Below are 288,358 nucleotides of genomic sequence, written 5' to 3' on the forward strand. Positions count from 1 at the left end.
TGGTTCACCATCTCGGATATGCGGGGTAGCGGGTAGGCGTCTAGTTGGGTATAGATGTTGACTGTTTGACTATAGTCAATCACCATCCGCTTCTTCTCGCTACCCCTCACCACCACCACTTGGGCGCGCCACGGGCTGTTGCTGCGTTCAATAATGCGCTCCTTCAGGAGCCTGTCTACCTCGGTCGCGATAAACCGCCTGTCCTCCCAGCTGTACCTCCTGCTTTTGGTCACTATTGGCCGGCAGTTAGGGGTAAGGTTCGCGAATAGCGAAGGCGGCTTTACCTTCAGGGTAGCCAGACCACACACTGTGAGGGGCGGCTGGGTCCCACCGAAATTGAGCATGATGCTTTGGTGGTGGCACTGAAAATCCAGGCCCAAGATCACGCTCACACATAAATCCTTCATAATTAACAGTTTAAAATTATTATATACAGTGCCTTTAACGGACAATCGTACCGCGCAGTAACCCGCAATAGTCGATATCTGGGTTTTGTCGGCCATAGAGATCTTGCCCTGAGTAGGGACTATAGTTAGAGAGAGTCGTTGTACCAGATCAGGGTGAATGAAGCTCTCCGTGTTCCTGCTGTCAATTAAACATTTAACCTTGCACCCGTTTACCTCGATGTCCACCATCGATTTGGATAGTGGGTGCGGTCTGGACTGGTCCACTGTGATCGACGCCACTGTAGGGCCCTGATCGGGACAAGATGGTGGGCCCCACGAGGCCGGGTAAGATGACGTCCACGATGTCTGCTCGCGAGATGGCGGACCCCACGAGGTCGGACAAGATGGCGTCCAAGATGGCCGCTCCCACGGCGCGCACGCGGCGGTGGCGGTTTTGCCTGCGGGGTTCCCTCTGCACACCTTCCCAAAGTGCCCCTTCTTACTGCACTTACAGCAGGTGGTGCCTTTCGCCGGGCACAGGTTCCTGGTGTGCTTCGGCTGCCCGCAGAAGTAGCATTTGGGGCCCCGATGCGTCGCGGCGGTCGTAGGGCTTCTGGGGGGAGTGCAGGGCCCCGACGGTGTTGGGCTACCGGGCGGGGAAGCAGAGGCGGCGTGGGCCGCGTGGCCTGACGAGTAGGAGTCAGAGTTCTTCTGAGCCACATCCAGCGATCGCGCTGCGTCCACAGCCTGTGTCAGATCTAGGCCCGTTTTCTCTAGCAGTCTCTGCCGGATGTAATTAGAGCTAAGGCCTGCGATAAAGGCATCCCGAATAAGCTCGTCTGTGTATACCGTGGCTTTCACGTCTTTGCATTTGCAGTCTTTGCCAAGCACTTTTAGGGTGACTAGAAAGTCCTCTAGCGACTCTCCGGGTCGCTGTGTGCAGGTAGCAAGCAGGTGCCTGGCGTACACCTCATTGGTAGGCCGCTGATAGTGGGCCTTTAGAATGTTGCAGGCATCCAGGTAGGTGGCGGCGTCTTGGATGAGTGGAAAACCCGTGGCTTACCCGATTCTGCAGGATCCCAAGTTTCACATCTCCGGTGGCTTTAGAGGCTGTGACAGCTTCGGAGTTGGCCATAAAGAATTCCAAGCACTGGAACCAGTGTCCAAACCGTGCCGATGCAGCCGAAGCATGCGGGTCCAAATCTAAGCGTTCCGGTTTCAAAAGTTGATCCATCGTTAAAAGTTTGCTAATAAAATTGATGCGCCTCAATAACTTCAAGACTCAAAGTTAGCTGAATAAAACAAGGCTTTTATTAGCAAAGAAAAGATGCCTGTGTCTGCACCTAGCTTCACCTAGCATGCTGCTGTTCTGCTGCAAGACAAGCCTGGGCTTGTCTTAAGTAAGGCCAGGTATGGGCGGAGCTGACACCCAAAGGGGGCGGTGCACTATACACAATACAAGGTAACACACCGGAGCAGGCAATACAATATGTGTAGTTAACTACAGAGTCTGATGAATGACATATTTCATCACATGCCCACCACACATCTAGAAGCGAGCGGTCCTCCTGATTGTTGTGTCTGTGCGTTGATAAAGACACTGAAGACAGGAGTTGGTTTCATAGGTGTTTACTAAACAAAGTCTGGAGGGGAACTAACGGATATAACACAATATACAGGCTTATATAGCCCGAGTGGCCATTACCGGCATTACAGCACACATGGGGCTCTTAAAGGCACATACACTACACTGATGTATTTAGCGTATGCAGACTTGGCATATAATTCCAGACATTTTAGAGCATTGTCATCATCAGCATGCAAAGCACATAGGGCACCAGATGATTCAACATGATCCTGATGAACCTCCCTGAGTTCTTTGAGTAAGTTACAGATAAAGTAGATTATGCCATTACCTATGGTTTAGTCTACTTAAACTTCCAGAAAGCTTTTGATAAAGTTTCATGTGAAAGATTACTAATAAAACAAAAAGAATACAAGGTTGAACATCGATGGAGTTAGAAGTTAAAAATAGGATGCAGGGGGTAATCATGAAAGATTTAGGCCTAGAAATTCAGTGGGCTGCGCCACCCGTTAGCGCCCAAAGAGGGCACTTAGTGGGTTTTGCGCCACTGGCCACGCCTCCCGCTAAATTTAGCGGGGCGGTAATGGCGGTGCTAGCCGTTAGCGCTGCGCCGCCACCGATGACGTCATCAATGTGCGCAGCACCCCGCTACCGCCCCTATCGCGAAATTTAGTAGCGCCCCCTGCTTTAATGCCGGTCGCAATTTGCGACCAGTTCAGGGGGGCCTACCTGCGGCGGTAGAGGCACTGAGGTGCGCGACGGCCGCCTGCCAGCACCTCTTTGCGCAGCCGTCCCTGGCCTCCTGAGGCCCCCCCCACGTTGTGCCGGCTGTGTCCCAAGAGTCCGGCACTTCTCCTCGGTGCTGGGCTCTTTTGCCAGCACTCGCGATCGCCGATCGTGCTGTAGCAGGCCCCTCCTCTTTAAGAAGGGGAGGAAGGCCTGCAGTACCCAAGAGGGATGCGGGGCGCCTCGAGTAGCGCCGCGCTTCCGTTTGGGGCGCCGAAACTGAATTTCCATGGGCGCTCGCGACTCCTTCCGGGGCGGTACTTCCGGCGCCCTGGCGAGACTGGCCAGTGAATTTCTAGGCCTTAATATCAGGCTGAAGGAAATTGCAACCTGGAGTCTCACAAGGGTTGATGTTTGGACCCCTATTGTTTCTAATCTACATAAACCACCCAAAGTAAAACAACAACTTGCTTTTATTCGGCACTTTTAACATAGTGAAGGCTCTAATGTGCTTGGTGGAGAGAAACAGACAGCAAAGTTTCTTCACTTGCATTGGAGATAAAAAAAAACCCAGATGTTTATAAAAGCCTGAAGAAGTATTGAAGACACAAGGCTTATTTTCTTAAAGGGATCTGGGGAGCTTCCTCAAGAGAATTAGTAAATAGTGGATCTGAACCTGACCTTACTGAACATATTCAGGGTTGTAGGTAGCAAATTTAGAATTGTACACATGTCCCCCATCCCCTGTTGGTGATCCATTTCTAGATAGATCTGGGCATACTCCCCTGGAAAAAAATTATTTTTTCATTAAAAATGGTGTATACTGCTAAATGTTAAATACTCCCTTCCCTCCAACACCTCTAGCTTACAGAGGCACTGCCTCCCTCCAACCCTAACAGTTCATGGTAACACAAAAAGAAAATACTGTAGATGCTGGAAATCTGAAATAAAAACAGAAAATGCTGGAGATACTCAGCAGGTCAGGCAGAATCTGTAAAGAGAGAAACAGAGTTAACGTTTCAGGTCGATGACCTTTCGTCAGAACTGGAAAAAAGCAGGAAATGGAACAGATTTTTAAGCAAATGTAGGGGCTGGGAAAGGAGGGAGGGGATGAAAGAACAAAAGGGAAGGGCTGTGTTAGGATAGAAGGCAGGAGAGGTTAAGAGATATTAAGAGATATTCAAGGCAAAAGGAGATGGTAATGGGACAGGTTAAGAAATAAAGAATGGCTCTAGATGAAGTGTAAATTGCGCTGGCAGAATGAAAGACAGCTGCCATGTGGGAGAAAAGAAAAGACACAAACAAAAGGTGTGGATAAAAAATATATATAATTGATAGGGGCCGAGGTTATGATCTGAAATTGTTGAACTCTATGTTGAGTCCAGAAGGCTGTAAAGTGCCTAATCGAAAGATGAGGTGCTGTTCCTCGAGCTTACGCTGAGCTTCCGTGGAACAATGCAAGAGGCCGAGGACGGTGAGGTCTGAGTGGGAGTGGAGCGGAGTATTAAAGTGACAGGCGACCGGAAGCTCGGGGTCCCCCTTACGGACTGAACGGAGGTGTTCCGCAAAGTGGTCACCAAATCTGCGTTTGGTCTCCCCAATGTAGAGGAGACCACATCGTGAGCAGTGAATACAGTATACTAAATTGCAAAAAAAAAAGAAGTACAAGTAAATCGCTGTTTCACCTGGAAGGGGTGTTTGGGGCCCTGAACAGTGGGAAGGTGGGGGGGGGGGTATAAGGACATGTGTTGCATCTCCTGTGCTTGCACGGGAGTGTGCCGGGTGAAGGGGAAGGGGTGTTGGGGGTGATAGAGGAGTGGACCAGGGTGTCGTGGAGGGAGCGGTCCCTACGGAATGCTGAAAGGGGAGGTGAGGGGATGATGTGTTTGGTGGGATCACACTGGAGGTGGCGGAAATGCCGGAGGATGATCCGTTGAATGTGGAGGCTGGTGGGGTGAAAGGTGAGGACAAGGGGAACTCTGTCGTGGTTCCGGAAGGGAGGGGCAGGGGTGAGGGCAGAAGTGCGGGAGATAGAATGGACACGGTCGAGGGCCGTGTCAACCACAGTAGAGGGGAATCCTCGGTTGAGGAAAAAGGAAGACATGTCGGAAGCACTGGTATGGAAGGTGGCATCGTCAGAGCAGATGCGGTGGAGATGGAGAAACTGGGAGAATGGAATAGAGTCCTTACAGGAAGCGGGGTGGGAGGAAGTGTCATCCAGGTAGCTGTGGGAGTCAGTGGGCTTGTAGTGAATGTTTGTCAATAACCTATCCTCAGAGATGGAGACGGAGAAGTCGAGGAAAGGAAGGAAAGAGTCGGAGATGGACCATGTGAAGATGAGGGAAGGGTGGAAATTGAAAGCAAAGTGAATGAAATGATCTAGTTCAGGGCGAGAGCAGGAAACGGCATCGATACAGTCATCAATGTTGACTCTTACGCAACACTATTAATTTTACCATAAATGCAGAGAAAATGTTGAACTATCCACCACAATTTATATCCTATGAATCTATTTAAGTATATTTTCAAACATTATTATTCAAATAATATTCCATACTTTGCTACATCACTGAACATCCCAGTAGCCATAGCAACAGGGTTACCAGGTAACATCCCCACTAACCAATCAACACATTGAAGCAGCAAAGGCAGCCAGTAGCTTGTAAGCTTACTGCCAGGGGGGCCACCTTTCCGTGACGTCGCCTTCAGTCTCCCAGTTCCTATTGGAGGAGACGGCATATCTACATGACGTGTCTTGCTGACAGCCTGGGTCACCATGGAAACAGCCTCCCTTTGCTTCACAGCAATGGCGCTACCGTGAGATGGTCTGGCCCAATGATGTCAGGAAGCCTTTAGCAAGATGGTGAGTGAGGTGGCGGCTTTTGTTTTAAAGTTGCAAGACCACCGCCTTCGAGTTTTGAACTTAAAAAGATGTTTCATTGTGGGGAAAAAAAACTGTAGAGGGATTTTTTTTTGGGTACCACATGTCCGGGAGGGGGGAGAACCACCAATGGGTGAAGAGGATACTGGCAGCGGCCGGGCCAATCGGAGAGGAGGAAGGAGGAGGGGTGTGTGCGCGCGCCAGAGTTTGTGCGTCGCCGAGAGGAGGCGGGGGGAGCAAGCGATGGCGCGGTATTGTCTGCTCGGGCTGTGAGAGGAAAAAAAAACCCCACACACACCGGGGGCGGGGGGAAGAGGCAGGCCGCGGCTAGAGCCGACAGTAAGTTCGACGGCGCGGCGATAGTAAGGGGGGCGGGAAAGCGAGGAAGAGCTGCCGCCGCCGCCGCCGCCGGAGCCGATGAGAGGAGAAAGCCGCACCTTCCAGGAGCCGCGGGAGAGATGACAGCAGAGCCGCGGAGGTACATTCTAGGTGAAAAAATCATAACGTTTGTCCGGGTGGTGGCGGCGGCGGCGGGCGCGCCGGGGGAAGGGGAGGGGAGGAAGGAAGCGCAAGTGCCGGCCGCTTTCCTCGCCCGCTCTCCGCCCCCCCTCCTTCACCCTTTTGTTTCGCTCTAATTCGCCAGTCCGCAAGTACCTAGGCCGGAGGATTATAAATAACGCCGCCATTATGGAGGCCCTTTAGAAATATCTCCCTCCGCGCTTCTATTTTAAGAGCGGATTTCAGTAAAGGCCCCATTTTCTTTTTTAAAAAATGGCGACCTTGCTGGCTGGTGCGCGTTCACCCCGCCGCCAGCTAGTTCCATTATTTTTCCACCCACATTGAAAGATCACATTGAGGAAACAGACCCCCCCCCCCCACCCAAGGAAATCCCCAATTGCATGTTGGATTTCTTTTTAAAGAACATCTTTAAAAAAAAAAAAAAAAAATTGGCATATAAACACACACAAACACAGTGTATAACGGATCTGGTGTTTGGGAGACACTGTTGCTCACTCGGTACGGGCCAGAGTTGATGCTACATTCGTGTGAGCTGAGAGTGATGCCAAACGTCACTTTCAGTAGACAGTTTTGCGGATTCTCCATTTTGAATCCTCAACCGGCTTCCGCCAGGTGGGTGTTTGCAGGTTAGACTTGTACTCCAACTGTCTGCACGGTCACGAAGACTCATGCAACGTTGGCGTTTGGTTAACCCTTTTTAAAAAAAAAAAAAAAATCATCAGTTAGATAGATTTTCATTGAACTCGTAACTGCTCTAAATTGTAAAAGAAAATTGAGTATCCTTCACGTTAATTTAATTAAGCAGATTGAAAGATTAAAACTTGAAGTTGTAAATCTAAATGTCAACTGTACTTCCAGGCACAGCGCAAATACTGTAGCAGACTAGCGTTTCTTTTAATAAGATTGCATGAAAGCGTCTTGATTTTCATGCCTTGTCTCTTGTGGTTTTGGAGGTTATATATTCTCTGCAAAACTCAAGATATTGAGGAAGAGTTTATAGCTCCCTGCCCCAATGACCAGTTTAAATATTTGCTTTTATCTGTTAATCAAGCATTCAAAAATGTTGAATTTTGAGGCATATCTCTTGTATGTTCTTGCACTTCTGTATGTATAGTTTTTATTTATATAATAAACTAGTCGATCTTCTGTGCTGTTGCATACGGGGAAGTCAAGGCAAAGCATTGCTCCTGAATTTGCGGTTGGTGGTGTAGCTAAGGAGTACATCGCCGGTCTGAAAGAAATCTGCACTTACCTGGTGTGAGGCCTCCTTCGAAAACTTGCGTTGTTTTGCTGCGGAGTTGAGTGCAGCGTAGTAGCTCACGTGTGTGTAAGCATACCTGGGATCACCTGGGGTGGTGCTCCAGAAATCTCCGATGGCCATTCATGATTTTTTAGTCTCATTTGCGCCACACAAGTGCCAGCCAATGACTATCTCCAACAAGCAAGAGTCTAACCACCGCCCCTTGACATTCAACGGCATTACCATTGCCGAATCTCCCACCATCAACACCCTGGGGGGGTCACCATTGACCAGAAACTTAACTGGACCGGCCACATAAATACTGTGGCAACAAGAGCAGGTCAGAGGCTGGGTATTCTGCGGCGAATGTGTCACCTTCTGACTCCCCAAAGCCTTTCCACCACCTACAAGGCACAAGTCAGGAGTGTGATGGGATACTCTCCACTTGCCTGGATGAGTGCCGCTCCAACAACACTCAAGAAGCTCGACACCATCCAGGACAAAGCAGCCCGCTTGATTGGCACCCCATCTCCCTCCACCACTGGCGTACTGTGGCTGCAGTGTACCATCTACAAGATGCACTGCAGCAACTCACCAAGGCTTCTTCAGCAGCACCTCCCAAACCTGCGACCTCTACCACCTAGAAGGACAAGGGCAGCAGGCGCATGGGAACACCACCACCTCAAAGTTCCCCCAAATCACACGGCATCCTGACTTGGAAGTATATCACCGTTCCTTCATTGTAGCTGGGTCAAAATCCTGTAACTCCCTACCTAACCTATGGGAGTACCTTCATCACACGGACTGCAGCGGTTCAAGAAAGTGACTCGCCACCACCTTCTCGAGGACAATTAGGGATGGGCAGTAAATGCTGGCCTTGCCAATGACGCCCAGATCCCATGAATGAATTAAAACAAATTAATTAGTAAATCAGACTCTCATTTACCCTGGTAAATTAATAAATAAACCAGTCTCTCATTCTTGGTAGAGTTGTGTAGGGATCAGGAGATAGCTAGGTGGATTTAGATGGCTTAATCTGTTTCATTTCCTGTGTTTTTTCAGTCCTGACGAAGGTTTTCGACCTGAAACGTTGACTCTATTTCTCTCTCCACGGATGTTGCCTGGCCTACTGAGTTTTTCCAGCATTTTCTGTTATATAGGTGGATATAGATATTTATTTTGAAGAATTTTTTTTATTATGACGGGTGTGTATCTTTCAAGCTCCTCATACGCCGTGCAGACGGGCTCCTACGCCTGTTTGCACCAGCTGTAAAATATTCATGTGTAATTGCTGGGCAGTTGGTGGGCAATTAGCCCAGCTCTGCGTCAGCAATAAGGATTGCACTGTCGGAGTGGATGATCTGTCAAGTCGGTACTTGACAGATCGCAAGTTTGGGAGTTGGCGCATGCAGAAATCCCGAACTTGCTGTCCATTTCAAAGGCGGTATGACGGCGTACTGAGAATACGCTCTCATACCGACTGCAAATTCTGCCCCATTCTCTTTAGGTGAACTGATGTTAGAGGGCATTGGACCAGGGCCTGCAGGTGTAATGAAGGTTATGGTAGTGTAGTCGTTATGTTACTGGACTAGTAATCCTGCACTAATAATGCGAACATGTTCAAATCCCACCATGACAGTTTGAGAATTTGAATTCAGTTTTTAAAATACCTAGAAATAAAAAGTAAAATGAAGTTATTGAATTGTCATAAAACCCCAACTGATTCACGAATGTGAAGGAAACCTGCCATCCTTGCCTGAACTGGCTTATAGTCGAGTCTAGTCCCGCAGCAATGTGGTTGATTGGTTTAAGAAGGCTGCCCATCATCGGTTCTCAGGCAAACTAGGAATGGGCAATAAATGTTGGCCATGCCAGTGATCACATCCTGAGAATGAATAAAAAAAATTCAGTGCCCATTTTAAAGTCCTATTTTCTGTCCTTGTTCTTGTATTTCCATGATAAAATCCTGTGTCCACATTTATAATAGAAACTGCCTCTGTAAACTGCATATTGTAATTATAGCCTCCTGATGCAGCACTTCCGCTGGCTGGTGGGTGTAATTACAAGGTGATGTATTTGCATAGGAAGTTTCCATTATAAATTCCTATGTCTACATTTTTATTCGGAAAGGTTGACAGGAAGTGAGTGCACCTGTAATTTTAATATATTACAAGTCGATCTCGTGGCATTGCACGTGGGAAGTCAAAAACAAGTATAGTTTTCAGATGAAGTGGGATTAGAGATGGGAGAATAATACGACCAGGATGTGCAAACATAATTAAGTCCCCATTTTGAAATCGGGCATTCTGTCCTTTTTGTATTTCCGTAATATAGAATTACATAGAATCTATAATACAAACAGGCCAATCGACCTATGCTGGTGTTTATACTCCATGAGCCTCCTTCCACTCTAATGATCCTGTGTCCCTCTATTCCCTGCTCCCTCATGTATGTATCAGTATCTTATTAAATGCATCAATGCTATCTGCTTCAATCACTCCATGTGGCAGCGAGTTCCACATTCTTACTATATGCTAAAGAAATTCTTTATTTGATCTGTTAGTGGCTGTCTTATGTTTACGCCCCTTTTTTGGACTCAACGACAAATGGAAACAGTTTCTCCACACCCACCCTATCGAATCCCTTAATAATTCTGAAGACCTCTATCAGGTCTCTTATTAGTCTTATAGTAAAATACTACGGATGCTGGAAATCTGAAATAACAGAAAATGTTGGAAAAACTCAGCAGGCCAGGCAACATCCGTGGAGAGAAATTAGAGTCAACGTTTCGGGTCAAAACCCTTTATCAAGACTCAGTCTTGACGAAGGGTTTCGACCTGAAACGTTGACTCTCTTTCTCTCTCCACGGATGTTGCCTGGCCTACTGAGTTTTTCCAGCATTTTCTGCTCTTAGTCTTCTCTTTCCAACTTTAGACTGCTCCATCTTCCCTGATCGTTGCATACTTTCAATTTTGGTAACTTCCTTGTAAATCCTTTCTGTACTTTCTCCAATGCTTTCAGATTCATTTTGTAGTATGGAGACCAGAACTGCTCCAGTATAGTCTAACCAATATAAATTCTATATAAATGTAACATTACTTCCTAGCTTTTGTATCCTAATCCTCTAGAAAGACTACTTTTGTTTGCACTCTATGGCCTACCAAGTTGAATCACCTCACGCTTTGCCACATTCAATTTTATTTGCCATTTATCCACCCACTCTACAAGCCTGTTTGTCTTCATGTATTTTGGTGTATTCTTGCACATTATTAGCTATACCCCTCAATTTGGTATCTGCAAATTTTGGCACTATACTTTCAATTTGAGTCCGACTCATTTGTGTATGCGGTGAACAACAGCGCTCCCAGCACAGATAGCTGTGGGGCACCACTTACCACTTTCTGCCAGTCCAAAAACTTCCATTAACTCCTACCCTCTTTTTGTAGCCACCTTTCAATCCATTCTGCTACATGGCCCCTGACTCTACCTGCCTTGACCGTTGTCATTAGTCTTTTATGTGGCACCTTATCAAATACTTTCTGACCATGTGTACTACATCTGTTGCATTGCCCTTGCCTGCTCTTACTGTTACCACTTCAAATAGTTCAATAAGTTGGTTAAGCATGACCTTTTTGGAATTCATGCTGACTATTTATTATGTATTGTCTTTAGATGTTATCTGATCTTTTAGCAAAGATGCTAGTATCTTTTCTGCCACTGACATTAAGCTAACTGGTCTATAGATGCATGGATTAGTTCTATGAAGATAGAAATTACGATTACTATGTACCAGTCTCATAATGAGCTACGGAAAGTTTTGTTATGACCAGTAGATGCAAGCGACTTAATTTCCCATCCTATATTACATTTGCTGTTGTTTTGCTGCTCTTGATTGCCAGTCCTATGAGGGTTATAGTTAGTTGTCCTTGGTGGTCTTTTCTCCAAGCTAAACTGTAGCAAATAAGTAGGATTATTTGGTTTGGGAAAGTAAAGCATTATTGCATCTATCATTTTGTTGGGTAAGGGTAGGACCTACTTGTGATGGGAATTTATATGTACACTTGTATATAGCTATTTCTGAAGTCTCTAACCTCCCCTCTATTGGGTGATAAGGTGATAAATAATTTGGGTAACCACTGCATATAGCAAAGTCTGAGTTGGACAGTTACTTGATTGAAGTTTGGTTTTCTGGTGGTACAAAAGTTCAAATAAATAATGACCAATGAAAGACTGTTAATGTGACCAGGAAAAAAATCTAGTATTTCTGAATAGCTCTATCAAAGAGCCAGCACAGGCACGGTGGGCCGAATGGCCACCTGTGCTTTATTGTTCTATGTAGTGAAAGCTAAAAGTTCCAATTGTAACTTCACCGGCATTGAACAAGGTCTTCCATTGTTTAACATGAATATCCTCTGCAGAACACATTCCACCCACGGGGTGGTATTTTGTGCAAAAAAAACTGATTCAGCACAGCACCACCCAGTGTGTGAAGTGGAGTACAGCAGCATAATTATATTTGCCATCATTGGATTTCCAAGGGAACACTACTGGTCTTGGATTGTAGGAGGAAAGTATGGAAATATAATTTCTCTCCGCTAATCCTCTTGTGAAGCTCTTGATTTCTTCCATGGATGCCTGTTGCCTTCCAGTATCTTGTTCCAGGTGGCCATTTTCATGAGTCTAGAATGAGTTTTTGGAGGCCCCTTAACTGTGGTGAGCATTACAGCTAAGATTGATCTTGTCCACATGGCTTTTAATGGTGGGATTCTTGGTATTCAAACCCCCCCCCCCGCCCCCGGGGCCTGAAGCAACTGTAATGTCCCTCCTATTGCATTTGCTGAGATCACCTAATTTAGCAGAGTGAGGGATTGAATCTGACTGGGATCTTTCTGGTTATTCATTACCTTAACTAGCTGATCCATCAAAGCATTTTTAACACTTTTTTTTGTTCTTGCTTTTGTTCCTCTATCAGTGTTTTATTTCTGTTGCTGAGCAAGCATGCTACTGCTGAGCCAGATGCTTGGCTTGGTGGTCGTATTCTCTCTTGGATGAGCACATGATCTCGGCACTCCAGTGCAGTGAAGTGCTGCATTGCTGAAGCTGTCTTTTGGATAGGATGTTAAACAGAGGCCCAGTCTGCTTGTTCAAGTGGATGTAGAAGATCCAATGACACTTTTCAAAGAAGAGCAGGGAGTTCTCCTCCTGGTGTGTTGATTGGCATTCGTCTGACTTGTTTGTGGGACCTTGCTATGTACAAATTGACTTGCCTGCAAAAGTAATTACTTGGCTTTGAAGTGCTTTGTGACATCCTGGGGACATGTAAGGTACCAGAAAATGCAAGTTCTTTTCATTCACTTTTTTTTACTGCTTGCCTTTTGCCAGTTCGTGTACTATTCCATACTGTTTTAACATTGCATAATTTAATGGCCCTATTATTTTGCTGTTTTTGCTGAATGATTTGTAAATCCACATCTGGATTTAGCATATTACTCCCCCCCCCCCCCCCCCCCCCCCCCCCCACCCAGAGGAAATGGCTGCTGTAACACTTCAAGACTTAATATTGTAATCTGTTGAATTTTAAAAAGCATTTTCTTTCCTTTCATTTATTAAAGGCTAGTGCCTCACCCGGTGCATTATTTATCCACAGAGAGGGTATGCAGGTGGATGTCCTACTTCCAAGTTTCTGCTGTCCTTTACCCAGTGACTGGAAGGTGTGCATGCGTGCCCTAAGGTGTTTTACCTGTTGTATATGTCTAGGGAGGATTAGAAAGCCTGAGAGCACAACTTCACATGCAGTTCAATCATACCTTGGCATAATGCAAAAAAGTCTGTGGTGCTGTTTGTGAGCAAGTGATTAGTAATAGGCTTTTTTAGCATATTGGTACTAATACTCAAGGAAGAAAATGAGAAACCAATATAGTTTACTGTAATTGTATGTGTAAAAAGACTTGTGCGCAAGCACTTGTTACAATTGCTGTAATGTTGATGCATACAATTGAATTTGGCTATGTAAACAGTTGCTTGTTGTAATTGCAGGCCTACCACCACTGGTACTACTTACCAGGGCAAGTTTCCCAGCTCTGGCTACCTTTTCAAAAAAAAAATTAACTTTCCTCTGCTATCTTTGGCCCCTGATCCTGCTGCACCATCGGATTGTTCACCTACTGCCAAGCTATGGGGCCTGCTGCCAGTTATTTGTCAGCCATGACCCATCTGTTGTTTTCCCTGCTCCTTCCATAACACCAAGCCATCCCAATGCATATGATTGTTTAGACTTATGTGGCCTTTGTTGCCTGCTACTTGCTGGTTTTGGTCTGCTCGCCTTCCTATAATGTGCTGCAATCCATTGTTGCCCCAGGCCTTATGTTATCTTGCTGGCAGTTCAATGCTCAAAACTCTTATTAGGCAAAGGGGAGGGGAAAGGACCGAAGTAGCAGGGGGTAGGTGAATTTGGTGGTAAATGAGGTTAGGGATTTTGGGGTCGGTCACAAGAGAAGCAGTTGAAGTGGGGTAAGAGGTTGGGGATTGACTGAGGAAACGCGACAGGTGAGAGGAGCGTACAGATCTGAGGCAATGGTGTGAAACTGTATGAGGGAAGGGTAAGGTGTGAAATGAAGGAATGCAAGTGTGATTGGGTATTTAGGGAAGGGTGAAGGTAGCGGGAAGGAGATTTGGGGATGAGGGACATAGGAAGAAGTAGAACGAAGGGAAAAGACAGAAGTTGGCAGGGAAGAGTATACACACTTAGAAAATAAGATACAAAAGAACATGTGCGTGCACGTACGCACACACACGTCAGCCGCTTAAGACACAGATTGTATTCTGTAACTTACCCAGAGAAACGCCAAGTAAAACATCAATAGACCTCCACTTCTTCACATCCTTTCCTTCCCTAACAAAACCTCTCATTGTTCCCTTATCTGCCTCACTATCTCTACTTCCTTACCCCCTCCCCTTATCCTCCAACTCGCCATCAGCAATGTCATAGGAGCAAATCAGTAATTGTACTGTTGGCTATCTTTCATAATTCAAGTCAATATAAGCAGCATTGGGCTGGATTTTGCATTGAGAACAACAGTGAGGCTTTCAGCGTTCGCCGTTATTATGGAGTAAATTAGACAGCAACATCCGGATTCTGCACATGCGCTGTTAAACGTGGAAATCCGGTAGTTGCTGTCTGGGTTACCCTGCTCCTCCACAGACTGCACTATTACAGTACCTCACTGATAAACTCGGTATTGAAATCCGTGTAGTTGTGGGTTGTAGTTACTGAGGTCTCTCTGGTGTAGCGGAGACTGTTGGTAAACCATTTAACTGTAGTGTAATTAGTGGGATTGATTGATTTAATTTAAATTCAATCAATTAAAGGGTAAGTCATGTCAGGACAGCCCGGCCACGTGATCTACTCCTCCTGCGATATGTGGGAACTCGGGGACACTTCCTGTGTCCCTGAGGACTACATGTGCAGGAAGTGTATCCAGCTGCAGCTACTGACAGACCGCATTGCGGCACTGGAGCTGCGATTAGATGCATACTGGAGCGTTCGCGATGTGCAGGACATCGTGAATAGCACGTTTACAGAGTTGGACACACCGCAGGTACAGGTTGCACAGGAAGAAAGGGAATGGGTGACCAACAGGCAAAGTACTAGGCGCAGGCAGGTAGTGCAGGGGTCCCCTGTGGACATCCCCCTCTTAAACAGATACACCACTTTGAGTGCTGTTGAGGGGGATGGCTTATCAGAGGAAAGCAGCAGCAGCTAACTTCCTGGCACCAGGGGTGGCTCTGCTGCACAGCACGGGAGGAAAGAGTGGGAGAGCTATAGTAATAGGGGATTCTATTGTAAGGGGAATAGATAGGCGTTTCTGCGGCCGCAAACGAGAATCCAGGATGGTGTGTTGCCTCCCTGGTGCAAGGGTCAAGGATGTCTCAGAGCGGCTGCAGAACGTCTTGGAAGGGGAGCGTGAACAGCCAGCTGTCGTGGTGCATATAGGCACCAACGATGTAGGTAAAAAGCGGGATGAGGTCCTAAAAGCAGAATATAGGGAGTTAGGAGGTAAATTAAAAAATAGGACCTCAAAGGTAGTAATCTCAGGATTGCTACCAGTGCCACATGCTAGTCAGAGTAGAAATAGAAGGATATTTCAGATGAATACGTGGCTAGAGGAATGGTGCAAGGGGGAGGGATTCAAGTTCCTGGGACATTGGAACCGGTTCTGGGGGAGGTGGGACCAGTTCAAATCGGACGGTGTGCACCTGGGCAGGGCTGGAACCGATGTCCAAGGGGGAGTGTTTGCTAGTGCTCTGGGGGAGGGTTTAAACTAAAATGGCAGGGGGTTGGGAACCTGAGCAGGGAGACAGAGGAAAGGGAAACGAGGATAAAAGCAAAAGATAGGAAGGAGAAAAACAAAAGTGGCAGTCAGAGAAATCAGCGGTTTAAATCAAAAGTGGCCACAGTAAATAATTCTAATAGGTCTAAGAGTGTTAAAAAAACAAGCCTGAAGGCTTTGTGTCTTAATGCGAGGAGCATTCATAATAAGGTGGATGAATTGGCTGCGCAAATGGAGGTAAACGAATATGATTTGGTTGGGATTATGGAAACATGGCTCAAGGATGGCCAAGGCTGGGAACTCAATATTCAGGGGTATTCGATATTCAGGAAAGATAGGCAAAAAGGAAAGGGAGGTGGGGTAGCATCACTGGTTAAAGAAGGGATTAACACAATTGTAATGAAGGATATTAGCTCTGATGTGGAATCTGGATAGAATTGAGAAATACTAAGGGGAAGAAAACGTTAGTGGGAGTGGTATATAGACCTCCACAAACAGTAAGGCGGAGGTTGGGGATGGCATTAAAAGGGAAATTAAAGAAGCGTGCAATAAGGGCACAGCAGTCATCATGGGTGACTTTATTAATCTACATATAGATTGGGCTAACCAAATTAGTAACAATACTGTGGAGGAGGAATTCCTGGAGTGTTTACGGGATGGTTTCCTGGACCAATATGTCGAGGAACCAACCAGAGATCAGGCCATCTTAGACTGGGTATTATGTAACGAGAGAGGATTAATTAGCAATCTTGTTGTACGAGGCCCCTTGGGTCAGAGCAATCATAATATGATCGAATTCTTCATTAAGATGGAGAATGAAGTAGTTGACTGAGACTAGGGTCCTCAATTTAAATAAAGGAAACTACAATGGTCTGAGGAGCGAGTTGGGTAGGATTGATTGGGGAATGTCACTCAAAGGGTTGACGGTGGATAGGCAATGGCAAACATTCAAAGACCGAATGGATGAACGACAAGTTGTTCATCCCAGTTTGGCATAAAAATAAAACATAAAAGGTGACTCAACCGTGGCTAACAAGGGAAATTAGGGATAGCATAAGATCCAAGGAGAGGACATATAAATTGGCCAGAAAAAGCAATAATCCTGAGGATTGGGAGCAGTTTAGGATTCAACAAAGGAGGACAAAGGGATTAATTAAGAAAGGGAAAATAGATTGAGAGTAACTTGCAGGGAACATTAAAAACTGACTGTAAAAGCTTTTATAGATATGTGAAGAGAAAAAGATTGGTGAAGTCAAGTCAAGCGTAGGTCCCTTGCAGTCCGAATCAGGGGAATTTATAATGGGGAACAAAGAAATGGCAGACCAACTAAATACATATTTTGGTTCTGTCTTCACAAAGAAGGACACAAATAACCTCCCAGAGATGCTGGGGAACATAGGGTCTGATGAAAGGGTGGAACTGAAAGAAATCCGTATTTATAGGGAAATGGTGTTAGGAAAATTGATGGGACTGAAGGCCGATAAATCCCCAGGGCCTGATAATCTACATCCTAGGGTACTTAAGGAAGTGGCCCTAGAAATAGTAGATGCATTGCTGGTCATCTTCCAGAACTCGATAGACTCTGGAACAGTACCCATGGATTGGAGGGTAGCTAATGTTACCCAACTATTCAAAAAAGGTGGTAGAGAAAAAGCAGGGAATTATATACCGGTAAGCCTGACATCGGTAGTGGGGAAAATGCTGGAGTCCATTATAAAAGATGTAATAGCAGAGCACTTGGAAAGCAGTGACAGGATTGGACAAAGTCAACATGGATTTACAAAAGGTAAATCATGCTTGACTAATCTACTGGAATTTTTTGAGGATGTAACTGGTTAAATAGATAAGGGAGAACCAGTGGATGTGGTGTATTTGGACTTTCAGAAGGCTTTCGATAAGGTTCCGCATAAGAGATTAGCGTGCAAAATTAAGGCACATGGGATTGGGGGCAAGGTATTGACTTGGATAGAGAACTGGTTGGCGGACAGAAAGCAAAGAGTTGGAATAAACGGGTCGTTTTCCGAGTGGCAGGCAGTGACTAGTGGGGTACCGCAAGGATCGGTCCTAGGACCCCAGCTGTTCACAATATATATTAATGATCTGGACGAGGGAATTTGATGTAATATCTCCAAATTTGCAGATGACACAAAGCTGGGTGGGAGGGTATGCTGTGAGGAGGATGTCGTGAAACTCCAGTACGATTTGGACAGGTTGGGTGATTGGGCAGAAACATGGCAAATGCACTATAATGTGGATAAATGTGAGGTTATCCACTTTGGTGGCAAAAACAGGAAGGCAGATTATTATTTGAATGGCAATAGATTGGGAGAAGGGGAAGTGCAAAGAGACCTGGGTGTTCTTGTGCACCGGTCGCTGAAGGTAAGCATGCAGGTGCAGCAGGCGGTTAAGAAGGCAAATGGTATGTTGGCCTTCGTAGCAAGAGGGTTCGAGTACAGGAACAAGGATGTTTTGCTGCAGTTGTACAGGGCCTTGGTGAGACCGCACCTTGAGTATTGTGTGCAGTTTTGGTCGCCTTACCCGAGGAAGGATGTTCTTGCCATGGAGGGAGTTCAGCGAAGATTCACTAGGCTGACACCTGGGATGGCAGGAATGACGTACGAGGAGAGATTGTGTCAATTGGGCTTATACTCGCTGGAGTTTAGAAGATTGAGAGGGGATCTCATTGAAACCTATAAAATTCTGGCAGGTCTGGACAGACTAGATGCAGGAAGGATGTTTCTGATGGCCGGGGAGTCCAGAACCAGGGGTCATAGTCTAAGGATAAGGGGTAAGCCATTTAGGACTGAAATGAGGAGGAATTTCTTCACCCAGAGAGTGGTGAACTTGTGGAATTCTCTACCACAGAAGGCAGTGGAGGCCCGGTCATTAAATATATTCAAGAAGGAGTTGGATATATAATTCTTAAGGCTATGGGGAGAAGGCAGGGACAGGGTACTCAGTTTGGATGATCAGCCATGATCGCATTGAATGGCGGAGCAGGCTCGAGGGGCCGAATGGCCTACTCCTGCTCCTATCTTCTATGTTTCTATGTAAGGGCGTGAAGTTGCTGTACTTGCCCACTAATTACCCACTAAACACACCGGAAAAATGTAGGGCTGGGGCATTCAGGTGTAAGTGAATTTTTTTTAACAGTGTGATGAGTCTTAATTACTGCCAAAAAAAACCCTCTGACACTGAAATTTTATTTTACAAGTGTGGTGTCTCATTCCTTCAGAATTTAATTATTGTTGGAGATTTAAATAAAACCTTTTCTATCTCTCAATCCCATCTTTCTTTCACTTTATTTTGCTTTCTGTACATGATTGTGCTGAAAATGATCTCTAGGATCTGCTGAAATGTCCGCAAACAATTTGTGGGCAGCTGTCGGCGTAATGAACGGTGAGTGCCGTTCCTTCGCCGCTGACCGCAAAATGTGGGCCAATATGTTCTTATTTTTCCATCACTCCTGCTTTATTATTAATGGATATGTTATTACTTTGTTAAATTATTCTGTTCCTGGAGTGTATGTTGTTTTAATCACTTTTTTTGTAATTTGACCTTTGCTCTTATTCTTGGAGATGGTTATTTCCCCACCCCACTTCTACTGGTTTAAAGTCCTTTCTACAGTCCTATTTATCCTCTTTGTTAAGACTTTGGTCACAGCCCAATTCAGGTGTAACCCATCACAGTGGCATAGCTCCTTCCTGTCCTAGTACTGGTGTCAGTGTCCCATCAAATGGAACCCCATCTCCCCATGTCAGACCTTCAGCCTTGCATTTACATTCCTGATCTGTTGATCCCTATATCAATTACAAGAAACTTTCTGGTATCCGGCACGGACGGGACTGACGGGTTGCCGGTTCATCATCAATTCCGGATAACCGAACGCTATAGTAAAAGATACGGAGCTCAGAGCTCTGTATAAAGCAACAAACCCTGTTGACAGCTTCAAAGCAATCGGCACAAGTTGCAAGTGTCTCTGTAGCTTAGCAACAGTTTCAGCTACACCCTTGCACAGCAACAAATCAATTAAAAAAAAAAAAAGTAACTAAAATTTTTTAAAAAAGTTACCTGAACCGACTCCTGAATTTTGCCGGTGGATAGAGCGTTCCAGTTATTTAGGGGCCGGTTAATCGAAAGTTTCCTGTAGCACATGGCTCGAGTAGTAATCCAGAGATTACCACACTCAAGGTCCTGTTTTTCATTTTGGCATAAAACTCCCTAGCAGAGCTTCCTCCACATTCTTCCCTATATTCGTTCTAAAATGGATCACGACGACTGGTTCGTCCCTCTCCCATGCCAAGTTCCTTTCCAGCCACTTTGAGATATCCCTTACCCTGCCACTGGGTAGGCACACTCCTGGCCTTTTGATTGCAACTGTAGAGGATACCCTCTTCCTCTAATGATCAAATCCCCTATAACTACAACCTTTCTATTCTGCTTATTTCCTCCTTGGTTAGCATTCTGGCCATCCTCCCAACAGCTGCCTTCCTTAACCTCACAGGTAGCAAGTACATAGTATCTGTTGGACAGGACCAGTTTCTTGCCTGTCTCCACTAGGTTCTCCTTACCCTGCTAACTGTCAGTCACACACTCTTCCTGTACCTGTAAGATTTGATCAAGGGTCACATTACCCAAAAGGGTTGGAGTCACAAGCGGTTTATTGAGGCGCGACGGTTCAAATACAACACATAATCAAGATACACACAGCGGACATACGACCCGTAACAGGTGAGAACGGTTTACCGGGACCGGATCGGACGGACGAGGCAGGACGACTTGATCTTTGCAGCCTGCGGTAACGATCTCTTCTTCGGTCGTTTCAAGTGTTCAGCCGAAGCTAGCATGGATCCACCTCGGGGAGTTCGCCTCCGTCTTTCCTTTTTTCCCCCCCCTTCTTGACTGCCCGTTTATGTACCTTATTTTGGGGGCCGGTGGATACCTCGTGTCAATCATTCATTTAATTACATTTACCCATTCCATTGTTCAATTACAGGGGAATAGATACCCAAGGCGGACCCCTCCCTAAATTAGGCTCTAGTCCCATGAGATCATTCCTTCGCTTATCTCTTTTATGGACATCTTGTTACCTTCTCCCAGACAGCTTGTTTTAGATATGCGGATCATGAGGCTCTTCCCCAACCTTTTATCAGGCCCAGTCATGCCTACACAAAAACCTGTTTCTACATTATGTCCTTGGCCTCATAACAAGCCCTTGTGAAAACCCTTATCTAACATGATTAACATTGTTCTGTGTCAACTCAGGCAGACTGCTGAAGAATTTCCCTTAACTAGAGAAGCTTATTTCTTATTCTATAGGACCACTATTTCTTACATACCTGTGTAGTGTCCGCGTATCAATAACATACGGACTGCAGGAGAATGGTAATAACAGGTGTTTACTGAACAGAGGGTATGCTGGAACTAACTACAAATTACTACATGGTGTTATATACAGGTGTGGTCACTACTGGTATTGCAGTATACAGGGGCTGTAAAAGAAAGTTCCTCTCTTAAAGGTACATACATTACAATTCCTCCCCTTTTAGATAAACAGTACATAACATTCATTTAACAATTAAATAATAACTAATTACAATTTTCTTTGTACTATATACATCAGCTGAAAGTAATCATTTATAAATTCAGTCTTTGAGGAGGCTTCCTGATCCTGTCTGGATAGCGCCTTTCTCGAGTATCCTGTTCTTGTGGCGGAGTCGATTCTGGCTCATTGTCATTGGTTGGTTCGTCAGCTTCCAATACCACTGATTCTGAGGTAGACGCAATCTGTACTTCGGGTTCATCACCAGGTGCGTATGCTCGTGGTATGGGTTTGACTTCTTCCTGTGACTCTAGAATCTGGTCAGCATGGCGTCTCGCGATGCTCTCTCCAACGTCCACTGTGTACATTAGTGGTCCCTGCCGTGTGCATATCGTTCCTGGCTGCCATTTTTCTGTTCGGTAGTCGCGGGCCAAGACTGGTTGCCCTATCTTGAAGCTCCTGGTTGGCTTCTCATTGATGTGCTGGAATTGCTTATTCTCAACATCTCGTCTTATGTTTGGTTTGAGCAAATCCAGGCGACATCTTAACCTTCGGTTAAAGAACATCATGGCTGGAGCTTGGTTGGTGACTGCATGTGTCGCATTCCGGTAAGCAAACAAGACATTATCCACCTTGTGTTGCAGTGGTATGTTGTCGTTATACATTGCCTTTATTGCTTTTTTAAAGGTTTGAACAAACCTCTCAGCCAATCCATTTGTGGCTGGATGATATGGGGCGGATGTGTAATGCTTTACCCCATTATTCCTCAAAAACCTCCAGAAATCCTCGGACACAAACTGTGGTCCATTGTCGGAGCAAACCTGTTCTGGCAAGCCATTCCTGGCGAAGATGATCCGTAGGACTGCAATAGTTTTCTCCGTGGTGGTGGAGGACATTTTGATGAACTCTGGCCATTTCGTGCATCCACGGCGATTAAAAACATTGATTTTGCTGGTCCATTTATGGACTCAATGTGTACCCGTTGCCATGGAGATCAGGGCCACTCCCATGGGTGTAGCGGGGCCTGTGGTGGAGCGTTTTGGACTTTCTGGCATCCTGTGCATCTCTTGGTCATTGCCTCGATTTCTTTATCGATTCCCGGCCACCACACAAACGCCCTGGCTAGGCTCTTCATTTTTACCCCTCCCAGATGACCCTCATGAAGCTCATTGAGCACTCTATCTCTCAACTTAGGTGGAATTACCACTTGGGATCCACACATCAAGGTCCCCCGGCACACTGACAGCTGTTCTCTCCTTGGCGAGAATGCTGGCAACAGTGAGTCGCCGTATGCTGGCCATCCCTTCACCGTCAAATCATAGACCCGAGAGAGTGTCGGGTCATTTCGGGTTTCCTTCTCTATACTTGGAGTTTGTAACCGGTAGACATTCGACTTGGTCGAATGGAATCTCTCCACAGGGTCCACTGCAGGTGCTTCCTCCACCGTAGGCAGTGGCAGGCGCGACAGCCAATCAGCGTTTCCATGCTGTTTCGTGCCCTTATACTCTGTCGTATTGATGTGCCCCTAGAAAAAGGGACCATCTTTGCAGCCGTTGCGCCGTCATCACCGGAACGCCCTTCTTTGGGTTAAAAATGGAGACAAGAGGCTGGTGATCAGTCAGTAAGGTGAATTTCTGCCCGTGCAGATAGTGATTGAACTTCTTCACCCCCCCCCCCCCCACACCAGGCTGAGGGCCTCCCTGTCAATCTGGGCGTAGTTACGCTCGGCTGAGGTTAACGAGCGTGACGCAAAGGCTATTGGCCTCTCTGAACCGTCAAGGAATTTGTGCAACAGCACCGCTCCAATGCCGTAGGGAGACGCATCACATGCCAACCGAATCGGTAGTGTTGGATTGTAGTGGGCCAATACTTCTTTTGAAGTGATTTGGCATTTACATTTCTGAAAGGCACGCTTACACTCATCACTCCATTTCCATGCTACTCCAGTTTGCAGCAGGGCGTTCAGTGGGTGCAGAATTGTAGACAAATTTGGCAAGAACTTATGGTAGTAGTTCACCAACCCGAGGAATGACCTCAGTTGCGACACATTTTCCGGTGCTGGAGCCTTGATTACTGCCTCAATCTTGTCTGGGGACTTATGTAACCCCTCTTCATCAATCACGTGGCCACAATACGAGATTTGTTTCCTGAAAAACTCGCATTTGGGGTGGTTGGCTCGTAGCCCATATTCTTGTAATCTAGTGAGCACCTGCTCCAGGTTGGCAAGGTGTTCACTGTCATTTTCGCCCGTAACCAGGATGTCGTCCAAATAACACTGGGTACCCGGGATCCCTTGCAGGACTTGTTCCATCGCCCTCTGCCAAATAGCCGGAGCTGATGCTACCCCGAATACCAGTCGGTTGTACTGGTAAAGACCTTTGTGAGTGTTTATCGTGAGGTATTTTCTAGATGCTTCTTCTACCTCCATTTGTAGATACGCTTGGGCCAGATGAATCTTGGTAAAGCGTTTCCCTCCAGATAGTGAGGCGAAAATATCTTCTATCCGCGGAAGTGGATATTGTACTGTGTGAAGGACTGGGTTCACAGTTACCTTAAAGACCCCACAGATGCGAACCTTCTTCGGTTCCTCAGGCGTGCTGCTCAATGATTTCTTCATTACAGGAACGATGGGTGTGGCCCACTCGCTCCAGTCCACCTTGGACAGCACACCCGAACGCTCCAGACTCTCCAGCTCTGCTTCGACGGCTGGGTGGGTCGCATACGGTACCGGTCTGGCCTTAAAAAATTTTGGGTTTGCGTTACCTTCAATTTTTATCGTTGCCGTTACGCCTTTGAGTCCCACGTCCTTGCTGGAACACCTCTTTCGCGTCAGTTAGAATTTTTGACAGTCGTCCAGGTGTGACGTCATCTTTTTTGTCAGCCACAGTTAGCGCCTGAATGGAATGCCAATCCAATTGTATTTTTCGGATCCATTCACGTCCCAATAATGGTGGTCCTCCATCTTGTATATATAGATACAGTTTCTGTGTTTCCTTGCCGTTGTATTTAACGGGCACCCTTATTTTTCCTCTGGGGTAGACTTTTTGCCCCGTATATGTCTTCAAGACAATGGACGTGACCTTCAAGGGTATGTGTGAGAATAGCTGCTCGTAGTCTTGTCGATTCATGACTGTTAGGGCTGATCCTGTGTCCAATTCCATCTTTACTTGGGACCCTGCTATCATGAGGGTGACCCAAATGGTTCGGTGATCCTCCTTTGCGATCATGTTGTGTAACTTTAGATAACTTAGTCTCCTGCTCCCGGAGTCATTATCACTCTTCTGATCTTCTGTCCGTCATCTTTTGTACTTTCTTGTACTTTTCCTTAGTTCTTTTAGTGTTGGTTTTCTTTCCCGACCTGCAGACTCGTGCTATGTGTCCCACTTTTCCACATTGCCTGCATACTTTGTCCTTAAACCAGCAATCTTTCTGGTCATGGGTTGTTCTGGCGCAGCGATGGCACTTTTCTGCTCCATATGCCATTTCATTGGTGCTATATTCTTGCGGTTTCTGTTGTATTTCCGCAGCTCCCCGTGCTGCTGCTTCGTAGGATACTGCAACGCTGAAAGCCTTTTCTAGCGTAAGGTCCTTTTCCGAAAGTAGTCGTTTCTGGGTTCCTTCACTCTGGAGCCCGCAGACAAACTTATCCCTTAAGGTATCTGCCAGTCCTGCTCCGAACTGGCAGTGTTTCGATAACTTGTGTAGTTCCGTAAGATAGTCAGCATTACTCTCGTCTTTGTGCTGGTTTCTTTTATGGAACTTGAATCTTTCTGCTATCAGCAGCGGTGTAGGGTTTAGATGTTCCTGTAAGATATTGACAATCTCTTCAAAGCTTTTCTCCATTGGTTTAGCTGGGGTAATTAAATTCCGCAATAGGCCGTACGTTCTCGCGCCCATCAAATTCAATAATACCGACGCCTTTTCATCGGCCACCTCATTTGCCTTGCAGTACACTTCAATTCTTTCCACATACGTGGTCCATTCTTCTATTTCGTTGTTGAAAGCAGTGATGCTGCCAATCTTCGGCATCTTGGGTGGTTTAAAATGGCGCCTCCCGCGCTTTTCCTTCTTCCCCCATGGATTAAAATGGCGCCTCCCGCGCTTTTCCTTCTTCCTGCTGCCAATGCTGCTCCTAGCGTTTTAACTAGTAATGGCGCCCCGCGGCTTTCTGCGCGTCTCTCTTTTGTTAATTTCTTAGTTTTATTCTTCTTCGACGCTGTCCACTGTGCGTCTCTCTTCCTTCCCCTTTTTTATTTTCTTTAACGCTGCCCGACTCTTGAGCACCGGCCGCGCCCTGTGCGCTCCACCCTCTCTCTTTCTTCCCGACGACGCTGCTCGGCCCCCTTGCAGAGCCGCTCGATTGAGCTCTAGCCCGCCGCAGTCCGGGAAGGGTCAGCGCACTACCTGCTACCAGCCCAATTTGCTGGGACACCTTGACTGGAGAACCAAGCCCAGCTCTCCACAGCTTCCCCTGCGATTCTCTGAACTCCGATGGATCACTGGGCGGTTGCCCACGGTCGACGCCCGTTGCTCTGGCTTCGACCTCCAAGAAGCTTCTTTTCAGGGATGGATCCCCGTGAGGTGATGCAGTACTGCAGGTGAGTTTGAACCTGCTCGTCTCCACTGTAGTGTCCGCGTATCAATAACACACGGACTGCAGGAGAACGGTAATAACAGGCGTTTACTGAACAGAGGGTATGCTGGAACTAACTGTACAAATTACTACACGGTGTTATATACAGGTGTGGTCACTACTAGTACTGCAGTATACAGGGGCTGTAAAAGATAGTTCCTCTCTTGGGTACATACATTACAACCTGTATCAGTATCTCTCCTCTAGTGTGTGTCTGTCCTCGTGTAAACTATCCGGATATTCCTCCCCCTCGCATGTATTAGAATGTCTCTAACTCGCACTCTACCTCAATGACTCCGAGCCAAGTTAACACTTGTTGTATTATGAAAAGTTCACAAAGATGACAATAGAAAAGTACAGGAGAGACACTTGAAGCTAACCAGAAATATTTCCCTTAAAGTCCTTGGTTGAATTAGAGGGAGCAATATTGGCACTTTCTAAAAAAAAACTGCCACTGAATTTGTTATTTGTTTAAATTAATAAGATTGGGTTTAAGCAGAAAGCTCTCGAAACACAAATTTAGAACAGCTGTTTAAAAAAACCCAGCTGGTTACAATATAAATACATACGCACACGCACATGCCACGACAGTTTTAAGATCCACCTGTCGCAAATTTAAAAGCTTAAACTGAAAGAGAATTTTATTTCCCACAGTTCCTTCGGAAACTAATTTGATAGTCTTCTCCAATGGTGGTTTCACGCGATAGCAAATACAACTGCGCGGCAAGCACTCGTGCCAAGAACTGAGCGCTCAGCAAATTATGTACTCTACAGGAACTAGATAGCTATAACAAGAAAACACTACATCAGATATTCAGCAGCAACAACGCTGAATAGGAAATGAAAACTTCCTACCCTGAATGTTAACACCCGAAGAGAAAATAGTCTGAGACCAAAAATGCTGAGTAAAAAAGTTTTTAAATTAATATTCCAAGAATTTGTAACATTGCATACTAAGCAGAAATGAGAAGAGGAGGTTTTGCTTTGCAACTGCTGCAGAGGATCGTACATCTTTTACAAAACTACATATCCAGTGGCATCAAATAATTGGATTTTGCAAACAGTGCTTCTTTGAACTACAAACTCAAAATTGTACATAGAAATTGCTATAAACAGGTTTTCTTCCAACTGAAGCACATTGTGCTTAATGCAAACATAAAATGCAACACTGATGGTTTTACTACTTTACAACAAAATAAACCAAAGTCTGAGTAAATAAAAGGTACTCCTGATTTTATGCCAAAAACTTAGGATTTCTGGCTACTTTATGCAATTATAATAGCAGCTAATTTAGTTGTCAACTGGTGCATGTGTTGGGAAATCTGTTGGAGGCGCAGCCCAGTAATTCCAAGAGCAGCCAGAGTCCATTAAAAAAAAATGTATTCAGGATGATCACTAGTAACGCATAATGGTACTTTGAGAAAATTTAAAAGCATGTACTGTAGACAGTTCTTTCCCCAAGGCAGTTAGTCATACACGTTGGCCGGGATTTTATGGTCAACGGCGCTCGCCATTCACCACGCTGACAGCTGCCCACAGACTTTTCGCCGGCTTTTGAGCGGCAACTTGCTGTATTTAGAGATCCAACATGTCGCACTCTACATGGGGGTCTGTGGCGTGAGAGCAGGACAAGCAACAATGTGGCCCTTCAACCAATCAGATTGAAGAATCTTCACTGAGACACGCATAGCATAAACCAGGATGTGTAAGTTAGATTTACAATAGCAAAATACAGCGGATGCTGGAATCTGAAATAAAAACATAAAATGCTGGAAATACTCAGCAGGACAGGCAGCATCTGTGGATAGAGAAATAGAACCAACGCTTCAAGTCTGTGACCTTTTGGCAGAACTCTGATTTGCAGGGCAAATCACAATGCAACTTCTGGATTTCCACATTTAACTGCACGTGCAGACTCTGGAAGTTGCTGTCTGATTTACTCCATAATAGCAGTAGATTTCAGTAAGGGTGATTAGACAGTGGAGATACTTTGGGTAGAACTAAAGAACAGCAAAGGATGCAAGATTCTGGGAGTTGTCTATAGACCTCTTGACGGTGGTGGGGGAGATGTATAAATATGGAGATCGGGGAAGTATGTAGCAAAAACAAAGTGGTTATAACGGGAGGTTTAATTTTCACAGGCTGGGAGAAGTGGAGCAGCTTGAGTAGTAAAGGCAACACATTTTTAGAATGCATTTTGGACAGTTTTTTGAAACCGCCTTTTTTAACACTGGCAAGGGATCAGGTGTAGTAATGAGTAACGAACCAGAATTCGTTAACAATATGATGGTGAGGGGCCATCTTGCAAATAGTGACCATAATATCAATGAATTTGATATTAGATTTGAGAGGGAGAAGGGAAAGTCGCAAATCAAGGTTTTAAATTTAGGCTAGGCAAATTTCGAAGGGATGAAAAATAAATTGGCCGTGGTAAACTGGGCTGAACTGTTAATGGGTAAACCTACAAGCAAACTGGAAGTATTCAAAAGTATTTGGTACAATACAAGCACGGTACATACCCCTGAAAAGCTAAAGTTCCACTTGTGCAGTTACAGAACCATGCTCAACAAATGAGATGAGAGAGTATAAAGCTAGAAGAGGAGCCTTCCACAAATGAAAGGAAAAGTGGTAATCCAGCAGGCTGGGAGAGCTATAAAAAGCAACATTGGGATACAGAGAAGGTGCAAAAAGGGAATATTTAAAAAAAATAAAATAAAAAAAAATGCAAAGGCTATCAAAGCTAACAGTAAAAGTTTGTGTAAATATATTAAGAGAAAGAGAGTTGTAAGGGAGAATATGGGCCCATTAAAGACACATGAGCGTGAGGCTGTAATGGACAATAAGACAGTGGCAGACTTGTTAAATGAATACTTTGTATCCATTTTCACAGTAGAGGACAAAATATCAACGGTACAAGGGAGCTTATAAATAAGTCAAGGGGAGGAACTTACTGTATTTATTATAAGTAAGAAAACAGCAATGGAGAAAATAATAGGACAAGATGGATAAATCTCCAGGACCTGACTGTTTCCACGCCAGGGTATTAAAAGAAATGGGTAAGGAAATTGAAATTGCAGATGCGTTAGTCATAAAATTCCAATACTCACTAGATTTGGGAATTGCACCCTTGGATTGGAAAATTGCAGATGTCACTTGTTTGGGGGGTGGGGGGGAGAGAAACCAGGTAACGACAGATCTTTCCGTTTAACTTCAGTTGTGGGGAAGTTACTGGAATTTATCAACTGGGACAGAGTGGGGCAAGAATGAGCTGATCAAAGAGAGTCAGCATGGATTTATGAACGGCAGGTCATGTCTGAATAACCTAGTTGAATATTTTGAGGAGGCCACTAACATGGCTGATGTGTGAGTGTCCATAGATGTATTGGATTGGAAGAAATGTGAAGCTGTAGGTTTGACATAGCTTTATAATGGGGAAAATTTTATATAGGATGACCAAATAGGGATTCCAAAATAAGGAGTATTCAGCATATGTTGCAAATATATTATGCATTTAAGTGTCCATTGACAGATATTTTATGAAAGTGTATACTTGCATAAGTTGTATTAAATCGTGCTGAAGACTTGTGCTCCAGAACTAGCCGTGTCTCTAGCCAAGCCGTTCCAGTACAGCTACAACACTGGCATATCCTACAATGTGGAAAACTGCCCAGGTATGTCCCCTCCTCAAAAATCAGGACAAATCCAATCCGGCCAATTACTGCCCCATCAGTCTACTCTCAATCATCAGCAAAGTGATGGAAGGTGTCATCGACCGTGCTATCAAGCGGCACTTACTCACCAAAAACCTGCTCACTGATGCCCAGTTTGGGTTCCGCCAGGACCACTCGGCTCCCGATCCCATTACAGCCTTGGTCCAAACGTGGACAAAGGAGCTGAATTCCAGAGGTGAGGTGAGAGTGACTGCTCTTGACATCAAGGCAGCGTTTGACCGAGTATGACATCAAGGAGCCCTAGTAAAACTGAAGCCAATGGGAATTGGGGGGGGGGGGGGGGGGAAACTACCTAGCACAAAGGAAGATGGTTGTGGTGGTTGAAGGTCAATCATCACAGCCCCAGGACATCGCTGCAGGAGTTCCTCAGGGCAGTGTCCTAGGCCCAACCATCTTCAGCTGCTTCATCAATGACCTTCTCTCCAACACAAGGTCAGAAATGGGGATGTTCGCTGATGACTGCAGTGTTCAGCGCCATTCACAACTCTGATAATGAAGCAGTCCATGTCTCCATGCAACAAGACCTGGATGACGTTCAGGCTTGGGCTGAAAGTAGCAGGTAACATTCGTGCCACAGAAGTGCCAGGCAATGACTATCTCCAACAAGCGAGAGTCTAAACACCTCCCCATGACATTCAACGGCATCCCACCATCAACATCCTGGGGGGGTCACCATTGACCAGAAACTTAACTGGACCAGCCACATAAATACCGTGCCAACAAGAGCAGGTCAGAGGCTAGGTATTCTGCGGTGAGTGTCTCACCTCCTGACTACCCAAAGCCTTGCCACCATCTACAAGGCACAAGTAAGGAGTGTGATGGAATACTCTCCACTTGCCTGGATGAGTGCAGCTCCAACAACACTCGAAGCTCGACACCATCCAGGACAAAGCAGCCCGTTTGATTGGCACCCCAGCCAGCACCTTAAACATTCACTCCCTCCACCACCGACGTACCGTGGCTGCAGTGTGTACCATCTACAAGATGCACTGCAGCAACTCGCCAAGGCTGCTTCGGCAGCACCTCCCAAAGCTGCGACCTCTGCCACCTAGAAGGACAAGGGCAGCAGGCGTATGGGAACACCACCACCTCCAAGTTCCCCTCCAAGTCACACACCATCCTGACTTAGAAGTATATCGCCGTTCCTTCATTGTTGCTGGGTCAAAACCCTGGAACTCCCTCCCTAACAGCACTGTGGGAATACCTTCACCACATGGACTGCAGCGATTCAAGAAGGTGGCTCACCACCTTCTTGAGGGCAACTATGAATGGGCAATAAATGCTGGCCTTGCCAGCGACGCCCAGATCCCATAAGCCAATTTTAAAAAAAACATTGTTGATTTTTGAATGCAAGTTGCTTGTGGGAGAAGTTCATTGATATAATTCATATTTATATTTTAATTGTAAATAAATATACTCTTTGACCTGATAATCGGATCCATTTAATAACCAATTTGAAGACCGTATGATGGCATAGGAATAGTGTTTAATCCAGTAAAGAGCATGCAACAAATGGAATAATTGTAATTTCTCTGGATTATGCAAGCTTGTAAAGGCAAATTATTAAATAGTTGTAGAGAGAAAGAGGAAAATGGTTCTTTTAAAAACCCCAAATTGAAAGTAACCTGCATCATACACCATTATCTGACCAAATGGTCAGGCGGGTAGCCTATTTATAAGCCCCTGATGATGCTTTTCTGTCACCGACTACTAAAATAGTTGTTTTTGTTTCCTCTGCTGCCCACTTGCTACTTAAATTTGGGTGTCTGTAATTGCACTCTTAAGAAATACAAATGGATTGGACAACATAGCACTTTTTAAAAAAAAAAAAAACTAACTCTTACTTTTACAGTGAAAGCAAGCTGAATACGTTAGTGCAGAAGCTTCATGAATATCTGGCTCAATCAACAGAACAAGGTGAAGAAACCCTGTCCTCTCCAAAGCTGTCTCTAAATCAGTTTTCAGGTAAATACTCTTAAGTTGATAAATCAATACGATGCAGGCTGATCCTGTTTGCTAATCCATTGGCCAGGTTGCAGTGCAGTAAAGACTTTATATTTAAAAAAAAAATTAAAAAAAATGTTATTCAGAAATACAAAAGTAAAATACTGCGGTTGCTGGAAATCTGAAACAAAACAGGAAATGCTCAGCAGGTCAGGCAGCATCTGTGGAGAGAAAGAAAGAGTTAACGTTTCAGGTCAATAACCTTTCGTCAGAACTGGAAAAAGTTAGAGATGTAACAGATTTTAAGCAAGTGCAGGGGCAGGGAAATTATTCAGTAACTTCACTTGACCAGTGATATTTTATAATCCAATTTTGCACACTCAGGAAATGAGGCTGGCTTCAGTGTTTTAAAATAAAATAGCATAGTAGCTTAAAGAGTAAATGACTGCTTTTGCTCTGGTCCCTTTATTTGTGTGCAATCAGTGCTATTATCTTGGGGAAGGAATGACATTCACATCTAAGAGTTCTGTGTGTACTGAGTCTGAAAAGAAAAATAGTTTTCCAGAGCTTGTGGTACACATGCTGGAAGTTCTTGAGTTTTGCTCCTATATTTGTAAAGAAAGCCTCCTGAATTGAGCTGCTCTGATTGTTATGAAAATGTTAAATTAGAAGAGCAGTTCAACTTAGTGACTTCCATTCAGGGCCAAATAAAAACTGTTATTCATAGGGACTACAGAATGGTAGTTTTCCTACATGCGAACTATCCATTGGAAGACCAGAATCCGCTGGCTTATTTATTGCTGTCAGGGAATATATTCATTGCAAAGATGCACTGAAAATATAGATGGTTTGAGAAATGGTGTCTGATGGTCTTATACTTGACCAGGAGAGGGCTCTGCAATTTTGTCAGAGAATGTCTTGGGGGTGGGGAGGGAGAGAAAGTGCTTAGCCATTGCTTGTGCAGCTTCTCCATCAAGAGCTTGTGTAGCTAGATTTGAAGAGATTGAGACTGATATCTTTCATTCAGCTGATTTGCCCAAGGATGTTGACTAGGATGGTTATTATATGCATTTTCCTTTCTCTTTTCCCCCCCCCCCCATTCATACTGGTCAGCTGTTGCACAGAGAGCTGGGAGTATCTGCTAAACAGTGGCAATGGGAGTGGGAATTCACTGGTAAGTAGTGGGTAAATAGTACAGATAGTGTGTTGTCAACCTGAAATTTAACTAATTTTCTTGCTAAGTCAATCAGCTGTAAGTGGGTTCCTGACTAGGTGTTAATTATTGTGGCTGGCTGTTGACTGACCAGTTGTAACTAATGTGTTTCTGAAAGGTATATATTAGAGGGATATTTGCTGACACACAGAGCTGGGAATATCTGCTAAACAGAGTGGCAACGGGAATTTGGTGAGAGTGGGAATTCGGTGCAGAGTGGGAAGAAGATGCAAAGTGCTTTAAACCAAGGGGCAACAGTAAATATATAAATAATCAGTAATTCATTAGAACTATAGGGATAAAATTAACTAAGTAGAGGATACCAACATTAAAAGGATCTGAATTGCATTAAATAAAAACCTGGTATACATAAATAATTGATAAACAGGAGTAAGGGGGTACTAAACGAAAACACACACATACAGCTGAAACCCATTGCCTGCAATTCCTGTGCCATGTGATAATGTCATAATGATTAGGCAGAGTCAACATGGTTTTATGAAAGGGAAATCATATTTAACAAATTGGAGTTTTTGAGGATGTAACTAGCAGGGTAGATAAAGGAGAACCAGTAGATGTAGTCTATTTGGATTTCCAAAAGGCTTACCATAAGGGGTGTCTCAAAAGGTTGCTATGCAAGATAAGGACTCATGTGGTTGGGGGTAATATAGTCGCATGGATAGAGGATTGGTTAACGGTCAGGAAACGGAGAAGGGATAAGCGGGTCGTTTTCCGGTTGGCAGGCTGTAACTAGTGGGGTACCGCAACGATCAGTGCTTGGGCCTCCGCTATTTACAATCTATATTAATAACTTAGATGAAGGGACCGAGTGCAATGTATACAAGTTTGCTGACGATACAAAGCTAGGTGGGAAAGTAAGCTATGAGGAGGACACAAAGACCCTGCAAAGGGATATAAACAGGTTAAGTGAGTGAACAATAAGGTGGCAGATGGAGTATAATGTGGGGAAATGTGAGCTTATTCACTTTGGTAGGAAGAATAGACAAACAATATTTTTTAGATGGTGAGAAACTATTAAATGTTGGTGTTCAGTGAGATTTAGGTGTCCTCGTACAGGAAACACAAAGTTGGCATGCAGGTACAGCAAGCAGTTAGGAAGGCAACTGGCATGTTGGCTTTTATTGCAAGAGGGTTGGAGTAAGAGTAAGGAAGTCTTACTACAATTGTACAGGGCTTTGGTGAGACCACACCTGGAGTACTGTGCACAGTTTAGGCCTCCTTATCTGAGGAATGACATACAGGAAACTTTTGTTTATCTGGAGGTTAAATGTCTGGAAAGCTCTATCTACCGGCAAAATTCAGGAGTCGGTTCAGATAATTTTTTTTCTTTTCGTTGCTTTTCTCTAGTCCTGGCTCTGCAAGCGTCTCTGTAGCTAAGCAACAGCTTCAACTAGATGCTTGCAAGCTGCGCCAACTGTTTTGAAGCTGTTGCTAAGCAACAGGGTTTGTTGCTTCACACGGAGCTCTGAGCTCCGTATGTTTTAACATTAGCGCTGGTTTCTACGGCAGTTTTGATCTAACGGCACCAGCTCGGTCCCGTCGGTGCCGGATACCAGAAAGTTTCCTGTACTTGCCTTCGAGGCGGTGCAACAAAGGTTCACTGGATTGATCCCTAGGATGAGAGGGCTCTCCTATGAGGAGAGATTGAGTAGATTGGGCCTATACTCTCTGGAGTTTAGAAGAATGAGACGTGATCTCATTGAAACATACAAGATTGTGAGGGGGATTGACGGGGTAGATGCTGAGGTTGTTTACCCTGGCTGGAGAGTGTGCAATTAAGGGGCACAGTCTCAGGATAAGCGGTTGGCCATTTAAGACTGAGATGAGGAGCAATTTCTTCACTTGGAGGGTTGTGAATCTTTGGAATTTTCTACCCAAAATGGCTGTGGATGCTGAGTCGTTGAGTTTATTCAAGACTGAGATCGATAGATTTTTATACTGTAGGTGGAATCCAGGGATATGGGGATCGGGCGGGAAAGTGGAGTTGAAGTTGAGGATCAGCCATGATGATCTTATGTTCTAATGCAACCATTTACCATAAACTTTTGTTTCAAGTATGTCAACCAACTCTGCATCCATGCTGGTACATTTCCTCTTGCACCAAATGCCTGATTTTTTTGAGACAAGGTCTCGTGAAACACCTTATTGAACACCTTCTGAAAATCAGTAGATGCTACATCTACTGCATTCCCCCTTTATCTACCCAATTGGTCACTTCAGAAAAACACATTCCTTGTGGATTCTGTGTATTTGCCAGTTGAACATGTTTGTTCAAGCTGGTGGCTTCCCCCAGTTTGGCTGAGGAATGGGTTTGGGCATAGGTGGGGTCAGGGGCTATTACCAGGTCCCTGATCTTTTGTAGTGCTAGACACCATCTGGTGGAAAGGGGCATGCACCTTAGTGTGGTGGATCATGATTTTTGGAGAGGTCAGGAGCGAAGCAGTTGGGTTGGTGAAGCTTCATAGATTCATAGAAGATAGGAGCAGGAGTAGGCCATTCAGCCCTTCGAGCCTGCTCCGCCATTCAATGAGATCATGGCTGATCATCCAATTTCAGTACCCTGTCCCTGCCTTCTCCCCATATCCCTTGATCCCTTTAGCCTCAAGAAATATATCCAACTCTTTCTTGAATATATTTAATGAACTGGCCTCCACCGCCCTCTGTGGCAGAGAATTCCACAGGTTCACCACTCTCTGGGTGAAGAAATTCCTCCTCATTTCAGTCCTAAATGGCTTACCCCTTATCCTTAGACTATGACCCCTGGTTCTGGACTCCCCGGCCATCAGAAACATCCTTCCTGCATCTAGTCTGTCCAGACCTGCCAGAATTTTATAGGTTTCGATGCGATCCCCTCTCAATCTTCTAAACTACAGTGAGTATAAGCCCAGTCAACACAATCTCTCCTCATACGTCATTCCTGCCATCCCAGGTATCAGCCTGGTGAATCTTCGCTGCACTCCCTCCATGGCAAGAACGTCCTTCCTCGGGTAAGGTGATCAAAACTGCACACAATACTCAAGGTGCGGTCTCACCAAGGCCCTGTACAACTGTAGCAAGACATCCTTGTTCCTGTACTCGAACCCTCTTGCTACGAAGGCCAACATACCATTTGCTGCCTTAACCGCCTGCTGCACCTGCATGCTTACCTTCAGCGACTGGTGCACAATAACACCCAGGTCTCTTTGCACTGCCCCTTCTCTCAATCTATTGCCATTCAAATAATCTGCCTTCCTGTTTTTGCCACCAAAGTGGATAACCTCACATTTATCCACATTATAGTGCATTTGCCATGTTTCTGCCCAATCACCCAACCTGTCCAAATCGTACTGGAGTTTCACGACATCCTCCTCACAGCTTACCCTCCCACCCAGCTTTGTGTCGTCTGCAAATTTGGAGATATTACATCCAATTCCCTCGTCCAGATCATTAATATATATTGTGAACAGCTGGGGTCCTAGGACCGATCCTTGCGGTACCCCACTAGTCACTGCCTGCCAATCGGAAAACGACCCGTTTATTCCAACTCTTTGCTTTCTGTCCGCCAACCAGTTCTCTATCCATGTTAATACCTTGCCCCCAATCCCATGTACCTTAATTTTGCACGCTAATCTCTTATGTGGGACCTTATCGAAAGCCTTCTGAAAGTCCAAATATAGGAAACTTTGTGCTATCCGGAGGTGAGCTATCCGGCAAACTGGAGCCACCGGCAGAAATCCGGTGCCGTTTTTTATTCTTCTTTGTTTTATTTGCTTTTTTTCCCACAGTCAAGCAGCTTTAGCTACAGACCCTTGCAGCCACACATGAGTGTTTAGAAGCTGTTGCTAAGCAACAGTGATTGTTGTCCGATACGTCCGTATCTTTCAACATTAACTCTGGAGTGTACGGCACTTTTTAGGCAACGGCAGCAGCTCGGTCCCGTCAGTACCGGATAGCGCACAGTTTCCTGTACACCACATCCACTGGTTCTCCCTTATCTATTTTACGAGTTACATCGTCAAAAAATTCCAGTAGATTAGTCAAGCATGATTTACCTTTTGTAAATCCATGTTGACTTTGTCCGATCCTGTCACTGCTTTCCAAGTGCTCTGCTATTACATCTTTTATAATAGACTCTAGCATTTTCCCCACTATCGATGTCAGGCTTACCGGTCTATAATTCCCTGCTTTTTCTCTACCACCTTTTTTGAATAGTGGGGTAACATTAGCTACCCTCCAATCCATGGGTACCGTTCCAGAATCTATCGAGTTCTGGAAGATGACCAGCAATGCATCTACTATCTCTAGGGCCACTTCCTTAAGTACCCTGGGATGTAGACCATCAGGCCCTGGGGATTTATCGGCCTTCAGTCCCATCAATTTTCCTAACACCATTTCCCTACAAATACTGATTTCTTTCAGTTCCACCCTTTCATCAGACCCTATGTTCCCCGGCATCTCTGGGAGGTTATTTGTGTCCTCCTTTGTGAAGGCAGAACCAAAGTATGTATTTAGTTGGTCTGCCATTTCCTTGTTTCCCATTATAAATTCCCCTGATTCTGACTGTAAGGGACCTATGCTTGACTTCACCAATCTTTTTCTCTTCACATATCTATAAAAGCTTTTACAGTCAGTTTTTATGTTCCCTGCTAGCTTACACTCATATTCTATTTTCCCTTTCTTAATTAATCCCTTTGTCCTCCTTTGTTGACTCCTAAACTGCTCCCAACCCTCAGGATTATTGCTTTTTCTAGCCAATTTAAATGTCCTCTCCTTGGATCTTATGCTATCCCTAATTTCCCTTGTTAGCCACGGTTGAGTCACCTTTTATGTTTTATTTTTATGCCAAACTGGGATGAACAAATTCTGTAGCTCATCCATTCGGTCTTTGAATGTTTGCCATTGCCTATCCACCGTCAACCCTTTGAGTAACATTCCCCAATCAATCCTACCCAACTCACTCCTCAGACCACCGTAGTTTCCTTTATTTAAATTGAGGACCCTTGTCTCTGAGTCAACTACTTCATTCTCCATCTTAATGAAGAATTCGATCATATTATGACCGCTCCGACCCAAGGGGCCTCGTACAACAAGATTGCTAATTAATCCTTTCTCGTTACATAATACCCAGTCTAAGCTGAGGTAACAAGTAGTCATTACCATTCAGGTTGCACCAAAACCGGGCTTTATTTCTGGTGGGTTTAAGAGTGTGCTTCCACTACATTGCCAACCTTGTGCTTAAAAAAAAAAAAAAAAAAATCATTAAAATAAATAATTGTTTACATAATATGTTTAACAACTCAACAAGCAATGTTATGGCAGAAAAATACAATTTGTGCATATACCTGAGACCATCGATTCAAATGTATAAAACTGACTTTTTTTCTTTAACTCCATGCAAGTATTCAGATTGATAATTGGACCATAACATTATATGGTCCATCCTAAGTATCTTCTCTCCTATTTAGCATCTATTTTTTGAAGATGAACTTGTGTTTTTAAGTGAGAATTTTATTAATACATCCTTTAGGAACATAGCATGGTGTAAGACAAGTGACTTAAAAAGCGCGTTGGCGGTAACAACGTGAAGCTCACTGAATTACTAATATTAAACCGACACATCAACACTATGGAATCATTTACTGTAGTTGACATTCAGACCTCCCTTTTGTGAATTGTAAAACTGCTATTTACCCAATTATTGCATCTCCTAAAAGATGCTTTGGTTTCAGCAACAGAATGATATGGTTTTATAAACCTTCCAGTTGAATGTGAATTACTTTTGTTTATTTTCAGGTAAAGGGAACAGAACTGTTGTTTCCACTTCATCACATATGGAGCATAAAGAGGTTTGTTCCAGTCTTGCTCTGCCAAAGAAATGCACGTAAAAACTTACTTGAGCAAAACTACTGGCTTCTAGTTTGAGTACTGGATTTAAGTTGCAGTTATAATATTTTCAAACTACTTGCCTAGCAAAGTGTTTGGACATGTATAAATAATCATACAATATTAATTTGTTTTTGTCATTGTTTTGATTATTTTTGAAACTTAACTGTACAATCCTGAATTCAAAGGAATGCCAGTATAAACTATGGTACTTCATTATATTGAACATTATTTTTGCATTCCTGTAGATGTGAATTGAACATTTATATTTGTTTCCTGTTTTCTGTACCCTCGGTCCTTCCTCAGAGTTTTGAAAATTTTGGGTCACCTGTTACATCGTGCTAATACCCCTTATGTGTGGCCTCTCGTGTGCTGCATATAGTGTTCCCTCTTTGATTCTTTATTTTTCCATTATGGATGTTATTTTCTTTCCAGGCTGGCCCTGTGAGTGAATTAGATTTTTTGTTTAGATTTCTGTGGGTGCCATTTATTTTTAATTGTTTTTCCTCATCTCTCTCTCTTTCTCGCACTTTTGCACTCTCACTCTCCCCAGCCCCAAATCTGTGGGAATAAGACCAGAAACTTTAAGGCATACATTGTCATGGCCCTTTTAGTTAACCAGTCTACAATATTGGTGTTTTCCAGCTTAATTTTATTTTTGGTTCTTGGAGATAGCAAGTAATCTTTTACAATGTTTCTATTTTATTAAAAGAAAAGTCTGTTCCCAGAGTGGAGGGAAGAATCCACTTGCTTAAATAGGAAAAGCAAGAAAGTAAACCATAAAGGTAGCTTATCTCGTAGACTGGCTTTGTTTGGGATTTGAAGATAAGGGCACAAGGATTGAAGGTGGCAGTTAACGAATTTCTGCCAAAATATTAAATTGTGATTTGATCAGTGTCTCAAATACATAAATAGTGAAGGACCAGATCCATTTTTCGTTCTTGCACTTCCTGTTTCGGATGGCATGCAGGGTTTCACTGCATTGTAGAATCGTGTTTCTTTGGCAAAGATTGAGGCTCATCTAGGAAAAACTAGTCAAATGCTTGTAGTTGTAGTATTTGGTGAATCTTTTGAAACCGACTTCCACCCCACCTGGTCAAGGGAAAACACCCAACAAAGCAAATGCTCTTTTTAAAGAATCTGAAATGTGAGCAAACCATATTGAACAAACTACCTCCCTATACTTTCACAAAAGCAGCATTGGCTGAATACAATGATAGGAATATAAAATCTGATGAAATGTTCCCAAGCAGGGAATAACATTTCTCCCTTTCTTCCATGCCACTCAAGAAAAGGGGTCCTGCTTTGGAAGAGTCAACCCAGGGCATATGTAAAAGGATAAATTAAATACAGGTCAAATGTAACATTGTTATATATGGTGTGACTTTGGCAGCTGAGTTGATGTAAACCAACTTCAATCACTGATGCAGATTTCTCTAAAATGAACATTTGAAATTTCTTTTCTGTGCTTTGTAATAAATGCATTCAACTTGAAGTCAAAACTTGCTGTCTGTTTATTTTGGAGGGTGGAGACGTCCTCTTTATTTCTAATATCATGAGTAGAAAATAAGAGTCATCCATTCATTACCTGTTCTAAGCAGTAACTGCCACAGACTTGCTGGCTGGTTTGGTGCACACTCTTGGTTTTTGCATTTGGGAAATAAAAATCAGAGGATGCTTTTGCAGTGTAGCCAGATGTAGCAGGTAGCATTGTAACATTTCCACATGTGTCTGTCTATGTTTCCAGTAGTAGAAATTTAAATCAGTATTATTGATTGACCTTGAATAGTCCTTATTCATAAATGATGTTTCTGTACATTATTTCTGCCACTTCCCTGCAGGACTTTATGGTTGAGGAAATGAATTAATGACGACTTCAAGTTTAGATAGCCTCAGTTGAAAGAAAAACTAGAGGAAGTGTATATCATTATAGAGAAAAGGAGGATGTCACAACATGCGATCTCGAGCGTTTGTTAAAGTAACTGAAGAATTTTCCGTGTTGAATATAGAATCTTCCTATTTATTTTGTTTGTCACAAGTTTCTGTCCTCCAATAGAAACCTTGGTAACACTGTAACCTTAATTGAATTATAAAAGGATTATTTTTTCTCTTCCCAGTCTTGAGTCTTGAAGCTGTGTTCCTTGAGAGTCCTAACACAGCATACTGAGCCATCCTCACCAGCTGCCATGAACTTTCACTCTCCACATCAGGATTGGGAACTTCCCCATTCTTTGCGTGACCCACTTGTGTATACGCCTAAGAATCCACGGCTCCTCTCTTGACAGGCAGAATAGTTGATCTCTGTTCTGTTGAAGGCTTTATATAGTTGGTGCATCTAATTATTGGACAGTGATAAAAATTGTCCTCATTCGAAGAGTTTAAGAACACAAATATTTTGATATTTGGGTTGGACTAAATGGAAAGCTTTGTGCAATTCTCATCCTTGATATTTGTCTAGAATTTGAGATTTTATTCTGTCTACATGTAGAATAGTGTTTTAGCAGAACAATGGTTTAGCTATCATTGATCCATACTGACTTCTGAGATGCAGGCTTAACTTTTTTTAAATATGGATGACCCTACAGCTTTAATTTAGTTGTTCCTTTTTTGTTTAAAGGCCTCCGGTCAAAAATCGAAGTCTTCGGGATCATCCCGTTCAAGAAGGTTAGTATTTTAAGAGCATAGTGCATAAGGCAGTATGGTATAATATAGTGGCGGACAACTGGATTAATTTCTTCCATTCCAGTGAGCTCCCACGCTCAGCTGCACTGCTGTGGAGTGATGCTTCCATGTTGGCATAGTTATGGCCAGGCTGCTGCTACATGTCTCCTAGAGTTTGGCTGAAGACCAGTATTGAGGGAGGCCTGGAAGCATGTCTGTTGAAAGGTGTGGTCTTGCATGAACTGTAAGGAAATATGGGAAGAGTTTTTTAACATTACTTTTTGGTATTGCCTATTACATTGCTTGTTTTTTCTTTTGGTAAATGGTAAAGACAAAAAGCAGCGTGTGCAAGTGTTTTTTTTGATTGCTTCACTTCCTTGGTTACTGAATGGTGGTAGATGCTTAAGTAACTATATACATGTAAAGGACACTTGCCTGTATCGAGTGTATGAAAGGCGTTTTCTACTAAAAGTAGTACCTGTGGCGAATATGATGTCGCCGTAGCCACTCTTGTATTGAGCCAATAATTTCTATTGGCACCACCGCTAGAGGAAAGTGAAGCCGCAACCTTTCACCGTGATACGAAAAATTAGCACTACTTGCATTAACCGTGTACTACCTGTATGACGGTAATGCATTGATGCCCTTTGCAGGTAAACAATTTTCTGGCTAGATCACCTAGTGCTTGCTGTGAACCAACCTGGATCCAGCCAAGACTGCCAGCACCAGCCATTACAATTTTCCTGGGTGTTCCACATGCTGAACTGAACATTTATAGATGAATTAGTGAGGAGGTGGGCCAGAGGGCAAGCTCTTCACAGTATCTGTGGTAGTTGAGATCAAAGTGGTGGAATACAGAAATGATCAGTTGCTTGGTTTTATAACACTTGCATGGCCCAACTCTGTTATTGAGGCAGTGTAAGGGGGATTGAGTTGCTGCTTGACCCAGGGGGCTTTCATTGCTCCCAATTTAGAGAAACCTGGCAAGATGGGGCAGGCTGTTTTTCTCGCTCTCTCATTCACCACCTTTCTCCCTAACCTCTCCTTCTGAAGACACTGATTCTTTTTGAGAGTTTTGGTATCCTTTAATACCTTGCCATGGTGGCCATTCTGCATGTGAGCCTAGATACTAAGTTTTAAAAACTCAGTGACTGAGAGTGAGCCATACTGACTTGGAAGATACGATGCTCAACTCTGTCTGCTGAGATCATTGATTCTGACCATGGTGGTGATAGAAATACTAGAATTGTTCCCAATGCCCTGAGTTAAAGAAGGAAAAATCTTCCAGGATTCCTCTTAGAAGTGCATGTTGCATGGATAGTTGTGGAAAAGATCTGGCTCAGCTGTGATGTCCCCCTGACTTGATAGCTTGCCAGCACTCACTGTTCAGGCTAATGCATGAATAATGGCACTTTGAGGACTGGGAGACTGTGGATTTTGTGGAACTATTCTGTGGCAATTAGTTACTGCTGAGGAAAGGAGCAGAGGGAATAAAATTGTGGCCAGTTTTCACAGGTTATTCAACTATCGGGAATGGTAGCACAGTGGTTGTGTTACTCAACTAGTGATCCAGAGGCCTGGGACTAGTGATCCAGAGACGTGAGTTCAAATCCCACCACGGCAGCTGGGGAATTTAAATTCAGTTAATTAAATAAATCTGGAATGAAAAGCTAGTATCAGTAATGGTGCCCATGACACTATCATATTGTTGTAAAAACCCATCTGGTTCACTAATGTCCTTTAGGGAAGGAAATCTGCCATCCTTACCTGGTCTGGCCTATATGTGACTCCAGACCCACAGCAATGTGGTTGACTCTTAACTGCCCTCTGAAATGGCCTAGCAAGCCACTCGGTTGTAACAAACCGCTACAAGAAACAATAATAAGAATCAAACCGGATGGACCACCTGGCATCGGCACTGGCAACGGACATGACAACGGCACACCCAGCCCAGTCGACCCTGCAAAGTCTTCCTCACCAACATCTGGGGATTTGTGCCAAAATTGGGAGAGCTAGAACAACAGCCTGACATAGTCATACTCACATATCTTTCAGCCAATGTCCGAAACTCCTCCATCACCATCCCTGGGTATGTCTTGTCCCACCGGCAGGACAGACCAGAGGTAGTGGCACAGTGGTATACATTCAGGAAGGAATATCCCTGGGAGTCCTCAACATTGACCCCGAACCCCATGAAGTCTCGTGGCTTCAGGTCAAGCATGGGCAAGGAAACCTCCTGCTGATTACCACCTACTGCCCTCCCTCAGCTGATGAATTGGTACTCCTCCATGTTGAACACCACTTGGAAGAAGCACTGAGAGTAGCAAGGGCACAGAATGTACTCTGGGTAGGGGACTTCAGTGTCCATCACCAAGAGTAAGTTGGCTGAGCCCTGAAGGACATAGCTGCCAGACTGGACGTGCGGCAGGTGGTGAGAACACCAACACGAGGGGAAAACCTACTTGATCTCGTCCTCCCCAATCTACCCGTCGCAGATGTATCTGTCCATGACGGCATTGGTAGCAGTGACCACCGCACAGTCATTGTGGAGATGAAGTCCCGTCTTCACAATGAGGACACCCTACATTGTGTTGTGTGGCACTACTACCGTGCTAAATGGGATAAATTGAGAACAGATCTAGCGGCTCAAAACTTGGCATCCATGAGGTGCTGTGGGCCATCAGCAGCAGCAGAATTGTACTCCACCGCAATCTGTAACCTCATGGCCCAGCATAGCCCTCACTCTACCATTATCATCAAGCCAGGGGACCAACCCTGGTTCAATAAGGAGTGTAGAAGAGCATGCCAGGAGCAGCACCAGGCATACCTAAACATGAGGTGCCAACCTGGGGAAGCTACAACACAGGACTACATGCATGCTAAAAAGCGGAAGCAGCATGCTATAGACTGGGTGAAGTGATCCCACAATCAACGGATCAGATCAAAGCTCTGCAGTCCTACCACATCCAGTCATGAATGGTGGTAAACCATTAAACAACTAACGGGAGGAGGAGGCTCCATGAATAGCCCCATCCTGAATAATGGTGGAGCCCAGCACGTGAGTGCAAAAGACAAGGCTGAAGCATTTGAAACCATCTTCAGCCTGATTGGCAATCAGGAGCAATAGTTCTGGGTTATTTTTTACCTTTACCCTTCTGATGTTGAAGCACTTGTAGCACTCCAACTGCTGCCCTTGCTCAGATCAGCTAATGTGCAGCTGACTGGGAATATAATCTAGGACCATTTTATCTGATTTATGAGCAGACCACAAGATGCATTCACCTGCTAAGCTATTGGAGGACCTCGCGGACTATAGTTCAACTAACAACAAAAGTATACACAGCAGCACTGGTTTCCTTGCTACAGCAAGCAACTAGGTAATCAAAAACTTGTATGATGCCGCTTCCCTCTATGTAGAAATGCTTTCTGCCTGTTCCTGCTCCTTTTCCTTTTGAGTTGTTACTTTCCAGGGTAGTTGGCTCTTGGGAAAGGGAGTTCATAGCATGATGGCTCTCGATTAGAATTGGGGAACTTAAATCTTGGAGGAAACTACAAGGTTCTAATTTATTGACTGGTTCACATTTCTTCAAACAAAAGATGTCCCCTTGGAGTTTAAAATACTCATCTGAATCCAGAGGTTCAATTCCAGCTTTAAATTTCATTACATCCTCTGCCCACGCCCCTGCCAAGATGACCAGATTTCTGCCTTTTGCTGCTTTTATGAAGATGGTTACGTAAGCCGGGGTTTACTTCTGCAGGTGCTGGTAGTTCTTTGGCACTTCATACAAGTGGTCATTCTTCACGTCAGCCTAGATCAAGTTGTTAGGCTACGCAACCATAAGGGCTATAGTGGCTGAGCCTGATGCTGTCCTTGCGCAACTTCCGCATACATATTCTTGCAGGCGTCACTGAATAAAGATAGGAAAAAAATCTTGTTTCATTTAATTCCTGTTCCCTTTCTCCTTAACCTGGGGGATACTGAGCCAGTTAGAGCCCCCGCCATCAACACTGGTGCCTTTTGTGATCAGTATGACCGAGTATAATACTCAGGGCCCCTTTCAGATTCTTTTTTGAGTAGTATTGAATAGCAACTATTGGAACGTTGATGTGTTACAATTTTACCTTAATGTGAAGAATAGGGAGTTGACTCTTTAATCTAATTTTGATTACTAGGATATGCTACATGTTGTAAGACTACACTTTATATAAAAAAAAAAATTAAAAAAAATCCAGTTTTAAGAAGTGAATTACTTTTTATCAGAATCTTGCATTTAAATTTCAAGAGTTTCAGCACCGTCCAATATAACACAAAGCCCTACATGCCAGGTCTTGGGCTTGGTTCTAGGTTTGTCTTGAGTTAAATGAGCTTCGTTGGGGCACTGCAGTTAGCCTTGTTGATCCCTGGGCTAGGGAAGGGAAAACCAGCCAGGGTTCCTGCCCCTGAAATTGTGTGTTGTGTGAACGCATGCATGTCAGCTAAGAACAGGATCAGCTTGACTGTGATGTACTCAATGGTGCACTGTCTAAATTTTCACAAGAATGGCTACTTGTGTGAGATACTTGGAAAGCTACTGACATCTGTGAAACCATAATCCAACAAGAGTCCACATCTTCAAGGATGTTGGAAATAAAACATTGGGAGAGGGAGAGGAAGAGTGGAGTTTGTAAAGGAAAAACGAGGTTTTTGGTAGTAGTTTAACTTTGCAACACAAGGCTGGAACTGCCATCACCTATACTAAACAAAGTGGCAGTGCCAAAATGTAAAGTAGTGTCCTCTTTCGAGTGACCCATGGGACTGTGTCATACTTTTACAATTAAACATTTTACAAACCTTGAACAGTTAGTTTAATTTTGTTTTGATTGTAGGAAACCCTCGGTTGTGACAAAACACATTGTGTCAGGTGGTGAGACATCGACTGAGAATACTTCTGATTGTGAAAAACTGGCTTCAAAGATTGAGGACACAAATGATTTAGATGTGAATAGTCTGCCGAAAGGTAGGTCACGCAAAGAATTTCAGTTTTACACATTTCTTTTAAATGTTTAGGAAATATTGCAACTAAATATGGATCTGCATTTCTGTAATTCAGTACAAACACATGACACTTTATTAAAACATACTTTAATAATTTATTTTAGATATACTTTCATAAAATGTTAACTGTTCAATAAATGAAGGCTGCGTGGAATATCTGGCACTAAAAGTTGTAGAACACTGTAAATGCATTATTCTATTTGCATTTTACAGAACACTAAGGAGTATTGCAACTTCTGTGTTGAAATGGTGGAAGACACTTTGAGAACAAGTTCATAGATTTTTACCCAAATATTCTTTTGATGAACGCTTATTTATTTAAAGTGAGTAAAATTAAAAGCACTAATCTGTGCTGTGGAGTAGTGCCATGCAATTTCCCTTTGTGCCAAGGCCCTGGTTTTAAAGGTGACACAATGGCGACTTGAAGGTCAGACTATTCTCGGCAGGGGGCATCAAAAGAATAGTCCAATGTGCATTCCTCTTGTCCCGCTGTATGGAGCTGGTTCAGTGCAGCACTGACCTCTGGCTAGGAGTAAGTCACCAGCTCCTTCAGTCTCCTGAAAACTTGCATTCTTTTCTTTTTATAAAAAAAAAAAACCTCAAGATTAGTTTGTAAACGATTAAGATTTGTTATGCATATTATTACATAATTAAAAAAAACACCCTCACCTTTTTTAGGCACAGTAGTTGTACAGCCTGAACCAGTATGGAATGAAGACAAAGATAACTTTCGAGGACCTGAATTTAGAAGCAGAAATTCTAAGAACAAAATGGAAACGTCTAAGAGACGTGGAGGTAGGCAAATTGCTCTGCATTTGTTAACTGACCAAACTGCTAATGGCATTGCAAGATTTCTCTGAGCAGTTGACTAGTTAAATTTATTGAAATTAACTAATCAGGATTGTGGCGAAGGTGGTTTGGTTTTAATGGAGAAGAAAATTGTTTTCTCTAATTGTGTAAAGTAGAAAAAATGAGCTGTAAAAATATTAGAACCTGTACACTTGGGACCAGGAGTAGGCCATTCAGCCCCTCAAGCCTGTTCCACCATTCAGTGAAATCATGGCTGATCTTTATCTTAACTCCATCCACCTGCCATGGCTCCATCTGCTTTTATACCCATGGCTAGCAATCTATCGACCTTCGATTTAATATTAATTGAGCCAGTATTTGCTGCTTTTTGTGGGAGAAAGTTCCACATTTCTACCATCCTTTGTGTGAAGAAGTGTTTCCTAACTTCTCTCCTGAATGGCCCGGCTCTGATTTTTAAGTTTGTGTCCCCTTGTCCTAGACTACCCACCAGCAGAAAAAAGTTTCTCTCTATCTACCCTATGTACCCTATCCTTTCAAAATCCTAAAAACCTCAATCAAATCAACCATTAACCTTCTATATTCCAGGAAATATAAACCTAGTTTATGTAATCTTTCATAATCTAACCCTTAGAGCCCTGGTAACATACTGGTGAATCTGCACTGCACTCTTTCTAAGGCCACTATATCCTTTTCCTAAGGTGCGGTGCTCAGAACTGTACACCGTACGCCAGACGTGGCCTAACCAGTGCTTTGTATAGCAAAACCAGTTATATTCTAGCCCTCTAGTTATTTTTTGTACCTGACTACTACATTTTAGTGATCTGTGTATGTGGAACCCTAAATCTCGTTGGACCGCCACTGTTCCTAGCTTTGTGCCATTTAAGTAATACTCCGATCTGCCTTATTTTTGGTCCAAAATGGATGACTTCACACGAGCCTGCGTTGAAATCCATCTGCCACAGTTACTGAAGAAATTTAGACCTACCTCATCGATGTGCATCATACAGTAGTTGTGCATTGTTGGGTTATTCTAGCAGCTCAGTATGACACTAATAGTATGAGGACATGGAAGAAGATGGGCCTATTGCTGCCATCTGTTTTTTTTATTATTGTGGTTGATAGACCAGCCATAGTTTGAAGTCACCTGGGAGCCTTGTATGTAGGTTTATAGCATCGGAGATAATTGAATTGGGGTTCAATTGTGGCTTATGGTTTTCATTCTCTAAGGTTTTGTATTTTTACATGTTCAGTATTTCAGTGTTGGTTTTCTTTTTGTTTGCACCTTGGTTTGAACATTGGTTCAAGCCCCACTCAAAGATTTGAGCACATAATCTAAGCTGGCACTCGGTATAGTGCTGTTGGAGGTGTGGTCTTTTGCACATACTTTAACTAATGTCTGCTCTCCCAAGTGGCTGTAAAATATCCCATGGCATTATTTGAAGAACAGCAGGGGAGTTCTCCAAGTATCCTGGCCAACGTTTATCCCTCACCCAGCACTACCTTAAAAAAAAAACGCTCCAGATTATCTGGTCATTTATCTCAATGCTATTCGTGGGACCTTGCTGTAGCAAATTAGCTGCCGTGTTTGCCCCCATTACACTGCACTATAAAAGTATTTAATTGGCTGGTGAAGCGCTTTGGGATGTCCTGAGGTTGTGAAAGGCGCTATACAAATGCAGGTTCTCTAATGTTGACTATTTTAGGAAATTTTGAATGGAGAAATGACAGCAGCAATAATGTGATGCATGGTCATCTGGTCCATCTTGTGACCGTCGTGAAAAATGGTTTTACTCTCAAGTCATGCCCTTGTATTAGAACATAAGAACATAAGAAATAGGAGCAGGAGTAGGCCAATCGGCCCCTCGAGCCTGCTCCGCCATTCAATAAGATCATGGCTGACCTGATCCTAACCGCCAATCCACTATCACAGAACCAGCTCCTGAATCTAACAGAATTAGACACATGAAATAGGAGCAGGATCAGGCTACACGGCCCCTGGGCCCGCTCCGCTACCCACAGGGCCATGACCATTCCGAACCTAGACTCATGTCCAAATTCCTGCCCGCTCCCCGTAACCTTTAATTCCCTTTACTTCTAGGAAACTGTCTATTTCTGTTTTAAATTTATGTAATGATGTAGCTTCTACAGCTTTTTGGGGCAGCATATTCCATGGACCTACCACCCTCTGAGTGAAGTAGTTCCTCCTCATCTCAGTTTTGAAAGAGCAGCCCCTATTCTAAGACTATGCCCCCTAGTTCTAGTTTCACCCATCATCAGGAACATCTTCCCCGCATCCACCCGATCCAACCCCTTCACAATCTTATATGTTTCAATAAGATCGCCTCTCATTCTTCTGAACTCCAATGAGTAGAGTCCCAATCTACTCAACCTCTCCTCATATGTCCATCCCCTCATCCCTGGGATTAACCGAGTGAACCTTCTTTGTACTGACCCATGTAGAACCTAATGTTTGATTTGGTGTCACTTGCATGTATTTCTATATACATGGGTTTTTAACCGGAACCTTCCAGTGACATCATGCATCACTATCTAATCTGAAGGGATTCCAATGATAAACAGCACAACTTGAGCTGTTTATTGGCATTGTGTGACTCCGAAGGAGCTTATGATGGATATTTTTATTTTAGGTCAGTGATCCAGGCAAAGGGGTTTAATGTTTTTGCTGATTTAGGATAGCAAGTGAATTGGCTTCTAGCACACTTAATCTAGTTTGCTCTGTATGCAGCTAGATTACATTAGAATGCCAGTAGTGTACTTGAAATCTTATTTTAGCAACCATATGCAACAATGAGCAAGCATACAGTTTAAAAATACATTTTTCTTTTGCCAGATGAGAATCTACATGGAATAGTCAGCTGCACTGCTTGTGGGCAGCAGGTCAACCATTTTCACAAGGATTCAGTGCAGCGGCATCCAGCATTGAAAGTTCTTATTTGTAAGGTATGAGCTGTTCATATTCTGTTGAAATTAGACTCTGCTCCACTGAAATATGTGCCACTTTATGCTGCTGTTTGTGACATGATCAAGCATTTAAGGTGATGAGATAACTGCCAAACTAAGCGTGAGGGGGTTTGGGGTGGGGCAGAAAGGAGGATGCTGCTGATTTGAAGGTCCCCAGAGTACAAGAGCAGGGCTGGAGCTAAGTAGCAGCAGCCACTGTGCTGGAAACAGTGACACCACTACAGTATGGGGGAAGGGTGAATGAAGGGGTGGCAGGGGTTACATTATTGTGGTAAACCACTTTTATCGTTCACTATCGTTACACTATGGTTATCACTATATCGTTACACTATGGTTATCACTGTTGTATCACTACACAAGGTTACCTCTTGCCACGCTGTTATACCTGGGCTGACTCCGCCCATGGCTCCGCCTGCTTGCCCAGGTATAAAGGTGGTCGACTGGCTGGTATTCCTCCTTGTTGGATCAGATCACCCACGAGGGTGGGCTCTGTTATTTAGCCAATAAAAACCTATAGTTACTAACTTAACTTGTCGCTTTTCATGAACTGAATTGATAGGTATATCAATTTTATTGGCTAAATTTTGAAATGTCTGTACCGGAGCAGCCAAACGACCAGCCAAACGAACAGCCCCAGCCAAATGGCCAGCTACAACACCCCCAGCAGCCGGCCTGGCTGCGAGCCCTCCGACCGCCGTACCTGGATCTAAACCCACAGGCTGCAAATTCAGCCCTCGACTTCGAACACTGGCTGAGCTGCTTCGAAGCCTACCTGGGAGAATCCGGCGTGCCTCCGGTATCCAAACTAAGAGTTCTGACCGCCCAGGTGAGCCCTAAAGTATTTGCACTCATCCGGGACATTGCTACATACGAGGATGCCCTCAACCTGCTAGAAGAGCAGTACCGGAGCCCTGTAAACTCAATGTACGCCAGGCATCTCCTAAGATCCCGCTCGCAACAGCCAGGAGAGTCGGTTGATGATTTCTTACGGGCGCTACAAATACTCGGCAGGGACTGTGACTTTAAAGCCGTAACAGCTGCAGAACATACCGATGGAAATATCCGCGATGCCTTTGTGAAAGGCCTTCGGTCAGACTACTCACGGCAAAGACTGCTGGAATCAAAGGAACTCGACCTGAAAACAGCTGCTATCCTCGCTCGCTCCTTGGAAGTGGCCCATCGGGACCTCGAGGCGTACTCCAGGTACTGTGCTGCGCGACTCGGGCCCGACTCCGGCCGCAATACCCCTCGCACCGCCGCCCCTGGGGCCTACCACAGCGTCTGTGTCCCGGAACCGATCGGGACCGCCACCCCCGGTACTGGCTGAGACATCGGAGCCCCGCGATCGGGCCGCCGGCTGCTGCTTCTGTGGCCAGGCGAAACACCCGAGGGCGCGCTGCCCTGCAAGAAACGCGACCTGCTCCGACTGCCACAAGAAAGGCCACTTCGCGAAGGCCTGCAGGGGGAAAGCCACAGACGCCAGCAGTGCCTCATGCGAGTTGTGGGGGCGGCCATCTTTCATCAAGGCCACAGATGCCAGCATCACCTCGTGAGTGTCGTGGGGGCGGCCATCTTTGATCAAGGCCACCGACGCCAGCAGTGCCTCGTGAGTTGTGGGGGCGGCCATCTTCTCCGCCATTTTGTTCAACGTCGTGGGCGCCGCCATTTTGTTCACCACACTCGACCGCCACCTTGTCTCCAGACCCGACCACCGCCTCACCCGCAGACTACAGCAGCTTGCTCAGCCACACACTAGCCTCCGTCACACTTGACCAAGCTCGCCCGCATCACCTGTCCAAGTCCATGATGGACATCAAAGTAAACGGCCACGCCACGACCTGCCTGTTCGACAGCGGAAGCACGGAGAGTTTCATCCATCCAGACACGGTGAGCCGCTACTCCCTCACTGTCCGGCCAACGCGCAATCGGATCTCGATGGCGTCGAGGTCCCATTCAACAGACATCAGCGGCTACTGTGTTGTGACCCTGTCGGTTAGGGGCACGGAGTATAAAAATTTTAAACTTCTCGTCCTGCCCCAGCTCTGCGCTGCCGTCCTACTAGGGCTGGATTTCCAATGCCACCTCCAAAGTGTCACCTTGGCATACGGTGGATCCTCCCATGGTCTACAACCAGCAATTCCTAAACCGCCCACCGCGTACCACCTGCGGCCTCTCCACCCTCAAAGTCCCGCCCCCCTCCCTGTTCGCTAACCTCACCCGCGACTGTAAACCAGTCGCTACCAAGAGCAGGCGGTACAGCGCCGGGGACAGAGCTTTTATTAACTCCGAGGTGCAGCGACTCCTGAAGGAGGGCATCATCGAGGGACGCAACAGCCCCTGGCGTGCCCAGGTCGTAATCATTAAGACCGGCGATAAACACCGCCTGGTCATCGACTACAGCCAAACCATAAACCGGTACACCCAGCTGGACGCATACCCCCTTCCCCGCATATCTGATATGGTCAATCAGATTGCACAGTACCGGGTATTCTCTACCATCGACCTTAAGTCGGCCTATCACCAACTCCCTATCCGCCCTGAGGACCGCCAGTATACCGCCTTCGAGGCGAATGGCCGCCTCTACCACTTCCTTAGGGTTCCCTTCGGCGTCACCAACGGGGTTTCGGTCTTCCAAAGGGAGATGGACCGGATGGTTGACCAGAACGGGCTGCATGCCACGTTCCCTTATCTAGATAACGTCACCATCTGCGGCCGCGACCGGCAGGACCATGATGTTAATCTGGAGAAATTCCTCCGTACGGCCCAACGGCTGAACCTCACCTACAATAAGGAGAAATGTGTGTTTAACACCTCGCGCCTTGCCATCCTCGGCTGCGTAGTAGAGAACGGAGTCATCGGCCCCGACCCCGAAAGAATGCGCCCCCTCATGGAGCTTCCCCTCCCCCACTGTCCAAAGGCGCTGAAGAGAACCCTGGGGCTCTTCGCTTACTATGCCCAATGGGTGCCCAATTATGCGGACAAAGCCAGACCCCCCATGAAGTCCACCTCCTTCCCCCTGACAGCAGAAGCATGCGCAGCCTTCTCCCTCATAAAGGGAGACATTGCTAAGGCCACAATGCACGCGGTGGATGAGACTATCCCTTTCCAAGTGGAGAGCGATGCATCCGACTTCGCCCTAGCTGCAACCCTTAACCAGGCGGGGAGACCGGTGGCCTTCTTCTCAAGGACCCTCCAGGGCCCTGAGATCCGACACTCTTCTGTCGAGAAGGAGGCCCAGGCGATCGTGGAGGCAGTACGACGCTGGAGGCATTACCTGGCAGGCAAACGATTTACCCTCCTCACCGACCAGCGTTCGGTCGCTTTTATGTTTAATAACAAGCTGAGGGGCAAAATCAAGAACGACAAGATCTTGAGGTGGAGAATTGAGCTCTCCACCTACGATTACGATATCTTGTACCGGCCTGGTAAACTGAACGAACCCCCAGATGCTCTATCACGAAGTACATGTGCCAACGCGCAAATTGATAGACTGCAGACCCTCCACAACGACCTCTGCCACCCCGGGGTCACCAGACTTTACCACTTCATTAAGGCCCGCAACCTGCCCTACTCCATCGAGGAGGTCAGGACCATGACCAGGAACTGCCAAACCTGTGCCGAATGCAAACTGCATTTCTATAGGCCGGACAGAGCAAGCCTGATCAAGGCCACCCGCCCCTTCGAGCGCTTGAGCATCGATTTTAAGGGGCCCCTCCCGTCCTCTGACCGTAATGTGTACTTCCTCAACATTATTGATGAGTACTCCCGTTTCCCCTTTGCCTTCCCCTGCCCAGACATGACCAGTACCACGGTCATCAAATGCCTGAACGACCTCTTCGCCTTGTTCGGGTTCCCGAACTATATACATAGCGACCGGGGCTCATCCTTCATGAGCGAGGAACTTCGCCAGTTCCTACTAGCGAGAGGTATTGCTGCAAGCAGGACCACCAGCTACAACCCCCGAGGGAACGGCCAGGTGGAAAGAGAGAACGCGACAGTCTGGAAGGCCGTTCTCTTAGCCTTAAAGTCTAAGGGCCTCCCAACCTCTCGCTGGCAGGAAGTCCTCCCGGCAGCGCTGCATTCCATCCGGTCACTACTTTGCACTGCCATTAACGCCACCCCCCCCATGAACGAATGTTTGTTTTTCCCAGGAAGTCGACTACGGGAACCTCGCTACCAACATGGCTGACTTCTCCGGGGCCCGTCTTGCTGCGGAAGCACGTGAGGGCCCATAAAACGGACCCCCTGGTCGAGAGGGTGGACCTCCTGCACGCCAACCCCCAGTACGCCTATGTGGCATACCCAGACGGGCGGGAGGACACGGTGTCCTTACGAGACCTCGCACCCTCGGGCATCCCTGAGACACCACCGTTGCCCCCCACCACTCCCCCAAATCCAGCCCCGGTAGACAGCATGCCGGAACCCCATGAGCCTTCGCCAACCACGCAGACACCAGCCTTAACTTCGAATACTACACCTCTGCCGCCGCTGCTGCGCTGATCAGAAAGGCTTACGAGGCCTCCGGATAGACTGACATACCCGAACTGGTAGTACACTTCACCCCGCCGGACTCAAATTTAAACAAGGGGTGAATGTGGTAAACCACTTTTATCGTTACACTATGGTTATCACTGTTTATATCGTTACACTATGGTTATCACTGTTTACACTGTTGTATCACTACACAAGGTTACCTCTTGCCACGCTGTTATACCTGGGCTGACCACAGCTGACTCCGCCCATGGCTCCGCCTGCTTGCCCAGGTATAAAGGTGGTCGACTGGCTGGTATTCCTCCTTGTTGGATCAGATCACCCACGAGGGTGGGCTCTGTTATTTAGCCAATAAAAACCTATAGTTACTAACTTAACTCGTCGCTTTTCATGAACTGAATTGATAGGTATATCAATTATCAACGTTGCTTTTCAGTATTTTTTTAATTAAAAGATGCAGGAAAAAAATTATTCAGCAGCAAGGGATCCAAAGGCCCAGTCAGGGTAATTGTATCTGGCTGGGACAGGAGGCTGAATCATTATTATTCAAGACTTAAAAGACAGGTTAAAACCTGTAGCTGCAGGTCAACTATTTAATTGCAAGGAGAGGCTAGTGGGTAGGAACTAGCTGTATCTCGGAGGGAGGTTGCAGTGTTGGCTGCATCTAGGGCTAAGGAGGCTCTGAAGCTGTATTGTGATTGTGCTATGGGGATCTAGAGCTTCTGAAACTCTTATCTGGGGGTGGAGGTAGACCTGCTGGCATGACCTGGAATGTGACTGCTAATGGCTGCACAATTAGTAATGGAAAATCCTATTGAGAGGGCACCTGGAAGTATGACGGGAAATGATGACCAAATGCTGACATTTCAACATAGGAGATGGTTGCCGGTCTCTAAAATGGAGCATTCAATGAATGTACTGTTTTTTAATATATTGTATATAGATATATTTTAATGAATCTCCCCATGCCTTGTTCACTGTTAAATCTGTGAAAATGGTATGCCTTTTAGAGGTGCTTGTTGTAACATGCCACTTTGGAGCAAATAAGAACAACTGGTGTTACGGTTACCATGTTACACGTTGATTTTAATATACTTGGGATATTACAGCATTACCAACTTAAGGATTTTAATATATTACAGATATATGGTTTATATTTGTGTGCATTACAGAAACCAGTTTAATGCACCCTTATTAATTCCTAATGTATTTCTCCTATTTTACAGAATTGTCATAAGTACTATATGAGTGATGACATTAGCCGAGATGCAGATGATATGGATGAGCAATGCAGGTGGGTAGTCTACTTTCTTGTCCCTTGAATTTGCATTTCGCTCCTATATACATGCCTAATATTTCAGCTGACAGGGTTGGGTTGATTGGGTGGCTTCTTGGTCTTCTATTTAAAAATTGGAAATAAAAAGCTGGTATCAGTAAAAGTGTTGTAAAACTCAAATGGTTCACTAACAGTGCCAGAAATGACACTTTTTTTGCTCCTCTAGACCTGACAAAATTTAAACCGCACAAATAAATATAAGCTCAAGTAGGACTGAGTTGCCTGAACCTTTTAAGGGTCAGATAGCTAGGGCTCAGGCTGCACATGGTTCACGTGTAATAGGTTGAACACTTGGGTGATGCAATTCTTGGACTTTAAAGGGAGGAAAGAGTGAGGCCGTTGTAGATCCTGGTAAAAGAGCTAAAGCAGGAAATGGAGTGATGCATCTTAATTTCAGCATTGTGAGGGTGCGAGGAGGAGAATGTAGTGTAGAATTACATGTATGCAAGAAGGGAGGAAAGGACAAACACTCCCCCTGGTGCAGTCGTATTTGTAAAATATGGGGAGGCAGAATGATTGCAAAAGATAAAGCTTGGAGTCTGCAATTAGCCGATGGATTGCTTATCAGACAGCAAACATTTTTTGTATCCTCTCTAGATATGGGAGCAGTTTTCAAATTTTGGGTGGGTTTTAACTGTTAGGTTAACGAGGGCTTGTCATTGAAAAAGAAAGTTGAACTTGGAAGAAGCTTTAGAAATGGCAAGCTCATGGGAGTTCATTTTGGGGTCAGAGGCGATTGACCAGGATTATGGAAAATGCCGGGCTACGGTTCGAATCATCAAAAGCAAGATATTAGCTGTAAAGTGAAGAAATGTCTGTTTAAAAATGGAAAGAAACGAGGTTTTTATTGTCCATTCAAAGATCATTAGCGGTTGAGATGTTGGTTGTGCAGTAAGAGGAATTGATGTGTGCACTGAGGCTATGTGGGCTTAAATGTTGAATATGGTGTGAAAACAAGAGGAGGAGACTGGTTAGGATTCAATGATTAGTGGAGCAGGTCATTAATATGAACAAAAATGGGGTGAGGGAAAAGCCCTGAGGACCCCTTAATTGGCAGGGGGGGGTCAAATGATGAGTTATTAACTACAGCACAGATGTAGAATCTGAAATGAAACATGGTTTGGCAGCAGATATGTGTTCAGAGGTGCACAGTTCCAGATCCATGGCACAGGAAACTTTGTGCTATCCGGAGGTGAGCTATCCGGCAATCTGGAGCCACCGGCAAAAATCAGCAGCCGTTTTTTATTCTTTTTGTTTGATTTTTTTTCTTTGTTTGAACAGTCAAGCTGTGCAAGGTCTGTAGCTATAGCAACAGCTTCAGCTACAGAGCTTTAGGGCCACACCTGAGTGTTTAGAAGCTGTTGCTAAGCAACAGTGTTTGTTGTCAAATACGGAGATAAGAATCTCCGTATCTCTCAACATTAACTCTGGAGAGTACGGCAGTTTTAAGGCAACGGCAGCAGCTTGGTCCCGTGGGTGCCGGATAGCACAAAGTTTCCTGTATTGTTAGCTGAATTTGTGTTTTAAAAATTGACCTTCCATAATGCTGTACCAGTCAATTGTACTAAAACTTGAGACCTAAACAAATTTCAACAGGGCTGTATGTCTGAAGCTAACAAGTTCCAGAGTGGAATTTTAATTTATGTTCCTTTTTTATTAAGGAGCTCAACCTGATGCCTTGTGGGTTTAGTGCAGTTCTAAGCCATACAGACCAGAAAATCTCCAGTTTGATCCCCCATTTTTTGGGGATGTAGCCAAGATGGGGAAAAAAATTAATCTTGGTTTTCCACCACTAATTGCTATCCATTGCCCCTCTGCTGGAAACTGTACTTGTGATGACTGGATTGGGGTTTGGCTGTGATGCCCTCGTGGTCAAATCTGCTGTTGCTGAACTCTCCAAGTTCAAACATGAGGAATGGCCACTTGTGTGTGCAGGGTTGCTGGAACCTCAGAAACCATGTCCCAACAAAAATCAGTATTTTCGGAAGAGGAGAGAATAAAATTGGTGGGGGGGGGGGGGGGTTGTGAAAGAGAGAGCATGAATCCTGCACGTCATTCCAGCTAGATTAAAATCAACCATAAGTTCTGAACCAGTAAAATGTGGAAAGATAATTTATGAAACCAGTTTTAATCCCTATTTTGAGCTTGTCAGGTAATATATATATTGCGTTGGTTTTTTTCGGGGCATTTTGGCTGAAATCACAGTAACCGGGGGCAAAAGATTGTGGGATTTTAAGCACAATTTCCGTTCAGTGCAACTCGCGTTTCTGTGATCTTTTGCGCTAGTTTTAAAGAAAAAAAATTGAGCTGGAAGCAAGTCCCACCCACAAAATAGGCCATGCTCCCAGGGTGAATTAATCACCATAGGGAATTTCCACTAATTGCGCTCGTTTGCAGGCCTTCAGGGAGGCTTTAAAAATGAAGCTGGATCTTTTGGGCGCAAGGACACTAGAAGGTACGTTTTAAAAGCTTTTAAATGTGATTTTTATTTTAATTTACTAAGAAACTGACTAATGTACCCCAATATAACTAGGAAATAGTTTTACATTTCGGTAATTTAAAACCGGGTTACTCAGATGGTGGATTGACACTGACTAAAAATGCATATTTTTTGTGATAAACCTGTTTTCAGCTGTTTTAATCAAATGTCACCAAGTTACCACTTAAAGATATGAAGGAAAATTTTTTGAAGTAGATTTTTTTTTTTTAATTAAGTGCATGCCCGATTACGCTGGTTCATGGCAGATTTTAGTGTTCAATATGCTAATGATTTGAGCGGAATCGCCGGGGCGGGGGGCATTTTTCAAAATGGACGTAATTTGCGCCGGATTCAGCAATTGCTCCCAAAGCGGAATATGTTTAAGGCTGTGCATGGCTGAGTTATATCAATGATATGATAACACTGATCTACGGCGAGCTGGACGCTGACGCATCTGTATCTTGGCACCCCACCCTTGTCACCAACAGTTTAAGGCAGGAGAGAGATTGAGAAGTTTTTAATGGGGCTTCAGTATCTAAATGCTTATTGTTAAATAGCTTCAAGAAGAAAAAGTTAACGGGTGCTATGTACTGAAGCTGCATGTTGATGACATGGGTATGGTCCCCAGACACACTGCTGTCCCTGTTGCAATTGTTAGCTTTGGTCCTCTACTGAAGAACTCTTTATTTCAAGTGTCAAGATTATTACTTTCCTGATGTGCAGCCTGTTTTTTTTATTCTACTCTTCACATTTGTTCTTCTATATTGCAGATGGTGTGCTGAAGGTGGAAATTTGATTTGTTGTGATTTTTGTCACAATGCATTTTGCAAAAGCTGCATCTTGCGAAACCTGGGTAGGAAGGAGCTATCCAATATTATGGATGAAAACAAAAAGTGGTACTGCTATGTGTGTAATCCAGAGCCTTTACTGGATTTGGTCACTGCTTGTGACAGTGTGTTTGAGTGCCTAGATCAGCTGTGGCAACAAAACAGAAAGAAGAAAGACTTCGATAAATTTAAACTGGACAGTGATAAATGCAAATCTCCGGGTCCTCATGACAGTGACAAGTCTGTAGATCATGAGTATAAAAGTACTCCAAAAAAAATTTCCAATAAAGATTGTAACGGACAGGAAAAAGATGCAGGTTCATTAAAAGCTCTTTCTCCAGGCTCTGGAAATTTTACATATTCTTATAAGGCATTAAAAGTACCAAAAGAACTTCTGAAGAAGGCTCGCAAACTTATTGATACAACAGCCAACTTTAATATTAGTTTTATTAATTTTTTAAAACAAAAAGACTTAAATGAGTCTGAGCCGAATGTAAACATGAGACAGTTGAAAGCTTTTAAGTCTGTGCTCGGAGATCTAAAGAAAGTCCATCTTGCAGTGGAAGAAATTTTAGATAAAGAGACTCGAGACTTGGAAATGGAACAAAATAAGAAACCTACTGAATCATTACAAGAGTGTGTTAACAAAGTTGAGGTACAGGATTCCACTAACAATGAGAATGATTTATTACCTGATGAGACAATTGCAGAAAACTCTGTTTCAGCTGAAGATCAATCTGATCAGGTGGAAGTGTCAGGCGTTTCAAGTGAACCAGACAAGGCTGCTGAAGAACAACAAATCATGTCAGTAGAACAAACTGATAAATTAATTCTGGATTCAAAAATGGTCAGCGCTGAAACTGACTCTGCCTCCAATGATGATCTGTTGGTCAAAAATGAAGAAGCTGATCCTGCTTGTGAAAGTACAGGCATCGAACTAGAATCCGAGATGGCAGAAGCAACATTGCTTAACAGTTTAGATGAAGCTCTGGATATGGGATCTGTTTCTTCACTGACTGAAGGTCTGTTTGAGGCAACTGACTCGTTGCTACCAGATCTGGATGCAGTGGATAATTCTGCAAGTAACAGCACAGTGCTTGATAATGCGTCAGCTAAGGCACCTGCTGAAAGTCAGAATTCTGGAAAATCCTCAGAGCTGGACTCTGATTCCAGTGTAAAATCTTCAATGAAGTGTGAACTTTCAATAAAATTGACCCCAGTTTCACTCAAGAGGTGTAAGAAAACTGCACATGGTGCATGTAAGAAAAAATTGTTCAAGAAGGGTAAAAGAGGTGATGCTGAAGCAATGGCTGGAGATGCTGCTGAAGCAGTGGCTGGAGAAGATGCTGAAGCAATGGCTGGAGATGATGCTGCTGAAGCGGTGGCTGGAGACGATGACGTGGTGGCTGGTGAAGATGAAGCGGTGGCTGGAGAAGATGCTGCTGAAGCAGTGGCTGACGAAGATGATGCTGAAGCAGTGGCTGGCGAAGGTGATGACGCGGTGGCTGGAGAAGATGATGCTGAAGCATCAGTGGATAATGGGAGTGATGGCGATGCCGCAGTAGATAATGGGAGTGATGGTGATGCCGCAGTAGATAATGGGAGTGATGGTGATGCCGCAGTAGATAATGGGAGTGATGAAAACAAAGGTGATGCCGCAGCGCGTGATGCAGAGAGTGCTGACGACAACAATGATGCGGGGGTTGGAGGTGATGGCAATGATGCGGGATCTGGAGATGGTAGCCATGATGATGCAGGGGATGGAGAAGGCATCAGTGCTGCAGAGGATTCAATTAAAGGCAAAAAAAGTGTGGAAAGACCTCAAAAGGGCAATGTAAAAATTTCAAAAAAGAGGAAGAAAAAATCTGATCAAGTAATTGAAGATGACCTTGAAAATGATCCTGCAAATGATGCATCAGTTCTGTCAGAGGACATTGATACCAGACGTTCACCTCGCATAAAAACTACACCTCTGAGGCGCCCTGGTGGGGCAGGAATTGTGAACTCCAGATCTGAAGAAGACACTGATAGTGGTGGTAAAAGACGTAGGAGACCGAAAAAGGGAACTAAAGACAAAGAGAAAGTAGACTCTTCAGGAAAAGTCAAGACTGGCCGATCAAAAACATCCAACAAAAATCTCAAGTCTGAGGTGCAAGAATCTGATCCTGATAAGTCAGATACACCACACAAAGCTGGTGTGCAAACTACCTCTGACTCCGATGAGATCCCTGAGGTATTGAAAAAGGCAGCAGTGAAGCATGAAAGTTCATCAGATGCAGATAACAAAGATAGTGATTCATCCCAAAAAATTATTAAAAGGACAAGTCTGTTTGGTCTGCGTAAGCGAATGCCACAGGCAAGTAAAACTGATAGTCTTAAACGGAAAAGAAAGTGCTCATCCTCGAGTTCAGATTTTGGTGGAAAGGAGAGAAAAAGAACCAGTAAAAGGATTAGTGTTGCTAACAAAAAAAGACAACATCGTTCAGACTCTTCCAACTATGACTCTGACCTAGAAAAGGAAATCAAGAACTTGAGTAAAATCGATACAGCTAAAAAATCATCTTCAAAGAAAGCAAAAAAACACGGAACCGAGGAGGATGGGGATGGTTCATCCAAAGATGACGAGAAAGTTACCACAAAATCTGCTAAGGAAAAAGCAGCAAAATTAAAACGGAAAAAACGAGCTGTGGAAAAAAAGCAAAGTTCTTCATCTTCGTCGGATGGAAATGAAGCTGAAGAAGAGGACAAGCAGGATTTGCCCGGAGAAGGAAGCAGTGATGAACAAAAGATAAAGCCTATCACGGAAAATATTGAGCTTGCTGCACGATCAGGTTTTTGCCAGTCATCAGGTTGGTGTACTTTTATTGTGATTATTGTTCTTGCATTTGTGTAGTTTTCTGTTTTCAAAGCATGGTATAAGTAGATCATACCTCTTACAAACTGAAATTGGTGTCTTTTAGCATAGCCCAGGCCTAACTATTGACCTCAATTGTGCTAAATTGTTGACTGAAGGACATGTAGGATACTATTACATTTCCTGTAAGTTGGAAAGTGAAAAATATTCACAATGCTGGACCAAAATTTATTTACAAATCTAATGGTTCACCCTAGCAGAAACCTGTCTCATTTGATAATTTGCAGTACGTACAGCTGAGATGAATGCATCTTTCTTCCAACTCCTCTTTGCAAACTTTTTTCAGAAATAGTCTTTGGTAAATATGTAATCTCTGCTTGTGGAACACTATCTCTCCTGAAACCAATGTTGCGGTGTGGATTAACAAAACTGCTAAATGCTGGCATAATCTGGAATTTTAAGGATCTTTCCCCTTGGAAGTTTTAAGTAGTTTCTTTGAAGATGGTATCATCTCCAAATTTTGATTACATTGAATATCATTGCTGCATTGGCTTGACAGTAGCACCAATCCTAAAACACAGTTTACAGTGGAGCTTCATTTGCTTTGCTAAATGTCTATATATTCCAGCAGTTCAGGGGTAGTTTTTTTTTTCCATTTCAAGGCATTTAAATAGTGTGGTGGGCGTTGTTGTAGTACCAGGAAAGTGTTATCCTATCCTATCCTACATCTAAAGGAAAACAATTGCATGCTACTGCTGGTTCGGTCATCTTTTTACAAACAAGAAATTTGACGAACAGGAAAAGACCCTGTGGTCCAGTCAGCTTGTCCCACACGATTATATCACAATATATACACACACCACCTCACCCCACCCAAAACTCATGAGAGAGAGACAGACAGAAAACCAGCTAAAAATCCAGGCTCATTTTGGGGGTGGTGGAAATATGGGAAATTCCTCTCCAGCCACCCCCCCCCCCCCCACCCCCAAACAATGATTGGCAATCAAAGCTAGTCCGGGAGATCAATCTGGCCCTGATAATTCTATGCAGTACCTATCTTTTGCAAGAGGTAATCTTTGCCCTAGCCAGAAACAGGTCTAGCTCTCGCTTGAAGGAATTCAACACATTGACATCCACCTCACGAGGCAGCAGCCTGTTCCAGAGGTCCACTTTTGTCTGGGGGGGAAAAGAACTACCTCCTGACAGCTAACGGAGGCCTGTTACAACTTAACATTGTGACCCCTGATCTATTTAATTGGAACAAACCGTCAACTTGAATCTTATAACCTCAATCAGTTAACCCCTAAGCCTACGCTTCTGTAAAGTGTAAAGTTCCAGCTCTTTAGTGGCCCTTCTCTGCACCCTTTCCAAAGCGCCTCTCACTCACCATGTGTGGAGACAAAAATTGAGCACAGTATTCTAACTGATGCCTGACTAAGGTCTTAAGGACAAAATAGTATGCTTTGTTCTTCAGTCAATTGTCCTATAAATGGGCCTCAGCTATTCACAATCTACATCAATGATTTGGATGAGGGCACCAAATGTAATATATCCAAGTTTGCTGATGGTATAAAACTGGGTGGGAATGTAAGTTCTGAGGATGATTCAAGGGGATATAGACAGGCTAAGTGAGTGGGCAAGAGCATGGCAAATGGAATATAATGTGGAGAAATGTGAAGTTAGCCACTTTGGTTGGGAAAAATAGAAAAGCAGAGCATTTTTTAAATGGAGATAGATTGGGAAATGTTGGTATTCAGAGGGACCTGGGTGTCCTTGTACACAAATCACTGAAAGTTAACATGCAGGTACAGCAAGCAATTAGGAAAGCAAATGGTATGTTGGCCTTTATTACAAGAGGATTTGAGTATAAGAGTAAAGACGTCTTACTGCCATTATAAACGGCCCTGGTGAGACCACACCTGGAATATTGTGTACAGTTTTGGTCTCCTTAACTAAGGAAGGATATACTTGTCATAGAGGGAGTGCAACGAAGGTTCACCAGACTGATTCCTGGGATGGGGGAATTGTCCTATGAAGAGAGATTGAGTAGACTAGGCCTGTATTCTCTAGAGTTTAGAAGAATGAGAGGTGATCTCATTGAAACATACAAGATTCTTACAGGGCTTGACAGGGTAGATGTAGGGAGGATGTTTCCCTTGGCTGGGGAGTCTAGAACCAGGAGTCACAGTCTCCGAATAAGGGGTCGGCCATTTAGGACTGAAATGAGGAGAAATTTCTTCACGAAGGGTGGTGAATCTTTGAAATTCTCTACCCCAGAGGGCTGTGAGCATATTCGCAACAGAGATCGATCGATTTTAGAATATTAAGGGAATTGAGGGATCTGGGGATAGTGCAGGGAAAGTGAAATGAGGTAGATCAGCCATGATCTTATTAAAGGGCAGAGCAGGCTCAAAGGGCCAAACGGCCTATTCCTGCTCCTATTTCTTATGTTATATTCTTAAATGTGCCCAGCACCCTATTTGTTCTAGCTATCACTTCACTGCATTGCTCATGAACCTTTAGAGATCTATGCATGAGAATGGCAGATTTTTTTTTTTTAACTTCACCTGCTTTAATGCTGTTCCCTGAAGGCTGTATGTGTGTTCTGCATTCACCCTACCCACATGCATAACACAGCACTTTTACAAATTAAACATAATTTGCTAGTCACAAGCCCAGCCCCCCAACACATCAAGATCTGCCTGAAGCCTTTGAGCATTGTCTATAGTTCTAACACTCACAGAAATCTTAGTATCATTTATAAAAATTGTAAATATCACCAATCCCTGCGAAACACCACTGGTCTCCAAACCGATCCAAATCCATCTATAACTACTTCCTGTCTACAGCTTTCCAGCCAGTTCTCAATCCAGCTCAATATATTACCACGAATACCAGAGGCTTCGATCTTGTAAAGAAGCCTCTTGTGCGGTACCTTGTCAAAAGCTTTTTGAAAGTCTTGTGTAGACAATGTCTACTGGGCTTCCCTCCTCCACCATCTTGGTGACTGCTTCAAATAATATAATCAAATTTCTAAGACATTACTTTTTTTGAAGCCATGTTGGGTGTCCTAAAAAAAACAATTCATTTTATTCTGCGTCGGTCTCATTACCACCCAGTAGAGTTAACCAATTAATCTGTTGATGTCATTTTTGTTAGTTGTTGGATTTGATCCTGTCTGGGGACTACCGCTTTGTCTAGAACTCCACCCTCGTATGACGAAGTGTTGGTCCAGTGACATTTTGTATAGTTAATGTGTACAACTGACTCATCACTATTAATGTTTTGTTAATTAACTATTCCGCAAGTAAGTTTCCTGTTCAACTGTTACTTTATATTACATATAAAAATGTGGCAGCTTCAGGGTGGTTCTTAGAACTTGCATAGCTTCAGCATTTGCCAATCTAACTCTGCTTTCAAATTAAAGGTTGCCAGATATAATTTTATTTTCCTTTTTTTTTGCAATAAAATCCTGATTACAATCCTTCCACTAATCTCTCACATGAATGTAAACTGAAAGAATATGATTTGAAGCAGAATGGCTTTACTGGCACCCAAGTAGTTTTGATATTTTGATTGTGTATGGGCTAAGCACACTCCAGTTATATTGTCCATTGTATATGCTGCTGGATCCCATTGCTCAAGTGCTATATCACACTCCAGTTGACTTCACAAGGTGAAGGGGGACAATATTGCTTGTATTAGGGAATAGATTCCCTAATTCTGACAGCTCGATTCGAGCATATAAAATGTGAAAAGAAGTTGAGGCATTTAGCTCTGTTTTAAGATTCTTGAATGGTAGTTTTCAGCCATGTTTTATGATTTTGTTTACTTAGCTATACAATTATGACTGCTTAGAAGTATTGTAAAAGTTAATGAAAGCACTAATAAATGAACTATAATTTTGTAGGGACTCGTAACTAAAATTTAGTTTTGTGTCTTTACAGGTGATGAAGCAGAGGGCAAATCAAAAAATGTCCCCCAGTGTGCCAGTGATGACTATGACGATGATCCTGAGAATAGGTAATAATTTCTACAGTGTGAACTTTACAAAGACTTGCATACGAGAAATGCATTTTGTGTAGTCACAAACATTTCTTTAAACAGTTAAACCCATTGTTGCTAACATTTGCTGCTTTACAGTATTTAGATTTTTTTGTAATATAAGCCTTGGATTCTGTTTGTAAAACATTTTAAATGGTTTCAAGCATTTTAATTTTCGCAATTTATGCAATAAACACAATTTTGCGAAAATACTTGGTCCCAAATTTTTGTTTGAAATTATACTTGGTTCAAAATATTAAGTGGAATTTTAATATTCCAAACTAAAGACGTCAGAGGTTGTCAAATGTCTAGTGTTAGTTGGTCATGTTAAATGGAATTTTATCTATAATGTCACCTCACTCTGGAAGTACCTGGGGAAGTTTTGTGGTTCAAAATTTAAGCACACCACAATAGAATATTTCTGCATTCAGTTTGTTCCAGCTTGTGATTAGATCTGCTTGCAAATCCAAAGGTAACTATGCCTGTAGAATTGGCCAACTTCAGCTAATTATTTAGAAGAGGGACTCTGGATCAGTGTTTCAATTGTGGGTTGGGACTTCTGTGGAGTAATTTTGATATGGAAGGGATGGGACTCAGGTGATGTGTTTAAGCTTAAACAATCTTGTATACATTTTAAAATGTTGGAATGTTAAATGAGCTTTCTATAAGGAAGGGTAGATTGAAAATCAAGGTGTTAGTTGCTAATTGGAATGAAGTTTTTAGTGAGATGCGTGGGTCTTAACGCAATCTATTAAAACTACATTTCTAATAACTGAAGTATATTTTATCCTAGGAACATAATTTTAGGAAAAAGTAATTACATACGAGCATACGAATTAGGAGCAGGAGTAGGCCACTTGGCCCCTCATGCCTGCTCCGCCATTCAATAAGATCATGGCTGATCTGATTACTCCACATTCCCGCCTACCCCTGATAACCTTTCACCCCCTTGCTTACCAAGAATCTATCTACCTCTGCCTTAAAAATATTCAAAGCCTCTGCTTCCACTGCCCTCTGAGGAAGAGAGTTCCAAAGACTCTCCCTCTGAGAAAAAATTTCTCCTCATCTGTCTTAAATGGGTGACCCCTTATTTTTAAACAGTGACCCCCCCAGTTCTAGATTCTCCCACAAGAGGAAACATCCTCTCCACATCCACCCTGTCAAGACCCTTCAGGATCTTGTATGTTTCAATCAAGTCATCTTCTAAACTCCAGTGTCCAACCTTTCCTCATAAGACAACCCGCCCATTCCAGGTATTAGTCTAGTAAACCTTCTCTGAACTGCTTCCAATGCATTTACATCCTTCCTTAAATAAGGAGACCAATACCGTACACAATACTCCAGATGTGGTCTCGCCAATGCTCTGCATAACCTCCCTACTTTTGTATTCAATTCCCCTCGCAATAAATGATAACATTCTATTAGCTTTCCTAATTACTTGCTGTACCTGCATACTAACCTTCTTTTGCGATTCATGCACTAGGACACCCAGATCCCTCTGCATCTCCGAGCTCTGCAATCTCTCACCATTTAGATAATATGCTTTTTTATTCTTCCTGCCAAAATGGACAATTTCACATTTTCCCACATTCTACTCCTTTGGGCCAACAAACTCCCCCCTTTTTTGGTTGCTGTCAACTCCAGGAATAATGCATATGCACTCTTAAGGAAAATATATATATATTTTAAGAGTATGTATATTTATGAAATCAGTAAACAGTTTGTTGCATGGTAGTTGCAGAGAAATGCATTTGTGGACTGGTGGTTTGCAGGGTGGGGGGGGGGGGGGGGCTGTTAATTTATGACTTCACTCTGGGGAGGGGGTCTACATCCTATGACTTCCAAAAATGGGTTCAGGACAGCCTGGTATTTCCTAAAATCCATTTGAAGTCCCTGCATCCTATCGTTATATGCCCCACATACTATGTTTCGCCCCCATTTTATGGATAGGATTGTGCTTCACTACGATGGGGTGGGGGGAGGTATATCGTCTTGCAGTTGGTGTAATTTGCGCTAGCTTGTATGTTGGCCAGGGGAGGGGGGAAATTGCTCCATATAGGATAGGCATGGGCTTGGATTTTGAGGATTGTCCTGCTCTTCCTGGCTTTCTGGATTGCTACACAGCATTGCTAAATGAAGGGGCAAGATCGGAACATGAGCAGCAGAATGCTCCTCAACAACCATCCCGCCATCATTCGTTGTCGTTCGCCTCGCCCCCACACCCCCCTCGGATGGGAGTAAATTTGTGAGGTGGCTGGGTTCTACGCTCCTAATTGCTCTCTGTTTTATATTTCAATAAACCACTGATCAATTTAAATCTTGAATAATTGACTTTACATTTGAGTTGCACTTTATCTCCAAACTAAACATATTAATGGATAATAGAGGAGTTGGGCTTCTAGTCTACAGGTAAAATGCTGTATTAATAACAATTATTTTTAGTTTATGGAAGTTTAAGCTTAATGGCATTTGTATATTCTACTGCAGGTAGTAGCTGTGAGGGTCTACTTCTGTAGTGCTCACCCTTCTGTTATACTGTCGGCCTGCCTAGGTCTTGTTTGCAGGCTCTATAACTTCCTGTGTTGTCCTTGATGTGGAAACTAGCATGGTACAGAGTGGGAATTTGTTGGGAGTGTAGGTGGGAGGGTGCAGGGTGTGTTGGCTCACATTGGAGTTTTGTGAGCATTACAGAGCCCTGGAGGTGGTGGAATTGATTGTGCTGGGTGAGGTACAGTAGCCTAGTGGTTATGGTAATAGACTAACAACTTGGAGGTCTTTCAGATCCCACCAAGGCAAGTTGTGCAACTGAGTTCAGTAAATCTGGTAACTTCTATAACTAACAGGAATTGGTTAGAAGCAAAAGTAACCCGTATAGTAGAAAGCACTGAATGAATACTTGTATCAATTGCATGCATACCCAGCATTATTGCAACTTCTTGTAAACTCAGCTGCATGTAGCCAGAAGACTTTTAAGTACAGGTAGACTATCCTTTATCCGAAAACCTCGGGACCAGCCGTGTTTCGGTTTTCGGAAAATTTCGGATTTCAGAAGGTATTTTATAAGACTGGGAAATTTGTCGGGGGTGGGGGTGGGGGTCGGCGTCGTGCGCACGACTTACGCTGAACGAAAAAACTTTCGGTTTTTAGAGGTTTTCGGTTTTCGGAAGTTCGGATAAAGGATAGTCTACCTGTACTAATATTTTTAACCAGAATTTAGAAAATTCAATGAAATCAATTGGAAAATTAAAATCCGAGCAATTCTGAGATTTCTGGAAAACGTTAAATGATGTTGGAAAAGGTTGAAGGAATCCAGTCTTCCCACCCTATTAACCTCATTTGTGGTTTATCCAGACACCACCTTAACGTTGCTGTTAGCAAATGTGGGCCTGCAAATTCATATGTAAATTTGAGACAGGCAATTATATTGCAGATGATGCAGACATTCACATTAGAATAAAATGTGTAACGCTTTACAATCTTTATTATTTTTAATCCTGAAATAATACACAGATTTGAATTCAGTGGTTATTGGTGTTTCATTGTATGCTACCGTATATGTGTGTAATGTATTAAGCACTACATTTTTGTGATTTGGAAATCACAGTAGCAAAATGGTGCCTAGGGTCATCAGGTTAAAATTATGCAGTCGTCTTTCAGTGGATGTGAAAATTAAAGCTATTTTCAGGCAGAGGGATGAGATTGGCCGCATTTGGAGCACCGAAAAGGAATTCAAGGGAGGATTTTGTAGAGCTGAGTTAAACCACATGAGTATAGTTCTACAGTCAAATGGGACAGACTAATTTTTATAATTAAAAATTAATGTTCAATCAACAACTGTTAATTACTAAATATTTCATGCAGACACGAGCAGCTGTGCCAAACCTATTTTTAATAAAATAATTGTTGACCAGATAACGCACGTTTTTTAAACATCTATTTTGTGACTTTAGACACTGAAGATGTCAGTGTTTTAATCTTTTTGCAGTTGGAACACTCCTGTGAAGCGCTTTGGGATATTTTACTACATTAAAGGTGCTATATAAATACAAGTGGTGTTGGAACTATTTCAGTACATGTTAACATGACGTTGTTGCTAGATCATATTTCCCACAATGTAATATGTAGTGTTGATGTCATTTTTCTGTTAACTATGTATTGCCAGACATTTTGGTACCTTGGATTTATTTTTAACTGCGCATAAAACATTTGCAGTGGAAAAACGTTGAGATGGTTGCCTTTAAAAAGGCAGATGTATTTTGTATTGCCCAGTGCTGCAGACTTTATTAAAGCTCTATCATTGTGTGTAGGGTGCAAAGACGCTGTTGGAATTTTTTTTCTTGTTCACAGAAGTGAATTGTCCACTCCAGTAAAGCAGTAACTAATGTAGAACTGGCTGTACACAGTACCTGCAAGTTCAACGATTGAAGCATCAGCCCTGCTCTAAGGTTGAATGAACAAACCTATTTTTTGGTTATCTTATGTAGAGATTTTCCAGTATTCAGCTGAATCACACCTGTGTCACTCACATGAAGCACTATGGAATATCAATTTTTTTAATTCACGATTCTGCTAATTCTCAACCTTTTACAGCATATCTAATGAATTAAAAATCTTCCAGAACATAAATAACTGAACTATCATTAATGTTTCTACTTGGACTTGACCAATAGTTGTAGCTTTCTAACGTCAAGCTGGAAAATGCGGTTCAAGTCACTTCTTCCTCCACTCTAATTGCTTTATTTTGCTGCGCCACAGACTAGGCTCAAAGATCAAAGGTATCTGTGTTCCATTTTTGAGTTATTTTTCTTGGGATAATGTTCAAAAGTTTTTAACAAAATAGATCAATTGGAAATTCAAAATAACTTTTGAAGTGTACCAACAGGGCACAATTTAGGGAATTAGACAAGCTCATGATTTTTTCAAAACATGTATTAAAGTGTCTCTACATCTGTGTTATGAGCATCCTACATTTTTAGTCGACAGCTCACACTAATTGTTCAGATTTTGGGACTGCTTGAATGTATGACAAATTTACTTTGTCCATTGTTCTAACTTGTATATAGGAAGTGAAAGGTCTTTTTTTCCCCCCAAGTTGAAAAGAAGCAAGACCAAGATGATTAGGTTTTTTTTTAATTAGTAAAAAGTTACTGTCCTTTTGCCATTTAAAGTGAAAATTGGATTGACACCAATGCAGCCCCTGAGCTGTTCAGGGTACACTTATTTGGCCAGCTGTGCCTTATTGTAGATGCCAATTCTTCCTCATTCATTCAACCTCTATGTACAGTACAGTGTTGCAATTCATTTTTAGCGGGGGAGGGGAGAGAATCGACTGGCTTTCTTTTAAGAGATGTTCTGCTTATAATAGGGTATGTGTATAGATACAAAGATAATTAAAATGTCTCCTTTTAGGTTCGTTTGTCCTGACAGCAGAAATCCTTAGTTTTTTTTTCTCCCCTAGCATGTGATGAGAATCTCTGTCATTGGCACTGAAAAGTCTTTTGGCTTCCATGAATGCAGTCTTAGACTTAGGCCAAAGCAGTTGTCTTCAATCATTAGAAACACTCAGCAGGTCAGGCAGCATCTGTGGAGAGAGAAACAAGAGTTAAAGTTTCAGGTCGATGTCTCAACCTGAAATGTTAACTCTGTTTCTCTCCACAGGTGCTGCCTGACCTGAGTATTTCCAGCATTTTCTGTTTTTTCAGATTTCCAACATTTGCAATATTTTGCTTTTGTTTTACCTTCAATCATTGCTGGTTCTAGACTTTAACAAAAATAGGCTCAGCATTGCATATGTATTTGGACTTAATGGCAGTGGACATTTTTCTAGCTGCTTGTGAAAGATTGTTTATAGGGCTCCTGCAACTGAAATTTCTTATCCACAGTGCTCAAGGCCATTTGCATTGTGATGGTCGAAAAGCACACATACATTGAATGGCCTTCGGCCGAAGCCACCATCTTCGCCCCTTCTGTTTGTGAATAATACCTCCCTTACAGGATTGGGAGGATGATCCACTTGCTGGGAATCCTAGTGCAAGAAGTGTATGAAACCTAAACCTTAAACAGGCTAGAATTATGATCAGTATAGTTGACTTTAAACAGATTAAATATTAAGTTCAGAGCCAAATGAGGACTAATTGCATGACTTTGGTCTGCTATCTCAGCAGGTAGGGCAGCGTTCATTTTCTTACCCTTTGCTTCGACAGAGTGCTGGTATGGTATTGGTACAGTTCAAATACTGTAGAATTCTCAACACTGGACCTTATGGATGAGCAGGATGAAGTAACTGACACCTTAAGTATAAGCAAAGTCCATCTGCATTAGTTGACTATCCATGTGGATGTGTTTCAGGTAATTATTGAAACCAGCCAAAGAAAACCTTCAAGGCAACTTCTCAGACCAACAGTTTTGTTCAGTAATTCCAAAGTAGAGTAGTGTCTCTGGACAGATTGTCTAGTCCTTCGAAAGCAAAGCTTCTCTCTGCATTTACCACTTCCCCTCACACCATTTAATGGGATGAGATGGCAGTCCATTGGCTGTTATTGGTGAGTATACAGTGGATCTTGGGCGTTACAACCAAGTACAATCCTATCCTTGGGCGTCAACACACTCACTTTCCAGCAAGGGTCATGTATTAGCAAATGGAAGCTGGAATGCTGGTTGATTTTTGGCATCTCCCAACCCTGTCCAAAACCCAAGGGTACGGAGGTCAATTGTAGTGACCAAACTGTAATAAAGGGATAGTGAAAAGTAAAGGCAGGGCTGCGAAGAGATGAAAGTAAGTTTGGAGTGAGGGAATGGTGGAAATAAATACTTTGCCTCCATTTCTACAGAGGAGATGGATATTGGAATCACCAGAGGCATACAGCAGTTAATGGATGGCACTACTTTTGTTTGATAATGCTCCTGTGAAGCACTGTGGGATGATTTACTTTGGTAAATGTGCAACATAAATACAAGTTGTTGAAATGATGTTCAAAGTTAGTCAGACTTAAGATCATTGGGACCTGATTGGTTTTTTTTAAATCCCAGGATTCTGAGGATAGCTAGGAAAGAAATCGAGGCTCTGACTAATTTTCCAAAATTCTATAAGGGTAAATTTGCCAGAGGACTAAAGGATGCCAAATGTGATTATCCTCCTTTTTAAAAATGGAGATGGGATAAGCCAGGAAGTCCTAGACTAATTATTCTTCAGTTTGAGAGACTAATGGAGTCTATAGTATAGGATTAAATCATTCAAGCACTTGGAGAGCGTTGAGTTAATCAGGACCATTCAATGGATTTAAAATGTTGGTTGTGCCATGGATGAGGGATTACAGTTATAAAGAAAGACTTATGAAATTGAGGCTTTTATTTGCTGAAGAATTGAGATGGTTGAGGGCTGATCGGTTTACCAGGCTTCAAGATTATGATGAGGAAAATACTGAAATTGTTTTCATTGGTCCGTAAGAGAGCACGCAAATTCAAGATAATCACAAAAACAATTAAAGAACATTAGAACAAATATTTTGCAGTGGTTGGATGCAGACTTCCCTGCTACAGACCAGTGATGAAATAGAATCTCTAAATTATTTTAAAAGGGAATTAGTTGCTGGAATATTAAAAGGGTTTAGGAATGAACAAAAGATTAGACATGGGGCCTATGTGGAGAAAAATTCCAGCATGGACTTGAGCTGACTGGCTTGTTTCTGCGCTGTGACATTCTATGGTTCATTGGCACCATAGCTGAGATCAGCAAAGACTGGTGATTGAAAATGCGACCGTATTAGCTTATATGGCTCAGTATTACATCAGTTGATGTATTTATCCACCGAGCTGTCACAAGAACTTGGGGAACTTCTAAAAGGGAAATGCTTCCACATGATGATTCCCTTGTTGCACTAGGGACTATATCCTATTTTATGTGGCTGTTGAAAGGTAGGCAAACTACATTTTGGTTTGCTATTCCTGTGTGCTTCATTTGTTCTGTGTGTTTTTAAAATTGAAGAAAATACAACAAAGGCAAGCATTTCAGACTAATGTTTTGTCAAAAGTCTTTAGAATAGAATCATTCATCCTTGGATGAATCTAGAATATGATTGCATGTTCACATTGGATTTTGTCCTTTCAACAGAATTTACCTTTTACTGTTATTTTCATTGTTTTAGAGGTGTATTTTTGTGATATGCCTAAAACTTAATCCAAGAATTTTGTTTTAGTGCAATTCAATGTAAGTTTCTAAATAGAGCTGTAGAATTTAAAAGGTTAACTAATCAAAATGTTGCACACTTGGATTTGCAATAAAGCAGCACCAATTTACCAAAAATTACATTTGCAAGTAAGCTATTGAAATAGGGCAGAGCTGTTTTACTATAATTGTTCTGACAATTTGATTTAAAAGAAATCACCAATATTCATACATAGAATATCATTAAGTATTGACAATATTTTAGAAAATCCAATCAATGTCAAAGTTTGAAGCTCTATTTTGAGGTTGGATACATTGCTGAAAACATGCCATTTTTTGTGGTTTTTAATTAGATGAATATTTTAAGTTATTTGAAACAAACTAGTTTAAAAATGAAACTACTTGTGATTTCAGTTTGTCATAATACCTTTAGTGTTGCGAGTACTCAAAAATCTGGTGCCTTGACTTATTACACAGTAGAGGAATTATTTTCTGTTACAGCTGTTGCCAGAGTTTATCGTGAGCTTATGATTTGGTTCCCCATTTTCATTTATGGGGAAATACGGTTTTCTTAACCTTTTGCCTTGCCTTGTGCAGACTGTTTTATTGTGCTCGAGTGTTCCTGACCTGTTGTCTTACATGGTGTTACTTGCAGATTAGATGTGTTAACTTGTGAATTGAATTGAATGCTTGTATTTGTTAGACCAAATATATCTCATCTTTTGTGTATTTGTATAAGTTTAAGATGAAAAAGCAATTGTCTTGTGAAATGGTGGTTCCATGGTAACCACAGGGAGCTACAGCACACTTTAAAATACAGAAAAGTGGTTGATTACCTTGAAGTTTTTTAATTTCTCGCCAACTCTGCATGAAATTAAAAGTTAGTCCTAAATTTTCATTGCAAATATTTTATGGAATGCAAGTTTTCCACAAGAGGCAGTTGAAAATTTGAAGTGTGTTTATAAAATGATTATCAAGTAATGCCAGTGAATTTCTTTTGCTTGCGTGATACTTAAATATTTCTGTATGTTGCACTATATATCTAAGGCTTAAATTGCATCCATTTTTTGTTTCCAAATTATTGTATTGAGGAAGGGTGGGTGGTTGAACATGATTGAGCCTGACTTGAACCAATTTCTTCTACAAACCTGAGGTTGTACCTACAGAAAATGGTTTCAGTTCAGCCTGTGTGTAAATGAGAATGCAGGACTTTGGCACCAGACTTGGCTGCTCCGATGTCCCCATAGAATTTGTAGAAAGAAATGTTCTCTGCTTCATCTATGGGTTACAGTTGTGTGTATTTTTGAAGTAATGTAGTTGAAAGGGGGAGGGAGCAACAATTCCATCATCTTGCACATTCAGCCTTTGTGCAATGAACTTGACAAAAGGAAACCCTTTATGGCAAGCTACGAAAAAGAATTTGTACAGAAACCACCAGGTCTTGAACACAGTACGCTACCTGAAGTACCAAATGAACCTGCAACCAAATGGTGGAAGACGATTGAATCAACTGACTGAACAGTGACGGCTAGCGTTTGTTGCCCAGTGTGTGCCTTGGATTGGGTTCTAAGCAGCTGATTAGTTGACTTGCTGAAGTGAAAGTTCCAGCTTCAGTCTGGTGGCCAGCTCAAGATTCGGTATGCTCCAGAAGACCCTGCACATCACCACACTTTAATACAGTGTAAGTATAGAAAGTGTAAGACAAAGGAAACGCAACTATTTATCTTCAGGTGAAAACGTGTGTTAAACAATCAGACCTATCTTTTGATATAAGATGTTGCATGCAATTATGTTTCTTGGTTTAACTATTGTTGGTGCAGTGATCAGAATTAAGTTCTGTATTTTTATGCAGTGAATCTTCTTCACACATCTCTAACTGTTTAGATATGAAATCCTTAATTCATATATCTAATTCTGCTAAAGTGTATAATGTGTCACATTTAGTAACAAAAATAGAGAATACTGGAAACACTCAGCAGATCACTCGAGAGGACAGGCAAGTTAACTTTTTGAGTGTCTACCTTTGGTTAGAAGTTCTGATTAAAGGCCACACCTGAAATGTTAACTGTCTATTCTCTCCACAGCTACTGCCTGGGTGTTTTCACCAGTTTTTATTGTTGTTCGCCAGCATTGCAGTTTTTTGCATTACTGAAGTTGGTTTCTTCACTTTAAAAACATCTAAGTGGCATTAAGATTTTGAACTGATTTACTTTCTTATTCTTGAAGAAAAACTTAGTTTACTTTAATAGCAAACTGCAAAAGTGCTTGAGATACTGGAATTATAATACAGAACTAAAAATGGAACTGATTATGCATAATTCATCACTAGTATTTCAGTAAAGCAAAATAGTGATCGTGAAATTCTCAGTGTCTACTTGAGCTTTCAAAAATACCCAGTGGCTGGAGAGAAAATTTGACTATATGGTTGCTGGTCTGTCTCTAATCATGGTGGGATCAATTTGAAGGATTAATTCACAGTATTGTACAAATAGCATATTGGTTTAAGTGTTTCCCCCCCCTGTAATGTATTACTGCTAATATGATTGACTGAATACAAACTCGCTGAGATTGAGGTAGTTCTGAATAATGGAGGCTGCAATGCAGGTGTTGAGCAAATTAAATAATTTGAGAGGAAATTCTCATCAGAATAAATGACCACAGCAAAAACTTAAACTTCATATAATTGGACGTTCCATCTCGCCATTGTTTGCGGTGACAATGGAAATGTCACTTAAGGGGTGACCAGAGGATATATTGGCTGAACGTACATAATTACTAGTACTGCGAGAATTCATGGGCATTATCAATTCAGTGCAGCAGAAGTAATGGATAGTTTGAAAAGTTAGAAGAGTTGACAAAGGGGGGAAAAGATGACAGTCAAGCAGAAGAAAAGTAGGTGCTCATCCCTGGATAGGGTTGAGTGAGAAATGTTGAGCTTGTGGTGGGAGGGTCAAAGTAGAATTGCCTCTGGATGAGAAGATGGAACAAAAGACAGTTGTCTGTTTAAGACGATGATTTAGCAGACCTCCATTGTATGTGAAGAGTGTGACTCTGCAGCTTACCTTCACATCATTGAATACATTTAATTGTAAGAATGTGTTAATGTAGCACCTGAAGCTGCAGTGATGTGTGGCCACATCTGATTATCTGCATGGTGAAAAACAGTAATTTTGTCTTTAATTTGGTGATGGAGGAGAGAAGGGAAATATTTGGCACAAAGACAAAAACCCATCATCTTGGAGGAAACTTGAACATTGGTGGTCCCTTTGAAGTCAAAGGAGATAGTATATCTAGTGCCATTTTTAGCCTAAGGCTGTAGCTATCAAAGGCAGGATGGTAGCTGCTGATTAGTCTTGCATGAAGGAACAATCTGAAGAATTGAAAAAGAAAACCGGTTTTCACTGCCCATTTCAGTGCTTGGGGAGATTGAGATATGATTCGTGCAGTGGGGAGGTGGGAGGCTGGAATGTGATCTGAAGGAAGTTGCTGAATGGAGTGGAATCATTGAGAGTGGCTAGGAAGAATTAGAGAGAGGATAACCTTGGAGACCTCTTGAATTAATGGCAGGGGGGACAAAGTTGAAAGAAAAGCCATCGGCAGCAGAGCAATTTGAAAGGGCGCTAGCTAGGTAGCCAAGTGCACAATTTTGTGGGAGGTCACGCATTAACTAGTTTGGAAATGAATGGTCTTCGATCCTGTCCAAGGCAATAATGGATGATTCACAAATGCTGAACTGAGTTAGAGATGTGTAACAGACCAGGTCACCATTGTAACAACCAGTGACTAAGGTCAGATTCTTCAATGTGATTTGAAAGTTAACACCAGTTTCTGTAACTTTAGAAATAACTGATACGTGGGCAATAGAATAGTAGTTAGAAGGGTAGGAGAGGTCACCATATTTAGGTTGAAAATGAGAAGATTTGCACAGAAGGATGAGTAGACCGGGGAAGAGATTCAATCGATCATCTGGTTTAATAGCACAAATATTGAGGGGCTTAGGAGTGTTGCCATCTTTACTAGAAGTTTGACTGCCTTCTGAGGCTCTTTAAGGATCCGACATAAGATGAGTTTATCTGAACACAATTTTTCTTTTTAACCAATTTTGATCTACATTATATTTCCTAACTGCTGTAGCTAATCAGTCCAGTTACTTAGTCGTTTCTTTTTACATTTAACTTTTTTGAACACTCCTGTCTTTTATTTGATATTTTGTTCATTGGCATGCAAATCTAAATGCAAGTAGCATTTTTTAAAATTATATACAATGAAAAATTGCTGATGCTTCAGAATTTCTCTTTTTTTTTTCTGTCCTATTCTTAGTTAACTATGTAAGCTCAGTTGAGATCACTCTTGCCTTGAAGCCAAGGTTGTGGGTTCAATGTTTTATTGACACCCTGCCTATTCAGGTGGATGTAAAAGATCCCACAGTACTAGTTAAAGAGCAGGGCGTTTTCTTGGCCAACATTTCTCCCTCAACCGGTGCCACCAAAAATAATTAACTGGCCAGTCATCTGATTTGCTGTTTGTGGGATCTTGCTATGTACAAATTGGGTGTCTTATTTTCCTACATGTGACGACATGTAAATAATTGGTTATGTAGTGTTTCGGGATGTCCTAAGGATCTGATAAATTGCTATATAAATGTAAGTTAACTCATCCTTGCTTGCCTCCCTTCTCTTTCTCGCTCCAGGCATTTCCTCCCCTGTAGCATCCCACCTTTCCTTTTTGTCGTTGGTGTTCTAAATTAGATGTGTTGCAACTTAAACGATTCACTTTAAATATTTTTTTGTAGAAGAACAAGTAAAGGAATAAAAAGGTTACTGATACTGTACTTCTCATGGGTATAATGTGCACTTGTAGCCACTCGTAAAGTAATACATACAACAAGGCAGTGTCCTAGGCCCAACCATCTTCAGCTGCTTCATCAATGACCTTCCCTCCAACATAAGGTCAGAAATGGGGATGATCGCTGATGACTGCACAGTGTTCACTGCCATTCACAACTCCTCAGATAATGAAGCAGTCCATGTCCGCATGCAACAAGACCTGGACAACATTCAGGCTTGGGCAGGTAACATTCGCGCCACACAAGTGACGGGCAATGACTATCTCCAACAAGCAAGAGTCTAACCACCTTCCCTTGACATTCAATGGCATTACCATCGCCAAATCCCTCGCCATCAACATCCTGGGGTCACCATTGACCAGAAACTTAACTGGATCAGCCACATAAATAGTGTGGCTACAAGAGCAGTTCAGAGGCTGGGTATTCTGTGGCGAGTGTCTCGCCTCCTGACTCCCCAAAGCCTTTCCACCATCTACAAGGCACAAGTAAGGAGTGTGATGGAATACACGCCACTTGCCTGGATGAGTGCAGCTCCAACAACACTCAAGCTCGACACCATCCAGGACAAAGCAGCCTGCTTGATTGGCACCCCATCCACCACCTTAAACATTCACTCCCTCCACCACTGGCGCACCGTGGCTGCAATGTGTACCATCTACAAGATGCACTGCAGCAACTTGCCAAGGCTTCTTCGGCAGCACCTCCCAAATCAGCAACTTTTTCCACCTAGAAGGACAAGGGCAGCAGGCGCATGGGAACACCACCACCTCCAAGTTCCCCTCCAAGTCACACACCATCCTGACTTGGAAGTATATCACTGTTTCTTCATCGTCGCTGGGTCAAAATCCTGGAACTCCCTCCCGAATAGCACTCTGGGAGTACCTTCACCACAGGGACTGCAGCGGTTCAAGAAGGTGGCTCACCACCACCTTCTCAAGGGCAATTGGCGATGGGCAATAAATGCTGGCCTTGCCAGTGACGCCCACATCCCGTGAACGAATGTTTAAAAAAAAAAAAAAAAACAATAAACCGTAGCATAGGGCCTTGAATGCAACAGTTTATTAATAAAACTGGATAAACACACAAACAGGCACTGTAACGGGGTTGCAGTGTTTCGCGAAGAATAGTTTTCCATTTACAGGAAACTTTGGTCTGTCCGGAATGCTTGATCCACCGGCAAAATTCAGGAGTCGGTTCAGTAAGTTTTTTTTCTTTTGTTGCTTTTTTTTCACCAGTCAGGCTCTGCAAGGTCTAGCTAAAGCTGTTGCTTAGCTACAGAGACGCTTGCAAGCTACGGCCGACTGTTTAGCAGGGTTTCTTGCTAGATACGGAGCTTAAAGCTCCGTATGTTTTAACATTAGCGCTGGTTTGTCCGGCAGTTTTGATGGGACGGCAACAGCTTGGTCCCGTCGGTGCCGGATATCACAAAGTTTCCTGTATAGTACTTTACCTGTATTGGCAGCCAAAGTAATTGGAACAAACTTGTAATAAAGCTTTAGTCTTCACACTCAAATTAAAGTTTATCTAAAATAACTTGTTAAAGGTTCTTGTGAATGTAGATTTTGCTTTTATCTGTATATTTCTCAAGCAATCTGTTCCATAGTAACAAATAAAATGATGGGTAAGTGTAGTTTTGGACAAATTTTGGAAACTCCTCTAGGCCAGGAAACCTAAACAGGACCTTGCAGAATGTTTCATCCTTTTGATTTGGGGTCTTGTTCCTGCCGAGGACTGTTCATATGGGTAATTCAAGAAAGATTAATACCCATGAATTATTACTGATGAGTACAAAACTTAACATTAAGATATTTATTTTGATGGGATTTCTGTATAATATAAATGTTAAGCGGATCCATATTCTCTTGCACAAATTATTACTGATTCTTTTTCCCAAATGATTTTTTTGATGAGACTAATTTTCTGCAAAATTTGTAAAAATGAACTTGATTTGTGTAAGTTATCTTTGATGCATAGAAAACAATGACTGGTTACAAGGAATTGTTTGAGTGGTACTGTTCACTTAAATTTCAATATATTCAGTTATTAAATTTGATAATTTTTCTCAACTTTTTTTTGGCAGAATTGCCAAGAAGATGCTGTTGGCAGAAATAAATGCAAATTTATCATCTAACGATGATAAATCTTCAGACGAGGAATCTGAAGAAGAAAAGAAGAAATCTGACCAAAAAAATCAAGAAGAAGAAGAAAATGGTAAGGAAAACCTAGATATGTGTTTCGTAGCTGGTAGCAAACAAATTTGTCCCATTTTCCAGGACAAAATTCTTGCCTCCAATATTGCTAATAAATATACCAAAAACTTTTAACTCCTTAACTGGAAAGAGTTGCAGATGTTAGCAAAATTTTTATAGAAGTAATGATTTCTGTTAAGTCCTTATTTCTAATTAAATAGGATTTTGCAATTTAGATTTTTGTCCACCCTCAGTCTTTGAAAATTCCTTCTCATTGCCCTTCCTGTAGTTGGGAACTCAAAGCACATTCAGCAGGTAAATTTGCTTAATTGTGCAACTGTGTGTTATGATGCAGTTGGACTGCTTTGGGGCCACAATTATCTTCTTATAAATATATATGCATGCATGCATCGGAAAACCATGTGCAACTATTTCTATGGTAATGTATGTAGAGTAAACTTGTGTGGAACAGGGTAGTTGTGGTAGCTGACTTAAGTGATTTTCCAGTGGGCTGTCTTTGAATTAAGAAATAGGAGTAGGCCATTTGGCCCCTCGAGCCTGCCCCGTCATTCAATAAGATCATGGCTGATCTGACCTTGGCCTAAATGCCACTTTCCCACCTGCTCCCCATAACCCTAGACTCTCCTGTAGCTCAAATATATGTCTATCTCCGCCTTGAATATATTCAATGAATCCGCCTCCACTGCTCTCTAGGGTAGAGAATTCCAAAAATTCATGACCCTCAGAAGAAATTCCTTCTCAACTCTGTTTTAAATGGGCGACCCCTTATCTTGAAACTGTGCCCCCTAGTTCTAGATTCCTCCACGAGGGGAAACATCCTCCCTGCATCTACCCTGTCAAGCCCCCTCAGAATCCTATGTTTCAATAAGATCACCTCTCATTCTTCTAAACTCCAATGAGTATAGGCTCAACCTTTTTTCTTAAGACAACTCCTTCATCTCTGGAATTAACCTAGTGAACCTTCTCTGAACTGCCTCCAATGCAAGTATATCCCTCCTTAAATAAGGAGACCAAAACTGCACGCAGTACTCCAGGTGTGGTCTCATCAGCGCCCTGTACAGTTGTAGCAAGACTTCCCTACACCATCCCCCTTGCAATAAAAGCCAACATTCCATTTGCCTTACTAATTACTTGCTGTACCTGCATGCTAACTTTTTTTGTTTCATGTACGAGGACCCCCAGATCCCTCTGTACCGCAGCATTGTGTAGTCTCTCTCCATTTAAATAATTTGCTTTTTTATTTTTCCTACCAAAGTGGATAACCTCACATTTTCCCACATTATACTCCATCTACCAAATTTTTGGCCACTCACTTAACCTATCTATATCCCTTTGCAGACTCTTTGTGTCCTCTTCACAACTTGCTTTCCCACCTATCTTTGTATCAGCAGCAAATTTGGCTACAGTACACTCTGTCCCTTCATCCAAGTCATTTAATATAGTTTGTAAATAGTTGTGGTCCCAGTACTGATCCCTGTGGCACCCCACTAGTTTACCAACCGGAAAATGACCCATTCATTCCGACTGTTTTCTGATAGTTAGCCAATCCTCTATCCATGCTATGATATATTACCCCCAACCCCCGTAAGCTCTTAACTTGTGCAGTAACCTTTTATGTGGCACCTTATCGAATGCCTTCTGGAAATCCAAATACAGTATATCTACTGGTTCCCCTTTATCCACCCTGCTCGTTACATCCTCCAAGAACTCCAGTAAATTTGTCAAACACGATTTCCCTTTCATGAAATGATGTTGACTTTGCTTGATTGTATTATGATTTTCTAAATGTCCTGCTATTACTTCCATAATAATGGATTCCAGCATTTTCCCAATGACAGATGTTAGGCTAACTAGCCTATAGTTTCCTGCTTTTTGCCCCCCCCCCCCCTTTCTTGAATAGAGGTGTTACATTTGTGGCTTTCCAATCCGCTGGGACCTCTCCAGAATCCAGGGAATTTTGGTAGATTACAACTAACGCATCCACTATCTGCAGCCACTTCTTTTAAGACCCTAGGATGTAGGCCATCAGGTCCAGGGGACTTGTCAGCCTTTAATCCCATTAGTTTGGTCTCTGAGGCAAATGTATTCCAGAGGTGGGTTTGCTTTTTGCTGCAACTGTTTTGCAGAGCAGAATTTGCAACGTTTGCTTTATTGACCAACATCTGATTTAAACAAACCAATGATTTGCCAGTGTAAACATAGTATTGGTTTATTTCATCTACAGAAGGAGTCTGTTGAAATTTTCAGGGATTTGGGGTTTGTAAAATAAGGATATTGGCTGCATATTTGAGGTGAAATACTAAAATACTTCAGTGGAATGATGCGTCCTAAAGGCAATTTGACAGCGAAGTACCAGTACTAAGGTTAGCTGTTGATGGCAGGTTAAAGACAAACTTGCATTCATGTAGCACTTTTCAGGAAGTCCCAAGTGTTTCACAGCTTTTTGAATTGCAGACATTGTTATGTTAGTGAAGCAGGGTATCCAATTTGCGCATAGCAAGGTCCCGTAAAAAGCAATGAGATAAATGGCGAGATAATGGCCCTGAATTTGCAGTCAGGGGCTTCCCATGGGGAAATGCCTCTGATCCGCAAATAAAATCCATGCTTATTTGGTGTTCCGGGATATGTATGGAACCCCATCAGTATGAATGGGAATACCCCAAAAAAACACGCCTGGACATCAAATTTAAAAAAACATTTAAAATTAACTAATGCATTTAATTAAATATTTAAAACAAAAAATGTAATTTTTTTTTACATGTTTTAAAGGGGCTATAAATAAACTTACCTTATTTAACACGTTTTAAAATGTATTAATTCATTTTATTTTTTAAACTCTTACGCTGGTAAAAGCAGGCCTTACGCCGGTTATCTAAAGTACATTAAAAAATAATTGAATATTTCGTCTGGAAAGAATTGTTCACATTCCAAGGGTATTTTATTAGTCGATTTAAAATGAGAAGGAAAATGACATTTGACTAAATTTGTGTTCTCATCAACTAATTTAAAATTGGAAATAAAGATGACAAGTAAGAGAGATCAGATTAAAACTAGGACTAGGATTTCTAGGACTAAAATACCACTGGGCATTGGTCGATGACTTTTAGAACGAAAACTGGAAATTGAAACGGATGAATAAAATCTTAGTTAAAACTCAGTTAAATTGTGTCACAAACCCAACTGGTTCACTTAGTATTTACAGCACAGAAACCGGCAATTCAGCCCAACAGGTCCATGCTGGTGTTCATGCTCCACTCGAGCCACTTGGTGTCCTTTTAAGGAAGGAAACCTGACATCGTTACCCAGTCTGACCTATATGTGACTCCAGTTCCAGACCAACGTGGTTGACTTAATTTAACTCTTTCCTTCGAAATGTTTATTATCTCAACATTTCTTGTCTTTAGTTGAGAAATGAAACAAGAATTGACTTTTTGAAACATAAATTGCTGAATAGACTAAAATGAAAACCTGAAAGCAAAATCGGTTTTTTATCTTTGGTTCCCTGGGCTACAACCAAAGTATGACTGAAAATAGAATTAAACCGAACTGAAGACTACATAAAATAAGAATGAACATGAAACTTTTAGGTGTATAAATGGGACTAAAACTGAAATTAATATCTTTAGACCTAAAATTCTGCTTTCTAGTAAAGACTAAGGCCTAGAAATTCACTTTGGGCCCGCCAGCTGGCGTGCGCCCAAAAGTTAGCGCGGAGCCAGTTGCGCGCGCGTCAGATATTCAGTTTTTGCGCCCCAAGTCGGAACCGGGTGCTATTCCAGTGTGTGCCCGCCCCCGCTTGGGGCGCTGAAACTGAATTTCAGCGCTCTAGGCGCCGCTGCGCCACCCGCTGCGGAGCGGCAGGCTGCGGTACTGCAGGCCTCCTCCTCTTAAGGGGGAGGTGCCTGCAATGGGGAGATCGCCGCTGGATAGTGCCGGCAAATGAGCCCGGCACCACGGAGAAGTGCCGGGTTCGCGGAAAGCAGCCGGCAATGCTGTGGTGGGGGGGTGGAGGAGGCCGGGGAAGGAGGTGCGGGCAGGCGGCCGCCGAAAAAGCGGCCGGCCGCACCTCCACCTTAAAGCGCCCCACTAAGGCTACAGTACGGCCCCGTTTTCTGATCGCTGTTTGCGGCCGCTGCGGAAGAGGTGGCCTCAACTAAATATGGGGGTCGGGCCGGAACCGGGGCACTGCGCACACCGATGACGTCATCGGTGCCGGCGCAGCGCTAACGGCTACCGCCGCCATTACCGCTGCGCTGAATATCAGCGCAAACTCCTCTATTGGCGCAGAAGCCCTCTTTGGGCGGTAACTGGCCGCAAAGCTGGCAGCGCCTTACTGAATTTCTAGGCCTAAATGTTTAATAAAGTGGTCTTTAATTATTTAACTAGATGAAGAGGAGGAAGCTGAGGCTGATTCAGATTCGGACTCTGACTTCGAAATGACTAAGAAACCACGCTATAGACATCGACTCTTGAGGCGTAAACTCACAATGAGCGACGCTGAATCTGGAGATGAAAAGAAGGGATCCAAAGTCAAAGATGGAGCAAAAGAAGGCACACGAAAGAGCAGAAGAAAAGGTACACTGGATGTCTCGTTACATTTTGTTCAGACACAAAATGTAGGCCAAGTTGTGGTGCTGCTTTACCTGGGGCCCTGGAAAACAATTGGACTTTAATGTGTATGATTTACTGCCTCAAAATTGATTTTGGCATCAAGTCTATCCTTGTTTGCAGTATTGCCTCCATATTTCCTGGGTAAATATTAACTGCCTACTAAAATCATATTCTAATTTTATTTTCAGCAAGTAGTAATGAAGAGACTACTGAGCAGGAGAGTGACTCTGATTTTCAGGAATCCGAGTCAAGTGAGGAAGAGGAAAGTGATTCCGATGATAAACGGAAGCGCCCAAGAACAAGGTAAACGATCTTTTCTTTAAAACTGTCAAAATGCACCTTTTTAAAATTTTGTGTAGCATCTGCAAATATTTCTTGTCGATGTTCTCCGTGAACTGAACAGAACCAGAGAACAGTGTTGGTCTGCTGTTTCAAAACAAAGCAAATGTTATTCCTGTGGATGCCTTTGTGGGTGATTGCATCATGTGGTGTGGTACTGACAATACAAGCCTGAAGATCCCAGGTTTGATTCTTAGGCTGTGATTTTGCTGGCACTCAGAGGCGGGTCAGAGGTTAAAGTCCTATTGATTGACAGCGGGTCCCGAACCCGCCTCCAAACAGCCTTCCCAAGTGTTGGGTCCCCGATTTGCGAATGGACCCGACACCTAGCAGCGGGAAATGGATTAAAGACAATTATCTGCCTGTTTTTCGATTTTCCCGCTTCTGGGTCGGGTTTCACGACGCCCGGACACTGCGCCAGGAAAGTGTGGCGTGTTGTGAGTCTGGTGTAATGTTTGTGGAATGATGACAGCTGCAGAAGTGGTGTGAAGGATCCAATGTTTCACATGGTGAGTTTCAGAGCAACGAAAATGTTGGGCACTGCATTTTTAAAACATACAGGAAACTTTGAGTTATCCGGAGGCGAACCGTCCCGCAAGCTGGAGCCACCGGCAAAAATCAGGAGCCGTTTTTTATTCTTTTCGTTTCTTTTCTTTGCTTTTTTTGAACAGTCAAGCTGTGCAAGGTCTGTAGCTAAGCAACAGCTTCAGCTAGAGACGCTACAGAGACGCTTGCCGACTGTTTAGAGGCTGTTGCTAAGCAACAAGGTTTGTTGATTCATACGGAGATGAAAATCTCCATATGTTTCAACATTAGCTCTGGAGTGTACGGCAGTTTGGAGGGAACGGCAGCAGCTCGGTCCCGTCGGTGCCAGATAGCGCACAGTTTCCTGTAATACAGATTTCTTTAGCTTACAAGTTTTTAAATCCAACTATATGTCCAGTGCCACCTCATTGGGAGAACCTCTCCAGTGACCGATCGCTTCTGTCATCTCCCCTGCAACTGCCTATTCTAGCATATGGTGGGAGCCATTGGAGAACCTGGGTGCAAGAGTTCACCTTTGTGCAGTGATTCAGTGTTTTCAGCACCTCAATGCTGTCAAACACAGAAATTAACTGTCAAAATAAAATTGTGCATGGTCCCTTTAAGGAAACCGGCAGATGACGCATCATTAAATGACGCCATCAGACCCGCTTCCTGTTAATTGGCTGTTAAACCCGCAGGGCGGGCTCAAGGTCAAATCAAGGGAAAATCACGTCTGGAGCGGAGGCAGCTGGGGGCGATCCAGAACCTGGAAACCAGCTGACCCGGACCCAGCCTGACAGCGAACGCAAAATCGTGGCGTTAGTCTTTGAGTTTGTTGATTTCAGTCAGACCAGCTGTAAGGTGCCATTGTTCCTGAGCTAGGAGAGGGAAAATTGCCACGTGTCTCTATCCTGTATTCCTTGCTGGAAAGTGGGCAGCTTGGCTGTGATGCCCTCCACAGATAGTCTGCCAACATTTGCGGTCTAGGTTCACCAATGAAGAAAGGTACTGGAGGGCTAATGGTGCCCAATGGTTCGGAAGATGTGTTTTTTAGTGTTCTTGTTCCAGTGCTCAGATGCCAGGGTAAGGCAGCAGCATGATAAAAGCTCTTCATAATCCACAGGAAAGTGAGCAGTTGGCTTACTTTACACTGGTTTTACTGTAAAGTAGTTTATTTTGTCTCGCAGGTGGTTTCATCTTTTGGTACTGACATTTTTTGTACTATCGCAGTTGCTCTTTAAGCACAAAGTTCATTCCTAGGCACGTACGAACAGGAGTAAGCCATTCAGCTCTTCTAGCCTGCTCCACCATTTGATTAGATCATGGCTGATCTGTACCTCGACTCCATATCCCTTGATACCCTTACCTAACAAAAATATATCGATCTCTTATTAAAACTCCAATTGTCCCAGAATCCACAGCCTTCTGTGGGTGGGGCGGGGAGAAGGAGGGAGGGAGAAGCGAGAGAAAAGAGTTCCAGATTTCTACGACACTGTGGAGAAAGTGCTTTCTGGTTTCCTTCCTAAATGGCCCAGCTCTAACTTTAAGATTATGTTCCCATATTCTTGATTTCCCCTACCAGAGGAAACTGTTTCTCTGAATCCACCCTATCAAATCTCTTTAGCATTTTAAACACCTTGATCAGATCACCCATCAATCTTCTATACAAAAGGCAATACAAGCTAAGTTTATTTAACATGTCCTTATAATTTAGCCCGTCAAGCCCTCGTATCTTTCTGGTGAATTTGCACTGCACCCCGTCCAAGGCCAATATATTCTTCCTGAGGTGCGGTGCCCAAAATGAACGCGGTACTCCTAGATGATACTTGCATAGTACTGGGAGGAGCCTGTTCCATGTCCCCCAACTCTCTCCTCTTCACTTTCTCCTGTGGATCTGACGAATCCTGACGCTGGTTCCCCACTAGAGAAAGCTATAGTATGACTCACTTAGCAGCAAAATTTACCGTTGTAACTCCAGGGCAGCTAAGGTTAGGAGGTTCGAACAGAGATAAGTGTGTAAATTTACATTTGTGTGCAGAGCATCTAAGAAAGAGGCAGAGGAAAATCAACGTAGCTACCTACAGAAAAAGAAAAGAAGGCGAATTAAAGTTCAAGAAAACTCATCAAGTGAAAAGGTAATTTCAAAGATGCCAATTGTGACACAAAACCGTCCCATATTGTTTTGGGCTGGTGACTGTCGGTTTATTTTAGGCACTTTCAGATTTTCCCACAGTAATGCAATGCATGTATTGCAAGGTTTATCATTGTTTCCTTGCCTTTGGAGGGGAACCAGCGCACATTTTGGCAAAATCAGTGATTGCTTCACTTGTAGATATGACAACCACCTATATTTGGATGTTACAAAAATCTTACCAGTTTTGGCACCCATTCAAGGGGTATAAAAGTGTGAACAGAGTAGATATTTGAGCAGGCCTGAATTGAACAGACCAAAATCTTTTCAAGGACAATGCAGCACTGTTCTCTCCGGTGCAACCCTAACATTGTCAGTAAACCTGCTGACAAGGGTGGCGCTATTGTTGTTTGGCGAACTGACCTCTATTTGCAGAGGTTGAATGCCAACTCTCTGACGCCTCCTACCTCCCCTGAACCATGACCCCCCACCAACTAACATCAAGCCATCATTTCCCAGACTGTCACTGACCTCTCCTGGAGATCTTCCCTCCACAGCCTCTAAGCTCAGTGTCCCCCAACCTCGCATAGCCCACTTCTATCTCCTTCCCAAGATCCACAAACAGGACTGTCCTGATAGACCCATCTTGCCCCACAGAACTGATTTCTTTCCATCTTTACTCTTCTTCTCTCCTCGTTCAGTCTCTTCCCAACTACATCCGTGACTCTTCCAATGCCTTCTGCCTCTTTTAACAGTTTCCTGGCCCTAACCATCTCCTTTTCATTATGGACGTCCACCTCCGTGTACACCTTCATTCCCGCACCAGGATGACCTGGATAATTCCGGTAGCGAAAGTACTCCTCAGAATGGTTCATTAACGAGATGTCGGGTGGCGATTGGCTGTTGAACATGTCAATCATTAGCAGCATATTGGCGAGGATTAGAAACTAGTGCGGTGACGGTTAAAAGTGCGGACTTCAGTACGGCTGTGTGCACACGGTTCCGTTTGCCAGCACAGAGCTGTGGGAACGTGCTACTAATTAATGACTGCGCTTTTTTTGCGGACCCCAGTTTGAGAACGACTGATCTAGATAATGAGACTTGTGAGCTGTGACTCGCCTACGAGAGTGATACAAGATTAGAGCCAAAAAATGTACAGTTTTTTTTAAAAAAGCAAGAGAACACCAAAAATGTAAGTTCCGATACCCAATGACGTTTTGTATAGTGTAATTAATACTTGTTTGAAATGTATGTAAAAATGTCAATGTATCAAACTAGATCACATTCAATTTGTTTAAGCAGAGCAATTCTGAAGATGAGGGTAATGGTGATAGTGATGACGATGATGACGACTCCAAATCCCCTGGAAAAGGTCGGAAGAAGATTAGGAGGATTTTGAAAGATGGCAATTTACGAACAGAAACTCAAAATGCCTTAAAAGAAGAGGAAGATAGAAGAAAACGCATTGCAGATAGAGAAAAAGAGCGAGAAAAGTTGAGAGAGGTATTGGATTATTGTTTATTAATGTATATGTATGCAATCATTTGTTTGGATGTAGCTTAGATCCTTGTTAAATTGAAGGAAGTCCAAAACATAGCCTGCCAATTAAGATGTTTGTGATTCTTATGTTTTTATACTACCTTGGTTATGAATTTCAAAACGCTCAATTTTTTTCATGTAATGGGGATAAATAATCTTGATTTGAGCATAAAAAGGTCCTCTTGCACTGTACCGATGCATCCTCCCGCTAAGGAACACAAGTGAGCCAAGACTGGGTGGAAGAGCTGATCTTTTCTTTTACCTCTTAGACGAGATATGTTGTCACAAATACTCAAATCCTTTATTGATCTTGCATAACGATTGATGGGTTTTCAAATTTTTCTGTGGAAGACCCATTAACTATTGATGCACACAAAAGATAGTGTCCACTATCTAAAGGAAAACAGCACCATCCTTGCAGAAATCATTTATGTCCGAGTACAGCAATAAATATAACATGCTAGTAGGTCAACCAATCTGACCGTGGGGGTCAAGGAACGATAGTTTGAAAACTTATGACCAAGTAAGGTTACTTTGTCATATGTTTATTCATTTCGCACCAAGGATAATTAGCATCAGTCTTGGTGTAGTGCCTAATTGTGGAAAGGTACCAGATGTAGTTGTTCACTGAATGTAGGATATGCAGAGTAACTTCACAACCAGTTGGAAACGTGGCCCTAACTTGGATAATGCTGCATTGTATTTTCAGACTTAACTGAAATTTGTTTTTTTTTAACATGAGCAGTTTTTTCTTGGTGGAAGACGGGGAGAGAATGAAGGAAGGAAATGAAGTGAGCTTTAACCAGCTCTTGACTGACATAATAAATGAGTTGTAATTTGTTAGTCCAGTGGCAAGGTTTAATTTTCTTTTTTTTTAAATAACACTAATCCTATATACTGTAGCAAAGTAACAAACTGGCTCTTCCCACCTACATCCGCAACTCTTTGGACGCCCTCCGCCACTTAACAGTTTCCTGGCCCCAACCGCCTCCTTTTCACCATGTACGTACAATCCCTCTACACCTCCATCCCCCACCAGGATGGCCTGAGGGCGCTCTGCTTCTTCCTTGAACAGAGGCCCGACCAGTCCCCATCCACCATTGCCCTCCTCCGCCTGGCTGAACTTGTTCTCACTTTGAACAACTTCTCTTTTGACTCCACTCATTTCCTCCAAATCAAAGGTGTTGCTATGGGTACTCGCATGGGTCCGAGCTATGCCTGCCTTTTCGTGGGATATGTGGAACACTCTTTGTTCCAGTCCTACTCAGGTCCCTCACCTCTTTTTCCAGTACATTAATGACTATCGGTGCAGTTTGCTGCTCTCGCCCTGAACTAGACAATTTCATTCACTTTGCCTCCAATTTCCACCCTTCCCTCGCCTTCACATGGTCCATCTCCGACTCTTCCCTTCCCTTCCTTGACTTCTCCGTCTCCATCTCTGGGGATAGGTTATTGACCAACATTCACTACAAGCCCACTGACTCCCACAGCTACCTGGACTACACTTAGCAACATAGACATAGAAGATAGGAGCAGGAGTAGGCCATTCGGCCCCTCGAGCCTGCTCTGCCATTCAGTGAGGTCATGGCTGATCGTGCAAATTCAGTACCCTGTTCCTGCCTTCTCTCCATATCCCTTGATCCCTTAGTCTTAAAAAATATATCCAACTCCTTCTTGAATATATTTAATGAATTGGCCTCCACTGCCTTCTGTGGTAGAGAATTCCACAGGTTCACCACTCTCTGGGTGAAGAAATTCCTCCTTTTGTAAATCCATGTTGACTTTGTCCGATCCGGTCACTTTTTTCCAAGTGCTCTGCTATTACATCCTTTTTATAATGGACTCTAGCATTTTCCCCACTACCGATGTCAGGCTTACCGGTCTGTAATTCCCCGTTTTCTCTCTACCACCCTTTTTGAACAGTGGGGTAACATTAGCTACCCTCCAATCCATGGGTACTGTTCCAGAGTCTATCGAATTTTGGAAGATGACCCGCAGTGCATCTACTATTTCTAGGGCCACTTCCTTAAGTACCCTAGGATGTAGATTATCAGGCCCTGGGGATTTGTTGGCCCTCAATCCCATCAATTTCCCTAACACCATTTCCCTACAAATACTGATTTCTATCAGTTCCTCCCTGTCATTAGACCCTATGTTCCCTGACATCTTTGGGAGGTTATTTGTGTCCTCCTTTGTGAAGACAGAACCAAAGTATGTATTTAACTGGTCTGCCATTTCTTTGTTCCCCATTATAAATTCCCCTGATTCTGACTGCAAGGGACTTACGCTTGACCTCACCAATCTTTTTCTCTTCACATATCTAAAAGCTTTTACAGTCAGTTTTTATGTTCCCTGCAAGCTTACACTCACTCTATTTTCCCCCTCTTAATGAATCCCTTTGTCCTCCTTTGTTGAATCCTAAACTGCTCCCAATCCTCAGGTTTACTGCTTTTTCTGGCCAATTTATATGTCCTCTCCTTGGATCTTATGCTATCCCTAATTTCCCTTGTTAGCCACGGTTGAGTCACCTTTTTTGTTTTATTTTTATGCCAAATTGGGATGAACAAATTCTGTAGTTCATCCATGCGATCTTTGAATGTTTGCCATTGCCCATCTACCGTCAACCCTAATTTGGTTAGCCCAATCTATATGTAGATTAAAGTCACCCATGATAACTGCTGTGCCCTTATTGCACACTTCTCTAATTTCCCATTTAATGCCATCCCTGACCTCCACATTACTGTTTGGAGGCCTATATACCACTCCCACTAACGTTTTCTGCCCCTTGGTATTTTTCAGTTCTACTCATACAGATTCTACATCATCAGAGCTAATATCCTTCCTTTCAATTGTGTTAATCCCCTGTTTAACCAGCAATGCTACCCCACCTCCTTTTCCTTTTTGCCTATCTTTCCTGAATATTGAATACCCTGGGATATTGAGTTCCCAGCCTTGGCCACCCTGGAGCCATGTTTCCGTAATCCCAATCATATCCTATTCGTTTACCTCTATTTGTGCAGCTAATTCATCCACCTTATTACGAATGCTCCTTGCATTAAGACACACAGCCTCCCACCCTGCCTCCTGTAAGGACTCTATTCCATTCTCCCAGTTTCTCCATCTCCGCCGCATCTGCTCCGACGATGCCACCTTCCACACCAGTGCTTCCGACATGTCTTCCTTTTTCCTCAACCGAGGATTCCCCTCTACCGTGGTTGACACGGCCCTCGACCGTGTCCGTTCTATCTCCCGCACTTCTGCCCTCGCCCCTGCCCCTCCCTCCCGGAACCATGATAGGGTTCCCCTTGTCCTCACCTTTCACCCCACCAGCCTCCACATTCAACGGATCATCCTCCGCCATTTCCGCCACCTCCAAAGTGATCCCACCACCAAACGCATCTTCCCCTCCCCTCTCCTTTCAGCATTCCATAGGGAACTCCCTCCAAGACACCCTAGTCCACTCCTCTATCACCCCCAGCACCCCTTCCCCTTCGCCCGGCACCTTCCCGTGCAAGCGCAGGAGATGCAACACCTGCCCTTATACCTCCCCCCCTTCCCACTGCCAGGGCCCCAAACACCCCTTCCAGGTGAAACAGCGATTTACTTGTAGTACTTGCAATCTAGTATACTGTATTCGCTGCTCACGATGTGGGCTCGGCCCCCCATTACATTTTTACTTTTTTCATCCACACCTTTGTTTTGGCCATTTTCCCCCCCCCCCCCCCCCCCCTTTTTTCTCTCCCACATGGCAGCTGTCTCTCATTCTGCCAGCGCATTTCACACCTAATCTAGAGCTGTCTTTTGTCTCCACTAGTCCTATCACCATCTTGTCTTGTTTTGAATACCTCTTAATGTCTCTTCACTTCTCTTGTTCTCTCCCAGCCTGGCGCCTCAATCTATTTCATTTCCTGTGCTTTTCCAGTCTTGACGAAGGGTTTTGACCCGAAACGTTGACTCTATTTTCTCTCCACGGATGTTGCCTGGCCTGGCCTGAGTTTTTCCAGCATTTTCTGTTGTTAAACTGGCTCTAGGTATTGTGTTCTGGATTTTTCGATTAAATTAAGGAGAGCAACGATGTGGAAATAAGAGTATCATCTGTTTTCAAACATGTTAGAGTAGATTATAATGAAATGAGTTTCAATCAGATTATCCAATTGCTAGTGCAAAGTGGCTTTTGATTAATGAGAATGACACTGTTGGACTTGCCTGGCTTGAAATAATCTCTAATTGTAGACCAGCTTTCATAGTTGCAGAGAGGTCTACAATTAAGATTAGATTGCTGTTGGTGATATAGGAAAGTGTCGTTTTACATTTCTGTGTGAAGGAGTTCCTGCAAATGTTGATGCACTCAGAAGTTCACAAGGAACTTCTCCCCATCTTGAGCGTCATACAGTTAATTATAAAAGTTTGAGATGCTGTTTTATAAATGCAATCTTTGATATGAGGAGTTTTTGCTCTGATAACAGGTACATACAGCTTCCATATCTGAGGAGGATAGAAATTTTGGATTGTCTGGTCAGAGCTATTGATCAGAGAACATCAAGCTTTCCGCTCGAGTGATAAGTGACTATTGATCTAGGAATAATACAGAAAATATTGCAATCTAGTTTTTAAAAAAAAAACCTTTTTCCTCTCCCCTTAATTTTCAGTGCTTGCTGAGTGAACAAAATTTTATAAATGTTTTTAGATTCTTGCCCAATATGTCAGATTTTGCAGTAACAGTGTAAAACTATTAAATATATTTTTTTATCCAAGGTCAAATCTTTTGTCATGACATTTGGGCAAGAATCTAAACATTTATCGAACCATAATTAATTCCAGGTAATAGACACTGGGTGAAAAGAGTGGGGGTGAGAGTTTTAACCAAATGGTAACATTTCCTGTTTATCAATGGAGAGTTGCATGTTAACTCTCACTTCCACTGAGAGTTTGCAGCGGATGCTTTAATTTGCAATTTATGTACGTTTTCTGTGTCGAGATAAGCACGGACTTCTTGGAGAATGCCAGATGATTTACCCTTTGGAGCACCACGGGGAAGGTATCTACCCTAGGTGAGACTTGAGTGCAATAAAGTAGATCATTTATGCAACTGCTGTGTTTGTGCTTAACATTGAAAAATGTTTGGCAGTGAAGCAGGTTGTTTGGGAGAGTAGAGAGCGCCTCATCTACATCACTAACCATATTATATCTTATCTGGGAGTGCTTGATCCTGGAACTGGGTACCTGCAATAGGACAGTATTCCCTTTCTCAGTACAGGAAACTTTGTTATATCCAGCACCGACGGGACCGAGCTGTTGCCAATCTATCAAAACTGCCGGACATACAAAGTTAATGTTGAAGCATACGGAGGTTTTCATCTCCGTATCTGACAACAAACACTGTTGCTTAGCAACAGCTTCTAAACAGTTGGCCCGTACCTTGGAAGCGTCTCTGTAGCTTAGCAACAGCTTCAGAGAGACTTTCCAGAGCCCGACTGTTGAAAACAAAGCCACGAGAAGAAAAAAAACCTAACAAAACGGCTCCTGATTTCTGCCGGTAGATCGAGGTTTCCGGACATACAACCTCCGGATAAACCAAAGTTTCCTGTACTATCATTCAATTTGAGGACAATAATTTTTTTTTAAATGTTTTAGAAGCTGCTGCTCAATTTTCCAATTTTAGAAGGAACATTCAACAATTCTTCACTGCTTCTACAGCTTGAACAGTTTTTTATTTTCATTTGTTCTTGAAGTCTCTGCTGAAGGTGAACAATATTAGTACTGGAAAATGATCACTTTCCCATTTAACACATCCAGTGTGTGTCAGGTATAGCATAGTAAATATAGAATCAAGTACCCCTCACCAGGATTGCTTTTTTGTCCATTTTTCATGCCAGCTGTCCTCTGGTTTCTGTCCAAAATTAGCATTTTACTTCAAATTAGGAACAATTTTTGTGATGCAAGCCCATGTCCACTAAGAACTGAGTCAAAACTCACTTCATATAGTATTATTGCAGCCAGAAGATAGGGAAGCTTTTCAGCTCATCAGTCTGGCCTGAATTTGAACCTAGATTGATGAGATGAAAGGCCTGTTGCACCATTGTGTCCCTCCACTAGTTATTATTTAGTATTATATTTCCAGAATTATTTTTGATTTGGTTTTGTACTTGGGTGGAAAAAATTAAATTTTCTAACTGAAAATAAGGGAAGGTGGAATTCAGTGCTGTGGCAACTTGTAATCTTATTCAGTTAGTCTCTGACAGTTGTGTAGTTTCTGTTTAGATCATACATGTGTTTTTTGACCATGTACTACAAAAGACAGGGACCAACAAGTCTGGCTCTTTGTGCAGTTAAAATAACACAACCAGAACCAAAATCATAAGATGTTAGATAATTGTGTGGTTGCTCTAAAAATGAAAAATAAATGCTGATTGCAAATCAAGCCAAAATTTGTTTTGTTTTTTTAAAGTGAAGATGAAGAGCCTTCAGGTTGAATTGATCTTCCAAACATACTGCTAGGAAATCTGTTCATGATTTGGTATAGCAATAAAGTATGAATTAGCAATGATAAAAGAACAGGACTTCTTAGCTCACTGGCTTTCTCCTCACCAAGTGCCAAAGGATTTGGTTCAATTTGAGGGGTTTTAAATTTAAAGACATTGTTCACTTTGAATGCCCAGGTATGAAGTACAGAAACTTCTGGCGGGTTGTAACAGCCGTAAAATCCTTATAGTGCAAGATGATCATTTTTTAGAATTTCTTTAGATATTTACAGTTATGCTATATAAATACCTATATAATAGTTATTTTAGAGAAATTGAGGTAATATAGGTTAGATTATAATTCATATGGTGTGTTTAATCCAGGAAATCCCCAGTCAAATTGTGTCTTCAACTGGGACTGTTGCTGAAGAGGTGATATGATTTTCATTTGTTTCTGGTTATTCTGTAGTTCATGTCAAAATGTATTAAAGGAGCAGATATGCTAGAAATTAAATTGATAAATTTTCACGAGCAAGGTTAATAATGGTGACTGAATAATTCAAATTTTATTTTTATTGCCAGGGGTTGCATAATTTTTTTAACCATTTTTGCAATTGGATTCCATCTTTGTTTTTCATAAAAGCCATAAAGCAGTTGTATTAATTATGAATATTTAGGGCTTTTATTTTTCGGTTACTGCACCCACAAATCTTAAGTTCCCCCATTTCACTACTGATCACACAATACTGTAGTAGGTTCAGTGGCGTGGTCTTGACAACCAATAAGTTTCATTACTGAGCTAATTGTATTTGAGGTAAGATTTCTTGACTTGTGGGACCCAACTGCCTTCATCCCTTAAACAAGAAATAGGAAAGTGAATACTAGCTGAATGTCTGCTATTAAACTTTTCTGTGAATGGGGAGATGCAGAATTGCCAAGGAAGCAAATTCTGCTGCTACTATAAATTGCTCCGTTTAATAGATTTTACCGTGAGATTGTTTGAAACTTTCACATGAAGTATAAAATTAACAAAGTTCAGCAGTATATATTCTCTCAATTTCAAAAATTGCCCAAATTTCGTTTAAAATTCACAGCAGGTCGAAGTATTGGAAGATGCATCCCCAATCCAATGTCCAATAACAACCAAACTGGTCCTGGATGAAAATAAGGAGACTAATGAATGCCTGGTCCAGGTCCATAGAAAATTGGTGCGAAAACTGAAACCCCATCAAGTAGACGGTGAGTAAAGTTTTTATTCAAAAGTTGTCCAGCATACTTAGCAAGGCCTCAGTTGATAGTTTGTGCATTATATGTAGATCCAAGAACTAAATTTTGTCAAGCTGAAGTTTCAAATGACCTTCAAGATTGGACCAGCTCTTCAAAGAGAGAAATCAACTTTCATAATTTATGTGCATAAAGAAAAGTCAAGCGATCTAATTCCTACACCTGTACTTCCTCCTGGTGACTGTGTACGTATGCCAATCTTCTTCTTGACATGAAGCTGTGTCAAAGTATCTCCTGAGTGGGAGGGAGAACTGTGGTGGAAGGGAAAGATTGGGTGCTATAAGCTTTCTGTGTAAATTGTGACCATGAACCTCTGGTGCAGGGGGCCCCGGACCTGAATGTTGCTGCAACAGCTAGAGTGCAATGTGTGATGACACTACAGCTGTTGATGCCTGCTTGGTCTCGAGGCACTTGCTCAGTCTTTTGAGGATTGTGGGCGGATGTGTGGCCATCTTTAGAGGAAGCCACCTAATTGGACTGTTCTGCAGCCACACCTTTGGTGCTGGGCGCCACAGCTGGAGGCTTGGTGGACTGCATTGGAGCATTCCAAGATGTGTTGAATGTGGTGAAGCCTACTGTCACTGTTCTTTCCAAGCAATCTCCCAGCCTTTCCAATCTGACAGTGATTGACGCTTGCAACTGAGTGCGCTGGGCCATGTTGGTGTTTGTCTTGATGCTTGAGAGACGATGCTGTTCTGAGAGTGGTTCCTCACTGTTTTAGGGCTGCAGTGCAGATGGCTGAGACGATGCCACTTACTTCATGGTACTCAACAATAATGTCTGACTTGATCAGCTGCACATTCTTGGGCAACTGTTTCATGCTGCCTCTGATGAGCACTGCAGATGAAGTAAAAGCCATGTGCTTCTGCATCAACTCATGGCTAAAGGAAGGCACAGTAGGATACCAATCCCATGCCATGCACTAGGGACATGGCATAGAGTCATAGTTATACAGCACAGAAAGAGGCCCACCATGTCCGCGCCGGCCATCAAGCCCTATCTATTTGAATCCCATTTTCCAACACTTGGTCCGTAGCCTTGTATACGATGGCATTTCAAGTGTTCATCTAAATGCTTCTTGAATGTTGAGGGTTCCTGCCTCTACCACCCTTTCAGGCAGTGATTTCCAGATTCCAACCACCCTCTGGGTGAAAAAGTTTTTCCTCAAACCCCCTCTAAACCTCCTGCCCCTTACCTTGAATCTATGCCCCCTTGTTATTGACCCCTCGACTAAGGGGAAAAGTTCATTTCTATCAACCCTATCCACGCCCCTCATAATTTTGTACACCTCAATCCAGTCCCCGCTCAGCCTTCTCTGCTCTAAGGAAAACAACCCCAGCCTGTCCAGTCTCTCTTCATAGCTCAAGCGCTCCAGCCCAGGTAACATCCTGGTGAATCTCCTCTGCACCCTCTCCAAAGCAATCACATCCTTCCTATAGTGTGGCAACCAGAACTGCACACAATATTCCAGCTGTGGCCTAACTAGCATTTTGTACAGCTCCATCATAACCTCCCTGCTCTTGCCTTCATTAGCCGAGGCATAGAATATAAGTATTCCATATGCCTTAACCACCTTATCTACCTGTCCTGCTGCCTTCAGGGATCTATGTACATGCACACCAAGGTCCCTCTGATCCTCTGTCCTTCCTAGAGTCCTACCATTCATTATGTATTCCCTTGCCTTGTTAGTCCTCCCAAAATGCATCACCTCACACTTTTTTCAGGGTTAAATTCCATTTGCCACTGTTCTGCCCATCTGACCAACCCATCTATATTGTTCTGTAGCCTGAGGCTTCCCTCCTCGCAATTTACCACTCCACCAATTTTCGTGTCATCTGCGAACTTACTGATCATACCTCCTACATTCATATCTAAATCATTAATGTACACTATAAACAGCAAAGGACCCAGCGCCGATCCCTGCGGTACACCACTGGACACAGGCTTCCAGTCACAAAAACAACCTTCGAACATCACCCTCTGCATCCTGCCACTAAGCCAATTTTGGATCCAATGTGCCAAATTGCCCTGGATCCCATGGGCTTTTACCTTCTTGACCAGTCTCCCATGTGGGACTTTGTCAAAAGCCTTACTGAAGTCCATGTAGACTACGTCAACTGCACTACCCTCATCCACACACCTAGTCACCCCCTCGCAAAATTCAATCAAATTGGTTAGACATGATCTTCCCCTGACAAAGCCATGCTGACTATCCTTGATTAATCCTTGCCTCTCCAAGTGGAGACTAATTCTGTCCCTCAGAATTTTTTCCAATAATTTCCCTACCACTGATCACTGGCCTGTAATTCCCTGGTTTAATACCTACTACCCTTCTTGAATAATGGTACTACGTTAGCTGTCCTCTGGTACCTCCCCTGTGGCCAGAGAGGTTCTGAAAATTTGTGTCAGAGCCCCTGCAATCTCCTTTCTTGCCTCTCTCAGCAGCCTGGGATACATCTAGTCGGGGCCTGGGGATTTATCCACTTTTAAGCCTGCTAAAACCGCTAGTACCTCCTCCCTCTCTATGCTAATTTGGTCAAGTATATCACAATCCCCCTGCCTGATTTCTATGCCTACATCGTCCTTCTCCATAGTGAACACAGATGCAAAATATTCATTTAAAACCTCACCTACATCTTCCGGCTCTACACAGATTGCCACTTTGGTCCCTAATGGGCCCTACTCTTTCCCTGGTTATCCTCTTGCCCTTAATATACTTATAAAACACCTTGGGATTTTCCTTTATCTTGCCCGGTAGTGTTTTTTCATGCCCCCTCTTCTCTCTCCTAATTTCTTTCTTTGGTACCCCCCTGCACTTTCTATACTCCTCTAGGGCTTCCATTGTTTTTAGCCCTTTGTATCTGCCAAAAGCCTCCCTTTTTTTCCCTAATCCATGAGCTTGCCCATTGGACTTGCTTTTTTCTCCTTCTCCTGACCCCCTCCACTTTTGGTCCTCACTTGACAATAGGTCCTCATTTGACAAATAGTGCTTCATTAGCTAAATTGATGTTGGAGGTTGGCATGTATGCTGTGCTGCGCATGCGAGTGGTGCCACTATTTCCTGGGACCTCATCGTGGGCCAACCAAAGGAAAATGGCAGCCTGTTACAATGCATTGCCAAGACAATGCTCTGAGGGACAAGAACATTTCACACATTCTGTGTTATGTAAATAGGGAGTGTGGGGCAGATGTCAAAGTACGGTGGATGCTTGCTGGGTGAGGGCACCACACTTCCAAACTTGACCTCTCCCGTGAATGCAATTGTTTTGTGAGGTGACAAAACCAGGAAGAGTCCTTGAGCTGAGTTTTGAGGGTTTCTGAGATCCTGTCTGTCGAAGTACACTCTGATCATGCACAACAGAACACATTGGAAAAACAGAGGAACTCTTGGAAAGTGCCCTTTATGAGCACAACACTTCCTCTTGGACTGACTTTACAAAGGATCTTAATGGTGGGAGTACTTAAGTGAAAGGTGTTGCAATGCCTCACTGCAATGTTGCCTAACACCTTGTGTTGTGTACAAGAGAGCTGTGAAAAGGGAAACCTGTTCTCATTCTATATCCAAGAGGGCAGGAGATCAACAAATGCTGCATGCAGCACCTTCCAGCAAGAAAGAGGCAGCATATGTGCAAAAGAGTCCGCTCACCTTTCTGCCTTTGGCTGCATTTTTATAACAATTTTATAACTTTTAGGTGACTCTTTTAAAAGGTGAGTTTTTTAAATAACATCTAAACTACAGTAATTTAGTGTATGAGCTCGTGTGACCCATCAAAAATAAGAATTACAGATCTAACTGCCTTAGTAACCTATTAAAGTGCACTTTTTTCAAAGTCAAAACATAACTTTGCTGTTTTCATTTGATTATATAGTTTTTCTGAATTAAAAATAAATGTTCATTTGTGCAGGTGTGCAATTCATGTGGGACTGTTGCTGTGAGTCAGTGAGCAAGGCCTTAAAAGAGACAGGCTCTGGGTGCATTTTGGCACACTGCATGGGACTTGGAAAGACACTACAGGTGAGTGTCTAGCCTGCAAAAAGCTTAAACTTAGAAGGAGGCCGGTATATTTGTATGATGATAGCTTTCAACTTTTTAAAAATCCTTTCTTTCCAATTCCTGGTGAAAGTACAAAATTCATAAGAATGACATTCCTAATACAATCTAGGTTTCTAATTAGGCTGTGTGCGTCCAAGGTATCTTAAAGGTTTTACAATCTGGCTTTTGCATGAAGCTTTTCTGTTGTACCATTTCTACAGGTGAACATCACCTTGCAGCTAAGCAAAATACGTCTCAAGTTAACCCTACTTATTACACAGCATTTTTGCATGCTGGCAATGTGGACTAAACCAGGTTGTGCATTCAGCCAATCTGGTATTGAGATCAGTATGCATTGCTTAAGTGGGTAGATGTTTATAATCATGACGGGTATGAAACAAAGTGCTTAATTTTTGCATACAGGGTATGTAAATGCAGAACAGTGCACATAAGTTTCAGATGAAGAAATCTGAGTCAAAATTCCTTATTTCTTTTTAATTGGCAAACAAGACACCAGAGAGCTGTTTTTTGGCAAGTACACTAGGAGCAGAATCAGCCAGAGAGGAGTCAGTGAAGGGGCAGGAAGAAAGACTCCTTAATAGAGCAGCAGAGACGAGGCAGAAAGACCCCATTAACCCCCCCCCCCCCCCCCCCCCCAAAAAAAAAAAATATACAGGCAAGCCATTGTTGGATTGTGGCAAATCAGCCAAGTTTATTTAGAACCACCCTCGATTCACTATTGAAAAGGTGGTTTCTCTCTGCCACCTGACAGAAGTGCTGTACTGAGAAAGAGGAGAGAACAGCATCAGTTATGTAGAACCGACCATCTGTTGTGTATAAAGTTAGGTTTATGACATGAAAAGTAGGGGTGGGCGTAGTTGATGTAAAATGCACATAAAGTTAACTTCTGATGATAGAAAGTTAAAGTTGATCAGCTTGCAGGAAAGAACCTTTTTGCTGATTTGTACAATCTGAAATGTAACCTGGTCTACGTTTAAATTAGGATGTCAGTGTCAGCACCCACTTCTCAAGCAATTGTCCAGAAACTTTGCAATTCATCTTGCCATGTGCTGTCACCCAGGCTTTACAACACCACGGGTAGGCAATTAACTGTGATCACTTTGCATTGAAAGTGTGCAATACAGTGTTTGTCTGAACAGGGTCTGGGCTGATGAAGCTCGGATCTGTCCATTCCAACCAAAACTGAGAATTTGTGAACTTAATTGGAATGTACATTTAACTTGAATATATAACATGGAGTTAATTTGCAATGGACTTTGGATTCTGCAGAAGAATGCATTTAATTGAATTGTTCATTGAACTAATGTGTACTTAAGTGGGCTTCCAGAAATGCTACCTGTCAAATTGAATTTGAACTTTTAATTTTATTTTGGCATTTGTGAATCCTCAATTTCACCGCGGTACCACAACAATAAGGGAATATAATGTGCCCCATTTTTAGATTACAGGAAACTTTGTGCTATCCGGCACCGACGGGACCGAGCTGTTGCCGTTCCCTCAAAACTGCCGGACACTCCAGCGCTAATGTTGAAAGATATGGAAGCTTTTGAGCTCCGTATCTGTCAACAAGCCCTGTTGCTTAACAGTCCAAGCGTCTCTAGCTTAGCAACAGCTTCAGCAGACCTTGCAGAGCTTGACTGTTGAAGGAAAAAAGCAACGAGAAGAAAAAAAACCTAATTAAAACGGCTCCTGATTTTTGCCGGTGGCTCGAGCATTCCGGACAGTTAGCCTCCGGATAACACACAGTTTCCTGTATTTGTGACTTTTTTATAGTTCTATTTAATATTTTTGATTTTTTAATCCTTTTTACTGTTTTTTTTACTGTCTTATTTTACTTAAGTTATTACCAATTGCTTCAAAACTGTAACTGTTCTCTAGTTATGTAAAAATAATTTTAAAGCATTATCAGCTTGGGTAGTGAACATGAGTCTAATTTTATTTTATGTTCTGCTTTGCCTTTTGGGGCATTTAGACCAAGTGCTTGTAAAGGAAAATGGACAATAACTATAATGAATAAGTGAACTTCTAAGATGCTGTTTTTTTATGTTTTGATTGTAGGTGGTGACCTTCTTGCACACCATGCTGTTGTCTGAGAAGCTAGACTACAGTACTGCTTTAATCGTTTGCCCACTTAACACCGTTCTTAATTGGATCAACGAATTTTCAAAATGGCAGGTTGGACTGGCTAATGATGAAAGTTTAGAGGTATTGTCTACCTGTTCGGATAAATCGTTTTTTTTTTTAAATGCTTTTGAGTTTCCTTGTGTAGCAATTTATAGACTGGATATCAATATTGGCTTGAAATGTGTAAGTCCTGCTAGAATCTGGTTTAACTTGATTCTCCTTTGGTCCCTGTGTTCTATTAACTGACGGCCATGCCACACTGTACATTCCAGATCTTTTCCTGATTTTTGTCACCAAACATAGGCAGTAGGCCATTCAGCCCCTTGAGACTGTTCAAACATGATGGGTGAGGGGGTAGATAAAGGGGAAGTGGAGAGACTAGAATTGAGAATCGAAGGCACAGCTAGAGAGAGCTATGAGGAGGTTTTTTGAAAGCAAAAAAAGTGGCAAATTTGAGAGAACTGGGTAGAGACCTAATGGCTAGCAGCTGCTGATGAAGTTGGGTGGGGGGGGGGGGGGTGGGGTAAGAAGTCCAGTGTTCAAAAAACTGAGGATACGGGGACTTGAGGCAGCAGGAGATTACTAAATTGGGATGGGGTGAGGTTACAGTAATTTGAAAACCAGGATGAAACGTTTGAAATTGACTGCTTCAAAATGAGGGAGAATTCTAAGCCAAAGTGAAGTAAGTAAACGCTGATTGCTTCTAATAAGTACAAGTCTCAATATATATTTTAAAACTTTCCAATTGTAAGGAGCCTCGAAGGTTACTTGCTGGTGTGGATTAGTCAGATTGTTAGGGAAAACAAATTCTCAACCATTTTTTGGCTGTGTTGTTAGTTCCCTGTTCTTTCTCTTTGCAACTCCTCTTTTCTCTCTCTCCTCTCATTCCCTCCCCCCCATTAATTGTCCACCACTTTACTTGCTCTATCCAGCCCCTCCTTCCTACTAGGTTTAGCCTCAGCTCCACAACCAGCCAGGTACTCCAGTTCCACACCAATCCCCTCCCTCCCAATCTGCATGCAACTTGACTTAGTGCAACCAATCTCGTCAGCCCTGCTCAACTCTGAAGATGGAGAGAAAACATTGAGTGACTATTTCAATCCTATCAAAATGGTATTTTTGTTCTGTTACAAATCAATTTTGTATTTTTGATGAGTTTATTTAGGGTACTTGTGATGGAAATTTTAATTTGTCCATTTAGATTGATTATTAGGTGCTTATTACATTGAATTACATAGAATATACAGCACAGAAAAAGGCCATTCAGCCCAACTAGTCTGTACTGGTGTTTACACTCCACACTAGTCTTTGTCCATTCTATTTGTGTCATTTCAGCCTTTCAGCATATCTTTCTATTTCCTTTTCTTGTGTACATGTCTAGTTTCCTTTTTGAAAGCACCTGAATTATTTACCTCAACCATTTCCTGTGGTAGAGTTCCACATTCTACCCATTCTGAGTAAAGAAATATCCTTATTTCCCTATTGAATTTATGAGTAACTATCTTGTATTTGTAGCTCCTAGTTTTGGATTCTCCCACAAGTGAAAACATTCTCTCCATCTCCCTTGCCCAACCCATACATAATGTTAACTAGTAATGATGTAAAATTTTAAACTGAGTTGCATATAAAAATGTAGACTTTTGGAAATTGTATGTTTTTTGTTGAACAGGATAGGGTTAGTGATTTTTAAGATACCTTTTGGATGATTTTTTGGGGCAGTGTAAAGTGCTATTTTGCTTCAAATTGTTAACTTTAGATTTTTGTACCTTTCACATTTTCTTTTATCTCAGCATTTCAAAAGGCTTTAGTAGCTGAATATTGCAATAGACAGGAAAAGCAGTTAACTATACTGCAGGGAAATTCTGTTAGTAACCAGGCTGCTTATTAAATTGCTTTCAGTTTCATTGAACAAATAACAGCTGTGTAAATATGTATCGGATTGTCCTAGGTAATAGATATAGAAATCCTATAAATCAAATCACCATTGCAGATATTACAGATCAAAGAGATGCTCATTTTTGAAGGGTACTAAAGAGACAATTTCATAGAATGGTTACAGCACCGAAGGAGGCCATTTAGCCAGTTGAGCCTGTGCCGGCTCTCCAAGAGCACTTCAGCTAGTCCCATTCCCCTGCCCTTTCCCTGTTGCCCTGCATATTTTTTTCATTCAGGTATTTATCCAATTCCCTTTTGAAAGCCACGATTGAGTCTGCTTCCACCACCCTTTCAGGCTGTACATTCCAGATCCTAACCACTCGCTGCGTAAAAAATTTTTTCCTCATGTCGCCTTTGGTTCTTTTGCCAATCACCTTAAATCTGTGTCCTCTGGTTCTTGACCCTTCTGCCAGTGGGAACCGTTTCTCTCTACTCTGTCTAGACCCCACATGATTTTGAACACCTCTATCAAATCTCCCCTCAACCTTCTCCGCTCCAAGAAGAACAACCCCAGCTTCTCCAGTCTATCCACATAACTGAAGTCCCTCATCCCTGGAACCATTCTTGTAAATCTTTTCTGCGACCTCTAAGGCCTTCATATACTTCCTAAAGTGCGGTGCTCAGAATTGGACACAATACTCCAGTTGAGGCTGAACCAGTGTTTTATAAAGGTTCATAAGGACATAAGTGGATAACTTCACATTTCTCCACATTATATTCCATTTGCCATGTTCTTGCCCACTCATTTAGCTTGTCTATATCCCCTTGAAGCCTCTTTGCATCCTCCTCACAACTTGCATTCCAATTTCAATTTCAATTTTTTTTATCACGTAACTAAATACAAGAAGTGAAATCTAGTCAGTGAAATGCTTTTTTCTTGACGAGCCGAGAGCACCAAGCAGCAAGAACACTTAACTGCCTGGTACGCACGGAGCCCGCAAGGACGGCAGCCATCTTCATCGGCGCCATCACAAAAAAACACATACCGACATATACACGCATACATACTTTAAATATAAATAAAGCAGACATAAAATAAATAAAAGACATTAAAAAAAAGACAGCACATAAAATGAACAAGCAATAATGTAAAAAAAAAAAAAAAAAAATTCTGCAGTAATTACATTGATATTTCTACCCAGGCTTCTAATTCCAACCCAGCTTTGTATGATCAGCAAACTTGGATATATTACATTTGGTCCCCTCATCCAAATCATTGATCTAGATTGTGAATAGCTGAGGCCCAAGCACTAATCCTTGCGGTACCCCACTAGTTACAGCCTGCCAACCTGAAAATGACCCGTTTATTCCTATTCTCTGTTTTCCGTCTGGTAACCAATCCTCAATCCATGCTAGTATATTACCCCCAATCCCATGAGCCCTAATTTTGTTTAATAACCTGTTTGGCACCTTATCGAATGCCTTCTGTAAATCCAAATACACCACATCCACTGGTTCCCCCTTATCCTGCTAGTTACAACCTCAAAATTCGTCACACGATTTCCCTTTCATAAATCCGTGTTGATTCTGCCGAATCCTATTATTTTCTAAGTGCCCTGTTACCATGTCCTTAATAATAGATTCTAGCATTTTCCCTACTTTCTTAAATAGTGGGATTACATTTGCTTCCTTCCAATCCGTGGGAACGGTTCTAGAATCTATGGAATTTTGGAAAATGACAACCAATGCATCCACTACCTCTATAGCCACCTCTTTCAAAACCCTAGGATGTAGGCCATCCGGTCCAGGGGAATTATCAGCTTTCAGCCCCATTAATTTCTCCAGTACTTTTTTAACTAATTATAATTTCTTTCAATTCCTCATTCCCGCTAGACCCTTGGTTCTCCACTATTTCTGGGAAGTTTTTTGCATCTTCTGTGAAGACAGACACAAAGTATTTGTTACATTTTTCTGCCATTTCCTTATTCCCCATTATAATTTCTCCTGTCTCAGCCTATAAGGGACCCACATCTTTTCCTTTTTACGTGCCTAATTTCTTGGTCCTCCTTTGCTGAATTCTAAAATCCTCCCAATCCTCAGGCTTACTATTTTTGGCAACATTATAAGCCTCTTCCTTTGATCTAACACTATCTTTAACTTCTCTTGTTAGCCACAGTTGGACCACTTTTCCTGTGGGGGTTTTTGTGCCTTTAAAGGAATGTATATTTGTTGTAAATTATGTATTAGTTCTTTAAATGCTAGCCGTTGCTTCTCTACCGTGATGCCTTTTAATGTAATTTCCCGATCTACTTTAGCCAAACCACCCCTCATACCTACGTAGTTTGCTTTGTTTCGATTTAAGGCCCTAGTTTCGGATTTAACTAAATCACTTTCAAACTCAATATGAAATTCTATCATATTATGGTCACTCTTCCCTAAAAGCCCCTTTACTACAAAGTTATTAATTAATCCTTTCTCATTGCACAATACTAGATCTAAAATAGCTTGTTCCCTAGTTGGTTCCTCAACATACTGATCTAAAAAAACTATCTTGCATACATTCCATTAATTCGTCCTCCAAACTATTACTGCAAATTTGGTTTGCTCAGTCTGTAGATTAAAGTCCCCCATGATTACTGTATTACCCAGGTTACATGCGCCTCTAATTCCCAGATTTTATACTCTAGCCTATAAACAACTCCCACCAATGTTTTCTGCCCCTTGCTGTTTTTGTTCCATCCAAACTGATTTTACTTGATTTTCGGAGCTAAGATCCTTTCTCTCTACTGTCTTTCTCCCATCCTTTATTATCAGGGCTACCCCTCCTCCTTTTTCCATTTTGCCTATCTCTTAAAGTTAAGTATCCTAGAATATTTAGTTCCCAACCTTGGCCACATTACAACCATGTCTCCGTAATGGCTATTAGATCACACCTATTAATTTCTATCTGCGCTATTCCTCATAACTTCCTTGCTTTTGTACTCTATGCCTCTATTTGAGGCCAAGGATCCCGTATGCTTTTTTAACTGCTTTCTCAACCTGCCCTGCCACCTTCAGTGATTTGTGCGCATATATCCCCAGGCCTCTGTTCATGCACCCCCTTTAGAATTGTACCCTTTAGTTTATATTGCCTCTCCTCGTTCTTCTTACCAAAATTTATCACTTTGCACTTTTTGCATTAAATTTCACCTGCCACGTGTCTGCCCATTTCACTAGCCTGTCTGTTTTCTTGAAGTCTATCATTATCCTCCTCGCTGTTCACTATACTTCCAAGTTTTGTGTCATCTGCAAATTTTGAAATTGTGCCCTGTACACCCAAACCCAAGTCCAAGTCATTAATATATATGAAGAAAAGCAGTGGTATTAGTACTGACCCTTGGGGAACACCATTGTATATACCGTTCACCACTACTGTTTCCTGTCACTTAGCCAATTTTGTATCTGTGCTGACACTGTCCCTTTTATTCCATGGGCTTCAACTTTTGCTGGCAAGCCTATTATGTGACACTTTATCAAACGTCTTTTGGAAGTCCAGGTACACCACATCAACCGCATTGCCCTCATTAACCCTCTCTGTTACCGCATCAAAAAACTCAATCAAGTTAGTTGAACACGATTTACCTTTAACAAATCCGTGCTGGCTTTCCTTAATTAATCCACACTTGTCCAAGTGACCTGTTAATTTTGTCCCTGATTATCATTTCTAAAAACTTCCCCGCTACCGAGGTTAAACTGATTGGCCTGTAGTTGTTGGGTTTATCCTTGCACCCTTTTTTGAATAAGGGCGTAACATTTGCAATTCTCCAGTCCTCTGGCACCATTCCTGTATCTAAGGAGGATTGGAAGATTATGGCCAGTACTTCTACGATTTGCACCTTAACTTCCCTCAGCATCCCAGGATGCATCCCATCTGGTCCTGGTGACATCTACTTTAAGTACAGCCAGCCTTTCTAGTACCTCCTAATCAATTTTAGCCCGTCCAGTATCTCCACTACCACTTCTTTCGCTATGACTTTGACAGCATCTTCCTTGGTGAAGACAGTTGCAAAGTACTTATTTAGTACCTCAGCCATGCTCTCTGCCTCCATGCGTAGCTCTCCTTTTTGGTCCCTAATTGGCCTCACCCCTCTTACTACCCGTTTACTATTTATATGCCTGTAGAAGACTTTTGAATTCCCTTTTTATGTTGGCTGCCAATCTATTCTCATACTTTCCCTGTGCCCCTCTTATTTTCTTTTTCACTCCCCCTCTGAACTTTCTATATTCAATCTGATTCTCAACCTGACATCTGTCATACGCACGCTTTTTCTGCTGCATCTTACTCGCTATCTCTTTTGACATCCAGGGAGCTCTGACTTTGGTTGCCCTACCTTTCCTCCTTGTGGGAATGTACCTCGACTGTACCCAAACCATCTCCTCTTGAAAGGCAGCCTATTGTTCAATTACAGTTTTGCCTGCCAATCTTTGATTCCAATTTACCCGGGCCAGATCCGTTCTTAACTCACTGAAATTGGCATTCCTCCAATTAATTAAGTATTTTTAATCTAGATTGCTCCCTGTCCTTTTCCATAGCTAATCTAAACCTTAAGATACTATGCTAACTGTTCCCTTAATGTTCCCCTGCTGACACTTCTCCCACCTCATTCCCCAGAACCAGATCCAATGCCTCCTTCCTCGTTGGACCTGAAACGCACTGATCAAGAAAGTTCTCCTGAACACACTTTAGAAATTCTTCCCCCCCCCCCCCACTGCCCTTTACACTATTACTACCCCAGTCTATATTAGGATAGTTGAAGTCCCCCATTATCACTGCTCTATAGTTCTTGCACCTCTGTAATTTCCCTGCAAATTTGCTCCTCTATGTCCTTCCCACTGGTTGACAGCCTATAGAATACACCTAGTAGTGTAATGGCACCTCTATTATTTCTTAACTCTAACCAAATAGATTCTGCCCTTGACCCCTCCAGGAAATCTTGTCTCTCCAGCACTGTAACATTCTCCTTAATCAATACTGCCACCTCTCCTCCTTTCTTTCATTCCCTTTCTTTCCCGAACACCTGATCCAGGAATATTTAATACCCAATCCTGCCCTTTTTGAGCTAGGTCTCAGTTATCGCCGCAACATCGTATTCATGAACGTAGAGACATGGGGCAATATAATTGCAAATATGAGGAGCAGAATAAGCTCCCAGAATCATCTCCTAACTGACCAATTAGGAATTGAACTAGTGTCAATTGGAGATGATCTCCTGATATTAGTGAGCAAGTTACACTACCTCAGACCACTTTAACTTCTTTGTTTAATCTGTTCTCTTTGAGAGGCAAGTTGTTTAAGATTGTCATTGGTCACTTTCCATGTCCATAGACATTACATTGTTCCAGTCCTCTATGTAGTGAGTACTGTTTAACTTCCACATAGAACTACAGCACAGACTCGGTCCATTTAGTTTCACCGTAGCACTTGTTTCCGTTTACAAAAATTGTGTAGCCTTGGATTTTGCTATTTTTGATTTTGTGTTCAATGCAAAATATAATTGAAGTTTGAACTTCAAAAGACTATTGGTGAAGTTTTTAGAGTAACACGTTCAGTTTCTAGCATCTTCCAGTCAATAAACAGTCCAATGTTTACGACGTTTAATGGGTAAAAAGCCTCTGCCATGATCACTTATTTCTGATTTGGCTAAAAGTGTGTAAAATTAATATTGCCATAATGTTAGGTAATATCCTGAACAATTTGTTCATTGTGGTATATCAGTAATTCCTGAATCAGAAGGTCTGCCTCTCAATACAAAACATAACAGATGTGCTTTTAGTACTTATCATGAGATGCCACAAAAGCTGAGATTCTGGAAACCGTGGAAGTTCAAGGCTCATTGAACAGACCGTTACCACGGTGACTTGTCATAGTATAATGCTGCTGCACAATCATAGATGTGTTTGGTGATATATCCCTGGTAGACACCCTTTAGGAGTTTCTACTTTGTTAGAAAATGTTATTTGACAATTTGTTTTGCACCCTTCATTGTTTTAAACCCTCAAATCTTTTGTGTTGTGACTGGTATTCAAAGTATAGTTCAGTGAGTTTTTTTCTGTTCTAAAGGTAAATGAATTAGCTACAGTTAAACGTCCTCAGGAACGGTCCTACATGCTTGAAAGATGGATGGAAGATGGGGGTGTCATGATTCTCGGTTATGAAATGTACCGTAATCTTGCACAAGGCAGGAATGTGAAAAGCAGGAAGATGAAAGAAATATTCCAGAGGACTTTAGTAAACCCTGGTGAGATGGTTCATCTTTTATGGATTCAGTGCTCTTCGAAAATGTTGATAAATTTACAATTTGCCACTCGCCTTACGGATATCATAAGTCAGTGTACAAAACCATTTTTACAAATGTTAATGAAAATTAGCGCATAGAGATTAAAAGCAGTTTAAAATGCTATATTTTAAGATTATCAAAGTTATGCTACAATATATTTTATTGAGTTGCTGATATTATGGCAGTGCAATGGAAATTGAACAAAAATATGGTATTTGAGACCAAGGGTAAGTGTGGCAGTTTTAAGATCTTTGCACTGTTTCATGCTTGTATAAATTAAGAGGGGAGAACCCATCAATCTGACCAAGAACAAAATTTGTGTTGATTTGAGTGGTGGTACAAGTAACCAAGTAGACTTAGCTTTGAGTGCATATATAATACAGGAAACTTTGTGCTATCCGGCACCCACGGGACCGAGCTGCTGCCGTTGCCTCAAAACTGCTGTACTCTCCAGAGTTAATGTTGAGCGATACGGAGATTCTTATCTCCGTATTTGACAACAAACACTGTTGCTTAGCAACAGCTTCTAAACACTCGGGTGTGGCCCTAAAGCTCTGAAGCTGTTGCAATAGCTACAGACCTTGCACAGCTTGACTGTTCAAACAAAGCAAAAAAAACAAACAAAAAGAATAAAAAACGGCTGCTGATTTTTGCCGGTGGCTCCAGATTGCCGGATAGCTCACCTCCGGATAGCGCAAAGTTTCCTGTATTGAGATTAGTCTTGGCAAGCATCCTGCCAACACATTTTTGCAATTTAGAGGTAATCCTTTTTAGACAGCCACAAATTGTGGAAACATGGAATGTTGCACCCAATCATGTCATTGATTTTCTTGTAACTGTAGCTGACTTGGCACATGTTAACTTGTTTACTTGGTCTGGGCTACTAACGAAGCAAAATCAGATGTACCATGAATGATGTACACTTTCACTGCATCTGCAAATGTAATTTTGTTTTCATTTCCAAAATTTAAAAAAAATCCAGCTAAAGCAGATCTACTTCATGTCTACCTGAGTTTTGATGCCAGAATACAAGTTCAGATACAATCCAAGGCAAGCTGCCCATGACCGTCTACTTCCCAATGCAACTCTAGTGCCTTCTGAGCAGTTTAATGGTTTGCTACTCATCTGACTTTCCAACATTGTCCCCAGCAGTGAAGTTCTCTCCACTTCATATGTAGATTTGTCATGCTGTTGAAAAATTTGGCAATATTTGCAGGTTAATTCCTTTTCAATGTCTCCTTGCAATTGGTTAAATCTTGTATAATTGCAAAATACTGCGGATGCTGGAAATCTGAAATAACAGAAAATGCTGGAAATACTCAGCAGGCCAGGCAGCATCCGTGGAGAGAGAAACAGAGTTAACGTTTCAGGTCTGGGACCCTTCATCAGAACTGGAAAAAGCTGGAGATGTAACAGATATTAAGCAGGTGCAGAGACAGGGGGCGGGGGGGGCGGCGTGGGGTTAGGAGGGGAGGAAGAAATAGAAAGAATATCCTGTACTTTTGTAAGAGGCAGGAAAGATAAAATGTTGCAAATGGGAATGGCAAAAATCATACTGCATGAAAAATGGGGGCAGGGATAATTACCTGAAATTGTTGAACTCAATGTTGAGTCCGGCTTTATCAGAACTGGAAAAAGCTGGAGGTGTAACATATTAAGCAGGTGCAGGTTAAATCTTGTTCTGTGTATGGGCTTTTTGCTCCAACGCACTGCCATGTAAAATTGGGGGCCATTAACCAATTTTCCCCCTAATTTTTTTGGGGGGGAGGTGCGTGGTCAATTTAATGGGCTGCGTGGCTCACTCAAAGTTTCGCATGTGTGCGAAACTTCACATTTAAAAAGCTGGTCCTGGCAGACAGCTGCGCAGCTTAGAGGGAACGTTGCCATTAACTGCCTATCTCTTCCCCCTGATTTAGATAGTGGCAAGATTTGAAGAGTAAGTCACTTGATTTTGCAATTATTTTGCAGAACCACTTGACAACATGTCTGGTTTCCATTATACAGAAACCTCCCCCTTTTTTATATTGCAATTTTGGCAACACTGGAACAACTGCATGGTCAAGAGTCAACTTTACCACTCTAGGCTCAGGTATTCCTTGGTGTTGGGGAGTCCCATATAGGACAGTAATGTTAAAATTGGACTTTGCTTTGAACCTGCTCATTTAGATGGCAATCCTGAATTCAATGGTAAACATTGGTGAATGTTGTGTCCATATAGGATGCACAGAAGTGTTGGTTGACTGGCCTTCCCTTTTGGAGTTTCCACCCTCACTCTTCTGTCTGATGCAGCTCTACCTGGTGCATCCCCAGAGTTGTCCCTATTGAGGTCAGGAGTTCATTAAAGGCTGTGCTTTTGGGACCATAAATGCCACTTAAATATTGATGCACACTTGCTCTTAGTCCAACTAAGGGTTGTCATCTTTTAAAATGAACTTATTTGTGAAATTGGCACCTTTTTAAGTTGATTGAATGTTGCCCTTCATTATACAGCAGTGAGGAGTAGTTGTAACTCCTTGACCGAACATTTGCCACTACATTCCTGACCAGTAGAGTTCAAGAACGCTGTTCCTGCCATTTTGATTGTTGTGGTAACCAAATTTTCGATATGTTTGCATGAAAGTTGCAACCAAAACAAGCAAGAAGCATCATTTCTGCAATGACTTGGTTTCCTCTCAATAGCATAATTATAGATCTCAACCATACAATCGCCCAAAATCAAGTGTTCGCTTCAGGTTCTACAGACCCTGCTCTTGTGTATGTTTTGTGACCTAATGGTTTTCAGAGATGGTTGTTAACATCTAGTTCTACATAGAATTGAAAAGAAAATGTAAATTCTATACAATGTTGCCTTGTACCTCACATCAAATATCCATTTCTAATGAGCTCTAATTCTGCAGTTGCAATGCGCTGTCTTGTTTCTGAATGTTTACTTTGAACATTAAAATCTGAATTACTTAGATAATGTGCATGATTTTGTTTTCCCTTCAGAACACTGGAGCAGGTTGAGATTACAGTATATATCTCTTACCAAGTGGCGGTAACTACCTTTCTGAGCCACACATCAGGGACGCAATCTATCTGACCTTATTACAGTTCATAGGAAATGAAAAGAAAAAAGTTGGCACAACAAATTGAGAGTCTGGAAAACATGATGCTGTAAAGCTTAAAATATTGAACAAGTAACCTAACTTAGTTTGCCAGTGGCTGTAGTGGGGAAGGCGGTTAACATCAATTAATTTGTAATTGCAAATGGTTGCCAGCCTGCAGCAGCTTTTTTTTTAATGACCTCTTCATCTCCAAAAAAGTTGAAAAGTCCGCAGGTTCTTATCTTGAAGTTTTGACTGTGCAAAAAAAAAAAAGGCCGTTTATTCCAAATCTTTGAACTCTTAAAAGAAATTGGTCTGTTTAAACTTGATTGCTGTGATTGCTTCCTCTGTATACTAAACCTGTTGGCTGTTAGATAAAGGACGGCTAATTTTTTTGACTGAACAATGGATTTTGATTTTGATTTTTTTTCCTTTCTCCCCGGCCTCCTGCTCTTGCCATCCAACAAAATGTATTTATATATGTCTTTTCCCCTCTCCCTTCCACTATCTTCCAGCAGAGCAAGCAACTAGTTGTGTTTGGGACATTTGAATTGCTCTGTGGATCGTTATGCCTGAAATTTATCATAAAAATGCAAAAAGGAGCATCCCCCCCCCATGTTAAATGTTGTCTTAACCACCCCTTGTAAGGAAAAATAGCCATGTGATTATATTTCATCTGATGGGCTGGAGTCACTGCACTTCAAAAATTGACCATTTTTCTTTAGCAAATGTTTAGTTTAGTTTTTTGAAGTCGTCTAAATAAACTAGTAACTACCCTGATTACTCAGCAGGTTTATTCAGCAAGTAGCTGAGCTTTATAGAGGAGAAAGGTCGCTGATTCAATGCATAGTTGGGGCTAAGTTAGTTATTCTCAGCCAGGATGTTAATCAGACTAAAATGGCATCAGTGGTACTGTTGGAGAGAAGAAAATCAACAACTCCACCATTACCTTTGGAGACTCTTACGATTTTAATCTTGGCCCCCACCTTTTCCTCATCTATATGCTTCCCTTTGACAACATTGCCTGCAGAGATGGGATCAGCTTCCACATGTATGCTGGTAACACCTAGCTCTAACCCTCCACTGACTGGCAGACAGTTGTCTGACATTCAGTTTTTGATGAGCCATGATTTCCTTCAGCTAAATGATACCAAAGCTGTCCTCTTCAGCCCTGCCACAAACTCCATATCCTGCCACCGATTGAATCCCCCTCTCCAGCCATTGTTTCAGGCTGAGCCAGACTGTTTGCAACCTCGATGCCCTATTTGACCCCGAGCTGACTTTCTGACTCCATATTCCTCTCCATCACAAAGACGACCTACTTCCACCTCCATAACATTGCCTACCCCTCTGTCCCTGACCCACCCCATTTGCTACTTAAGCCCTCATCCATGCTTTTGTCATCTTCAGACTTGTCTTCTCCCATGCTCACCTGGCTGGCTGGCCTCCCACCTCCTCTCAGCTTTAGTTCATTCAAAACCTTGCTGCCTGTAACCTAGCCTGCACCCAGTCCCACTTGCCCATCACCCCTGTGCCTGCTGACTTGCGTTGGTTCCCAGTTCATCAATGCCTCATATTTAAAATGTTCTTCCTTGTGTTTAAATCGTTTCATGGCCTCGCTCCTCTAACTTTGCAGCCTCTGCCGGCACTACAACTTTGCTGGCCCCTGCCCCTGAATTCTCGGTTCATCTGAATCTGGCCTTTTGTGCATGCTCCACTCCCCTTGCCTCACCATTGGTGCCTGTGCCTTATGTCGGCTAGGCCCCATGCTCTTGAATTAGTTCCCTAAACCAGTGCCACCCCCCTCTCCCTCCCCTCCTTTAAACCCCACCTCTTTGACCAAGCATCATCCTGGTGAATCTACGGCAAAACAGTGACTACACTTAAAATAAATAAATAATAATAATAATTAGTTGGCTGTGAAATGCTTTGTGATGTTCTGAGTGTGAAAAGTGCTATATAAATATAAAATCATTTGTTCTTGTGCAGTACCAGCAATGGTAAGAATCCAGTAGTGGTCTGTAACTTGTTCAGTTTGTCATGTAGATTAGTTTCATGTCATAACATTGAAATATATATTTATTTTTCTTGGGTATGAAGCATAAAAGTAAGGAGTATCTTCCTGGTATTGTAACATGCTGCTTAGTTTTAGAGGGTAGGACCGTTGACTTGTAAGAAATGTTCCTCCTTGTTCAACACCTTCCTGCTGAAGGATGGGATTTATTTTTTTCAAAATTGCCCTCCATCATAATGCCATCTCTTCATATTGACAAAATAAACCATTTTGTGCGTGTGCTGATGTTTGTTCCATAGAGGAGATGTGGTGAGGAGTAAAATAAATGGCTGGCACCAGTTGTGACTTTAATGGTGTGTGGTTTATTTTGAATAAACCACTTGTATTCTATACTATAGATTTTTACAATTTTTAAACATTTTATTTGGTAGCAACACAAAGCTAAGTTAGAAATTGAAAAGCACTTCAGAGTCTCTATAGCATTAGAAGCTATCATCCAAGTATTGAAGGTCCACCACTGTGATGCAACAGTATTAGTTTTATATACTTTTCCTGCTTGTACAGAGGGTCAGAGGGACCTTGGTGTACATGTACATAGATCCCTGAAGGCAGCGGAACAGGTAGATAAGGTGGCTAAAAAGGCATATGGGATACTTGCCTTCATTAGCCGAGGCATAGAATATAAGAGCAGGGAGGTTATGATGGAGCTGTACAAAACGCTGGTGAGGCCACAGCTGGAGTACTGTGTGCAGTTCTGGTCACCTCGCTATAGGAAGGATGTGATTGCTTTGGAGAGGGTGCAGAGAAGATTCACCAGGATGTTACCTGGGATGGAGTGCCTCAGCTATGAAGAAAGACTAAACAGGCTGGGGTTGTTTTCCTTGGAGCAAAGAAGGCTGAGGGGGGAACCTGATTGAGGTGTACAAAATGATGAGGGGCATAGATAGGGTAGACAAAGAGGAAGTTTTCCCCTTAGTAGGGGGGTCAATAACAAGGGGGCATAGATTCAGGGTAAGGGGCAGGAGATTTAGAGGGGATTTGAGGAGGAACTTTTTCACCCAGAGGGTGGTTGGAATGTGGAACTCAATGCCTAAAAGGGTGGTAGAGGCAGGAACCCTCACAACATTCAAGAAGCATTTGGATGAGCACTTGAAATGCCATTGCATACAAGGCTATGGACCAAATGCTGGAAAATGGGATTAGACTGGACAGGGATGGATGGGCGGCGCAGACACGATGGGCCGAAGGGCCTCTTTCTGTGCTGTAAAACTCTATGACTCTAAGATGGGTTTAAATGTTCTTTAAAATAGTGCTAAGAAATTATTGTACCTGCTGAAAAAATGTGCTGCACCAGTAGATGGCAGCAAACAACTCACATTTATATCGTGCCAATAATATAAAAAAAATCTACGGTGCTTCACCAATGGAATTAGACCGGGAACTGCGTGCTGAACCATGGATGGTGAAATCAGCAGGGACGACAGCCTCGTGCTTTAAGGAAGGGTTTCAAGGAAGAGCAAGAATTGGAGAGGTGAATGGGTTTAGGAAGGAGTTTTCTATGTGAGGTAAAGGTGGCTGAGGGCTGTCCCATCAGTTGTGGCGTAAAGAACGGGAAGGGGGATTCAAAAAGGCCAGAGTCCAAAGATCGATTTATGGCAGGATAATGGAAAAGGAAAACAACTTCACTTATCTGCTTGAGAATTCTGAAGTATGGAAAGAAAGTTGCTGTGGGATTAAGGAGAAAAAGACTTTGAGTGTAAACAGATATGGTAGAAACTGGTGTTAGTCTGCTTAATTTGAAACTTTAAAGCTGCTAGCTGGTCTGTTTTCAACAGTAGAAGATTTTTTTTTTCACTAACCTTCAAAAAGTATATTATAGTATATGTTTTAGGACAATAAAACGTTAGTCATTTTAATTGAGAAACCCAGTGCAAGACACCAAAAATGGAAGAGAAAGCATGGAAAATCAAAAAGTAGTCATTAGGTGAGGTTCTGGAAAAGAAACAGTTCGATGATGCAATGAGTTTCTCTCCATGTGAGGGTGCAGAGAGAAGTAAGTGCATCGTGGACATCATACTTGGAGCTTGAGGGGAAACAATGCTGTTCAAATTAGAGAACTTCAGAAATTTTGAGTGGCGATGCTATATTGTAAAGCTGTGAAAGGATTGAAGATATTAGATCTGAAGGGGAGATAAACTCTCGCTGAATTAACCAATACTTTCTAGATGTTGAGATCTGTTACTGCAACCGAGAGACCGTCTACTCTTAATAATTCAAATACAGGAAACTTTGGTTTATCCGGAGGTTGTATGGCCAGAAACCTCGATCTAACGGCAGAAATCAGCAGCCGTTTTGGTTAGGTTTTTTTTCTTCTAGCATTTTTTTTTTTTAAACAGTCAGTCTCTGGAAAGCCTCTCTGAAGCTGTTGCTAAGCTACAGAGACGCTTCCAAGGTACGGGCTGACTGTTTACAAGCTGTTGCTAAGCAACAGTGTTGTCAGATACGGAGATGAAAACCTCCGTATCCTTCAACATTAACGCTGGTCTGTCTGGAAGTTTTCATAGATCGGCATCACGTCGGTGCCGGATATCGCGAAGTTTCCTGTAATATGATTTGACACTAAATTCCTATTAGCCTGTTGCTTGATTCGAATTATTGAATAATTCAACTTTTAGTGCAAAATACAACTGAACTGTCAGGAGTAAACTAGTGTTCTGTGCATTGGGATTGCTGTTTAAAGACTGCTTGGGAACAGGCATTATATGGTAGTCTACTTATAACGTAATTGAAATGGAACTCCGAATTCCATTTTCTGGTGATGGGTTGGGGGGCGGGGTGATTTGCAATACACCTGTTGGTCATAAGTTGCTGAGAATTAGTTGTGAAGCATCAAACAGCAAAAATTACAATTGAGAGAAACAAGAGAACAATATGTGCTATAAATTGCCTTGAGGAATTATAGGGCAATTCACTAGGAGCACAGCAAATGGTGGGGTGGAGGATAGTGGCAGACAGTTCGAGGATCTGTTGGGGCCAAAGAAAAGTTATGAAAAGTTTTAATTAAAAAACTTGAACTTCCCCAGTTCACCAAACTGCATCAATATGGCTGCTGGCTGAGACAAAATAGGGTACTCCACAATGACACTCAGTGGCCAAAGCCTGCAACTACATGCAGACAATGTTTGGCCTTTGTTCTATGTACTGTTAAGTTGCTGCTGTTTTAGAAGCTAATGCTACATGTATTTAAAATCGAAAAAACTTACCACAGCATGACCTAGAAGTTTAATATGTAGTGCAGTTAATTATTGACACTTGCTATCAGTTTTGCCATTGATGGGACTTTTCAATGCATATTGCAATGGAATGTTGTGACCCATTCAGTGATTTTAATAACTGTTCATAAAACTATTTCTTTAAAAAGTGTATAACAATACTTTGAATTATAGTGTTATGGTTATAGAGTTGTGGAAAATCTATATGTATTGCTGAAATATTCTTGCTGCTTCACATTATCTGTTGCACAATATTTACTTAAAGGGTTCAATGTATTTACCAGGTGGCCTACTATTCAGGTTGGCACAGCTAGCTACAATTCTGTAAATTGAATAAAGGTGCTAAATTTATGTAGTTATAGTAAACGTAGCTGTGATACAGATGCCTTGGAATGTTTTGATCTTTGTGTTGCAGCTTTGGGATTCCCTGTCTACCAGTGTGTATAAAACATTGCATATGTTTGATACATAAAATTAATCCAACAGGGTTGTTTGTTAGCTGTTCTTGATTAATTTCCCTTGCATATTGAGTTCTGTGTTCTAAGCATTGCTTTGCCAAAACAGAAATGCTGTGGTTATAATATTTTATGGTGGTGGTTTGTTATATATTTAGAAGAGATTTCTACCAGGGCTTTTGGGTTTAAAAAAAAATCATACAAATTATTTTAAATGGCTTGGTTTCTTCTGTAGGTCCCGACTTTGTTGTGTGTGATGAAGGCCACATACTTAAAAATGAAGCTTCAGCAATATCAAAGGCAATGAATTCTATTAGAACAAAACGGAGGATTATTCTTACTGGAACACCATTACAGAATAATCTAGTAGAATGTAAGTAATTTTGTTTTATCATTTTCCCATGTAAAATTTTTTTGTTGAATTCATTATCTTCATGAATTACAGAAGCATGTTAAAAGTAGGAATGGAAATTCATTTTTGTTTTTTATATAGAATATACAGCACAGAAACAGGCCATTCGGCCCAACTGGCCCCTGCCAGTGTTTGTGCTCCACACAAACCACCTCCCACCCCTCTTACTCTATCAGCATTGCCTTCTATTCCTTTCTCCCTTCTATTTATCTAGCTTCCCCTTAAATGCATCTATTCCAAGTTTATAAAGATTCTATTGCATCACTTGCAGTTGCACTGTAACCAGGCTGAAGATGAAGCACTGCAAAAGTGGTTTCGCATCAAACAATAAATGCCACGCTGATGCTGGTTTGGCTGTAGTTGCACTTCAATTATTGTTTAAATTAATACCTTTTTTAAATGTTAAAAATTACCACAAAGCAGAAACCACATCTGACTGATGCAAAATATGCAATATAATTAGAATATAAAATAAAAATGCTGCAATCAGTAATAATTTAGTCCCTATAAAGATTTCTCAGTGCCAATTTGAATGCTCATTACTTACAAAAATAATCAACTGAAGCACTCCAAACAAATGTAAATTTGTGTGTACTGGTAAGTATAAACTACTGCTTTTCTAATAAATCATTAAAAAGGGACAATAAAAAAAGTCTTGGATTCCTTTAACTTTTGTGGGCAGGAAGAAAGGAGCAAGAGCCTAAAACTCACCTCTATAGGACTGTGCATGGAACTTTAGCTCAAAATGATCACCAATCATACCTGCAAACCTTTTGCGTGAAATACGCACATTTTCCAACATCTACTTTAAGAATGCATGGAGAACCAGGTCGTTTGGATTATATTGTCAGTACAGGAAACTTTGGTTTATCCGGAGGTTATATGTCCGGAATACTCGATCTAACGGCAAAAATCAGGAGCCGTTTTTTTTAGTTCTCGTTGCTTTTTTTTCCCCCCAGTCAGGCACTGCAAGGTCTGTAGCTATAGCAACAGCTTCAGCTAGAGATGCTTGCAGCTGCAGCCGACTGTTTAGAAGCTGTTGCTAAGCAACAGTGTTGTCAGATACGGAGATGAAAACCTCCGTATGCTTCAACATTAACTTTGTATGTCCGGCAGTTTTGATAGATCTGCAACAGCTCGGTCCCGTCGGTGCCGGATATCTCAAAGTTTCCTGTACTTGGAACTAGTCGATCTCTGAAGCAAGAGACAGAGTAATGGTTCTATAGTTGCCATAACAACTTCACACACAAGCACTTGCAACTGTTCCACACACACACACAGCCCATCCATCGCTTCATACTTAATACTAGCATAAATAAAGACAAACATCATGAATACCTCGCATTATGAAAAGTTCCATGTTCCTGCACCTAGATTGTGGGTAACACTATATTTGTAACACTATAGTATTCATCATTTGAAAGAACTTTAGAAAAATTCTTGAGTTGAAAAGTAAAAAACGAAGTGACTTTTGTGATTGCTGTAAATGCATGCATCCCTTTTACAACTAAGTAGTCTAAAAGGTAAATTCACATTCCTTTTAAAACACAAATCGGGAATATTTAATTTATTGGCCTCAACAGTTTCTCACTCAAGGGACACTTAATATCCTTGTGATTATTAACACACTTCTGATTGGCTGATTATTTAATTTGCTCCTTGCTCCAAAACTCTATTAATAAAGCATGGAGAAGTAGGCACCTGTCTGTGATTCTAATCTTTCAGGTAATAAGATTAAAGCTTTTCTTTTCCACAAGGAGCAACTTGAAATCTGAGAACTCCAACTGACTAATAGAAATCTGTAACTTGTTTTTGAATTATGTTTAGTCAAGCCCAGTTGCTGACATTTAAAGCATTATTCACTTAACCTTGAAATGAGCATATTTGTCAGTCATGTTGACTGAAGCTAATGACTTGGGAAATGGCTTTATTAGCCCTTACTTTTTTTGTGTTTTCCTACCTCCATGTTCTCTCCGAGCTCATCTTGTCCATGAGACCCAACTCCTGCTCTCTCAACTTATTCCCATTAAACTGCTGACCACCTAATTTCCCTTCCTGGCTCCAATGCTAGATGACATTGTAAACGGTTCCCTCTCCCGAGTTCGAAGGTTGTGGGTTCATGTACCACTCCAGAGACTTGAGCATATAATCTAGGCCAACACTTCAGTACAGTTGCACTGTCGGAGGTGCTGCCATTCGGATGAATCGTTACACCGAGGCCCTAACTGGTTTCTTGGGTGGATGTTAAAGATCCCATGGCACTATTGAAAAGTGAGCAGGGGAGTTATTCCTGGTTTCCTGGCCAATGTTTATCCTTCAACCATCATCACTACAACAGATTATCTGGTCGTCATCTCATTGTTGTTTGTGGGACCTTGCTGTGTGCAAATTGTCTGCTGCATTTCCCACATTACAACAGTGCCCACACTTAAAAAGTACCTCGGTGACTCAAGTGTTTTGGGACCTCCTGAAGTTGTGAAAGGAGCTACCTGTATATAGATGCAAGTTTGTTTGTTCTTTCTCTCCACAGGCATGCTTTCCTCCTTCAAATCTGCCATCATCACCCCTCCCTCAAAAAAAAATTCCGTCCTTGACAGCTCTTGTCCTTGTAAACTACCATCCCATATACAAATCTGTGCTCATCTTTCCTGCAGCTCCATGTTTGAATCTCTAATCAGTTTCCATCCCTGCTGTCAGCACTGAAATGGCCCTAATCAAAGTCACAAATGACATCCTCTGTGACTGTGACCACAGTGCACTGTCCCTCCTCAACCTTTTCAACCTGTCTGCAGCTTTTGGTACGGTAGACCACACCATCCTCCACCAACGCCTCTCCTCCATTGTCCACCTTTAGTGGGGCTGCCCTTGTGTGGTTCCGCTCTTACCTAGCCAGTCATAGCCAGACAATCTCCTGCAATGGCTTCTGTTCTCTTCCTACCTCACACCATTACCCCTGGAGTGCTGCAAGAATTGATGTTTGGCCCCCCTCCTACTTCTCAATTACATGCTGCCTCTTGGAGACATCATCCAAAGACATGACTTCACGTTCCACCTCTAGGCTGATGACATCCACCTTCACCTCAACCTCGCCACCACCCCTCTCGACGCGCCCCCCCCCCTGCCCCCCAACTGCTTCTGTTGTCAGCCTGCTTGTCCAACATCCAGTCCTAGATGAACCGCAGTTTCCTCCAACTAAACATTGGGAAGATCTAAGCCATTGTCTTCAGCCCTCCCCACGGATTCCATCCTTCTCCCTAGCCACCGTCTCGGGCTGGGCCAGACAGTTCGCAACCTCTTGTTCTATTTGACCCTGAGCTGAACTTTGGGGCCCATATCCTCTCCATCACAAAGACTGCCCGTTTTCGCTCCGCCTCAGCCCATCATCGTGCTGTTGAAATGCTCATCCTATTGTGCATCCACCACACCCTTCTTCCCATCGTTGATGGCCTTCAGCCATACATGCCCTAAATCCTGGAATCCCCTCCTGAAACCTCACCACCTTTCTACCCTTCTCATTAAGACCCTTCTTAAAACATACCACTTTGACCAAGTTCTTCGTCACCTCTCCTAACACCTCCTCCTTAGCCGGGTGTGAATCTTTTTCCGTTTTCTCCTGTAAAAGTCACTATATAAATGCAAGTTGTTGGGGAAATTCTTGCTATGCAATGATGTTTAAATTCTCTACTGAAGCATGCAAAAGGTCAGGCTTATTTGTATGAATGTGTTTGCATATATGCCTTCTATTTAGTAGCATTAACCCAGCTTTGAAGAGATTAAATGCTTGAAATATTTCTTCTCCAGATCACTGTATGGTGAATTTCATTAAAGAGAACCTTCTTGGTTCAATAAAGGAATTCAGAAACAGATTCATGAATCCCATTCAAAATGGGCAGTGTGCAGACTCCACTTTGGTGGATGTGAGAGTAATGAAGAAACGTGCCCATATCTTGTATGAAATGTTGGCAGGCTGTGTGCAGGTATGTATAACAGTTATTAAATTGTTTTTATTTCATAGCTCACCAGCCTTTTTTCCAGCTCTATGTATGTAAATTAGCTGCAATCTGTTCTACTGTTTTTATTTTGTGCAATTAAGCTAACATTGCTTGTCTCGAGTTCTTTGCTACACTTCCATCAACCTGAGGATTTTTCAAATGTTTTTGTCTCTTCCCTTTGAGCCTCAACTAATTTAGAACTCCTTAAATCGAGCCCTGCTCCACACACCCATCACTTTCATCATCATTCTGCTCTGTTGCCACTGTGTCCCAGTGCATTAGCTTAAAGATCCTTGCTCTTGTTTCCAGATCCCCCTCCCCATCCTTTTTTGGTAATCTTCTCTAGCCATACGCATCTCTCTGCACCCTCCATTTCTTTGATTCTTTGTTTGTTTGGTAAAGGTGCATTCTCCTCGGAGATGGAAGAAGTGTGTCTCCCTTAGTGATTGGCCGCTCATCATATCACTCTGTCCCTCCTTCACAAATTGGCCTATTCAAGGACCAATGGTAATTTAAAAAACAAGGTCTAAATTGCTTGTGATTTTTGTAAAAATTAAACGAATTTTTTTCTTACTTTTTCTTCTCAAATAGAGAAAAGATTACACTGCACTTACAAAATTCTTGCCTCCGAAATACGAGTATGTTCTTGCTGTGAGAATGATGCCAATTCAATGCAAACTTTATCAGTACTACCTTGACCATTTTACAGGTATGTGACAAAGTTTTTTTTTAAACTAGTATTTCAATTCATGACTTTAATAGTGGCCACACCGGTTGTACTTTCATCCAGTGATTGTCTTAGAACTATAGAGAATAGTTGGCTGTGCAATGTCTGGTCAGTTCCACATGTTACACAAAATATGTTTCACAATGGGAATCGTATCTATTTCTAACATAAGTGAGCTGTATTAAAGGAAAATACTCTCCAGGAAGAACAATAGGGTGCCCTACCTTGTGTGTTTTCAGAGTCAGAGGAATTACATAGTGATGTGTGGTAATTTGGAGTTGGGTCTTCCTGCTGTCTAGACATTGCAGAGAGTATAGTGGAATGTGGGTGTAGATCCAAGAGCTATTCTATTTCTATTGCTGGCTATCAGTTCCAGCTTCATGACGACTTGATTTGCTGTGAAATATGTCCTTGAACTATGTCTTCAGTTTATCACCAAGTTTTATAGAAAATCTCTTAAATATTGAATAGTCTTTTATTGAAATGTCAGCTCTTTAAAATTTAAAAAATTTACAGGAGCCGATTTTCATGGGTATACATGGTGGCTGCCCAGAGGAGTTGGCGTGCGACCCAGTTGATTTTTGGTTGGCCCTCATTATAATTGTGATTGGTGAATTGCCAGTGTGAAACATGCTCCTCATAAGCAACTCGCCGATTTGGAGGCGGGATGGTGCAGCTGCTTGTTAAGGGCCTGCAGCAGAGCTTAAAAGTGAGGTGTATTTAGAGTTGGAAACAGAAAGGAGGGACCTGGAGCAACAGTTAACATGAGTTCAGAACCTACAGCAGCAACTACATAAATATCAGATCCATTAAGGTGGTGAACCGACAAGTGACTGCCAGAAAAATTACTCTAAAGGTTCCATCTAGATTTACCTTGCAGCAAAAGAGGATCCTTTTAACTATCACTCCAAATGGCTGACTCCTGACTTGAACTGTCCATGGTTGGTAGGTAGAAGTAGGAACTAGCAATAGTCAGGAGGACAGAGAATGACATCGGGGTCCATTTGTTATTATGCATGAGGCTCCTGTCTGTTTTTAGCAGGGGTTCTGGTCGCCAGGACGCAGGTCTGTCCAAGATCTGGATGAAAGGGCAAATAGGAGTGAGGAAACATTGGGTAAAAATATGCAGAGACAATGAAACAAGTCTGCAACAGGTGGGCAGGAAGAGTGCACAGTCAGCTTCAAGAGGGAGTCACAAAACAATTATACTGCAACAACACAATAGCAAAATACTGCGGGTGCTGGAAATCTGAAATAACAGAAAATGCTGGAGACACTCAGCAGGCCAGGCAGCATCTGTGGAGAGAGAAACAGAGTTAACGTTTCAGGTCTGTGATCCTTCGTCAGAACTGGAAAAAGTTAGAGAAATAACAACAGGTTTTAAGCAGGTAGAGAGGCAGGGCAGAAACACAATAACAGGAATACAGTGGCACAAGTGAATCTTTAAATTCAGAACAGTGCTCCAATAATCGAGGAGTGAAGAGATAGAAATGATGGTGTTTAGTCTTACACTGAAGGCACGTTCTACAAAGATACTGTTGTATGTTCTGCCTGAGACCGTGATAGTTTTCAGTGTTGATATGAAAGGGTGTTACTGCACCATTAACTATTTTTGAACTTAAATATGAGGTTCCTACAAAATGGTGCTGACTCTCGGTTATTAAAATACTGCCAAGTTGGTAGATACCCATCAGTAATAATTTTGTTATCGTCTGTTTGTGATAAATGGATTTTAAAACTTCATTGATTAGCCAAGAGCTTACACTTGTGCAATCAGTGAACACTTTGAATCTGTGGCCACAATTACCTAATCAGCACAACTTGTGCTACATTTCAGAAAACTCTTTGAGGACAGTAACTACTGAGCAGGATCTGCTTAGTAATCTTTTAAGAACTACAATGGAGCATTCATCTTGTGGCTTTTACTTAAATGATGTTTCATAATTATAAAGTTGAACTTCATTTTCAGTCAAGTATGCTATGATATCATTGTGCCTGAATTTGAACCAGATGTTTGGTTTTCTGTATGAAACAAGGTAATGTTGCCTAACTGGCCTGCTTAGGGCTATGGTGTGATTTATTCAGGAGAGGAGATGCTAGCTAGGATTTTGAATTTTTTTCCATAGCACAGTCCTTCCAACTATATTTTTGTTCTATGTTGTTAGATGGTTATCTTAACATAAGAATATTGTTTATACTAAACTAACCATTTAATCTTTGGCATCATTAGGTACACTGGGGCTAAAAATCTGTGGGCTGTGATCCTAGCAGCCATGCTGGGATTGCATCTGCCAGTGCCCTCCAGCACTTTCCCTGCTGAAGTTTGTGCGGTTGTTGCGAGCACCTCATTAACATGGGGTTGCAGGACACCTGTTCCACAATGAATGCCCACCTCCCTGATTCTACCATAAAGTTTAGTGCCTGCCAGCTATCTGAGACAGGTGCCCTGGTGATCCCTCTTTGGTCCCCTGCGTTTAAAAGAAAAATATTGCCCTGATTTATTCTCCTGGCCGGGACCTCTCCTGATGGGGGCTTCCAGCCTTCTGGAGGTAAGAACTCTCACCTGATGGCATACTGGCCTCCGGTCTTTAGCTAGGCCCCTTTATTGGGTGGGGAAGTGGGAACTCCTGGTGCAGGGTGTCTTTGACCCCCACCACCTATGACATAGCTGGCTTTGTAAGGGGCAGGGGAAGGCTTTGGCCCTTATAAGGCCGAGTGGGATTTTCCAGCAGTCACTGGGACCTGGCATATTTGGGGGGGGGGGGGGGGGGTGCGCACATACATAGTTGTCTTAAAAGGAGGAAGATAACAAACATTTGAAAAGTTCAGTGTTGCCCTTTTTAAATGAGTTTGTCAAGTTTATGTATTGAGTGGAAGCAAATGTCCTGTTAAGCAAAAAAAGTGACCTTTGTCTGCTGCTACATTTACTTAAACTATTAACAAGCGAAAAAGTGACAGATCTGTCAGCCCAAGAGTTGACCGTTCAACCCATCATGTGTGTGCCAGTGCTAGCTGTTGGATTTGAATTAATTGATTTTAATCCTATTTCTCTGCTCTTTCCCCCTTTTGTTTTATATTCATTTTTAAATACAGTACTCCTCAAATTCACTCATTATTTTATAGTTTTTACCTCAAAAGCATGCCATCTTCTAATAATCCTGTGGGGAAAAAATGTCTTCATATTTCCCCCTTCTTCAGTGCTAATCTTTAATTAGTGCCCATTTGTTACCAATTCACCAACCACTGGAAGCAGTCTTTCACTATTTACCCTCTGAATACCTTTGATAATTTTGAAATCCACCAATACATTCTTTTCTCTTTTTCTCCCCCGCCCCCCAACCATAGCTTTTATCTGTTCCATTCTTTTGAGTGTTTCATAACTAAAACTCTCATTCCGGTTGTCATTTCTGGTCAATCTTCACTACCCTTTTGACGGTTCTAATATCTCTGCTATATTTGAGTACTCATAAATGTACACAATACAGTTTCTACCATTTATAGCGGGTGTGTCCATGCGAGCGCTATTTGCCTGCTATACATGGTCAGTGTATCGAAAGATCAATTTCAAACAGGCGTTTGACTTGTTTAAGTACTGTACTGTCAGCTCAGATTTAAGTTGAGATCTCCACCTCTTTCTCGCTAAGATGAATCTCTGAAGTAGCGGTTAGGAAGTGGCGCCTTGCAGGCAGGCTTTCCACTTCTCGCCCACTCCCTGTCGGAATTTGGTGATCTTAAGGGGCTATCTGGGCTTCTGTATTATTTATTACAATTATATTTGTAGAAAATATTCCTGGCTACAGGCAAGCTATGCGAGGTGGAAGCTTTTGCCTTATGGAGAGCTGAACGGGGCTGAAGTATGCAGTGGTCTGGTCAATTTCACCAGTACAGCAAGCACTTTAAATGCACCTTCAGTTTCAGCTGGCTTTGCCACTGGTTTGTCACTTGGGGCTGCCTGAAAGGACTTAATGACAGGTAATTGAACTCAAATAACTGCTTGAACCGCCAAAAAATAGTCGGCACATTTAATACAGTTTAAGCAGCGCCTTTGCAATTGATGCCTATGGTAGTGACAAATGGTTAGTGCCATTTGCTCAATATAGGTGGCTGTCCAGGGTAAACGGGGATGGTGTAAGTGGTGGTGACTACTTCCAGCTGTGGCCTAACCAATATTTTGAAATTTTAATGTTACTTCCTTGGTTCTACATTTAAAGCTCCTATACTCAGAATCCTATTTGTCTTTTTAAGGGATTTTCTACTAGCATTTCCACTTTTAAAGATCTTTATTTCTGCACCCCTAGATTTCAGTTCCTCCACACTGTTAATCTTGCCGTTTAGGGTATATTTCATTTCGCACTGCTTTTTCTCCCAAAATGTACCACCTTCCCTATTTGTTTTCTCAGCTACACTGTCCATTTCCTTCTGAAATCTGCCGCCTTCCTCACAATTAGACATCTCCCCCCCCCCCCAAAACTTTGGTAGCATCAGAAATCTTCAATAGCATACCTCTTGTGCCCATGTCCAAATCACTTGTATAAATGGAAAAACAAGAGGTCCTAGTACAGATCCCTGGGTTACACTACTACCCACACACTGCCAGCTTGAAAAGCATTCAGCCCTACACTCTACTTTCTTGCCTCGGTCTTTGTGACACATCCCATACATGGCTCTCTAATGCTTTCTACAAATCTATTCACAACATAGGGCATAGAATCTTACAGCACAGAAGGGCTCGTTGTGCCTGTGCCGGCTCTTTGAAAGAGCTGTCCAATTTAGTCCCACACCCCAGCTTTATCCCCCATAACCCTGCAAATTAGTTCTGTTCTACAGGAAACTTTGTTATATCCGGCACCGACGGGACCGAGCTGTTGCCGATCTATCAAAACTGCCGGACATACAAAGTTAATGTTGAAGCATACGGAGGTTTTCATCTCCGTATCTGACGACAAACACTGTTGCTTAGCAACAGCTTGTAAACAGTCGGCCCGTACCTTGGAAGCGTCTCTAGCATTAGCAACAGCTTCAGAGACTTTCCAGAGCCTGACTGTTGAAAACAAAGCCACGAGAATAAAAAAAAAACGAACAAAACGGCTCCTGATTTCTGCCGGTAGATCGAGGTTTCCGGACATACAAACTCTGGATAAACCAAAGTTTCCTGTACACTTCACATTAGCTTACTTTCCACACCACCTTTATGAGCATCTGTACATGCATCTGGTCTATCTTTAGTCAGTTTTCCCAAACAAGTTAAGCCAAGAATTACTACTTGCATTTATAAAGTGCCTTTTTAACGTTTTTTTAAAAAGTTTCAAAGCACTTCTGAGGCATAATCGGATTTTAAAAAATAGATGTCAAGCCAAAGGAGGAGATATTGAGAGGTCACAAAGCTTGGGCAAAGTTTCAGAAGGACCTTACTGAGGAGAGGAGGTGGAAGGGTAGAGAGGGGGAATTCCAGTATGGGGCCTAGATGGCTGAAGACAGGGCTGCTAATGGTGAAAGGCAAAGAAAGAAAGAACTTGGATTTATGTAGCACCTTTCATAACCTCAGGACATCCCAAAGCGCTTCAAAATTACTTTTGAAGTGTAGTCACTGTTGTAATGCAGGAAATGTAGCAACTAATTTGCGCATAGCAATGTGATGACCAACATCAATAAAACAGATTATCTGGTCGAGGGCTAAATATTGGAGGAAGAAGTGGAGGGAGGGGTGGATTGGGGATGGACTCTGTGGCAAGGGTACAGAGTTTGTGGTGGGAGGCGAAATCGATGGATTCCGTTTTCTCATTGTTTAACTGGATGAAATTGTGACTCATTCATGACTGAATATTAGACAAGTAGCCTGGCAACACAAACAGTGGAGAGGTTGAGAAAGGTGTTGGAAAGGTAGAGCTGTTTGTCATCTGCATACATGTGGAAGCTGACTCCATGTGTTTGGATGCTGTTGCCAAGGGGCAGCATGTAAATGATGGGGAAGGGGCTGAGGGTAGTTGCTTAGAGGACTCCGGAGGCAACGATTGGGACGCAGGAAGGAAGCGCTGACTGCGATCAGCTAGGTAAGAAACCAGTATTTATGCAATTTTCAGATGCTAATTTGGGGACAGATGGTACATGGGTTTCAGGTAAGTACTAAACTTGTCTCTGAAATAAAGCAATTGCTTTGTTTAGCATTAATCCAATCGAAACACATCATCTGCATTTAACTTTGCAGATAGAGTAAACAAAATATAATTTTCTTCTCGTACAGGAAAGTGCAAGCAGTAATCAAAACCTTGCATTTAACCTTTCACAACCCTCGGGGTATCTCAAAGTGCTTTACAGCCAATGAAGTCATCGTCATCATCTTGGGCAGTCCCCCGGAGTCGAGGATGACTTGCTTCCACTCCAATATTGTGGGTTCTAGGGTGACTAATAGTCCTAATGTGGGATCTACAGACTCTGCCACAGGTGGGGCAGGTAGTGGTTGAAGGGATGATTGGGTGGAGTGCTTGGTTTGTCATACGCTCCTTCCGCTGTTCGTACTTGGCCTCCGCATACTCCTGACGAAGAAACTCCGTGTTCGGTGCCTTCTCGAATGCTTCTCCAATTTGAGCGGTCTTGCGCAAGGGATTCCCAAGAGCTGATGAGGATCTTATCTGAGGAAGGATGTTTTTGCTATGGAGGGAGTGCAGTGACGATTCACCAGACTGATACCTGGGATGGCAGGAATGACATGAAGAGAGATTGGGTTGATTCTAGAGTTTAGAAGAATGAGAGGGGATCTCATTGAAACTTATAAAATTCTAACAGGACTAGACAGACTAGATGCAGGAAGGCTGTTCCTGATGGCGGGGGAGTCCAGAACCAGGGGTCACAGTCTAAGGATAAGGGGTAAGCCATTTAGGACTGAGATGAGGAGGAATTTCTTCACCCAGTGAGTGGTGAACCTGTGGAATTCTCTACCACAGAAGACAGTTGAGGCCAATTCATTAAATATATTCAAGAAGGAGTTAGATATATTTCTTAAAGCTAAGGGGATCAAAGGATATGGGGAGAAAGCAGGGACAGGGTACTGAATTTGGATGATCAGCCATGATCGCATTGAATGGCGGAGCAGGCTCGAGGGGCCGAATGGCCTACTCCTGCTTCTATGTTTCTATGTTACATTTTTTTCGAGGGGGCTTTGAGGATGTCCTTGAAGCGTTTTCTCTGCCCTCCTGGAAATCGCTTGCCGTGACTGAGCTCGGAGGAGAGTGCTTGTTTCAGGCGTCTTGATCAGGCATGCGGACAATCTGGTCCGTCCATCGGAGCTGATTGAGCCTGATCAATGCCTCAATGCTGGGGATATTGGTATGCCTATCCTGCCACTGGGTTTGCAGGATTTTGCGGAGGCAGCGTTGGTGACACTTCTCCAATGCTTTGAGGTGCCTACTGTACGTTGTCCATGTCTTTGAAGCATACAGGAGGGTGGGTATCACTGTTGCTCTGTAGACCATGAGCTTGGTGCCGGGTTTGAGGTCTTGGTCTTCAAACACACTCTTCCTCAGGCGGCCGAAGGCTGCACTGGCACACTGAAGGTGTTGTTGGATTTTGTCATCGATGTCCGCCCTCGCTGACAGAAGGCTCCGAAGGTATGGAAAATGGTCCACACTGTCCAAGGTCTAGTCATGGAAGCCAATGAAGTACTTTTGACATGTCATCACTAATGTAGGAAATATGGCACCCAGTTTGCACACAGCAAGGTTCCACAGATAATTTGTTTTTTTTAGTGATGTTGGTTGAGGGATAAATATTGGCCAAGGCAACTAGGAGAACGCCCCTGTTCTTCGAAATAGTGCCATGGGATCTTTTACGTCCACCTGAGAAGGCAGACAGTGCCTCAATTCAACGTCCCATCCGAAAGATAGCACTTCCAACAGTGCAGCACTCCCTCAGTACTGCACTGGAGTTTCGGCTATATTTTGTGCTCCAGTCTCTGGAGTAGTACAGGAAACTTTGTACTATCCGGCACCGACGGGACCGAGCTGTTGCCGTTCCCTCAAAACTGCCGGACACTCCAGCGCTAATGTTGAAAGATACGGAAGCTTCTGAGCTCCGTATCTGTCAACAAACCGCTTCTAAACAGTCCAAGCGTCTCTGTAGCTTAGCAACAGCTTCAGCAGAGCTTGACTGTTGAGGAAAAAAGCAACGAGAAGAAAAAAACCTAACGAAAACGGCACCTGATTTTTGCCAGTGGCTCGAGCATTCCGGACAGCTAGCCTCCGGATAAGAGTTTCCTGTAACTAGCTTCTCTGCTGCCTTCTCATTCAGAATGCTGCGCTGCAGAAATGCTACAATCAATACAGTGTACTATATTTTTCATGAAATTGTAAGCTGAGTCGGTGTTTTTTTTTTTAAGTCTCAATTGTATAAACCGAATATTGCGCACTATTCTGTAAGGTGAGATTTTTATCCAAGCTGTCAGTTCACGGATTAATTTGTGAACGTTAGGTGAGAATTTGTCTCACTGATGGATGTCAGTTGTGTTGCAGCTCCAATAAATCCCAAGTAGAGCAGCTTTTTTGCCTTTTCAAAAATGTACAAAATATGTAAATCTCTTAAAGGTCACAACCTTTACTTTCAGGTGTAGGGGCTAGTAATGAAGGTGGAAGGGGAAAAACAGGAACAAGACTCTTTCAGGATTTTCAGATGCTGAGTAGGATATGGACCCACCCTTGGTGCCTGCAGTTGGACTATATCAGTAAAGAAAACAAGGTAATATAGTGAATCTTATTTATGTTCAAGATCTTCAAAAAAAAATCGAACATCATTTTGACTGAAATTTGTATGTTAGAAGTTTAAATTTTTTTTGCAAATACAGTATACTACAAGCAGTTGGGGTTTATGTATTTTAATTAACCCAGTCTTGAACTCTTCAGGCACACAAGTGATTGGGATGAATCTTATGTTGCAGCAGTCATGTTAACAGAACTGTTGAAATATATTGTATAACGTCCAATATGTTCTTTGAGAAAATTCTATCTAGAATTTATGCAATAACTATCAGAGTTGGGGTTTGGGAACGGCAATCCATGTGGCAAGATGATTTGGACATCCTGGCTTGGAGTTTCCACTATGTTGCGCAATTTGCCTGAAATCGGCCAAACCAGTGTAAAAGATCGAGGAATTTCAAGCACAAATCGAGTTTCTACGTTCTTTTGCGCTAGTGTTTTAAAAAATCACGCTGGAATCTCGTGGGGGACTCCAGAACTCGGGGGCGTAGTTTCAGAATAAGGGGACCACCCGTTTAAGACGATGAAGGAATTTCTTCTCAGAGGGTCGTGAATCTTTGGAATTCTCTACGCCAGAGAGCTGTGGCGGCTGAGTCATTGAATATATTCACGGCTGAGATAGACAGATTTTTGGAGGAGTCAAGGGTTATGGGGAACAGGCAGAAAGGTGGAATTGCGGCCAAGATCAGATCAGCCATGGTCTTGTTGAATGGCTGACCAGGCTCAAGGGGCCGAATGGCCTACTCCTGCTCCTATTTCTTATGTAAGCTGGCCCCGCCCACAAAACTGGTCACTCCCCCAATTGAACTCATCACATTGGGAGTTTCCGCTTTCTGCGCATGTTTGCGCGCCTTCGAAGAGACTCTTAAAATTAGGCTGTTTATTTTTAGACGCAAGGACACGAATAGGCACCTTTTGAAAGCTTTTAAATATTTTTAAAAATCCTGAAGCTGACTACTGTATACCAATGAAACTAGGAAATGGTTCTGTATAGATTTTTAAAGCTATTTTCAGTTTATTTAAAATCAGGTTACTCACCGGTGGTAGAGTAGACATTGATTAAAAATGCTTATTTTTGTGATAAATCCATTTTCAGCTGTATTAATAAAACTGCATCAGGTTACCGCTCTTAAATATATCCTCGAATATTTTTTAATGCCAAAAAAGTAAAATTACGTTCTAAAAGGCTGCCTGATAGTGCTGGTTTATGGAAGGTTTTGTGTTCATAGAAACATAGAAGATAGGAGCAGGAGTAGGCCATTCAGCCCCTCGAGCCTGCTCCGCCATTCAATGAGATCATGGCTGATCATCCAAATTCAGTACCCCGTTCCTGCCTTCTCCCCGTATCCCTTGATCCCATTAGCCTTAAATATATCCAACTCCTTCTTGAATATATTTAATGAATTGGCCGCCACTGCCTTCTGTGGTAGAGAATTCCACAGGTTCACCACTCTCTGGGTGAAGAAATTCCTCCTCACCTCAGTCCTAAATGGCTTACCCCTTATCCTTAGACTATGACCCCTAGTTCTGGACTCCCCGGCCATCGGGAACATCCTTCCTGCATCTAGTCTGTCCAGGCCTGACAGAATTTTATAGGTTTCGATGAGATCCCCCTCTCAATCTTCTAAACTCCAGTGAGTACAAGCCCAATCGACCCAATCTCTCCTCGTATGTCATTCCTGCCATCCCAGGTATTAGCCTGGTGAATCTTCGCTGCACTCCTTCCATGGCAAGAACGTCCTTCCTCAGCTAAGGCGACCAAAACTGCACACAATACTCAAGGTGCGGTCTCACCAAGGCCCTGTACAACTGCAGCAAGACATCCTTGTTCCTGTACTTAAACCCTCTTGCTACGAAGGCCAACATACCATTTGCTGCCTTAACCGCCTGCTGCACCTGCATGCTTACCTTCAGCGACTGGTGCACAAGAACACCCAGGTCTCTCTCCACTTCCCCTTCTCCCAATCTATTGCCATTCAAATAATCTACCTTCCTGTTTTTGCCACCAAAGTAGATAACCTCACATTTATCCACATTATAGTGCATTTGCCATGTTTCTGCCCAATCACCCAACCTGTCCAAATCGTACTGGAGTTTCACGACATCCTCCTCACAGCATACCCTCCCACCCAGCTTTGTCTCGTCTGCAAATTTGGAGATACTACATCCAATTCCCTTGTCCAGATCATTAATATATATTGTGAACAGCTGGGGTCCTAGGACCGATCCTTGCGGTACCTCACTAGTCACTGCCTGCCACTCGGAAAACAACCTGTTTATTCCAACTCTTTGCTTTCTATCTGCCAACCAGTTCTCTATCCAAGTCAATACCTTGCCCCCAATCCCATGTGCCTTAATTTTACAAGCTAATCTCTCATGCGGGACCTTATCGAAAGCCTTCTGAAAGTCCAAATACACCACATCCACTGGTTCTCCCTTTTCTATTTTACCAGTTACATCCTCAAAAAATTCCAGTAGATTAGTCAAGCACGATTTACCTTTTGTAAATCCATGTTGACTTTGTCCGATCCTGTCACTGCTTTCCAAGTGCTCTGCTATTACATCTTTTATAATAGACTCTAGCATTTTCCCCACTACCGATGTCAGGCTTACCGGTCTATAATTCCCTGCTTTTTCTCTACCACCTTTTTTGAATAGTGGGGTAACATTAGCTACCCTCCAATCCCTGGGTACTGTTCCAGAGTCTGTCGCGTTCTGGAAGATGACCAGCAATGCATCTACTATCTCCAGGGCCACTTCCTTAAGTACCCTAGGATGTAGATTATCAGGCCCTGGGGATTTATCGGCCTTCAATCCCGTCAACTCCCCAATACTATTTCCCTACAAATACTGATTTCTTTCCGTTCCTCCCCCTCATTAGTCCCTATGTTCCCCGACATCTCTTGATGACATCATCGACATCGGTGATGAGCAAATACATTTGCAGAAACTTGAGCAAAGAAATACTTCTGAAAATGAGTGCAATTTTGAGTCGGATTTGCACCCGGATTGCCGATTGCGCCTAAAGTGGAAACACTAGCCCCTTTTTGGATGTGATTCAGTAATTTTGAAAAGTTTAAAATGTTCAAAAGTAAAACGGATTAATGATCATGAAAGGGGAAAACAAAGTATGGAGAGGAAAAAAACACAAGGCAGTAAAGAATGCTGATAGTCTAGGTAAGCCATATACAGGAAACTTTCTGATATCCGGCACTGACGAGACCGAGTTGGTGCCGTAACATCAAAAGTGCCGGACATACCAGAGTTAATGTTTAAACATACGGAACTGAGAAGCGCCGTGTGAATCAACAAACCCTGTTGCTTAGCAACAGCTTCAAAAAGTCGGCTGCAGCTGCAAGCGTCTGTAGCTGAAGCTGTTGCTATAGCTACAGACCTTGCAGTGCTTGACTGGGGGGAAAAAAAGCAACGAGAACTAAAAATAAAAAAAACATTAGAAAACGGCTCCTGATTTTTGCCGTTAGATTGAGTATTCCGGACATATAACCTCCGGATAAACCAAAGTTTCCTGTAATCTAATGGGTAAAGTTGCTGTTCTCCCCATGTCACATGCCTGATGTGGCCATTCAAGATTGGGGTTATGCTGTGATGCCACCTCCAGCTATTTGATGGTAGGAAAATCACAGCAAAACACAATCCTGTCCTGTCTGATGGCTACTCTCAGTGCCCTTCAAGCAGAGGCCACTGGATAGTGATCAGTAGCTAGAACCTTAACTGATTTTAAAAAAACAAATGTATCTTCAGTACACAAATGATTGCTACTTTAAAAAAAAGAATGAAATCCATCTTCTGGATTTTTTCAAATAACCTTTGGCTACTTAGCAACTTCTGGTTGAAAACTGATCTATTTAGAGCTGTGAACGCAAGTCATGTGATGGAGTGTAGACCATTGTTCATTTGTCTTTGTTTTTAGTGATGACTTTTTTAAGCTAACACAAAGTGAATAATCAATCTCTTTTTTTCCATTTTGTTTAGGGATACTTTGATGAGGACAGTATGGATGAATTCATTGCATCAGATTCAGATGAGACTTCAATGAGTCTTTCCTCTGAAGATGAGAAAAGGTTTTTGCTGTTTGCATATCTGTTAGCTTAAAGCAATAATTGCAATGAATTGTATGTGTGCAAATGATGTCTATTGTACATAATGTATGGAAAATCATATAGCACCTTCATTACATTCCAGTGCAACATAACTGTACCCACTTCTTCCCCAGCTACTGCCACAAATCTAACATTCAGGCCCCATTAGAGAACTATTAATGAAGCAGGGAATGAATGTAGAAGCACCAAGAAAGGCATTTGTTTTCATACAGTGGCTGACTACAGATTTGGCATCCCATTCTTTTTTCTTGACTTTTTATATAGAATCCTGGAACAATATTTTTTATCAGCTGGGTGATTCATTCATGACTTATGAGGCAACCAATAACATTACAGCCCTGTTAAGATTTTGAAAAAACAATCAACTTGATTTCAAGGCAGATGGGAGGAAACTTGCATGGGACAGTGGAAAATATTTAAATGTTCTTTGTGGTTGTAATTAAGTTAAAACTAAATTTCATTAGAACGTCATTTTACTTCCAACCAAGTTATTCCTAGTGTTGTTCTATTCACAAAATACAGAATGAGGAATAGTTGAATACTTCATTTATGTATTGTGAAATTGCCTTTATTGGTCAGACAGTCTGCAGTGTGTGAATTTTTAGTTAAATATTGAAACCACTGATTTTAAAACTCTTCCTTCTGGATTGGGGCGAGCAAGCCGGGAGGGGGGAGAGAAGGAGCAAAGCCAGGTGGCTTGTGGAGAACAAAAGTCCTCCAGCAACAAGTACAGTATCAATTATATAGAATTGACAGCACAGAAACAGACCCAATTGGTTTGCGGTGCTTATGCTCCACACAAGCCTCCTCCCACCCGACTTCATCTAATTTTATCTACATATCTTTCTATTCCTTTCTCAGTCATGTACTTATCTAGCTTCCCCTTAAAAGCATCTATGCTATTCGCCTCAATTACTCCTTGTACTAGTAACATAAGAAATAGGAGCAGGAGTAGGCCAATCGGCCCCTCGAGCCTGCTCCGCCATTCAATAAGATCATGGCTGATCTGATCCTAACCGCCAATCCACTATGACAGGACTATCTCCTGAATCTAACAGAATTAGACACACGAAACAGGAGCAGGATCAGGTTACACGGCCCCTGGGCCCGCTCCGCTACCCACAGGGCCATGACCGATCCGAACCTAGACTCATGTCCAAATTCCTGCCCGCTCCGCGTAACCCTTAATTCCCTTTTCTTCTAGGAAACTGTCTATTTCTGTTTTAAATTTATGTAATGATGTAGCTTCTACAGCTTTTTGGGGCAGCATATTCCATGGACCTACCACCCTCTGAGTTCCACATTCTGACCACACTCTGGGTAAAGAAGTTTCTCCTGAATTCTTCATTGGATTTATTAGTGACTACCTTCTATTTTATGGCCCCTAGTTTTGGACTCTCCACAAGTGGACACATCTTCTCTACATCTGCCCTTTATAATTTTAAATACCTCTATCAGATCACCCCTTGGCCTTCTCTTTTCCAGAGAAAAGAACCCTAGCCTGTTCAGTCTTTCCTGATCGTTCTAACCTCAGTCACGGTATCATCCTTGTAAATCTTTTTTGCACCTTCTCCAGTGTGTGTCTCGTTTTGGAATATGGTGACCAGAACTGTGCACAGTACTCTAAGTGTGGTCTAACCAAGGTTCTATACAAGTTTAACATAACTTTCCTATTTTTCAATTCTATTCCTCTAAAAATGAAATCCAGTGCTTTGTTTTTATTTTTTATGGCCTTGTTAACTTGCATGGCTACTTTTAATGGTTTGTGAACGTGTACCCCAAGATCCTTTTGCTGCTTTACCCCACTTAGACTCTTAATTTCCAAGGAGTATCTGGCCTCCTTATTCCTCCTACCAAAATGCACCACCTTGTTCAATTATGGCAGTGTACCTACTGCAATTGACTATTGGCCCTTGGGATGCAAATCATTAAATACTTGTCAAGGGAACCTGGATTTTTAGAGAAATAATTTGTACTGCTACAAAGGCGCGAGAATCCGGGGAAAATAGCTTTGTGGGAGGAGAAAGAAGCATTCATTGTAGCAGTTGATTTTTGGCACACCTCTCCTTCCACCCCACCCCCAAAATGGTGAATGATTTTACTTTCCTACTGTAAAGATGCTTAATTCCTTACAGTGGAATCTGCATATTAGGAACTGACGTACTAACTAATTTAATTATGGAATATGATAGCACTTAGAATTCCTTGACTATCTGGCACCCTAGATTTCCACTAAGTACAATGTGATTCAGTCCAAGCAAGCAATGTGTCTTTATAGATGAACTGAAACCATGTTTTCAGTTATGAACAGTTTAACCCCTATAGGTTAGTGGATGTCTTAGTTGTGCATCTAGAAGCATTCGTTTCAGGGGATGCCACTGTGTCCTTTTGAACAACCTTTCTCCAGAACTTTTTCTTTTCTTGGGTGTTTGTGCATCACATTACTCAAGTTTTTACAGCTATTTCACAACTTATAAGTGACCAACTATTCATTTTAACCTTACTTTTCTTCCTCATCTACCTTGAGTAACAGGTTTGCTTTGTTCTGTAAATAATTGATCTACTTCTGCCTCAGATATTTCATTCTAAAAGTAATCTATTGTATTCTTTGTTTAATTGATAGAAATGATCGTGATGGTGACAGAGTGCCAGCGATTGTTGGTCATTTTAGATCAGGAGTTCCCAAATTGGTGGGCTGGGCAATGAGGCTAACAGGGACACGAGAATGGGCTGGATTACTGTTTGCTTAGTGAGATTTTTAGCTCCAAAATTGCTTTGTTCATTTCATTTTCTTTGAAGCCTGTTGTGTGTTTTTTGCCCACTTTATACAAGCAAAGGTGAGAAACTGGAGTAACTGATGACGTTATGGCAGCACTCCTCTTCCTCAAAATCTGACACAGCCGAGAGCCCCGGCAGCCAATAAGGAGTGACTGTGAGCGGGAGGCACCGGGTTTTTGGGGGGGGGGTGCAGGGTCCGTGGCTTGACTCGAGCACGTTGCAGAAAGAAGCTGGGAAATTTGAGTCCGTTGATTTAACTGTAAACTTGGACAAGCAAGCCAACAAATTTCAGAAAAGAAACAACCCCTAGCAAGGCAGTCCGCTCGCTGTCCAGGCTGAAATGTGAAAAATGCAAGATGCAGGAGGTGCCGACAGAATTCTATCCCAGTACGAATTGCTATTTTCAGGGGCATGGGGAGAAAATTGAAGGGGGTGGACGCAGTGTATTGAGAATCTACTGTCGCTGCCTTAAGTTTTGTATGGCTGTAGTTTTATAAGAATAACATTTACACAATTGTGGATCTATAAACACTCTTATAATAATGTATAACAACAGAACCTGATGGAATTTTTTATTTGGACCGTTTTATTAACCGTTTCCTGTGGGGAATTGAGTGCTAGAGAATGTATCCATTTGTGAGGAAGCTATGGTGTATGAGTTTTGGGGTCATTTTCACTTTGTGTAGCAATAACTGAGTTTGTTTTCAGACCTGTGGGAAGAAATGTTTCTATTCAATTATGCAGTCATCATCTCTGTAGAATGCAATTAATATTCTGGCATTTAAAATTAACTAAATCAGCAGGATGATTCTCTTTATTATTGAATGAAACATAATTTTTGCACTATAACACCCCTAGAAGTACAGTGCTATAAGAGCCTCTAAGTTTTTTTTTGGGGGGGGGGGGGGAGCCTTTTTTTGTCAAAGGTTAGGGGCTGATGCGAGGTCTTAAACAATATGCTATGTCAACCGAGAAAATAAAATCCTTTTCTTCTAGGCAAAAATACTGGGTCTTGGAAAACAGGGGAGGGAATCTCCAAAAGGGGGGCTCGGGGGAAAAAAAAAATTGGAAAGCTCTGTTTTAGATGAAAGCTTTAGTTTGTAAACAATGTTTAAGCCTAAAATCCAGATTTGAGGTTAAAACGTACATGTGCTTCATTACACTGTTTTTCAGCTTTTTTGTTTCTTCAGACTGTTGGGCAGTATCTAATAAACCAATGTCAATTTAGAAACTAATTTCAGTTCTTGTAGTATTGCTCATGGTGAGTTAGAGGATATGGGGGGAGAAATTGAGTGAGTAGCGCCACTTGTTAGCGCCTAAAGAGGCAGGCAGTGGCTGTAGTGCCACTGGCTGCGCCTCCTGCAATATTGAGTTGGGGCGATAATGGTGGCATTAGCCTTTTGCGCTGCGCCGCCACCGATGACGTCATCGGTGTGCGCAGCGCCCCGTTCGCGATATTTGGTAGCGAACGTCGCAGTTGCGCCGTTCGCTACCCGCGCCCGGTTCACGGGGCCTTACTGTGCCAGCAGCGGCGCAAGATAAGGTGGAGGTGCGGGGCGGCCGCCTTTTTCGGCGGCCGCCTGCCAGCACCTCCGGCCCCGGCCTCCTAACCCCCCCCCCCCCCGCGGCATTGCCGGCTGTTTCCCGAGAGCCCGGCACTTCTCCTTGGTGCCGGTCTCGTTTGCCGGCACTCGCGAGTGGGGATCGCGCTGTTGCAGGCACCTCCCCCTTAACAGTGGGAGGAAGGCCTGCAGTACCGCAGCATGCCGTGCCGCAGCGTGTGGCACTGCGGCACGTTGCGCTGCGATATTCAGTTTCAGCGCCCTAAGAGGGACGCGGAGCGCCTCGGGTGACTGTCTGTGTGGAGTTTGCACATTCTCCCTGTGTTTGCGTGGGTTTCCTCCCACAGTCCAAAGATGTGCGGGTTAGGTTGATTGGCTATGATAAATTGACCCTTAGTGTTAGGGGGATTAAATACATGGGGTTACGGGGATAGGGTGGGATATGTGTTGGTGTAGGGGTTACGGGGATCGGGTGGGATGTGTGTCGGTGCAGGCTCGATGGGCCGAAATGGCCTCTATCTGCACTGTGGGGTTTCTGTGATTCTGTGAGCCTCGCCCCGTGTCCCTCGAGGGGCAATGAAACTGAATATCTGACGATCGCTGAAGCCGCGAACGCTGCGCTAAATCCTGCGCTCAGGCGACTTTTGCGCCACTTTGGCGCCCCAACCCAATTTCTAGGCCATGCTGTTTTATACAGTGTGGGACAGGGAAAGTGTTGCAGAAAGTAATTGTAACACTTACAAAAAGTGCATGCTATACTCATTACTTTTATTATATTAATAAATTTAGTAAAAAGAAAAAAAAGCGTGGAAAGAAAAATGAAAGCAGCTCAAAGGAGAGTGGCAGCGATAATGATGTAGAAGTGATCAAGGTCTGGAATTCAAGATCGCGTGGTGGGGGAGAAGCAAGTACAGAAGACAAACCTGCTGCAGAACAGAGTGCTGCAAAACCAGAGGATGGTAGGAATTTAATTCATAGGCTAGTAGTACAGTACTTTTATATTTTTTGAATTGCATTTTTGCACAATTCACATTAATACTGTGCTATGCACTTTTACTACAGTGAAAAGTAGTTTTAATACATAAAGCGCTAATTTACTGCATTTACATAGAATTGGTTTGTTACGATTTGCCTTTATGACTGCCACAGAACTAACAAAAATGTAGTCATTCTCTATGCAACCTCTACTGAAAAATCTTGGAACTAACAGGAGTTTGAATGTTCCTCACAGTTGTAAAGTAATGACCTGCTTCATAACCAATAGCATATTAAGTGTTAGTTATTGGATAGAATGCATATAATTTAAGTAATGCGCTGCATTTCATGTCCTATATGTACTATTATTATTATAAATCTGTTCCACGTGATGTCAATTATTTTTCTTTTAGTGCCTGCAGCGAAGCCCTCCGCTGGTTCCAATCCAGGTAGCCCTGCCCCAGATTGGTACAAGGAGTTCATCACAGATGCTGATGCAGAAATATTGCAGCATTCTGCGAAAATGGCCCTTTTGTTTGAAATTCTATATATGTCTGAAGCAATTGCAGAAAAAGTGTGAGTTGACAGTACTCCATTAAAAACACCTAGTGTTTTTTTCTCTGTTTTGGGAGAGTTTTTTTCTTTAAAGTTGTTTTTGAGGAAGGCATAAATTAATTGTGATGTTTTAATTCCACTGCACTTTTCCTTAAATGTAAAATTCTATAACAGCCCGTGTCGACTTTGCACAGCTCCCAAAAGTCGGGGGCAAAATAGTCTTGTGTGACATGGTGCATTTAGCAGTGAAAGAGCTAAATTGATCATTAAGTTCAAACTACAGTGATGCACTCTGATCAGTGATGGGGAGTACTGTAGAAGTTTGAAATTTAGCTATTGAACTTTATACGTATTATCTTGTATGTGTCAAAAAATTAATTTAGGTCTTTACAACAATCTGGTGTTTCTACTTCTATTTGTGACTTTACTGTATTAATCTAAAAGTTCTATGCTAGAGGTTTGCCTAGGAATTTTCATGATGGGTGAAAAAGAATCTATTTTCTCCAGGTTGTTTTGGCAATCTAAGAATTTAAATGGCAGAAAGTTTGAGAAGAGCATCAAAATCGCGAGATTACAACAAAATGTTTTACATAATGACTAACGGAAATATGAGTGATACAATATGTGCATCTATTGAAATTCACACTTGTGACAGTGCTTTCTTTATCCAATTGAATTACTGGGGGACAAAAATATTATGCATTGGAGTGTAAATGTCAACATGCGACCATATTTAAAGCAGGTTAGAGTAAATAAAAATAAGTGAATCTAAAATTTATAATCAAAGCATCATCACTACATTGCGGTCGGTCTCTGCTTCATTGGGTCAGTCATTTTTTTTTGAGAATCTGAAGAGTGGACACGTGCATTTATCTACCATTTCTATTCAGTGTCTTGCAGGTAACCATTTTATTTAGTTAAGTCAGGGAGATATATTTGTATAATTATTACGTATTAGTCTAGTGTGGGCCCAACATTTTAACCTTTTCAATGTATTAAGTTTCAAGATGTACAACGGTTTGCTATCTCATAAGTACACAATTGATTTTCTATAAATTTTGTAAATGCTAAATACAGTTAAATGTACAGAATCATAGAATATTTTCATAAGGGATACTTGCCCCCTTACAGTCTCTGAGCTGAGGATGGGATTGTCTTAACTACCTTAAAGTAGTTAAAAAGTCATCAGTGTAGATCGGCTAATAAGGGTTGAGTTGCCTGCCAATTTTACCCCAAGATAGATTATTTTGGGGTGATGTGGCACTCCATTTAGTGAGCTGGCCAAGAACTTGTCAGAGCATGCTCCGAGGCAATGGCAGAAGAGCTCAAGTGACGGGCTGTCCTGAGGCTCAAATTTCTAACCATCAGATTGAGAGGCATGCAGTTTCCAGTCTTGTGAATAGTCAAGAATTATTTGGTCTGGTATTTGGGGTTGAAAATTGTACTGCATTTCCCTGTGGATTTATTGAGTACATATTTATAGATTGAGTTCTTAGTAAAACTGCAGCTGTTCTACATATTGCCTTGTCTTATATTTGAGAAGTGTTTAAATTAAAGGTCAAGTAACCTCCATTTGAATTGATGTTTAAAAACAGGCATGGCAAATACATTATTGGCAGTAAAAATTAGACTTATTATGTTGCTTGATTAGACATTCTCTTCTCCCAAGATGCCATTCTAAATATTAAGTTATTTAGTTAGCTAGTTTCTTTATAGTAAAATAAGTGCAGAAAAATATTTATAGCAACATATTTCTACCATTAGCATTACTCAAATAATAACAATTATTCTGCAGCTATCCTTTCCTCTCCACCCCCTGCCACCCTGCCCAAATCCAATATTCTAGTAATTGAATAAGTTAGTAGCTCCTAAAGAGATTTTTTTTTTAATGGATGTAATTGACTAAAGTCAGCATCTTCCTTTTTGTTGGACTAAATAATATTTATATGTATCCTATTTCAGACTTGTTTTCAGCCAGTCCCTGATATCGTTGGATTTAATAGAAGATTTTCTGGAGATGGCAAACGGAGAAAAGTCAGAACAAAAAACTGATATTTATAAAGGTAATCTTAAATTCAACTCTGTTGAATTACAGCTCAGATGCCATACATGTAATCCTGTGGGCTGACCTGCATTTTGATTTCAGAATTATGTAAGATATAGGCCAGTTATGACTATTAGCAAGAAAGGTTTTGTTTTAAATTGCTAGCAAATAGATAAAATTAGTAGTGAATGCAGGAAACTAATTTTGAGGATGTACTTTCTGGGAATCTTTAGGTTATTTGTGTTGAAGTTAAACCTCCACATCGGTGCTCCAATATTTTATTTGACTTACATTTTGATTTTTTTATACCTGGTGATCCTTTTCCAGAACTCCCTGGACTCAGGAAAGGGTCCCGGCAGATTGGAAAACTGCTAATGTAACACCCTTATTTAAGAAGGGAAGTAGACAAAAAGCTGGAAACTATAGACCAGTTAGCCTAACATCTGTGGTTGGCAAAATGTTGGAGTCCATTATTAAGGATACAGTAACAGAGCATTTGGATAAACATAATTTAATAGGACAGAGTCAGCATGGTTTTACGAAGGGGAAGTCATGTTTGACAAATTTGCTCGAATTCTTTGAGGATGTAACATACAGGGTGGATAAAGGGGAACCAGTGGATGTAGTGTATTTGGACTTCCAAAAGGCATTTGACAAGGTTCCACACAAGATTACTGATCAAGATTTAAAAAAAATCACGGGATTGGGGGTAATATACTGGCATGGGTGGAAGATTGGCTATCTAACAGAAAACAAAGAGTTGGGATAAATGGTTTGTTCTCGGGCTGGCAATCGGTAACTAGTGGTGTTCCGCAGGGGCCAGTGCTGGGACCCCAACTCTTTACAATCTATATTAACGATTTGGAGGAAGGGACCGAGTGCAACATAGCCAAGTTTGCCGACGATACAAAGATGGGAGGGAAAGCAGTGAGTGAGGAGGACATAAAAAAGCTGCAAAAGGACATAGACAGGCTAAGTGAGTGGGCAGAGATTTGGCAGATGCAACATAATGTTGGAAAGTGTGAGGTTATGCACTTTGGCAGAAAAAATCAAAGAGCAAGTTATTATCTAAATGGAGAGAAACTGCGAAGTGCTACAGTACAAAGGGATCTGGGGGTCCTGGTGCATGAAACACAAAAAGTTAGTATGCAGGTGCAGCAGCTGATCAGGAAGGCCAATGGAATCTTGGCTTTTATTGCAAGGGGGATGGAGTATAAAAACGGGGAAGTCTTGCTGCAGTTATACAGGGTATTGGTGAGGCCACACCTGGAATACTGCGTGCAGTTTTGGTTTCCATATTTAAGAAAAGATATACTTGCTCTCGAGGCGGTTCAGAGAAGGTTCACTCGGTTGATTCCAGAGATGAGGGGGTTGACGTATGAGGAAAGGTTGAGTAGGCCGGGACTCTACTCATTGGAGTTCAGAAGAATGAGAGGCGATCTTATCGAAACATATAAGATTGTGAGGGGGCTTGATCGGGTGGATGCGGTGAGGATGTTTCCACTGATGGGTGAGATTAGAACTAGGGGGCATAATCTAAGAATAAGGGGCTGCCCTTTCAAAACTGAGATGAGGAGAAACTTGTAGTAAATCTATGGAATTTGCTACCCCAGAGAGCTGCGGAAGCTGCAACATTAAATAAATTTAAAATGGAGATAGACATTTTCCTAGCAGATAAGGGAATTAGGGGTTACGGGGAGAGGGCAGGGAAGTAGACGTGAGTCTAGGTTCAGATCAGCCATGATCCTATTGAATGGCTGAGCAGGCCTGAGGGGCCGTATGGCCTACTCCTGCTCCTATTTCTTATGTTCTTATGTCCCTGCTCACTGCGCATGTTTTTAACATTTTTTAGCTCAGTAACTCAACGCTTTATTAGTTTAACTTTAGAGTTTTCATTAACTGAGATGGAGGGGGGCAAAATATCAAGTGTATCTACCTATGTATATTTAAGTGAGCTGGACTTCAACACTACAGTGTCACCGTGGTAACTTATAAAACAGTTTGTAGGATTTTGGTGAAATTTGATTGGTTCTGCCTTTTGGCCATCCATTGTTGGTATAGGCTATGGCCCTCCCTCTCTGAAACAATTTGTCCTTTTTGCCAGTGACATTCATTACTTGTTCTTGGGTCTTGCACACACAGCAGAGAAAATCTGCACTTGGATGCCTAGCAGTTCTGAAGCAATGAGCTAAAACTGTGAACATATCTTAGACACCACACACCTAGCCTACAGTCGGATCTTGAAGTAGTTGAAAGACTAACGTGCCTCTTGTAAACATGGCCCCAAAGGATCGTGTCCAGACTGAAGTTGCCATCCACCAAGATCCCAAGGATCTGATGTGATTCAACAATTGGGATAAATGTCCCTTTTATCTTCCATTCATTATCTTTGCGATCTTCTCTTGAACCATGTAAATCCATAATATTGTACTCCACACTCTATCCCTCGGGTTAGTCCATTGTTCAAGATGAGTAAAGCATACTAGAGTCTTGGGTGAGTTCACCAACAACACACTATCTGTGAAAGGCAGCCCTGCAATTTTCTCAAATGTCCAGAATAGAGACACTGAGGCTGCCTCTTATGTTATCTAACACATCATTGATTAGGATATCAAAAAGCATGGTGACTGGACAAATCTTTCCTCAGACCGCTTCTGAAAGATACAGTAGATTTATTGAATCTTTTATCTACCATTACATGGATCTTGGAGCGAAAGTGTGTATATTACGGATAAAGTGCATGATTTCGCTACAGTCTCCCATAACTAGCGGCTGCTTGGTTGCAAATCTTACAGGTCATTGAAAGCAATGCAAGTAGATTTTGCAAAAAATGCAGAGCTGCCTTTCACAGGCAGTGTGTTGTTGGTGAACTCACCTGAGCCTTATAATCCATAACCTCAACCAGCCCTACACGTTGGTCACGAGTAAAATACAGCATGTTTCTTTCTGATTACACTCCAGTATTCAAAATGTGTGCTGCAACAATATGAAGTACCACCTGAAAATATTAATCATCTTCAGTAGTTTTTACCTTATTAGGGACTTGCTCTTTGTGGATAAAAACACACATTTGCTCTAGATCACTGAGGGCGTGCATACTTTAAACAGAATCCTATTTCCCAGTCTCCAAAGGGCAGTTCCAAGGTGAGCTGGGAGGAATTTCCTCAATTTCACTTGACCATAGAATTTTTTTGCATTACTAGTGTTTTGGGCAGGTTGCGCACTGATGAGCGTGTTCATCCTTTTGGTATGTTTGGTACTTTCTAAAAGTTAAGGAACATACAATGTAAAGGCAGAAGTTACTTTGGGCGCAAAAATATTTCTGATAGTGTAGAATATAAGTAAATTCAGAGACATACATCTTGAGAATGGGAGTGATGTAGGAGGACCAGATGTCTCATTGGAGTTCTAAAAGAGGATCCAACTATCGGGTGGGGATAAAATTTTGTGTTGATCATAATGATCAAACAAAGTGGAGCAAGATCATTCACCAAGATCCAAGTTAGAGTTGGAGAAGAAAGCCGAGCCAAAAATGTCCATGTTTTCTATAGGAGACTAATTTTAGGGCTAGATATTCGGTGCATTTGGGCCTCCCATTAGCGCCTCGGGTGGGGGAGGGGGGTGGACACAAACTATTTTGCGCCCGGGCGCAACGCTGCTAACGACTCCCACTAAATTCAGCGGGAGTTTAACGGCGGCGGTAACCAGTAGCACCCCGCTTCACAGCACAGGCGATGATAACGTCATCACTGTGCGCAGCACCCTGTTTTCACCCCGCCTCAAATTGGCCCACGCCCCCTGAATCTGCACCAGGCGATGACGGCGCGGCAGGAGGCTCGCGGGGCGGTAAGTAAAGGGGGGGGGGGGGGGGGGGAAGAGGCCGAGTTACTTGTCGCGGCCCATTCCGTCTTTGAACGCGGGGCCCATGCCGCGATCTGGCCGCCTGGCATGGCACCCTGCTCCCCAGTGGTCCAGGTAAGGCCCTGCAGAGTTGTGGGCTTGGGCCCTCCCCTTTAATGAGGGGAGGAGCCCTTCCGTGCGGCAGCGCTGCGTGGCCCAGTGCAGAGCACTGCAGAACGCACCGCTTCAATATTCAGGGTTAGCGCTGTAAGAAGGAAGTGGAGTGCTTGAATTAGTGTTCCACCTTCCTCTTGGAGCGCTAAAACTGGATTTGATGATCGCCGGCGCTATTTCGCCGGGTGCTAAATTTAGTGCCCAGGCAATGTTGGTGCCCCAAAATGGTCGCTAATGAATTTTTCCCCCTTGGTGACTAGCAGTAAAATAGAAGGAGGGTGGAAAAGAGGATTCCCAAACGCTGCAAGAGTTTTGTCAAAGAAGCAGACGTGGCTGGGCAAGAATGCAGCCGTTAACGCTTTTCAATAGTGGATTTACAGAAACTGCAAACCGAACGTTGGCTCAGATGTTTCAAATTAATCCAGATGCGCTATAGGCAGATTTTTTTTTTTTGACACAAGGATTGCAGAATGATGATTCTACCAAAATGTAGATTTGCCGAGGGGAAGAGTGAGCTCACGACATTGATCATGCCAGTTAGAGTATCAGTTACTTCACTGGCACAGATAGAAGGTTTGAAAAATAAAAGCAGCAGTTGGGCTAGGAAAGGGTAGCAAAGTATTTTACCAAGACCACTGTCTCAGTTGGCTGAATTAAGTGCCAGATGAGACCAGATTAGTTCGGAGTGCTTTGTTGCAGGATATTCTACAAGCGATAGAGAAGAGGTTATGGTCAGAAGAGCTTAGAAGTAAGGAGACTGAAGTGTAAGAGTTATGGTTACAGTTGAGGAAAAGTTCTAGGAGGTTAAAGATTGTTTAATAGATTCCATTTGTAATTGTTTTTAACTTGTTTTTAACTTGTATTTAAATTACATATTTTGGTGCTGAGGAAAAGAACATTTTCTATTTTGGGCACCCACTGTCTATCAAGTGCAGGCTAGTTAGATGCAGAGTAAAGCTCCTTCTACTCAGGCCTGATCTCCGAAAGAGTATCCTCCACCGCAATATATTTTTAATTATTCCTATCATCTGTGTTTACTTTGCTTGGGATTGCCAGTTAGTGCCACATTAAGGGCAGTTTGGTGCTTTTGGCTTCTGCACACTGACAATCAATTCATTTCATGTAGGACTCAGTTATATGAGAACCTCTTTAACATCACAGAAAGACTAGTGCAAGAAAGGAGACCGTTCAGTAAGCAGTACTCCCACCCTAAGTGCTATTGACCTTGCTACTTTTATACCTTTACAGATATTGAGTTAACAACCTCAATTTTATATCTCCTCCCTCCCCCCGCCCCCGCCCGGCCCAGATGGACAGGAAAGGGTTAGGCAAGGGGGTTAAAAATTGAAACCCTGCCTCCAAGTTGCCGCATTCCCAGCCACACTAATATTAATGCTGGCGACTCAAGCCCTGGACAAGGCTCCTGCTAAAAGCAGGCGCGAGCTTACTTAAGATTCAACGGTCGCAGCCCATGGAAAGTTTTAAAACTTACCCTTTGAACTCCTTGTGGGTCCAGGAGCAGAAGTGCTCAACCTCCCACCCCCCCCCCCCCCCCCCCCAAAAAGCTTCGCAAGGATTTCTTGGATCCCCCCGTGCCTGCCCCCCTCCCCAGCCGCCGATCTTCGGGGAATCCTTTGACCTGGCCTCCTCCTTCCCCCCCCCCCCCCCCGACCGATCTTCAGGAAATAACGGTATCCTCAACCTTTGGGGAATAACAGCATCCCCTTGATCTTCACGGAATCCTGAAACCTGGAAACCCCAGCATTCCTATTCCACTGCGATACGAGGCAATCCCCACCATCCACTGACTACCGGGGACTGTTCCCTCGGGACCCTGGCTGCATCCAAATTCCTGCTCCCACCCATCGGCCAGGTACTGAATCTGTCCAACTGTCGGGCTGGAGAACGGGTAACTTTATTTAAATGAGACCCTGCTGTTAAGATCCACGTCCCTAACCTGGTCAGGTGTGCCTCCTGCTATCTGGCTCGTGCGCACCCTTCCTGTGAGGCCAAGATGTTTAGTACTTGGGTCTTCTGTGTTTGCATGCACAAATGCCTGTCCTTTGAAGTGGAAATCAACTGGTTTGTAATCTTTGATCAACTATCTGAAAGGCAGTCTTACCATACAAAGTTAATTGTCCCAGCAAATTTAAATAATTTGAGTGCGAGGTGTAAATTTAGATGGTAAATCCAGTTTCTCTCATGCTATGAAAGTATTTCCATTTCAGAGTAACGCTGTGTTCAGCATAATCAACTTTGTGGTTTCCCATAATCCATCAACTAGCATTACTACTTCCGGATGTCACCCCTAAGGAACTTAATGCATTCTGCATTCATATTGAATAAATAAACTTTAACCCCAATGAATTAAAGGTTAGTTAACCAATGCCTGCAGCAATCAGCTGTGTTTTTTGTACATCTGGCATTAGGTATTGTTGCTTCACAACATAATTAAACTGCAGCTGTTCTGCATTTCAGTTCCATAGTGATTAGACTTTAGAAGTTTGATTCCTGAAAGTATTACTTTGGGGATGCAATTTGTCTGGGATAGATTGTTCCCTAGTAATTGAAACCATGCACATGGGAGAATAAAAAAAAATAGGGTTAATGTTGTAATATAGGAGGTTAAATGTGTTTTGTCTATTAAAATTTACTTTTATGTAAAGATAAATAAAGGATGATTTTTTAACTTGGAAAAATTAGGTTGTATTTTCCTCTTTTAAATCCCTATCAATTGAAAAGTTGGGCATGAAACTTTAAGACTACACTGATTAAAGGCCATGCCATTTAGGGAATCTGCCTAGAACTGTAGTCTTATGGTTTTAATGGAAGTCTGATTGTGAGGTGTAAAAGAATTGCAAGACCTATTTTCCTCAAGTTATAACTTACTAGATACAGAACTTATTTAATGCCGTAAAAAGCCGTGTTGACATTTTAAGTGTTCACCTATTATTGCTTTAGATGCTTTATTTTTTTAAATCTCTCTTTTGTCCCCCCAATGTGATTGTTAACCTCCATCCACCTTCCTTCAGCCCTTAAAAAAGGAGGTGGGAAAGTTCAATGACTGCAACCAGTATCATTCAAGAACCCTTGTAGTGAGATAATGAGCAATGTTTTATCACTCACTTCTGAGGTGTGACCGATTGGAATTACAATTGAAGCTGCTTATTCTGTACAGTACTTCGACCTCATTTTTCTACTCAACAATAACAGCTGAGAAGTAAGACCAACATAAAGAATCAGCTTCACCGCTTTAGTGATGCTTTGCTCTATTGATTTGGTGAAAATATCAATAATGAAAATGAGTGCAAATGGAAAATGACTTGATGCCTGAACACCATTTTCAGAATTTAAAAACTCTGGCCTGGCAGCTGAATTAAAGCAGGAAGCCATGACTTCAGAATGACCTGGAAGTGACTTGGAGCTGCCAGTGTGGTCTCAAGTCCCAGCCCCCAATTTTGATCAGTGTAACTTCTCTGGGACACATGGGACTCCTCCCCGTCATTGGTGTTGCAGGAGCAGCATGGTGGCTGGTCTCTGCTGCAGTAAAAAAAAAATGTTTTAAATACAAAGGTGTTACCAAATGTTTTTTGATGGACTTTGTACTTTGAATAAAAAGTTCTCCATAAACATTTTTTTGCCCCTTTAATTGCTTATAAGAATGTAAGCCTTTAGCATTGCCTGTTATGCTAACCTTTGAAGAAATTGTTAACCTGTTGGAATTTTTTTCAGTAACTTGTTAAATATCATAATCTTTCCACCCAACAGTGATTTTTATTTGTTGAAATTGTTGCTTACTGAAATAGTGGCAGTAGCAATCTGATTCTGAAGGCGAGACTTGCTGGACAAAACTTTATTTACAGCAAAAACGGCTGCTGTAGCTAAATGGTTTCCACAGGTTTCTTGTAATATTTTAAAGTGGTGGATTCCATTGTTCTTCAGTTTAACAGAAAACAAATTGTGGGTCATACAGCTTTCATTAACAAAAAGAACATACATTTTAGTTTAAGACTGAAACCAAATATGATATTGACTCTGTAGACTAAATGACCACTCATCGTCTCTTCGGTATCCATAGACTTGTTCAAGTTCTTATAACATCTGTTTCTGTCTTGAAAGCAATAGGTTATCAAGCATGTTCAGTAACAGTGTAACAAGTGATCTACTTTAGAAATGGTGCAGCGTATTGGAATAGTTAAACTTGACTAGACTTTAGGTTTCAAAAATAGAGATAAGCTGGGAAATCATAGGTCAGTTAGCCTTGCCTTTTTGGTTGTGGGAATACTTCTAGAATTCATAATGCAGGAGGAATTTAGTGATGAAAGGTATAAATTAATAATTGACAGTCAGCATAGATTTGTAAAGAGCTTGAAGAATTCAATTGCTTTGTTTGAGGAAATCAGTGTACAAATGAAGGAAGTGCAACAAATATTATCTTTATGGATTTTCAGAAGGTGTTTGGTGAAAGAGTTACAAAAATTAAGGCACACAGTATTAAAACAGTGTTGGAAAACAGTGACAGGATCGGACAAAGTCAACATAAATTTACAAAAGGTAAATCGTGCTTGACTAATCTGGAATTTTTTGAGGATGTAACTGGTAGAATAGATAAGGGAGAACCAGTGGATGTGATGTATTTGGACTTTCAGAAGGCTTTCGATAAGGTCCCGCATAAGAGATTAGCGTGTAAAGTTAAGGCACATGGGATTGGGGGCAAGATACTGACTTGGATAAAGAACTGGCTGGCAGACAGGAAGCAGAGTTGGAATAAACGGGTCTTTTTCTAAGTGGCAGGCAGTGACTAGTGGGGTACCGCAGGGATCGGTGCTAGGACCCCAGCTATTCACAATATATATTAATGATCTAGACGAGGGAACTAGATGTAATATCTCCAGTTTGCAGACGACACAAAGCTGGGTGGGCGTGTGTGCTGTGAGGAGGATGTCGAGGAACTCCAGTATGATTTGGACAGGTTGGGTGATTGGGCAGATGTATGGCAGATGCAGTATAATGTGGATAAATGCGAGGTTATCCACTTTGGTGGCAAAAACAGGAAGGCAGATTATTATCTGAATGGCAATAGATTGGGAGAAGGGGAAGTGCAACGAGACCTGGGTGTCCTTGTGCACCAGTCGCTGAAGGTAAGCATGCAGGTGCAGCAGGCGGTTAAGAAGGCAAATGGTATGTTGGCCTTCGTAGCGAGGGGATTCGAGTACAGGAGCAAGGATGTCTTGCTGCAGTTGTACAGGGCCTTGGTGAGACCACACCTTGAGTATTGTGTGCAGTTTTGGTCGCCTTATCTGAGGAAGGATGTTCTTGCCATGGAGGGAGTGCAGCGAAGATTCACCAGACTGATACCTGGGATGGCAGGAATGACGTATGAGGAGAGATTGGGTCGATTGGGCTTGTACTCGCTGGAGTTTAGAAGAATGAGAGGGGATCTCATTGAAACTTTTAAAACTCTAACAGGACTAGACAGACTAGATGCCGGAAGGATGTTCCTGATGGCGGGGGAGTCCAGAACCAAGGGTCACAGTCTAAAAATAAGGGGTAAGCCATTTAGGACCGAGATGAGGAGGAATTTCTTCACCCAGAGAGTGGTGAACCTGACAGAGTAAAAGAACTAGGAAAGTAGTGCAGGAGTCCCCTGGGTCCATCGCCCTCCAACAGATTTTCCGTTTTGGATACTGCTGGAGGAGATGGTTTCTCAGGGGAATGCAGCAAGAGCCAAGTCCATGGCACTACAAGTGGCTCCGCTGCACAGGAGGGGAGGAAAAAGAGTGGGAGAGCAATAGTGATAGGGGATTCTATCGTAAGGGGAACAGATGGAAGTTTCTGTGGCTGCAGACGTGACTCCGGGATGGTATGTTGCCTCTCTGGTGCCAGGGTCAAGGATGTCACTGAACGGCTGCAGGGCATTCTGAAGGGGGAGGGTGAACAGTCAGAGGTCGTGGTTCACGTTGGTACCAACGACATGGGTAGAAAGAGGGCTGAGGTCCTGCAACAAGAATTTCGGCAGCTAGGTAGCAGATTAAAAAGCAGGACCTCAAAGGTTGTAATCTCTGGATTATTCCCAGTGCCATGTGCTAGTGAGTATAGGAATAGGAGGATAGAGCAGATGAATGTGTGGATAAAGAGTTGGTGCAGGAGGGAGGGCTTTAGTTTCCTGGATCACTGGGTCTGCTTCTGGGGAAGGTGGGACCTGTACAAGTAGGACCTGAACTGGAACGGGACCAACATCCTTGCGGGGAGGTTTGCTAGTATTGGGGGGGGGGTTAAACTAACTTGGCAGGGGGATGGGATACGGAGTGGAGCTGTAGTAGGGGGTGATGCACAGCCAAATATAGAGGAAAAAATAAGTCAGTCTGGAAGGCAGAACAAATATTTAACTGCACAAGGGAGTATGGCAAGGCTGGATGGCATTTATATTTTAATACAAGGAGTCTTGCGAGTAAGGCAGATGAATTGAAGGTGTTGATGAACACATGGGACAATGATATTGTTACTATCGCAGAGACATGGTTGAGGGAGGGGCAGGACTGGCAGCTCAATATTCCGGGGTATAAAATCTTCAGGCGAGACATAGAGGGGTGTAAAAGAGGAGGGGGTGTTGCAGTATTAATCAAGGAGTCAATTATTGCTGTAAGGAGGGATGATATCTTGGCAGGTTCCTCTAATGAGGCCATATGGGTAGAACTTAAAAACAAAAAGGGGGCAAGTACTTAGCTGGGTGTGTACTATAGGCCCCCAAACAGTCAGGGGGAGATGGAGGAACAGATATGTAAGCAAATCTCAGAAGTGTAGAAATAATAGGGTAATAATAGTAGGGGATTTCAACTTCCCCAATATTAACTGGGATATTCAGAGTGTGAAAGGCTTAGAGGGTGCAGAATTCTTAAAGTGCATCCAGGAGAGCTTTTTGAGCCAGCATGTAGAAAGTCCTACAAGAGAGGGGGCGGTACTAGACCGAATTCTAGGGAATGTAGCTGGGCAAGTGGTAGAAGTGTCAGTAGGAGAATATTTTGGTGACGGTGACCATAATTCGGTAAGATTTAAGGTAGTCATGGAAAAGGACAAAGATGGACCGGAAATAAAGATTCTAAATTGGGGGAAGGTCGATTTTAATATGATAAGGCAGGATCTGGCCAAAGTGGACTGGGATCAGCTATTGGTAGGAAAATCCACATCAGAGCAGTGGGAGTCAGTCAGAAAGGAAATGGAGAGAGTACAGCACCAACATGTTCCTGTAACGGTCAAGGGTGGGACCAACAAGTCCAGGGAACCCTGGATGCCAAGGGATATACAAGAATGTATTAGGGAAAAAAAGGAGGCTTTTGGCAGATATAAAGGACTAAAAACAGTGGAAGCCCTAGAGGAGTATAGAAAGTGCATGGGGTACTTAAAAAAGAAATTAGGAGAGCGAAGAGGGGGCATGAAAAAACACTGGCGGGCAAAATAAAGGAAAATCCCAAGGTGTTTTATAAGTATATTAAGGGCAAGAGGATAACCAGGGAAAGAGTAGGGCCCATTAGGGACCAAAGTGGCAATCTGTGTAGCACCAGAAGATGTAGGTGAGGTTTTAAATGAATATTTTGCATCTGTGTTCACTGGAGAAGGAAGATGTAGACATAGAAATCAGGCAGGGGGATTGTGATTTACTTGAACAAATTAGTATTGAGAGGGAGGAGGTACTAGCGGTTTTAGCGGGCTTAAAAGTGGGATAAATCCCCAGGCCCTGACTGGATGTATCCCAGGCTGCTGTGTGAGGCAAGGGAGGAGATTGCAGGGGCCCTGACACAAATCTTCAGAATCTCTCTGCCCACAGGGGAGGTGCCAGAGGACTGGAGAACAGCTAACGTAGTACCATTGTTCAAGAAGGGTAGTAGGGATAAACCAGGGAATTACAGGCCAGTGAACCTAACATCAGTGGTAGAGAAATTCTGAGGGACAGAATTAGTCTCCACTTGGAGAGGCAGGGATAGTCAGCATGGCTTTGTCAGGGGGAGATCATGCCTGACCAATTTGATTGAATTTTTCGAGGGGGTGACTAGATGTGTGAATGAGGGTACTGCAGTTGATGTAGTCTACATGGACTTCAATAAGGCTTTTGACAGTCCCACATGGGAGACTGGTCAAGAAGTTAAGAGCCCATGGGATCCAGAGCAATTTGGCATATTGGATCCAAAATTGGCTTAGTGGCAGGAGGCAGAGGGTGATGGTTGAAGGTTGTTTTTGTGACTGGAAGCCTGTGTCCAGTGGTGTACCGCAGGGATCGGTGCTGGGTCCTTTGCTGTTTGTAGTGTACATTACAGGAAACTTTCGATTTACCGGCACCTAAATAACCGGAAATCTCGGTTAACCGGCAAAATTCAGGAGTAGGTTCAGGTAAGTTTTATTACTTGCCTTCGATCTGTTGCTGTGCAAGGGTGTGGCTGCAGCTGTTGCTAAGCTACAGAGATGCTTGTGGCCATTGTTCTGAACCTGTTGCTAAGCAACATGGTTTGTTGCTTTATACGGAGCTCTCCGCTCCGTATCTTTTACTATAGCTTTCGGTTTTCTGGAATTGTTAATGAACCGGCACCACGTCGGTGCCGGATTAAAAAAAAGTTTCCTGTACTGATTTAGATATGAGTGTAGGAGGTATGATCAGTAAGTTTGCAGATGACACGAAAATTGGTGGAGTGGTAAATAGCGAGGAGGGAAGCCTCAGACTACAGGACAATATAGACGGGATGGTTAGATGGGCAGAACGGTAGCAAGTGGAATTTAACCTTGAAAAGTGTGAGGTGATGCATTTTGGGAGGACTAACAAGGCAGAGGAATACATAATGAATGGTAGGATCCTAGGAAGGGCAGAGGATCAGAAGGATCTTGGTGTGCATGTACATAGATCCCTGAAGGCAGCAGGACAGGTAGATAAGGTGGTTAAAAAGGCATATGGGATACTTGCCTTCATTAGCCGAGGCATAGAATATAAGAGCAGGGAGGTTATGATGGAGCTGTACAAAACACTGGTTAGGCCACAGCTGGAATACTGTGTGCAGTTCTGATCGCCACACTATAGGAGGGATGTGATTGCATTGGAGAGGGTGCAGAGGAGATTCACCAGGATGTTACCTGGGCTGGAGCACTTCAGCTATGAAGAGAGACTGGACAGGCTGGGGTTGTTTTCCTTAGAGCAGAGAAGGTGGAGAGGGGACCTGATTGAGGTGTACAAAATTATGAGGGGCGTAGATAGAAAGGAACTTTTCCGATTTAGTAGAGGGGTCAATAACCAGGGGGCATAGTTTCAAGGTAAGGGGCAGGAGGTTTGATGGGGATTTGAGGAAGAACTTTTTCACCCAGAGGGTGGTTGGAATCTGGAACTCACTGCCTGAAAGGGTGGTAGAGGCAGGAACCCTCAACATTACAGAAGCATTTAGATGAGCACTTGAAACGCCATAGCATACAAGGCTACGGACCAAGTGCTGGAAAACGGGATTAGAATAGATGGCGCTTGATGGCCGCTGTGGACACTGGGCCGAAGGGCCTCTTTCTGTGCTGTATGACTCTAGGCCTTATCCTATATACTTATAAAGAACATACAAAGAAATTGGAAAAGCATATCGAAATGGGATTCAAATAGGTAGTTCCAGTGTAGTAGCACAGGCACAGTGGATCAAATGGTCAGCTCTAATGCTGTAGTTTCTATATTCTGTTCTGTGACTAACTAGTGACCTGCATATATATCACTTTACAGGACGTTGGTTGGATTCATTTTTTCTCTTTTTTGATAAATATGGATTTGTTTGAGTGGGAGTGCAAACCTAGTCAAGATTTTTTTTTCCTCCAGTCGCCCATGACCTTTATCCTGATCTTCCAAATGCAACAACTGTGGCAGAAAGAGGCTTTGGCCTAGAAATTGGGTTGGTAGCGCCAGCTGTTGGCACCTAAAGAGGCAGTCAGTGGCTGTCGCGCCACTGGCTGCATCGGCGGCGATATTCAGTAGGGGCGCTAATGGTGGCGTTAGGCATTTGCGCTGCGCCGCCACCGATGACGTCATCGGTGTGCGCAGTGCCCCGTTCGCGATATTTGGTAGCGAACGCCGCAGTTGCGCCGCTCGCTACCCGCGCCCGGTTCACGGGGCCTTACTGTGCCGGCAGCGGCGCAAGTTAAGGTGGAGGTGCGGGGCGGCTGCTTTTTCAGCGGCCGCCTGCCAGCACCTCCGTCCCCGGCCTCCTAACCTCCCCCCCCCCCGCAGCATTGCCGACTGTTTCCCGAGAGCCCGGCACTTCTCCTTGGTGCCGGGCTCATTTGCTGGCACTCGCAATCGGGGATCGCGCTGTTGCAGGCACTTCCCCCTTAACAGTGGGAGGAAGGACTGCAGTACCGCAGCGTGCCGTGCCGCAGCATGTGGCGCTGCGGCACGTTGCGCTTCGATAATCAGTTTCAGCGCCCTAAGAGGGACGCGGAGCGCCTCGAGCCTCGCCCCGTCTCCCTCGGGGGGCAATGAAACTGAATATCTGCCGATCGGTATCACTCCGATCGCCGCGCTAAATCCTGCGCTCCGCCGACTTTTGCGCCAACCCAATTTCTAGGCCTTTGACTGCTCAGCTAGCTTTTCCTTTTGACTCCCTCCCCCAGCACACCAGTGAACTCTGATGTTTAAGATCCCACAAAGATGAATAGTTGTTCTTTCGCTAGATTAAAAACGCAATTGGAATTCCTGAATAAGTTTGATTCCCGAAGAACCGGCGCATTTTATTTTATGAATGTAAGTCTTCATCAAAAGGGTGTTCTATTTACAAATAAATATTTCAAATTGCAGGTACTGGGAAATGGTACAGAAATATAGATTACTATCGAATGGATGGTTCTACAAGTGCACAGACGAGAAAAAAATGGGCAGAAGAGTTCAATGATCAGAGTAATGTCAGGTAATGTTATCCACTAAAATGAATGTGAAACTTGGCGTTAAAAATCTGCGAAACTCTAGTACACTTTCACAAATGTCCAAAGTTTAATGTGAAATGGGAAAAAAGTGAAAATTAACTTAGTTCTTGTTTTTTCAAAGATAATTTCAAATTTGTATCATGATGTGTAGAGGTAATATTGACATACTGGGTAGTGTTACACTTGAGCACTATTTGTTGAACAGTTTGGGAAATGCACACTTTAAATTTAATTCCGATAACTGGTTTATTAATTCAAATATGTTGCGGAAAACAATAGTTAGACAACATACTTGCTGGGATGTTGAGTTTGTCCAGATATTGTTTGGATAAACAGTTTGATTATCCTAGATTTTATTTGCACTGCATTAGTTTATAATGGCCTGTAATTTGCGGTCAGCGGGGATGCAAAGGTGTTCGCCGCTGGCCCTTGTGTAAGCTTCCCACAAAGATCTCGCCATCTCTGAGAAGTTTGGCTTTTCCGACGTTCAGTTGAGATCCAGTGTAAGTTAATGGGGAATCCCTAACACGAGCTGCTATGATGTCAACAAGCTGTCTAAGCAGCCAATCACAATGCAGAATTTTCACAGACCGGGAACCAGGAAGTGAATAAGCTCCTTTTTTATTATTTTTTTAAAAATGTTAAGAGAGCAAAACAAAGATTGGGGCTCTCGCATGGGGAAAAGGTAGACCTGAAATAATATGTACAAACTTTAAAAGAAAGTTTCAAGTTTCTTAAAAATTGTACTTTTTATTAAAATAAATAAATTTGACACTCCACAAATATAAAAATTGTTTTTTCAGGGCCATAACGTTTGCTTAGCAGTCAATACGCTGATAAAATCCCAGTTACACCTAATCCAACAAGGCCTAACTTTTAATGGAGTATTTAACAACGATATTACCACAGAAAAGCCCAGGAAAATCTCGGTGTAAAGAATTCTGAATTACATTTGTTCAAATTGATATCCCAAGAACATGTCTAAACATAATGCAGGTCAATGATTATAAAATGTGTGCATCAAATAGGGAGTATTTGATTTTATTAATGTTGCATGGGGAGGAGTGGATTCCTCCTAGAATTAAAGAAAAATGTAGTATGCAAACCATCAGTACAAGTTAGAACTGTGAAGATGGATGTATATTGCAAAAGCAAAATGCAGCGGATGCTGGCAATCTGAAATAAAAACAAAATGCTGGAAGTACTCCGCAGTTCAGGCAGCATCTGTGGAGAGAGAACCAGAGTTAACGTTTCCGGTTTTGACGAAAGATCATCGACCTGAAATGTTAACTTTATTTCTCTCTCCACGGATGCTGCCTGACCTGAGTATTTCCAGCATTTTCTGTCATTATTGTACAGGAAACTCTCTTTACTGGCACCTAAATAACCAGAAATCTCTCTTAACTGGCAAAATTCAGGTGTAGGTTCAGGTAAGTTTTACTTCATATTAGTGGCCGTGTAACCGGGGTTCCTGGATCTGTGACCGGGGTTCCTGCACCTGTTGCCATGCAACAGGGATGCCTGGATCTGTGGCCGTGTACGGGGCTCTTGTACTTTAGTAAGTATACCTCTGTAATCCCGACTTTTTGATCAACCGGCACCACGCTGGTGCCGGGTAAGAGTTTACTGTATATTGCATTTATGTTTGCATGTTAAGTGTGCTTTTTAAATGATAAATTGCATGGAATTTAACTCCAATAATTCCCATGTACTTAGCTGCAGGGTAACCAAATTGAATTAGGGCTGTAATTATTTCCTTCTCTCCTCCTCTCTGGTCTTTTCACTTTTTAAAAACTGTACCATAATATGTATGGGGAGCAACGTGGAGCCAGTGTGACCATAGTGCCCTGATGAAAGCAGCACTAAAAGTTTGCTGTATTTTTGGTTTTGTTACTGTCCTAAATTTGATGTGATTCTTAAATTTGACTCTCTCTGCAATGATTTCTTACAGGGGGCGTCTATTCATCATTTCCACCAGAGCTGGATCTCTGGGGATTAATCTAGTAGCTGCCAACCGTGTCATCATTTTTGATGCTTCCTGGAATCCTTCCTATGATGTCCAGAGCATCTTTCGTGTTTACCGTTTTGGGCAGATAAAGCCAGTCTTTGTCTACAGGTTCTTGGCTCAGGTAAAAATGAGGCACCTCTTTTTATATCCAGAGATATAGGTACATGTGTATGTGTGGTTTTTTTTCCTTAAAAAAAACCAACTTGAGTTGGCTCATTATTGCATGCAAATTCTAGGGGAAAATAATAGTGTTGAGTGGCTTCTTATATTTGTTTAAAAAATCGTGGGACTAAGGGGTTCTCTCTCCTGCCTTTTAATTTAATATTTTAGGTTACTGTGAAGCTTTCTATTGTCCAAAACAAAAACTATTCTTGATGCTTTTTGTGTGGACAGGCCCTCCCAATTGTATTGGTATGAAAATATTTGATTACCATTCCTTTCTTGATGTACTTACAACTTTTTAAAATTCATTTTGTTTTAATGGGAATTAAATTTTTGGTCTTGCCATCTGGTTTTCCTTTTCACAAAACCTGTGGATACAGTTGTGTTTTCAGTTAGAACACAATGTCCTTGCCTATGTGGCCTTATCTAGCAGAATATTCCAAGCTTTTAGCACTCCGAGTTAAAAAGAACACCACTTAATGTTCTAAATTCACTTTTCACTCACTTAAATTTTTCCTCTAGTTCTACTACCCTGACTTTCTCTGAATATTCTGGGTTTATATATACATACCATTACATTTTGTATATGCCTTGAGGTTTCCCCCTTAACTTTCCAGAAGCCAATTTAGAAAGGTAGCTTCAACCATGTAATAGAAAACATGGGTAAAGCAGGGACAACAAGCCTCATAATTTCACACTTGGATTTGGCTAGTAACAGTTTAACTTTGGTAGAATTGTATTAGCCTCCGCTTTAGATTATTTTTCCTTATGAAGATAGTAGAGGTGAGTTTTTGTGCTACATTTGAAGTAATTTAAATTGAAGAATGAAGAATACTACCTGGGAGTCTTTATGTTTGTAATTGTTCTTGGCTATTGAAAAGCTATGAATTTAGATTGTATTTAAATGCAAGAATTTGTCAAGTCTGCTACTTCCTCCTTCGTCATGCAGTTTTAACTGGCGCAGTCAGTAGATTGCTTGATAAATTTCTTTTGTCTTTTCCCTCCTCCCAGCAACAAAAGGTCAGACTATACGTAGTTAAGAGATGACTTATGATCACAAGATAATTGCAGATAAGGAAGGTCATTAGGCCCATTTCAATTCAGCTATTCAGAGAAAGCCAAAAGTACCACATTCTCCCCATTAAAAAAAAATAATTGATTTTCCACTTCCCCTGCTCTTCCTGCTATCTAATCCACGCATTGATTGCACTGGGAAGAATTGTTTCCTAACATTAGTCTTAAATTTATGGTTACTAGTTTGAACCTGTGTCCCCCTGCCCTAGTCTCCCATTTAAATTAATGTAATATTCTGAATTTACATTTTCATGCCATGAATTATTTTATGTACCTCCATAAGATCACCTCTTGGGTGCCTTCTTTCAACTCTGAAAAGCCCAAATTTCTCCCGTCTTTTCCTGCAACTCAGACCTTTGATGCTAGGAGTCATTGACAAGGCTGCTCTTAGTATTACCTCTAGTGCTTGAATATTTCCTTTGATGGATGTATTTTTGTGTTTGCCTATAAATGCTACCCATACTCGTCAATGTTATTCTCTCGTGACCTATTAGATGGTACCATATAACTAGTTAGGATCTACTTTCACGAAAGTCTGTGTGTGAAAACCGCATCCAAGATTGCATTATACATGCAAGCATTTAACTCCTTGAAAACTCTGTTTAAAATATTGTTTGATATTTGCAAAAAGATTTAATGAATTTTAAATGTAGAGAATATTCAGAATATTTCAGTTCAGTTTGCTAAAGATGCACCACTTCAAGTTCAGATAGTTGCAAGGAATTTACTTTTTCTGTTGACTTCTGGGTGTTTTTCTTTAAATTATTTGCAAATGATACCGAGCAGAGTACTGAAACATACAGTATGTAGGAGCTGAATTGATGCAAATGCAGGCCGCTTTTAACTAAGCTCCTTTAACATCAAGTAAATTTAAACACAATTTCCTTATGCTATCAGGTTCTCCCTCCATAATGCCTTCAGTATTAGTTATTTAAAGTACTCAAATCGACCAACATGGACAGAAAGCTCTTGGTTGATAATTCTTTGATTTGTAAAAGATATTGTGATGGTGAGATTCTTCATTTTCACTGCAGTTCTTGTATAGTTGCTGTACATTGAGGAAATAATGCAAAGAATATTTTGTGTATCCTGAGGTTGTCGGCACGTTTGTGGAAAATTAATTTCCTGAAATATTTGTGGTAATGCAGTAATTTTTTTTTAAATTGATTTACTCCTTGACAAACATCTTGCTCTGTTGTATTTAATTAATTCAACTTTTGGGCATCATGGGGCAAGTTTATGTATTATGAAACGTGCTATTGATCCCTTGACTAAAGTACCTCTGTCTCTCAGATTTACTGCACAAGGTGAGACTGTATTTCAAAGGGTTTTAAGGGTATAAGGTTTGGACACTTCTGATCTGCCAGCTAGCTACAATTTGGAACTAGCTGCAACAGACAGAGGCAAGACATGACTCCATAGGTAGGAATACCAATGTAATTCAGAGAGGCTGTAACCAGTAGAGATCGGGCAACAGCTACTGTTCCAAGAAACGTTTGTCTATCCTTGAAAGATCTGCAGAGAAACCCATTCAAAGGAGCTCAGCTGACCAACTTTTCTGTTTAGCTGTTGGGTTGGTCATTGGGGGGCGGGGGAAAGAGGAGAGAGTATCTGGAGAAGCATAAATTCTAACATTCATTGTCTTTAAATACAGGGAACCATGGAGGAAAAGATTTATGATCGACAAGTAACGAAACAGTCACTGTCGTACCGTGTAGTTGACCAGCAACAGATTGAACGTCACTTCACGATGAATGAATTAACTGAACTCTACACTTTTGAGCCAGATCAGCTGGATGATCCAAACTCTGAAAAGAAGAAAAAGAGAGATACTCCTATGCTGCCAAAGGTTTACCTCTTGCATAACCTCAGTGTTTGTCAGTAAATATTTCTCATAGATAAATTGCACTTTCAAATGGGAGCACTTTGATCAGGAATTTCACTGCCACTTTCATAATCTGGCTATGACAATGTAACTAGTGTTGATAATCTATTCTTTTCCCCACTCAAATTCATTAATTTGTAGGACAAGTTACTGTACAATTCCAGGAAATGAGCATTTTCCATTTCGGTGAAAAGTTGGAGGAAGAGGGGAGGGGGCTGGAGGAAGAGGGGAGGGGGCTGGCAAAATAGACATAGGAGACGTACTGGAGGGGGAGAAGGGACAGTAGAGGAGTGAGTAGTGGAAGGGCAGAAGGGGAAGACTGAAATGTTGGAGAGATGAAAGTGAAGAAAGCAAGAGCGAGATGGGCATGGAATAGAGATATGGAGACAGAATTGCAGAGGGAGGGAGGGGTAAATGGAGAGTGGAAACCAAAGTGGTGGAGAAACATGAAGAGACGCACTGAAGTGGGGAAGAAGGGAGAGACCCCCTGACGTGAGGAAGATGGGCACAGAAGTAAATGGGAATGAAAAAGAGAAAAACGTTAAAGCTGAAGAGAAATGCTCGTGGAATAAGAATGAGAGGGTGAATTTAGAAGAGGGTGGGGAGATAGAAACAGAAGTGGATGTGTTAAAGTGAGAAACTGGAAAGAGATAGAGGTGGTGGTTAGATGTGCAAAAGAAAAATGAGGCTGGGTGAGAAGTGGAGGAGAATGAGAGTGATTTAAGATTTGCAGAAACTTTCTTTTGGGAGATGTGCCAATAGCAGTATTTCATAGCTGACGGTTCGAGATAGTTTGGTGGTGGTACTAGGGCTGAAAAGGTGATCCACTGTTTTGTGGGGTAACTGGCATCTTGTTCACACTATTTTGGTTGTGTTACCATTAACTGCCATTAGAGGGCTGTACACTATGCAAAATGTTGTACACAGTATATGGTACAATATTTTGTGAGTGAGTGGCAGAATGTAGTTTCCATACTAATGCTTTCCTATTTTCATTTTAGCAGAATGATTTGGCAGCCTAATAACTGCAGATTCAATTTAAATGTAAAAAATTTAAATTGATCCTGAGGGCTGCCGTTGTGCTTCTCCTAACTCCAGCCGTCTTGTACGGCGATTTAGATCTAGAATTAAAAATCTAACTTTATAATTTGGTACTTGGTTCTTTGATGTCATTGGTATTGAAAATGTTTCTATAATGTCTGTGTAGGTTTCCAGCTATGTTTGAGTTCTGAGCCAAGCTCCTGATCTGTTAATTTGGACAAGAAGCGTGACAAATTGTATTCATAATCTTCTGCATATTGTTTTATATTGACTCTTAGCATGCCAAGAGTCGCTGTAAAACAATTCGGGGGTTTTAGACAGCTGCAATTAGTTGCCACGATTTCTGTGTGAAGTTGCGTGTTTATTAAAAGACCAGATTTCTCCAAATAAATAAAAACCAAAATTAAAAAAAAAAAAGTGATAGAATGGAATAGTCAATAAATTAAACCGGCATGTTTTGAATCACCCAGTCCTGTGACCTTAAACAGGCAGGTGTGAAAAAATGAGCACATTCTCAGCAAAGCAATTGAACAATAGTCTGCATGTGCTTTCCGATAAAGCTGATCTTTTGTTTACCTGAAATTACTGTTTCAGACAGATTAAACAAAGACTTTTGGAAAATGTAGTACTCTAACTTTATTTAGGAATTTAATTTAACAGAGTGCTTCAATATACCAAAGGTGTAAGAAAGCTGCAAAGTTAGAGATAGGACAGGGCAATGGTGCAGGGTAGCGATATGGGCAATGAAAACCAGAGTGTGACAGGAAGGGACAGGGTGTACAAACATAAGTGCACCAGCAAATGTCAGGGTAGGGGAAAATGATGAGACAAAATTAAAAGCACTTTATCTGAATGCACGCAGCATTCGTAACAAAAGAGATGAATTGACAGCACAAATAGAAATAAACTAGCTGGAGCGCCCGGCGGTGCCGAGGGTTTTTTGAGGGCATGTTACGAAAAAAGAACAAATATTTTTATATATATAAATGAGTTTGTCTGTGTGGGAAGGAGAGAGGGGGAAGGAGAGAGCGAGCGAGGGAGGGGGAAGGAGAGAGCGAGCGAGGGAGGGGGAAGGAGAGAGCGAGCGAGGGAGGGGGAAGGAGAGAGCGAGCGAGGGAGGGGGAAGGAGAGAGCGAGGGAGGGAGGGGGAAGGAGAGAGCGAGGGAGGGGCGTAAGGAGAGAGCGAGGGAGGGGGGTAAGGAGAGAGCGAGGGAGGGGGGGTAAGGAGAGAGCGAGGGAGGGGGGTAAGGGGAGAGGGGGGAGGGGGGTAAGGGGGGAGGGGGGTAAGGGGAGAGCGGGGGAGGGGGGTAAGGGGAGAGCGGGGGAGGGGAGAGCGGGGGAGGGGGGGAAGGGGAGAGCGGGGAAGGGGAGAGCGGGGGGGAGAGGGCAAGGGGGGAGGGGAGAGGGGGGAAGGAGAGAGCGAGCGGGGGGAGAGAGCGGGAGCGGAGGGGAAGGAGAAAGAGAGAGGTCTTCCTAAGCACCCAGGAGGTGGTTCTTTAACTTCGTTTTTTGTTAATGGGGATCGCCAGTAGCCACATACTCCAAACAAGGTGGGGTTGCTTTGTTAATAAAGGGTGAGATCTGTACAATAGTGAGAAATGATCTTGGCTCGGAAGTTCCAGATGTAGAATCAATTTGGGTGGAGGTAGGAAATGGTAAAGGAAAGAAGGGGCTGGTAGGCACCCTAACAGTAGCTACACTATAGGACAGAGTATAAATCAAGAAATAATGGGGGTTTGTAAGAAAGGTATTGCAATAATCGTGGGCAATTTTAATCTTCATATAGATTGGACAAATCAAATTGGCAAAAGCAGCCTTGAGGATGAGTTCAGAGTGTATTTGGGACGTTGTGGAACCGACCAGGAAACAGGCTATTTTAGATCTGGCAGTATGTAATGAAACAGGATTAATTAATGATCTTATAGTAAAGGATCCTCTAAGGAAGAGTAATCATAACATGATAGAATTCCACATTCAGTTTGAAGGCGAGAAACTTGGGTTTGAAACTAGAGTATTAAACTTAAATAAAAGCAATTACAAAAGTATGAGGAGAGAGTTGGCTAAAGTGGACTGGGAAAATAGATTAGAAGGTAAGACGGTAGAAAAGCAGTGGCAGATGTTTAGAGAGATATTTCATGACTCTCAACAAATATATTTCAGTGAGAAAAAGTGACTCGAAGAGAAGGATGAACCAACCTTGGCTAGCCAAGGAAGTTAAAGATGGTATCAAATTGAAAGAAAGGGCATACAATGTTGCAAAGATTAGTGGTAGGCCAGAAGATTGGGAAAATTTTAGAAACCAGCAAAGGATGACTAAAAAAATAAGAGGGAGAAAATAGCGCTTGAGAGTAAACTAGCAGGAAATATAAAAACTGACAGTAAGAACTTCAACAAATATATAAAAAGGAAGAGAGTAGCTAAAATAAACGTTGGTCCCTTAGAGGACGAGACTGGGGAAATAATAATGGGAAACAAGGAAATGGCAGAGGATTTGAACAAATATTTTGTATATGTCTTCACAGTAGAGGACACTAAATACATCCCAGTAATAGTAGAAAATCAAGGGGCAAAGGGGAGGGAGGAACTTTCACTAGAGAAAAAGTGCTAGGCAAACTTATGGATCTAAAAGCTAACGGGTCCCCTGGACCTGATGGCCTGCATCCTAGGGTCTTAAAAGAAGTGGCTACAGAGATAGTGGATGCATTGGTTGTAATCTTCCAAAATTCCCTTGACTCTGGAAGAGCCCCTGCGGATTGGAAAACCGCAAATGCCTTTATTCAAAAAAGGAGGGAGACAGAAAGCAGGAAACTATAGGCCAGTTTAGCCTAACATCTGTCATTGGCAAAATGCTCGAATCCATTATTAAGGAAGTAGTAGCAGGGCATTTAGAAAATCATAATACAATCAAACAGTCAACATGGTTTTACGAAAGGGAAATCGTGTTTGACAAACCTATTAGAGTTCTTTTGAGGAGGTAACGAGCAGGGTGGATAAAGGGGAACCAGTAGATGATGTGTATTTGGATTTCCAGAAAGCATTCGACAAGGTGCCACATAAAAGGTTACTGCATAAGATAAGAGCTCATGACTTTGGGGGTAATATATTAGATTGGATAGAGGATTGGCTAACTAACAGAAAACAGAGTCGGGATAAATGGGTCATTTTCAGGATGGCAATCTGTAACTAGTAGGGTGCCACAGGGATCAGTGCTGGGGCCTCAACCATTTTCAATCTATATCAATGACTTGGATGAAAGAAGCGAGTGTATTGTAGCCAAATTTGCAGACGATACAAAGGTAGGTGGGAAAGCAAGTTGTGAGGAGGACATAGTCTGCAAAGGGATATAGATAGGTTAAGTGAGTAGGCATGAATTTGGCAGATGGAGTATAATGTGGGAAAATGTGAAGTTATCCACTTTGGTAGGAAGAATAGAAAAAAATTATTTAAATGGAGAAAGACTATAGAATGCGGCGGTACAGAGGGATTTGGGTGTTCTCGTACATGAAACACAAAAAGGTAACATGCAGGTGCAGCAAGTAATTAGGAAGGCAAATGGAATGTTGGCCTTTATTTCGAGGGGGATAGAGTATAAAAGTGGGGAAGTCTTGCTACAACTGTACAGGGCGCTGATGAGACCACACCTGGAGTACTGCGTACAGTTTTGGTCCCCTTATTTAAGGAGGGATATACTTGCATTGGAGGCAGTTCAGAGAAGGTTCACTAGGTTGATTCCTGGGATGGAAGGGTTGTCTTATGAGGAAAGGTTGAGCAGGTTGGGCCTATACTCATTGGAGTTTAGAAGAATGAGAGGTGATCTTATTGAAACATAAGATTGTGAGGGGGTTGGCCAGGGTAGATGCTGAGAGGATATTTCCCCTCGTGGGGGAATCTAGAACGAGGGGGCATCGCCTCAGAATAAAGGGTCGCCCATTTAAAATGGAGATGAGGAGGAATTTTTTCTGAGGGTTGTGAATCTTTGGAATTCTTTACCCCAGAGAGCTGTGGAAGCTGAGTCATTGAATATATTCAAGGCTGAGATAGACAGATTTTTGAGCAACAGGGGAGTCGAGGGTTATGGGGAGTGGGCAGGAAAGTATAGTTGAGGCCAAAATCGGATCAGCCATGATCTCATTAAATGGCGGAGCAGGCTCAAGGGGCCGAATGGCCTGCTCCTATTTATATGTTCTTAAATGGAAAGCAGTAAATTAGTAAGTGAGTTTGGAAGGCTAGAAAATAAACAACAAAGGGGTTTGGCAGTGATTAATGGAAAATATACTGAAATGCATAGAGTCTCTAAATAAGGCAGGTGAGTTGAGGGCACAGATAGACATGTGGAAGTATGATATCGTAGCTATTACCGAAACATGGCTGAAAGAAGGGCAGGAATGGCAGCTCAACATTCCTGGTTACAGGGTTTTCAGATGAGATAGAGAGGGGGATTTTTAAAAAAACGGAGGGAGGGGGGGAAATCTCAATATTAAAGAAACAGCTGTGAGGAGGGATGGTATATGTTAGAAGGATCATTAAATGAGGCCATATGGGTTGAACTGAACAAAAAAGGGGCATTCATACTGCTGGGAGTGTACTATAGACCCTCAAATAGTCAGAGGGAGATAGAAGAGCAAATGTGTAGGCACACTTTTGTGAAGTGCTAAGACAATAGGGCAGTTAATAGTGGGGGATTTCAACTGCCCTAATAAGTGGGATAGAAACAGTGTAAAAGATAGAGGGCACAGAATTCTTAAAATGCATTCAGGAGAACCTTTTAGCCAGTACGTAGCAAGTCAAACAAGAGAGGGGGCGGATCTGGACTTAGTTTTCGGGAATGAAGCTTGGCAGGTGGAAGGGGTATTGGTGGGAGACCATTTTGGTGGTCATAATTCAGTTAGATTTAGCATAGTTATGGAAAAGGACAAAGATAGACCAGAAGTAAAAATTCTCAATTGGGGAAAAGGCCAATTTTACTAAGCTGAGATGTGATTTAGCAAAAGTGGACTGGAAACAGCTACCTGAAGGTAAATCAGTGTCGGAGCAGTGGGAGGCATTCAAAGAGAATAGTGAGGGTTCAGAACAAATATGTTCCCACAAAGAAAAAGGGTAGGTCTCCCAAATCTACAGCCCCCTGGGGCATACAGAGCAAGCTGAGGCATAAAAGGGAAGCTAATGTCAGATACCGAGAGCTAAATACTGCAGCAAGCCTAGAGGAGTATAGAAAATGCAGGGGTGAAATTAAAAAAGAAATTAGGAATGCAAAAAAGAGGGCATGAAAAAATATTGGGAAGTCCCATCAATGAAAACCCAAAGATATTTTATAAATACATAGAGCAAGGGGATAACTAAGAGTAGGGCCTATTCGAGACCAAAAAGGTAACCTGTGTATGGAGGCGGAAGACTTGGGTATGGTTCTTAATGAATACTTTGCATGTGTCTTCACAGACGCGAGGGACGATGCAGACATTAAAGTTGAGGAGGGGTGTGAAATATTAGATGAGATAAACATAGTGAGAAAGGAAGTATTATGGGAATTAGCATCTTTGAAAGTAGATAAATCGCCAGGCCCGGATGAAATGTATCCCAGGCTGTTAAGAGAAGCAAGGGAGAAAATAGCGGAGGCTCTGACCATCATTTTCCAATCCTTTCTGGCTACAGGTGTGTTGCTGGAGAACTGCTAACATTGTACCGTTTTTAAAAAAAAAAAAGGATAGACCAAATAATTACAGGCCTGTCAACCTAACCTCAGTGGTGGGCAAATTATTGGAAAAAATTCTCATTTAGAAAGTTATGGATTAATCAAGAACGGTCAGCATGGATTTGTTATGGGAAGGTCATGCCTGACTAACTTGATTGAATTTTTTCAGGAGGTAACAAGGAGGGTTGATGAGGGTAGTGTGTTTGATGTAGACTACATGGATTTTAGCAAGGCTTCTGCAGGACAGGTAGATAAGGTGGTTAAGAAGGCATATGGGATATTTTCCTTTATTAGCTGAGGCATAGAATATAAGAACAGGGTGGTTATGCTTGAACTGTATAAAACAATACAATACAAATCGCTTTATTGGCATGATAAGGTACATCTTATGTTGCCAAAGCATCAAAATACATTTATGGTTGAACACATAAACGCGGTTCCATTCATACAGTGTATATAAACAGGTATATCCCTGAGTTTATAAATATATTTTCGCCTTGTTTATATATACTCTTGTCTTAGTTTACTGGTTGTCCCTCTGTTCATGGCAAGCTGTAACATAGTGTGCCGCCAGTGTTACACAGCTTCTCTCCTCCCCCAGTAGGAATGGGAGTTTTTGGTTGTCAGTCAGATTTCTGAATTCAGGGCATATTTGTGAGAATTTTTGATAGAAATTCTCTCTGATGCCCTGATATTTTCCACAGGCTGTGAGGAAGTGCATCTCTGTCTCAACTACTCCCTGACTGCAGTGAGAGCATATCCTGTCTTCTCTTGGCAGCCTGGTCTGCCTGTGTCTGCCTTTTTCGATCGCTAGGCTATGTTCGCTAAGTCTGTACCTTGTCAAGGTTCTTCTCAGTTTGTTATCCTTTACCATGGTCAGGTAATCAGCTATGTTGTATTGTCTGTTTAGGGCCAAGTAGCAATTGAGTTTGCTTTGGGTTTTTGTTGTTTCTGCCCAATATGACAGATATTTTTCCTTTTGCTTAGCGACGATTGTGTTGGGTCGAATTCTTTGTGTTACCCTGTCACTGTCCTGGGGCTGGTTATTGTTAGTATTGTTATTAGTTACTTTATTGAGTCCCAGGACTAGTTGACTGAGGGTATTCTTCTTTATGGTCAGCTCTTGGCATTTCAGGGCGTCGTAGTGATAGCATTGGGGGTTGCTCATTTGTAGGTGATTCCAAAATTTGGTGGCTCTTTTTTGGATAGTGATTATTAATGGGTATTGGCCTAGTTCCGCCCTGCATGCGTTGTTTACTGTTTTCCTTTGAGTCTGGAGGATACTTTTACAGAATTCCGCATGTAGGATCTCAATTGGGTGTTTGTCCCATTTTGCAAAATCTTGTTGTGTTAGTGGTCCCCAGACCTCACTGCCATAGAGTGCAATTGGTTCAATTACTGATTTGAAAATTTTGAGCCAAATGCTAATTGGGATTTCTATTTGGATTGATTTTTTGATGGCATAGAAAGCCCTTCTTGCTTTCTCTTTCAGTTCATTCACAGCCAGTTTGAAGTTTCCCGTAGAACTGATTTTTAAGCCCAAGTATGTGTAGTGAGTGGTTTGTTCAATTTTGGTTGTTCCTACTGTGAAATTTATTGTGGGTCCATGTTGTTTGGATCTTTGCTGGAACACAAGGACTTTGGTTTTTTGGGGATTTATTGTCAGGGCCCAAGTCTGGCAGTACGACTCCAGCAGGTCCAGGTTCTGCTGTAGACCCTCCTTAGTTGGTGACAGCAGAACCAGGTCGTCGGCATAGAGGAGGAATTTAACCTTGGATTCATATAGGGTGAGGCCGGGTGCTGTAGATTGTTCAAGTAGTTTTGCCAATCCATTAATGTAAATATTAAAGAGTGTCGGTGAGATTGGCGAGCCCTGCGTCACCCCCCGCCCCTGTGGGAAGTATTTTGTTTGTTTGTCTCCAATTTTAACTGCACATTTATTGTTTGTATACATTGATTTAATTGCATCATATGTTTTACCTCCTACCCCGCTTTCGATAAGTTTCAGGAATAAACCGTCATGCCAGATGGAGTCGAAAGCCTTCTGGAAATCTACAAAGCATGCGTAGATTTTGCTTTTGTTATGGTGAACGTGTTTGTCAATTAGGGTCTGTAGGGTGAAGATATGATCGGATGTTCTATAGTTTGGCAGGAATCCAATTTGGCTTTTACTCAAGACATTGTGCTCTTCAAGGAAGTTTATAAGTTAGTTAGGCCACAGCTAGAGTACTGCGTACAGTTCTGGTCACCACATTACAGAAAAGATGTTATTACACTAGAGAGGGTACAAAGGAGATTTACGAGGATGTTGCCAGGACTGGAGAATTTTAGCTATGAGGAAAGATTGGATAGGCTGGGGTTGTTTTCTTTGGAACAGAGGAGGCTGAGGGGAGATTTAATTGAGTATAAAATTATGAGGGGCCTAGATAGAGTGGACAGGAAGGACCTATTTCCCTTGGCATAGAAACATAGAAGATAGGAGCAGGAGTAGGCCATTCGGCCCCTCGAGCCTGCTCCGCCATTCAATGCGATCATGGCTGATCATCCAAATTCAGTATCCTGTCCCTGCTTTCTCCCCATATCTCTTGATCCCCTTAGCTTTAAGAAATATATCTAACTCCTTCTTGAATATATTTAATGAATTGGCCTCAACTGTCTTCTGTGGTAGAGAATTCCACAGGTTCACCACTCTCTGGGTGAAGAAATACCTCCTCATCTCAGTCCTAAATGGCTTACTCCTTATCGTTAGACTGTGACCCCTGGTTCTGGACTCCCCGCCATCGGGAACAGCCTTCCTGCATCTAGTCTGTCTAGTCCTGTTAATTTTATAAGTTTCAATGAGATCCCCCCTCATTCTCCTAAACTCTAGCAAGTATAAGCCTAATCGACCCAATCTCTCTTACGTCATTCCTGCCATCCCAGGTACAGGAAACTTTCGATTTACCGGCACCTAAATAACCGGAAATCTCAGTTAACCGGCAAAATTCAGGAGTAGGTTCAGGTAAGTTTTATTACTTGCCTTCCTCGATCTGTTGCTGTGCAAGGGTGTGGCTGCAGCTGTTGCTAAGCTACAGAGACGCTTGGAACTTGTGGCCATTGTTCTGAACCTGTTGCTAAGCAACAGGGTTTGTTGCTTTAGAGAGCTCCGTATCTTTTACTATAGCTTTCGGTTATCCGGAATTTTTGATGAACCGGCACCACGTCGGTCCAGTCGGTGCCGGATTAAAAAAAAAAAGTTTCCTGTATCAGTCTGGTGAATCTTCGCTGCACTCCCTCCATGGCAAGAACATCCTCGGATAAGGCGACCAAAACTGCACACAATACTCAAGGTGTGGTCTCACCAAGGCCCTGTACAACTGCAGCAAGACCTCCTTGCTCCTGTACTCGAATCCCCTTGCTATGAAGGCCAGCATACCATTTGCCGCCTTAACCGTCTGCTGCACCTGCATGCTTACCTTCACTGACTGGTGCACAAGGACACCCAGGTCTCGTTGCACTTCCCCTTTTCCCAATCTATTGCTGTTCAGATAATCTGCCTTCCTGTTTTTGCCACCAAAGTGGATAACCTCGCATTTATCCACATTATACTGCATCTGCCCAATCGCCCAACCTGTCCAAATCGTACTGGAGTTTCTCTGCATCCTCCTCACAGTGCACACGCTCACCCAGCTTTGTGTCGTCTGCAAACTTGGAGATATTGCATCTAGTTCCCTCGTCTAATAATAAAGTTGAATTATTATTATTATTGTCATTGTACAATGCACAAGTACATGAACAACGAAATGTGATCTTGCAAGCTCCCATGAGTCCAGTACAAATAACATTAACATTAAACGTAAATAGCACCGTCCTGGGAGAAGCAAAGCCGCTGCGTCTGTGCGCGCCGCCATTCCATTTCCACCATTCCTCCTGTCCGACAATCTTCAGCCCAACGCCCGGGCCTGCTCACCAGCCGCCCCTCCCGGGGCTCCTTCCGTGACCTTCTCACCAACCGCCCCTCCTCGGGGCTCCTTCCGTGACCTTCTGCACCTGGTCTTCCCTGATGGTCACCCCTCCAGGTACTAACCAGGCCTGGCTCTGCTTAGCTTCCAAGCCTTGCCAGTGACCCTGTCCCTAGTCCCAGGAACAGATCATTAATATATATTGTGAATAACGGGTCCTAGCACCGATCCCTGCGGTACCCCCACTAGTCACTGCCTTCCACTCTGGAAAAAGACCCGTTTATTCCAACTCTTTGCTTCCTGTCTGCCAACCAGTTTTCTATCCAAGTCAGTACCTTACCCCCAATCCCATGTGCTTTAACTTTGCACGCTAGTCTCTTATGCGGGACCTTATCGAAAGCCTTCTGAAAGCCCAAATACACCACATCCACTGGTTCTCCCGTATCTATTCTACCAGTTACATCCTCAAAAAATTCCAGTAGATTAGTCAAAAATGATTTACCTTTTGTAAATCCATGTTGACTTTGTCTGATCCTGTCACTATTTTCCAAGTACATCTTTTATAATGGACTTTAGCATTTTCCCCACTACCGATGTCAGGCTTACCGGTCTATAATTCCCTGTTTTTTCTCTACCACCGTTTTTAAATAGTGGGGTTACATTAGCTACCCTCCAATCCATGGGAACTGTTCTAGAGTCTATAGAATTTTGGAAGATGACCAGCAATGCATCTACTATTTCTAGGACCACTTCCTTAAGTACCCTAGGATGTAGATTATCAGGCCCTGGGGATTTATCGGCCTTCAATCCCGTCAATTTCCCTAACGCCATTTCCCTACAAATACTGATTTCTTTCAGTTCATCCCTCTCATTAGACCCTATGTTCCCTGACATCTCTGGGAGTTTATTTGTGTCCTCTTTTGTGAAGACAGAACCAAAGTATGTATTTAATTGGTCTGCCATGCCTTTGTTCCCCATTATAAATTCCCCTGATTCTGACTGCAAGGGACCTACGCTTGATTTTACCAATCTTTTTCTCTTCACATAACTATAGAAGCTTTTACAGTCAGTTTTTATGTTCCCTGCAAGCTTACTCTTCTACTCTATTTTCCCCCTCTTAATTAATCCCTTTGTCCTCCTTTGCTGAATCCTAAACTGCTCCCAATCCTCAGGTTTGCTGCTTTTTCTGGCCAATTTATATGTCCTCTCCTTGGATCTTATGCTATCCCTAATTTCACTTGTTAGCCCGTGTTGAGTCACCTTTTTTGTTTTATTTTTATGCCAAACACGGATGAACAAATTCTGTAGTTCATCCATGCGATCTTTAAATGTTCGCCATAGCCTGTTCACCGTCAACCCTTTAAGTAACATTCCCCAATCCATCCTAGCCAACTCGAGCCTCATACCATCGTAGTTTCCCTTATTTAAATTCAGGACCCAAGTCTCTGAATCAACTACTTCACTCTCAGTCTTAATGAAGAATTCTATTATATTATGATCGCTCCTCCCCAAGGGGCCTCACACAACAAGATTGCTAATTAATCCTTTCTCATTACATAATACCCAGTCTAAGATGGCCTGATCTCTAGTTAGTTCCTCGACATATTGGTCCAGGAAACCATCCCGTATACACTCTAGGAATTCCTCTTCCACAGTATTGTTACTAATTTGGTTAGAGCAATCTATATGTAGATTAAAGCCACCCATGATAACTGCTGTGCTCTTATTGCACGCATCTCTAATTTCCCATTTAATGCCATTCCAAACCTCAGCATTACTGTTTGGGGGTCTGTATACAACTCCCAATAATGTTTTCTGCCCCTTGATATTTCTCAGCTTTACCCATACAGATTCCACATCATCAGAGCTAATATCCTTCCTTACTATTGTGTTAATCTCTTTAACCAGCAATGACACCCCACCTCCTTTTCCTTTTTGCCTGTCCTTCCTGAATATTGAATACCCCTGGATGTTGAATTCCCAGCCTTGGTCACCCTGGAGCCATGTCTCCGTAATCCCAATTATATCATATCCGTTTACATCTATTTGCGCAGCTAATTCATCCACCTTATTACGAATGCTCCTCGCATTAAGACACACAGCCTTCAGGCTTGTTTTTTTTAACACTCTTGGACCTTTTAGAATTATTGTTTACTGCCGCCATGTTTGATTTACACCCTTGATTTCTCTGACTTCCACTTTTGATTTTCTCCTTCCTGTCTTTTGCTTCTACCCTTGCTTCCCTTTCCTCTGTCTCCCTGCACAGGTTCCCGTCTCCCTGCACAGGTTCCCAACCCCCTGCCATTTTAGTTTAAACCCTCCCCAACAGCACTAGCAAACACTCCCCCAAGGACATCGGTCCCGCCCAGGTGCAAACCGTCCAGTTTGTACTGGTCCCACCTCCCCCAGAACCAGTTTCAATCTCCCAGGAATTTGAATCCCTCCCCCTTGCACCATTCATCTGAAATATCCTTCTATTTCTACTCTAACTAGCACGTGGCACTGGTAGCAATCCTGAGATTACTACCTTTTGAGGTCCTATTTTTTAATTTACCTCCTAACTCCCTATATTCAGCTTTTAGAACCTCATCCCGTTTGGTACCTATATGCACCGCGACAACTGGCTGTTCACCCTCCCCCTCCAGAATGCCCTGCAGCCGCTCGGAGACTTCCTTGACCCTTGCACCAGGGAGGCAACATACCATCCTGGAGTCTCGGCTGCTGAAACGCCTATCCCCTTGCAATAAAATCCCCTTTATCACTATAGCTCTCCTGCTCTTTTTCCTCCCGTCCTGTGCAACAGAACCACCCATGGTGCCAGGAAGTTGGTTGCTGCTGCCTTCCCCCAATAAGCCATCCTCCCCAACAATATCCAAAGCGGTATATCTGTTTGAGAGGGGGATGGCCACAGGGGACACCTGCACTACCTGCCTGCGCCTACTACTCTGCCTGGCGGTCACCCATTCCCTTCCTGTCTGTGCAGCCTTTACCTGCGGTGTGACCAAATGATTAAACGTGATATCAACGATGTCCTCAGCATCGCGCATGCTCCAGTATGTATCCATTTGCAGCTCCAGCACCGCAATGCGGTCTGCCAGTAGCTGCAGTTGGATACACTTCCTACAAACATGGTCGTCAGGGACCTGTGTCCCTGATTTCCCACATAGTGCAGGAGGAGCATGCCACGGAGCCGAGCTGTCCTGCCATGACTTGCCCTTTAATTAATTTAAATTAAATCAATACCACCAATTACACTACAATTAAATGATATACTCAAGGGCCCTTGTTTCCCAGCACTCCCTGCTACACAACAGAGACCTTAGAAACTATGACCACAAAATTAAGACCACCTAAACTTTATAAACTATGAACCTTAACTGTCAAACTATAGAGTAGTATAAGTACTCACCCAATCAGCTGCTCCCTCCTGCCTGCCTCCCGTTTTGAATCGTGACGTGGCTCTGGAACGCCGCCACCGGTCTGCGAGATTGGTAAGCCTCTGTAAAAAGCCCATGAAAATGAGTTTAAATGCCGAGTCTCTGCTCTCACCGCTCCCGACACCAGCCTGTGAAAGAGAGCCCGCGAAAGTGAGTAAATACTCAGTTGGCAGAGAGGTCGATAACCAGGGGGCAAAATTTAAAGTAATTGGTAAAAGGATTAGAAGGGAGTTGAGAACTTTTTTCACCCAGAGGGTGGTGGGTCTGGAACTCACTGCCTGAAAGGGTGGTAGCGGCAGAAACCCTTGTCGCATTTTAAAGGAATAGGTTATGCACTTGAAGTGGTATAACCTACAAGGCTACAGACCAAGAGCTGGAAAGTGGGATTAGGCTGGATAGCTCTTTTTTGGATGGCACAGACACGATGGGCCAAATGGCCTCCTTCTGTGCCATAAATTTCTATGATTTAATAGTTATTTTCACTTACCAATCTTAAAAATGGTTCAGTGGACCATTTTTAACTTTCAGTGTTTTTCTGCATGAAAACTTGGACCATTATAATTACTATAATAGTCACACTTTTTTGCAGTGAATACATTGTGATTTTGTGGAGGCTTTGATTCTATTGTCAACTTTGACAGCTAATATCTGTTCAGACACAGAAAACCTTTCCCATCCAGGAACTGCTGTTCTTGGCTCAGAAATTATTGTAAAGGTTATAGAACCTGTGGTGTAGATTTAAATTGTTAGATGTGGATGGAGTTCTACTATTTATATATTTTGTCTTAAGACACCATTTAAAAATCTAGCACTTCAACCTTGCAATCTTGAGCGGACTTGTAAATTATCTTGCTGTATTACACTGTCAAATTTTAAGTCAGTGAGTGACAGTGATTGAAGGTACTTTTCTGGAGAAGGAGATTTAGAGTAGCAGGGTTTGAAGACTTTATCAACCTTAGAATAGTTTATGGGCCTGGAAGGCCTTGATGTAAAAAAAAAATTAAAAGGGGGAAGGGGCCTCAAAATTGGTGGCCATTGAAGGGTTCCATAGAATATTCTGAACAAAAATGGAATTCTGCTGTAAACTGTGGTAAGAGAATTTAAAAATGAAAGACTTCTTTGTACATGTATATTTTACAACTTCAGGTTTTGTTTTAAACTAAGGATTATTGTTAAACTATATTGTGTACTACATGTTTAAGTTAACGAAGCTACTTTCAGTAGACTGACATGAATTAGAGTGCAACCTCCTTTTATCTGTGCTCCAGTTACCTGCCACTTTTTTTGCAAGCATAAGCCTTGCACCTGATATCGGAGCATTTGCAGCACCTGCTAACACCAATATCCTCCTGTCTGACACAAATCAACATGAAAAGCCCAAAAGATGTTCAATTTGTTTATATTGTATTTGTCTTAATTTCTATGCCTACGGTATTGCTGCACCATATGCACAAGACCAGACGTTGGGAATTCTAAATTATCTGCCACTTTCTACTATCCACTGGGGTGCCCACATCAGTTATTCAATTGATTGAAAAATTATACAAAGATACTTTCATTCACCTATTAAATAGAAGTTACACTTTGTCTTAATTGCTGCACTGCAGTAATTAAAGCACCTGAGCTATGATGAGATTTGGTTCTGACTTGTTTGTACATTTTGTATTTTAACAGAATTTAGAAAATTAAAAAATCCAGCCAAGTTGAAAATTAAAGATAATGAATTTTGATTAGAAGTGAAGTTTTACTCTCCCAGCAGTGAAGGGCTGATCTGGTTTAACTGGCTTTTACTATGTTGAATTGCAGACATAACAGAGTTGACCTCACAGAGATTATTGTCTGAAAATAGTGTGCAGCATTTGCTCCAGCACTTAAAACCAATTTATATTTTGGGACATAGTTTAGAATTTCCCAACTCCAAAAGATGTGTTTTGTTCGCAATATAACACTTAAACAGATGTTCCTTATTCTTTTAGCTAGCACTTGATATCAAGATCCTGTGGCTCATTTTAACCTCATTTAACAGTTGTGTTCAGAGTGTTGTAAGTTGTCCTAGAATTGCTGAGAGGATCAATTCAGTGATCTTTCCCCTAGTGGTTTGAGGATTGTGCAGTGGATTTGTTTTTTGAGGTTTGATGCCGAGGAGATTTTCTGGGGAATGACTAGCAGATTCTCATTTGAAAACACTGCCAACTTAAGTGAAAGGTTTTTGCCTTCAGGCACCATTCCCAACCTTAAGTCAATGGCATTGTCTTGGATAGATAGATAAATTGCTGACTCCCCAGTATGCACATTAAAACCTTTGCTAATGTAACACTTTTTTGGCCTCTTAGGAGAATATAAGTACCGGTTAGTATACCACTGAACAGAGAATAAGGGTACAGTTATGCTGCAACCTTTGATGCAAAGCAGTTTCAGGCGTGGATCAACATGAAAGTGGTAGTATAACTCAAGTTAGGTTCCAATCTGACTCCCAAGCTCAATAATACCTGGAGGTATGAAGTACACATCAAGTCTCCTCACAGTTTGAATTTGCACCATTGAACTAGCTGGTGACTTCATAAATTTATTTTTTTAATGTTGTGAAAAAATCAGCACCTCCATTTGAGTTCTCATAGTGTGAAAAATTAACCACCCAGAAAGCAAAGTTCTAAGTATGCATCCAAACTCTCATGTCGATCTCCTTTGTCACTATCCTTAGTGCAACTGCAGTGATACAGAAGTATAACTCCAGTTGATCAACAACACCAAAAGATAGAAAAATCACATTTGTATCTGCCTTGTTTAATTTTGTGTTGGAAGCAGAAGAGCATGACCGTTGAGAAGTGAAAAAAAATTGTTGCTGAAAGGATAAATATATTTTCAATGTAATCTGTTCAAGATGCATTCCTTTGTTACTGATCTGTTCCAATCACTGAGATATTGGCAGATAGTATTTTAAGTTCACGATTAGGGATCATGCATTAGTTAAAAATTGAATGTTCTTTCCTGAGCATTAAAGTGTCTTGTGGTTGGAAGAGTAGTGATATGATTGGTTGATGGCATTATGCTAGTGGATCAATGAAAAACACTTGAAAGGTTAAGAGAAGGCCATTTGAACCATTACGGTTATCCAGTTTCCATTAGAACAGTAGAAAAAAAAAAGACATCTGTCACGTGAAAATGTGGATGGCAAGGAAGTTCCTTGGCCCTAAAACTTCTCTCTCTAGATGCTGCAAAAAATTGAGAGCAGTTCATCTCAACATTTTTTTTTGTTTCCTGATATTTGCTCTGCATCACACAAGCAATATTACCCTCGACAGTGCTGGAAAGGTCCTCTGGGGACATCACTTCCCTGTTTACAAAGAGTTCCTGTCACTACACCAGTGATGTCTTAATTTGGGGTTATCAAAAGCAGCACACCTTTTAAGGCTTGGGGTCCAGATAATTTGCTTAGACGTAATAGAACAGAGAATGAGAACCGTTTCATTCTTCTCCATGGGATATGTGCTTCACCTCTGATTATTAAGCTATACTAGCCCGGATTTTGCGTTCCCCGTGACGGCATACGCTGAATGTACACCGTTGTAAGCCTTGTAAAAGACCCCGCAAGTTCCCGGTTTCCCCATACGCTCCGAAAATCACTTTTGCTGGCAGAGTTGGGCTATTTGCCCAGCAAATGCCCATGAAACCCTTAAGCGTGGTAAAAGCAGGCATCGGGCCTGCTTTCACCAGCGTCCGGGTTAATAAAAAGCTTGAATTAAAAATTTTAAAATTAAAAATCATGCACAAACATTTTAAATTAGTTTATGTAAATGTTGGCCTGGATTAAAATGTTTAAAATATTTTTCAAAAAATTACATTTTTATTGCAAATGCTTTGTTATTTTTAATTAAATGTGAAAATGGGAACATTTATTTTTATTCCAGTTGTAGAAGTTGTTTAATTATTTGGGGATTCCCAATATGCTTACGGTGATTCGTTTGTACTGTAAATGGAATCTCCGTAAGATTATGCGGAATCCTCCTCTCTGATTGGAGGACTTGGCCCACGTGATTCCGAACCACCTGCATCCCTGGGATCCATGGGCCTTTACGCAGGCATACGCCTGCAGGCCTGAAGGTAGGTGCGGATATTTTTGGCGAGTCTGAGGTATACTCCGGAGGTACGCCTCAGACAGCAAATTCTGGCCCAATGTTTAACTTGTCTGGGATACGTGGAGGTAATTGTCTCGTAGACAATTGTTCTAACACTGTGTTGAGGAAATTTCAATTTCTATGTACCTTAAACTAAAATGTTTTTCTGTCCAAGTATTGTTGAAGCCATTTGTGAATTCTGATCAAAATCTACTACATATAATTGCCAATTGAGAATAGCGGGGATAAGGTGCAATTTTTTTACGACAGCGTTTGAATCACTATATCTGGTTTTAAAATTGAGGTGGTTTGCAGAATGTACTCAAATTATCAGTTATAGTTTCATTAATATGATGTGGACCAAAGCACTGAGGAAAATGTACTTTGCAGGAAGACCTCATTTAAAACCTCACTCTTCCTAAGATTTACAGGATTTTGTAGTGAATTAGGGGAACTCATCAATGAATTGTAATCTAATCATGGTCAAAAGATCTGCAAATATGGTAAATCAATTAAAGATATATTTTGAAATACATATTTTCATATTTGACGGGTAAATACAAAACTAAAAGGTGCCAGAAGGAAGAAAATAACAATGAATGATCTTGGTACTATCTACTGAGCAATCTAAATAATAACATTTAGTGGTTGGGTGTGAGACAGTTGACGACACATTAACTTTTTACTTTTACAGGAAGTGTCTCCATTCTCTTCCCCCTCCAAAAAAAGAAAAGAAATCTGATGCAGCCATTGAGCATCCAGTGCAGTCAATTTTTATTATTTGATTAGTTTATTTGAGCCACTGTTTTGTATTTATGGTCCTTTACACCTTTCAGAGATCCCTGCCAATGCTCAAATAGCAGATAAAGTTGAACATCCAAAGCTTTGTTTTAACTGCAGTGATCAAACATTAAGCACCTGAATTAATCTGGTACTAATGCCAGATTCACAGATTTTTGTCGCATAACACAGATGTAATGTGAGCTCCAAGTTGAACAGGGTGCCACGATTACAAACAGTCTGTTTCAGTCTGAGTGTTGCTGAGAGGGGTAGGAGTTTGTGGTGGGACATAAGTGGATGACTTTAGTTTGACAGCATGGAGGCAGATGAAGTGGTTGAGAGGTAGAGCTGGGTGTTATCGGCTTGTATGTGAAAGCTGACCCCGTGCCTGTGTTTGATGTCATAGAAGGTCAGCATGTTGATGAGGAAGGAGGGGATCAAGGAGAGACCCTAGAGATAACCGTGCAGAGGAAGGAAGAGAGGCTACTATCAAATGCTGGGGAATAGTTAAGGAAGGATAATGCACCAAGGTCACAGGATGTCATTTGTCACTTAAGCTAAGGTGCTTCGGTACTATGAGAAGGGTTGAAGCTGAACTGGAAGGGTTCATACAGGGAGTTTCTGGAGCAATAGGCACAGAGTGAGGGGTGACAACACATTTGTGGACCTTTTGGAAGGGAAAATGCCATTGGAGTTGCAGTAATAGCTGGAAATGCAGTTTTACAATCACAGCACCAGTTCCTTAAATGATTTCAAGACTTTTTCCTCCACTACTCTACCCTGGGGTCCATTCCATGTGCCTATCACTTTGTCTGAAGTACTTTCTAACTTGGTTCCTAAGTTTCTCTTTTGAACTGGTGTCCCCTTGTCCTACTCATTTTAGGTGAAAGTCATTTTCTAAATTTACCTTTTCTACATAGCTTATTACCTTGTATACCTCTATGGTCACCTCAAGGCTGAAAAGTCAGTTTCTTTCGGCTTTTCCTCATACCTCAGTCCTTGGATGCTAGACATCAAACTCATGACTTTCTGTGACTGCTCTAGGGTTTGAATATCTGTGTCTCAGTGGCCAGAACTGGACGACGACAACAACAACTTGCATTTAGAAAAAAGTACAAACCTGCATTTATATAATGCCTTTCATGACCTCTGGACGTCTCAAAGTTCTTTACAACCAATGAAGTACTTTTGAAGTATAGTCACTGTTGTAATGTAGGAAAAATGTCCCAAAATGCTTCAGAGGCATAAGGGAAAAAATGGATGCAGAGCAAAAGGAGGAAAGGTTAGGGCTCGAAGCTTGTTCAAAGAGGTGGGTTTTAAGGTTGGCCTTAAGAGGAGAGGGAAGTTGAGAGAATTCCAGAGTATGGTGCGTAGGCAGCTTCTGGACACTGCTGCGAAAAACCCAGGAGAAAGATCATAACGGCATTTTTAAAAATGGTTTTTTTCCCCATTTGCGTCTGAATTTCAACAGTAGATGAGCTACGGTAAGAGTGGAGGTAGGCAAAACATTACAGAGATGGTTATTGTGACGGAGAATATAGGGGGTCGAAAGCTCAGCTTGGGGTTGAATGGGTTTGAGGTTGCAAACAGTCTGGTTCGGCCTGAGAAAGTTGCTGGGGTGGGGATTGGAGTCGATGGTGAGGGACCAAGGTTTGTAATCTGACCAGTGCTGCAAAGTTTGGGGATGGTTTCCTCTGACTGTTGGCTATATAGTACAGCATTCTGTTTGCTTTTTTGACATGTTGCGCATTCAATCTATTAGGACTTCTTTTTTTTTCCAGATTCACCTTAGCTATTTTCACAATATTCATAGAATCCTTATGTCATCTATTTTTTCTTCCCTTTATACTTGTCCATTAAATTTCATCTGCCATTACTCGACCACTTGCATATTTTGTCCAACTCATTTTGTAGTTTCCAACATGTTTCCTCAAACAACTGCCTGTCCTAGTTTGGTATCATCTGTAAATTTGACCAATTTGTATTGAGTTTCTGATTGCAAGTGATGGAAGTAAATTAGAAATTGTTGGGGTCTCAAATTTGATTCCTGTTGCACATCACTAACTACTACTTTTCCCCTTCTCCTGACATCCCTCCTGTAGCAAGTAACTTACTTTCTACCCTTCAGTTTCTGATCCATTCCTGAATTTTATCCTGTCCCCTCTGCTTTGAGCTTAACCAGTAGGCTTTCTTGCAGTCCTGTCAAATACCTTTTGGAAGGCTAAGTATACCATGTCATAAGAGTTTTCTATAGTCTGCTTGGGATGTTGGTGTCACAAAAGTCAAGGAGATTCGTCAAAAAGGATCTTCCTTGTTTACTAGGATATAAAATGAGGTAAATGCTGGTTAAATTGCTTGTTCTGTCAGGTAGCCAATTGAACAGAGAAGTCACTAGACTTATTGCCAAGTTATACCAAATAAAATTGCTTGGGACTCTATTGCATTGACGATATAGTAACACTTTTGAGGTATTTCTTACCATGGACTAACCAAAGATTTTTTTATAGCCTTACCCAGTTAGTACTGCAATTGAAAAGAAATTACAGGAAGAGATCAGTGAGGCTCGTCTCACCAGTAGTTCAGCGTTTTAACTATTTAATGTAATAAAATAGTAAGTCTTTGTATAAAATCCTTGAACATCATGTGTACTGTACATATTGTGGTATTGATAACTCAGTGGATTGCCTGATTTTGTATCCGGCACAAGGACTAAAAGTTCATGCCTCACTGGACACTCCACAGATTACTGGATATAGTTGCGTGGAGAAAAAGAGTGCTCAGATCTGCTTGCAAGGATCATTGTTGTGCCACATAAGAACTGTATCCATATAATTGTGACTGACCATGTGTTGCTTGATAACAGCACAAATCAAATTGATATGACCTAGCTGTATTCTGGTAATCGCAACAGTGATGTCATTATGTTTTAGTATTGCTGGAAATTTATATACTGTAATAGGTAATATAACGGCATAGCTGGGGTAAGTCTTTGTTGTTTAGATCATAACAGTTGATAAATTTAATTTGCAACAGTGTAATAGTGATTATAGCTGGAGAGCTTTGTGAATAATATCAGTATGATGTATCTTAATGGGCAATGTATCTTGCGTTCCCAACTCAGTAACTTAAAAGTGTACTGTTAAAGATTGTCATTTAAACAGATGGAAGCTCATTGACCTGTTACCTTTTATTATTTGTTTACTAGAGCTGAGATTTAAAAGCTTTTTTTAAACTATCATGGAGTTCTGCATGATGGGAGGTCTGTACAATAGACTGTTGAAACTGAATTTCCCAGGTTATTGCTGGTCTTGGGTCAGAGGCTCCCAAAATGTGGTGGTGTCCGAAGGATATCGCGAGGAGAGCCTTCGATGCAACTTCGCATAGCCAGAGGAGGTGCATCAAAAGTCTGAATTTCTTTATATTTTAAAGAAACTGATCAAATTTAAATTCAAAGAAAAAGTATGCACTGATGCAGCCTCGCATAGTGCAATCAGCACAGTAATCCACTGCGCACCAGAAGTAGTTCTGATTGATCCAAATTTCACTTTTAGAAATCAGCAAGAATTCAAACATCCCATACGGCTGAGATTGCCTTCAGACTTTTGATTGCCAGTCTACCATAGTACGCTGGGGTGAAGCTGCGTCGGCTACGGGCACCCACCAGGTAGGCAGTGCCAATTCACAATATTGTAGTTTGTTACCAGTCCAGATGATCCTTGCCTGAATTGACATCTGCACTGATCAGCCATTTCAAATGAAAGTGTCCCGAACACCCCAGCTCCCCCTAACTCCTGTGTGCTGTACAACTGATGATTGGTGTTGAAGAATTGTGAAGGAATGGAGCATTTTCTTGAAGCATAAAGTTGAGGATGTAAGGAACAAGTAGAACCATACAAAGGAGAAATAGGAGTACGATCCTCTATACTTGGATTTCACATTTACTAGTTCTGATGTAAATTATCAACTACTGTACAATGTGTTTGTGCTGAAGTTCTTGCTCAGGATAGCATGAAACCAAACGAGCTAAAATGCCTCCTGCAGACCAAACATCCTGCCCTTAAAGATAAACCACCAGATTTTTACAAAGGACAGATGAAGGTAATTGAAGTACAATGGCTGTCTTGTGGTAAAGTTTGGCAAGAATCTGCAAACTCGGAGGAGTGCCGCATGTTTTTGATCGACTATGAATCAGCACTTCATCATTTCCTCAACCAGCACTTCCAGGTTTTACTGGGCTATTTGGTCAACATACTTTATGGCTTAATGAACTCAACCTTTCTTTGCGAGGTAAGATCTGTAACATTTCCATCACACGAAAAAGTACAAAGCTTTGCCAACAATTGTTGCCGTGGAGTAGCTGTGTGCTGCGAGATAATGTAACTACGCTCCCGACCTTGTCTGCTGTTACATCCAGACGGTCAGTTGGAGAAGTTAAAGATGTGATCCTGGAGCATTTGTCTCCGCTTTGCACAAAATTCAACACATTTTCCTGAAAGAGAGCAAATTAATTCCAGGATTCCATCTGGGATTGAAATCCATTTTCGGCGGACTTTGTAGCAAAGGCCAAGATTGCCATGAGTCCAGAAGAGAATTTGATCAGTGCTGGTGACTGTTTTGAAAGACAATTTTAAAGTCATGCCTCTTGATCAGTTCTGGTTCCCAGTTCAAAAAGTTTCCTTAGTTGTTCCAAAGAGCCTTTGAAATATTTGTCCACTTTGCCTCAGCGTATCTGTGTGAAGTTGTTTTTTCTTCACTTATTTACATCAAAAATAAGTATAGAAGCAGCTTGAATGTAGAGACAGATTTGTGTTTGAAACTTCCAGAAATCAAACACAGGTTCCATTAATTGTGTGCTAGAAAGCAGGCTCGTCCTACTCACTGAGAAGGACGAATCATCAAATGTTCTTTTACATTCATGTTTATTCAGTTGTATAGGACTATTTTGTAATAACAACAGAAAATGCTGGAAAAACTCAGCAGGTCAGGCAACATCCGTGGAGAGAAATTTGAGTTGACGTTTCGGGTTTGACCCTTCTTCAAAACTATTTTGTGTTGTTTTCTGTCTTAAGCAATGTTATGTTAGCAGAGAAAATAAAATTCTCTTGTTCTACGCAGAAATATGGGGGGGGGTGGGGGGGGTTGGTGCCGGAGGGAGCGAAATTGGTCTTCGGCAGTAGCACAAAAAGGGCTAGCGCTCAATTTGTGCTACTGCCAAAAAATCAATTTCACCCGCTGTTTCTCAAAAAGCTGGGCATATGGAGCGTGAATCTCTGGGGGGCTCAGCAAAAACAAAATTTCGGAACCTCTGTCCTAGGCTATTGTAGAGAATTCAAGCAAAATGGTCATTAAGGCATTGTATCTTAGCTTGCATATTGTACTATAATTGCTTGTGGGCTTGTATTTAAAGAAGGGAGATGCTTTTTTTTATAGTAATAACAACAGAAAATGCTGGAAAAACTCAGCAGGCCAGGCAACATCCGTGGGGAGAAATTATAGTCGACGTTTCGGGTGAACCCTTTTTCAAAACTGGAAAGGAAATGAAATAGATCGAAGGCAGGGCTGCGATAGAACAAAAGAAGTAAAGAGACATTAAGAGGTATTCAAAACCAGACGAGATGGTAATAGGACAGTGGAGACAAAAGACGGCTCAGGTTAGGTGTGAAGTGTACTGGCAAGATGAGGGACAGCTGCCATGTGGGAGAGAGAGAAAAAAGGAAGGGGGGGGGGAGGGTAAAACCCAAAACAAAGGGGTGGAAAAGAAATATAAGTAAAAATGTAATAGGGGCCGAGGTTATTATCTGAAATTGTTGAACTCGATATTGAGTCCGGAAGGCTGCAAAGTGCCTAATCGGAAGATGAGGTGCTGTTCCTCGAGTTTACATTGAGCTTCCGTGGAACAATGCAAGAGGCCAAGGACGGTGAGGTCCGAGTGGGAATGGAGCGGTGAATTAAAATGACAGGCGACCGGAAGCTCGAGGTCACCCTTACAGACTGAACGGAGGTGTTCCGCAAAGCGGTCAACCAATCAGCGTTTGGTCTCCCCAATGTAGAGGAGACCGCATCGTGAGCAGCGAATACGGTATACTAGATTGCAAGAAGTACAAGTAAATCGCTGTTTCACCTGGCCTTTTTATAGTTCTGTTTGTAGTCAATCTTGATGAATTGACCAATACTTAATATAATTTGGATTCTGATAAGCTCTTAACTAATTTTGTACAAAATGTTATGCTTGAATTTCACTTTATAAAGTGGGATATTGGAAGTTTAGACGAGATGGGATTTTCTCTGGATTTGATTGCCCTGTAAATAGTTATGTTCAGAATTAGATATGTGAATGAGTGGTTTGATTATGAACACTGATTAGCTTATATTGATTGAAATTTTAAACTAATCTCCTTAGACTGAATGCTGCTGTACAGTTACCATGTACAACCCAAGCTGTTTTGGTCCTGTGATTATTGTGTAGTGGAAAATGATTTCTAATCCACTGAGCCCATTTCCTGCTGTGTAAACAATTTACATTTCTTGAAAAAAGTGTCTTGTGGCTCAAAGTGATGTAAGAATTGTATTTATGTTTGAAGGAGCTTTCACTTTTCATCACCTTCCGTCCATTAAATGAGAAATAAAGCTTGGACAAAGAAAAGCAAACAAGCACAGTTGGATGTAATCTGAACCATATTTCAATGACAATATTGGCTGAGTAGGCATGTATTGTATTCCAAGACATTGTTTTCAGTAATGTTGCCTTGGATACAAAGGAATCTTTGTAAAGTTTTTTTTTAAGCACAGCATACTTATTTACCTACATGTGCACTTAACCTACAAACACCTGATAATGGTTTTATTTTGTAGCAAAATTTTAGTTGGGCTGTCACAGGTGAAAAGTTAACACTTTCCTGCTTTGCAACATTTAATTTAGTTCACTTCATAGAACTAGATGTATTAAATGTTTTCACAGTATGATTTGTGTAACCTTGTCACTAATGTACAACAACATTATTTAAAAAGTTTGGTAAATATAAACTGAAACCTGCTTGACAAACAGCCACCTTTGGGACAGGATTTATTGACGAGTGCAATCTTATTTTGGTCAGTCTGAATTGTTAATTTGGGACCAGGTGGCTGCTCTATACAGAGGACCTTTAGGACTACTGAATATAGCTATTTGGGTTCACAGAAAATAAGCGTCCTAGGGATTGGACAGAGATGGTCTCTGTAAGCTAATGGTTTCTAAATAAATCTTTCCGGTTGAAAGGTAGGAAAGTAGTCATCATTGGAGACAGGTGACCTGAGAAACAAGTTTGGCTTTGGGCCGGAAGTTGCGGTGGGTAATAACGGCGAACTAACTGAATTTGCTGTTATTTCCCCTTTTAAAATGACTGCAACTTCAGGATTTAGCACATGCGCATCTAAATGCGGAAATCCTGGAGTTGCGGTCAGTCATTCACTACTCGGACACTGGCCGCGCTGTGCCACCTCTCTTCTCTCTTTTCCCCCCCCCCCCCCCCCCAAAAAAAGCTGGCAATCAGTGAAACTGACAAACTTGTGCTTTTCTGCACTAATATCGCTGTTAAATACCCCATTAAAAGCTGGGCCTTGTAGGATTAGGTGTAACTGGGGTTTTAACAGCGTATTGACTGTTAAACAAATGTTCTGGCCCTGAAAAACGAATTTTAATTTTGTGGAGTGTCAAATTCTCCATTATGATAAAAATTGCAATTTAAAAAAAAGTGTTCATATTATTTATTTCAGGTTTATCTTTTCCCCATGTGACAGCCCCAATCTTTGTTTTGCTCTCTGTAGCATTTTTTAAAAGTCCGAATAAACGCAGCTTCCTGACTTGCTGGTTCCCTGTCTGAGAAATCCGCTGTGATTGGCTGCTTAGACAGCTTGTTGACGTCACAGCAGAGCGCGCTAGGGATTCCCCATTAGATTACACTGGAATCACTTGTGTGTCGAAAAAGGCAAACTTCTCGCCACAGAGACCACGAGATCTTTGTGGGCAGCTTTCTTTGGGGCCAGCAGCGAACGCCTTTGCTTCACCACTGACTGCAAATTCTGGGCCTTTATTTTTTGATGCACAGCACCACCTGGTGCATGAGCAACAATGATTAAAGGTGTCACACCGAGTTTGTTCTGAGACTGGTCTTTCATGATTTTGAAAATAATATGGTGAAACACGTCTTGCATTTCTTGCACCTTTAATCAGGTGTTTAGACGCATCACTAATTAACCAACTCAAATCAGTTTGTGGCTGTACAGGCACACTGCAACCAGATTAGATTCATTTGTTTTTGTACTTCGAGGGAGTTGACTTAAGTCTTAATAATATTGAATGATACTTGATTGGAGTATAAAACTGGTGTTCATTCCAAATATGCTAATACGGCTAATATTGATTCCTTTAAAGTTCTTGGTGCACCTTTTTATGAATTGTTGACAGGCTCATACAATTTTTCTTTAGGGAAGCAAATTACTGTCTAATCTACGATGACTTGACTGTCTAGTTGCAAATCAATATGTTAACCATTTTACATTTATTTTCATCAAATGCAATGTGTTAGTTAATCTGGATAATTGAAGAAATTCTTTTAAACTTGGAAAATACTAAATCTAACTCCAGAAAATACCATGCCAAAGTTCTCCAGAGACCAAGCGGCTAAACTGGAAATGGGTTCAAAAATGTGATGTACCTGACCACCTACAGGAAACTTTGGTTTATCCGGAGGTTAACTGTCCGGAATGCTCGAGCCACCGGCAAAAATCAGGAGCCGTGTTTCGTTAGGTTTTTTTTTCTTTTCGTTGCTTTTTTTTCACCAGTCAGGCTCTGCAAGGTCTCGCTGTTGCTAAGCTACAGAGACGCTTGCAAGGTACAGCCGACTGTTTAGAAGCTGTTGCTAAGCAACAGGGCTTGTTGCCAGATACGGAGCTCAAAATCTCCGTATGTTTCAACATTAGCGCTGGTTTGTCCGGCAGTTTTGATGGGACGGCAACAGGTCGGTGCCGGATAGCGCACAGTTTCCTGTACCTACTGTACCTAGAGGTTGCAGCTAGGATTACAGGGTTGTTGAATTGAACCTTGTCTACCTCCAGTATTTCACTTTTTTTTAAGGAAGATAGAGAAAACTGAAGCATGAATGAGCAGTTGGCAGTTTTATTGTTATGGTAACAATTTTGATGTCCTACTAAAGTTTTTTTTTAGTAAAATGTCCTAACTGTAGCCCAGAAGGGATAATCAACAATGATGTTTGTATTTTTAAATAGGATCACATTTTGGCAGAGATACTTCAAAACCAGAAAGATTACCTTGTGGGCTACCATGAGCATGACTCTCTCTTGGATCACAAGGAGGAGGAAGAGCTGAGCGAGGAGGACAGAAAAGCAGCATGGGCTGAGTATGAAGCAGAGAAGAAGGTAAAGAACTTGTAGATTAACTGAGCAGTAACATCAAACAGATCTAAATTCCTAGAGAGAATTATGCATCTGGCCTAAAATAACAATTCTGTGCAAAGCTTAAAAGCCGACATAAATCACCCTAAAATGGATAGAAAAATTGCATGAAATATTATATACAGAGACATTTAGCTTCTCTCATGTCATAATTCATCAAAATAGGTTTTAAGCATACAGCCAAATGGAGCTATGCTATTGTAGACATAATCAAATGGATTATGAATTATAACATTTGATTCTCAATGCAAGTCTTGCATCTATTTTGAAATGATCAGGAACTTGGATTTTGTACGGTTAGTGGGAACATTATTGAAAAATCTGAAAAACTGTTTTGTTACCCAGTATAAATCTGTTCTACTTATGGTGTTTAACAACTACTTGCATTTATATAGTGCATGTAATGTGAAATCATGCCAAGAAAATCTCAGATAGGACTACTTAAAATAGACAACAACTCAGAAAAGGAGAAACTGGGGCAAGACGCAGCTTAGTCAAATAGATAGGGTTTGAGGATGTTTTTACGTTAGAGAAAAATGGAGCGGTTTAGGGAGGGAATTCCAAAGAGTAGGACACAGGTGTTTGAAGGCTCTACTACCAGTGATTGCGAGATGTGAGGGTTAAGCAAAAAGCCTGTCAGAAGAATGTTATGTTCAGAGTGGATATAGAGGCCTCACTGGCTGTGTTTAAAATATGCCGGGTTTTTACGCTGATTCTTGCTTTGCGGTGTAGTCTTAGTAAGTGCATAGGAAATTTGGGTGTAAATTGGCATTAGCGAAATGGGCAACTTCACGCATAAGTTCCAGCATTTGCTGATTACAACCACACGGGAAACTCCAGGCCTATACACTGTACACCTACAAAGTTCTGTGAATGTAGATAACACTCAAGATGCTATTCAATCTGGCCAGGATCAGATGTTTCCTGGTAATACACTTAACAGAAATTAGCCTCCATAAAGATGGTCTGGTATTTAGAGGGAGATCACTTTGTTGCGCTAACCATTTTAAGTTCCTACTCTTGGGATGAGTAAATGTATGATACAGCGATTAGCATTCTATGGGGGAGAAATTGGGTGAGTAGCGCCACCTGTTAGCGCCTAAAGAGGCAGTCAGTGGCTGCGTCTCCGGCGATATTCAGTAGGGACGCTAATGGTGGCGTTAGGCATTTGCACTGCGCCGCCACCGATGACTCCATCGGTGTGCGCAGCGCCCCGTTCGCGATATTTGGTAGCGAACGCCGCAGTTGCGCCGCTCGCTGCCCGGTTCACGGGGCCTTACTGTGTCGGCAGCGGCGCAAGTTAAGGTGGAGGTGTGGGGCGGCCGCTTTTTCGGCAGCCGCCTGCCAGCACCTCCGTCCCCGGCCTCCTAACACCACCCCCCCCACCCGCGGCATTGCTGGCTGTTTCCCGAGAGCCCGGCTCTTCTCCTTGGTGCCGGGCTCATTTGCCGGCACTCGCGAGCGGGGATCGCGCTGTTGCAGGCACCTCTCCCTTAACAGTGGGAGGAAGGCCTGCAGCGTGCCGTGCCGCAGCATGTGGCGCTGCGGCACGTTGCGCTGTGATAATCAGTTTCAGCGCCCTAAGAGGGACGCCTCGAGCCTCGCCCCGTCTCCCTCGAGGGGCACTGAAACTGAATTTCTGGCGGTCGGTATTACTCCGATCGCTGCGCTAAATCCTGCGCTCAGGCGACTTTTGCGCCACTTTGGCGCCCCAACCCAATTTCTAGGCCTATGATCTAAAAGCTGCAGTGGAAATTCGGTGTTTGTTAATAATTTGTTTGAAATTCCACTTCATTACAATCTGAATAAGGAAACAACATTAGGCTTTTTTACCAAATGGCTTAAGATAAAATTGCTGCTTTTAGTGTTTCATGTTGCTGATGGGTTTCAGAATGATAAACGTGGCTTTTTTATTCTCCTTCCTTCCAGGGTCTCTCCTTGCGAACTAATGTCCCAACTGGGATTAATTTCCCTCCTGCCAATTTCAGCTTGCAGGCTGCACCTATTCCTTTCAACATAGCAACACTGTCCACAATGAGTAATCAACAGCTGGAGGTGGGTAATCTGATCCACATGTAACTGGTGATCCCAGTACCTTAATGGTAATTTGGGTGGTTATTTGAAGTTCAAAGCACTATGTATGAGATTAATTTAATCCAGTGTAATCTAATAATTGTACTGCAGTGATATAATGCTCTGTATTTTAGTCAATTCTAAGTGGAAAGGGACTTGTTTCCAATTGTTTTTAAAGGTAAAATACATGAAGTTAACTGCATTGGTATTACCTAACTCTCAAAGATCTTGCTGATTGTTTTTTAAATTGCTGTTTTTGTAACATTCATAGTATATGCCGTATATAAATGTGCCGTATATATAGTGTGTGATAGCAAGTGCTTGTTTGTGGGAGAGTGACCCTAGATAATGATTCTGTGGCTGAATGAATGTTTTTTACGAGTCAATGCACTACTCGAAGATTATTAAAAATGTATCACTTCCCCCCCCCACCCATACAATCCATTGTGGGTGGTAGTGTGTGGGGTCATCACAGCTGTGCTTGGCTCTACCCATAGGTGTCATGATCAGAAGCAAAATTCCTGGGTGATTTCTTTTTCTTCCCTTTCCTGCCCCAAAAACTCATGGATGTTGAGAACAATCGTCGTGCTGTCCTTTTTGCACTGGTTGAGATCTGCTATATCAGCAGAAAGTAGCAATTCTAGGATCAGTATAAGTTGCTTTAATGATGGCAGTGACGATGCAATAATTTTAAAGTCAAGCTGATGTAAAAAGAATATTTAACTTACCACATTAGTGGATGGATATATATTATAATTTTTTTTGTGTCCGGAATTATAAAAAGTAAATAACCAGATTAATCTGACAGCTCAGTAAACAGGCATGACATAATCACAGGATTGGTTCCATTTTATATCCGTTCACTTGCAAGCAAGGCCCTTGCCATCTGTGAGCTTATCGTGGATGATTGCATCGACATCATGGCCCTGGCGGAAACTTGGCTGAGGGATGCTGACACCTTACCCTTAAATGAAGCCTCCCTGTCTGGCTATACCTTCCACCACTTGCCCCGCTCAGACTACCGTGGTGGCGGTATGGCTCTCATCGCCAAATCATACCTTGGTCTGTCCCCCTACTCCTCTGGCACTTTCTCCTTCGAGCATTTCACCTTATTCCACCCCTCTCACCTCTCCTCATTTAAAATTCTCGTTCTCTACCGCCCACCCAAGTACCATAAAAATGTTACTCCCGAGATATCTTCACTGCTTTCCTCCCTCAGCCTCTGCACCGAACGACTTCTCATCCTGGGTGATTCAACTTCCATCTCAATTCATCATGTGCTCTCCTCTGAGTTCACCAACCTCCTATCCTCCCTTAATCTCTGACTCCATGTAAACTTCCCAACCCATATTCACGGCCACCGCCTCGACCTTGCCATCTCTCGTGGCCTCGCTACTCCCATCGTGTCAATCGCAGATAAGGCCATCTCTGACCACTTCCTCTTATTGCTCTCCACCCACATCCCCCATCCAGCAACACCCCCTGCCCCCCCCCCCCCAAAAAAAAAACCCTACTTCTGTGTCTGCCCTGGGGGGGAAAACTCTCTCCTAACTCCCTTACAACTGCACTTATGAAACCCCAACTGTCCAGCCTTTGGCCCTCCATTCACCACGCCATTTCTGCAGCTACCGATCTACTCAACCACACCCTCTCCACCACCTTTTGAAGCCCTAGTCCCTATTAAAACAATTACACTCACCCTGGCCATTTCCCCCGGTACAGCCCTCATCTTTGCTCCCTTAAGTCCAAGGGACACAGACTTGAATGGATCTGGCAGACAACTGGTTTAGCCATTCACAGCCAGCTCTGGCTGGACCACATAAAGCATTATCGGGTTCTGCTCTCATCTGCCAAAATTGCTCACTATTCCAGAATCATTCTGGAATGCAAAGATAAACCCCGGCTTCAATTCTCCACTACTAACCGTCATCTTGAACCCCTCTCCCCTGTCTCCTCCACCCTCACCTCCGACAACAAGTGTGAGGAGTGCATGGACTTTTGTCTCTTAAGATTGAGACCATCCGTTCAGTTGCCTCTGCCACTTCCCTTCCTTCCCCTAGCCCAACGGGCCAAACTTCCTCTAAGGTTCCCCCCTGCCCCAGCCCTGAACTCCCATCTTTCTCCAGTTTCTCTCCGATCTCCCCTCATGACCTCTCCGCACTCATCTTGTCCATGAGACCCACTTCCTGCTCCCTCGACCCTATCCCCACCAAACTGCTGACCACCCAACTTCCTTTTCTGGCTCCCATGTTAGCTGACATTGTTAACGGTTCTCTCTCCTCGGGTCCTCCTCTCCCTCAAATCTGCCATCATCTCCACTCTCAAAAAAAAAAAAAACCCTTGACCCCTCCGTCCTTGCAAACTACAGCCCCTCCTCCAACCTCCCGTTCCCTTAAGTCCTTGAACGTGTTGTCGCCTCTCAAATCCGTGCCCATCTTTCCCGCAACTCCATGTTTGAATCCCTCCAATCAGGTTTCAGCCCTTGCCACAGTACCGAAATGGCTCTCATCAAAGTCACAAATGACATCCTTTGTGACTGTGACAAAGGTAAACTATCCCTCCTCGTCCTTCTTGACTTGTCTGCAGCCTTTGACTCAGTTGACCACTCCGTCCTTCTCCAATGCCTCTCCACTGAAGTCCAGCTGGGTGGGACTGCACTCACCCGGTTCCATTTTTATCTATCTAAACGTAGCCAGAGAATCTCCTGCAATGGCTCTCCTCCCACTCATGCATTGTTACCTCTGATGTCCCCCAAGGATCTATCCTGGCCCGCTCCTATTTCTCATCTACATACTGCCCTTTGGCGACATCATCCGAAAACACACCGTCAGTTTCCACACGTACGCTGACGATACCCAGCTCTACCTCACCACCACTTCTCTCGACCCCTCCACAGTCTCTAAATTGTCAGATTGCTTGTCAGACATCCAGTTTTGGATGAGCAGAAATATTCTCCAATTAAGTATTGGGAAGACTGAAGCCATTGTTTTCAGTCCCTGCCACAAACTCCAATCCCTAGCCAGTGACTCCATCCCTCTCCCTAACATCTGTCTGAGGCTGAACCACACTGTTCGCAACCTTGGTATCATATTTGACCCTGAAAGAAGCTTCCGACCGCACGTAACGCGGTGTAACAAAGACCGCCTATTTCCACCTCCGTAACATCGCCTGTCTCCGCCTTTGCCTCAGCTCATCCGCTGCTGAAACTCTTATCCATACTTTTGTTACCTCTAGACTTGACTATTCCAACGCACTCCTGGCTGGCCTCCCACATTCTACCCTACGTAAACTTGATGTCATCCAAAACTCGGCTGCCCATGTCCTAACTCGAACCAGGTCCTGTTCACCCATCACCCCTCTGCTCACTGACCTACATTGGCTCCCGGTTAAGCAATGCCTCAATTTCAAAATTCTCATCCTTGCTTTCAAATCCCTCCATGGCCTCGTCCCTCCCTATCTCTCTAATCTCCTTCAGCCCCACAACCCCCCCCCCCCCCCCCGAGACATCTGCGCTTCTCTAATTCTGCCCTCCTTGAGCATCCCTGATTATAATTGCTCAACCGTTGGTGACCGTGCCTTCTGTTGCCTAGGGCCTAACCTGGAATTCCCTGCCTAAACCTCTCCACCTCTACTTTTTCCTCCTTTAACACTCCTTAAAACCTACCTCTTTCACCAAACATTTGATCACCTGCCCTAATTTCTCCTTATGTGGCTCGGTGTCGTGTTTTTTTTGTCTTCTAATACTCCTGTGACGCGCCTTGGGTCCTTTTACTACATTAAAGGTGCTATATAAATACAAGTTGTTATATTTATCTTTTACATATAGTGGTTGAGTTACATTTATTTCAAGTAAAAGACTGAAATACGAAATATTGCCATTTAAAAGTATATTGTATGTAATTGTGAACTTTAATGTGTTCCTTTCCACTTTAAGGATCTTATCAATCAAGGCAGAGAGAAGGTGGTAGAAGCCAGTACTAGTATAGCAGGTGTGAGAACCGAGGCTCTTGAAGACCTAATTGCACAAGTGGTAAGAAATTTGAGTGTTTATTCCTTTAAAGGGGGGAGTAACTTATTTTAAGTATCTATAGTCTGTTCAAACAAAATCTTATTCTGCTGCTGCGTTGTGGAGATGACACTTTATCAACATGGGATATTTTCTCACCATCAAAGCCTTTGGTTCATGCAGTGCATTACAGGAAACTCTTTTATCTGGCACCGGCATGGTGCCGGTTTATCAAAAAGTCCGGATTGCAGAGAGGTATAGTAAAAGGTACGAGAGCCCCGTACACGGCCACAGATCCAGGCATCCCTGTTGCACAGCAACAGGTGCAGGAACCCCGGTTACACGGCCACAGATCCAGGAACGGCCACTAATATGAAGTAAAACCTACTCCTGCATTTTGCCGGTTGAGATTTCCGGTTATTTAGGTGCCGGTAAATCGAGAGTTTCCTGTTCATCATTTCATGGTCTATAGCTGTGCATTGGTCTGAGACTCAAAAGTGGTACATGTTGGATTTTCTCAAAACAAAATAACAAGTGCTTCAGAACATTTAACACAGAAAAGAGGATTATAAAAATGTTTAATGAAAACAAGATAATGCCCTATTTTAAATACCATTAATCTTAGCTTTTATACTGCCCATTATAGACCATGCTGATTATGCACATATGGTTTAGGTGGAAACCAAAGATGCTTCGCTAACTTTCTAATAACAACAAGGAATATTACTGCTCACTGAATAATGGAAGTACTATGACAAATGCACTCCCAAGCTCAGAGCAGATTTTTTAAATTGTCTTTTTTATTTGTGTTTAGGTTCATTATGGAATGCAATGGGGAAAGTCGCAGGGTGACTGTTGAGAACTATTTCAATTGATATCCAAATTACCTCCTCTCAAAGCCCCTAAATAGCTTCATTGGATTTTATCTTGCTACTTTTGCATTGAAAGTTCCTCCTGCTTGCAAGACAAGCTAAGCTTTTCTCTAGAAGTCATTCTTTGGAAGAATTTTATTGCCTTTGCCAGCTCCTGGCTTCAAATTGTGTCTGCTGCAGGAAATGTCTGTCATGACCGATACCTCTTGCCTCCCATCATGCCATGATTTCACAGTCTTGAATTTTCAAAGTCTTCAGTGGAATTTGAAGAGACTGCAGGAGCTTGGCCAAGAAAGCTGACCTAGTATTTTACATGCTAAGATTATTAAGTTGGTTCTCTTATTCTGTTGCCTAATCCAGTGTCTTTTCATTGCTAGACAAAACAAGCCTAGTAGGTTTGATATTTAAGTAATCTTGCTCCAGACCCAAGTCTATTTTTAAAGTGGAAATTATTGGATAATAAACATAGCTCACAATCTCAGCACCTTGAGGAAAGCACTAAACGCAAAGTTGAAGGACCCTCTAGCCAATGTGTTCTGCTCTTGTCAAGTAGAAACACGTTAGACTGTTGTACACAAGGTGGGGAATAGACAGTGTTCAGGCTGTTAGTGGGTGCCCACGTCAGCTCAAACTTCCTTTGTCTTTTGAGATCCAATAGCTTGGATAACACATGTTCCAGTGCATTTAAGATCAAAGTTCCCTTTTATATGCTGCTCTTTCAGATGATTAAAAGACTTGCAAACTAAATTGTAAATGCTGTCTCTTAAATATGGCACTAACTTCCTATCCAATGTACACTGACTCTATTAGTGTGAGCATTTTGTCACTTCTCTTGGAAAAGTAACCCAGCGATGAGGACATGGGGGTTGAAATCTGATACGGACTTTCAGGGCATTGCCTCATCTCCGACAACTATCAAAATTCAATATGTATTTTCATTCCATGCCAAATAAACCCTATTTGATCCCCATTAATGGATATGGGAACAATAGTAGACCATTCAGCCCTTCAAGTCTGATGATTTCCACTACCCTTTGTGTGAAAAGGTGCTTCCTGGTTTCACTCCTAAATGGCCTTGCTCTCATTTTAAGATCATGACCTCTTGTTCTGGATTCCCCTACCAGAGGAAATGGTTTCTCTGTTTAGACCCATCAAATCCCTTTAACATTTTAAACACCTCAATTAGATCAACCTGCAACCTTCTAAATTTAAGGGAATGCAAGCCATGTTTATGCAACCTTCCCTCATAATCTAACCCTTTAAATCCTGGTATAATTCTGGTGAATCTGTACTGTACCCCTTCCAAGGCCAATCGATCTTTCCCGAGACCTGAAAGGGTCCCAGACCTGAAACGTTAACTCTGATTCTCTCTCTGCAGATGCTGCCTGGCCTGCTGAGTATTTCCAGCATTTTCTGTTGCTACTATCTTTCCTGAGGTTTGGTGCCCAAAACTGAACACAGTACTCTAGATGGGGTCTAAAAAAGTGCTGCACTGTCGAAGGTGCCGACTTTTGGATGAGACATTAAACTGAGGCCCCGTCTGCGCTCTCAGGTGGACGTAAAAGATCCCATGGCACTATTTCGAAGAGGAGCAGGGGAGTTATCTCCAGTGTCCTGGCCAATATTTATCCCTCAATCAAATAACAAAAACAGATTATCTGGTCATTATCACATTGTTGTTTGTGGGAGTTTGCTGTGCGCAAATTGGCTGCCACCTTTCCCACATTGCAACAGTGACTACATTCCAAAAGTACTTAATTGGCTTTAAAGCGCTTTGAGACGTCCGGTGGTCGTGAAAGGCACTATATAAATTTAAGTCTTTTCTTTAACGAAGGCTCTGTACAACTGAAGCATAACTTAAACAAAATATTTGCAGTTATATGGAGAAAAGAACTTGCACTATATAAGTTTTAGATGGTAAAACTAATTCTAGACATTTACTAATTTTCACAGACAAAAAATGTAACTGAATTCAGAAGTTTGTACCCTCTTTCTGTGCTTTGCACTCATGCAATATGAAAGTTATTTAGAAATTCATTTTTAGTCTGAACTTTCATTGGCCACTTTGGAAGGGAACTGGGCTGAGATTAACTTTTATTCACAAACTGCATGCTATTAAGTTTTTTTTGTTGTTGTCAGCTCTCCTATTCCAGGTCTGTAGTCGTTTTTAACAGCTGTTCCTTTTCTTTAGTGGAAAGAGAATCCCAACCTGACTGAAGAACAGGTTCAAGCAGTGTCACTCAGCAAACAAGCAAGCCAAGAGCTGGAAATAAAACGCAGAGAAGCTATGTACAATGATATCCTTTCAAAGCAGCAGCTGGTAAGATCTTTTGGTCATCTTTGCCCTGTTTTTGATGAATAAACACTGGTGCCTTAAGTCCATATAACAAAACCTTTTGCAGACTTTATTCTACCGACCACTTAACAAAACAGGAGTTGATTTGTGCTACATATCTGACCGTGCCAATTTTTTTTTTTTAAGTCAAGATCTTCGTTGTACTTTTCAGGAAAATAGATGTTTAAACAAGGTTAGGTTTGAACATTTTCAAAATGTCTCCGTATTAACAAATATGGAAAACATGATCACACTAGTTTAAAAAGGAAGACAAATATTCATAGCTTTGTTTTATCCTATTGAATGTATTTGCATTGTTTATCACAGGTATTACATTTTCATATTAAATTTCAGTTGAATCGGTGCACATAATTTACTTGTGTGTTTTTAAGTTTCTATTCTAGTCGGGTATAGTTTGTGAAAGATGAGTTACCAAATTTGATCATGACTAATTCTGGCTAACTTGCATTGCAGTTGGTTACTGTACAAGCAAAGCTTCAAGTTGCAAAAATATAACACAAGTTTGAGACATAATTGCAATATTCAGGAGCCCCACTAAACCACTTTAGTAATCACATTTTTTCTGTAGACCACGCCCCCACAAAATACAAACTGATGTCCGTGAAATATGTGCAACTTTATATCAACGATTCCATTCTTACTAAAATGTATATAAAATTGGAGTTCAAATTCTAGAGCTACAGTTTAAGATTATAAATATTAATCTGAAAACAGTCAAAGTAAAAAAATAAAATAAAAAAAAGTTTTTATTTTTTCCAATGCAGTGGTGGAAAATAATGCAATCTGGAAGAAACCTTTTTTAATGCCTGTAGTTTATTTTCTCAAGTAACTAATAAATAACATTCTTATCACAATTTATTTATTTACTTCTCATGTACTACATAAACTGATGTTTCACCTTCACAAGTGGACTCTATACAGTACTTGGAAATATCCACCATTCTACTTCAGAAATAAGGTTATCCAGAAATGGACTTCTGCATCACATGCAAAATCAACCTCTTCAATCCTTCTGCCACAGGCATATAGATCACAGCACTTGAACAGCTACTTGTTCCCATAGAAGGACAGATTCCCATTCAAATCACTAAAGTTACTAAGCACCCAAGGAAAGCTGGGATTCTTTAGGAATCCCATTTGCATTGAATGTGGGAGTTGCACTCCATTAATGATCAGGAGACGGGCCTAAATAGTGATTTAAAAAAAAATTATTGCCTCATGATTGTGTGTTTTTAATTTACCTCGGCAGGAGGCAGGATCTAAACAATTTTACTTTCAAAGCCCAGGGCTGCCATTAGAATCATAGCATCATAGAATAATACAGCACAGAAAGAGGCCATTTGATCGAGTCTGTGCTATCTTTGTGAGTGCAAAACATTTCAAGGCCACTGCAGAAAAAAACCTTTCATACAGTAGTTCCCCCAAAACACTCCTGAGAAGTACTGAACCCCAGATCATAACCTAAAGTGGTTCTGTGTAGATGAAGTGGCAAGCAAATTACTGTACTTTGTACTTTGATTTCTGAAACTGCCTTTTACTGTGGTGACCAATACTTGCATTCGCCACAACCACATGCTATAACTGCTGCTATTCTTTGGGGATCATATCCATCACTCATTTGAATCTAATTGGACAGCACCTACTGTGGTGCAGTACATGAACAGGTCACAGTGAAAATTTACCATTCATGCTCCCAGAGCTCATCTATTCTTTCTAGTCAACTGAAATATACGGAGAGGATGAGGAGGTAGGCAACCTAGTATTCAGATTTTCATGCAAAGATACAGTTTTTTTAAATCTGTGTGCATGCTAACTTAATTTTTGAAAACATGCTTTTAGGTACCCTTGTCACAAGGTTAAGAGGTAATCTGCTTCCAATGCCTGATGAATTCTGCAGCTAGTACTGACCTCTGAATTTTTCCCATCCTTCCCTTGAGAGAGTCAGAGTTTTACAGCACAGAAAGAGGCCCTTCGGCCCATCGTGTCTGCGCCGCCCATCCATCCCTGTCCAGTCTAATCCCATTTTCCAGCATTTGGTCCATAGCCTTGTATGCAATGGCATTTCAAGTGCTCATCCAAATGCTTCTTGAATGTTGTGAGGGTTCCTGCCTCCACCACCCTTTCAGGCATTGAGTTCCACATTCCAACCACCCTCTGGGTGGAAAAAGTTCCTCCTCAAATCCCCTCTAAATCTCCTGCCCCTTACCCTGAATCTATGCCCCCTTGTTATTGACCCCCCCACTAAGGGGAAAAGTTCCTCTTTATCTACCCTATCTATGCCCCTCATTATTTTGTACACCTCAATCAGGTCCCCCCTCAGCCTTCTCTGCTCCAAGGAAAACAACTCCAACCTGTCCAGCCTCTCTTCATAGCTGAGGCGCTCCATCCCAGGTAACATCCTGGTGAATCTTCTCTGCACCCTCTCCAAAGCAATCACATTCTTCCTATAGTGAGGCGACCAGAACTGCACACAGTACTCCAGCTGTGGCCTCACCAGCGTTTTGTACAGCTCCATCATGCCTAGCCTCTACTCGAACACCTTCCTCTGACAGTGGCAAGATCAGAAACTTGTAGGGATTTGTGGGCTACCCTTTAGGAAAGAATGTAGGGTCACATGCTGCAGCTTGAACCCTATGTACAAATTGCGTTCTCATTTCTGCTTTCCTTTCACAGCTGATCCGATCCGTACAACAGATATTAATGAGCCGAAGACAGCAACAATTCAACCAGATGGCGGTACAGCAGCAGCAGTATCCAATGTCCCCACTTTTAAACCAGTTCATGTCTTCAAGAAATCCTGGCCCGATGATTAGTTATCCACACATTGGTTTAAGAGGACTGCCAATGTATCCACAAACCGCGCCTGGTATGCGGCCTCCTCCTTTGCAACGAGCACCACCTGCAGCCATGCAGATAAAGGGGCAGTCTCCTGGCCCACCACAGCTCAAACAAGGAATAAAAAATTCAAAGAAATAGTCCGTGTTTAAGAGATTTTAACCAGAAAATAGAAATGTAGTAATGTGCCTTTGCTATGGTAGCAAGCACATTTCTGAACTGGAAAAAAAAAACTACAAGTGACCAATTTATAACTGTAGATTGCAGTTGGGACACTACTTGAGTGCATAGAATCGTGCTGAGATATTCAGAGGTAATATTGTCATAGGAGATTCCAAGGAATCTTTAAACATTGTATATAGCCTTAATAAATATGTGACTGGCGAGGAAGAGAACCAGGTTTCTTCCAAGTTTTTTTGTTTTCTTTCTGCCAATTATTTTGTTTAATTCTGATGTATCTGAAAATGTTGAAAACTTTTGGGGAAGTGAGAAGTTGAGTGTCCAGGGCTCACTGACCAACAAAAATTAATTAAAAAATTGTCTTTGCCACATACTTCATATGCTACAGGAATAAGCCCAGGTCGATAAAGGGACAAATCACTGATGTTGCCCCTTCCGGGTGTATTTTTTGGTGATGGCATCTGTATGTCTCGACGAACTAACAAGCCAATTCTTTTCCCCATCTTTGGCAGTTGTGTTCCTCCATCTCTTGTTCCAAAAACAGAGATTTTCAGAACTGCTGAAACTTGAGATAATACCAGGCACTGCTGTCTGGAGGACTAATTTGGTGCCAGCTAGCTATGAATGCAGGTCTCGTATGGCTGAATAAATCTCTTCAGTCTTAACAGGAATTGATGAAGTTCATCCCTTTGCAGCCCCTCTGTGCAATGTTTTTTTTTTCTCAGCCTCCATAGTCTAGTTCAAGAAGTGTTTTTTTTAAGCTCTAGCCCAATTTGTTGCCAATCAGCCCAATTCAAAATGAGCTGCATCTCACCTTTCAATATGTGCTAGACACTGTTGGATGCCAAGACGCTCCTTGCATATCTTTAACTGAAGGTGAAGTGAATAGTGCCCAATGGTGATCCACTATGAGGTACTATTTGCCTTGTCTTCTCCAGATGCTCATTCAATTAATGCATCTTCTGTGCATTCCCCTACCTTGCTGGAATTGGTTTCTATCCTAAAAATGGCCATTCCCATTCCGTGGGTAGGAAGCGAGGAGTTTCTATAATCCATCAAGTCTCCAGTGCAATTATCAAAGGATTTCTGTTTCTGCTGGATCTGTTCCCAATGGAGAGGACCTGTAATTATGTACAGTGTACGATCACACCAAATGCATCATTGATCCTTTCTGGTGCTAATTATGCCCTTGTCAGGAAACCTTCTCTGGTGTCTCTTGACCTCTTTGTGGTCAGTGGATGACCTCAGCATGAGCACAGATTGCTAACCCTCTCATCCCTGTTGTAGAGATACTATAGCTGTCTATAGAACAATAATTATTTTGCAATCGCAGCAGCATTTTTGTACTACCAGATGAAAATGATCACTTAATTTAAACATTCTCACCCTAGAAATAGTCACTGATTTCAGTTGTTCAGTTGGACTAAGGATCTGCTCTATCACTGAGGTGTTGGTCCGTGTAACCAAATATTCATCCGGATTGAGGTTACAGCTTGATTGATCACTGATAATGGTCCCTGACAGGTTGGGAAGCCAGGTCTTGTGGCTTGCATTTATTATATGGAAACTAAACTTCTTGCAGCAGGTTTTTTATACAAACTAGCGTAGTCTGTTAGCTCCAAGAACTGATATTCCATCAGCTATACGTGATATGACCTAGTGCCTGGACTGTTGTTTCCTGAAATTATTGTCTTTTTGAAGGTGATTTGTGCAATCCATTTATAAGAGAAAGTTGATCATTACCTCATTTCAACTGTCTCCAAGCAAGTCAGAAGTAGAATGTAGGTTTCAGTACACAAATGCATAAAGTGCTTTATCTTGAGCGCATAGATGAAACCTAGCCTATATCTATAAAACTAGACAACGTACATCTGCTTCAGACGCTTCAAAACAAACAGTTGTTTAATGTATTCTACATTATTGTCACCATGTGGATAGAAAATTGGTTAGGTGAAGTCCACCAGATCTACTTCAATATCATGGACTAGCCTTAAGGTCACTGTACAATATCTGCAGGGCTGCCCTGTGGGGAAACTGGCATAATCATACATTGATTTTCAGTCAAGGAGATCCTGAAATTTATGCTGTCTTAATAGGTGCTGTCCACACTGCAAAGACTTCTGTCTTCTTGGGTACTGCTGGGTCAAGCTCCTGCTGTATGTCATGGATTTTGTTACAAAGAATGTTGTTCGATTACCTATCTGGCAGAGTGCTCTTTCTTTTGAATAGAAGCATCTCCATGTATCAGAATCCCGTTCAACCAATTCCGCTGTCCTTGGGCGTTACTACATTTAGTCACATTATTTTCAATTTTCGGCCCCAAAAAAGAACTAATTTGTCAGCTCGAGCAGAATCTTGTATGGTTTTGGTAGGGAAACATGAGTGAAGTCCTGATGTCATTACATAATGGACTTTTTTTTTAAGTCTTAAAAGGATTGTATTCCTACTGGGAACCTTGGCTCACTCCTGTGGTATGTGGTGGATGCTTCTGTTCAAAGACTGAAGAACCTTTACAGGGCAGGTAATGTAAATGTCAGAAGCCTGTCAGGATGTCTGTCTTCATATTATGTAGTCACACGACATTTTGTTTCATTTCATATGATTAACCCAGTATAAACTTATTTTAACATGGTGATGCACATTTATTTTGCACCTATACTGTCAGCCAAATGTAAACCAAAAATAAAACTACTCTGCACTGCAGGCTGTAACATTTATTTTAAAATCTTTACAGTTTAAAGCTATTTAGATAGTGAAATGATTTATGAAAGATAAATGTTTTCTAATCTACACAGCTTGATTAGTAGGACTACGTTCAACTGATTTTATTAGGAACTTGCAGCAGCAAAATTTAACTGTTTAAAACTGTTATTTGCTGTTGCATAATACTAATGTCAGATATTTCCTTTGATTGAAGTCCATAGTATTTCACTACGCAATTGATGCAAAATAGTTTAAAAAAATAATCAGCCTCTTGGTCTTGTTGAAAGATGAGACTTTTACTTGGCTGCTCATTTTAAAAAAAAAAAAAAAAAAAAAAAAAATCCATTTGCACAGCAGCTATTTGCTTTCAATGGCTAAATCTCTGCTTTTTAATAGACTGGCCATCTTTTTTCCTTTCATGAAGTATCACCAGTCAGTTTGCCCTTCTGCATTTCTGAATTCACCCAAAGTACTGCAATAGTTTGCTACGTTATCCTTTTGGGAATTGATGTATTTATAATGTTAAGCACACACCCATACAAATCTTTTAATGAATTGCTGTCAAGATCTAAAAAAATACAGGCGTACATTAATGCTGTTGTGCTCAAAATTGCACATGTTCATTCAGTGGGATGACATCTTCAGCTGCTTTGTGTGATGACCGGTTTCTCTTCATTCCCCTCACCCAAATCGGAATCAAAGTAGCCAGTGACGTGAAGCTTATCAACATCCTTGCAACCATTCCGTTTTCATCCTACAGTTACACGTTAGAAAATTAAGAGATAATGTAAAATTGGCATGGTGCATTTGTAGATGCTTTTTTTTAAAACTCGAATCTATTGAAAGTAAGTGTCCGTGCAATTAAGTCGCCCAGGAAAAAAATGTCCTGGATGCACTGTGTGGGGGGTGGAGGGTGGGGGGAGGGGTGGAAGAGACATTTCAGCCCCTGTGCTTTGGTACTCAACGGGCTTTATTTTCGTATTGCCCTCCTTCTTTTACTCTGGTTGATTTTATCTTTTGGAATTTTCATTTTGTAACAAGTGATGTGCAGTGCTGTTCAAGATCTCTTGTAGAGCAAAAATTGCCAGCAAACTTTTCACCAGATATTCCGACAATACAAATCAAAGGTGTTTGCTTTTCTTTTAAAGAAAAAAATGAAGCCATGGATAGCATAGTGATGGAATTAAACTAATACACAGATGTGAATTTTTGAGATGAGATACAGAACATAAAATTTGGACTGCTTGGTATGTTTCACTTTAAACTTGGGTTTTTGTTTAAGTCTATCTGCTGTGTTTAGCACTAAATTTGACTGGGAAATAGTTCGGAAACTATTATGGTTGTGGTTGAAAGAAAATCTAAATCACTCATTGTTCATTTTTATAAGATTAGATGTGATTTACATAGTTGCTGTTGCTTAACTGATAAAAATGTTGCAGCTTGTATTAAGACTAAAAATGGTGAAAACCATATTTTCTAACGAGTACTGTCCTTAATTTTGGATGTAAAGCATTCTTTGCTTAGTAATATGTTTTTGTATCAGATGTGCCCTAGTTGAATAGCAAAGGGCAAGCCCTAAAATCATCATTTGCTGTTGAATTCTAACAGCTGTGAAGATGTAACAGTCTTGCTTGCTTTCTATATATTTTAGAAATGGTTTCAACTGTATTTATTCACTACCGTAAATACTGTAGAACTGATGCAACTTCATCCCATAGGGATCATTGTGTGTAAAATAAGCTGTGGCAGTGTGTTTTAATAGAAATTGTAGTGGATGAATAAGTACGCACACTGTTGTATTGTCACCTTTGCAAGTGGTATCAGAACATTGAAATTTAATATTTAATATTCAATAAAAATGACAATGGATAATATGCCTAGGTTATTTATTAAAATAATTTAGATTTCTAGCAATCAAATCAATCCAGTCCTGATTCTAGTACGGTTCTTCCTCATTTATCAGCCTCCATATATAACTAGCATTTGCATCCTTGCAGTAGCAACATCATGCTTGTGATCTTCCCCAGCCCTTGCTGTACATAAGGCTCATTTTAGAGTTGCACTTTCTTTTCTGCCATCACTGGGGTTAATGCTACTTTTGATCCATGCCAGGGGCAAACAAAATCTCAACCTGTCTTGGTCAGTCTTTACAATCCATTGAAAGTTCTTGTATCTCTGCCTTGCCATTTTGATATTGATACTGTATCTTATGAAAAGCCTACATTTTTCACCCTAGTATTTAGGTGGAAACATTCACTGAGGTACTGTGGTCTCTGGTCAACTTAATGTGAGTGGTCAGGTTTAAAAATTGAACATACTGCTATTGTGCCTTTTCAAGGATACTGTTAAATATTTGTGGTGTAAGCCTATGTCACTACGGTCTGCAGTGCTCAGCCTTTTCCAGACCGAGAGCGCTCACCAGGAACATTTGGCATACTGATTGTGATCTTGCCTGATCTCCATATCCATTGATTCCCCTAGAGTCCAAAAATCGATCTATCTCAGCCTTGAATATACTCAATGATTCAGCATCCACAGCCCTCTAGATATAAAGGCTAACCTTCCATTAGCCTGTTTGATGTATCGTTCCTTCATTGGCACTGGGTCAGAATCCTGGAACTCCTACCTAACAGCATTGTGGAAGCACCTTCACCACAAGGACTGCAATGGTTCAAGAAGGCGGCCCACCACCATCAGCTCAAGGGCAATTAGGGATGGGTACGCCCTTGCCTAGAATAAAATTTAAAAAACTTCCTAGATTTTAAAGCTTCAGCTTTCCTCGTAGCTCATCCCTTAAATAAATGAGTGTTGTGGTTTTGTTGCAGTTGAGTAGCTGCTCTTGATAGCCTGTCAGCTTTTTGGAAGGGAACATTTAGTGTGCAATTTTCGCTATTTCCTTTGACTCTAAGAATCGTCCACAAGGTCTATTTGGATGACATGTCTTTAATCTTAACTACCTATTGGCCGAGGACAACTTGGTTTTCTGATCTGCTGAGGTTGAATTCAAAGCAGTCCGTTATCTTCTCTTGCAGGTAGAATGTAGAAATAGCATGGGTTTTGAGAAGGCCAGTTGATGCAAATGTTTCTTTTGTGGAGGATGCTGTTGGCATTTGGATATAGGGTTAGAGAGAGTAGTGTTCAAATTTGCAGATGATACTAAACTAGAAGGCATAGTAAATATTGAGGATCAAAGGAAGCGGCAAGGGAATATTGAAAAGATGGTGAAATGATCAAAAATGTGACATGGAATTCAATTCTGAGGTGGAACTTTTAAAGAAAAATGTAATAATGATGCTTTAACAAGGGAAACTGGGTGATGTGGATGAGTAGAGGGGTTTGGGGGGTGCAGGTACACAACCTTAAGCACCACCTCATGGATAAGGTCATAAAGAAGCTAATTTAATGTGTTTTATTGCAAGATGTATAGAATATAAAAGTTGAGATGTAACAAGTATGTATAAAAGTTTGCAAGCATATTTTGGCTGCAATCTAGGAAGGATGCTGAGGCAATAGAAAAGGGTACAGTGCAGGTTCACTAGGATGCTACCTGGTATGAGGAAATACAAATACAAATAAATACCTGAAAATTGGGGCTGTTTCCATTTGAACATCAGTGATTGCAGGTGATTTGATGAGATGTTTTGAAATTATGAAGGGACAGAGTAGATAGAAACAGTGTGTTCCCAGTGATTGAGGGGACTAGAACAAGGCAACACAGATATAAGATTAAATGCAAGAGATTTAGGTCACAGCAGGAGAAATTTTTATATACAGAGAGATGAGAGCTCGTGGAATGCACTACCAGAGTTAGTGATTGAGAGACCATATCAGCATTTAAGAATAGGTCAGGTGGTTGAAAGAAAGGGGAATAAAAAGGAATATGGCAACACAATAGCCAAGTGTTTTATAAAACACTGGTTAGGCCCCAGCTGGAGTATTGTGGCCAATTCTATGCACCACACTTTAAGAAGGATGTCAAGACCTCAGAGGGTGCAGAGGAGATTTACTCGAATGGTACCAGGAATGAAAGACTTCAGTTACGTGGAGAGACTGGAGAAGCGGGGGTTGTTCTCCTTAGAGCAGAGAAGGTTAAGGGGAGATTTGATACAGGTGTTCAAAATCGTGAAGGATGTTGCTAGAGTAAATAAGGAGAAACTGTTTCCAGTGGCAGAAGAGTCAGTAACCAGAGGACACATTTAATGTAATTGGCAAAAGAGGCAACATGAGGGGGAAAATATTACGCAGTGAGTTATGATCTGGATTGCAATAATAACTCAAAAGGGAGTTGGATTATTACTTGAAGGGGGAAAATTTGCAGGGCTATGGGGAAAGAGCAGGGGAGTGGGACTATTTGGATAGCTCTTTCAAAGAGCCGGCACAGGCATGATGGGCCTCCTTCTGTGCTGTATCATTCTGATTCTATGGGCATTAGGACTACTGCTCATGTGGATAAATGCCAACACACGCTAGTTGGGCTGAACGGACTGGTTCTGTTATAATTTCTATGTGATTCTATATGTGTCTCCACTGTAAGCATATGGTGTTTTTGGGTGCAATTTGACAAATCATCTTTATTTGCAATCCTTGCAGTCTAGGTTCATCATGGAACTCATTAAGAGTCTACATAACAGTCACTATGGTTTACCATCCTCCCTTAGTGAGGAGAACATTCAATGGTTTTACAGATTTGACATTTTATGGGAAACCGATTCTATTGTGCCTGCCTGGGACCTGAACTTCTTTCCACGGGGTCATGTTTGACGTTCTGAACCTGTGGTTTTGCGTGATCTTAAATTGTTCACTTCAAAATCTTACATTTCTTCCTCTTCAACTCCACACAAGAGTAAGTGAGCTTGATTCCTTTGTCAGCATCCGGAGACAGAAAAGACAAGTTCATGTTTCAGGTAGCACCCTTCTTCACAATTGACCCAAACATTTCCAGAAGTTTCTGTTTCAGATTTACAGTTTATTTTTTTTATTCATTCCTTTGTGGTTGGCCCACCTTATTTTTGTTGGCTCCCAGATGGTGGCAGTCCTGAATTGCATCTTACAGGAGATTGCAGTGCCTTAAGTATTGCCCACCACATGTTTTTCTTCTCTCGTTCGCTCTCTCTGTCTCTGTTTCTCAATCTCGCTCTCTTAATCTCTCAATCTATTTCAATTTCTCTTGCTCTTAATCTCTTATCTCTATCTCTCAAGTCATTCGATTGGAGAGGGAGAGTAGGATTAATAAAGCTATTCAAATAAAAGCAGAAGACTTAGCAAATGAAAGATGTTGATGAGGAATATAGAAAGTATAATGGGGGACAAAAGAGACCCCAATAAAGATCCTGCGTGCTTTCTGCTATCCACATTCCCACCATCTGAAAAACATCCATTTACCCCTACTATTTGCTCGCTGTCCCCTATCCATCTCTCTCGTGCAGCTACATTCCCTTTAATACTATGTGCCTTAAATTTTGTAACCTATTTTTTATGCGGCACCTTATCAAGCCCCTTCTGAAAATCCATTTGTACATCAAATACTTTCCCTTTATATACTTGGTGATTACCTCCAAAGATTGAATTAAGCTAGTTAAGCATGACTGCCCATGATTAGTCTACGTGTTCATCCTGTATTATGGACTTCAAGGCCCAGATATTCCTCTCCCTACACATGGGTGCTAGTCAGGTGGAGCGTACTTAAAATGCGCTGTGCTTGACCTAACTGAACCCACCCGTATTTCTAGGTTCAGGTCGTTACCATGGCCTCCACATGTCTGTTTGTTCTACCACCCAATATTAATTTCACCCCCCCACCATATGGTGCCCATCTTAATTGGGACAATGGGCGTTTCATCTGGAATTCAACTTATTAACTACACATCACCTCATGCTTCACTTGAAGCTTATGTTCTGAGCATCAATATCTTGGCATGAATATGGATAAACAGCAGTTGTGAGTAATACTGCAGGAAAGCTGACACACTCGGCTCGAAAATAATTCAACCACGATGGTATCATGCGTTAGGATCCAAAAGCTCTCCAGAAACAAAACATCTTATAACAAAATGGATTTAAACCTAACATATATAATAGACTGTGTCATTATAGAGAGGGCAAATGAAACTTACAAAAGGGTATTGGACTCATTGTATTTTAATATGTTTCATGCTTTCTTCTGCCAATCATTTGCTTTTTTAAAGAGTTTTATTTAATAATCTTTGTGAAATACTTCCCCTTTCTTTCTCCCTGCCATTTACCAGAACCTTAACTGGTCTAGCCACATAAATACTGTGGCTACAAGAGCAGGTCAGAGGCTAGGTACTCTGCGGCGAGTGTCTCACCTCCCTGACTCCCCAAAGCCTTTCCACCATTTACAAGGCACAAGTCAGGAGTGTGATGGAATACTCTCCACTTGCCTGGATGAGTGCAGCTCCAACAACACTCAAGAAGCTCGACACCATTCAGGCTAACGTAGCCTGCATGATCGGCACCCCATCCACCACCGTAAACATTCACTCCCTCCACCACCGGTGCATCGTGACTGCAGTGTGTACCATCCACAAGATGCACTGCAGCAACTTGCCAAGGCTGCTTCGGCAGCACCTCCCAAACCTACGACCTCTACCACCTAGAAGGACAAGGGCAGCAGGCTCATGGGAACACCACCACCTCCAAGTCTCGCACCATCCTGACTTGGATATATATCGCTGATGCTTCATCGTCGCTGGGTCAAAATCCTGGAACTCCCTACCTAACAGCACTGTAGGAGTACCTTCACCGCACAGACTACAGCCGTTCAAGAAGGGAAATTAGGGATGGGCAATAAATGCTGGCCATGCCAGCGATGCCCACATCCTGAGAATGAATTTTCTAAAAATTCTGTACTTGGTGAATTAAATTAAGTCAAATTATCATTTTTAAACCATGTTTTTTTTTATCCTGTGGAACTTTAAAAATGTTCAACCTGTACTACAGTCGCAGCCGAGGGTTCCACAAGCTTGATGTTAGTCAGACTGTGTGCTGCTTTGCATTCAGTTTAAACTGGAGATGTTTCTCTACATTTTATCCTTATTTTACTTTGAAATGCCAAAGGTAAATTTGATGTATCTTTAACATGCAAAATGAATGTCTAGTTTGAGTTCTGAATGTACCACATTGTTCTTCACGAAAAGGTCTAGGCAAGCATTTCAATTCTGTTTTTACACACAAAATAGAGCATTATACGACTTTCTGAATACACTTCGCTGTTTAGAAAATGCTTAGTAAGCTAGAACAGTGAAGAATGGTTGCATTGGCAGCTTTGATCTTTCCAGGCAAAGTATTCCTACATCTAAGCTTGCACTTTATTTACATTTCATTCTTTCTCTATTCCCTACATGTTTGCTGCCAGGGCAGCTCCTTTCCAGCTGGGAGTGTGGACAAATAAACTACAAATAATGATAACCAAGATTTTTGTAAGTGGTGAGATATTGGTGTTTGTTGCATGTTGTGTAAGTTTGTCATCGAATTACAGTATGCAGACGATGCTTGCGTCTGTGCTCACTCGGAGGTCGAATTCCAAACCATCGTTAACACCTTCACTGAAGCGTACGAGACCATAGGCCTTGCACTAAACATCCGTAAGACAAAGGTCCTCTACCAACCTGCCCCTGCCACACAGTGCTCCCCCCCTCCCCCCCCCACCGAGATTATCAAAATCCACGACAAGGCCTTGGACAACGTAGACCACTTTCCATAACTCGGGAGCCTACTGTCAACCAGGGCAGACGTCGACGACAAAGTCCAACACCGCCTTCAGTGTGCCAGTGCAGCCTTTGGTCGCCTGAGGAAGAGAGTGTTTGAAGACCAGGACCTCAAACCCGGCACTAAGCTAATGGTCTACAGAGCAGCAGTGATACCCGCCCTGCTGTATGCCTCAGAGACATGGACAATGTACAGCAGGCACCTCAAAGCACTGGAGAGGTACCACCAACACTGCCTCCGCAAGATCCTGCAAATCCATTGGCAGGATAGACGCACCACCGTCGGTGTTCTTGCTCAGGCCAGCATCGAAGCTCTGACCGCGCTCAATCAGTTCCGATGGACGGGTCACATTGTCCGCATGCCCCATACGAGACTCCCAAAACAAGCGCTCTACTCGGAGCTCCGGCACGCCAAGAGAGTCCCAGGTGGGCAGAGGAAACGCTTCAAGGACACCCTCAAAGCCACCTTGAAAAAATGTAACATCCCCACCGACACCTGGGAATCCCTGGCCCAAGACCGCACAAAGTAGAGGAGAAGCATCCGGGAAGGCGCTGAATACCTCGAGTCTCTTCACCGGGAGCAAGCGGAAGCCAAGCGCAAGGAGCGCACATCAACCCAAGCGCCCCACCCACCTGCCCCTCCAACCACCGTCTGCCCCACCTGTGACAGAGACTGTAGGTCCCGCATTGGACTCATCAGTCACCTGCAAACTCATTTTTAATGTGGAAACAGGTCATCCTCGGTTCTGAGGGACTGCCTAAGAAGTAAGAGTAAGTTTACAATGTTGGCTGGATGGTTGGGTGATTTTCAGTCAATTCACTTATTAATAAAGTGAATTTGGGGTCCTGGGATCAATAATGGAAATAAGGTTTTATCCAATGTTTTGTTCAAGTATAGAATAAATAGAGCTTATCGTGTGATATTTGATGACATTCTGGCATGACATCATCCATTATCACTGTTTTGAGGAGTAGGGTTACAATCGCCATTGCCAAGTCTAAAGCTGGCCAAGTGTACAGGGAAAGGGTGGTGAATGATGGCCTGAGTTCTGAGGTTTGATTTGCTGCCTGCAAGTCTCCACGGAGGTGAGCAAATAGATGTTTTTTTACTATTCAAAATTTTTGGTGGTGGTATGTTTTTTTCAATATATAATGGGGAAATACTTTCAACTAAAAGTATTCCCTGGAAAATGTCATTTCCCTGTAAGTAGCACGCTGGAGGGAGGTGTGCAGCAGTGACCCCCCAGGGATTGGTGTTGGGACCACTTCTTTTTGATATATATTGAGTTGGGCTTGGATATACAGGGCATAATTTCAAAATTTGCAGATGGCACAAAACTCAGAAATGCAGTAAACAGTGATAGTAACAGACTCCAGGAGGACAAAGACAGACTGGTGAAGTAGGAAGACACATGGCAGATGAAATTTAATGCAGAGAAGTGTGAAGTGATTCATTTTGGTCGGAAGAGTGAGGAGAAGCAATATAAACTAAACGGTACATTTTTAAAAGGGGTGCAGGAACAGAGAGGCCTGGGGGTGTGTGTATATAAGTCTTTGAAGGTGGCAGGACAAGTTGAGAAGACTGTTCTTTTTATAAAAAAAAAAAAAAAAAAATATGGGATCCTGGGCTTTATAAATAGAGGCATAGAGTGCAAAAGCAAGGAAGTTATGCTAAACCTTTAAAAATACTGGTTAGGCCCCAGCTGGTGTATTGTGACCAATTCTGGGCACCAGACTTCAGGAAGGATGTCAAAGCCTTAGAGAGGGTGCAGAGGAGATTTACTAGAATGGCACCAGGGATGAGGGGCTTCTGACGTGGAGAGACTAGAGAATCTGGATTTGTTCTCCTTGGAGCAGGGATTGTTAAGGGGAGATTTGATAGAGATGTTCAAAATCTTGAAGGGTTTTGATGGAGTAAATAAGGAGAAACTGTTTCCAGTGGTAGAAGGGTTGGTGACCAGAGGACACAGATTTAAGGTAATTGGCAAAAAATCCAGAAGCGACATGCGGGAAAAAAAAAATTACGCAGCGGGTTGTGATGATCTGGAATGCACTGCATAAAAGGGTGTTGGAAACATTCAATAATAACTTTCAAAAGGGAATTGGATAACTACTTGAAGGGGCTATGGATAAAGAGTAGGGGAGTGGGACTAATTGGAGAGCTCTTTCAAAGAGCCAGCACAGGCATGATGGGCCAAATGGCCTCCTTCTGTGCTGTATCATTCTATGATTCTGTAACAGGAGAAATGATCTATAACAAAGCAATCTATTTTTCATTTACTGTTCCAGAGGCAGATGCCTCTAACTCCCAAGTCATTTTACACATCCTCTCTCAGGAATACGACTCTGGTTTCGATTTAACTATTTTGGGACAATTTTCAGTTCTATCGCTTGGCATTAATGGGGTGATTATGGCCTCAAAATGGGGTTGGTAGCCTTACCACCCCGTCAACACCGACAAAAGGGCCCCACAAATATAATCTGCGCCGCTGCCACTCCGGGACCCCAACCCTCCGCCGTCATGACCTAGGAGTGCAGTTACCTTGCTGCCGGCCGGAGCAGCCTGATATTGGGAGGCCTCAATATGGCGAATTGCATTGGGTTGCTCGCCCGTTTAGTACCCCGCAGCTTGCCGGCTCAATGTTAATGAAGCTGGTGCCCCAAAATTACAGCCGACTTTTCCCCGCAGAGAGGGGAATTTACCGGCATGCTTCATTGGTCAGTCATTCAAAAGCAGCCTGAATTTAAGTGTTTGGAACTCTTGGGGGGGAAAAATTCAGTTGGTAGCGCCAGCCGTTATCGCCTTGAGGGCGATAAGTGGGGCGCGAAGCGGCTAGCACCCGGGCGCAGCGAGACCTGCGCCTCTCGCGAAATTGAGCGGACATTTAGCGGCGGCGCAAAACCGCAACGCCTGCTCAGCTGCGCGCGCAGATCCTTACGTCATTTCATGGTGCAACGCCCTTGGTGCGCCCCGAACTGGAACTTCAGTGGCACCCCTTCTTTCCGCCTGGTGCTCCCAGCGACTGGTTGACTGGAATGGTTCCCAGTCGCTGTGGGGTTGGGGGGGCGCTATTTAAAGGGGGCTCTTCCTGGCTTCTTAGTGGTAGCCATTTTGGACCACTCCTTCTGTGTGAGAGAGAGATTTGCAGAGAGACAAAGAGAGAGAGCTTCCTGCTTTGACTCGGCGCTCGCACAGGTACTTCTGCCTTCAGCCCAGAACTTTGCAGTTGGATTGATTTTTCAGTGCCATAGCCTTGAGTGGCCACATATTATGGGTGGAAACGTTGGGTTTCTCCATTGCATTGAGAGGGCTCAGAGATGCTGAGAGAGAGTGCCAATTATGGCCAGATGGAGGAGGGTCAACAGGTGTCGGCACAGGAGACCTTGCCCTCCCAGGGTATACCGCCAGCAGTTCTCCTACCTCAACATGTCTGAAGAGCAGTGTATTCGGAGGCTTCGATTCAGCAGGGAGGTAGTCACTGAGCTCTGCCACCTGCTTCAGACAGATCTGCAGCCTCAGCTGAGGAGCAGGACGTCTCTGTCGGTGGTAGTGAAGGTGACAGTGGCCCTCAACTTCTATGCCACTGGCTCCTTCCAATCCGCTACTGGGGACATTGCCAATGTCTCCCAGTTTGCGGTGCATTGCTGCATCTGCCAAGTCACGAATGCCCTCTTCAAAAGGAGACATCAGTTCATTTCCTTCCCCATGACCCTGGACAAGCAGCAAGAGCGCGCAATGGGATTTGCAAGAATAGCAGCCTTCCCCATGGTCCAGGGCGCCATTGACTGCACGCATGTGGCTTTGCGGGTGCCTCGAGAAAGCCGAGGATTACCGTAACCGGAAGGGCTTCCATTCGTTGAACGTGCAGTTGGTGTGTGACCACAGGCAGCTGATACTAGCTGTCAATGCCCGCTTTCCAGGCAGCAGCCACGACGCCTTCATCCTGCGCCAGACTTCTGTGGCAGACCTTTTCGAAGCCCTGGCTCACCCAGGAGGCTGGCTTCTCGGGGACAAGGGCTATCCTTTGTGTACCTGGCTGATGACCCCGCTCCGTGCGCCCAGCACCCCTGCTGAAGAACGATACAATGACGGCCATCAAGCGACCAGGAACATCATTGAGCACACAATCGGCATGCTAAAGCAACGGTTCCGCTGTCTGGACCATTCCGGGGGAGCCCTTCAGTACTCGCCTGAGCGAGTCTCCCATTTCATTGTAGTGTGCTGCATACTGCATAACCTGGCAATCCTCAGGACTCAGCCACTGCCAGCAGACATTGGAGCACCAGCAGAGGAGGAGGAGCACCAAGCCGGGAGGGAGGCACAAAGTGCAAGGGCCGTCCGTCAGCGGCTTATTGCAAGTCGGTTCTAGGCCTCCTCTCGGAATGGCTTGTGCCATTGAAAGAACATGAATGGAACGGTTCTGCAAACCGAGCCGGTCAAGGCAACAAATAGTTCAAAGAACAAACATGCACAATCTGAATAAAGACAATTATTTATTTAACAAACTGTGTGCCCTTCCCGCATGACAAAGAAATACAGAGAAACCCCCCAAAAAAGTCAGACACATCATTGTCTCCAGGTTGTGAGAGCCAGTTAACAAAAGAGTTAACCAAAAATGACCATGATCCTCAGCCTTCACTAAAAAACTTAACAGCATTTTGCCAAACCTCCTACTTTTTGGCCTGCGAGGGTGATCTGCTTCGCTTGCGAGATTGGCCCCTTCCCACCCTGCAGCTCCTCTGCAATGGGACCCCAGTGGCTGCAGCAAGGCTGGGGGAAGGCTGCTGTGTGTCAGAAACTGAGTCAGCAGATGCCCTTGAGGGATGGCCTGGACCAGCTCTGGGCCTGGAGGGCCCGGCTGCTGACTGCTCCAACTCTGCATGGGCGGCAGCAGTCTGTCCTACGGGTGGTGGCAGCTGCAGTGGAGGAGTGACAGTGTTGGCAGCAGAATGCTGCCATCCTGACAGAGCACAGGCACTCCCTGGTCGGACGACACACTGGCACTCCCACGGGGCAGCACTGCAGCATACGGAGCAATCTGCTGAAGCACAGACTGCTGGCCTTCTGCGGTGCGGCGAGTGCCCCGCTGATTTGTGCCCGATGCAGCGAAGGTGGCAGCAGTGAGTGCTCGTGTGGCCTCAATCTGTGTCTGCATCAGACCAGCCACTGACTGCATGGCACCACTAAGCACTTGCGTGGAAGCTGCCTGTGCTGCACCGAAGTCCTGCAGACTCCTTGCCTGTGCTGTACCGAAGTCCTGCAGACTCCTTGCCAGTGCTGCCCCGAAGTCCTAGACACTCCTTGCCAGTGACTCAATGGATTCGGGCATCCTTGCCACTGCAGCCATGAGCTCAGTGTGCCTCTGCTCTGCCTGGGTGCCCATTTCAGCGAGGAGCTGCACCTCTTCTGCGCTCACTGTAGCAGGACTGGAGGCCAGACTCTCCCTCTGGGGAGAAGGCCGCCGAGCTTCCCTAACCTCCCCGCGTTGCTGCAGCCCGCTGGGCCCCGGAGCTTCACCCTCTTCAGACCCTTCCCCCCCCCCCCTGCTCCCCTCCAGGGAAGACATGTCCCCATTATGGCCATGGGGTGCCTCAGCTGAGGGTGGCACTGATGGTCCAGCTTCCTCTTCCTCCTCCTCGCCTTCAGAATCACTCTCAGTGGCAGCTTGAGGGCTTGCCTCCTCACCTGGCGATTCACCATCTGAAAGTAGGGAGGTACAAGAGTTGCTTTAGCGTGAGGACAGGGTGGCAGCGAGGGAGGCATGAGTGCTGCAATGCACTGTATTGGTTCGATAGTGGCAAACGATGCTGGTGTGAGGCACAAGTGGAAGGAGAGAGATCAAAAAGGTGATGACCTTACCATTGCTGTCCAGAACGGGGTCAGCATCTCCAGTGGCGACGGGGCCAATCAGCCAGCCTGCCATAATGCACTGGACTCGCTGCTCCAGATCGCTGAGGTCTTTAAGGCGAGGCCGGCCTCCCCCGGTCCGTTGCTGCTGCATCCTATTTTGTGCCAACCTGCCCTGCAAGAGAGAGGACGGGCTCTGAGTACAGTGTGAAGCCCTGATCTTGGCTGCACTGCCTCCCGTGGTCGAATAGCCCTTAGTGTGTAAAGTGGTGAATGTGCATGTGAGTTTCATGAAAGGCCCATAGGTGTGGATGAGGGCTGGCCATTGGGGCTTTCAGGACCCTTTGGCCATTAAGTGAGGTCCACGTGCAGGGATGAAGAGGATACTGAAAAGGGTACTCACCCTGACAACCCGAGTGAGGTCGTTGAACTTCTTCCTGCATTGCACAGGGGTCCTAGGTACCATGCTGCTGGAGGTCACTCTGTGAGCCACCTCCCTCCAAGCTTTGCGGTAGTCGGTGGGCAGCGGCCTCCTGCCACTGTCTGGAAACAGGATAGATCGCCTGCGCTGTACTGCGCCAACCAGAACCTGCAGGCCCCCCTCACTGAACCGCTGTGCTCGCTCCCTGGCCTTCTCCATGGTCCTAGGCGTTAGAATGTGGCAGTAGGTCTGTCCAGGCCGAGAATCAGGGCTCCAATGTGCAGGGCGTGGCTGCAGTCCAAATCGACCCTCCCCCTTTAAGAGCTGACCGGCGCCAGCGTGTCTGCCTGCAATCGCTAACCGGCCGCACCTGCGCTGCGCCCGCCCTCGGTGGTAGCGCCTCGCTTCTCCAGCTTAGCGCCTTAGGACAGTCGTGCAGCGCCTGCCTTAGCGCTCCAAGCACCTCTTGGGGCAAAGCAGGTTAATTTTACTGAAGGTGGCGATAATTTGCGCCGGGCGCTAAATTTAGCACCCGCTCGACTATAACACCCCAAACGTGGCGATACTGAATTTCTAGGCCTTGAACTTCTCTGCATTCTCTCTAAGCTGGATCAGCAATTGAAAACATTGCCCGTAATTTGCAGTCAGAGGCAATGCGACGGCGATCACCGCTGACCTCGAAAGAAGCTGCCCAGAGTTCTCGCGATCTCTCTGGTGAAAACTTAAGGTTTCTCGATGTGTAATTGATTGTAGTGCTGTAAATAGGGAATTCCTAGCATAGTGCAGCAGCGACGTCATTAAGCTGTCTAAGATGCAATCATGTTGAAGAATTCTCACAGGCAGTAAACCAGGAAATAAAAGGCAGCTTTTATCCCCACTTTTTAAAAGTGTTAGAGAGCAAAATAAAGATTGGGACTTTAACATGGATAAGGTAGAAGCTGAAATATCATAAACAAACTTTAAAAAATGTGTTTTATGGTAATTTTTATCATAGTGGAGAAATTTGACATTCCACAAATATAAAAATTAGTTTTCCAGGGCCAGAATGGTTGTCTAGCAGTCAATACGCTATTAAAACCCCAGTTACACCTATTCCAGCAAGGGCTTTACACTTAATGGGGTATTTAACAGTAATACTAGTGTGGAAAAGCTCAAGATTTCATCAGTTCCACTGATTTCACTGCTTGCCGGTTATGGGGGGAGGGGGGTCCACAGCACAGCCTGTGTCGGAGCAGTGAATGATTGACCGCAACTACAGGATTTCCAGGTTTAGATACGCATGCGCTAAATCCTGAAGTTGCAGACGGTTTTAGAGGGGTAATGATGCCGAACGCTGACAGTTCGCCATCATTACCCACCATAAAATCCGGGCCATCGTGGAACAAAAGGATTATGCAGCCACATGGTCCTGAGTTGCCTTTGTACCCTGAGCTGCTCTTCTCCCCCATGTTGCATGCAGAAATTTATTTATTAATGTAACTTGTGTATAAGTGGGGAACTCAAGTATTTTTTTTAACCTACCTTCAGAGGGTAAGGAAAACACTTTTTATTTTTCAGAAACCAATAAAAAAAACACTTACTTCACTGTCTCATAAACTTATTTCCAAATACTTCCAGCAGAAATATGCACTCCCACCCATCCCAGCTCTCCTCCTCCTTGCAACAGCATAGCTTCTGGCTCCTGATAACATGCCACAGGAGATCTGCTAGTTTATTAAGTCTCATTTTGCCCAACATAGTTTATGAAATATTTCTAATAAATATAAAATATATATATTTAATTTGCTAAAGCTATTTAAATGGTAGAGTTGTTCCAGTGCTACATAACCAGTCACACTCTTCATCCATGTAAAATGTAATCACTAGCTGCGCCCCATTTTACAACAGCAACTAAACCATACAAGCAAACCTCCCTTAATGCCAATACTCTACATAACGCCTCCTGCTCTCCCAGACCTACACAGGATTCTAATTCATTTTTGAAGTATTGACTCCTAGCTGAAATTACTCTGTATTTTAGTGATCAAACAGAAAATGCTGGGAAGACACAGCAGGTCCATCAGCCTCTGTAATGAGGAAAGACCGGTTAAAGTTTTGGGTGTAGCCCCTTCATTATACCCACTGGCAGCAGCTTTTATCACAACACTGCTTTAAGGGGTGTAAGCTTGTAGTCTGCAATAGCTGCCAAATGACTGATTCGCCTTCAGAAACAATATCATTATGACGGAATTTATAACCTATGTCACATCTTCCCAAGAGTATTGATTGGATAGGTAAGCTGTTACTAATTTTATATGCTGTGACTAACTGTTATAAGCTGCTGATATATTTTATTGGTTTCCTCCGACTCCTCATTGTTTATGTTTTATGGGCTCTTACAAACTCCCGAGGAAGTTTGGATTCATTTTACAGCCTGCACAAGACAGCTCTCGAGTACTTTTTTGCAAAACTTCCCTGGTTCCGTGGATCTTTTATGGTCTATTCTCTGCAGTATACATAGATTATATAAAGTAATAAATACCTGAAGTGTACAGATAGTTTACTGTTCCATCTCAACTCACTCAATTGCATTACAATCGTATTACTCCCTCCTGGCTATTACTGCTACTGTGTTTGCTCATTATTGAAGACGGGTGTGTACAAAACTTCAACCCTGGTTTCAGAATCACTGGCCCTGGGGTTGTAATGGCGAAAAAAAGTACTGACGATCTTGTACAATCTGGCTACTTTATTGAGTACTTTTTGATGTCCCTGTGTTTTTCATTCTACTTCCAGCTTGAATTTTGCAAATTGTATTTTATTTTTCTTCTTTCCAATTTCTTCTTTTGTTACTTAACAATTGAAACAAATAAAAGTTTTTTTTTTTATTTCTTCATTTGTCCCATGAATTACATAAATAAAAGGTGGAGCATATTCCATTCTCTCCTCCTCTTCACAAGTATTAAACTATTGTTGTACCCACTGGTTTGTTGGATTCATTTATGTTTGTCTGGGCCTTAAAACAATAGACTACTGGCATTATGGGTGTCGGAATTTGGCCAGAATATTAAGAGGCATGCTGAACTTTCACCTCTGGGACTTGAAATGGTGGTCTCCCTCTCTGCTGCCTGTAAAGGTAAAATGGCCCTGAAATTGCGGTCGGCGGCGTAGCCACAGACTATGCCGCCAACCTCCGAAAAGAATATGAACTTAACCTTGCCCGAGGCCCCACACGTAGACTTGCTGTTCGGCGCTGCAGAGGTGCGCGCAGCCGATGACGTTGCGAAGGCCAGGAGCGGAGCGCAGCGCAAGGCCTGTGCGTAAGAGGAGATATGGCCACAAAATCTGTCAAAGCTCAGCCACGCCCACAGAAACTTCTTTCAGTCGCTTACAATTAAATTTTTTTTAACATTATTTAAAAGTTTTAATAAGTTTTTTTTAATTAAAAAAAACTTTTAATTAAACTGGTACTCGGACTTATTTCATATATCAGCATTTTGTTAAAATTATGTAACAAAATACCAACATGTTGATTTTTGAAATGCAGTATCTGTATAAGGTCATAGCCAAAAAACTCCCGCTAGGTTTTCGGAAACAAAACCTGCTTCGGTGAGAGTGGGCGCAGAAAAGGGGACGATGTACTGTAATTAAACATTTCGTGTGTACATTAAAGCGCCTGGTCTGCCACGGCTCCACATCATTTACAAACAGTACATGAGACGCTGGAATATGATGAGGTGTGTTGGTGCAGAATACTAATAAAAGCGGTGTGTGTTCAGTAGTTTGTTTCTGTGGCTGGTTTGGTGGTAACGGTATCATTTCAGTTTTATTTAAACTTACTGAACGATTTGCAGATTTTGCACGTTTTGGGGTAAAAGTTGTATTGCTTGCAACTATATCCGCTGCTTGCTCTCAATGTTCAATACAAATGGGTTCCTTTCACAGTGAAACAGGCTCCTGCGCCTGCTTTCATTAACCGTAACATTTTCGTCAGTAATTGCTGGGCAGTTGGTGGGCAATTAGCCCAACCCTATGCCAGCAATGATTATTTCCCCATCGGTGCGGATCATCTTGGGATCATGGCGTACCTTGACAGATCACAAGTTCGGGATTTAGCGCATGCGGAAATCCCGTACTTGCAGTCAATTTCAAAGGCGGCATGACGGCGTACTCTGAGTATGCTGTCATACCCATCGCAAAATCTGCTCCAATGAGTTTGAGGTACTGTAGTTTCAATCCCCTGCCACACAGTAATTTGGCTCAGATTGGTAATCCCATTTCGTGGGGCCCTAAGGATATTGGCGTGGGAGGTAGGAAAAATTTGCACTGTGGTAGGATTAAAGATACATTGCTGGGATAGAAGATGAGGAGCTTTACTCCGCATCTAGATTGTACTCGGGACTGCTTGATGCTGCCACCAGGTGTAAAAGTGGAAAGTGTTTCATTCCCCAGTATTGACATTCCTCATCCCAATGAGTAAACTAAGAAAAGAGCATATATAAATAATGCGAATGTATATTTATACACTCAGGGATATACCTGTTTATACACTGTATGAATAGAACTGCGTTTATGTGTTCAACCATAAATGTATTTTGATGCTTTGGCAACATAAGATGTACCTTATCATGCCAATAAAGCGATTTGAATTGAATTGAGTACATTCACCAATTTAGGTATGGAGTCCCAATTTCCTGGCAATGCACCACCTCTCTTATCCTAAAAGAGCACTCACTATGTTGCTGGTTTGTTTTGAAAGTTTGGATAAACTCTGCTAATTAATGCAAAAGTCTGGAGTACTTCTGTGATATGGACTTACATTTTGACCTGAGCGTGCTGTATTTTTTTTGTTTGTAAGAAAGAAAATCAAGTCGGTAAACTGGCATTATTAATAAGTATTGTGCCTAGGGATCTGCTCTTATGCGGCAGGTGATGCAGTTGGTTACTGTAAACAACCTAGGCTGTCTCAGCCATTGTGTAACCACATCAAGTGGATTGCAATAGCATAGGATTCATACATGTCAACACAGAAAATTAGTAAAAGATGACCAAACCATTTCCAAATATCTGACCACTCCAAAAAGGCTCTGAATAAAAAGCCTATAAAAACAAATAAATACACTGAAAATATTCCTTTACCAGTAAAGGAGGGGGAAAAGACATAAGGACATGAAAGCCTGAATGGGGACATGAGTGCTAAAGGCACAATAATTATTTCCTAGGGAGGTTTGGGTGAATGGCTCCCCAGAAAATTTGAAATGTTGCCACTTTATTTGGTGCACTTCCAATATTTTGGAATTTACCACAAACATGGACATTGCATTTTCTTTTTATCTCTAAAAAGGAAGAGACATTTGCTCAAATTTTTTGAAAGCTATTCCTAATTATTTTTCTTATAATTTTAAAATTATTTTCTTCCAATGCAGATAACCTACTCGAGAATCAGTTTAACAGAAATAGATGCTTATCCCAGTCAGGGCGGTGCCAGCTTAAGTTGCAAGCCTGTGTCCCACTGAACTTGCGTTATATGGTTTAAGACTTTTACTCTGCCTTTGTGGGCGAGAAGTATTTTGGTGTTTCAAAAGTAGTTGAATACCGTAAATTAATAATGATACACTGCGATGTACCAAAAAAATTGAAATAACAGAAATTGCTGAAAATGTATAGCAAGTCCATCGCCATCTGAAAAGAGAAAAGGTAAGTTAATATTTTACTTAGCAACCTTTCACCTGAGCTCATATACATAGAAAAGAGAGTTCCTATATCGAACTGACCCAAAGAGAAGAGAAATGAGCAATCGGTAAAAGATAAATGGTCAAATATGCTAAATACTAGCATAAGGAGCTGCAAATGGGTTTTAAAAAATATTAACATAACACCATCTCCTTTTGCCTTGTACAATCATACCTTTTGTCATTTAATCTCTCCTCCCTTCCACCCTATCACAGACCTTCCCGTTTGTTTATTCCTCCCCTCCCCTTTCCCTGCCTCTGCACTTACTTAAATCCTATGATATCTCTAACTTTTTCCAGTCCTGACGAAAGGTCACCGACCTGAAATGTTAACTCTGTTTCTCTCTCCACAGATGCTGCCTGACCAGCCGAACATTTCCAGCATTTTCTGTTTTTATTATTAATGTAACGCTTGCCCGGCATGTTGGAGAATATTTGCAATGCAACTGACATTAAGAAATATTATGGAATATTTGTAACAAATTTATTTCTACTTAGAAATTTCAGTCATAATGATTTATTTTTATTAAGAGTGAACAAGCAACATGTTAATTGTACAATATACTTTTTGCTTTAAACAAAGTTTTTTTTTTATTGTCCATAACCTTTTTAACTCAACATTCATAGATCTTCATAACTTAAAAGTGGTCACTTACATTTCAGTAGGATCTAATCCTTCCAGATAGCAATCTGGTCTATACATTGTCATTAAAAATATAGTCTATGTAATAAATAAATATATAAAATAAATATAATATTGACATTTCTATAAATAGTTTTTGTCCATTTGTACAGTGTCCATGGTAATAATTTTAGCCCATTCCAATGACTGGGAACCTTTATATCCTGTTGGCTCTTCTCTTCTGTGTCGCATCGTAAATAACTGCTTTCAGCAGGGTCTCATCCACAGATCCGAAATATATCAACTTTTGATAAATATATACTTTTTAGCTCAAAGCTTCTTTATTTGCAGCAGCGTTTATCACCACTTAGTGGCCTTTCGTTTCTCTCCAGCAATAAAAGTGTCCATTGTCTACGAGGCTTTGTGTTCCTCTCCTCCTCAACCATTATCTAGAAGCAAAATTCAGTGGAGAATATAGATGTGTGAGTATATTAAAAAAAATCCTGGGACTGTGCACTTGATAAAGGCTTGATAGTATTAGTAGTGGTAATGAATTCAACCAAAGTGGTCGTCTCAGAAATGGCCACGAGGTTCTCGTTGGCACCGTTCCCCAGAATAGCTAAAGCTCCCGCGTATGTACACCACATGCAAGGCAGCGGAGTTTATCAACTATAGTTCAAGAGGTCTCTGTATAAAGTCGGCACTTTTTCAGGGTCCACGGGCCTAGGTAAGAAGTGAGTAAATTTTTGATGCCGTTTAGTCCTATATCCTTCCCGTGGGGATCCATCTTTATTCAAAGCCACATAATAATGTCTCCCAGTATCTAAGTGTTTATACAAAGTTGATGCGTAGGTATTATACCAGTTCTCTTCAAACTGTTCCCGGAAAACACACTCGGGTGTTAATTTTTTCTGTAAGAAAGAAAAAAATGTTAATTAGAAGGTATATTCGATGTACTTGCAATACTATTTCATACATTATATTCTAAAGTTGGTATTTAATAAATTGAGGGGTAACATTGCAGAACTTCACATCGGATAACGATAAGAACGCTGTCACGCAAGTCAGGAGCCAATTACCAGCAACTTTTTAAAAATTCATTCACAGCGTCACTGGCAAGGCCAGCATTTATTGCCCATCCCTAATTGCCCTTGAGAAGGCGGTGGTGAGGCGCCTTCTTGAACCACTGCAGTTTTTCGTAGCACACAACTGAGTGCCTTGCTGGGCCATTTCAGAGGGCAGTTAAGAGTCAACCACATTGCTGTGGGTCTGGAGTCACATATAAGTCAGACTGGGTAAGGACGGCAGATTTCCTTCCCTTAAGGACATTAGTGAACCAGATGGGTTTTTACAACAATCCGATAGTTTCATGGTCACCATTACTGATACTAACATTTTTAAAATTCCAGATTTATTTAATTAACTAAATTTAAATTCCCCAGCTGCCATGGTGGGCTCTGAATTCATGTCTCTGGATCATTAGTCCAGGTCTCTGGATTACTAGTCCAGTAACGTAACCACTATGCTACCGTACCCTGAGAAATAATCTGACTTAACCATAGAAAATCAAAGATGCCTGTCATTTTTATTTTATATTATTCATTTTAAGTATTTACCATGTGGGAGTGGGAAGGGAAATAACTGGATGTGTTCAATATAGAACAATCCACCAACACGATTCAATTGACCAGCATAATTGCTAAACTACACACTGCATTATATATTCCAAACGGCATTGGTCTTTTCTGGTTAAAGTGTAAAATCTAGCAGCAAAATTGTGTTCCCACTATACCAGAAGTCATTTCTATTCTCTAAATATGAATTCTCTCTCTCAGACCGTAAACTGTAGTTATGTTCCATTGTGAAATTAAGTCTGCCAGAATTGTCGTCTTTATCATCTCAAATGATCTTGAATTGAAAGGAATCGAGAGGCTCTCGCGGGAAAGTGGAGATGAGGTAGAAGATCAGCCATGATCTTATTGAATGCTCGAAGGGCCAAATGGCCTACTCCTGCTCCTATTTCTTATGTTCATATGAAACTATTATCTCTTTGCCATTGACAGGATTTGACCAAGGTCTTTATAAGGAACAGCCTTTCAAGGCACTGTTTCAGAAAAATGCAGCAGCCAGTTCACTGGTAACTTGGCCCAGTGGCAGCACCCTCGCCTCTGAGTCAGAGTCCCACTCCAGAAACTTGAATGTATAATCTAGGCTGGCACTCCAGTGCAGGACTGAGGGAGTGTGGCACTGTCAGAGGTTCCATCTTTTGGATGTTAAACTGAGGCCCCATCTGCCCTCTCAGGTGGAAGTAAAAGATCCCATGGCATTATTCGAAGAAGAGCAGGGAAGTTCTCCCTGGCGTCCTGGCCAATATTTATCCTGCAACCAACACTTAAAAACAGATGACCTGGTCATTTATTTTATTGCTGTTTGTGGGAGCTTGCTGTGCATAAATTGGCTGTTGCTTTTCCTACATTACAACAGTGACTACATTTCAGAAGTAAAGCACTTTGCGACAACCTGAGGCCATGAAAGGCGCTATATAAATGCAGGTTTTTTTCTTTCTTTAACTGGTGGACTCACTGAAGACACTCAACACATATTCTACCAATTCCATTTAAGCAATTTGATATTTATCACTTCATTTTTTTCCCCGTTTAACAAAATAATGAATTGGAATTTGAATATGCATTTGAAACGATGCTAGCCAGAAGCAATTGAGAGGAAGTGCTGAGCTGAGCTCAGACGATTTTCCACAGGGAAGGAGGAAAGCTAGAAGGTCGGTCACCATTGGTCATTCCTCCCACCACCTTATGGTTCACCCGTCCACATTTTGCTAGAGAATGGCATATTGCCAGAGAGACCTAAACAGGGAGGGAGAAGAATATATAGTACCCGATGCTCAAGTTTGGTAAATATGGATCTGAGCCACACAAGTTCAATTCCATATATGTTCTCAGCCTGGGTGGTGGTAGGGACACCACATTTGACCTCAGCACCTTGGGCCAGGGAAGGGGCGAATCAGTAGCACTATCCAGTTACCCCTGATGAAGAGTGTACATGTGTGGATGGCAGGTGACAGAAGGATCAGGTGCAGGTGTGATACCTCCTGCAATCAGATAGACTGCCAACACTTGCTGTCGAGGTTCATACCTGAAGAGTGACCACTTTAACAAGGTAACTGAGTGTGGCTAGCATTAGTCAGTATATTAAGCAAAAGAGTGGAGAAAATAGTAGGGGAGTGGGTTAATTGGGGGGTGGGGGGAGTTCAAATCTAATACCTGCTACTTTAATTACCATTACCTAAATTTCTGATATTAAATCTTTTGGATAACTATATTTTAGCAGGTGGTGTTGTAAAGGTACTGTTTGAAATCCACGTGTAAACTTTAATTGAGTACCCAATAATGCCATTAATATATTCCTACTACAGGTACTTATGGGCATCTTAGCACCTATAGAAATAGAACAATACATTTCCAGCCAGAGGTCTTTGCATTCCACTCCCAATACAGACTGATATTTGAACCAAAAGATTTAATTTGGGTGAGTTTAGTCAGTTCTCAAACAGCTCACTAGAGGGAGCACTGGAGCATGTACCATCTTGGGAGGGAGGGAGGGAGGGGGGAGTAAAGAGCAGAGGAATAGAAGAACTGGTAGGACCAGTCCTACTCCATGGAAACATGTCTCCCTTTGAACAATCAGACTTGTATTAACGGTAGACCCATCCTGTTCTGATGGTGGCAGGAAGCAGCAGTGCAGGGCCTAGAGGGAGGAAAAAACTGGGCAGTGGGGGAGGGGGAGGCATAAGTAAGGCACTCTCAAGTCTCAGATTGACACAAAGCTTTGAATTATATGTTTCAAACAGTCAGAAACAGCTTTTTAAAAAAACAAGTCCCTGTTGTAAGCCTATATTTATATCCATTTTTAAATGACTATCTTCTGTTTTAATCGCCAATTTTAATCGCTCCACCACTGGCGGCTGTGCCTTCAGTTGCCAAGGTCCGAAGCTCTGTATTCCCTCCCTAAACCTCTCCGCCTCGCTACCTCTCTTCCCTCCTTTAAGATGCTCCTTAAAACCTACCTCATCCGGCCTAATATCTTCTTATGTGGCTTGGTGTTAAATTTTGTTTGTTAACGCTCCTGTGAAGCGCCTTGGGGCGTTTTACTACATTTAAAAGGTGCTATATAAATACAAGTTGTTGTTTTATATGAAGCACAGTAGATGACAGATGTCATGATGTGCTAAACCATTACTTTGCTAGGGTGTGGTAAGTCACCTGAGCAGCTCTTCACTCAGTGAATTGCACAAGAGCAGGCAAACACGTACTGGACTGAACTAAAGAGGCGAATAAGATCGTTGGGACAAAGTTAAGTTTCTTTTCATTGGGATTGAGTGAAGCATAATCTGTAGTTTAAAAACAATAGACATTAATTAAAGGAAATATTGAAAACAAGTAAATTCATATTTTTGTATAATGTATTTAAAATTATACAGGAATGTCATTATTAAAACCCTGTTGTTATAAACCTAGCTTTAGGGAACCACTTGTTCCAACATAAAATCCACTGTAGTAAACTGAGGAGCTCACATGCTGGTTAAAGTAGCCTTATACCGGTCTACTAAATTTATAATGATAATGTGTATTAGACAGTACATAAGCTGGAATCCCATTAATAAAAATACCAGTTGTGCCCATCAATGATCCTCTACACCTTCAGATCGGATGTCACAATCAGCTGTAATATCATCAGCACCCTTGGGTGGGGTGACTGGTGAATGGTGCCTGATCCTCAGCCTGGCAATAGTAACACTGCATGGATGGGAGTTAAAGGCAGTTATCCAATTCACGGGCTGTGATCGTCTTCATAAACCAAGCTTTGACATCATTCTTTATCAGATAATGTGAACCCCACCCCCGACCCCAGCCCAAGATCTGACTGCTTTTATTCGAAGGGGCCAATGTCTGATGAAACTTCCATAGTCTGCTCGTCTTCCTTTCACACAAGATTTCAGTTCTGTTGCAGAAGTGAAAAGTATGCACCCACTTTAGAGACAGTTCTTGTCTTATAGAAGCAATCATTTCATCATATTGATTAGTAGCCCATTTTTCTCTTTAAAAATGCATATTTTAAAACTGTGACTGAAAAAAGCTCCTCCAGCTATATTTGGAAATGTGCGTGAGACCTTTTACAAGAGGGTTCCTGAAACCAAGAAAATTTACTTCAATGAAAAACAAAATGATGAACAAATCCCAATTCCCCATGCCTTACTTTTATTTTTTAAATATGTTTCCCTAGCCTTAAGGGTATACAACTGTTCTGTAATACACTGAATGATTACAGGTAATATACACCATGCTGACAGTGCTGGTGTCATAGAAACATAGAAGATAGGAGCAGGAGTAGGCCATTCGGCCCTTCAGCCATTCAATGAGATCATGGCTGATCATCCAAATTTAGTACCCTGTCCCTGCCTTCTCCCCATATCCCTTGATCCCTTTAGCCTTAAGAAATATATCCAACTCCTTCTTGAATATATTTAATGACCTGGCCTCCACCGCCCTCTGTGGCAGAGAATTCCACAGGTTCACCACTCTCTGGTGAAGAAATTCCTCCTCATTTCAGTCCTAAATGGCTTACCCCTTATCCTTAGACTATGACCCCTGGTTCTGGACTCCCCAGCCATCAGAAACATCCTTCCTGCATCTAGTCTGTCCAGGCCTGACAGAATGTTATAGGTTTCGATGAGATCCCCTCTCAATCTTCTAAACTCCAGTGAGTATAAGCCCAATCGACACAATCTCTCCTCATACGTCATTCCTGCCAGCCCAGGTATCAGCCTGGTGAATCTTCGCTGCACTCCTTCCATGGCAAGAACATCCTTCCTCAGATAAGGTGACCAAAACTGCACACAATACTCAAGGTGTGGTCTCACCAAGGCCCTGTACAACTGTAGCAAGACATCCTTGTTCCTGTACTCGAACCCTCTTGCTACGAAGGCCAACATACCATTTGCCGCCTTAACCGCCTGCTGCACCTGCATGCTTACCTTCAGCGACTGGTGCACAAAAACACCCAGGTTTCTTTGCACTTCCCCTTCTCCCAATCTATTGCCATTCAAATAATAATCACTAAGGAACAGGCAATCACTTGTATCTTTATTCCTCCCTGTCACTAATCTTATCCTGGTTCACATGATCTCCTTTCCTTAATCTCACTCATTCATTTTCTCAGCTCTTTTAATTTCTGTCTCTACAGCCTGTCTCCTGCTCTCCGACCCATCTGAATGAGAAAAGCATGTTCAAGATTAAATGTAATCTGGGATGTAATTTGTCCCATCATATTTGTTTGTCAGCAACAAATATTGAAAACAAATACATGTGTGCTGTGAGTTACCCCCTCCCCCCACTGGTAAGGGTTAGAACACCCTTAATCATTAAAGCTACACAATCCGAAAAAACATTTTCATGTTAAGATTTCAGCAGCCACATGGAGAGCAATGTAGAAATGGTGCAGATGAGGAATTCATTCATTCTTTTATTATAAGGACTACATGCCTACTAAATTGTATTCTTCCCTTTTCCCCCAGTTAGGGTGCAACAAAACCCATCATTCATGGCGGGAGACTGGGCAGGTGAGTATAAGCTGCTCCCAATGAAAAGTGCGCTGAATCTGACTGCTAGGAGGCGCAGGAATGGTCTTCATGGGGAAACAGCCACTCTCCAATATCATGACAAATATTGGGAACTTAGCTGTGTGGAGAATCACAGTCACGATCCCACAGGCCCCTCCTTCACTCAGTGGTGCCAAAGGTTGGTGCTCCAAAATGCTGTAGCAATCATGATGATCCATTAGTGTTGCAGGCCAGAATTAAACTGTACTTATCTTGGCTCGATGGTATAGCACTCTCGCCTGAGTCAGAAGGTTATGGGTTCAAACCCCACTCCAGGGACTTGAGCACAATGGCTGACACTTCAGTGCAATACTGAGGGAGTGCTGCACTGTTGGAGGTGCCGTCTTTCAGACGAGATGTTAACTCAAGGCCACTGGGTGTAAAAGATTCCATGACACTATTTGAAGAAGAATAGGAATTCTCCTGGTGTCCTAGCCAATGCTTATCCCTCAACCAACAGGTTATCTGCTCATTTATCTGATTGCTGTTTGTGGGATTTTGCTGAGCGCAAATTGGCTGCCACGTTTCCCTACATTACAACGGTGACTATACTTCAAAAGTACTTCATTGGCTGTGAAGCCTTTGGGATGTCCTGAGGTCATGAAAGCCACTATATAAAAATGTAAGTTTGCTTCCTTCTTACATGTTCATATGTGTTGCACAGTGAAGGGCTTCCTGGGCCATTATAAGCCACATTCAACATAGTAGCTAATTTATAAAATATATATAGAGACTGTATTGTTCTCAGACTTATGAAGATTGGGGTGCAATTCCCATGGCTGTAATGCTGTCTACCACATCAGCCACCTAAAGACTGTAGTAATTTCCATGTCATCTGACAGAAATGAAAGTTTTAAGGAAAGCCTTCAGCTATAATCACCTTGTCTGACAAGAAGGGCCAGTGATACAGAAACATTGTGCACTGTATGACACTGAAAAATGCCAGGTTTTATACATTTTAGTTCTCTTGAAATACCATTACAGTTGTTGTTTGATAACAATGCTCAACTTCTGAGGGAAGGAACAAGTCTATACCACTGTTTCTGATTGATGTGTTGAGTTAAATAGCGTTATTGCTTTTAATAGTGGGTTTACTATTAGACACAGGTCTGGACCAGCCAGGAACAGTATGCTTCAGAACAGTATTAGGAGCCATGGCGAGATCACATTGCAACAGATGCTATATCTGCTCAGAGCAAACATTTTAAATGAGTACTTTAAAGAGGAAATTATCTTATGCAACCCCCCCCCCCCCCCTTTACATTGTGGAACTGCTTCAAGTAAGAATGGTTGTGTAATATGCTGGGGCAGCAACTGCAGTGGGATTCACCCCATTTACACTGCGGCATGGAATCCACAGCATCGGCACCAACACAAAAACAACTGCACTAATAATGTACGTTTGTGAATGTACAGTTTGAAAGTCAAAATCACAACTTTGATTTCCGGCTTCAGGACCTTCACTGCTGTCTGGGGACGGTCCATAGGGTCCAGGGATGCAAAAGAATGTGCGGCTGATCTGTACAAGTGGACTGAACCGTTGTTTACACTGGTGGCACTCTTGCCTCTGCAGGAGCAGTTGCCCTCTGCCCCTCCAGCCAGCAAGACAAGTCCCTCCGTCACTTTCTAGTCGGGCTATCTTTGGTGGCAGCACTGTATTGCAAAGGAGTATTGCCTTGGAAGACGGAAATAGAAACTACTTGTGGCAAAGGAGGTGACTGAAAGGGGACCTCGGCAAATAATAAAGGGATATAGAAACGCGAATCCAGAACATTACGTCAACTTAAAATGGGATGGTGGGACAAATGGTTGTTCGAAAAGGCAATTTTAAAACTGATATCAGGAAGTGTTTCTTCACACAAAGAGTGATGACAAATGGAAAGGTCTTGGGGCTAGGATAGCTGGGACAAACACCCTAGAATCATTGGTAAAGGTGCCATGATTGGTGGTGGGGGTGGAGATTTGTCCTGATGGATGAGGTAAGATGTGTCTTGTTCTTCTGTCTCTGCAGCACCATCATGGTGTTATTGTGCCACCGATTGCATCACCCTCCCCACCTAAACTTAACAAACAAGGGGTGAAGTTTCCAGCACAACACTTTCATCTGACCACACACACACACACACACACACACCAGTAGATGGACGTCTGACAACCAGCAGTCTTTTCTAAGATCCCAGTGTAAAGTTTGCTTCAATTGCATGAAACATTACACACTTGTTTTTGGCACTTGGAGTTACAAGAGTGCGGAAAACATGTCGAACTTACCGACCCATAGAGTTCGCCTCTCTCGTTCATCCCCAGGTAAAGTCCCGAGTCCACCCCACGAATGCTGACCAGTCCCACCGCCAGACTGATGAACTCCAGGATCCCTGCACAACACATCAGAGGTGGGAAATGGTCAATGATCACAGCCACCCAGCCAGGGGGAGGTAAGAGCGACACATTCCTACTGCACGGATGCTCCGCCCGAGGGGGCTGTAAAAATCACTGTAACGTGCAATAAACTCTACACATTAATCCTGAGTCTCGGGGCAGCTTTCTAAATGCCCAGTAATAGTCACACAAACAGCTGATGCCAAATAGCCCAGAGATTAATAACAAGAAGTTAACGACAAAGAAATGTCCTTTAATTCACTGCACAGTTTGAATAGAGTTTAGAAAGTAACCCTGTTGGGGGGGGGGGGGGGGGGGGGGTTGTTAGGAAAAAAAAATATTGTGGTCACCAAATAGTTAAAAAAACGGAATCTCAGTGATTATGTCGGCTCTCTTTTATAAAAAAGAACATGTTTAAGACTGGCTGTAGTATATATGGTGTCAGGTCGCGGGATCTGGTTCTAATTATAAAGCCCTCAATCCTTTCAGGTTTCATTTCTTCTATTTGTTTGATTGACCTGAAAGTAGCTCGTGTAAAGTCTGCTCAGAGAGGTGGGATCGCTTAATAGTCAGGCGTGATGGAAACTTTGAGAAAAATGCTTTTTTTTACATTATCTCCCTGTGTTTTTAGTAGGAACGGCCAGGGATTTGTTCACGATGATTTATGAGCCAGTTTGGGGTTGAGGTCCGAACGGTGCTGCGCTTTGAACCAGTCTGGGAACAATCGGTTGGATCCAGCTTTTCATGGGATGAAAGACACCTGTTGGGAGCGAGTGGGAGAGACAGGGAGGGGAAAGGGGAGCTGGGAGGGGGACGGAGAAAGGCAGAGCGATGGAAACTAGTGTGATTTTAAGGACAGAGGAGTCGGTCTTTCTCGCTCGGTGTGTCCTTCACTCCCGGGCTCTTTGCATTCGACTCTCCCAGTCACTGTTCCGACTCTCCCGGTCACTGTTCCGACTCTCCCGGTCACTGTTCGACTCACCCACTCTCCGTGTGTCTTCTAGTTTCTATTTGACTCCCCATTTGACTCACCCAGTCTCCGGCTTGAGTTTGGCTCTGCGTATCTGTGTCCTAGCTTGTCTATATTTGACTGTGTTTCTCTGTGTGTTTCTCCCCTTCGGCCTCTGTCTCCTAATCTGTGTGTGTGGGGTTGACTGTTGTGTGTATGTCTCATTGTCTCTCTCTCTTTGACTCTCCCAGTCTCTGTATGTTTCTCTCCCAGTCTCTGTGTGATCCTCTCTCTCCGTTTGACTCTTAAACACTCTGTATCTATGTGATCCCACTCTGACTTTCCCAGTCAGTATACACCGGTGTATGTTTCTCTCGGTGTCTCGAAGCTCCCCTCTCTCTCTAACACTATATCACTTGGAGGAGGTGATACGAGTTATCCCTTGTGTACACATTGCCCCTGCAGAACGGCCACTGTAAATACAGTACAGATCGCAACCGCCCAGTGGCACCATCACACACATTCTACAAATACAGTGTTAAAACCTTAAACCGTGCCAGACATGGCATTTCAGGAAGGTTTCCCTATAATCGGGCAGGACTGTGTCGGGAAAGTCTCGGGCAGTGCAGCGATGGTTGTCCTGGTGCAGAACGCGAAATGCAGTTTGTTTTCAGCCGCTAAAGTTGGAGCACGATTGCCCGCTGTAGACAACCACCCCCGTGACCACAGTGCCTGCTCATTAAATACAGGTACACATGCGAAATCTGCCTTCAATAAATGTGGAGTGAGGCTTCCATTGTGCACAGTAACAGCACGAAATTCTACGCGTATATTTGCAACATGACCAAGTTCTCCCGCAGTGACCCTTGTTCAAGTACAAACACATTTGCATTTTTAAGATGTTTATAAACACCAGTTGCTCGAGAGAGAGAGAGAGAGAGAGAGAGAAAGGGGGGATTTCTCCGAATGCCCCTCCGGCTTACCGAATCGGCTGTGATCCTGCCGGGTCCCGTGCACAGTTCCGTTGGGGAAGATTTCCAAGTGGAATCCGGTCCTGCAGTAGAGCTGCCTCCGTCTGAGGATGCCTTTGAGGTGGGCGAAGTCGGTGGGTGTTCCCCTCTGGAGCCTGCCTTCGATCTGCCCGAGCCTTTCGTTCAGGAACCCGGGGGAATCCGCCTGGGCCAGTACGGGCATATTCCCAAGAGAAACGGCGTGTATGTCCGCGTCCAGGGCTCCCAGGTAGCTCCCCACCTCGGCCATCAGAGTCATGAAGCAGCCGGGGCCAGGGGGGCGAGCAATTAGAGCCGCGATCACTTTTTATTAATCAGCTCTCCTGATACGGAAAGCCTCCCAATGCAGCCCCCTCGTGTACAATAACAGGCGAGACCACTTTGTTTTGACTGCACGGTTTACAGGGATCCCGGCGCATTAATCTCCGCTTAAATTTCATAACTGAAGTCCAGGGGAATCAGATGAAAGCAGCTGTTTATATACATACTCGCACATTGACATATTCGATATTTAAATAAGCCCCGCCTGGCATCCCCACGGCTAATCGTCTCTGAGATTCATTGGGTTCGAACTGCAAGAGCTTCAACCCATTGTTAACTGTGTAAAAAAAACACACACACACACTCGCTCAAGAAAAGCTGCAAAATCCACTGATGCATAGCAGTACTTGGCAGCTCGGGGTCCTGTGCACGTCTGATGAAATCATACAACTCGAGCCTGCTACTTACAAAAAAACACTCCAGGTTGTAATAAGATGTAGCAAAGGGAGCTGCCAACGTGGCTGGTTAGAATTTTTTTTGAGCATCTCATCACACAGAGAGTGAGAGAGGAAAACATCGGATTTGTTTTCCACAGGGGCAATTGTTTATCAGACGCCTTGGAGTCGCTCATGGATTCTTTAAACCCACTGGGAGGAAGATGAGGTTTGAACAAGGAAGGGGCTTGAGGGCAGCATCTCCCACCTTGTTGAACAGGTGTTTCCCCGGCTATTTTTTTGTCCCTCTACCGCGCCCCCCCATTTTACACCAGCTGTTTAGTCTGTGACGAACTGTGCCAGAGCCGGGCCGAGCCGGGCTAATCAGCACACCTCCCGGGCTGACAGAACAGCTCGCCTTTAGCCTTTGACACGGTGCTGTCTGCTCGAGAGCACAGGTCCTGGCTGGACTGGAGCCGTCACTCCCTCGACCTTGGAGCTCGGTAGAAGTCGCTGTTGATCACTTTTCTTTCAGCTACTTTCGAGGAGTTGCATATTGAATTCCTGCTGTTGTTAAAACTAAGCAGTGCATCAGGGCCACTTGTTTGTAACAAGAACCCCCCCTCCCCCAACACACACACACCTTTTTGTACTTAAAACGCCGTAAACATTAAGACTTGTGATTATTTCAAAATGGAAAGGCATAACAATGAAACGCATTTTAAAATGTTTATTTAAAGTCATTGTCTTCGTGAAAAAAATGGTAATTTTTTTATATAGCAGAGATAAAAGATCCGTGCGTCATTTTCAACAGGTTTTGTGGTGGGTCATATCATGTAAACAGAGACTCAGAGACTCTTTAAAGCCAGTGTTCTGCCTCGTTAGGCTAATTATGCGGCAGATTTTGCCTCACTGGTTTCAGCTCGGCAGCAATGCAACATGTGTGATATATAGGAGCTTTTACATTGGAGGGATCTGGCCAATTGCAGATTCTCCTTTGTCCCCTCGGTCGGCTGTACTCCTAAGTATGAACAACCTGTCCTGCAATGAGCTGGTGGTCCGGCAGATCCATGACAATGTGAGACCAGTTCAGTAGAATCAAGTACCTCGCCTCTAATTAGCTGGAAGTACTTAAAGGGTTCTGACTAAAGGTCATCGACCTGAAACGTTAACCTTGTTTCTCTCTCCACAGATGCTGCCTGACCTGCTGAGTATTTCCAGCATTTTCTGTTTTTATTTCAGATTTCCAGCATCCGCAGTATTTTGCTTTTGTACTTAAAGGGATGCTAGATGCAGCTGGTTGGGGAGTCTAGGACGTGGGGGCATCGTCTAAAAACTAGAGCCAGGCCTTTCAGGAGTGAAATTAGGAAACCCTTCTACACACAAAGGGTGGTAGAAGTTTGCAACTCTCTTCCTCAAACAGCAATTGATGCTAGATCAATTGTTAATTTTAAATCCGAGATTAATAGCTTTCTGTTAACCAAAGGTATTGAGTGATATGGGCCAAAGGTGGGTATATGGAGTTCTGTCACAGATCAGCCATGACTTCATTGAATGGCAGAACAGGCTCAATGGCCTACTCCTGTTCCTATGTTACCAGAACAAGAGGGCATAGGTTAAAATTGGTGAAAGAAAAGTTTCTGACCAGAGTCAGAAAGAACTACTTCATACAAAAAGTGATCATCACTTGGAATGGTCTCCCAGGTACAACAGTGGAGGCCAACGCCTTGGACATACTCAGAGTTGGATGATGTGATGCAGGGATTTTTTGGGACGAATCAATCAAAGTGCGCCAAATGGCCTCCCTCATCTCCATCTTGTGACCGCCCCTCTGTAATTGGGTCTCCATATGGAACAGTTAAACCCAGATAACCAACAACGCTTTGGCACCCGGTGACAAATTTAAATGGGAAGAATCGTTTGTGAAAGTCACTCGCCAAAATGGCTGTGTTTAGAGCGGTAGTGTTGGCGTGAAGTGGATTCTCTCTGCAGGAAGCAGCCTCGCTCCATTTTGCTCCAGAATTAAATCGGGTCAAAGCTCCAGATTTGCTGTGCACTGTGAAAATGCTCAGCGTTGAGGTTACCGTTAGTGGAAAGGGCCTTCTAAACTGCCGCTGATTTGGCTTTGGGTGGTAGTCTCTCACACTGACTCAACCTCAGGTGCAAAGCCATCTCTAGACAGCTTGAATTTATAGAAGACTTGGCTCTTTATTAACATTTGTGTTTAAAAATAACACCAACTCTTAGATGGCAGCCAGCAGAGCGACGCTTTCCCGTGATTTGGGAGCTGAATGTGGGGCCAGTAGTATGATTGAGTGCCGCTTGATCCACTGGTCTCAGAATCCTGCAACTAGGAACTGCTGAACCATTTGAGTGCCGAAACATCAGTTTTCAGTGGACATTATTTTCAGTAGAATTATTTTGAAGAGGGTGGGCGCGGTCTCTAGAGCATCAAGGCCCCGAAGCCATAAAGGGGAGAATACAATAATTCAACACTGTCTACTCGACCGGCTGCGTGTGCAGTGAGCAAATCCGAAACGCTTGGCAAAAACCAAGTCGCAAGCTGTCGCTCCCGAAACATCCTAAAAGACAAAATGTCCCTGAACCCCCTCTCCGATCAAAAATGTCCTTTGGTGTTTCTAGAATGGAGTGTGATAACTGGCCATTTGTTCTGCCAGTACAACTAGAATGTTTGTTAATTGGTGTACTCTTTTGATGCGAGTGTGAGCATAGCCCACACAAACAGGGGCAGCATGTCTGTCCAGTGTGAAAGAGGATACTGCAGTGTGCTACTGTTTGAAAGATAGGTTTATCATTCGGGTTAGGAGCATTCACCCAGCTCATTCTATCGCACTTCTTGAAACAACAGCCCTCTTTACTCCTAGCCGCTGAATATTCAGCTTTTATAAATATATATATGTGTGTGTGTGAGAGAGAGATTTTCGTATTTTACATAAAACATATTTGGGCATTCATCCTCGTTTTGCGGCTTGTAATTTGACAGTGAAACTACCTGTTTGCGGGATTGCCTCTGCAGCCCACCTGTTACCATGTGTTTAGAATTCCTTGTCTACGATCTGGAAGTTTGATATTAAATCCAGATTTAGTCTTGTGTCGTTTTATGAATCTAGACACGGAACCCCGCAACGCGGAAGCAAAAGGGCCCCTTGACGATCTATAAAGTGCGTCGGTTCTCGAGTTAGGGCGATTCCAAACAACGTTAAACAGTCACAAAGAAAGGACTTTAACAGGTCGCTCCAGAACTCTTCAAGTCTGACCTATTCGCAGCGAGAGTCACTTTTTACTTTTCCGTGTCTTTTTCTGATCGTTTCACCGGTTTGCAATGTGTAGCGTTACCCGAGCCTCCCCCCGTCTCAGCGTTTCTAGCAGGTTGTCATTGGACGTCTATTTCAGTTCAAATTGACATTTAGTCAGCAAAGAGAAAATAACACGTGGAGAGGTGGCGATTTCAATTGAAACCCATCACCTGCCTCGCGCACATTGTGCTCCTCACCTGAGGCTGCTTGCAATGTGAAATCCCCCATCCTTGACTCCGAGACTGACTCTTGCTCAATAACACACATCAGTGTATCTTGTTCATCTTCGGATTGTGTTTGGTGCTGTAAGTATCCGTTGTTTTAACATCGGAGGACTGTTAGAAAAGCAGCACTTACCTGTTAAACACAATCCACGTTTATATTGTGTCGTGGTCATGTATTCTACAAGTCACGACGCTCCCTGTGCTGTTCTGATACTGTACTGCCGCTTTGCTAAAAGTACCCTCTTTCCATTGAACGGGGGATCCGTATATGTTTTGGCTCCGTGCAGATCATTAGCATATGTCGATTGTTTTATCATGTGTTGTTAATGGTGATTTTTTTTGCTGTTTTGTGGCTCTGCGGGACAATAGAGGAATTCACATTGATCTGGACATCAGATTAATACGGGGGGACGTTATAAAGTAGGTTTACATTGAGCTGGGGGGCCCACCTACCAACGCCCATCGGAGTAAGATCCGCACAAACACGTTCTTCAGTTAAAATAGCCACAATGCAGACAATCTCAGGAGATGATCCCCCTAATGCTCAGGCCCGTGGCTGCACAATACCTTTATTCACCACACAAGAATGCTACTTGAATACATTATTTTTCAACTCGCCAGCGTCGAGAGAGAAGTCACATTTTTGTCTCCGAGCATGATGGATGGCAGCAGTTTCAGAGCAGAAGCAAGTTGCAACATCCCAAAGTGCTGCTTGGGTAGCCTGACTGCCATGGCCAGTGTCATCGAACCTGATTGAGTGATGAGGCGAATTGCAAAGGATTTGCAGCAAGGTGCCCTTGGGTAATTGTTGCACCCCGAGGATATTGTCGCGACACAACAATTAACACTTGGAGAACCATCCTGGCATGAGTTTGCAAAAATCGATATCATTCAGTTTATTCTGAAAGGTGTCTTCCCTGTAACCCTTAACTTGGGAACAGATATCTTCACTTATTTTAGCTTTAAAAGCTGCAATCAGATAATTGGAGGTTTGATTCTGATTATTTGATTGGATATGTAAATCCAAAGCATCCAAGTAGATGGTCAGACTGCCAAAAAATTGCTGCCAGGTTTAGTTTCGGAGAGATTATTGAAGGGTGACCTGATGCAGCTCTTTAACTCTTTGGGTACATTTACACCGCAAGTGTACTGCCAGTATTAAGTGATTTCCACTTTGCCCAACATTATGCTTACATTGTAAATCCAGAGTATGAACTGACTCCTCCTGACTGAAGCAGAGTGAGATTCCCCAGAGGTAATAATCTCTCAATGTTTCAATTCAACATGGCATGTTAAATCCAGTCTAGTATCAGAGCTGGTTTACAGAATGTTCACGGGTTTGCTGGCTCTCATGGACAGTTTTAAAAATCTGCTTTATCTCAAATATTCAGAGAGCAGGGATTCTCCCCTCTCTGCTCTGTAAACATTTATATTACTAACTGTTGGGAGAATGCTCTGTGCATGCGTGTGTCCAAGCATCTTCTCTCCTGCGCAGGACAGCTAAGAGTTCCAGCCAGGCTGGAGCCAAGTAATGTCAAAATGGTTCTGCCTGGCTGGAACATGATTTGCTGCTACTGGTCTGAGACCAGTGGCTAGAGTGTTTTTTTTATTCGTTCATGGGGTGGCGGCATTTCTGGCAATGCCAGCATTTATTGCCCATCTCTAATTGCCCTTGAGAAGGTGGTGGTGAGCTGTCGCCTTGAACCGCTGCAGTCCGTGTGGTGAAGGTACTCCCACAGTGCTGTTAGGGAGGGAGTTCCAGGATTTTGACCCAGTGACGATGAAGGAACGGCGATATATTTCCAAGTCAGGATGGTGTGCGACTTGGAGGTGGTGGTGTTCCCATGCATCTGTTGCCCTTGTCCTTCCAGGTTGTAGAGGTCGTGGGTTTGGGAGGTGCTGCTGAAGAAGCCTTGGCAAGTTGCTGCAGTGCATCTTGTAGATGGTGCACACTGCAGTCACAGTACACTAGTGGTGGAGGGAGTGAATGTTTAAGGTGGTGGATGGGGTGCCAATCAAATGGGTTGCTTTGTCCTGGATGGTGTCGAGCTTCTTGAGCGTTGTTGGAGCTGCACTAATACAGGCAAGTGGAGAGTATTCCATCACACTCCTTGTGCCTTGTAGATGGTGGAAAGGCTTTGGAGATTCAGGGGGTGAGACACTCGCCATAGAATACCCAGCCTCTGACCTGCTCTTGTTGCCACAGTATTTATGTGGCTGGTCCAGTTAAGTTTCTGATCAATGGTGACCCCCAGGATATTGATAGTGGGGGATTCGGCGATGGTAATGCCGTTGAATGTCAAGGGGCTGTGGTTAGGCTCTCGCTTGTTGGAGATAGTCATTGCCTGGCACTTGTGTGGCACGACTGTTACCTGCCACTTATCAGCCTAAGCCTGAATGTTGTCCAGGTCTATTTGCATGTGGGAATAGACTGCTTCATTATCTGAGGAGTTGTGAGTGGCGCTGAACATGGTGCAGTCATCAGCGAATATCCCCATTTCTGACCTTATGATGGAGGGAAGGTCATTGATGAAGCAGCTGAAGATGGTTGTGCCTAGGACACTGTCCTGAGGAACTCCTGCAGTGATGTCCTGGGGCTGAGATGATTGACCTCCAACCACCACAACCATCTTCCTTTGTGCTAAGAATGACTCCAGCCAGTGGAGAGTTTTCCCCCCGATTCCCATTGACTTCAGTTTTACTAGGGCTCCTTGATATCACACTTGGTCAAATGCTGCCTTGATGGCCTAGATGAAGGGACCGAGTGTAATGTATCCAAGTTTGCTGATGATACAAAGCTAAGTGGGAGAGTAAGCTGTGAGGAGAACAGAGTCTGCAAAGGGATATAGATAGACTATGTGAGTGGGGCAGTAACGTGGCAGATGGAGTATAATGTAGGGAAATGTGAGGTTATTCACACTGGTAGGAGGAATAAATGGTGAGAAACTTTCAAATGTTGGTGTTCAGAGAGATTTGGGTGTCGTCGTGCAAGAAACACAGAAAGCTAGCAAGCAGGTACAGCAAGCAATAAGGAAGGCAAATGACATGTTGGCCTTTATTGCAAGGGGGTTGGAGTATTGGAGTATGGAAGTCTTGCTACAATTGTACAGGGCCTTGGTGAGATCACACCTGGAGTATTGTGCACAGGTTTGTACAAGCACAGCAGTCTGTACCCGGGCACTCTAGGCCCAGAGCTGCTTGAGGTTGCTCACCACGCCCATCTCCAGTGCCCCCAGTGGATGATCAACAGCCTTCCACCTCCCAGGCTCCTGTGACAGGGGAACCACCTCTGTGGGAGCACTCAAATAGGTAAATAAGCACAGTGGGCAGTCAGTAAGGGATTGCATTAGGTTGATTCCACTTCGAGAACAAAATGTTGTTAAATCCACAGGGTTCATGATATGAAGCAGAGGTTTTTTTGCATTGATGTTGGTCTTCATATTCTTAGTTATGTAAGAGGAAGACCCATGAGGTAATAGTTGGAGGGCATTCAGAAGGTGGTTGGAAGAAGTGGGTCAATTCTTATCTAAGGAAGGATATACTTGCCTTGGAGGCGGTGCAACGAAGGTTCACTAGATTGATTCCTGGGATGAGAGGGTTGTCCTATGATGAGAGATTGTGTAGATTGGGCCTATACTCTCTGGAGTTTAGAAGAATGAGAGGTGATCTCATTGAAACATACAAGATTCTGAGGGGATTGACGGGGTAGATGCTGAGAGGTTGTTTCCCCTGGCTGGAGTGTCTAGAACTAGGGGGCATAGTCTCAGGATAAGGGGTTGGCCATTTAAGACCGAGAGGAGGAGGAATTTCTTCACTCAGTGGGTTGTGAATCTTTGGAATTCTCTGCCCCAGAAGGCTGTGGATGCTGAATCTTTGAGTATATTCAAGGCTGAGATAGATAGATATTTGGACTCTAGGGGAATCAATGGATATGGAGATCGGGCGGGTAAGTGGAGTTGATATAGAATTTCAACCATGATCTAATTGAATGGCAGAGCAGGCTCGAGGGGCCGTATGGCCTACTCCTGCTCCTATTTCTTATGTTCTAATACAGGGAGCTTTACTCTGCAGGTAGTTGTGTTATACCTGAGCTGGGTGCCTGAAATGGGAAAAGTTCTGTTCTCCAGCGCCAACAACATCCCTCCCTCATGTTGATAAGAATAAAATAAATCAGGAAAAAAACATTGAGTGGTTTAATAATGCTCTCCCTGTCATCCCTATTTTCCCTCATGGTCTGTGGCGGGAAGAAGCTTGACGGGTTGGCTGACATATCATTCCATACTATATATTCTTCAAGAACATGAATGCGTGAAAACAATTTTTCAAAGGTGCATATAATCTATTTTTACTGTGAGTATTGTAAACCAATGCAGCATGTAAACAATAGAGCTCACCCTATTGAAAGAAATGGGTACTGGAGCCAATCAACTTCTGCTGTAGGCCTTTAACATTATATTTTCTCTAGAATCTGATCCTGTGTAATGCTTTTGAGCATGTTATCCACTGCTGATAGACTAATTGCTATATCAGTTCAAGATTTTGCTTTTTGGAATATTAGGATAACATTTCCAGTCCTCAAGTAGACACCCCCGCCCCCACCCTGCCCTTCCTCCTTTGATGGGGCTCCTAAAATATCTGTTCAGGAAACATGTCAACCTATTAGTGGTAATTTAGCATTCTTTATTCTACATGTTCAGTACTATTTCATCAATACATCGCGAGACTTAAAACTCCAGTAATTCACAGGCCACATAAAAGAAATATAATTGGAAAAGAAAAAAGGATTATATTTTAACATTTTCTTGCTTGAACATTAATATGTACTGAGGAAATTTAAATCCTTGCATTCAATGTGTACATTAATAAAGACACAGGGAGATTGTTTCTTTTCAGGGGCAATTTTAGGTATGCCATTAGCATGATGCCAAAAGAGTTTAAAGTTTATTGAATTGCTAGGTTTTGTAGTGTACACTCATGCCAAAAGTATCCAAATGGTTTTACAGATTTAACAAGTGGGACCTTAGAATAATAATAAATTCTACAGTAAGAAATGGTTTTGAGTTTGAAGAAATTATGCAATGTATACATTATCAAACATGATTTTTTGTGTTAAAAATTGTAATTTTACAGTAAGTTTTAGTCTCTACATTGTGCAAATTGACTATAATTAAATAAAATTAATGGAAGCCTACTCAACCCCATAGAGATTGGGGAGCAATGGGTGGTACAGCTATAAACTGCAGGTACTGACTTGGATAGAGAACTGGTTGGCAGACAGAAAGCAAAGAGTTGGAATAAACGGGTCTTTTTCTGAGTGGCAGGCAGTGACTAGTGGGGTACTGCAGGGATCGGTCCTAGGACCCCAGCTATTCACAATATATATTAATGATCTAGACGAGGGAACTAGATGTAATATCTCCCAAGTTTGCAGACGACACAAAGCTGGGTGGGCGTGTGTGCTGTGAGGAGGATGCCGAGAAACTCCAGTATGATTTGGACAGGTTGGATGATTGGGCAGATGCAGTATAATGTGGATCAATGCGAGGTTATCCACTTTGGTGGCAAAAACAGGAAGGCAGATTATTATCTGAATGGCAATAGATTGGGAGAAGGGGAAGTGCAACGAGACCTGGGTGTCCTTGTGCAGCAGTCGCTGAAGGTAAGCATGCAGGTGCAGCAGGCGGTTAAGAAGGCAAATGGTATGTTGGCCTTCGTAGCAAGAGGGTTTGAGTACAGGAACAAGGATGTCTTGCTGCAGTTGTACAGGACCTTGGTGTGACCACATCTTGAGTATTGTGTGCAGTTTTGGTCGCCTTATCTGAGGAAGGATGTACTTGCCATGGAGGGAGTGCAGCGAAGATTCACCAGACTGATACCTGGGATGGCAGGAATGATGTATGAGGAGAGATTGGGTCGATTGGGCTTATACTCGCTGGAGTTTAGAAGAATGAGAGGGGATCTCATTGAAACTTATAAAATTCTAACAGGACTAGACAGACTAGATGCAGGAAGGATGTTCCCGATAGCGGAGGAGTCCAGAACCAGGGGTCACAGTCTAAAGATAAGGGGTAAGCCAATTAGGACAGAGATGAAGAGGAATTTCTTCACCCAGAGAGTGGTGAACCTGTGGAATTCTCTAGCACAGAAGGCAGTTGAGGCCAATTCATTAAATATATTCAAGAAGGAGTTAGATATATTTCTTAAGGCTAAAGGGATCAAGGGATATGGGGAGAAGGCAGGAACAGGGTACTGAATTTGGATGATCAGCCATGATCTCATTGTATGGAGGAGCAGGCTCGAGGGGCCAAATGGCCTACTCCTGCTCCTATCTTCTATGTTTCTAAACAGATCTCATTAATGTGTTTTTAGAGGCCAGTAATCAGACAAATCAACTTTATACAAATTCTAACTTTTTTGGTATGGGGTAGTGAAATTTGGAACATAGCACACAAATAAAATGGTGATTTTCGAAGATGTAGTTCTGGCATGAATGGACCAGGACATTACTCCTTCACCTTTGAGATGATGGGGTGAAAGCTTTTCTCTTGCTGGTTGTAAGGGTCTGGTATTAAAAATAGCTGGGTAGTCTGAACCCAGTTCCTAGTGGGCATATGGTGAAAGTATATAACTGCTCATAATTTGGCTCTAAATTGACAATCTTACTGAGAAATGGCAAAAAACCCCCACCATTTTTGCTGTGAGGCCTGATCGTTTGATGGACTTAGGACAAAATAATGGGAACTTTACTCTGCATTTGGTCCATGCTGTACCTGACCTGCGAGAGCTTGATTCTGTTACTGGATAACAGATGTGTTCTATTCCTTATAAATGACGTCATTCATCTTGATGAGCACAATAAAATTATCAAGAACATAAATTTCTTAAAATAAGTTGAAAATAGCAGAGCTGAAAGTAGACATTTGCAAGAGTATCCAGGAATATCTGGAAAATGAAACAGAAATAAAAAGGAACCCTAATAAATTACAGGTAGAATCTTGTCAACTCAATGTATGGTTTGAGCATCTTCACCGGAGAAATGAAACTTTGTTAATAGAGTGCTTCCTCAACAGGCAACAAGACAACAACTTGCAATTAACACCTGAAATATAGAAAAAACAACTCTAGGCACTTCACAGAGGCGTGAGGAAAGAATGAATGCTGAGCCAAAGAAGGAGATATTAGATGGGATGACTGAATGCTTGGTCAAGGAGGCGGATTTTAAGAAGGATTGTGAAGGAGGAAAAGGAGGTGGAGAGGCACTGTGAGGGGTTTAGGAAAGGAATTTCAGAGCATGTGGCTGAAGGCACCATGGCCAATGGTATGGCAGGGATGGGGGAACGAACAGAGGCGTGGATAGTACAGGAAGTGGGGGGGGGTGCGGGTTGTAGGGCTGGAGGAGGTTATAGAGATAGGGATGGGTGAGACCATGAAGCACAAGGATAATAATTTTACACTGAAAACTGTAGCACATGAAATTAGATGCAAAGACCACTTAGATTGAAAGAGTCTGCACTTGTCTTGCTTTCGCTATTTTATTCTAGCCTTATAAAGGACAATAAATCCTGACAGGGATATCCAGAAAAATATTAATATAAATATTAGTATCAGCTGTGGCTCAGTGGGTAGCACTCTCGCCTCTGAGTCAGAAGGTTGTGGGTTCAAGTCCCACTCCAGAGACTTGAGCACAAAAATCTAGGCTGACACTCTAGTGCAGTACTGCAGGAGGGCTGCACTGTCAGAAATGCCGTCTTTCGGATGAGATGTTACACCGAGGTCCTGTCTGCTCCCTCAAGTGGATGTAAAAGATCCCATGGCACTATTTTGAAGAAGAGCAGGGGAGTTATCCCCGGTGTCCTGGCCTCAAACAACATAACTAAAAAAACAGATTATCTGGTCATTATCACATTGCTGTTTGTGGGGGCTTGCTGTGCGCAAATTGGCTGCTGCATTTCCCACATTACAACAGTGACTACACTCCAAAAGTACTTCATTGGCTGTAAAGTGCTTTGGGATGCCCGGTGGTCGTAAAAGGTGCTATAGAAATGCAAGTCTTTCTTTCTTTTCAGGATGATTATTGCAAGACAGGGAATCTTATTAGATAATGTAAACCTATTAATAACAGAGAACATTTCTGGTATTGTGAACACAGATTTTCATGTAAGGAGCAATAAAGGTACATTTTAGGTGGTGAGAATGAGAGATATCAGTCCTGATAGTAGAAGGACAATTGGTTTTAGGGTGAGTTCATATTTCTAAGTCCAATGGGAGTAAGTGTGATTACTATTGTTTTAGAAAAGACATACCGAAATAAGATAGGATTGCCATCATTCTCACTAACCACCACTCACATCCATTTTCCAGCACTATCAAATTACATAAGTAATTAGATTAAACAAAATAAAAATAGTAATAATTTTTTATCCTTAACCCAAAATATTGGAATCCCAAAACATATGGGTGGAGAACTGATGCAAAACAACTGTCAGTGCAGGTGGAAAATGTTTAATATATGGACCTGTACGACACTCTTATCCATTTCTAGCAATATTTGACGTCAAGTGGAAATAATTCTCCAAAAATTAGTAGACTCAAAATAAGGAACAAAAACAGCCTGACTATTCCTGAGAGAACAGACATACACAATCTGTATGTGAGTTGGCTAGGATGGATTGGGGAACATTACTTAAAGGGTTGATGTTGGATAGGCAATGGCAAACATTTAAAGATCGCATGGATGAACTACAGAATTTGTTCATCCCTGTCTGGCATAAAAATAAAACAAAAAAGGTGACTCAACCATGGCTAACAAGGGAAATTAGGGATAGCATAAGATCCAAGGAGAGGACATATAAATTGGCCTTAAAAAGCAGCAAACCTGAGGATTGGGAGAAGTTTAGGATTCAGCAAAGGAGAACAAAGGGATTAATTAAGAGGGGGAAAATAGAGTATGAGAGTAAGCTTGCAGGCAACATAAAATCTGACTGTAAAAGCTTCTATAGATATATGAAGAGAAAAAGATTGGTGAAGTCAAGCGTAGGTCCCTTGCAGTCAGAATCAGGGGCAATTATAATGGGGAACAAAGAAATGGCTGACCAATTAAATACATACTTAGGTTCTGTCTTCACAAAGGAGGACACAAATAACCTCCCAGAGATGTTGAGGAACATAGGGTCTAATGAGAGGGAGGAATTGAATGAAATCAGTATTTGTAGGGAAATGGTGTTAGGGAAATTGATGGGATTGAAGGCCGATTAAATCCCCAGGGCCTGATAATCTACATCCTAGGGTACTTAAGGAAGTGGCCCTAGAAATAGTAGATGCATTGCTGGTCATCTTCCAAAATTCTATAGACTCTGGAACAGTTCCCATGGATTGGAAGGTAGCTAATGTAACCCCACTATTTAAAAAGGGTGGTAGAGAGAAAACAGGGAATTATAGACCAGTAAGCCTGATATCGGTAGTGGGGAAAATGCTAGAGTCCATTATAAAAGATGTAATAGCAGAGCACATGGAAAATAGTGACCGGATCGGACAAAGTCAACATGGATTTACAAAAGGTAAATCATGCTTGACTAATCTGGAATTTTTTGAGGATCTAACTGGTAGGATAGATAAGGGAGAACCAGTGGATGTGGTGTATTTGGGCTTTCAGAAGGCTTTTGATAAGGTCCCTCATAAGAGATTAGCATGCAAAGTTAAAATACATGGGATTGGGGGTAAGGTACTGACTTGGATAGAGAACTGGTTGGCAGACAGGAAGCAAAGAGTTGGAATAAACGGGTCTTTTTCTGAGTGGCAGGCAGTGGCTGGTGAGGTACCGGAGGGATCGGTGCTAGGACCCCAGCTATTCACAATATATATTAATGATCTAGACGAGGGAACTAGATGTAATATCTCCAAGTTTGCAGATGACACAAAGCTGTGAGGAGGATGCAGAGAAACTCCAGTATGATTTGGACAGGTTGGGTAATTGGGCAGATACAGTATAATGTGGATAAATGCAAGATTATCTACTTTGGTGGCAAAAACAGGAAGACAGATTATTATTTGAACGGCAATAGATTGGGGAAAAGGGGAAGTGCAACGAGACCTGGGTGTGCTTGTGCACCAGTCGCTGAAGGTAAGCATGCAGGTGCAGCAGGCGGTTAAGAAGGCAAATGGTATGTTGGCCTTCACAGTGAGAGGATTCACGTACAGGAGCAAGGATATATTGCTGCAGTTGTACAGGGCCTTGGTGAGACCACATCTTGAGTATTGTGTGCCGTTTTGGTCGCCTTATCTGAGGAAGGATGTTCTTGCCATGGAGGGAGTGCAGCGAAGATTCACCGGACTAATACCTTGGATGGCAGGAATGATGTATGAAGAGAGATTGGGTCGATTAGGCTTATATTCGCTGGAGTTTAGACGAATGAGAGGGGATCTCATTGAAACGTATAAAATTCTAACAGGACTAGACAGACTCGATGCAGGAAGGATGTTCCCGATGGCGGGTGTACAGATAACTGTAGCTGTGGTAAAGACAGCTGCTTTACGGTAGCTGTAGTAAAGACAGCTGCTTGACGGCAGTTGTATAAATAGGAAGCCATCTTGGCCATGCGGCAGTACTGCACGAGCTGGCACTGACTCAAGACCTAATAAAGAGTACTCAACGATATCTACTCGTAAGCCTCTTAATACTAAGATATAAGATAACATTACATGGTACCAGGATTTATAGAACGCACGATATGGGCATACCACAACAATGGAAGGGATAAAACCACTGACTAGCCTGCAACTTGAAGGAAATCTGGACGAAAATTGGCGCGAATTCAAACAACGCTTTCTTCTCTACCTCACAGCGATCGACGCCACGACTAGCTCTGGAACACGTATGGTAGCTTTGTTGCTAACAGTGGCTGGCTCGCAGGCAATCAAGTTGTATAATACATTTACGTTTGCAGCTGAAGGTGACAAAAATGATCTGGACAAGGTGATAGATTTGTTCGATAAATACTGCACACCTAAAAAGAATGAAACGTTCGAGAGATTTGTTTTTTGCCCCCGCGTGCAAAAGCAAGGAGAATCCTTTGATGTTTTTCTGACGGACTTGAAAACAAAAGCACAAACATGTAACTTTGGAGACTTGAAGGAATCAATGATACGCGATCAGGTCGTTTTTGGGATACTTGACAAGAAGGTGAGGGAGAGAATGCTTAGGGACAATGACTTAACTTTGGATGCTGCAGTAAAAATATGTCATGCTAGTGAACTCTCAGCCATGCACACGCAAACATTCGATGGGAGAACTACAGCAACAGGCGTGAGAACGCTGGGACTGGACAACCTACCAGTGGATGTAGTACACAGAAGGGACACAAGAGGGTGCACAGAGTTCAGGACTATGATGCCATATGATTGCAGACGGTGCGGCAATAGACACGTGGCAAGACAATGTCCGGCTTATGGGAAGAACTGCGCAAAATATAAATGTGCTTTTGGGAAGAGAAAACCAAAAAGGTAAAAATAGTGCATGCTATTGAGACTGAAGACACGGAATCGGAGACTTTGTATGTTGGAATGGTGCAAAATGACTTAAAACAGGGTAAAGATATGGAAAAGGAAGTATATTCCGTAGGACTAAAGACTGAAGTTTGGATAGCCCCCTTGCTGGTAAATGGCACCATTGTTCCCTTCAAGCTAGATACAGGTGCTAAGGCAAACCTCATAAACTGGAGTGCTGCACGGAATCTCAAAGTGAGACCAAAAATACTGAACAAGACAGTGGCTTTGAAGGCATAAAATGGACAAAGTATTGAAACAAAAGGAACGTGTAGGCTGAATGTTAAGGTAAAAAATTGCATTCACCCATTGACGTTTGTTATAGTGCCTGAAGGACATGAGTCACTGTTGGGGGATAAGGCATGTGTGGATTTGGGCTTGGTAAAATGAGTCTATACTATTAATGAACTGAACTGTGTGCAGAGTGCCCCCCAAGACAGTACAAATATAAAGCATGATACTATAACACACAAGTATGCAGATGTATTTCAAGGTTTCGGAGCACTGCCCTTTACATACTCCATCAAACTGAGAGATGACGCACAACCTGTGATTCACGCACCCAGGAGAGTTCCGGTGGCCCTCCGTGAGAAACTGCGGAAAGAGCTAGACCGCATGGAGGGACTAGGTGTCATAAAGAAGACTGAGGAACCGACTGACTGAGTAGATTCCATGGTTTGCGTCAATTCAAAAAAGACTGATAAATTGCATGTCTACATGGATCCCAAGGACCTTAATGCTAATATAAAAAGAGAGCACTATCAAATCCCTAAGAGAGAGGAAATAGTCAGCAAAATGACAGGAGCAAAATTCTTCTCCAAGATGGACGCCTCGCATGGATTTTGGCAGCTGAAACTTGATGAAGAGAGTGCTAAGCTGTGCACCTTTAACACCCCGTTTGGTCGATACTCTTACCAGCGCTTGCCCTTCGGCATTAGCTCCACCCCAGAAATCTTCCACAGAGCAATGGAGCAAATCATCGAAGGCCTGGATGGTGTGCGGGTGTACGTGGATGATCTGGTAGTATGGGGCTCCACTCAGGGAGAGCACGACACCAGACTGGAAAAAACACTTCAGAGGATACGGCAGTATGGACTCAAACTAAATAAAGACAAATGTCAGTTCAGCGTCAATGAAATCACATTCCTCGGGGACAAGATTTCTGCAGAAGGGATTCAGCCAGACAAGTCAAAGGTAAAGGCTATACATGACATGGAAAAACCAAAGGACAAGAAAGGGGTTCAGTGGGCTCTTGGCATGGTTAATTACCTAGGGAAATTCATTCCAAATCTGGCAGTGAAAACCGCTCACTTGGGATAACTGCTGCACCAAGAGACAGAGTTCCAATGGGGACATGAGAATGAATGGAAGGGGCTGCTACACATTCTAGCAAGTGAACCCCTACTGAAGTTCTTCTGCCCTGAAAAGAGGACAAAAGTGTCCACAGATGCCTCTAAGGATGGATTAGGGGCTGTCCTTCTACAGGAAGATGAAGGAGAATGGCGACCAGTGGCATACGCGTCACGCTCCATGACAGCTACAGAGTGCCAGTATGCGCAAATAGAGGAGTGCCTGGGCTTGGCATTTGGGTGTGAAAAATTTCATACCTACATCTATGGACTTCCCAAGGTTATCCTAGAAACTGACCATAAGCCACTGCTAGGGATCAAAAAAAAGAATCTGTGTGACATGTCATCATGGATACAGCGCCTAATGATGAGACTACAATGTTGTGATTTTGAGCTCACATATGTGCCAGGGACACAAATGTTCATTGTAGATACATTATCCAGGGCTGCGCCTCGTGCCACACAAAACAGTGAACCAGAAGAGGATGTGGCCCTTCATGTGGATATGGTCTATGCAGCATTGCCCGCCTCACAGGAACAACTATCAAAGATAGCCACAGAGACATCAATGGACCCTGTTCTGAGGAAAGTGATGAGAAATCTTCAAGAGGGTTGGAAGAAAGGGTCATGTAAACAATATCATCATATTCAGTCTGAGCTTTCTGTGGTTAATGGACTACTACTTAAGTGTGACAGGATTGTAGTGCCCATCTCTATGCGACGAGAAATGCTTCACAGGATACATGAAGGGCACCTGGGTGTGGAAAAGTCAAAAAGGAGAGCACGTGAGGCACTCTACTGGGCAAACATGAACTCTGATATTGACCAGATGATCAGTGAGTGTGCTACATGTCAGGAGTATCACTACAAGCAAACAAAAGAGCCTCTCATTACCACAGAGCTCCCATCACAACCTTGGGAAAAGGTAGGAACTGATATTTTTCACTACGAAGGAAAAGACTATTTGTTAGTTATTGATTATTACTCTAATTACCCTGAGATTGCTCTCCTACCCAGCACCACGTCAAGAGCTGTGATAACTCACCTGAAGTCAATCTTTTGCAGTCAGGGCATCCCTCTAACTCTGGTCTCTGATAATGGCTCTCCCTATGCCAGTCGTGAGTTCCAGTCGTTTGCTACAGAGTATGAGTTTAAGCATGTAACCTCCAGCCCGCTCTACCCTCAAGCCAATGGAAAAGCGGAGAAGGGGGTACAGATTGTGAAAAGACTATTAAAGAAAGCAGCACACAGCAACACTGACCGATATCTGGCCATGATGTCGTACAGGGCGGCCCCGCTGGAAAGTGGCAAGTCTCCAGCTAAGCTCTTACTGGGTCGCAAAATCCGTACTCGACTTCCCAGGCATGTCACACCTGATCACAGAGATGAGGTATGGGCAGACAAGGCCCGGAAACTTCAGCGGAAACAAAAAACGCTCCATGACCGCACAGCCACTGCACTAGTGCCTCTACAGGAGAAGGATGTAGTTCGCATTGAATGGCCTGGGTCATGGAATCAAAGAGCCACCGTTCTACAACAGGTCGCCCCCAGGTCATACAGTGTTATGACAGAAAATGGCAATGTGTATCGCAGAAACAGGAGGCACCTACTGAAAACCACCGAGACTTATCAGCCGCAGGAGGACAGAGAGGATGAGCTGATGATGGAAATCCGACAGAGTGATGAGGAGACGAGGGCAATGCCACAAAATGATGAAGTACACAGGGGTGACAATGAGACAAGGGATCCGTGTGGTACAGACATGAACTTAATGGACACAATTGGGTTGGCCCAGCAAATACCCGCTCAGCTACGCAGGTCACAGCGCACCAGAAAGCCTGTCGTTAGACTCGACCTGTATACAAGGGAAAGACTGTAAACAGCTAATGGACTTCTGGGTGTGGGTAGTGTTTATATGTACCGGCAGTTATTGCAAGGTATAGTTACACTGACAGTTTTTTCATGTTGTTAATAGTAATTAATAGTAGTTACACTGACTGTTTTTATATGTTGTTAATATGTGTTCTATGTGTTATGTTGTTATGGTGTTTACTGTTTATGTCATCGTTGAGGGGGAAAGATGTACAGATAGCTGTAGCTGTAGTAAAGACAGCTGCTTTACGGTAGCTGTAGTAAAGACAGCTGCTTGACGGCAGTCGTATAAATAGGAAGCCATCTTGGCCATGCGGCAGTACTGCACGGGCTGGCACTGACTCAAGACCTAATAAAGAGTACGCAACGATATCTACTCGTAAGCCTCTGAATACTAAGATATAAGATAACATTACAGCGGGGGAGTCCAGAACCAGGGGTCACAGTCTAAGGATAAGGGGTAAGCCAATTAGGACTGAGATGAGAAGGAATTTCTTCACCCAGAGAGTGGTGAACCTGTGGAATTCTCTACCACAGAAGGCAGTTGAGGCCAATTCATTAAATATATTCAAGAAGGCGTTAGATATATTTCTTAAGGCTAAAGGGATCAAGGGATATGGGGAGCAATCAGGGACAGGGTACTGAATTTGGATGATCAGCCATGATCTCATTAAATGGTGGAGCAGGCTCGAGGGGCCGAATGGCCTACTCCTGCTCCTATCTTCTATGTTTCTATGTTTGTATAACAGAAAAGTGGGTAAAGCTTTACCCACTGCTCAGTGGGAAACTGCACCTTCTGGCTATATTACCGAGCCATGCTGACCATAAAGATCCAAGGCAGGTCCCAAAACTGCTCACTTTTTCCTTCTTTCAGACAGAACAGTACAATTAGCCTCACTGTCCCAGAACGAGAGAGAGGAAAAGTTAACCAAGGATCTTCCCTTGGAATAATATCCACTGACTCCGCCTGAAGGTGCATATCAGACATTGGGTGATGACAAATAGCCTGACAAAATTCACTATCGATGCACATACATGAAGACCAGCCATTTGGGTGAGGTACTGCGCGGTACTTCACCTTAGTATCAGTTAGTGAGCATTTGTAGGGGAGGATAGATTGGGAAAACAGGTTGAGGAAACACAGAATTAATATCCTAGAAAGGAATATTACAGCTCAGTACAAAATATAAATACACTAAAAAATAAAGTAAAAAGAAATGGCTGGGTTGCTTTTAACTTTTGGCGGTGTCAGAAAATGAGCAGGAGCAGCCAAATCGTGTGCGGTGTATAACAGGCAGGGTGTGTGTAACAGGCGGGCGTGTGTAACGGGGTGCGTGTGATGGGGCGGAGTGCGTGGGGCGGGGTGGGGTGCGTGTGATGGGGCGGGGGTTGTAACGGGCAGGGTGTATAATGGGCGGGGGTGCGTGTGACGGGGCGTGTAACGGGTGGGTGTATATTGGATGGTCAGTCTGTTTCCACCTGTGTTCTGCCACTGCTGAAAGTTAAAATCCGCCCTGTCTCATATTGAACATCAATAATTTAATAGATGAAAATAACTGGTGATGCCCCTCTAAATCCCTGCACCTTGCCACCTGCCTCTTTAAATTACAGGCATACAGTCATTGATGAAGGGCTCAAATGGAATCTGTCTGGGTTGAGTTAAGAGATAATAAGGGGTTTAATACCACGTTAGAAGTACGTTGTCAACCACCAAACAATGGAAAAGAAATTGGAGATGACATTTGTAGCTAATTTTTCAAAAAGTTTGCAGTAGTAACAGTTGTAATAATGAGGAACAAAACATGACCTGAAGACAGGAGATCATTTGGCAAAAAATAACCATAACCTAATTAGGTTCACATTGAAAGCTGATTAAGTGAAAGAGGAGTCTAAAATAAATGTTGTTAGATTGGAAAATTAACTAATTTCCATGGGCTGAAAGGGGACCTATCGCAGATTAATTGTTTGGAAAAAATGGCAGATCAAATAGGGAGGACTCTCCAACAGTGTAAGATATTTAAATATGAAATGGATAAAGTATAAGCCAAAAGCAAAATACTGTAGATGCTGGAAATCTGAAATAAAAACAGAAAATGCTGGAAACACTCAGCAGGCCAGGCAGCATCTGTGGAGCGAGAAACAAGAGTCAACATTTCAGGTCGATGAACCTTCGTCAGAACTGGAAGAAGTTGGAGATGTGACAGGTTTTAAGCAAATACAGAGCCAGGGAAAAGGGTGGGAGGAAAGAACAAAAGGGAAAAGTCTGTGATAGGGTGAAGGGCAGGAGTGATTAAATAACAAAAGTGATGATGGTGCAAGACAAAGTGAGGGACTGGCACCAGCTGCACTCAGGTGAACCAGGTCCACGTGTGGCCTGACAAGCGGTCCTTAAAGGGACCACCAGTTAGGCCGCAACCAACAAGGTAAGTTTTTTAAAATACTTACCTCCATGTGAAGCTGGGAGGAGCAAACCGCTGCTTCTCCTCTCAGCCCCCGCTTCCTTCCCAACCCGTTGCCCCCTTCCCACCCCTCCCTTCCTGGTGTTCCCCACTCCCTTCCCAGTCTCCCCCCCCCCCCCCCCCCCACCTTTCCTTCCCGGTCTCTTCCCAGTCTCTTCCCACCCCACCCCCACCCCTTCCTGGTCAGCAGACAAAAATAATGGGAAAAAGGGGAGGTTTTTCTGTTGGCCAGCAACATTCTCTTTTCAAATGAGGAGGATGTTAATGAGGTCCCATATTAAAATTCATGTTCTTTGAGCAATCTCCACCCTTTGTCCATATCAAATGGATGCATGACTAACCCACTGACTGGATCTGTTGAAGTTTGATTCTTAAAGCTAGGTTTCTGTTCTCAACTTCTGTTTTTTTGGGGAAGAAACATTGAAATTTGGTTGCACTTAGCTCCCTTTATTATCCATTTCTGCATCTCAGCATTGTTCACCGCACAGTTCTACACTATCAATGATTGCTGCTACACAGACACGTGCAAGAAATAAAGTGCTGAGGACAGGATTTGCTTTGGCCGTTCCTTTTGTGCTTCATGGTTTAAATGAGAATAACATGTTCATCGGGGGACAGCAAATGCAGGTGCAGCGATACCTGCGGTGTTATTCGGACAGGTGAGCAAAAGCTTGGTCAAAGAGGTAGGATTTAAGGAGCGTCTTAAAGGAGGAGAGCGAGGCAGAGAGGTTTAGGAAGGGGTTTTCACTACTCCGGAACCCAGAATTCCAGACCCAACACTCCTACACCAGCATGTTAGAGCGACCCGTGCTTACTGCTTCTGCTTCACAAGAGAGGTTACCACTGAGTTATCCCATCTGCTGCAGGTTGATCTGGAGACAACTTTTGAACAACAATAACTTCCATTTATATAGCGCCTTTAACATAGTAAACATCCCAAGGCGCTTCACAGAGGCCTAATAACACAGGAAGATACAAACAGTGATCATTTGTGGTTATGAAGGTTACTAAGGCAATTAACTTTTATGCTAATGAATCCTTCCAGGCCACCACAGGGGACATAGGAACAGGAGTAGGCCATTCAGCCCCTCGAGCCTGTTCCACCATTCAATGAGATCATGGCTGATCGCGGAAGGGTCGAGAACCAGAGGACACAGATTGAAGGTGATTGGCAGAAGAACCAAAGGCGACATGAGGAAAAACTTTTTTACTCAGCGAGTGGCTATGATCTGGAATGCACTGCCTGAACGGATGGTGCAGGCTGATTCAATCGTGGCTTTCAAAAGGGAATTGGATAAGAACCTGAGGGGAAGAAAATTGCAGGGCTACAGGGAAAGGGCGGGGGAGTGGGACTAGCTGAAGTGCTCTTGCAGAGAGCCGGCACGGGCTCGACAGGCCGTATGGCCTCCTTCTGAGCTGTAACCATTCTATGATCCACATCTTAACGTTGCTGGACCAGCCAGTATGCAGTCCATAGATGTATCAAGCAAGTGATGGATGCTATGTTTGTCAGGGCTAACACATTCAACATGTTTCCTGTAGAAAGGATGACCAGCTGTGATGGTGCACAGAACGCTCACTGGTCCGCTGTAGGATTCGCAAAATTGAACATTGTCCTATAAGGGTCTATTGGCAGAAAAGGCCTTAATTTTAAAGACTGTTTTAAAAGAAGCCCAGGAAAAGGTGCACACAAAATGGCTGCCAGACCCCGTGACCAGCTTTTTGGGACATTTTAAAATGGTTCCTGCAGTCCACAGACAGCTTTTGTGGATTCAGCCCACAGTAAGTTCTGGAACACAGTTTCAGAGAAAACGAAACCAGACAGAACGCCATACATATGGATTGGATGCAGATCCAATCAGATCGGCCTGTAGATAAAGGCCATCAAAATGTTTACCCAGACAAAGGGGAACAGCTTCAAATTCAAAGGGGAACATCAAGATCCATTAAAGACAATACAAGGTCATTTCAGACCAGAGATGGCAGTTACCGGCCATCCCGAAGGTACTTTAAACACAAAGACTACCCCGCTGTGCTACAAGCCCGCCAAAAGTTAAACAAAGACTAACCTTGATATGGCGGGAGATAAGGGCCTCAATGAGAAGTATAATTGGGGACCCGGGATAGCTATCGGTAGCCTTTTGGTGACCGTTGGAGAGCGAAAAGCCTTTCAAGCTTCCTGGAGAGCCAGTCGATGTTGTTGATCGAGAAAGCGAAGATTATTCGATCTTGAACATTCGAGCCGTTCAGAAGAAGAAGACGAGACCCGGGGTAGTTATCGGGAGATCATCGACAAACCCCGGGCCGGTGACGAGACGAGGAGAACGGTTGAAGAAGAAGAAGAGATGAAACGCCCTACAGAACGGGTGGCCATCGTTGTATGCAGGAGCATGGAGAAATTGGGACTGTGACCACCATCGTGGTGTGAAGGAGCACCGAGAAAATGGCCTGTGGGCGAAACGATGGTCGGCGCGTCTTGCTGAAACGAAGAAGCCATCAGCTTGAGCAGCCCGCTGCTCCTACAGCCCAACGACCACATGGAGACAGGACGCCTGAGAGGACCAAAACGCAGACTTTCAAAACCCTATACTTTCTAACTGGATTGGTGAGCATGTTTCTGGCCCCTCATAGTCTCATCTAGCTAGGTTTAGGGGTTGGGCATTTTAGGGGATAGTTAACAATGAGTTGTTGTCCCTCGATGTTCCGTGTGTTTCCCCAATTCATGGTGACCATTGTAAAGTATAATATGCCTGTATATATATATATATTGGTTAGTACTGTATTATGATTTGTTTTCCCTCCCATGTACCTTATTGGCTTACATTCAATTTTTCCTTTATGCAATAAAATTTCATTTCGTTTCATTAAACTTGGTCTATAGAGTATTCTCTGCATTGTAGTTCCTGCCTCAAATCCAGTGTATAGAACCTAAGGGGTGAGTGGGTTGACCCACTCGGTAAATTACTGTGTAAGAGAGAAAGACCTCGACGATCAAAACCCCTTACACCGCGGAATTCCCTGAGATTCAGGTCAGAGGTGAGAAGCGGAGTGGATTGGGACTTGGCCGTACAGGACAGAAAAAAATAAAATGAGTTGTAAATCTAAAAACAATAAAATATATGGAAAGTAAAAATAGGTAGGAAAAATGGCTGCATTATGTGTTCCTGAGGCGATCTGGTTGGTCTGGTGTGAGTGGTTAACATGGACCAATGGTGACACTTGATTGGTCTGTAGTGTGCATAATTAGGATGGAGCAATCGGATACATGACAGACTCAGTCCAATACTAAAGCCTTGCAGACACACAATAACACACGCGGCAGTGAATTACAGACATGCACTTTCAATCATTTTGAGAAGGAGAAAAAAGCTACACAATTAAGGGGATCCCAGTAGAGTTGGTAATTATGGAGGAATTACACAACCATCCATAATTTTCAAAATGTATTGCAAATAAAAACTGCTGCAAGAAAATCTAATTCTCCCAGAAAACAAATCTGGTTTGAGGGCAGGCAAATTCACATTGCATGCATATTTCATATTCTGCAGTGATCTAAAACTACACCAGCAAATCCAGTGGTTTAGCCTTGTTTCTTTGGTTTTAAAAAAGATCTTTATAAGTTAACAGATACAAATTATATAGCAAACTGTTGAAGCTTAACATTAATCATACCTGTTATAGAACTTAACCTCAGAATTCTGTGTCACATAAAAATGTGGTTAGCTGTTCATTTATAGGAATAAGATACTTTATAAATAGTTAAGAGTACTTCAACATGTTAAGAAGACTATAATTGATCTCACAGCCCTTGGGCTAAAGAGCGAAGAAATTAACCAGACAAACTGTTGATCTATATCCAGTGACACCTGCTGCCAAGTCCATGGGGTAACTTTGACTTTGTGAGATAGTGTAAAATGGGTGATCGCAAATCGGGAGCCATTTTAATTCCATTGAAATCCGTAAGGATGTAGAACGAGCTGCTGATTCGCTATTGCTTGTTTTACACTATCGCACAAAGTTAAAATGACCCCCAATATGTGGAACTTGGGAAAGCGTAGCATTGGCCTTAATTTTTAAATGGAATTGGATATATATTTGAAAAGGAAAAAAAATGCAGGGCTATGAGGAAAGGTGGGGGGGTGGGGGGAGTGTGACTAATTCGCTAGCTCCATTTTTAAAGAGCCAGCACACAGGCTCAATGGGCCGAATGGCCTCCTGTGCTGTAAGATGATTCTAGTTGTAATGCTGTCCATGGTAAAATAGCCTCAATGTTGTCTAGGCTCATATACAAAGAATGACCACTTGGGCGAGGTGTTAGAGATTGGTTTCCACAATGGAACAATACCTCTGCTTTCTCAGCACCTGCAGGAGAGGAGGAGAGAAAGTGAAATCTGACCAATGTGTTTAACAGTGAATAGAATAGTGACTGGAGAGAGAGTGATTGGCAGTCAGAGCCCCATATTGTAGAGGAGGATTATGGTTTAGATAAAGTAAATAAAGAGAAACTGTTTCCAATGGCTGAGGGGTCGATAACCAGAGGGCACAGATTTAAGGTGATAGGCAAAAGAACCAGAGGCGACATGAAGAAAAACCTTTTTACGCAACGAGTGGTTAGGATTTGGAATCCACTGCCTGATAGGGTGGAGGATACAGATTCAATAGTAGCTTTCAAAAAGGAATTGGATGAAAACTTGAAGGAGAAAACATTGCAAGGATATGGGGAAAGAGCGGGGGAGTGGGACTAACTGGATTGCTCTTCAAAAGAGCCGGCGCAGACTCGATGGGCCGAAAGGTCGCCTCCTGTGCTGTACTATTCTACGATTCTATAATTTTCTGATTAGTTGTCATTTATTTTGACAACTTAACTGAAGTGATATAATGTCACATGACTTGTACACGATTATTAGTGTTATTTTACAGGTTCACCTAGGTTTAAGCTAATTAAGGAGAGCCAACGCGGATTTGTATAAAGACAGATCATGTTTGACTAATCTAATTGAATTTTTTGATGAAGTAACAGGGAGGATCGATGGAGGGATTGCAATGGATGTTGTCTACATGGATTTTAGGAAGGCGTTTGACAAAGTATCACATAGAAGGCTGGTTAACAAAATTGAGGCTCATGGAATAGGTGGGTCAGTGGCAGCTTGGATAAGGAATTGGCTCAAGGACAGAAAACAGTGAGTTGTGGTAAATGGCTGTTTCTCAGACTGGAGGATGGTAGACATTGGTGTTCCCCAAGGGTCAGTGCTGGGGCCACTGCTTTTTCTGATATATATAAATGACCTGGATTTTGGAATACAAAGAATTTCTAAATTTGTTGATGACACCAAACCTGGGGGTGTGACAAACAGTGAGGATGATACCAAATGACTGCAACAGGACATAGAAAGGCTAGCAGAATGGGCAGACAAGTGGCAGATGGAATTTAATACAAAGAAGTGTGAGGTGATGTATTTTGGCAGAAGGAACAGGGAGAGGCAATATACACTTAATAGCACAGTTTTAAAGAGTGTGCAGGGACAGAGGGACCTGGGAGTTAATGTGCATAGGTCCCTGAAGGTGGTGGGACATATTGAGAGAGGGGTTAGCAAAGCATATGGGATCTTGGGTTTCATAAATAGAGGTATTGAGGTAGAGAAGTTATGCTGAATCTTTATAAAGCGCTGGTTAGGCCACAACTGGAGTATTGCGTCCAGTTCTGGTCACCACACTTTAGGAAGGATGTGAAGGCCCTTGAGAGGGTGCAGAGGACAAGGACAGGTTGGAGAAGCTGGATTTGTTTTCATTAGAGCAAAGGAGCTTATGGGGTGATTTGATAGAGGTGTACAAGATTATGACGGGTTTGGATAGGCTAGACGGGGAAAGGCTGTTCCCACTAGTTGATGGCACAAGGACTAGGGGACACAGAGATACAGGGGGGATGTGAGGAAAAACTTTTTTACGCAGCGAATGGTGATGACCTGTGTTGTGTCGGTACCTTTCTACCTAGACACAATTTAGGACTCGGAACTCAGAGATTCAAACATGAAGTGCTTTATTGGAAGGAAAGGAAGTTCTGGAAAGTTCCGAACAAAGAGAGCTAAACTTAACAGAGAACACCCAACCATTTATCTCCTGTGACAGCACCACCACAGGTGAGAGGAGAACACACAATAGAACACACAATACATAACATTTCCTCCCCTCTTAAATGGAAGGTCCACAGTATTCCTCAACAGGTAAGTTACTTTCAATGCACTCAACGAACCTAGGGTAGAGGTAGACTGTCTCAACCCCTGACTTTACCCTGGGGTTTATTCTGCCCCAGTCTTGTGGGTAAGTCACTAAGCCTACAGATCCAAGCGTCTTGGAGGCCGCCGCTCTCTGACAGGATACCGGCGGTCATCGCTGGCTTCCACAGCAGTAGGCATTGACACAGGCCTGGATGGAGAAGGTGCCTGTGTCAGTTGAAAGTCAGGAGTTTGCACAGGTGGAACAGTCTCTATGACTTCCTGTGTTGGAGAAGAGCACTGTGGCAAGGGATGCTGGTTTGCGGTATCATCCGGAAACAGTTCAGGCCAACCAGCCGTTGGGGCCTCTGTGGCTGTCTCTGCTCCTAGCAACAGTTGATCTGTGTGTCTTCTCCAGATGACGTCCTCAGCAGTCTCAACCGTGTAAGACACAGGGCCCGTCTGCGCGATCACCGTAGCAGGAACCCATTTCGGTCCAGTGTTGTAGTTTCGAGCTAGGACGTGCTCTCCCGGATGAAACCGTCTCTCCTTGGCTCTTTTCTCTCTCTTTTTCAACTTGAGCTTGTTGTTGACAATGGACAACCTGTTCTGCCCTTGGAGGTTTGAGTAAGTCAAAACTTGTCCGCAACTGCCTCTTCATCATGAGCGAAGCGGGGGAAGTTTTGGTTGTGGCATGCGGCTCGTTCCTGTAGGACAACAGGAAGCTGTTCAGACGTTGGTGGATTGAGCCCTGACCTTGCGATGCCTTCAAGGCATGCTTCAAAGTTTGCACAAACCTTTCTGCCTGGCCGTTAGTAGAGGGATGATAGGGCGCAGACCTGATGTGTTGGACACCATTCACATGCAGGAAGGTTGCAAACTCCTGTGATACAAATTGTGCACCGTTGTCACTTACGAGTTGTTCCGGTGAGCCATAACGGTTGAACATCTCACCAAGTTTCTCAATTGTTTTCTCTGCCGTGGTAGACCTCATCACAGCGACCTCCGGCCACTTGCTACGAGCGTCCACAACCACCATAAATATCTTCTCTTCGAAAGGACCGGCGAAGTCCACATGTATTCGCTGCCACACTTCTGCAGGCCAATCCCAGGGGTGTAGGGTTGCCAGCTGTGGAACATTCCGGACCCTTTGACATGGGGAACATGTTTTGGCTTTCTCCTCAATATTCCCATCGAGACCTGGCCACCAGAAGTAGCTTTTTGCCATTTCCTTCATCCAAACCATCCCACTGTGGCCTGTATGAAGTTGTTGCAGTATAGGTTCCCTCAGAGGTGGCGGAATGATGACACGGCGTCCCCAAAGAAGACAACCTGCCTGGACGGAGAGCTCATTTCTTTTTGAAACGTAAGGTTTCAAACTAGGAGAATCTCCTATAGCTCTCCCTCGAATGACATCGTCCATTACCTCAGACAGGACTGGATCGTTGTGGGTGTACCTTCGCACCTGAACTGCAGTGACAGGTGCTCCCTCCACTTGTCTAAAGTAGAAGATGTCTATCTGCTGAGGCTCTGGGGGAGTAACAGGCAAGGGTAGCCTCGAGAGACCATCTGCGTTGCCGTGCAAGTCTGATTTGCGATATTTGATGTCGTATGTGTGTCCTGACAACAGTAAAGCCCACCTTTGCATCCTGCTTGCAGCGAGAGATGGAATTCCGGTGTGTGGCCCGAAGATTGAAGTCAATGGACGGTGGTCCGTCAGGAGTGTGAACCTTCTCCCAAACAGGTACTGATGAAATTTTCGAATTCCAAAAACGATTCCCAAGGCCTCGTGCTCGATCTGCGCATAGTTACTCTCGGCCTTGTTCAAGGTGCGTGATGCGAAGGCGATAGGTTTCTCTTCACCCGAAGGCATGATGTGGGGTATGACTGCTCCCACACCATATGGTGATGCATCACATGCTAGCTGCACGGGCAGCTTTGGGTCGAAGTGTGTCAGGGCCTCCGATTTCAGCAATGCTTTCTTTGCTTGGGCGAAAGCTTCGTTGCACAGTTCAGTCCATTTCCATGTTTTGCCTTGACATAGCAACTGATGTAACGGCTTCAGCAATGTTGCTAAGTCTGGAATAAACTTCCCATAGTAGTTAAGTAGCCCCAGAAATGAACATAACTGGCTCACATTCTGGGGTGCTGGGGCCTCCACGATCGCCTTGACCTTTGACGGCGCCTTATGCAGGCCAGTAGCGTCAATCACATGCCCCAGGTACTCAACTGAAGACTGAAAGAATTCACATTTGTCTTTACGAACTCTGAGTCCGTACTCTTTCAGTCGTTGTAGTGTCGCATCCAAGTTCAGAAGATGATCCTCCTCATTTGTCCCAGTGACAAGGATGTCATCCAGGTAGCACTGGACTCCTGGCAGTCCACTCAAAATCTGATCCATTGCCCTTTGGAATAGAGCAGGGGCCGACGTAATTCCAAACGGAAGGCGGCAGTACCTGTATAGCCCCTTGTGTATCACAATTGTCAGCAGCTCCTTTGATTTGTCATCGACGTGCATTTGTAGATAAGCCTGGCATAAGTCTATTTCGCTGAACTTTTGCCCTCCAGCCAGGCCCGTAAAAAGATCCTCAATGAGGGGAAGAGGGTACTGTTCCGCAGACAGCACCGGGTTAATAGTCACTTTAAAATCCCCGCAGATTCGAACAGATCCATCCTTTTTCAGGACAGGAACAATGGGTGTGGCCCATTTGCTCATGCTCACAGGCTCCAGGACTCCATTCTCGACTAAGGCCTCCAAGTTAGCCTCAACTTTTGGCCTAATTGCATAGGGTACAGGTCGGGCTTTGTGAAACTTTGGCTTGTTGTCAGGTTTAATGTCCAGTCTCACACTAATCTTTTTCATGCTCCCAAGTTCCCCATTGAAGAGTTCTGCATGTTTGTTTAACACTGCAGTCAGACCTGACTCCCCTTTTGACATCATGCGGACTGCAGGCCAGTCCAGCGTGATTTTCTCTAGCCACGCACGTCCCAGTAGCGATGGGTAATTTCCCTTTACCACATATAGTGGCAGTTTTGCAGTCTGTCCATTCAATTTAACTGTCACCTCAATGACGCCTCTCATGGCCACAGGTTCACCGGTATACGTCTTTAGCACAATGTTTGTTGGTTGAAGGGTAAGATGCTTTAGCATTTTGTTGTAGACAATGTCTGAAACAAGGGACACAGCCGCGCCTGTGTCCACCTCCATCCGCACTGATTGTCCCTCCACCAGTGGTGACACCCAGTAGCCATTTGAATCACCTGCAACCGTCAGTATGTGCACCTCTTCCTCCTCAGAGGTATCGCTCCCCTCTGTTTTGCTTGTTCCATCATACTGCACTGAATGAACACTCTTTTTCCTCTCTTGTCCAAATACAGACATTTTGCTTCCATGCTTCCCAGCTCTGTCTGTTCTTTTTTTACCTCTACAGGCGCGTTCAATGTGACCCTTTTTGCCACAATTTCGGCATTCCAGCTCCGTACACCAGCAGTCATTAGCGTGATGGCCCGTTTTCCCACAACGGTAACATGTGCCGTTCCGCGCACCTTTAGGCTCAGACGACACCTTGTGAACTCTCCCTGTTGAACTCAACTGGTGAGCCTCCTTTTCCGCCATCTCCATGGAGACACTAACTTCAATGGCCTTTTCAAGAGTAAGGTTGTCCTCAGTAAGAAGGCGCTTCTGTGTGGCTGCATTTTGCAGACCACACACAAGTCTGTCTCTAATGGTGTCATTCAGCACCTCCTTGAACTGGCAGTGTTCTGACAACCTTTTTAAAGCAGCAATAAACATCATCACTGATTCCCCCTCCTCTTGATTCCGTTTGTGAAATCTAAATCTCTCAGCAATAACCAGAGGTTTTGGTGAAAAATGTGCTCCAAGAATTTCCACTAGTTGCTTATATGTTTTAGTTCCTGGCTTATCTGGCTGCACGAGGCTGCGAAGTAAATTGAATGTCTTCGGCCCGATTACAGTCAAAAAGGTAGGCACGACCTTTTCATTTGCCACCGCATTCGCCAATACAAAATAGTCAAAACGTTCTGTATATGCGCTCCATTGCTCCACATTTTCATCAAAATCACCGATGTTTCCTAATATAGTAGCCATCTCACGTTTCAAATTTAAATTTCTGTTTACTCACTGCACCCGTAACGTACGCAGATTCATCCGCTCCTCGTCGCCACTTGTTGTGTCGGTACCTTTCTACCTAGATACAATTTAGGACTCAGAACTCAGAGATTCAAACATGAAGTGCTTTATTGGAAGGAAAGGAAGTTCTGGAAAGTTCCGAACAAAGAGAGCTAAACTTAACAGAGAACACCCAACCATTTATCTCCTGTGACAGCGCCACCACAGGTGGGAGGAGAACACACAATAGAACACACAATACATAACAGCCTGGAACTCACTGCCGACAGAAGTGGTGAAAGCGGAGACACTCAATGTTTTCAAGGGGAGACTGGATAGGCACTTGAGGGAAATAAACTTGCAGGGCTACGGGGATAGAGCGGGGGAATGGGACTGACTGGATTGCTCTACAGAGAGCTGGCACAGGCTCGATGGGCCGAATGGCCTCCTTCTGTGCCGTTATGACTCTGACAATTTAGGACATTGTTTTTGTTGCATTTATGATAACGTCAAAGAGTTACTCAAATGTTATAATACAGTACGGTTTATTTCCAGTAATACGCTGTCGTAAAATGCAATGGCTCCAGTGGCATATGTTCAAGCTTTTCATTGCAGTCACCTTTATTGTATTTTTACTGACATCACACCATCTCAAGCATGCTCAATGTGCTGCTGCTGCATAACATCAGGGAAATCTGGAAGAAATGAACTAATATACACCACATTATAAAGGAAAATAAAAAGAGTTTAAGGTAGTAATACAATCTTGGTGCGGTGCTAATGTTTATAAATTTCTTGAGCTTTATTCTTGCACTTTATGATGTCATCAGAGACACTTGATTGAATTCCTTACCTTCTACTCACTGCAGGCTGTCCATTGTCCTATATGCATTCCACTCCCTGCTATATTAACAACAGAATTGTCAACACACTGCTTTTACACAGATGGTGCAATCATTAACTCAACATCTTGTACAGATTTGCAAAGGTCATAGGGGAATTAGAAACTTATACATGCCACCCTCGCTATAGTGTGCTGTTGAGCTGAACATTTTATGCATTATGGCAAAGTATGAAAGTGGATTGCTAGTTGTTTATAAATTTGTCCTTGAAATAGTGATTTGTTATGAAGAGTGCTGAAAATTATGTTTGCATTCCTGAATAAACACTACTTATTCAACCAACAAAGACAGTCCCAACTGAAGCTGCATTTCCACTAAAACATCTATGAAAATTATTCCGTATGTTGGTTGAAATGTATACTGTTTTGGTGAATTTTTGTGGTCTTCTAGATGAGGGATGTTGGTACTAGAAAATGAAATCTCCCCTTTTGCGAACTGAGGGGTAGATTTTGATTTTGTGCTATAGTGTAAAGCGGGTGATAGCGAAGCACCAACCTGTTTTACATCTCTCACTATTCATGGTGTACAGCGCTGTCAATCACCACAGGAGTCCGAGCGGGTAGGAACAACAATAACAACAACTTGCATTAATATAGCGTCTTTAACGTAGTAAAATGTCTCAAGGCGCTTCACAGGAGCGTTATCAAACAAAATTTGACAGGAGCCACATGACCAAAGCTGGGTCAAAGAGGTAAGTTTTAAGGAGCATCTTAAAGGAGAAGTGAGAGGTAGAGAGGCAGAAAGGTTTAGGGAGGGAATTCCAGAGCTTAGGGCCTAGCCAGCTGAAGGCATGGCTGCCAATGGTGGAGCGATGAAAATTGGAGAGGCACAAGAGGCTGGAATTGGGAGATGGAGGAGGAGCAGTGGTGTTTGGTGGTGGAGAAAGAGAGTGATGAAAGATGACAGCAGTGTTTTTGAGGGGGGTGAGAGAACCCAGCAGCTGGACTTGAGGGATGGGTGAAGGAGAGAAGACAGTAGCACAAGCATTTGGGGAGGTGGAAGGGAAACCAGTGGCAGCAGTATCTGAGGGGAAGGGATGGAGAGAAACCCACAGAAGCAATTGAGAGGCGTGAGGGAGAAGGAAACTGGGAGTGATGGTTTGGAAACAGAGTCTGGTTGGTCTGTTAAAAACCAAAATGTCTTAAATATTGAAACTTAAAAAGGAAAAACAAGCAATTGTTTATAAAATACAGAGGAAAACTGTTAAATGAATAATGATTTTGCCACTTAATTTTATTCACTTAACCGTTCTATTCTTTTATCCATTGTCTGGGTGGATCTGAGTGGTGGCAGTAGCGGAGGCGGTGGAATATAAATGGAGCGGGAGGACGAGGACAGTGCGGACCTGAGTGGTGGCAGTCCTTCTTCTTCTTCTTCTTAGGCAGTCCCTCGGAACCGAGGATGACTTGCTTCCACATTAAAAATGAGCTCGCATGTGACTGATGAGTCCAATGCGGGACCTACAGTCTCTGTCACAGGTGGGGCAGACGGTGGTTGAAGGGGCGGGTGGGTGGGGTGCTTGGGTTGACGTGCGCTCCTTGCGCTGCCTGCGCTTGGCTTCCGCTTGCTCCCGGCGAAGAGACTTGAGGTGTTCGGTGCCTTCCCGGATGCTTCTCCTCCACTTTGTGCGGTCTTGGGCCAGGGATTCCCAGGTGTCGGTGGGGATGTTACACTTTTTCAAGGAGGCTTTGAGGGTGTCCTTGAAGCGTTTCCTCTGCCCACCTGGGGCTCTCTTGCCGTGCTGGAGCTCCGAGTAGAGCACTTGCTTTGGGAGTCTCATATCGGGCATGCGGACAATGTGACCTGTCCATCGGAGCTGATTGAGCGTGGTCAGAGCTTCGATGCTGGGGATGTTGGCCTGAGGAAGAACACTGACGTTGGTGCGACTATCCTGCCAATGGATTTGCAGGATCTTGTGGAGGCAGCGTTGGTGGTGCCTCTCCAGTGCTTTGAGGTGCTTGCTGTACATGGTCCATGTCTCAGAGGCATACAGCGTGCGACAGTAGCGGAGGCGGTGGAATATAAATGGAGTGGGAGGCCGAGGACAGTGTGGACCTGAGTGGTGGCAGTAGCGGAGGTGGTGGAATATAAATGGAGCTGGAGGACGAGGACAGTGCGGACCTGAGTGGTGGCAGTAATGGAGGCGGTGGAATATAAATGGAGCGGGAGCCCGAGGACAGTGTGGACCTGAGTGGAGACGGTACAAATCCGGCAAATTCAAAAACAACAACTCTCTAAGCTAGGATAGTGGTTTAAACCAAAAGCTGGAAAACTATAACCTACTTTATTAAATTAATAACTTAACAAGATAAACTAATTAATTTAACTATAAATAATCATTTGAATAAACACTTTAATTAAATAAAGAAAATAAGGCTAGACTAAGATATGGCAGGGCAGGTTGTGTGCCTGGACTGCAGTATGTGGGGGTTTGTGGACAGCGAGACTGTCCCGAGCGAACACGTCTGCAGGAGATGTCTCCAGCTCGAATCTCTCCGGCTCGGAGTCATTGAGCTGGAGTGCGAGTTGGAGACACTCCAACACATAAAGGAGGGGGAGGAGTATCAGACCTTGATCACACCTCAGAGAGAGGTGCAGGTTCAGAACAGGTTTGGTGTGACCAATAGTGTGCAGAGTAAGAGGAAGCCAGGTGAGACAGAGAATGAGGATCCACAGAAACTGATCCTATCCAACAGGTACGATGTACTTGCTACCTGTGAGGATAGGATAAAGACTGTTGGAAGGACAGCCAGAATGTGGACCATGGCACTTTGGAGCAGGAGGCTGTCCAAAGTGGGGGTGGGGTGGGGGGGGGGGAGGAGGAGGTGAGGAAGCGTAATGTGGTAGTTGTAGGGGATTCTATTATTAGGGGGACAGAGAGCATCCTTTGTAAGCAGGATCAAGAGTCCCACATGGTATGTTGCCCACCTGGTGCCAGGGTGAGGGACATCTCGAACCAGCTTGAAAGGATATTGGAGAGGGAGGGGGAGGATCCAATCATTGTGGTCCATGTTGGGACCAACAACATAGGGAAGAGTAGGCAAGAGGTCCTGTTTGGGGAGTACCAGGAACTAGGAGCTAAATTCATGAACAAGACCACAAGGGTTATAATCTCTGGATTATTACCTGACCCACGTGCAAATTGGCCTAGGGATAAGCAGATTAGGGTGGTAAACACGTGGCTAAAGGAGTAGTGTGGGAAAGAGGATGGGGCATTGGCACCAGTATTGGGACAGAAAGGAACTGTACTGTTGGGACGGGCTCCACTTGACCAGGGTCCTAGTGGAAAGAATAAATAGGGCAGTCACAAGGACTTTAAACTAGTAAATGGGGGGGGGGGAGGGCTCAGGTGGCAATTGTAGTAAAAATTATAGTTCAAAAACAAGCGAAAGGGAAGAGAGTAGAGTAATAGTCAGAAATTGTGCTTTAGGCACTACAGGTAAAAGATGTAAAGTGATTAAACCAGGAGAGAGAAATAAGAAACATGTGAGTAAAACATTAGAACTGAAGGACAGGCTAGGGTGTGTGGCCCAAATAAATGTTCTTTATACAAACGCAGAGTATAAGGAATAAATTGAATGAACTGCAGGCACAAATTCAACTTGAAGGGTATGACATGGTAGCCATTCCTGAGACATGGCTGCAAGACGGTCCTGACAGAACTAAATATACCAGATTATAAGGTCTACAGGAAAGATGGGGAAAATGGCAGAGGGGGAGGAGTAACCTTAGTGATTAAGGGCGAAATCACTTCCATGATAAGAGAGGATATAACAAGAAGTAAGCAGGCAGTGGAGACTTTATGGGTATAATTTAGAAATAGAAAAGGATTTAAGACTGTAGTGGGAGTTGTGTATAGGCCCCTTGGTAGCAGCTGTGAAGTGCTAGATTGTATAAATGCAGAGATTAGACAAGCATGTAGTAAAGGCAGAGTGGTTTTAATGGGGGATTGGAACTTTCATATAGATTGGGATAAGCAGATGAGCTCATGTCAGAAAGGTAGTGAATTTCTTGAGTGTGTCCGGGATAGTTTTCTGCAACAATATGTCCTAGAACCAACAAGGGGGCATGCCATATTAGATTTAGTAATGAGCAATGAGCCAGATTTAGTTAACAGCCGACTGGTGTGTGAACATTTATCCAATAACCAGAGGACACAGATTTAAGGTGATTGGAAAAAGAATGAGAAGCAATGTGAGGAAAAAATGTTTTATGTAGCGAGTTGTTGTGATCTGGAATGCCCTGCCTGAAAGGGTGGTGGAAGCAGATTCAATAGTAACTTTCAGAAGGGAATTGGATAAATACTTGAATAAAAATAATTTACAGGGTTATGGGGAAAGAGCAGGGGAGTGGGACTAATTGGATAGCTCTACCAAAGGGTCACAGGCATGATGGGCCAAATGGCTTCCTTCTGTGCTGTATCATTCTATGATTACATGATCGAGTTCAACGTAATGTTTGAAAGGGAGAAGCACAAAACAGCTACCAAGATTCTAGATTTAGGTAAGGCTGACTTCAACGGGATGAGACATAGACCGTCCACAGTAAACTGGGCAAATCTATTAATGGGTAAAACGATAGATGATCAGTGGGAGATGTTCAAAAAATAATTTAAGGTGATACAGAACCAGTTTATACCCCTGAGGGGCAAGAGGTCTACTTGCCAAAAGAAACAGCCATGGATGACTAAAGAGGTGAGGGACAGCATAAAACTAAAAGAAAAAGCATACAAAAATGCAAAAAATAGCACAGATCCTGGCGAATGGGAAAGATACAAAGAACAGCAAAAGGTCACAAAACAGATAGTAAGTGCTACAAAAAGGGAGTATGAAAAGAAATTGCAAGGAATAGCAAAATCAACACTTTTTTAAACAATTATATTAGTAAAAAGAGGATGGTCAGGAGCAATGTTGGCCCCTTGAAAACTGATAATGGTGACAGTGTCAATGATAAGGAAATGGCAGACATGTTGAATAATTACTTTGCATCTGTATTTACAAAAGAGGAAATCCCAAGGACCCAATAAAACTAATGTAAGCAAAATAACAGTCATGAAGAAAATAATGGCACTAAAGAGTGACAAATCCGAGGACCAGATAGTTTCCATCCCAGGGTTTTAAAGGAAGTAGGTGAGCACATTGCAGATGTTCTAACTATAATCTTCCAACGTTCGCTCGATTCAGGAACTGTTCCTTTAGATTGGAAAATTGCGCATGTCACTCCGCTATATAAGAATGGTGAGAGAAGGAAGCCAGGGAATTATAGACCAGTTAGCCTAACATCTGTTGTCGGGAAATTACTAGAGTCTATAATTAAGGATAGGGTGGCTGAACACCTTGAAAATTTTCAGCTGATCAGAGAGAGCCAGCAAGGATTTGTGAAAGGTAGGTCATGCCTGACAAACCTGATTGAAATTTTTGAGGAGGTGACTAAAGTATTGAACAGGGGAATGTCTATGGATGTTGTTTATGTGGCCTTCCAGAAGGTATTTGATAAAGTCCCTCATAAGAGCCTGTTAACTAAAGTAGAAGCCCATGGAATTGAAGGCAAATTATTGTCCTGGTTAGGAAATTGGCTGAGTGGCAAGAGACAGAGAGCAGGGATAATGGGCAGGTACTCTAATTGTCAGGATGTGACTAGTGGTGTCCCGCAGGGATCTGTGTTGGGGCCTCAACTATTCACAGTATTTATTAATGACATAGATGATGGCATGGAAAGCCACCTATCCAAAACTGCCGATGACACAAAGATAGGTGGCAATGTAAATGAAAGCATAAAATTACAAAGAGTTATCGATAGATTAAATGAATGGGCAAAACTGTGGCAAATGGATTTCAATGTAGGCAAATGTGAGGTCATCCACTTTGGACCTAAAAAGGATAGAACTGGGTACATTCTAAATGGTGAAAAGCTAAAAACAGTGGAGGTCCAAAGAGACTTGGAGGTCCAGGTACATAGATCATTAAAATGTCATGAACAGGTACAGAAAATAATTTAAAAGGCTGATGGAATGCTGGTCTTTATATCTCGAGGACTAGAGTACAAGGGGGTAGAAGTTATGCTGCAGCTATACAAAGCCCTGGTCAGACCACACCTGGAGTACTGTGAGCAGTTCTGGGCACCACACCTTAGGAAGGATACATTGGTCTTGTAGCGTAGATTTACCAGAATGATACCCGGATTCCAAGGGTTAAATTACGAGCAGAGATTACACAAATTAGGGTTGTATTCCCTAGAATTTAGAAGGTTAAGGAGTGATTTGATCGAAGTTTTCAAGATATTAAGGGGAACAGATAGGGTAGATAGAGAGAAACTATTTCCGCTGGTTGGGGATTCTAGGACTAGGGGCCATAGTCTAAAAATTAGAGCCGACCTTTCAGGAGTGAAATTAGGAAACACTTCTACACACAAAGGGTGGTAGATGTTTGGAACTCTCTTCCGCAAATGGCAATTGATGCTGGATCAATTGTTAATTTTAAATCACAGATTGATAGATTTTTATTAACCAAAGGTATTAAAGGATATGGGCCAAGGCAGGTTTGTGGAGTTAGGTCGCAGATCAGTCTCATTGAATGGCGGAACAGGCTCAAGGGGCTCAATGACCTACTCCTGTTCCTATGTTCCTATTATAACTGTTGTATCAAGTTTGGCAAGAAGCTAACAGTGGAATGCACGCTGGATTGCAATTACAGCACTGTAAAAACAGGTACACATTGCAGTGCAGCACAATAAATCTTTTTTTAAAAAAGGCTGTGTTTAGCGATTTCACTCTGGGAAACCTTCGGCCCATTTGGAATTGCAATTACTTTCACCTTATCAGAACGAGAGAGAACCTTCTTCTTTAGAGGTGGTGTTACCATTATTGATAGAGACAAGTTGCCACCACAGAGTATTGCTAAAGGGTTTGTGTGCTGCTAGACTGTGGGCAAGTTATAAGCTTCACACCGCTTGAGCATTAGCACCTGATCAGGCAGTTTTCACGCCTAAACAAAGGTGATTGTCATACTGATTGCCCAAAGTGCTTGAACCCCAGCACGTGATGAGGTGAAAAAGACTCTGAAACATCACTGAATTGGTTACGAGACGTTTGTCCATATCTAGACAAAAACACTTGTAAAAAGAGCTCAAGGAATTGATTGTCCAGACTTTTGCAATTCATTTAAACATTTTATTCATTTAAGTTATTCATTTAACATAGGAAAGCTCTCCTCAGAAAAGAAAGGGATTTGTGCATGGAGATTTTATTCTCTTAAACATTTTATTCTTTTATTAGTTATTAGGTATCAATTAGGTGTGCTTGACTGTATTGAAAATTAACCAGAATATGCTATTTGTGATGTAAATATCAACATTTTTCAAGGGAATATGCCCCTGGACCCTGCTAGAAATGCATTATGAGTTAAGGGAAGGGGCAGCATTTGGGAGAATTGTTACAATTTTAAAGTTGTTGCCTGCAACTCCCACTGGAATGGTCCATGGACTGGGTTTGTACTTGTTTATCTGCTGCTGGCAGAAAGAAGTTTTAAAATATGAGGAAAAATAATTTATGTCCAAAATGACAAATAGAGATGAAAGCAATACACTTCCCATATTCATTATAGATTCCAAAATACATCAATTAAAGTGTTACAAATCAACATTTTCTAGTAGAGGGCATGTACTCAGAATCCTTTTAGAAAATAATTTTTGTGTCTTCAACACTGGCATTTCCTTTTAGACATTCAGGCTTGGGCTGATATGTGGCAAGTAACATTCGTGCCACAGAATTGCCAGGCAATGACTATCTCCAACAAGCGAGAGTCTAATCACTTCCCCATGATATTCAACGGCATTACCATCGTCGAATCCCCCACATCAACATCCTGGGGTCACCATTGACCAGAAACTTACCTGGACCAGCCACATAAACACTGTGGCAACAAGAGCAGGTCAGAGGGTAGGTATTCTGCGGCAAGTGTTTCACCTCCTGACTCCCCAAAGCCTTTCCACCATCTACAAGGCACAAGTCAGGAGTGTGATGGAATACTCTCCACTTGCCTGGATGAGTGCAGCTCCAACAACACTCAAGAAGCTCGACACCATCCAGGACAAAGCAACCCGCTTGATTGGCACCCCATCCACCACCTTAAACATTCACTACTTCCACCGCTGGCGTACCATGGCTGCAGTGTGTACCATCTACAAGATGCACTGCAGTAACTTGCCAAGGCTTCTTCGTCAGCACCTCCCAAACCCGCGACCTCTTCCACCAAGAAGGGCAAGGGCAGCAGGCACATGGGAACACCACCACCTCCAAGTTCCTCCATCAAATTACATACCATCCTGACTTGGAAATATCTCGCCATTCCTTCATCGTCGCTGGGTCAAAATCCTGAAACTCCCTATCTAACAGCACTGTGGGAGTACCTTCACCACACGGACTGCAGCGGTTCAAGAAGGCGGCTCACCACCACCTTCTCGAGGACAATTAGGGATGGGCAATAAATACTGGCCTTGTCAGCGATGCCCACATCCCAGGAACGAATAATAAAAAGAGTGAAGGGATATTGGGTAGGCCCACCATTTAAGTTATAAACCCATGCTCCACTGCACTTTCAGTTGAATTACATGCTTTTACATGTCATAGGTTTTATTCAGGATTATTTTGAGTTGTCAGCTTTTTTGAATATGTTGATTACCTTTTGTAAGTTTTCTTGGTTGGCATATATGGGGTGCCCAGAAGTGTGTTAATATTTGCATGGGTTCCCACACACACAAAAATGCCTACAAAACTCTGGGTTACATAACCAATGCCAATATTATATTACAGTGCATTGGAGACTGCTAGCTTGACCTGGTAGGAAGTGAATTCAATTCCTTCGTTGTCGCATTTCTAAATGGATCCTATGTCCTGTGCCATAAGCAGGGAGGGAAAACTGAAGGACAGTCACCCCTTGTCTGATTCCACCCACTTCCTAGTGGGTAGTATAGGTCCAAGGCAGGAAGTAGGTCACCCACGTTGCCATAGGAGACTTATGGCCTGAGAACAAAAACGTAGAAGGCAATGTGCCCATTAAAGACCAGAGCATTAATTCCTTGTTGTTAGGAAATTAAAGATGGAAGCATTATTTCAGTGAGTGAGTGGTAACTCTATAGAACAAACTTCCTGGCGAGATGGTGGAAGTAGATTGCATTCATTCATGCGGATGTTGGGGATGGCATTAAAAGGGAAATTAGAGAAGCGTGCAATAAGGGCACAGCAGTCATCACAGGTGACTTTAATCTACATATAGATTGGGCTAACCAAATTAGTAACAATACCGTGGAGGAGGAATTCCTGGAGTGTTTATGGGATGGTTTCCTGAATCAATATGTCGAGGAACCAACCAGAGATCAGGCCATCTTAGACTGGGTATTATGTAACGAGAAAGGATTAATTAGCAATCTTGTTGTACGAGGCCCCTTGGGTCGGAGCGATCATAATATGATCGAATTCTTCATTAAGATGGAGAATGAAGTAGTCGACTCAGAGACTAGGGTCCTAAATTTAAATAAAGGAAACTACGATGGTCTGAGGCGCGAGTTGGGTAGGATTGATTGGGGAATGGCACTCAAAGGGTTGACGGTGGATAGGCAATGGCAAACATTCAAAGACCGAATGGATGAGCTACAGAATTTGTCCATCCCAGTTTGGCATAAAAATAAAACAAAAAAGGTGACTCAACCGTGGCTAACAATGGAAATTAGGGATAGCATAAGATCCAAGGAGAGGACATATAAATTGGCCAGAAAAAGCAGTAAACCTGAGGATTGGGAGCAGTTTAGGGATTCAACAAAGGAGGACAAAGGGATTAATTAAGAAAGGGAAAATAGAATATGAGAGTAAGCTAGCAGGGAACATAAAAACTGACTGTAAAAGCTTTTATAGATATGTGAAGAGAAAAAGATTGGTGAAGTCAAGCGTAGGTCCCTTGCAGTCAGAATCAGGGGAATTTATAATGGGGAACAAAGAAATGGCAGACCAATTAAATACATATTTTGCTTCTGTCTTCACAAAGGAGGACACAAATAACCTCCCAGAGATGTTGGGGAACATAGGGTCTGATGAAAGGGAGGAACTGAAAAAAATCAGTATTTGTAGGGAAATGGTGTTAGGGAAATTGATGGGATTGAAGGCTGATAAATCCCCAGGGCCTGATAATCTACATCCTAGGGTACTTAAGGAAGTGGCCCTAGAAATAGTAGATGCATTGCTGATCATCTTCCAACATTCAATGGAATCTGGAACAGTACCCATGGATTGGAGGGTAGCTAATATTACCCCACTATTCAAAAAAGGTGGTAGAGATAAAACGGGGAATTACAGACCGGTAAGCCTGACATCGGTAGTGGGGAAAATGCTAGAGTCCATTATAAAAGATGTAATAGCAGAGCACTTGGAAAACAGCGATGGGATTGGACAAAGTCAACATGGATTTACAAAAGGTAAATCGTGCTTGACTAATCTACTGGAATTTTTTGAGGATGTAACTGGTAAAATAGATAAGGGAGAACCAGTGGATGTGGTGTATTTGGACTTTCAGAAGGCTTTCGATAAGGTCCCACGTAAGAGATTAGCGTGTAAAGTTAAGGCACATGGGATTGGGGGCAAGGTATTGACTTGGTTAGAGAACTGGTTGGCAGAAAGAAAGCAAAGAGTTGGAATAAATGGGTCTTTTTCCAAGTGGCAGGCAGTGACTAGTGGGGTACCGCAGGGATCGGTCCTTGGACCCCAGCTATTCACAATATATATTAATGATCTAGACAAGGGAGCTAGATGTAATATCTCCAAATTTGCAGACGACAGAAAGCTGGGTGGGCGTGTGCGCTGTGAGGAGGATGCCGTGAAACTCCAGGATGATTTGGACCGGTTGGGTGATTGGGCAAAAGCATGGCAGATGCAATATAACGTGGATAAATGTGAGGTTATCCACTTTGGTGGCCAAAACAGGAAGGCAGATTATTACCTGAATGGCAATAGATTAGGAGAAGGGGAAGTGCAACGAGACCTGGTTGTCCTTGTGCACCAGTCGCTGAAGGTAAGCATGCAGGTGCTGCAGGCGGTTAAGAAGGCAAATGGTATGTTGGCCTTCGTAGCGAGAGGGTTTGAGTACAGGAACAAGGATGTCTTGCTGCAGCTATACAGGGCCTTGGTGAGACCACATCTTGAGTATTGTGTGCAGTTTTGGTTGCCTTATCTGAGGAAGGATGTTCTTGCCATGGAAAGAGTTCAGCGAAGATTCACCTGGCTGATACCTGGGATGGCACGAATGACGTATGAGGAGAGATTGGGTCGATTGGGCTTATACTCGCTGGAGTTTAGAAGAAAGAGCGGGGATCTCATTGAAACTTATAAAATTCTGACAGGACTGGACAGACTAGATGCAGGAAAGATGTTCTTGATTGTCGGGGAGTCCAGAACCAGGGGTCACAGTCTAAGGATAAGGGGTAGGCCATTTAGGACAGAAATGAGGAGGAATTTCTTCATCCAGAGAGTGGTGAACCTGTGGAATTCTCTACCACAGAAGGCAGTAGAGGCCAATACATTAAATATATTCAAGAAGGAGTTGGATATATTTCTTAAGGCTAAAGGGATCAAGGGATATGGGGAGAAGGCAGGGACCGGGTACTGAATTTGTATGATCAGCCATGATCTCATTGAATGGCGGAGCAGGCTCGAGGGGCCGAATGGCCTACTCCTGCTCCTATCTTCTATATTTCTATGTATTCATTCAAATGCAAATTAGATAGATTTCTTTCAGAAAATTATATTTTGGGATACAGTATATGAGTAATTTGAGACATGACATATGGTAGACGTAGCATGCTTGGGAGGAACAGGTGACTTTGGACCTAAGCTTCCGAAAGCTTTCCACCACTGGAGGTGTCCTCACCTCACATCTGGGTCTGTTGTAGATTAATTGATAGCCATGATTAGGCAACAACTCCATTATCATTGTATCATGTAACTATGAGTATGGAGGAAGGGGAACCAGATGGACCTTGGTCTTTTTTCCACGTTGCCCTCAACCAGTCTCTCATCAAAAATGATGGCTTCAAGACCCAGAACCTGCTATAAAAACATTAAAGGTAGGGTGCCCAAAATTGTACTCAATGTTCCAAAGTGGGCTCACTAGTTGTCAGTTTTTACACAGCCACCCTGTAGAATGCCTTCATAATTATAAAGACCTCTTTCAGGTTTTTTCTTAGTCTTTTTCTCCCTAGAGCAAAGAGCCCAGTCTTTTCTATCTTTCCTGCTAGTTGCATCTTCTGAATTCTGAAAACATCCTTGTCAATCTTTTCTGCACTTTCTCCAGAGCTTCAATGTCCTTTTTTTAGTATGGAGACCACATAGCACTCCAAATGTGGTCTAACCAAGGCTCTATATAAATTTAATATTACTCCTCTGCTTTTGTATTTTATTGTTCTAGAAATTAACCCCAATATTATGTTTGCACTCTTCATGGCCTTATCAATTTGCATTGCTACTTTTAGCAATTTATGTATTGGTATTCCCAGATCTCTTTGTTCCTCTACCCCATATAGTTTCTTGCCTTGCAAGCAATAAACCACCTCACACTTTGCTATATTAAATTTCATTTGCTATTTATACGCCCATTCTGCAAGCCTGTTTATGTCGTCTTGTATTTTGGCGCTGTCTTCTACATTATCAGCTACATCCCTCAATTTGGTATCATCTGCAAATTTTGACACCATATATCTCTAATTCTGCATTGCGTCTGTCCTATAGTGCTTTATCTGACCTAAAAATGTTAGGTAGCTTGGAACGTAAAGTTTGCAAGTGGTTTAAACCTTCTTGGTGGGGAAGTAGGCAAAATCTCTTTGGGGTCAAAATTGCTCAAAAAGGACGCTCCTGATGATGGAAGCTCAGAACCAAGTCAACCATCTTTGATAGACTGGGTAATCTGATGTCTGAACCAGGCAGGTCCACAGTACTCCAGGGCATTACTGATGATTGACCAGCCAGCTTCACTCACTAATGGACAGGTAGACCTGTCACTGGGGACCAGGATTCTTCCCACTTGGCTCCAGATAACCCTGAACACCAATGCCCTAGTGGGTAGTAGGTTGGCTCTTTCTGGACAAGCAGCAGAAGCGGTTCTGATAAGTTGCGCCATTTTAGCTGATTATACTCCAGCAATACCCCTGGGCACACTTTGAAATCTCTAAATCCTAACTTTGCTAACTTGCACCTAAGTTTTCTGGTCTTGGGCCAGGGATTCCCAGGTGTCGGTGGGGATGTTACACTTTTTCAAGGAGGCTTTGAGGGTGTCCTTGAAGCGTTTCCTCTGCCCACCTGGGGCTCTCTTGCCGTGCCAGAGCTCCGAGTAGAGCGCTTGTTTTGGGAGTCTCGTATCGGGCATGCGGACAATGTGA

The 288,358-nt window shown here is 42.8% G+C and overlaps 2 protein-coding genes across 8 annotated transcripts; one reads left to right on the top strand and one right to left on the bottom strand.

Annotated features, from left to right (window-relative positions):
• Nucleotides 1–5,485: 5,485 nt before the first annotated feature.
• On the top strand, nucleotides 5,486–212,774 carry atrx (ATRX chromatin remodeler). Of its 7 annotated transcripts, none has more exons than XM_086000312.1 (36): nucleotides 5,489–5,560; nucleotides 31,426–31,538; nucleotides 38,524–38,576; nucleotides 41,231–41,277; nucleotides 46,141–46,271; nucleotides 46,988–47,104; nucleotides 49,971–50,080; nucleotides 55,819–55,886; nucleotides 59,178–62,083; nucleotides 66,036–66,111; nucleotides 81,223–81,353; nucleotides 85,739–85,927; nucleotides 86,152–86,266; nucleotides 88,866–88,962; nucleotides 90,261–90,461; nucleotides 97,343–97,390; nucleotides 98,053–98,197; nucleotides 102,148–102,257; nucleotides 104,355–104,501; nucleotides 112,396–112,573; nucleotides 121,675–121,812; nucleotides 125,653–125,828; nucleotides 126,435–126,552; nucleotides 135,167–135,297; nucleotides 139,308–139,396; nucleotides 144,565–144,734; nucleotides 145,164–145,326; nucleotides 147,268–147,368; nucleotides 162,171–162,279; nucleotides 164,247–164,424; nucleotides 167,194–167,388; nucleotides 195,692–195,841; nucleotides 197,807–197,932; nucleotides 201,885–201,980; nucleotides 205,020–205,148; nucleotides 207,858–212,774. In XM_086000312.1, the coding sequence occupies exons 1-36, from the start codon at nucleotides 5,520–5,522 to the stop codon at nucleotides 208,158–208,160; spliced, it is 7,395 nt and encodes a 2,464-aa protein (XP_085856438.1). In that variant the 5' UTR covers nucleotides 5,489–5,519; the 3' UTR covers nucleotides 208,161–212,774. The 7 variants fall into 7 exon arrangements, with proteins under 7 accessions (XP_085856462.1, XP_085856455.1, XP_085856438.1 ...); XM_086000346.1 differs by lacking the exon at nucleotides 5,489–5,560 and adding an exon at nucleotides 5,808–6,067; XM_086000320.1 differs by lacking the exon at nucleotides 5,489–5,560 and adding an exon at nucleotides 5,808–6,056.
• An 18,336-nt stretch (nucleotides 212,775–231,110) lies between these two features.
• fgf16 (fibroblast growth factor 16) lies at nucleotides 231,111–243,575 on the bottom strand. The gene is made up of 3 exons (XM_086000376.1): nucleotides 242,216–243,575; nucleotides 240,176–240,279; nucleotides 231,111–232,142 (listed from the first exon to the last, which is right to left on the bottom strand). Exons 1-3 carry the CDS (start codon nucleotides 242,499–242,501, stop codon nucleotides 231,897–231,899), a joined length of 636 nt encoding a protein of 211 aa, XP_085856502.1. The 5' UTR covers nucleotides 242,502–243,575; the 3' UTR covers nucleotides 231,111–231,896.
• Nucleotides 243,576–288,358: the final 44,783 nt, after the last annotated feature.

Source organism: Somniosus microcephalus, chromosome 1, assembly GCF_052327205.1.
Source record: "Somniosus microcephalus isolate GS21.2 chromosome 1, FLI_Smic_1.0, whole genome shotgun sequence".
NCBI lineage: Eukaryota > Metazoa > Chordata > Chondrichthyes > Squaliformes > Somniosidae > Somniosus > Somniosus microcephalus.

Coding starts and splice junctions, on each gene's coding strand:
- fgf16 (XM_086000376.1), bottom strand. CDS start 242,501: ATGACTCTGATGGCCGAGGTGGGGAGCTACCTGGGAGCCCTGGACGCG. Junction 240,280..242,215: donor GCAGGATCACAGCCGATTCG/GTAAGCCGGAGG, acceptor TGTGTTGTGCAG/GGATCCTGGAGTTCATCAGT. Junction 232,143..240,175: donor GAGGCGAACTCTATGGGTCG/GTAAGTTCGACA, acceptor TCTTTCTTACAG/AAAAAATTAACACCCGAGTG.
- atrx (XM_086000312.1), top strand. CDS start 5,520: ATGGTCTGGCCCAATGATGTCAGGAAGCCTTTAGCAAGATG. Junction 81,354..85,738: donor TCAAGAAGAAGAAGAAAATG/GTAAGGAAAACC, acceptor TTATTTAACTAG/ATGAAGAGGAGGAAGCTGAG. Junction 162,280..164,246: donor AATGATCAGAGTAATGTCAG/GTAATGTTATCC, acceptor GATTTCTTACAG/GGGGCGTCTATTCATCATTT.